At 34.5% G+C, this 288358-nt stretch overlaps 3 protein-coding genes across 3 annotated transcripts in view; 2 read left to right on the forward strand and 1 right to left on the reverse strand.

Moving 5' to 3' along the window:
- Positions 1-28004: 28004 nt before the first annotated feature.
- On the reverse strand, positions 28005-51097 carry TSPAN19 (tetraspanin 19). The gene is made up of 9 exons (XM_082636011.1): positions 51045-51097; positions 45320-45412; positions 45158-45230; positions 43345-43460; positions 39915-39989; positions 36394-36504; positions 34708-34851; positions 33709-33792; positions 28005-30409 (listed from the first exon to the last, which is right to left on the reverse strand). Exons 2-9 carry the CDS (start codon positions 45398-45400, stop codon positions 30335-30337), a joined length of 759 nt encoding a protein of 252 aa, XP_082492137.1. The 5' UTR covers positions 45401-45412; positions 51045-51097; the 3' UTR covers positions 28005-30334.
- On the forward strand, positions 51051-237668 carry LRRIQ1 (leucine rich repeats and IQ motif containing 1). The gene is made up of 27 exons (XM_082636012.1): positions 51051-51135; positions 54116-54334; positions 55116-55260; positions 56432-56543; positions 61004-61095; positions 62303-62420; positions 62969-63192; positions 66960-67034; positions 70798-72432; positions 78357-78509; positions 80821-80971; positions 100906-101099; positions 101608-101735; positions 106658-106731; positions 110272-110365; positions 137747-137923; positions 140006-140455; positions 143139-143349; positions 149478-149597; positions 169001-169090; positions 169741-169862; positions 170359-170454; positions 170715-170797; positions 178326-178427; positions 224560-224689; positions 227197-227257; positions 237501-237668. Exons 3-27 carry the CDS (start codon positions 55117-55119, stop codon positions 237651-237653), a joined length of 4989 nt encoding a protein of 1662 aa, XP_082492138.1. The 5' UTR covers positions 51051-51135; positions 54116-54334; position 55116; the 3' UTR covers positions 237654-237668.
- A 36512-nt stretch (positions 237669-274180) lies between these two features.
- ALX1 (ALX homeobox 1) overlaps positions 274181-288358 on the forward strand; it is a gene marked incomplete at its 5' end in the record, with an annotated part of 21151 nt that continues 6973 nt past the window's right edge. Inside the window, 3 exons of the mRNA XM_082634953.1 lie at positions 274181-274406; positions 277195-277499; positions 280493-280621. Of these exons, the coding sequence (XP_082491079.1) occupies positions 274181-274406; positions 277195-277499; positions 280493-280621 (660 nt within the window). The remainder of the gene's footprint in view (positions 274407-277194; positions 277500-280492; positions 280622-288358) is intronic.

A 288358-nucleotide genomic window follows, 5' to 3' on the forward strand; every position in this document is an offset into this window, starting at 1 on the left:
AAAAACAGGCACAGTAGTCTGTTCCTGCTTTTATATTGTAATGGAGGAAGAAAAGATATTTATTTTATAAGTTTTCTGCTAACAAATAATATATCACATTGGTAACAATAATTTTAAACAAAATAATTCTCCTTTAAAATTCCAAACACTGCTTGGATATTTTACTCTACTTTATTTGAAATATTTTCATTAAAGAATAATGAATTCCTGTGAAGACAAGTTCTAGAAATAGGTTTTATGGTGCTTCCCATATTGAACCAATAGTTAGTAAATTATCTCCAATTAATAGTCTTCACATCTTTAATGTAAAGTATAGTTATAAGATATTATGTTCTGAAATTAGTTCACCCAAAATAAAACCCAGTTGAACAAGTAATCATTAAGAAGCATAATTTGGGAAATTTTTTAAAAATCAAAAAAGAATTTTTTTTGAAACATGAGCCAACAGCATCACCAGATTTGTCCTTAATACCTACATAATGTAAATTATATCTGGCATGTCTCCTCACTAAAGCCACAATGCCCAGAAATAACTAAAGTAAATAGCTTTAAGCAATTTAATTTATAATCTCATCTAGTGAGTGTATATGCAGCTGTCAAAAAACATTAGCTTTCTAGTTACTGACTTTAAATACAAATCCTATTATCTCTGTTAATGAAAATGCTAAAAGCCAGTTTTGGACCAGTAGGAACTTAAGTTCAGTCCCCAGTCCTCTAGTCTTTCTCTCTATTCTTTTCTTCTGTGAATTTACCCACGTGACATTTTCCCTAAGCTCCAGTCTTATTCTCCTATAGAATACTGAATATTTTTTCTTTAAACATTTCCAAAACTGAACTTTTCATCTTCCTCCCCAAAGTCATGCAACTTCCTGCTTTAATCATAGCTGTACTATTTTCTCATCATCCAGATGCTAAATCTACTCCATTCTGCTCTTAATCTAGTTTAATAAGTCACTGGATTTTGTTGGTTTTTTCCTCAAAAATGTTCTCATCCTTCTTTTTTCTCTTTATTCTCATTGCAACTGGCCTAGTTCATTGATCTCATACTGAACTACTGCAATAACTTTTAAAAGTAGAATTTATTGTTGCTCCTTTTCCAATTGTTAAGAAATCAGAAAATAGAAAAATTTTAAACATTGAGAATGTAATGCATGTAATTTTGGTTCTGCTGTGAGCTAGTTAAAGCAGCTGTTCACATCTTATTGTAAATTCTTCTAATTGCTTCTCACTTTTCTTTGAACATGATTCATAATTGCATTATATTACTTTCTCACAAATACACCAAAATTTATGCATTTAATCCCCACATTTGAATATTTGTTTCATTATTAATTTCTCCTTATTATAGATAACACTGATATGGACATCTGCATATACACATGTTTATGTGAATCTCTGACTATTTCCTAAAGATAAATGCCAAGAGGTGGAAATAGTGAGTTAAATAGCATGAATTACCAAAACTTTAAAAATAATCTTGCCAAATATCCTTCCAAACCTACTTTCAGCAATGTACGTCTGTTTTGTCACCCTTCAAAAAAATTAGAATTATCATTAAAAAATTATCAATTTTATAGCATGAAATAGTATCTTGTTTTAATTCTCAGCCATTTGAATACTGATAATCTTTTTTTTTATGTTTACTGGCTGTTTATAATTCTCCTTGTGAATTACTAATTCATGTCTTTACTCCATTTTCTTTTTTTTTCTTTTTTTTAATTGAAGTATAGTTAATTTACAATAATATTTAGTCCATTTTCTTTTTAGAGGCTTTGTCTTTTGCCTACTCATTTCACAATAGTTTTACAATCAGTACATTTGTCTCCAGCATCTCAAAATTATAAATATCTTGTGCTTTAATTCAAAAGAAATATAGCTAGTACACCATTTGCTTATCCAAATGTTGAATGGCTCTGCATTCCCTACAGAATCAAGACTTTAATGTTCAAGAATTCTAATTTCTCTGTCTACCTAAGCCTATCGATAAGTATCACCAATGATGTGTCCAACTCCAATGTTCACTGTTACCAGGCGTGTACAGATACCCTTGCCTAATGGCCCGGCCCTCTCTTCTCCACCTAAACCCTAAGTATCCTTCTGAATCATATCCTGCGTAAACCTTAATCAGTTACTCCAGCTCACGTGAATGTTTCCTTTTCTAGTTTACTCTTCCATTATTCTACCTATGTGCTCCTGCCAGAAATCTGGGGCCCTTTGCTCATACTTTCCTCTCCTTCATCTCACATATTCAACCCATAGGGACTCTTAATTCTACTTAGTAAATGCAATTTAAATTCCCTTATTTATCTCTACTAACACTGTCACTATTCAGACCACATCTTCATTCTGTACTACATAGACTATGGATAGCCCCCTCCACTACCTAAAATTCATTCTCTCTTAGTAGTCATAATGACATTTTAAAAGGCAAATTTGATCACAGTACTTACTCCCCTGCTTAAAGCTCTGTCAATAGACTTTTACTGCACTTAGGCTAGAATCCAAAATCTTTTATGTGGCCGACAACATCCTGCGAAATCTGGCCACTCTTCATCATTATCTTTCACTCCTCCCCTCACCCTCGCCCCCATCCTTATTCTCCTCAAATGCCCTAAACTTCTTAGTCAGTACTTTCCCCTCTTCTTCTTCCTCTGATTTACTCTCTTCTCTGCACCCACAACTTACTCCTCCTGCAGTTGCCAACTTACATGTAACTTTCTCACGGTACACTTCTCAACTCTCCAGACTAGGCTTCTTTATTGCTGAGGCTCACAACATATGGCACTTATCATTGCCTAATTCTTGCACTTATTTGTTAAATATTTGTTCCCTTTCACAAGGGTAAGGACCATGTCTATATGTTCCAGCGTTGTATCCCAAGCGTCAAGCAGAATGCCTTGCAAAAAGAAGAGACTCACTACTGTTTTGTGTCCTGGAAAAAACATGAAAGCCTGCTTTATCCTATGCATAGAGTACTTACTTGTTGTTCTCCAAATTGTTCTCATGGTTAATTTTTTTCCCCTAAGCATATTTTATCTTTTTTCAAGTCAAAGACCATGCTCTATGCTTCTCTATAATATTCACATAGCAAAGAACAGTTCTGCAAAACAGCAGACATTAAATATACACCAGTTGAGATAAATGTGCAGCTGAATAGTTACAACTGACCTTTTGAAAAGAAATTGAGGAACAGATGGTCAAAACAAAATTTGGTATTGAGAGAAAACAGAAGAGGGGGATAAAACATCACTACTGAGGGTTGACTAATAATCAAATTATTAAATTGAGGATGTCTTTAGCTCTCCAGTTGTTCTATGCCTATTTTGCTCTTCACTGACACGAGGAAATCTGTTAATACAGAAAAATTAAATTTTCTTGAATGCAATTCAAATAAGAGGTTGAATTCATTTGAAAAATTGCCTTTTTCTTATACATAATAATAAGTATTAGAAGCTGTTTTTTAATTATCCCATCAACTGATCCTTTTAAGGATCAATTCAATCAAGTAAAGAGACATTAAGGAGAGGATGATAAGGTCAAAGAAATAATAACACAGTATTGTATGTTTGAAAGTTGTTAAGAGAGTAAATCTTGAAAGTTCTCTTGACAAAAAGAAATTGGCAACTCTGTGTGGTGATGGATGGTAACTAGACTTATTGTGGTGATCATTTCACAGTATATATGAATATTGAATCATTATGTTATATAACTAAACCAATATAATGCTATATGTCAATGATACCTCAATCAAAAAATCAAATTTGAAAACAAAAATATAGTTAAGTCTGAATTATTTAGTGGCAACTTAACCCAGTTAGGACACAGGGCACATCCAGTACCTTCTTATTGCCATGATTAAGCACAGGCAGCAACCAATGAATGTTGATGGACAACACTCCACAACCCAGACTGGAGAGTAAAATCTAGCTTTGAGATTCAAGTGGAGATGTGACTAAAGGAGACATCCCAAGATGAGGAGCCCAGAGCATAAGCTTCATCTAGAGCAGAAATGCCAGGGGCTAGCTTCCTCTCTTCAGATTCTGACTGGGGCCTACGTCAGCATCAGTTAACCACAGCCAAATTATTCAGTGTCTCTGAGGGTGTGCTTTTCCCAGGGTCTATTGTGTCTCAGATCGGAATTCATCCTTTCTTCTTTCCCTCCACATCCATGCATGAGCAAAATTTGTCTTTTTTTAAAAAAATATATGGATACAGTGCAAATTCTTCTTTTGAAACAGTGTAGTCATATGTAACCCTGGTCCTAGGTGCTGAGTTCCTTTGTGGGTTTCAAAATGCAAATTTGAGTTTAGGGCCAAGGGAACCAATTTGCTCTTCAGGATTGAAAAAGAATCACACATTCTAGGAGGGAACTTTAGGGATAAGAGATAAAGGCCAAGCTAGGACTCCGGAGGGAAGAGAGTGCAGCTACGGGGAGCGGCATGGAAAATTGCCACCTGTTTCAACAACGACTCCTTCTCCCAAATCTCCAGTTGAGTGCACTGAAGCCCATGAAATATGTAGTCCAAGTGGACTGTTTGTGCAAACTATTGAAGGGGCTAAGACTCATGTCTAAGTTAACCTGAGAAGGGAAGGCAAAAGAGACAGCGTCCCTGGTAGAAGCAAGACTCTCTAAAGAGTGATTCCCGAAGAATAGAGTGTTGTAAGATCTTTGAACTTCCACAGTCTACACTAAGCTTAGGTGGCTGCACAGGGACCATGTATCTAAAACTTACATCCCCAACTAAAATCTATGTTTCATCTCCTCTGAGAGAAAGCAAGAGCATTTCTTAAGGAAAATAGTGAAATTGTAGGTGAATTAGTTAAAATAACAAAGGGGCTATGTAAGATAGAATCATCTAAATTATTTTTAAGGGAAAATTTTCTATAAAGTAAGTCAGTGCTTCATTGAACAATTATGCAAATTACAGAAATATGAATTATAATCCTATTCCTTCAAAGTTGTTTCACAATCTTGTTCAATCTATCTTATTTATAAATGTGACTGATAATATTTGCAGCATGTGACAGGGCTGGATGATCTCCTAAGACCATTATATCTCTCAGAAATATGATTCTCTGAATAACTGAATTGAATATTTAAATATATATTTTGTTCCCATTATTTGCAATTCAATTAGCTAAAACAAGCACATACGGATTAGTAAAATGAATGTCACTAAATAGTTCAATTTTCCTAATTTTAGTTAAGGACTCATGGAAGATTATATATGGATAGGCAAGGTAAAATAAAAACATGGACTCTAAGAGAGTTCTAAACAATATTATTATTCCCCATAAATCAATAATTGAGAAAATTATTCTATATTTTACATGCCTTTATTTGTTACATTTTGAGATATATCCTTCAACTATATATAAAAACCAATATATGTGAACATTTATCTGTTAGATAATATTTCAAATTACGCTATTAGGCAATACTTTAATTTCAAAACTTAAATGATGTGTTAATTTGTGGCTTTTGTTTGTTTTTTAATTTTGATCTGATTCCCTTTTTTTCCCGAATGGATACTACCTCTGGTAAAGTCCTAAAACAATAAACCAGCACCTAACAACAACACATATGTATGTGAAAATGTATCATTTAAAAATATATTTACAAGTGAATGTTCCAAACCCCTGTGTTATTGTTTTTTGTTGTTTTACATATGAGGAAACTGAGACTCAGAGAGGTTAAACAAACTCCAACATCATATTAGACTCACAGTCAGTGGGAAAGGAGAAATTCGAATATGGATTTCTGATTTAAATCCATTTTTTTGACTTCACAAAAAAAAATGGAGAACACAGACATAATACAGAAAGAGATAAATGGTACCCTAAAGCCAAAATCATTTTTGTGTCCCCAAATATTTAGAGGTTTCAGATGATTCTGTTTTTTAGTAATATTATTAATTCATATCTGCAATAGTGATGTAAAAATTGGGTAATATCTCAGTGAGTTAGTTTAGGCGATGTGCTTCATTCTCTCTCTTTAATTAGCTGAATAATTGCTTCAGCTTTTCAATTCTCTTTGTCCATAGAGGCTTAACTTGAGACTCAACTTTGCATGAAAATCACATTCAAATTTTTCCAAGATAATCTGTTCAATTTTGTTCACCTAAATGATTGACAGCTGTTCCGAAAGAACAAAATCCAGACAAAGTCAAGCAAAAACTTTGATCCCTGAAAGAACAGTTTTTCACTCTGTCAAAAAAACCCCACAGATTTATAATTTAATAATACTTATATCATTTTATATATGTATGTATTTATATAATAAATGTCATCTACTTATGTATATTTATATTTTTGCATATATATTTCTGTCTCTCCAGTAGTAAGTATTTTTAAAAGAATGTGGGATCGCTAAGTCTGAAACATTTTATTCAAAGTAAAATCAGGAGAAAGACAGCATGCACAATACAATGGTCTATGCAGAGATATACAAATTAAACATTCAAATGTAGTATAAACTTGACCCTATCCTTTTTTACACATGATCTTGTATATTACATATTTTATGTTTCTTATTGTCTTTGAAATGAGGTTTAGCCTAGTCACAAAGGTAATTAATTGCTTTCATAATAACATAAAGTGGAAATCATTTTATTTAACTGGATTCAGCCTAGTATTTTAAAGGTCGTGTGATCACATGGCATTTAAAATCTTAACACTTAGAGGCAACTGCCCTTGAATGGTTTAAGCTGTTTCAAACCATCATGTGTTTGTGTGTGTGTAACATGTGACGTACAATAGCCAGTTTTTTCCATCTGTAGTGTTGCCCTTAGCAACAGAAGACATGTGACAGTGCTTATGTGACTCTGCTGGCCTGCAACAGTGTGTAGAAGGATTTAAGCAAAATGAAACAGACAGAAATATTGATCCAGGCAACTGGAGTTTTCAAGTTTATTGCAATGATTATACAGATTGTTAAGGGAAGAAAATAAAGATGCAAAGAAAAGCAGAGAAAACTGGAGTGAGAGGCTGTGGTAACACAAAGGGGTATGTTTTCCAGAGGTTGTTATGAAGTTGAATTTTAAAATATACATATATGATCATTCTATTCCTTTGTCTCTTTCATTTATGTTTATATTTAGTAAATAAGGTAAACCTTTTTCTGCTGTATGATATGAGAAAGGGTAATTCTATACTCACAAACACCTTCCTCTGTTACCATCACAATTAAGAATAAGAATGAGAATTTTTTTAATATCACCATGCTCATTTAAAGATAGCTTGTGAAATACATTTTCAGAGGAGATTCTTTTTCTGGAGTCCACAGGACAGTTTAAATTGAATAGAATTATAAGATCATGTATATGGAATAACATATATAATATGTTATATATAATATATGGAATAACATATATAATATAATATAACATACAGATATATATATATAGATAGATAGATAGATAGACAGTTATTATATATAACAGACAAGATATAATCATTTCTACTATAATCCATAAGATTTTTTTACACACAATCTTTTTATTTGAGTTTGGGAAGCTTAATAAAACTAGGAGAGTGAAGATCCTGTAGTACCCATTATAAAGTAACCCAATTTACTCACTCTATTAAGAACTCTGGCTATACATATATCTTCAATCAGAAAAAAAAAATGCAGATGTGACAGCATAAGGACCAGTGTTAGAAGTGTATCATGTAGACAAATATTCTTCTGGGTCATGTAATCCTTCCATGTAAATTGCAATGCATTTAATAGTCTATTGTGAAAAGTATGATATTGTGAAGAGAACTATGGCAAAGAGAACAAATCTCGAAAGGGAAAACATCTTCATTTTTACCATTTTATGTTTACTATAGTGAAGAAGAGAAGAAATACATGAATTTTACACTACCAAATAGTTCAATTGATTAGAGAATCAATGAATACTGAGTACTTATGATATTTAAGTTCCTTTATATGATTTAATTGCAAAAACAGTATAAAGTACATGGTGTTATACCCATTTTACAGATGAGAAGCTTGAAGCTTTAATAGCTTAAGGGAATCTCCCAAGGCTATTACTTAGGAATTAAGTGTATTTTTGCACCCAAGACTTATACCACACCCTTGCTTGCCACTAAGCCACTTAGAAGAAAGTCTGTGTGCATATACAATGCATATCATAAGTCTTGTACAATTGCAAAAAGTGAGCAATACCTTTTAACTCTGAACTTCTGAAAAGTCAAACCAATAAAATAAATACATGATCAGTTATAATTCTCTAATTTTTTTAATAGATAATTTTTCTGTACCTCCTCTGTGTCAGACACTGTACTAGGCAGTAGAAATACAATGGAGGGAAAACAGACATAGTTTTTGCCTTATATATTAGTTGGGGTTCTCCAGAGTAACAGAACCAATAGGAGAATATATATATATATATATATATATATATATATATATATATATATTCAAATGTTAATCTCTTTGTATACACATATGAATAAATGAGCTTTATCAAAACTGTAGGGGTTCAGAACAGACCTCCCTAAAATACGCTACTTTGGCACTTGGATTATTTTGAGCTAAAGGAAATGGAGACCCTATAGGGTCAAGAGAAATTACCGTCCTTCCCTAACTACTAGAGGAATTTAAACTGGGGCTTTTCCCCAGGAAAAGAGTTTTACCAGAGATAAATTTTATCTAAGTGGCCCCATCTATATGGCAGGGCAAACATCTAGTTACCAAATATATGCTCTTCTTCTTATTGTCCTGTGAATGACCCTCCTGTCTTTGGAACCCCCAGGCTTCTATCCCATTCCTTAGCTCAGGGTGACATATACAGTTCATTTTACCTTCTGCCTTTGAATCTCCTCATATTTGTTGTGTCTCTGATTCTCTCATGTATGTGGAGTTCTTGCACATATGAAGTAAAATTTGATTTTTTCTACTATTAATCTGTCTCATGTCAATTGAATTCTTAGACCAGCCAGAGGAACCTAGAAGGGTAAAGGAATATTTTCTTGTTCCTGACATAAGGAATTAGCTCATGTAATTATGGAAGCTAAAATGTCCCGTGATCTGCCATCTGCAAGCAGGAGACCCAGAAAGGCCAGTAGTATGGATGCCAGTTGTAATCTGAAAACCTGAGGACCAGGAGCATTGAGGGCAGAAGACTTATGTCTCAGACAGAGCACATATACCCTTCCTCTGCCTTTTTGTTCTATTGGAGGATGCTCCCCTACACTGGGGGTGAAGGGTGGGAATTTACTTTGTTCACTTCACCAATTCAAATGCTAATCTCTTCCAGAAACCCTCTCACAGACACACCCAGAAATAATGTTTAACCAGATATCTGTAACCAGTGGCCCAATAAAGCTGATGAATTAAATTAACCATCACACCTTATGTGTTCTTGCCTTGCCTCTGTAATCATGACTTCATAGAATTACAATGCCCTGCTTTCTTAGTCCTCATTGAAATGGCAAAATAAAACATTAATCAAGTGTCACGTTTATTTTCTGCATCCCCAATAAGAGTACCACCGCTATAATTTATACCCTAGAACAGTGACCTACTTCACAATTATGTTTCAATTAATGATTAAAGTCATCACCCCTAAATATATTATTTATTTATTTAATCTACTTGCGGTGCATGGGCTCTCTTGTTGTGGCACGTGGCCTCTAGAGACCAGGCTCAGTAGTTGTGGCACACGGCTTAGTTGCCCCGTGGCATGTGGGATCTTAGTTCCCCAACTAGGGATTGAACCCGCATCCCCTGCATTGGAAGGCGGATTCTTAACCACTGGACCACCAGGGAAGTCCCTATAATTTATGTATTTATAATCTATATAAACTATGGAAGGAGGTATTTGGTTTTATAAAGTAGGAGGGAAAGGTAGATCATCAGATAGCCTTAGGAATGAGAGAGACTGGAAATAGCACTTGAGAAAGTTTGGCTACAAATGGGAAGAACGGTGAGGTAAGACAGTAGCTAGAAGATAAAGTAGAAAAAAGGTAAAAGTTTTAATATTTTTAACTTTTGTCGAGGAGGAAGAAATTTTCCTCTACCCTTCTAAGTTCTCTGGCTGGTCTAAGAATTAGATTGACATGAGACAGATTGACAGGAAAAAAAAAAAAAATCACACAAAAGTGAAACGGAGTTCCAAGCATGACCCTGGGAACCTTCCCGGGTACAAAAGACCCTTCGTGTTCCCTGTTTCTTGTTTGTAGGAAAAAGACTTTAGTTTCCTAGACCTTCCCCAAGTTCCAAAGAGCAGCACAAGCAATTACTAATTAGGGAAGTGAGGGAATGCAGAAACAAAGGAAAAGCAGTAAAGCAAGAAAAGCAATGGCAATAGATCCTCCTCAAAGGATATACATAACAATCTGACACGTAGCTTTGAGTGGTTCTGCAGGAACTAAGACCCCTCACCCAGGTGGAGGATGGTTGGAACCAGAAGGCTGATGATTAAGATTCCCAAAACATCACGCTGTTACCTCACCACCAACCAATCAGAAGAAAGTCATGCACCCTGCAGCCCTCACTCCAAATGTTGCCTTTAAAAACCCTGAAAGCCATCAGAAAGTTCAGATCTTTTGAGCATGAGCTATCTGTTTTCCTTTCTTGGTGCCTGCAATAAATACTGTACTTTCCTTTACACCAACCCAGTGTCAGTAAATTGGCTTTGCTGCACAGTAAGTGAATGGACTCAAGTTCCCTTTGGTAACAAAAATTTAATTACATGGATATACATGGGAGAGACCCAGGACAACTGAGCAGCTCACCAAAGTAGCAGAAATCCTCACTTTAAATACCATCTTCAGCTAGAGAAAAAAGGCGATTTGGAGGGTAGTGGTTAGGGACTTCAAAGGGGAGGAAAGCAATTCACATGAAAATGGAAAAACACTTGTATGATAAACAAGTGTTTGCTGAGCCACACAGAAACAATGGGACATAGAAAGAAATTTTAACAAGCAGATATTGCTAGGTTCCTCTCTGCCCATTTAGTTCATACTATAGTTATCTTTGGTGATAGTCTACTTTCTCGAATAGGTCCTCTATTTACAATCTTCTAGGCAGTTAGGAGGAAGATTAAAGTCTCTTCCTGACTCTTTTGGGCCTTGATTGCTTTTAGCTCGAAATAATCTGCATGCCAGATACATTTTGGAGTGACAAATTTTGTTCCCCTACACTTTGCTTTGTTTTGTTTTTTTAAGATAGAAGAAACTTGAATAAACCTAGGTGTTGGTGAGAAGTGTGGCAGACTGCTAATTGGCCCCAAAAGTTTCTTCTCTTTTCCCACAGCAATAGAGTTTTAGCTGAGCACATAGCCACTCAGTTGGAGACTACATTTCTCAACTTCCCTTGTAGCTAAGGGAAGTTAGACTGACTATGACTGACTAAGCTGTAACCAGTGGTATGTGAATGGAAGTGATCTTTGCAACTTCTGTAAGCCTCAAAGTGAAATTTTGTACCCTCTTCTTCCAAAAGGCTGGAATATGGAAGTTTTGGTGACTTAATTCAACCTCATGGAAGAGCAACAAGATCAAGGGAAATTGGTTCTGTGAAGGAATTAGAAACATCTGCAGCTCGTCTCCAGACAAAATAGGTAAGAGAGAAATAGCATTTATCTCATTATGCCTTTTTATTTTGAAGTCTCTTTTTCCTAATGGCTTACCCTATACTTAACTAATATAGGGAGGATCCAGTGAGAGGGAGAAGTTAGAAGTACCATGGTAAAATGAAATAGGTAAGATTCATTAGAAGCTGTAAGACTTTAGAATTAAGAATGACACTGTATATTACATATGAGTATGAGTACACATGTGAGTATATAATATATAAAATCAACCAAAAAAATAATAATTCAGGAGGCTGCAAGGGTAAAGATCTTTAAGAGTAAAGATCTTTTAAGTATATATTGTGGATCTGGCACAGTATGAGGTGCTTTTGAATCTGCACCTCTGATGGGACTTGAGCCCACAATCTTCCAACTGAAACTGCACAACTTGTCTCAGAATTTAATAAAGCTCAGGTTCTTTATGTCTCCTCGCAGAAGGAATTCAGCAAGAGGCAAAATGATAAGTAAGAAGTAGATTTATTAGTATAGGACATTAGTGAAGGATACAGGCTGGCAGGCAAGAGGGCTCTGCCCTGAGAACTAAGTGGGCTACATTTTTTATAATCAAAGGAAAAGTGGGGAGGGAGAGAAGACCACCTTCTTCCTCATCTTCGAGTAGACGTCAGGCTTACATCATTAGCTCCTCCTTCACGTTGGATGGGAAAGTTTTTGACCCTATACGTTCAAACCAGGACTGTTATTCAAATCAGCAGAAGGGTGGTAACATTTACTAAAATATGTTAAATCATCTCAGGTTTCATTATAATGAGTGTCTTCTACTTTGGAATGTCGCCTTTCCCTTATATTCCTGTCCTTGGTATGTGTAGAGGTGCATGTCCTAAGGATCATTATCTTGCTGACCTCCACCAGCAGGATGCAAGCCTCATTTTTTCACTTAATGGCCTGGGGCACATCTCGTCTTTTATTTATGGCTTTATTATTAGGCAAGCCTGCGGCATTTCCTAACTTTCTGATAGCTTTCCTGAGTGATCATTAACTTACAGTGGTCTCCCAAAGTTCCCTAAAGTTCCCTCTCTATCTTTAATCCCCTAGTGGGATTTCTAAAACTACCTGTGTAACTATCCCACTCTATTCTTATCATTTTTACATAATGTTATCTCATTTAATATTGATAAGGACCCTAAGAGTAGGTATTATTAAATTAGGTTTTTAGAAGCAGAGAGACAAAAAGGCCTTTTTTTGTCCATGTCTCACAACTATTAAGTGGCTTATTTGGGGTCCAAAGATAAAGTGTCTAATTCCTAATTCCTTGCACATTTTATTATAATTGAATTCTTATTTGAATACTAATTCAAATATCTATCTACTTAAATATCTATCCAACTCAAATGTCTAATATACTACCAAGAAGTAGTTTAAAGGAATATATTAATGGAATACTAGCATATAAAGGATTACTTGTGCTATTTCATGCTTGTGATTAAGAGGAATTCTAATTAAATATGATTCTGCCTCAAGTCCAAGTCCTAAGTCTAATTGCCTTTGTTTGCTTGACAGGTTGTTCTAGCCAATCAGCCTCTACTTTGCTTTTTAAAAAAAGTCATAATCAGAGGCTCCTCCTTTTACAAACTTCTCCAACTTGCAAACTTTCATAGATTTGAACATACTTTTCAGAACAAAAGTATTTTCACCTCTGCCTGTCCCCAATAAATGGCACTAACATTTACTAGTACAGTATTGCTATGGCATTATAAGCATATAAAACTTAGATATATATTTATATACAAGCATATAAAATTTAGATGTAGCCTTTCATAATTTACCCTGTTCATAAGAAGAGCTTTTGTACACTTTATAGTTTGTTCCGGTGTTTCTCAAATCTTACTCGACAAAAAAGTCCCATGACCAAAGGCTGGTTGGATGCAACCCTCAGAGTGTAGAAGAAGCAGAGCTTACTCTGTAGCCAGATTGCTTGTTTAAATCCCAGATCTTTTTATTTCCTAAATTCAGGTCATTTTGCAAGTTACTTCGTGGCTCTCTGTGTCAGTTTTCTCATCTGTGGTTAGGGTACCCACTAGATAAGTTTGTTGTGAAGGTTAAAGGAGATAATTTATGTAATTATAGTTGAAGAATATTCAAGATATAGATTGGTAAAAATATCCTAAACTTTTTGAAACTCTTTCACACAAAGTCATTATTCAATCTAGACGTTTGTTTTTTCCTTAAGAACAAGTATTAACTCACGTTACACAGTTATTAACAAAATTTTCAAATTAGGAAGCACTGTTAAAAACACCTTTGTAAATATGAAATACACTCCTAAAATCATAGGAACAGATTTTAAAATTTGTAGAAAGTTGAAAGCTCACATATAAAGTGATATTTCTATACTAAACTTTAGCACTATAGTTATCTTTGTCATAGCTTAAACTTTTAAAATAATAATTCTAAAAACTGTAAATATACATACTCATATGCTCATAAACACATACACACAGAGTGTGTGTGAAACTGGAATTTTAGTTCTGTTCTCATTTATGTCCATTGATATTACTCATTGCTGTTGTAGGTTGAAACGGACAGTGCTTACACATGCAACTTCATCATTTCAATGCCTCCCAACAAACCTTAACACACCAAATTTGGGGATTAGTTGTGGCTGATGGTTAGAATAAAGACTGAACTCTGTAATAAGAGACTAGAAACCGGAGTATCTTTAAAAGGTTTTTTATTTCTCTTTTAATTGGTAGTCTGTGTCTCTGTTCTGTGGCTGGTATGCCATCTCTACTGTGTTAGAGATGAAGGTACTTTCTATCTGTTGCTCTTCCACTCCAAAAAGATTGCAGAAGCAGAAGGTAGTTCACCCTTTCATCCACATTTCATTCCTGGGAAGGGGAAATGAGAGAGAGGGAGGGCATGAACTTTTCAGTTTTATGGGCATTGCGTGATTGTTGGAAACATCACTTCCGTTCATCTTCATCGACCAGAAACTAGTTACATCACCACCTTAGCGGCAAGAGACGCGAGGAAATTTAATCTTAGCTAGGTGGACGTGAGTCCAGCTAAGACTTATATACTAGAAGTGGAGAGAAGGAATTGGAGGAACCAACGTTGGTCTCTACAACAGTTTGCCAAAGCCCAATCCATGTGAATCCAAAGGTTCTAAATTCACTGACCATCTGTTTGCCAGCTTCTTTACTTCTTCTGAAAACTGTGGGTTCACACACAGAATGATGAATTATGACTCTGAGGAAAAAATATTTGGAGTTTATTCTTTCACACAGCTTTTAATACCATATACTGCCTTTTCATTATAAAGGGAAAATAAAGCATAAATAAAGCTCAGTTTGGGGGTTCAGTGTGGGAAGTTCCCTGGGTAGGGACAGCAAGATGTTACTGTGGCTTAAGGAAGAGGAAGTAAGAAATAATTCTCAATATCTTTTCAGTATTGATAACAATCCACAAAGGATGTGTTGTGTATGACATCTTGCTCTCTTTCCTCTACTGAGAGCAACATCAAGTGAGACAAAGAAAAAAAATAAAATAGATAATAAGTTGTAAAAAATATGGACAGATAAAAGTATAGTAGATAACTTGTGATTTTTTTTTTTTTCTGTTGAGGAGAATGCAAGCCATTTTTATTTTCTGTTAAAAAAAAGACTGTGGTGCTTTTGAAAAGCATGTGACTTTTGAGCTTTTGCACAGCAAAGGAAACTATAAACAAAACAAAAAGACAACCCTCTGAATGGGAGAAAATATTTGCAAATGAATTAACGGACAAAGGATTAACCTCCAAAATATACAAGCAGCTCATGCAGCTCAATATTAAAAAAAAAAAAAAATGAAAAAATGGGCAGAAGACCTAAATAGACATCTCTCCAAAGAAGACATACAGATGGCCAAGAAGCAGATGAAAAGCTGCTCAACATCAATAATTATTAGAGAAATGTAAATCAAAACTACAATGAGGTATCACCTCACACTAGTTAGAATGGGCATCATCAGAAAATCTACAAACAACAAATGCTGGAGAGCGTGTGGAGAAAAGGGAACCTCTTACACTGTTGGTGGGAATGTAAATGATACAGCCACTATGGAGAACAGTATGGAAGTTTCTTAAAAAACTAAAAATAGAATTACCATATGACCCAGCAGTCTCACTACTGGGCATATACGCAGAGAAACCCATAATTCAAAAAGACACATGCACCCCAATGTTCCTTGCAGCACTATTTACAATAGCCAGGTCATGGAAGCAGCCTAAATGCCATTGACAAATGAATGGGTAAAGAAGATGTGGTACACATATACAATGGAATATTACTCAGCCATAAAAAGGAATGAAATTGGGTCATTTGTAGAGAAGTGAATGGACCTAGAGACTGTCATACAGAGTGAAGTAAGTCAGAAAGAGAAAAACAAATATTGTATATTAACGCATATATGTGGAATCTAGAAAAATGGTACAGATGAAACGGTTTGCAAGGCAGAAATAGAGACACAGATGTAGAGAAAAAATGCATGGACACCAAGGGGGGAAAGTGGTGGGGGTGTGGTGGGATGAACTGGGAGACTGGGATTGACATATATATACTAATATGTATAAAATAGATAACTAATAAGAACCTGCTATATAAAAATAAATAAAATAAATTTTAAAAAATGAAAAGCATGTGACTTTTGATTAATAGAATTTATGACATCAATCCAGACCCTGAAGCCCTAATATTTGATAGAATAAAACAAAATAAGGTTAATCTTTTTAACGTTTAGTACCTTTTTTTGAAAAAGGTGTCATGTTTGTCTAGGATTTAGATGTTACAAATAATTGTATAGTGGATTTTAACTTTAATATCTTTTTTTTAAATTTTAGTTTCTTAATAAAACTTTGATCAAAAAACATTTAGTGCCTGACAGCCTCTGCAGTCAGTCTAAGCTCTGGCTGCACTATCTAAAGAATAAGCACCTGTGTGGCTGCTCCAAAATGCACCTTTCTCCTGGGTTGTGAAGAAGTAATAGTGCATGCTGTGGAAGTAATGGGCTTCCTCCTCCATGTAAAACATGTAGGTACAGGGAAGAGCAGAACTAGTAGGCAAAATAAAAAACACAATCTGTGAGAAAAATAAGAGATTAGATACAGCTCAAGAAGGAATTAGTGAGTTGGAATGTCAGATAGAAGAATTATTTCAGAAGGCATCAAGAAATAATAATCTAATAGTTTGAAAAATAATTTAAAAAAACTAAAAGACATATAGGATAGAAATAGAAGTGCTTGGGGTTTAGTATGGATAAATTATTTAACTCATAAGCAGATAAACCAACCACATCTAAACGTATCTCAGAGTACACTTTAACTTGTGTGAAATTATAAAGCTGCATTTCCTTATGGAAAAAAAAAGAACAGGAAAAGAAGACAATTTCTAAGGTTAGTGATAAACATAAAGTAAAAAGCACAAGATCAAAGAAACTGATGCGTTTTTAGCCAGAAAATATGTTTAAAGAATGGCATATCAAATGTCACTTCATTTGGACAAGATTCATGACACTGTTTCAGAGAGGGTTTCTTTTCTGGCAAAAGATAGTCATCACAGAAGAGATAGAACTTTAGTGAAATTTAAAATGTGGTTAACTTTCCACATGAGGCTATGATTAAATTTAAAAGAAATTCAAGAATTTCTACAAATAATTTCATGAGGCAATAGGATGCTGAAGTCACTTGTACTGCCACTGAAATTCACTGTAAGTTGGTTTGGAAATTATATTTACTTCTGAATAGACAATTGAAGCCATGAAGAGGTGGCCACAGCTGATGTGTTGCCATGGTAGCATTTCCTCCCCAGCTGAGGAAGCTATACAGAAGAAAGGATATAGGTCAGAAAGTGTTTACACTAACAAAACAACTGCATATTAAAATCAAATGCTTTTGTAAACATCATATGCCAAAAGAGAATTGTGAATCCTAGTTTCAGGCTATTAAAAACAGACTGATTCATCTTTGGGATGATGTAGTAAGCTGCAAGCACAGTGAGACGAGGGACATTCAAGGTCAAGAATACTCTCTTCCCTGCATATTGGCAATTGAATTTTAAAAAATGGGGTCATGATAAAACTTTTTCCTATGGGTTTCTTTTGAGTTCCTTGAAATAGAGGTATATTCAACTGAAGAATTCTCCCAGAAGGCAATTCATCTCACAATGAATTACCCCAGGGTAAGAAGGATAAACTCTATACTCAATAAATATCTGTGGGTTATTAATTCTGTACCCTTATTAATGACCAAAATTTCTGAAATGTAATTGAAGTCAGATATAATTAAAGAGAAGGAGAAAATAGGGTGAGAAATGAAGAAAGAGATTGAGTAAAATTAGTCAATAGCCCAGAAGTAGAAAGAGTGAAAGAAAGAAATAACAAAAGTAGAAAAGAAGAAAAGATGGAAGGAAAAAAGAAAAAGGAAGGAAGAAGGGAAGAGAGGAAAGACCTCAGGGAGTATCATAGTCTCCCTGAAGAATGATGAAGGTGGCATTTGCAAGGCAGTGGCTGAAATGAAAATTTGTAGTTTGCCTTCACCGCATCCATCAGTCCCCAAGCCATCAGACAACCCTAACTTTTCTCATCTGGGGAATTCACATTGTGCATTTTTATTAACTTTGGTTTGGATGGGGTTAACTGGATGCCCAGTTCTAAGGGTAGTATATGATAGGCTTAAGGTAATAGTATATCTCATTATTCACTGAACAAAGTGATTAATTCAGATAGGCAGATGATCCAATCTGAGTCAGTACTTACATGTTTTTTGGAGTTTCTAAGAAAGAAAAACTCTTTCAATCTGCTGGAGTGGCAGTATGAAGATTTGAGGTCTCTCTGCAGCCATCTTGGGATCACTAGGAAAAAGCTTGAAGCTAGTAGAATCCATCAGTTGAAGCTGGGGATAGAGATAGCACAGGGAAAGGTGAACCAAGGCATGGATTGAGTGACATTTCAGGCTTGAAGCAAACTGTACTGGAAGGCAGAGCTGCTTGTTTAGGCATGGACTGTTGTTTAGTTGCAGGGACAATTACATTCTTGATTTTGCCTAAACCAGTTTGAGTTGGGTTTTCCATTTCTTGATATGAGAAAGAATTCTGATAAAATTCCCCTTACTTCCTAAATCCTCCCCCTCTTTTGAGCCAAAGGAAGATAACTGAAGTAACTGAGCACAAAATAATAGTTGTATCCTTGGGTTCATAATCCATGAAAATCCCTGGAACATCCATTTGTGACTCCCTATGTGTAAGGCACTAGAAAGGATATGAATATAACAAGACAAAGTCTGTGACATGCACAGAAATGAGCAGAAGACTAGAATAGGAAACAAATACTTAGCAATGAGGTAGATATTTTATTTTCAACATTTACAAATGAGAAAACTGAGGTACTGAATCTAAGAAACTGCCTCAAGAGGTGACAGAAGTGATGTAGGATGGAGCTGTGAAATAAGGCACTTTGATTTACATGAACTATGGGCCAAAATAATAGTAGCAAATATTATATGCTGTCTGTATTAAATTCATATACAATATATACCATCTGTTTATTGTTATATCTATTAGTAATAAAAACTGTGTAACTGTTGTTACCATTAAGAATTTGATTAGCTTTTGTCTTTGTTTCCTAAGAGGGAAATTAAACCCCTTGGGTTTCCTTAGTGATAGAAGCTTTTTGTTACTTATAGTGGGCCCTGATAGTTTATACTACTAAGGTGACTCATGGTGGGCCCCTAGTGATCTTACACTAAAAGATAATTTAGGATGATGTAGGCCACTGCAGAAAGATAAATTGTGTGATTAAAGGGTTGGAGCTTTGAGCCACAAGATACCAGCCAAAGTTCTGACCTCCAGGGAGGGGAGGGAGTTTAGAGATTGAGTTCAATCATATGGTCAATGATTTAATCAGTTTTGCCTATGTAATGAAATTGCAGTGAAAATTCTGGGCATGGAAAATCAGTGAAGCTTCTTGGTTGGTGGCCACATCACTGATGTGATGGGAGGGTGAGGTGGCCCCCATTCCACAGGGAAAGGACGTAGAGGCTCGCTGTTCCTTCCCAGACATGAATTCCCTTCTGCACCTCATTTTGTAATAGGGACAGAATGCTTTCAAGATATTTTGCTGGCTGTCAAAATCAGCTGAGGTAAGTTGGTGGGAAGGAGCTGCTGAGGCTCAAGTGATTATGTGACTCCAGAGTCTATACGAAGTGGATTCAGAGTTCAACTTCAGGTTATTTAATTCTTAACTCTGTTTTTTCTGTCATAACATACTGGTCTAAGGATTAACGTGAGCTTTTGCTAAATCCATAAACAAGGAACACGTATTTGCATATTCATTATTTATTATCATTTTTATGGTTCCTAAAAGAGTACTTCCTCACTTCTCCATAATACTCTGCAAACAATCTTATTTCCCATGAGAAAGGGAACTTAGAAGAAAACCACTAGCATTGCCAGGAAGTACAGAGTGCTGATTTAATGTCACTGATCATGATTTTATAGTGTTCTGCACAGGAGTAATATTCAGTATTTTCTCCAGCAAACTTAAGCTACACCAGAGCCAGCATAGAGTTGGCTGCTAAGATTAAGGGAGAGATAAGGGTGGTTGTAAAGAAGTTACTTATGAATCATGAATCTAATTAAGTAAAAAGAGAGGGGAAGACAGGTGGAAGGTGTGAATAATGAGGCTGTGGAGTTTGTCAATAGACAAAAGTACTACAAAGGTAAAAGAACTGTTTTCATGGGGCACTTATGAGCGCAGAGTGTCAGGAACTGAAGTCAGAGGCCAAGATATTTTTCTGGTTTCATTTTAAGTCTTCAGAGTCCAGAAGGCCAAGAAGGTCAACCACCGTAGTTGGTTGGACTTAGAAGACAAGATTTGTAGCTCAAACAAGGGTAGACTCAGAGGTAAACACTAAAACTCAGTATATTTTCAAATCCTAGAGATTGAAACACAAACTTTCTACTTCTGTGACTGTTCTGTTCACAATTTATTTTGAAGTTATTGGTAGTGTTAGAAAATTATCATGTGAAAGGCCAGTGGAGTCATATGGCACACACCTGATCCATCAGAAGTTCAGTGACCGTGAGATTGATTCAAGATGGCAGAATAGAACGATGTGCTCTCCTTCTTGCAAGAACACTGGAATCACAACTAACTGCTGAACAGTCATCGATAGGAAGACAATGGAGCTCACCAAAAAAAGATACACCACACCCAAAGACAAAGGAAAAGCCACAGTGAGATGGTAGAGGGGTGCAATCATAATAAAATCAAATCCCATAACTGCTGGGTGGGTGACTCACAAACTGGAGAACACATACCACAGAAGTCCACCCAATAGAGTGAAGGTTCTAAGCCTCACGTCAGGCTTCCCAACCTGGGGGTCTGGCAACGGGAGGAGGAATTCCTAGAGAATCAGACTTTGAAGGCTAGCGGGATTTGATTGCAGGACTTTGACAGGACTGGGGAAAACAGAGACTCCACTCTTGGAGGGCACACACAACGTAGTGTGTGCACTGGGACCCAGGAGAAGGAGCAGTGACCCCATAGGAGACTGAACCAGACCTATCTGCTAGTGTTGGAGGGTCTCCTGCAGAGGCAGGGGGTGGCTGTGCTCACTATGAGGACAAGGACACTGGCAGCAGAAGTTCTGAGAAGTACTCTTTGGCGTGAGCCCTCCCAGAGTCCACCATTAGCCCCACCAAAGAGCGCAGCTAGACTCCAGTGTTGGGTCACCTCAGGCCAAACAACCAACAGGGAGGGAACCCAGCCCCAACCATCAACAGTCAAGCAGATTAAATTTTTACTGAGCTCTGCCCACCAGAGCAACAACCAGCTCTACCCACCACCAGTCCCTCCCATCAGGAAACTTGCACAAGCCTCTTAGATAGTCTCAGCCACCAGAGGGCAGACAGCAGAAGCAAGAAGAACTCCAATCTGGCAACCTGTGGAACAAAAACCACATTCACAGAAATATAGACACATGAAAAGGCAGAGGGCTATGTACTAGATGAAGGAACAAGATAAAACTCCAGAAAAACAGCTAAATGAAGTGGAGATAGGCAACCTTCCAGAAAAAGAATTCAGAATAATGATAGTGAAGATGATCCAGGACCTCGGAAAAAGAATGGAGGCAAAGATTGAGAAGATGCAAGAAATGTTTAAGAAAGACCTAGAAGAATTAAAGAACAAACAAAGAGATGAACAACACAATAACTGAAATGAAAACTACACTAGAAGGAATCAATAGCAGAATAACTGAAGCAGAAGAACGGATAAGTGACCTGGAAGACAGAATGGTAGAATTCACTGCTGCAGAACAGAATAAAGAAAAAAGCATGAAAAGAAATGAAGATAGCCTAAGAGACCTCTGGGACAACATTAAATGCAACAACATTCGCATTATAGGGGTCCCAAAAGGAGAAGAGAGAGAGAAAGGACCCGAGAAAATACTTGAAGAGATTACAGTCAAAAAATTCCCTAACATGGGAAAGGAAATAGCCACCCAAGTTCAGGAACTGCAGCAAGTCCCATACAGGATAAACCCAAGGAAAAACATGCCGAGACACATAGTAATCAAATTGGCAAAAATTAAAGACAATGAAAAATTATTGAAAGCAGCAAGGGAAAAATGACAAATAGCATACAAGGGAACTCCCATAACGTTAAAAGCTGATTTCTCAGCAGAAACTCTACAAGCCAGAAAGGAGTGGCATGATGTACTTAAAGTGATGAAAAGGAAGAACCTACAACCAAGATTACTCTACCCTGAAGGATCTCATTCAGATTTGTTGGAGAAATCAAAACCTTTAAAGACAAACAAAAGATAAGAGAATTCAGCACCACCTAACCAGCTCTACAACAAATGCTAAAGGAACTTCTCTAAGTGGGAAACACAAGAGAAGAAAAGGACCTACAAAAACGAACCCAAAACAATTAAGAAAATGGTCATAGGAACATACATATTGATAGTTACCTTAACGTGAATGGATTAAATGCTCCAACCAAAAGACACAGGCTCGCTGAATGGATACAAAAACAAGACCCATATATATGCTTTCTACAAGAGACCCACTTCAGACCTAGGGACACATACAGACTGAAAGTGAGGGGATGGAAAAAGATATTCCATGCGAATGGAAATCAAAAGAAAGCTGGGGTAACAATACTCATATCAGATAAAATAGACTTTAAAATAAAGAGTGTTCCAAGAGACAATGAAGGACACTACATAATGATCAAGGGATCAATCCAAGAAGCTATAACAATTATAAATATATATGCATCCAACATAGGAGCACCTCAATACATAAGGCAACTGTTAACAGCTATAAAAGAGGAAATCAACAGTAACACAATGATAGTGGGGGACTTTAATACCTCACTTACACCAATGGGCAGATCATTCAGACAGAAAATTAATAAGGAAACAAAACCTTTAAATGACACAATAGACCAGATAGGTTTAATTGATATTTATAGGACATTCCATCCAAAAACAGCACATTACACTTTCTTCTCAAGTGCCCACAGAACATTCTCCAGGATAGACCACATCTTGGCTCACAAATCAAGCCTCAGTAAATTTAAGAAAATTGAAATCATATCAAGCATCTTTTCTGACCACAATGCTATGAGATTAGAAATGAATTACAGGGAAAAATGTACAAAACACAAACATATGGAGGCCAAACAATACGTTATTAAATAACCAAGAGATCACTGAGGAAATCAAAGAGGAAATCAGAAAATACCTAGAGACAAATGACAATGAAAAGTCGATGATCCAAAACCTATGGGATGCAGCAAAAGCAGTTTTAAGAGGGAAGTTTATAACTATAAAAGCCTACCTCAAGAAACAAGAAAAATCTCAAATAAACAATCTAACCTTACACCTAAAGGAACTAGAGAAAAGAGAACAAAACCCAAAGTTAGCAGAAGGAAAGAAATCATAAAGATCAGAGCAGAACTAAATGAAATAGAAACAAAGAAAACAATAGCAAATCTCAATAAAACTGAAAACTGGTTCTTTGAGAAGATAAACAAAATTGGTAAACCATTAGCCAGACTCATCAAGAAAAAGAGGGAGAGGACTGAAATCAATAAAATTAGAAATGAAAAAGGAAAAGTTACGACACTGCAGAAATACAAAGCATCCTAAGAGACTACTACAAGCAACTCTATGCCATTAAAATGGACAACCTGGAAGAAATGGACAAATTCTTAGAAAGGTATAACCTTCCAAGACTGAACCAGGAAGAAATAGAAAATCTGAACAGACCAATCAAAAGTAATGAAATTGGGGCCTCCCTGGTGGCGCAGTGGTTGAGAGTCCGCCTGCCAATGCAGGGGATACGGGTTCGTGCCCCGGTCTGGGAGGATCCCATGTGCCGCGGAGCGGCTGGGCCCGTGAGCCATGGCCGCTGAGCCTGTGCGTCCGGAGCCTGTGCTCCGCAACGGGAGAGGCCACAACAGTGAGAGGCCCGCGTACAGAAAAAAAAAAAAAAAAAAAAAAAAAAAAAAAAAAAGTAATGAAATTGAACTGTGATTAAAAATCTTCCAACAAACAAAAGTCCAGGACAACATGGCTTCACAGGTGAATTCTATCGAACATTTAGAGAAGAGCTAACACCCATCCTTCTCAAACTCTTCCAAAAAAATGTAAAGGAGGACTTTCCTAGTGGCGCAGTGGTTGAGAGTCCGCCTGCTGATGCAGGGGACATGGGTTCGTGCCCCAGTCTGGGAAGATCCCACATGCCATGGAGTGGCTGGGCCTGTGAGCCATGGCCACTGAGCTTGCGTGTCCGGAGCCTGTGCTCCACAACGGGAAGGCCACAACAGTGAGAGGCCCGTGTACTGCAAAAAAAAAAAAAAACTTCAGAGGAGGGAACACTCTCAACCTCATTCAATGAGGCCACCATCACCCTGATACCAAAACCAGACAAAGATACTATAAAAATAGAAAAGCACAGACCAATATCACTGATGAATATAGATGCAAAAATCCTCAACAAAATACTAGAAAACAGAATCCAACAACACATTAAAAGGATCATAAACCATGATCAAGTGGGATTTATCCCAGGGATGCAAGGATTCTTCAATATATGCAAATCAATCAATGTGATACACCATATTAACAAATTGAAGAAGCAAAACCACATGATCATCTCAATAGATGCAGCGAAAACTTTTGGCAAACTTCAACACCCATTTATGATAAAAGCTCTCCAGAAAGTGGGCATAGAGGGAACCTACCTCAACATAATAAAGGCCATATATGACAAACCAACAGCAAACATCATTCTCAACGGTGAAAAACTGAAAGCAGTTCCTTTAAGGTCAGGAACAAGACAAGGATGTCCACTCTCACCACTATTATTCATCATAGTTTTGGAAGTCCTAGCCATGGCAATCAGAGAAGAAAAAGAAATAAAAGGAATACAAACTGGCAAAGAAGAAGTAAAACTGTCACTGTTTGCAGATGACATGATACTATACATAGAGAATCCTAAAGATCCCACTAGAAAACTAATTAGAGAGCTAAGCAATGAATTTGGTAATGTTGCAGGATACAAAATTAATGCACAGAAATCTCTTGCATTCCTATACACTAATGATGAAAAATCTGAAAGAGGAATTAAGGAAACACTCCCATTTACCATTGCAACAAAAAGAATAAAATACCTAGGAATAAACCTTCTTAGGGAGACAAAAGACCTGCATGCAGAAAACTATAAGACACTGATGTAAGAAATCAAAGATGATACAAATAGATGGAGAGATATACCATGTTCTTGGATTGGAAGAAGCAATATTTTGAAAATGACTCTACTACCCAAAGCAATCTACAGATTCAATGCAATCCCTATCAAACTACCACTGGCATTTTTCACAGAACTAGAGTAAAAAATCTTAAAATTTGTATGGAAACACAAAAGACCCTGAAAAGTCAAAGCAGTCTTGAGGTAAAAAAGCAGAGCTGGAGGAATCAGACTCCCTGACTTCAGACTATACTACAAAGCTACAGTAATCAAGACAGCATGATACTGGCACAAAAACAGAAATATAGATAAATGGAACAAGATAGAAAGCCCAGAGATAGACCCACGCACATATGGTCAACTAATCTATGACAAAGGAGTTAAGGATATACAGTGGAGAAAAGCCAGTCTCTTCAATAAGTGGTGCTGGGAAAACTGGACAGCTACATGGAAAAGAATGAAATTAGAACACTCCCTAACACCATACACAAGAATAAACTCAAAATGGATTAGAGACCTAAATGTAAGACCAGACACTATAAAACTCTTAGAGGAAAACTTAGGAAGAACACTCTTTGACATAAATCACAGCAAGATCTTTTTTGACCCACCTCCTAGAGAAATGGAAATAAAACCAAAAATAAACAAATGGGACCTAATGAAACTTCAAAGCTTTTGCACAGCAAAGGAAACCATAAACAAGACAAAAAGACAACCCTCAGAATGGGAGAAAATATTTGCAAATGAATCAACGGACAAAGGATTAATCTCCTATATATAAAAACAGCTCATGCAGCTCCATATTAAAAAAACAAACAACCCAATCCAAAAATGGGCAGAAGACCTAAATAAACACTTCTCCAAAGAAGACATATAGATGGCCAAGAAGTACATGGAAAGCTGCTCAACATCACTAATTATTAGAGAAATGTAAATCAAAACTACAATGAGGTATCACCTCACACCAGTTAGAATGGGCATCCTCAGAAAATCTACAAACAACAAATGCTGGAGAGGGTGTGGAGAAAAGGGAACCCTCTTGCACTGTTGGTGGAAATGTGAATTGGTACAGCCACTATGGAGAACAGTAGGGAGGTTCCTTAAAAAACTTAAAATAGAATTACCATATGACCCAGCACTCCCACTACTGGGTATATACCCAGAGAAAACTGTAATTCAAAAAGAAACATGCACCCTTATGTTCACTGCAACACTATTTACAATAGCCAGGTCATGGAAGCAACCTAAATGCCCATTGGCAGATGAATGGGTAAAGAAGATGTGGTACATATATACAATGGAATAGTACTCAGCCATAAAATGGAACGAAGTTGGGTCATTTGTAGAGACGTGGGTGGACCTAGAGACTGTCATACAGAGTGAATTAAATCAGAAAGAGAGAAACAAATATTGTATATTAACGCATATATGTGGAACCTAGAAAAATGGTACAGATGAACTAGTTTGCAGGGCAGAAATTGAGACACAGATGTAGAGAACAAACGTATGGACACCAAGGGGGGAAAGCGGTGGGTGGTGGGGTTGGTGGTGTGATGAATTGGGAGATTGGGATTGACATGTATAGGTACAATGAGTCACTCTTGTCATTTAAGGAAGTTTCCCATCAGTGGGGAACTGTTTATCAGCCAAGTTCCCAGGTGTAAGCTAAGAGGCCACCTTACATGCAGGATTTTCTAAGACTAGACAGTCTCAGGCCTACTACACTAACTCTTTCCTGCACAGAAGGTCTTCAGAGACTTTATGAGGTAAAGGATACTGCCTTTTATTCCGAGTATGAGATCACAAATGAAAGATGCATCCATGTTTTTGTTAATAAATTAATTTATTTGATGTATACTTGTGATATGATGGGGACACTAAATCACAGTACTCAAAGCTTACCTATATGTGGACTGTGGTTGAAGCCTCAGGCTGAGAACAAATAGCTTGAAAACATCCTCATGTTCAAAAGTATAATGCAAGACATTCTTGCACGTCTTGCAAAGAGGGTGGACCAACTGAATTGGGCAGACCTTAACCTATACCCTATGGTAAGAGTTTACGGAGTGGTGGTGGTAGAGGGCTTAAAGAAACCCATATGCTCAGAAAATGAGAGGACTCTTGTTTTCATCCTCTTGGTAACACATGAATCTCCCTAAAGAAGCTTAGGGAACGAGAAGGTCCACCCAGCTATGGTTGTAATATTGGAGCGTATAGATTTTAATTTAGGGAAAATAAAGATAGGTAATGTTTCTGAAAAAAGCTGAATTTTCTGATGAAAAATCCACTTCTGGTACAGTGTCTATAGATTGAACAGAGACATCAGAAATATAGAAAAAAGTTTGGTTGGCTTTGAAATAGACCAAAAGTGAAAGATGGGATAACAGTGTTGGCAATATTTTTAATAATATGGATGAATATATGACATGATAAACTTCATATAATAATATGTGTAATAAATTGGTATGATGGGATGCAAGGTTACCTGTTTCTTGTGTTTAGTAAGAATTACTAATTAAAAACACCGTTTCATATATCCAATAATAGTGCAGGCATGTTTGAGTTGAAAGAAAATGACTATACCTGAAAGTCAAACATCAATAAACACAAAAGTATACACTAAAACTCAGTATCTTTATATCATAAGAGTCTTGAAAAATAACCCTCTCAATGTTGTGACTATTTTGTTTTTAATTCATTTTGAGGTCGTTGGTAATGTTTACCAAATTTTCTTGTAGAAGTATTTCAGACCTTTCAAAACGTGTTGTATTTTTTAACACAGAAGAAATTCTTATAATCTCAATTGATTTAAATTTGTTTCCCCGTGACATGCTGGCCATTTTTCATTCAGTGGTATTTAGACACACTAGATAGTGATATACTTAATACAACAGGAAAATTGCTGATTTTGTTGTTAAATCTGATCTTGTTGCTTAACTCTTTTCCAATACTTTCTGTTTTCTGGAGTTTCAATAGTAATAAAATACATTTAAAAAAGAAAAAAATTAGCATTTCCTCCCAAGTGAAATAAAATCAAATAAATGAATAAATAGTAAACAACTTACGCTGAAATATCAGTTATAAAATCTGATTTACTCATATTATAATGTGTTTATACCCTAGAAAATTATAATGAAATGACTGAATTTTTTCATATAATATCTTCTAACTGCACTACATATAATAATTTAAATGCTATTTATACACATACATTTACACACATATTAAACGAATTTTCTGATTTAAAAAACTGTAGAGATTCTTACAAACATATTCTGTGGTCCAGTATCTTTTATACTTTTTCCCTGAAATAAAATGTGCAACTGGGATGAACTATTAATTAAAGAAATGAGCAGTTCTGCATGTTTTTCATTCCATAAATCTTTTCAGACATTCAGGAGAATGTCTACTATACTTGAATACAATTAATAATAAGCTTTAATAATTTTCAACAATGATTACACACTTTGTTTTCACATTACAAATGCTCTTGTAAAAAAAGTTTCCTTTTACTTTGTTTCAAATATTCAGAATATTAGCAAAGGCTAATCTTAAAATAATTTGATTTGTCAAGAAATAGCTTCTGCTTTCCCTGGTCTTATCATTTATATAGTGTTAAAACCCATTATCATTCAACAAATATTTATAAATTTACTGGAAATGTGCCATTATCCTCTTTCATTTAATGGGTGACTTCAAAAGAAAAAGGAATAGAGAAGAAAAATAAAGAGGTTAAATAATGAAACATAACAGGTAGTGTAAAAAATAAAAAGTTTTTTTTTTCTTTTGTAGCCTTATATCATGGCAATAAATGCATTAGATTTTTGTGTTTTCTGTTTGGCAGGGGCTCTTATGTCCCTGAAGAATTATTCCCCTAAGATCAGAAAGAGAAAATAAAGGCATACACATATTTTTAAAATGTCACAAACATTAAACAAACAGGACTAACAGTATTTCTACTGTATTTTGTTTCATTGTTTCATTGAAATCCTTTTAAAGAAGTTTTTTGGGGTTTTTGTTCGTTCAGGGTTTTTTTTGTTGTTGTCTTTTTTTTTTTTTTTTTGCCACACCTTGCAGCTTGCGGGATCTTAGTTCCCTGACCAGGGACCAAACCCGTGCCCCCTGCAGTGGAAGCGCGGAGTCCTAACCACTGGACCGCCAAGGAATTCCCGGCAATAGGGTTTTATAACTCATGGCATCCTGAGTAATCTGACCCATTAAAGATCATTAACATTTATTGGCCACCTACACTGTGAAGTACTGAGCAAGGCTTTAGAGGTCACTTTTGTCTCAGACCCTTTCTTCCTTCCTACTTGCTGTTTCCTCTTGATTGAAGTGCTCTTTCCCCTTATCCTCTCATTTCCTTTGGTTCTTCATTCAAAAGTCATTTTCTCCATGAGGCCATCTTTGTACAGCCTGTTTCAAACTGCGATCTTCATAATTCCCCAACACTCCTTATTCTACTTCCTGACTTATTTTTTCTCTATAGCACTTCCCACCATCTGACATAATAATTTTCTTTATATGTTGTTGTTTGGCTCTGCTGACTTGGATGTAACCTTCATGATATTTTGTTTGTTTTGTTTTATCCACTACTCTTTCTCTAGCACTTAGAACAGTGCCCAAGAAGTAGCAGTTGCTCAATAAGTAACTGTTGAATGAGTGACTCTCCTTTTTGATGTGCTCTCTGATTTCCTAAAGCAAACTTAGGCATTTTCCTTCTGGGTGTCCATAAAAATTATAACATGCACACAATTTATTTGTTCACATGTCAGGATGTGTGACTGACTCTGAGTTTAACTACAGGGACAGGGCTGGTTACCTAATTTAGAGAGCCCAGTGCAAAATGTGAATGTGAGGTCCCTTGTTCAAAAGTTAAGAATTTCAAGATGGCAACTGCCAAGTATTAAGCCAAGTGTGGAGCTCTTCTAAAGACAGGTTGTATGCTCCTGAAGCTAGCCCTGAAGAGGAACTATACATGTATCTATTCATCTTCATATCTCATAAGTGAGTATTGTCCCTGGCACATAGTAGGCTCTTCATAAATGCTTGTTGACTGAATGCATGCATCTTTATCTGGAAGAAGAAAAGAAGATAAAAGGAATTTTTAAGTAGTTCACTTATATAGTACCATCACAAAACAGTCCTGATTTTTGGAAACATAATTAAAATGGGGAGCCTGAAGTAAGCTAAATGTGTTTTGCAAGTGATATAACAACTTGCAGGGGAAGTCAGGATTATGTGTTGCCCTTAATTTTAATTCACTGTTTCACTTCTGATCCAGATTGATTTTCTACATTTTCTATTTCAGAAATGAAAAACAAATATTGAGAGAGATATGATCCTGATCTACTCTGTCTTACCAAGTAAGTCTTTATTTTATTCAAGGTGTAAAACAACATCTTTTAAGACAATGTTTCCTAAAATCATAAAGGTGATAGATTTGATCAGTATTTTGTGATTTAACTGTAGTAACTGAAAATAGGCAATCTAGTATCTGGAGACCTTTTTTGTTTCCTTGATACAAAAAACAAATATATCAGACTATATCTAAAATATTTATTTGATTACAAAGAAGTTGGTTCTCAACTCCCAAGTAGGAGAGAGATTTTTGCTATCAGTGTGTTCCTGTGGCATATTTTAGAGAAAACAGGAATTTGAAAATGAGCTTTAAATCCCAAGAGAATTTCCCTTAAATTTAGAAGGCATGTCTATTTACAGGTCACTTCATAAAAAAATGGTTATTCTACTTTCTTTTGTGCTGACTAAAAAAAAAAAAAAAAGTCCATAGGTCTCTGTAATCTGCAGTGTACTGAATAGACAGAGGAAAAGAGATATGATTGAATTAGTAAATGAGAGTGAGCCTTCTATAGGAGCAGATCCTTCTATGCAGGATCTTCAGTTAATCTATTCTTTCTTCATTTCCTCAAGGTCAAGGCAGCCTTTTACTATAAAGGACAGCAATGATATGATAATACCTCATATCTGTATAGCAGCTTTTATTTTTTCAAAGGACTTTTTTTCTGTTCTCACAGTATCATTGTTAGGAAAATAGAACAGGTAGGTTATTTTTATATCCTTCAGAGAATTGTGCATACATGCACAGAACAAAACATAAAAAAAGGGAAAAAATGAGGAGAAAGTAATGAGTATGAGAATTCAGCGATATTTAGAATAGATTATTTTTGCTATAGTTAAAAATTCATTGTTATTTTAATATTTTATTATTGCCACTAAAGTATATCCAAATCTGTAAAATTTTAAATTTATTTTTCACTTGCAAGCACTATAAGAAGAGAGAAATAAATTATTAATTCAATGTGGAGGTAGTGTCATGAAGATTTTTCAACCTTTCTTTTAAATCTCCTATAAATCAGTATTGTTTCCTTAAATTTGCAAATGTAAAGTACATGTTATAATTGCTTACTTAGTGTTTTCTGAACATCATATAGGTATTTTTTCTACATAAGAAACTCAAAATATATGTGATGATTTACCATATTTTGAAATTAGTATATATGATGATATTCTCTGAATTCATAAAATAAGTCAAGGTAAAGTCCTGAGCTATGGAATTTTATGTTTTTTTACAGTAATTTTCATTGGAGTATAGTTGCTTTACAATGTTGTGTTAATTTCTACTGTACAGCAAAGTGAATCAGCTATATGTATACATATATCCCCTCTTTTTTGGATTTCCTTCCCATTTAAGTCACCACTTGAGTAGAGTTCCTTGTGCTATACAGTAGGTTCTCATTAGTTATGTATTTTACACATAGTATCAATATTGTATATATGTCAATTCCAATCTCTCCAGAATTTGATATTTTGAAAAACCAAATTAATAAAAATTTCATGGACTGATTTATTAAAATATCCAATAATTCTGTGTTACATATAATCAATGACTTGAATAAATCTTAAACTTAATGAATATAATTCAAATCTTTTTAATTTTTTGGACTAGAAGAATACAACGTGATGATTTTGAGAATTAACTGGTTTCTTCTGGACAAATTAAAATCTAAAGATCACTTTTCTGCATATATTCTATTCTTGATGTGTCTGATATAGGAAACGGTTAATGAGAATTGCAAAACCTGGAAAAAAAGGAAACAATAAGAGATCAAAATGTAATCAATAAGAATAATTTGTAAAGCTAATACTATATAATCACCAAAATGTATTCTGTAAATGGAAAAGGGATCAAGGAGAATAAGAAAATTTCAGAGTAATGTACATATGGTTGTGAATAAGAAGTCTGCAGAATGAGTCTTGTAGGGTAACCCAGCTGTCACCAAGTTCATTTATAGAGGGGGCTAAAGAATAGACTGCTCAGTTTTAATTACATGGGCTATCATTGGGCTAGACGCCTTGATGAACTGCTGATGTTTTGTGTTCATCATATTTCTAACTTTGTCAGCACTCCTACAAAACTCCCTCTTTTTGTTACAGGATCATGAAAGGTGGTTTGCAAAGGGTAGATGATAAAATGGAGTACAGATAATATCCTCCATTCAGTCTTGCCTTAAATACCTCAGCATGAATAGAGAATAAACATTTAAAAAGAATGATATCAGTGCTTATAAAAATGTCTTGTTTACCACTATCCTGAGACTAACACTGTTACCAGCTGAAAAGAATTTATGGAACTTTAGGTCAGTACCTTTGTGGATCAACATAAAATTAAATTTGGTATCCTATTTTGGCCAAACCATGCATTACATATTTATTCCAACATTTTAGTCTACACAGTAATAATCTATCCACTCTCACAGTTTCTTTGAATCCATAGCCTTCACTAGCTTTCATCAGTCTTCACTGAAACTGGAGAATGAAATGCTATTTCTGAACCTTGATTCTGCAGTTGGCACCCTGGAGGTCAAGGAATATGTAGATTTTGCTTCCCATTGTATCTCTAACATCTAGTACAGTACCTGACACACAGTAGATGTTCTCCCCCCCTCCAAATTTATTGAATGAATGAATGAGGCAATGAACAAATGAGTATTTGAATGAATAGATTTACTAATGTCAAACATCAGCCTAGATTTAAGAAATTTTCCAGCTTGCAGACTGCCAAACATGGTCCTCTCACTGCCGAGATATGAAGTATTGATATTTCTAAAAAAATCACAAAGCAATGAAATCACCACCTCCCAGGATGATAACTTATTAACAAGCTCCACCCAGGCTGACTTAGGGATATCACCTCCAGTTGGGACCTATTCCTCTCCTGGGTGTGAACAGTCTCAGTGTCCTGGCTCCTATTGGATTAATTTGTCTGATTAGGTCTCCATCTGGTTGTTCTACAGTTTATCCTATATAGTTTATACTTAAACTTTTTATCTTTAAACACATAAACAAAAGCTTACCTCTGAAGCCAAAAGTCCAAAGTTAATTCCAATTAATGTTAAAGCATTAGTATGATACCATGTGTTGATTTTATTTTCACAACCCTAAGGAAAAGAACTTACTTAGGCTGACTGGGAGATGGAAATGTTTTTATACATAATTCCATTACAAAGAAGAAGAGACATAGAGATTAGTAATTTACCAAAGTCTAAAAAGCAAGTCAATGTCTAATTGGAGACTGGATTTACTAGCCCAGAAATCTTCATATAATTGCAGGACACCTCGGTTGCTACTTATAAAGTTGCTAAGATGTTGTCATGTAGTTGAAATCAGAAATTTAGTTTTGAGAGGGATTTGATTTTCTACACGCTACTGTAATTCAGCATACTACTGCCTAAAGTGATACTTCCCAAATAGGAGAATCTTTTAAGAAACATAATGCTCCATTTATCTATGAATGAATTATGTTATTGAAAGATACATCTTAAAGATAGAATAACATCAGTATATAAACTACAAAAGTTTAAGAAGTTCTTGGGATGGAAATCCCTAGTTTATCAATATTCTGTATCTGTAAATAGCAGTTGCTACAGATGAACCTCTACTCTTGCTTCTGCCGCCTTTACCTAAACACCATTTTTATCACTGCTGGGGTTTTCTCCCTCAGTTTTTGCCAAACCTCATGCCTCTTTACTTCTGCTATTGCAGCTCCTTTACCAATCTTACACAACAGAGATTTATCAAAAGTGCCTCTTTCATCAAAGCATGGTTGAGGAGAAAGTTGATGGTATCCCAAGTTCTTGGAGAACTTATATCACATACTCCAGCAAGTTTAATTAATTTGTTATATAACAAATAATACAATTCACCTCGCTGTGGTTTCATTTTAGTTAAGTTGCTTAAGAACCTAATAACCATAAATGATGTTGTTTTTAATATAAAAAATTGCTCAGAATTCTAAAATGACTTGCAAAAAAAAGGTACCGTAAACACTTGGAGAAGCCTTAACTTACATTTACCTCTAGGTAAGTTGCATTCAGAGGCTCATCACAAAACCACTTTCTTAATGTAGAATTTGTGCAGGAACATGGCACCTGTTCTGAATTTTCTTTATTCTTATTCTTCATCCAATCTGTGTAATTTTTTTGGCCACAACACTGTAACTAGAAAAAAGATTCTATAAATTTTACTATAAAATATTGAAAATGCAGTTAATTATATGACTCCTATGCATATTAAAGTAGTTTTGTGATAAATTTATTAATTTATTCTCCATTCAAATGTAGTGAATTAAAACAATAAGTATATTTTTGTTTGTTTAATCCATTACCTTGTTGCTGCTATGGTTGATGTTAACCAGAGCTAAAGATCTCTACTCATATAAGTGGGCTATGTATGAATGAAATTGTTATATCTGAATTTACCTTATAGAAGCTCAGGATGAAAGATATACTTGATTTACTAAACCATGTTTAGATCCAGAACAGAAGAGAGAATCACCTTAGCCACACCTTCTCTTCACTGTAACAGTTTTCTTTATAGTTTATCCAACATGTGCTGCCATATGTGTTTAACATACATAAAGACTCAAGGTTATTACTACTTTCTTAGGGTATCAAACTTTCCTAAGGTTTGATACCCTGCTATCAGTCATAATGCAATCTGAAAATGCAATACATGTTCAGATCACATACATCAGTGAAAAAAATAAGATGAATAAAATCATTTATAATACACTTAAATTCTCCTAAAAAGCATTTCTGTTATTAAATATACTAAAAATAATAACTATGCTTCTGTGAGGCTCTGGTGTAGTAGCTGAGTACAAAATCTAGTGGTAGATTGTCTGGGATTGCCACTTATTAGCCAAGTGACACTGGCTAAGTTACTGAATTTCTCTGACCTTCATCTATAAAACGAAGATAACAGTTCTTAACTCATTGGGTTGGGAGGACTAAATGAGTTAATATATGAAAAGCACCTGTAAAAGGGCCTGGTGCTATTAAATGTTTGCTTTTTTTTTTGGTATAAAGCACTTACTATGTCCCCATGCTGATCTACTCTTGTAAACAATTTGCAATTTGGCTGACTACACACACTCCCTTACCTTGCTGAGAAAAATCTGAACTGTGAAAATAATAATGCTAACAACATTAGCTAACAAGTATTAGTTTCTTACTATGTCCCAGATCCAAGCCTGTCTCTATATTCCCTACATTAATTCCTTTATTCTTAACAACCAGACGTAGGGGTCATTCTGCCTATCTATTTTGTTAATATGGTATGTGAAGTTAAGGCTTCTTATCCAGTATCACAAAGTTACTGCCTGGCAAACCTGATGTTCAGGCTCAAATGGTAACCACCAGGACACTATGCTGCCAGCAGGGGCTGTGTTTAGACCCTATCTCCCCACGGGGGCGATAGGGTAGATTATTCCACCTGGCAGTAGACTCCCAACACTTTTACACGTGAATTCAGGTTAAAATGCACGTCAATTAACCCAGAAAAGGAGATACACATTACGAAAGAAAGATAAAACTCAAGATCTGTAAGTTGTGACAATCCTATCCCACCCTGTTGGTTTAGATGAAATACAAGAGCCTCTAATTCCTGTGCCCCATCCCCTGTCCTTCCTTCTCTCCCCATTTCTCAGCAGCGGTCACCTTTGGCGTCTAATTTTTAGTTTTACGCTAATTTCGTCTTACTGTTTTCTGCAAGGCATTTAGAATTGTCCACTTGGGTATGTCTTCAGGCAAGTCCTTAGATCCATACTCAGAAATGACTGAATCAATTTTATCATGCCATATTTGGTGAACCTGTTGAAAATTTTATTAAAAGTGAAAATTTGATAGAAACTTTCCTTATGGTTCCTCATAAAAAGTATTCAAAGTCAGCTTGTTGTTTTCTAATTATTTCTAGGTGTTTTTTTCTTCCTTATAACTATTTTTAGCAATCAGTGAGTATGGAGGCCTTTGGCCTTTCACACTGTGATCTATAGGAAGACTACATTAGACTTATTTTCTGATTAGGGAGAAAGTTATGTGCTGTTCTCCTGAATGTCAAAGGATTCTACATTTCTTTTTACACCCTCAGGAAAAATTGTGAAAGGCTTTTAAATGGGCCAAAAAAAATGACTGAGGATCTTTTCAATGAAAACTAGGCTTTCTCTAGTATACCTTCAGGGTCCTCTGATTCTACGAGTCTGTACGTTTCCTAGTTTTTAATTTATCTTACAACTTTGTAAGTTGTAGAAAACTGTAGTTAGGCGAATGATTCTTTGTCAGAGAAATGCAGATGAATTTTTCCTGGTGGGGATGGAATTGATCTGTCCCCTTTCCAAGCCTGTTTTGTTTCGGTTTTGTAGTGTCTTCTCTTTGGACTCTCCTTTGAATTGGTTTTTATATCTTAACTGGTTCCTGCATTAAACAAGATGTTAAATAAAATTATTGACCTGTGTCTATTGTATATTTTTACAAGAATTATGATTTTTATTAAAAAAATTATCTTTTCACAATGCTAAAACCAAAACAATCATGTGAAAGTTTGGGGGAAAACTGCTATTTTGAAATCTAGATTTTGCAGAGGTAGTTTTTAGTAGGAACTTTCTTAAACATTTAGAAGTTTATATGACTTTAATAACTAATTCCTAACTTGGTCCTGTAAAATAGCAAAAGGTAGAAAGGCCAGGGACTTCCCTGGAGGTCTAGTGGTTAGGACTCTGCACTTCCACTGCAGGGGCAAGGGTTTGATCCCTGGTCAGGGAACTAGGATCCCGCATGCTGCATGGTGCGGCCCCCCCCAAAAATCGTAGAAAGGCCAGATATTTTTTGTATCTTATGAACAAGGATATAGATACTCAGAGAATATGATTATTTGCTTTGTTTACATGAATAAAGAAGAGGAGCTGAGACTTCTAAATATAATTCATTTGGATTCTAGTCTAATAATTTCTCATTGTAATATGCTGTTCTTTAATAATGAAAACTAAATAACTGGTGGGAATACTACAATATTTAAGACATCTGTACAAGTTAAACTTTTACCCACTTACATATCTATGCTTTAATACATTTAAGAAGATTGGAATAAAATAACATGTTATTTAGATCTATAAGTGATCAATTTAACATGTTCCCTAGGTTAATTTTTATTTAGATTAGAAAATGATGTTTTTCCATTTTATATTGTTGTGGAGAGGGAGCAGACTTATGTCCTTACTTACCTTCTAAAGCATTACTTGGGAGATTCAGAGTGCATATGAATCACACCTTAGTACATAAGAGTAAAAATGATTTTCATTTATAATCTAGGTGACTACTATATAAATAAAATTCCCTCACACATATTCAATTTGACAAACAACCCATGAAGACCTAGTGCATCTCCAACACTGAGTTAGGCACTGTAAATGACATAAACTATTTAGAGGCTCATGAGAGCTCAGTCCAGTTTGAATGTAGAAAGCAAGTGATGTAAACAAAGCTGTCATTTCTGGGATCAGTTAATAAGTGTTAGAGTGCAGACTCCTTCATTTGGCTATGATATATTTTAGCATGTATTTTCTCCTTTCAAAGCCTCAGTTTCCTGTCCTAGAAAGAAGGATTTACAATGCATCTCTAGGAGTTGTTGTGAGGATCAATAATATAGTGCTAATAAAGTGCTTATCACAGTCTCTGGCACATGGTAGTTATTATTAAATGATAGTTCTTATTATTCTTAAAATACATAGAGAGGAGTATGTGAATAATAAATAAATATGGGTGACACTGATTAACTATATTCATGTGTTAAGGGTCCTTAAGTGTGATATTCAGATTCCATCACCAGGTCCAAAAGTTAGAGGCTGATGGGTTGGGATCTGGTGCTTTACCATCAAAACCGCTTTATAGGGCTCACTTGAGTGTGTGCATACACACACACACACACACACACACACATTTTGGATATGGAAAGAAGAAATTTTAGCTCCAAATGCCAAACCATTAACAACAGGCCCTAGATAATTAGATGTCCAGGATAGATGCCAAGCACAAGAGAGCAAATGAAGTTGGAGGGCAACGGTGCTGTATAGGAAAGATTTTGTCGAGGTTTGGCTATTAATTAGGAGTTGATATATAGAAAGAATCTGAAGGCTAGGAAGCCTAGAAATTAATCAGGTTCTCCTTCAAAATCAATTAAGGGAAGGCAGAGAGCTCTCAAATAGCTACTCTATAACAGGAACTTTATAATTTTCAGTTTATGATAACTCTATAAGGTAGGTAGATGAAGACATAGGTTCAGGGATGTTAAATGGCTTGCTGTTATCTAGTCACGTGCCGATCTGTATGACTTCAAGTCCATGCTCTTATTGCTACAGGAGAGTCTCCCATGAGACAAAGTCAGACCTTGACTGCACTGAAACACTGAAATTTCTTAAAGAATTGAAAGTCTGTAGGCTGTAATAGGTAAGTTTTGCTACCAAAAAGTTTTTTCAGGTAATTTATTATGTGCTTTTTTGAACTTGACTTGAAAAATATAAATCTTGTTCTGGTTAACTTAATTGTATCACTCATGACCATACCTGTACAAAATATATGAATTATTCAATAATCTTATTTAAATGAAATTGCTAAATTTGAAATTAGTACAAATCTAAAGGTATTTCTTTACAAAAATAGAATATAGTACAGTGATGGAGTCAGTAGTGGCAGCCAGGGTTGGCTGGGGGGCCAATTTTGGATACCCCACAATAAGCATCATCTCCTCTTCCCCTACATTCTTTGTTATTTACAACATTCTCAATCTTCTGCAGACAGAGTTAAAGACAAATTCTCCTAGCCCAACATTCCAATCTGACCCCTGTCCCTTTCCTATATGGAATTCTAGTACTTCCATTGAATCCTTTTTTTTCCCCCAAAGACATTTACCTTTAGCTTTTTTTTTTTTTTTTTTTTTTTTTTTTTTGCGGTATGCGGGCCTCTCACTGTTGTGGCCTCCCCCGTTGCGGAGCACAGGCTCCGGATGCGCAGGCCCAGCGGCCATGGCTCACGGGCCCAGCCGCTCCGCGGCATATGGGATCCTCCCAGACCGGGGCACGAACCCGTATCCCCTGCATCGGCAGGCGGACTCTCAACCACTGCGCCACCAGGGAGGCCCTACCTTTAGCTTTTAATATAGGTTTAGGTCTCAATAATCTAAAGTATCTACTTTTCTTTATTTTTCAAATAAAAGGATGATGTTTCCATACCTCCTCTTTCTTTGTGAAGATGAGTGCTGAAAGTACAACTTGAACACCAAAGACCCACATTAACAGTGCTGCATACTAAAACAAAAGAAACATAGAAATGAGAACTATGCTCCTAATATATTTTTAGATGCTACAAGGATGGGAAAATGCACATCACATGAAATGTACAGTCTTAAAATACATAGGTATTGCTGAAGTTTCCTGTTCTCATACACGAGTGAAATTATTGAAACAAAAGGCAAAGAAAAAAAATCAGTGAACATTTGTATAAGAGTAAGATAGAAAGAAGTGATAGTGCTTCATGAGAACCCTAACAGACTACTTGGTCTAATGGAGTTGATGATGATACCTTCTTCATTCAGATCTAAAACTGTCATAGAGGGGAACTTAAATATCTAGACCTCCACTTACACCATTCTGCTACCAGTGGAGAACTCACTAAATTGTGACCTACCATGTAAACTATTCCATCATGCACAAAGTAACAACAGCAACAACAATGAAAATAATGAGAAAGTAACAAAAGCAACAGCAATAGTAAAGTTAACCTGTATGCACATTTGGACTATTTCTTTGAAAACTGAAAATATTTCTATCCAAAGCCAAACAAAATGATTTTCACATTATTTGACTATTTTCTTTTTTTTAAACTTATGGCCACTGCAATCTTCTTCATCATAGCAATGAATAGTGATACATATTATCTAGAATTCAAAATAATTTTAAAAGTTAGCAGTCTGAATATTTTACTAACTAAAATATCAATATAAGTAAGGATGATTTACTGTTAGTATTCTTAGTTTCACCCATTTTAAACATTTAATACTTTAAAATAGTCCATTAAAATTACTTACTTGACAAATATATTTCTTATTTTCAGAGACAAAAATATGGTCTTTAGATCCCTTTAGAAATTTAGATTTTTAATACTTCTACACACAACACCTTACTTAATCTTCATTGACAATGGATAGTAGTGAAGACAGGTAGAGAAAGGGAAAACTGCGCAAAACAATTGTTTTAAAAAGTCACTGGGTTTCTTTTCAGTGGCACGCTGGTTATTGTCTGTGGACCTTCCCAGGTTTCTGATTCAATGGGAGTATGAAATATTACCTTTGACTAAACTATTATTCAACTCCGTAAAGAGTTAACTTATACAACTCTGATAGTAATACAAAAGTTTCCATAGCAATGCAAATGATTACTATTCATGAAAATGCAAATTAATAGTCTATAGAGAATATAAATCTCCACAAGCTTAATTCTTATTTAGACTGGTTGTTACTTCTTACTGGTTCCTCTATTAACTAATTATATAAATAAAGTCTCTGATACATGCTCATTTTCATATAGGTGATTCATGATTTTACCTTTGAAAATTACTTTTTAACAGCAGTTAGATATCTACAGAAGAAATATTCAGTGTATTTGTATGTTATTAGCACTTAGAGAGCACAGTGAGAGACTGCTGGAGAACTTTTAACAGGAAAGTGAAATTGTCCCAAGGAGTTAAAATGCAAAAGTAATATCTATTTGATTAGAGTAGGAGCATGCAAAATCACCTTTAAGCCAGAGAATAGTGTTTAGGCCTATATAAGATTTGCCCATAGCTTGACTATGTGAATTAACATGGTTAAAGAAAAAGTGTGTCCATCAAAAAAGTATTGCTAAATTCAGAGGAGAATAGCAAAAGTGTCGTGATTACAAAAGGTTGCAATACTCTTCCATGGACCGTCCGGAAGAGAGAATGGTATCTTGGCTTCAGGATCTAAGCTATCAGGTCCTGGTAGCATGTATATTCCTTATGATGGGGTCTGTCAGGCTTTCTTAGTCACAGTCCATTAATACTTGAATTACATGAGGCAGAAACTTATAAGATGTTTGCGTTTTTCTCCCTCTAGTTGCCCTCTTCCTTTCCCATCCTCAAACCACAACATTATATTAATAGCAGGCTCTCTGTCTCCTTTATCTAAATGGGAATTTGTGGCAAGGAGAAAATTAAAATTTTCCTGCAAATCATTTCTGTCCTGGTTTCCATATCCAAAATCAGAAGCCCCCATGAGAAAATTATGTTATAGGCCCTGGGAGAAGAGAAAGATAAAATTTGAGAATAGAGGGTGTGCCTTTGAGGAGAGTAAGAAGAGAGAGTGAGGTCTTTTTTAGACTAAAAAGATTGTGAGACTGATCCTAGAGTCTGCAGATTCTCAAAGCAATGGGGGCTAGCACTTGGCTTCCTGGAATTGCCGTGGTAAGGAGGCAAGACCCAGAGGGAAATGAAGGTGTGGTTTCCAGTGTTGCCTAAAATGCCTCTACCATGGGTAATATTCAGATAATAATAGGCAGCAATTATTAACAATAGGCAGTAACTAATTCCTCTGTCAGGCATGACTCCTTTAATTGTTGTGTCCTTGGCAGGGTTGAATGTCTCAGGTCTCAGGGAAGGGGAACTGCAGGAAAGGAACCGAGGTAATGGTTACATACCAATCCTTCACAAAAGAATTTCACCGATATGCCTGTACTGGTATATACTGGATGAAGAACAGCGCTGCCTTTGCTGTCTTAGGCCGTTCAAACAGCAGAATATGTAGTCCTGAAGGGACCACATCAGCTGGGAAAGTGAGTTCTTTCATGGTAACTGGTGTAGACTGATAAACGGAATCCAAAGTGACCACCCAGACTTTCAGCACTACATAAAACCTAAGTATGTCTGCATTCTTCCTGACAAGAGGGGCACAGTTGGATACATTTGAATTTCCTATCTGCTTCACAGGAAAGTGCCTGTGAATTAAAACTCATCTGAGTTAAAGAAAAGGTTAAAAGCTATATTTTACCTGAATCCACTGATTGTGATCCATACCTATTCCACGTATGGTAAATGGCTCATGTTCATTATAATTTACCTTTTCATGTTATATGCCTGCGGAGAGATAGTGTGCTAGCCAGATGCCAGAGTCTGGCCCTCTCAGCAGTTGTATTTCTTTTTGTTAAATTATAAATTGTGATCTCAGTTACAAGTTAGCTTCCCACATGGCACACCCACAGGGAGAAAATGTGCCGACTACAGGCCATGTTTCCTTTTCCCTGCTGAACTTCATTGTTCGTTGCCTTTAACATACTGTATTCTGATTTTAGGCTTCAGATTTAAGTTTGGTTAATTGTAGTTCAGCCTAGGAGATGGATTCCTATTGACTCTGTGTTCAAAATTAATATCTAAGTGTGTAAGTGTTGAGGTCCAGATTTAGTCCATGGGAAACGCACGAAGAAAATTCTACCTAGAAAAGATTCTTGGGAAGGGGCACTTCATGGCCTTACTCCCAAGAGCACATTGTACTGCAGTGTTACAGTGACGTAAATCATTCTTGCTCACGTGTGTGACTCAAACACTGAAAATCAGAGATACAGATTCAGGCTATTGAAATGAAATACGTACCAGAATTAGAAGCCACCTGACTTCATTGTGAATTCCCAAATAACCGAAGAGACCAAGAAGAACAGTAGCAGAGCCAGTTCCAATCAAAATATATACTATCAAGTGATTATTTTCATCTGTGGAATCCACAAAACAGCTATTATTAAGTGATATTTGTTTTCTATTTAATAATAAATGCAGCAACCCAAGGTTTCCTAGGCAGCTGTTAACAAACCACTAGGAGTCTCCTTCTCTCTTTTTTAACCTCATTCTAGCACCTCTTACTTGCTCTTAACTTTTCTTCCTTTAATGACATGATAGAGAATTTCTTCAATCTCAGAAGATCCCTTTAACTTTACCTTATCTTTATTGTCTTCTATGAAAGAATATGACTTTTTCTAGGGTGAATTCTTCTATGTCTAATGTACCTGTAAACATTTTTATATTCATTCATTCATTCATCAAAAATATTCTGAGTACTTAACACATGTGGGTTAAGTTTCCCATGTATGAAACCCTGAGTTTATTGCTAATTGGGCCCCCTTAAAACTGTATTTTATTCTCTCCCCATCTAGACTGAGCTGTCTGTGCTAGAGACTATATATATTTATATAGTCAACAGGCTAACTGTTAAATGCTTAGTGCTATGGCACAGATGTAGTGCTTAACAATTTGTTTTTAAAGGGAGATAAATAAATTAAATATGCCCTAGGTTTTATGGGAGAAGAGTAGTGGCAATGGGCAGTGGTGTGCTGGAACCAGATTGTCCTGGCATATAAAAGCCAACTGTTAAATATTCACAAAATCTGTAAACCAACTCAGTCCACACTGGCACCTTGAAATTGGCCATCAAGGGATTATTTAAACCACAGAAATCAGCAAATACCATAAACTGAGACTCCATCCCAGGACATTTACCAGCACACCACTGGGTATAAGAACATCTAATCTAGTAGGGGGAGAAGGTGAAGATATGCAAGATTACTGGAGAAGGTAACACCTGGGTTTAGGCTTTAAATTATAATTGGAAGTCTCTAGGTTGGAATGGTGGAAGCATTCTAAGACACAGAATGGTGCAGTGTGTGTAGGAAACTCAGCCTTGCTGGCATTTACAGTTTCAGGCAGGTGAGACTGGGAAGGTTTGCAGGGGTCAAATTATGAACATTCTATGTGCTGTTTTCTAGTCTCCCTCACTGGAATTACGCTCCATGAGGACAGGCCCTTTATCTTTCTTGTACACTTCTGTATCCTCAGCTCATGGGATAGTGCCTAACGATATGATATCTATATATAGATAGATATATTTATATGTCTATATCTATATCTATATCTATCTATCTATCTATCTATCTATCTATCTATCTATAATCTCTTTATCCATTCATCCACTGATGTACATTTTAGTTGTTTCCATAGGGAATATTTTATTTTATTTCTAAGCATGTGATGGTGACAGGATATGATGACTGAGTTTTAAAAGAGATAATTTAACTTGGGCAGTGAAGCTATTTTGATCTCCATTATCCTTTCAAGTCTATAGATCTGTAAAAGCCCAGAGTCAGAAGAATAACCACAATCTTCCACTTCTCTCATCTCTCTTGCCCAAAGTTCCTAGATCTCTCTCTCAAAATTCCCTCTCCTTTATGGTCTTGGATTTAAGTCTTATTATTTAATAAGGTGCTTTTAGAACAATTGGCAAAGACTTCCTGAGGAAAAATTGGACAGTACTTAATGAATTTTAGAGAAATACTGCCACCTGCTGAATAAATCATGTATGAAATTGTTTAACACTGAACTCTTTGTTTGATTTAGAAAAAGGAAAATAGATACATACCCAAAGCTGTGAAAAAATTATTTCTATCTAATAAAAGCCATGCACCAAATCCCATGAGTAAAAGTCCAAGAGCCTACAAAAAAGATAGCCAATACTTATTTTTGAACTAATTGCCAATATAAATGCACATTTTCTTTACTAAATAATTATGAAGATACTTACCAAGAAAGCTCCATTAATGAGGTTAAGAAAGTATTTAAAAATTAATGTTTTGTTTTTCCTTAACATTCTTTTTCTCCCCATATACTGATGATTCTGAAAAGATAAACACAACTTTTACAATAAACACTCACCACAGTAATAACTTTAAATAATTCTGCCTACTTACCTCCTTTATTTGCATATTTTTGTTCTCATACCAGCGGTCAGTATAACATTCCTCTTTGCTCTCCTGAATATAAGGAAATATTGAAGATGTCTTGAAACAGTACCTGTCTTTCTTTATCTGCATTTTTTGGCCAGGCAGTCGAGACCAAGAGGGCATTTGTAGAACATGTCAATAGCTGCCTTACTGAACTCCTTGCAGTTTTCAGAAAATGAAATATTTTGTTTCCAGTCATAACACACCTTGTTCTCCTTGCTAGAAACCTTTCCTTTACATCTGACTGTCCTCCTCTTTCCCAGAACAATGTTAACTCTTCACTGAGGTCTAGCCTTGGAAGGCTTTCCCTAATCTCTATTTGTTGCCTATTTTCATCTTTACTTGTCTTCCTTCCCATGTAGACTCTGAGGTCTTTAAGTGGAGAGAGTAGATCTTGTATACCATTACAACCCCGAGTCTAGCACATGGTGGGTACAATAGCAATAGATATTTATTGAATGAATGAATCAATGAATAGGTGAATTAAATTATTCAATGAGCTTACAATTTACTTTGGTATACAGTGTAAGGAAGGGAACTAATTTAAGGTGGTTTTAAATAAAAATTATTTTCCAGATAGCCAATTTTCCTAAAACATTTATGTAAAAATCAATACTTATCGGTTTTGGTGCTTGGTCTATTAGATATGGAGGTTTTACATTTTCTTGGGTATGTGTCTGGGTTTTCTTTTTTCCTTGGTTGTTTCAATTCTAACTGGCTCAGTATTTTTAAAAGTATCGTAGTTTACAATGTTTCAATACATGCAGTACATAATTGACCTGGTGAAAGTGAAACAGTATACAAGCCCCGATGTCCCTCTCCTTTGAAGTAAAAGGCTTTTGCTTTAGCCTCCCAGGCCTCCCTTGAGTCTCAAAAGGCTGACTCAAGAGTTAGTGATTGGGAAATGTGAAGATGTAGAAACAAAGAAGAGCTGTTGGGCTGGGGAACTGGTAACAATTTAGACTATAAATCTGCTACACAGCAGAATCACCCAACTCCCAGTTCCCTGAAAGACACTGATAAAGGCCTGACACACATTCATAAGTTGTTCTTATAGGAAGCAGACCCCCACCAGATGAAAACTGCTGACATAAGAACATAGACCCTAGACTGGTTGAAACCAGAAGGTTGATGATGCTTGAAACTTCACCTTGATGCCAACCGAGCAGAGAACTGTGCACGAGCTGATTACGCACCCTGCAACCGTCTCCCTCATACTGCCTTTAAAATCCCTTCCCTGAAAGCCATGGGGGACTTTGGGTCTTTTGAGCAGGAGCTGCCTGTCCTCCTTGCTTGGCACCTTGCAATAAATGCCCTACTTTCCTTCAGCACAACCTGGTGTCAGTAGATTGGCTTTACTGCGTGTGGGCGAGCAGACCCAAGTTTGGTTCAGTAACAAAAGCAGAGTTAGTAAGACTAACTTGAAGCTGTTTGCCCCTAGTTAGGAAGAAACCAATCCATTTGTTGAACTGAAAGATGACTTAGAAAGTGGATAAGTAAGAGATGTCTAGGTTAGCATCCATGCACTTCCCTCCCTACTTCAATCCAAGGCCATATTCCTCCTAAAAATTTCCAAGGTACTTCTTCCCAGCTTCAGGAGTCTCTCCAGGCTTTATCTTCCACCCTCTGCCTCAGACTCTCCCGCTATCATTTGGTTTCTTCAGTTTCTGTCCTCTAGTCTTATTCCTGGATTCCTCCAGTTCCTGGATTATTTGGATGGGACACTCAGTTGGAAAGACTGCTTGATTTTTATTTCAGTTTCTTTCCAAGATGTTGTAGATCTACATTTTGGCTTCAATTCTATTTACTGCAGCATATGAGAAAGCTGTGATCCTCTCCTACAGTCTGAATGAGAAGTTAAACCCAAAGACCTAGCCTCTGTTTCTCTATAAATGAGAAAGAGAAAGAAGACTAATGAATGAGATTTCTGCAGTGATTCTGGTGTGAAATGTTGAAGGCAGAGGCTTGACTGTTGATTTGATAACAATTAGCAGGGTTGAGTCAAGGCTAAAATGTTTTATCAAAGGACCCAAATACGAAACTAAACTGAAGTTTATTCTCTCTCAGTCCAAGATGGGTAATGGGTTCTCTACTGGGAAATCATCTTAGGAACATGGGACTTGCTCCAGCCTGTTCAATATATGTCTCCCAAATTTGCTTAAGGTGTAATCCTTTACAGTCAGCAGAAAGGAAGAGGATGAGTAAACTCAGGTGAGCATCTTTTAAGCAAGTGAGGTGGAAGTTGCATACTTCTCTTCTGCTCATATTCCATTGGCACATAGCGATTAATCACATGGCAATTCTCAGTTGGAGGCAGAGGTAACTATGTGCCCAAGATGAAGGAAAGAAATGATTTAGGGTGGGAAAAGCCAGACAAAATGACCGATAGATAGGAAAGGGCAGTAAAAAGATAATTAGAGGGAGAAAAAGAGGGTTTTGATACATTTCAATATGCTTTACTACAAGCAAGAAAGAATCAAAGATGATCAGAAAGATTTTTTATGATGGGAAAATAAAAGAATAATGAGAATCACTAGAATTGTTTGAAAAAATTTCATAAATTCCATAAATTTAATATTTAATAATTAGGTTTGAATTGGTAAAAGATACCCTTGTGGTTAAGCACTGGAAATGGATTTCAGGTAAGTGGAGAGCATAAGCTATGCAGAACTGGGAGTCATCCATAGAGAGCTGATATCTTGGGAATAAATGAAAGAGATGAGGGATTAACTATAGATAAAAATGAGCAGAGGTTTGATTGTAGAGAATGATATAATTAGGAATTTGGATTTTTTTAAAAGCAGACTTTAAGAAACGAGAAAATAAGCAAAGTATGATCTCACGGAAACCAATCGAGGAAGAAATTTCTAAAATAATGTTACATGAGAAAGATGTCAAAAAGGGAGAGAATTCTGTACTCTCAAAGTCAGCTGACTTGGTTAAGGAGGATGTTCATGGTAACTTCAGAACAGTAGGGTTTTAGTCCATTTGAGCTGCTATAACAAAATACCACAGATTAGGTAGTCTATAAACAACATAAATTTATTTCTCACAGTTCTGGAAGCTGGAAGTTTGAGATAAAGATGCAAAGTTTCAGACTTCTTTTATCCTCACATGGCAAAAGGGAGCTCTGTGGGATCTCTTCCTAAGAGCACTAATCCCATTCATGAGGGATACACCCTCATAGACTAATCACCTCTTTTTAAAGGTACCATCTTCTAACACCATCATATTGGGTGTAAGGACTTCAAAATGTGAATTTTGAGGGGATACAAACATTCAGACCATAGCAAGCAGTTCAAGTTAAAGAGTTAGAACACAACAAACAAGGTGTCTTAGCAACTAGCCAAGGAAGCCCAGAGCCACGTTTGCATAGAATGGTGAGAGATGATCACGTGTGATCTTTTCAGCCACAAGCCCCACATACTAAAAACAACATCGATGAAAATGAAGATTTGCTTACACAAAGATATGCAAGTTCGTGCAGTTCCTAAGTAAATATTTGTGGTGTGGTAGACTTGTATTTTATTTTGCTATAGACAAAGAATTTTTTTAACTAACTCAAATAAGGTCCTGGTATGGTATTTTTTTGGTTCATTTCCTGATTAGTTAATAAATGGTCCAACAGCAGAGATATTTTTAATAGTATAAACGCTATAGGGAAGGACAATTTACAATAATTCACCTATTAATAGGTGTCATTTTTCACTAGTTAAATAATACTCTAATTACTGTTCTTAAGTTCCTTCTCAGTGCCAGGAGATGGGAACAGAAAAAAATGAATAAATAAGACAAAATATTAGGGAATCAAGTATTAAAGCCTGTGGCCAACTCTGAACTGTGTTGGGCCTGTAGGGACTGGGAATAACGGAGCTGGGAAGTTTCAGAAAGGCAATGAATTTGAGATAATCCTTGAAGGATGATTAAGAGGGTCCCAGTCAGGCAAACACAGGATAGAGGCAGGAATTTTCAAGGCAGATGGAACACTGTGTTCACAGGCTTTAGAGTGAAGTGCACAAGGGCGTGGGTAGAGTGGCAGGAGATGAAAGATAAGGCTGGAGAAGTAGACTCAGTAAAGATTGTGAGGGATCATGTGTGCTTTGCCAAGAATTTGCAAATAGTCATAGATTGTAAATCAGGTCAACTTGAAACTATTGTTTAACTAGGCAGCGTTTAGCAAAAATCTCTTTAATTGCACTCCTCATAGAAATTATAGCCGAAAGTGGATTATGTTACTTTGTCCATAATCCTTTAACCTGAGTAGGTTTTTTTTCTTTTTAATAAGTAACTTGAAAGTATGAGTTGTAGAGACATGCACCATGGATTAATTTATCTTCAGAAGAACTTCCAATGTTTTTCTTTTTTGCTATCAATTTGTTTGACAAAGGTAAGCATTAAGAAGGAAAGCAATTCAGACAATATCTTCAAATTAGTTGTTTAAAATTAGTTTTAGAAATTAATTTATTACAAATGGACTTGATATTCTTTGGGAAAAGTATGAATAATTTCATAATTACAAACAAAATTTTAAGATTTTTTTAATGTGAATTTCAACATAATGTTAGTCTGAGCATTTTAAATGAAGAGTTTGGTAGTTTATAAATCAGCAACAAAACTAAACTAAAAAAAGAAAAAATGTTACTTGAGCATGGACTTTAATAATGAAAATACCCAAAATTTAATTCTGAAACCAGAAGTAGTTTATTTTTGAAAATCATTATCTTTCTTGAACGAGGAACTAATGTGTTTTTTTAATATCAAAAGTCTACTGGTTTCTCACTCTATATTATTAATTCTTAAGTTGACACAATACATTTTATTATTCAGTTGTTACCAGGGAAATATAGTCTATTTTCTTTCAAAGGCTCAATGAAATTGTTTGCTTTTACCTTATTGTATATCAGATATCTTTTACAATTATGCTTAACTACTTCCCCTTGGAATTTAATGCTTCATTTGCAAACTTCAAAAGAATTAAAATCAGGGATATCTGTTATTAATTAAAATGAAATTTTACATTTTGTACACTATACACCAAGAAAAGAAACTTTGATGAATTTTTAAGTTAACATTAAATATTATGATATATACTTAAACGTCAAGTTTTATATTAAAACAGTGTGTGTCACCGTCAATATTTTACAGTAAAACATATTACAGAAAATAATTTTTCAAATTTCTCACCCCACACATCCATTCACTTAGAAGTTTTTCATAACTGATTTTGATAATTGCGTGATAATTGATTGATTTTTTTCTTTTTTAAAAGAAACTGTTGTCACGGAAGGCAAACAATTTATTGACATTTTTTTCATACTTCCAGTCCCCACAAATCACTATTCAGGGTTAAGGTTTTGTGGAATGTACAGTTTACACATGGGCAACTCAACCTTTACTAGATGCACATAATAAATATAGATAGGTCAGAAACAATTTAAAGGTCAGGCTACCTCTACTTGGGTAATTGTAACAAAGTGTCCTTTTTTACTAAATACTTTCCAAAATTATTTAAATATTAAAACGTACCTGAAAGAAATTTTGAATTCCTTATCCAGCTCCTGAGATAAAGCGTTCGTTCTGGTTTCGAGTAGAGATAGTTTGTCCTACTGGGGCACCGGTAAGGTCCATCTTCCTTGGGATTGGCAGTTGCCGTGGTTACTCTTTGTTTGGAGGCTCCGGGCGCTGTTTTCCAACAAAGCCGAAGGTTTAGCTGCGGCTGGGTGAGCCGAGACCCCTCTAGGCCGGGGTTGGTGTAGCGGGAAGCGAGGCAGAGAGGTGCGGGAGCGCAGGCGGAGCCGGGCTCCTCTCCGCGGCGGCCAGGCTTTAGGGCGAAGGGGGGACCGCGCGCCCAGGGGGTGGATGAGCGAGTTTGTGGAGCGAGAGGCTCCTTTCAGTTTTGAAGATTTTTGGTAGTTCATTCAGAACTTGAAGAACTACAGTTGAAGGGTGGAGTTCCTTAAAATTTCCCATTTTTGGCAGCTTTAGCCAGCTCCAAGTGATGTATCGCCAACTTGAAGTAGTTTACTGTAGCCTGTTTGCAATGGGATCCATCTCGGGCTGCCCTGTCCTATCCTGTAACCACCGGCTACAGGTGGCTATTGAGGGCTTAAATGCAGCGAGTGCGAAATGAAATGTGCTGTAGGTGTAAAATACACATCGGATTTTGAAGAATTATTTTACAAAACAAAAGTGTAAACTTTGTAATTACATTGGCCTTATAATTAATAATTTTCTATTGATTATATGTTGAAATAATATTTTGGATATATTGGATTGAATTAAATATATTATTAAAATTTCACCTGTTTCTCTTTACATTTTAAAAATTTGCTACTACAAAATTTAAAATCAAATATGTTGCTCAAATATGTAATTGGGCAGGGCTGATCTAAAGAGCCAGTAGATGAGCAGAGAGGGACATATAATGAAAATGTCTCTTTCCTTTACCCTATTCTCCTGCCTTTCTTTCTATAGAAAGTTTTGTGAACCTGTACATTCTGCTTTATAGCCATGTTTTTAAAAAAATCTAATTTTCCACCTAGCAAAGCTTTTGAATCGCATTTTAATTGTTTGATTACGGGTAGCATTTTGCACTGGTTCTGGTTTTGTTTTGTTTTCTTTTGGAAGAGGGAGGTTATGAGTAAAATTGAATATCTTAAAATTAGTTTTTAAAGTTATAAAAGTAATACATATTCATGATAAAAAGAAATCACTCAACATAAAGGTATGAAATGAAAATTAAAAGTTCCCCAATTTCTTCCAGAAAGTTTCTGTCTAAAAAAAAGTGTGTGTACGTGCATGTAGTTATGCAAAAGAGATGTTATTCTCTGTAGTTTTCAGCCACTTACCTTTGTTCAATTATTTCTTCTTGGCTACCTTTCCACAGGAGTACAGTAAATGTACCCATTTTTTAAAGGACTTGTATAGTATTCCATTCTATGGATTTATCATAATTTATTTAACTGTCCTCTTAGTACTTAGGATATTTTAAAATAAATTTTTATTGAGGTAATTATAGATTCACATCCAGCTTAAAGAAACAATGCAGAAATACCTCTTATACACTCTGTCCAGTGTCCCCCTATGGTAATATTTTGTTAACTCTATTATAATTTCACGACCAGGATATTGATATTGGTATGATCCGCTAATCTTATTTGGATTGCCTCAATTTTATTTGTATTCATTTGTGTGTGTGTTATGTAATACACTATTTATCATCTGAATATGCTCACTAATTAACCACAGTCAAGATACTGAACAGTTCCAACACTACAAGGATCTCTCATGTTGCCCTTTTATCACCATAACCACCTTCCTCCAATCCCATCCACTCCATTAGTGGCAATCACTAATATGTCCTCATTTTTATAAAATTTTAGTATTTCAGAAGTGTTATGTAAATGGAATCATATAGTCTATTACCTTTTGCTGTGGGCTTTGTACTAAGCATAGTTCCCTGGAGATTCATGGAGATTCATTAGTATTGTGGCATATATCAATGGTTCGTGCCTCTTATTGCTGATGGTATGGAGGTACTAGAGTCCGTTTAACTATCCACCTATTGAGGGACATTTTCGTTGTTTCCAGTTTGGGACTATTATGAATAAAACCGTTGTGAACATTTGTTTTGGTGTGAGCATAAATTTTCATTTATTAATGAAATTTTCATAAATTTTCATTTCTCTGGGATAAATGCCTAAGAGTGTATGCAATACATGGAGATCAGTCAAGTTAAATCATTTACGCGTGAAAGAAAGATATGTGATATCTATAGCTAGAGGAAGGACAGGCACAGGTATTGTGTCGGTTTTTTTTTTTTTTTGATAGGAATGAACTAATTTTGTTTATGGAGGGGGTGGCAGTGGAACACAAATGTATGGCAAAGTAGTAAACAGAAGGAATAGTGGATGGAGCAGACAGTTCAGTAGGTGAGAAGTTGTCAGATTCAGGGCATAAGTACAGGATTACACTTTATTAGGAAGAGGGTCTCCTAATAAGATTAGAGTAAGAAGAGACTTCAGGAAAAGAAATAGGAGAATGAGGATGTTTCATTTTCTCTGTTAACTAGACTGTAAACTCTATGAAAACAGGTTACTTATTTAATCAGTGTATTTGTAGCACCTAGCACTGTTGTGGATGCATCTTGTAGGCTCCCAAAAAGTTGATTTTGAGATGAATGAGCAAAAGATGGAAAATAAAGAGGAAGGGAGTGGAAGGAGGGATGGAAGAACAGAGAGCATGGACGAGGGAAGGAAGGAGGAAGGAAGGAAAGAAAAGAAGGAAGGGTCGGGAAGAAGACAGCAGTGGAAAGGCCAGGGACTGGAGGAAAGAATGAAAGTTTGGAATAGTCTGGAAAATAAAATAAAAGCTGACTAGTACAGTGTTTTTCAACCTTTTTTTATACCAAGACCCACAGTAAAATAAACAAACAAAAATTTTCATTGCAGATCATGCACACATGCATACATATACATGTACTTATAATTGAAACAAGTTTTTTAAAACAACTTTTACCTGTAGTATATGTAATGCACTTACAGTTTCTTTTTTGACCTATCCTAACTTTTCCTATCCTATCCTATCATTTAAACTAGATGATCAAGAGCTACTAAATTAATTTATTGATCCACGAATGGGTTACCATCTGCAGTTTGAAGACTATTGGACTAGAAGTTGTTCAAGGGATTGATGGGCAGATAATGAGCTTGACTGAGTTTGGATACCATTTGATAGTGGGAAAAGCACTGGCTTTGGATTCAGGCTCTCTGAGTTAGGATCCTGCTTCCATTACTTACTAGCATCATACTATGGCAGTTAAGTAACCTCTTCCAACCTTGGTTTTCTCATCTATACAATGACTATAATGACCTTTAACCCATTAAGTTATCAATCACTCAAGTGTCTTCTAGTGCCTGGTTTGTCACAGCTACTTAATACATGGAAGCTAATGATGGTAGTTAACGATGATGATGTGAAGACCTACTACAATGTACTGCTTGACCCATATCCATTACAAGCATTGGAGATCTAAATGAAATAAATATTGAACTTATAAGCCATGTATTAGCCATTATTGCAACATGTTATTGTTGGTAAAAACATGTAGCTATCTGGTGGAATTAACAACTCTGATTTAATGAGTAGAAACTAACCACATGTTTCCCCATATATAGACATAGGTTGTTCTCTTATAAGTATTTTAACCTCTGAATACTCAATCTGTTCAGAGGTATTTTGCCATTAATTATTACCACGAAAATGAATTTTAGTATGAAGTTTCTTGGTTCAGAAAGGTAAGCCAGTTCATTCCATGTAACTTTTCCTTTAGAGAATTTAAAGAGTACTATTAGAGTTGATCATTTTGTAGTCAAAACATTAAAGAAATAATGAATGAATATAGGGAGAAAACATTTTCTTTAATATATAGTACAGCCATGATAAGGTGTGACAAAAGTTTGTTAAACTAAAACTATGTTAAACTAACTTTTTACCTACAGCATGTTGGATTGGTATGGCACATTAAAGAACCTATAATTTTTACAGGCATTTAGGCTCTTCAATTTTCTTTAAATGGTTTCATGTTTTATTATGAAGGATGATGGAAGACAATGATGATGATGATATAAAGCTCAAAGAAGAAATAGAAGCTGAATTGGATAAAATCAGCATTTCTTCCTTGGAAAAAGATGATTTTGATAGTGATTCAAAATCAGAAACCCAGAGTGATAATAGTGATACAGTAAGTGTTATGTTGTATTTTTGAGCCTTTTAACTGGATAAGCCTTTTAGGAGAAATATTATTTTTCTCAGTGTGTTTTGTATACTTATCTCCTTTTTTCCTTAGGGTCACCTTTAAGCAATTTATATTAATAGATATTTAAATATAAAAGGTATATTGAAGGTAGAAATTACCTATAATTTCACATGTATATGTGTGCATTTTTCACAAAATTGGGATTGTACTGTATGTATAATTATGTGTATGTACATATACATGTATATACACATACATATATATTTGTATCCTGCTTTTTTTACTTAATCATGAGCATTCTAATGTGATTAGATATGCATAAAAAGCAAAATGTATGTGAAATCTTTAGACCAAAGAATAGTTACTTTTTTGGAAATCAAACATTTATTTTCTTTTCATTTGTTTATTTTCTCCAATGTTTATATGCCTAGAAAAGTTACTCATGGATTCATTCTTTTATATAAAAATCCTTAATCCAATGGAAACTTATTTTCAGCTATGTTATAAAAAAGTAGATCTAATTAAAAATTTCCTGCATATATTTAACAAATATTCCCAGGGTCACTTATGGAATAATCCACCTCTTCTCAATTGATTTGTCATATCTGTTGTATATATTTAGTTGTTATACATATGATCTATCCAAGGCTATTTATTCTTTTCCATTACTGTGTTAATTTTTGCCCTATAGTGGTTTTATACTTTTAAATATAAAATGGGTCAAATTCCTTTAGTAGTTTTGCTATTTCAAAATCTTTTCAACTAAGCTTTTTCCAAAAAACTCACTTGTCAAGTTTCAAAAAATAATTACACTTTGATTTTTAATTAGGATTGCAATAACCTATATAATACTTTTGGAGAAAATAATATTTTTATATTATTGTATCTTTTTATTCACAGCTAATTTAAGTGTGACAAAATTTCTGAAATTATTCATTTGAATATGAGATCCAACAGAATCATGGATGCAATTTATAACCACCTGAAAATTAAAAGCAAATTTTAACCAAATATATTTGTTTGGATTATGCTCTTTATATGGAGCCCTTTTACCTCATTTATACATTTTACTCAAATTTTTGACATATCAAAACAGATTTTGATACATAGTTTTAGTAAAGAATTTTACAGTCTCTTTCATTATTTACATTTTTAGGATTTAGATGAATTACCTGACTCAGTTCTTCACTGTATTAACATCATAAAGAATAAGAGTAAAACTGTTGAAGAGCTCATTCTTCAAGACGTGGAAGATACTGATGTTTTAAGTAAGTACAGTTTTCATCTGCTTGGCAGATAAGTTTTCTGTAAGTATGAATAATGAATAATTTATAATTTAGAAAATTAAACTGCTTGAAGTTCTTGTCTCTTGTCATATACAGGTATGTGCATTTATCTCTAATAAAATATCCGTAGTATATTGGTCTGTTCAATTTACTTCATTCATTTGTTTTACTTACTACCTTCCTTACGTCTCCAGTAAGTACTAGCCACTAACAATTTGTTTTACCAGTCCTAATTAAAACCAGACATTCTATTAATTTATGTTAAAGAAAAGAAAACTAATTGTGGGACTATTTTAAAAGTATCAGTTCATACATATTTTTGGAGAAAAATATAATTTATATCAAAGCCTCACAATCTTTATTTGCTTCAACTGAGCAAATTTACTTCTTGCAAATTTATTCTAAGAATAATAGAATGAACAAAGATTTAACTAGAATTAATCCTGGCTTAGTTTATAATGAAAAATGGCAACAACCTCTTCAACAGGACATTGGTGTGTCTAACAATACACTCATTAAAAAAATACGGCTTAGACAATATTTAATAACATAAAGAGTTTCATGATATACTATTAAAATTATTATGAAATTTAATGTCATTTATAAAAATATTAGTATAAACTATAATATGGATATTCATAGATATTTGTACCAAAAATATTACTGTGTGAAAGGATATGTTCTAGCCACTGAGAATGCAGCAGGGAACAAGATAGGCAAAAGTCCTCTCTTATTCTAATGTTCTGGTGTGGGGAGACAGACAATAAACAAATAAGTACATATGTAATATTTCAATAATGATAACTTCCATGAAGGAAGGATTTTAAGATAAGGGGATAGGGACTTCACTGCTGGCGCAGTGGTTAAGACTCTGTGCTCCCAATGCAGAGGGCCTGTGCTCGATCACCGGTCAGGGAACTAGATCCCACATGCATGCCATAACTAAGAGTTCACATGCTGCAACTAAGGAGCCCGCCTGCCGCAACTAAGACACAGTACAACCAAAAAAAAAAAAAAAAAAGAGAAAAAAGAAGGGGATAGAGAAGGAAGATTGCTATTTTAGATAGGGTAAGTCAAGGAAGGCCTCTCTGAGGAGGTGATATTTAAGTAGTGACTGAAATGAGACAGTAAGCCACATGGGATATCTCAATGAAGAAGTGAGTCACGTGGATATCTAGAGGGCTGGTGTTCCAGAAAGAGGGAATCATAAAGGCCAAGGCACACTGAGTGGGCATAATATGTTCAAAGAATAGTAAGCCTTTGTGGTTATATCCAAGAAAATAAGGGGTCAGATCATACAGGGCTCTTATCAAGTCAAGGTGTGGACTTTGGATTCTGTTCTGAGTATATGAAGGTTTTTGAGTAAGGAGTGACAGAATCTGACATATTTTGAGACAATCATTCTGGAGACTCTGTAGAGAAGATGCCTTGAGTTAGCAAGAGTCCACTACAAGACTGTCACAGTAGTGTGGTTAGAGATGAGAGTGATTTGAGTAGAAATGATGAAAAACAGTCACATTCTAGAAAACATTCTTAAGGTAGAAAGAAACAAAAGTATTTATTGATGGATTTGTATGAAAGGAAAAGAGGAAATTTGGCTCCAAGGTTTTTGTTCTGAGTACCTGTGTGAAAGGATATATAAAGACTTATGTAGACCCTTCAGGTTTTAGCAGTGCTTATCTATAGTCGAGTTATGGGGGATTTTAATGGTTTTCTTATTTATATTTACTAAGGTTTATACAATGAAAATGTATTTTACATATATTGGCAAGTATAGAGCCTAATTATGAAAAAAAGCAAAGGAAATATAATTATAAAAAATTAGTTACATGAAAGATTATATAACTACAATTATAACAGTGGTTTAGAAAATTATAAGATCCCATGTATATAGGTCTAATCAAATAAGTTTGATAGTCTCAATGAATAGAATAATTTTCTAAGAAAATTCAAATGATCAAAATTGCTTGATAAAGGAGAAAACATGATTAAATCAATAATTTGGCTGAAGGTGGAAAGAGATTTCTTCTCAAATGTCGTTAGGAACTAAGGATAATTTCACAATTGAATTATTCCAATCCATCAAGGAGCAAAAGAATCTGCAGATTATATAATATTTCATTTATAAAAAACTGCACATTTTATTTTTTTATTTTAATTTTAATTTTTTTTTGCGGTACGCTATGTGGGCCTCTCACTGTTGTGGCCTCTCCCACTGCGGAGCACAGGCTCTGGACGCTCAGGCTCAGCGGCCATGGCTCACGGCCCCAGCTGCTCCACGGCATGTGGGATCCTCCCGGACCGGGGCATGAACCCATGTCCCCTGCATCGGCAGGCGACTCTCAACCACTGTGCCACCAGGGAAGCCCAAAACTGCACATTTTAAATACAAAACTGTGCAAGCCTCACATACACATACATAAGAGAAACTGAGGCTAATTTTATTTATGAATATGGATGTACTGATTAGGGCTCTCATTTGTAGACAAAAGCTGTTTTAGCTACTTTAAGCAGTAAGGTTTTGGGGAGTATTTGTGTAAAACAAACTTAGTGGCTTAAAATAACAGTATGTTATTATCTTTTATATAGTTCTGTGGGTTGACTGGGCTTAGCTAGGCAGTTCTTGCTTGCATTTCTTACGCATTTACAGTCAGATGTTGATTAGGGCCACAGTCATCTGAAGTCTTTACTGGACTGGAATTCTAAGATGGCTCACTCAAATGATTGGCAGTTGATGTTAATTGTTGGCTGGGAGTTCAGTTGGAGCTGTCAGCTGGAGGCACCTATGTGGTCTCTCCCTATGGCTTGCATGGCACCTGGATTCTGAGAAAGAGCATCCTGTGAACAAAATATCAAGATACTAAGATGGAACCCTGTAAAGATTCATATGACTTATTCTCAGAAGTCATGCAACATCATTTCTACTACATTCTGATGGTTACATAGGGTCAGCACAGACTCTGTGTGGGAGGGGAATACACAGGGTATCATACCAGGAAGTGTGGGAGTCACATCTTTGGAGACTAGCTATTACAATAAACAACAGAATTGTTAATAGAACTGAAGAACAGATTCTAAGCTGAGCATCCAAAGTGTAGAAAATATACATGCAAGTACATTGTAGAACTGGGCTGCAGCAATATGATAAAGAGCTGTTGATATAATAAAGAAATTCAGAGACATTAATCCTCTACTGTACCCTGCTATCTCCAACCCAAAGCACCCTCTATCATAGTCTGAGCCAGAAAAATGAAAATCTCTCTCTCTGCCTTTCTACACACAAAATATTTTTATGAAAATAAAGACTGGGCTTCCCTGGTGGCGCAGTGGTTAAGAATCTGCCTGCCAATGCAGGGGACACGGGTTCGAGCCCTGGTCCAGGAAGATCCCACATGCCATGGAGCAACTAAGCCCGTGCGCCACAACTACTGAGCCTGCGCTCTAGAGCCCGCAAGCCACAACTACTGAGCCCGCGAGCCACAACTACTGAAGCCTGTGCACCTAGAGCCCGTGCTCTGCAGCAAGAGAAGCCACTGCAGTGAGAAGCCTGCACACCTCAATGAAGAGTAGCCCCCGCTTGCCGCAACTAGAGAAAGCCCGCGCATAGCAACGAAGACCCAATGCAGCCAAAGATAAATAAATTAATTTATTTATTTAAAAAAAAAAGAAAAGAAAGACACAAATGTATCAATTGGCAGAACCTAAATCACCCTCAGAAACCTAGCTTCAAAGGCATCTGGAGAATGTTATTTTTGCTTTTCAGCTCTCACATAAGAAAACATGTCAGAGAGGTTGTGAATTGGTGTTGAAAAAGAAAATCTATAATAATAGACAAAATAGGCGTGAATAGTCAGTTAATTAGCAGAATGGTCATCTGTAAAAAATAGTTTACTACTAGGGAACATTACCATGATAAAACATGTTAATTGAATAAAAGAAACATAACTGCATCTGCACAGATGATAAAAACACAATAAAATTCAACAAAAACTCAAAAAATTGGGAATGAAAGTTTACTTCATTCACATGTTAATAATTGTAATCTCTTAAATTAAGACTTTTATTAAAGCATTTTCAGTATCTTGTGCTGCAAGATTATACTGCTAGTTTGTGGCAGGTAGAATTGAACTTTTGTTGGTTTCTAATCAATATGTCATTGTGATATTAAACACAGCATTATTCTGTGTACATGGAAAATGATCTTCAGTCTAGAATATGAAAGGTGATAAAGAGCTCTAAAAATCTGTTATTTTTATTTTTGAATAAAGATTACAGATTTCCTATGTTCTTTGTTCTTCAGTATTTTCCTATTGTTTTGAGTTGCTGATAAAGAATATGCTGTGGTTGAATTTGAGATTAAAGGATGATGAAATAGTTTGGGATTTTAACATGTTGTGTCCTGCTGTAATATTTAAAGTTATAATATTTCTTTCTCTTTATAGGCTATGATTATGGAGCAGTTTCTAATAATCATATGCATTTAAGGATAGAATTACGAACTGAATGTAAAGAAAATCCAGAACAATTAATGAAGGTATATGTTGTTTGACTGAAAGTACTCAATATTACAGTTAGAAATTTACCTTTACCTCTCACATAGCATTTAAAGTTCACTGGCTTAAAAATTAAATTATTTTAAGCTAATAAGTTTTGGATTTATTTCCTCCTCTGGTGTATAATATAAAATAATACAAATTTCAATCTTTATAAATGTTAGAAATAGTGATTTGAACCATCAATACTTGGGAATTTAATGTAGATAAGAGAGCAGAACTATATTGAATAGTATTTTTCCCCTAAAAACTCCAAGGAAAACAATGAAATATACTCTAATATTATTACTTTGCTTAGGAATGTACTGTGATCCAGTGGAGACTTTAAATACCCTGTGGAAACTTTAAACGTAGAATATCTTATGTTAGTTTTGGGTTTTTTTAATGGTAAAACAGAAACATCCATAAAAACGTAAGAGTAAAGGAGAGCCTAGCATTTTGGGGTGAAACTCCCGGAAATGTATTTAAGAGAAAACTTCTTCCACAAGTTCAGCATCTTGAAATCATTTTTACTTCTCATTTTACCCAACTCTAATTTTACCTTACTCTATTCTTGCTCTCTGTGTATTTAGCATAATGTGAAAATTACTTGTATGTATTTTTCTTACTCTCTTTTTTGGTAACCCTCAAACCTGAAACATATTAATTTTGAACTATCATATTGCTACTTCAGTGGAATAGATATCCTGTATCTTTCAAGCTAGAATATATAGAAGTATAATTATGGAAAAGTATTAATCAAAATTATAACTTTGTGTAAGTCAGGGCAAATTAGAGAATAGTTCTATTTTTAAAACATACTGAATATATTAGCAATTTGTATATGTGAGCTACTGCTGCAGATAAGAAATATAGAAAGGTATTAGGAGGAAAACACATATTAGTAGAAACATTTTGATATGATTATTAAGCAGTTTAATTGAATATTGTGAGTAAATATTAGAAACTAATTAGAATTCTGAAGAAACATTAGGAGGGTAAAACACAGTGTGCTTGCATGGAAAAAACATTTTTCTTCACCATAAAGAGAATAATTATCAATATGCTATATAGAACTGTATTTGAGAGTGATTTGAAGTAAATAAAGTTCTAGATATGTATATGTAAATACTTAATACATTATTAAAATAATAGCTTTACTCTCTATTTTGTTTTTCTTTAATCACTGGTACTTTTTTAACCCCTTAGATGTTATCTGAAATAGAAAAAGAAGAATTTCTGAGAAGGAAAACTCATTGTGGCAGTCCTGATTCTGTTCCAGAGCCTGATCCTTGTGATTTGCCTGTGGACGAACATGTTTTGCCAGGTGGACTAAATTGCTTGGTGATATTTATGATAATTTTTATGTCATTGACCTTAATTATCTGAAAAAAATGTAGACAGTTTTCTTTTGACATTTAGAAGAATATAGTCACAATATTTGAAAAAATTGTATTCTTGCTATGCTTATTTAATTACATGTTCTCATAGTTTTTTTTATGACTCCTAATTTAACTTCATGTAAGTAGAGTTAAAAATTTTCCACATATATACCTGACTGCAATAGATATACCCAGACCTGAATTTTTTAAGTGTCTCTTAACTGTGTTCCTTATGTACCCCTTAACTACACACATGCACACACACACACACACACACACACATTATGTTTTTATAGAAGTCTTATGGAATAGTTTAAGGCAAGTTATGTGACTTCTTTATTGATGCAATGGAATTTACATGTATTTTGCATACTATTACTTTTACTTTGGTAATATATTGACATTATTTATTTATTTTGAAATTACTTTTAAACATTGCACTGGATCAGTTTTGACTGTTTTGATTTAAAAATTTTTCTCCTCATGAATACAGATGATGCTGATATAAATTTCGGATACTGTGAAGTGGAAGAAAGATGTAGGCAGTCCTTTGAGGCTTGGCAAGACAAACAGAAAGAACTAGAAGACCAAAAGAAACAAACTCTCAAAGCTCAGAGGGATAGAGAAGAAAAGCAGTTTCAAGAAGAAGAAGAAAAAAGACATTACTGGATGAAACAGTTTGAAGTTGAAAAGAAGAAATTGGAGAATATTCAGAAGGTAAGGTTTTTTAATTTTAATTTTTGTTTTTCATACATTTTTAAAAATCAGTATCTACTTCTGAACAGTATTGATGTTTTGGTTTATGGTGCGGACTGAGCTCCATTCTATGGGTTTTAATTAGTCCTAATAATCAAAGCAGTTGACTGTGGATTAACAGTATTAATATGGACTCCTTGCCTAGTTTTCATGAAATTCATTAGAATTTCAGGTACTGCTTTGAAACTTCATAGTTTCAAAGATTGTCCTAAAAAAGCTGATATTTACTACATAAGTTGTTATTCTTTTACACCCTTCTAATCAGAAAAAGGCAATAGAATTTTCTCAATCATGTAATGTCCTTGCTATGTGGTCTGATATCTAGCAATTATGTAAAACATATTTGGTTGAGTGGTTTAGCCATGTAGGTGATGGTATGTGCCTCATTCCCATAATTGAGCTAATTCCTGGGACTAGAACTTTTTTGGTGTGAAGGAGTTTTGTGTTTTCATTTCTGTTTCCTCCCAGCTGCACCTCAGGTGGTCCTCATCCTCAGGTCATGGTAGTGGCGTATTGAGAAACTGGTGGATTTCTAGGACCTACCTGTGGGCCATTAGGCCGCTTAGAATGTATGGATAACAGACAGGACTTACATCTCTTGTTTTACATTACTAAAGTTGCCTTATATATTACAACTTACTAGTTTGAGTGTTCCATATAGAGAACCTAAGCATGTAGTCACATAGGCAGTTCAGGGTATTCAAGTCTCCAATGTTGAGTACATTGCATTTCCTGATTATATAGAAAATAAATAAATTAAAAAGTGATAATATTGTCGAACCAGCTTGGCCATGGCTTTTTCTAATAGCAAGCTATGAATGTTTAGCTTTCTTTTAGTTATATTTTCCTTTCCACAGACCAGATTAGTCATTTCCAAAAGTCAGAAGTTTTATTTGTTTGTTTTGTTTTTTTCAATTCCGGAGTAGGAGTGAATATAATGTAGATTCTTAGAGAAGTGTTTGCTGACCTGTGGTAAAACGTATTATTGCTATTGGTTGTTAGTGATATTTTCAAATATTTTCTAAAAAACATCTTATTTTTAAATTCTGTTCAGCTAAGTTGCCATTTTTATTTGTTTTGTAACAAAACTTTACTGACTACTTTAAGGGCAAAGCTTTCAGCTATGTGCTTACATGATAGAAAAGAGATTTAACACCAGGGCCCTACCATTGAAGAATTGTAACTTGTTTTTTGAAAGTAATTTGTGCTTTATCATAAAATTATGATTTAAAAAATATATATGACATTAGTAGGTTTAATGAGTTTCTAAATGTGTGCTTTGTTTTACCCTGGGGCTTAAAATTTTTCCAGTGGGACCATTCCATAATTTTATAATGATGGATTCTAAATAATTTACTTATTTAATAATTCTATTGTGTCCTTTGTTAACTTCCTCTACCATTTTCCAAAACAGCTATCGTAAATCTCTTTCCTTAAGAGTTCTACCCAACTCCTCCCTCCTCGTTATTAGCAAATTATCACATAAGATTTTTGCATCGATTACGAACTTCTTTTTCTTTCTCATCCTGCATCTAGTTACCATCAATCTCTGTGGTCGCCTTTTTGCCTTTTTTTTTTTTTTTTTGCCTTTGCTCTTATCTCAGTAAGAGAGGTTTCTTCTACCAAAGGCTAGCTTTTCCTCCTTTGCTCTATATTCTATCATTTTCTAGTTTACCCCAGTTTTCTTTATGTTGAAACACCCCTACAGCTTCCTCCTTTCCTATTGCTTATAGGCATGTTCAATTTTCTCCTGTCCTAGAAACAAAACAAAAGAAAAATCATGAGATCATTTTCCTTTATATGTCTCACATCAGCTGCTCTTTAGCTCTACTTATCATAGGCAGGCTTCTTAAGGAGGAGTTATTTGTGCTCAATCCATTTCCTCATCTCTCATTCAATCCTAAATCTGCTGGGGATCTTCCACCACTGCCCCAGTGAATGAAACTGCTTTTGACCAAAATAATCAGTCTTCTAAATTGGATTGGACAAAAATAACCAATGGCTTCTAGAACCATACTCACAGGTTCTATTTCAGTATTTATTTTTGCCTCTTTAGCATTTCATTCCAATAAAAATATGATTGCTGACCATTTCTTTTTCTCTTGACTTCTGTGGGACCATACTGCCTTGACTGTCTTCTTACATGTTTGGCCGTTCTTCCTTGATATCTATTTTAGGCTTCTTTTTCTCTTTCTCCTTGAATATGGTCCTAGCAAGGATTCCACCCTTTGTTCTTTCTTTTCTTACTCCATGTATTTTCTCTCTTGATAATCTCAAACACAGTTATGGCTGTTCAGAAGCAAATCTATAGTTATAACAAAAAAAGGCAAACTACATAACTCTCCTACACTCAGAACTTAATGTATCTAAAATTGAATGCACTGTCTTTCTTTCTGAATCGTGCTCCTCCTCTGGTGTTCATTATTTTGATGAGTTACACTATCATCATAGTCGAAGCTAGAAAGATATGGACCATTTTTAACTCTTCTCTCTCTTTTATTATCCTCTTCCTTCTAATAGTTATATTATTCATTGTCTCATCCATATGTCTACTGCTAGCCTATAGTTCAGGATGTCCTAATGTCTAGCTTGGAATATTTACTATACTCTCTAATTGATCTCCCTACTTTTGGTCTTGTATTCTGTAAACTCATGCACCATAGTGCAGTTTGTAGGATAATTATTTTCTAAAAAATGTTATGCCCCTGCTTAAATGCCATCAAAAGTTCCCACAATTCTTATAAGATAATGTCCAAAGAACTTTTCCCGCTTCCTTTTATCCAGTCAGTTGGCAGTTTATGACCATTTCATATTTACATTGTGTTTCTGTCTCTTCTGATCCTCCCACCCGATCTGCAGAAGGCCCTCATTGGTTCTCACATGGACTTCTCTAATACCTACTTCACTGATCTCCTTAGTGTCTCCTTGACTTACTTTCTCTAATTCTATCAAATGTAACCTTATAATTTTTCTAAAACAGAGCTGTAATCATTTTCCTAGCTCAAAAACATTTAATAAATGCCTAAAATGTTTATTCAATCTCTTAAAAGACTAGTCATTTCAAAAACAATCTTCTGTATGAAACCTTTCATGATCCTCTAATTATAGCACCTATTCCTACCATAATCCTTATAGTTCTTATTTTGTGATAAACTTATTTTGCTAAATTTGGGGCAACTTGTGAACGTATGATTGCATTCCTATATTATTAAAGGTAAAGTTTTTGAGGGAGGGGATTATATTTTACTGATTTTTTTTTATTCTGCAGAGCCTTAACAAAATAGACACTAATAAAGAGTTAATGAAAGAAAACAATTACCCTCTGAGCTGATTTATTATGTGAATTAAATGAAATGGTGTGGAGAGAAAAAAATTGTAATGCAAAACCCATCTTAACACACATTATCATCTGTAAATTTTGCATTGTCCAGGAGTATTTCTAGCCAAAACATTTTATTATATGAATAAACATATAAATAAACTCAAATAAATAAAACGACTTACCCAGATTTTAAATATCTTTATATGCTAATGGGAACCCTAGGTATCATTTTATTATATTTCAGGTTGAGATTAAAGTTGTTATCCCAGTACTAATAACTGAGGACCATTGGGTGAGTTGTTATCTTTAACCATTTTATACAAATATATGTCATAAGAATCATACATAATAAACATAATATTGTTTGATAGTTGAATATAATATTTCAATATTATCATATGTTCAGCAAGAACAGGACAAGATGAATGACGAACTTCATAAAGAGGAGAAAATATGGAAGGAGAAATTTAAACAACATGAGGTATGTGTTTGTTGTTTTTAAGCAGCACAATAATAATTCTCCATTTGAAATAAATTACTATGCTTGGAATGGGTATTTTAAAATAATATTGCCTAGTTGGTATAGGATTTAATTTACTAAAGTTTTAAAATACCTTAGTTATAGAAACTCTCCTTGAAATAGAATGTCTTGAAAAGGAAAATAAACTGGTTCAATGAGTGAACATGTCTATATAAACTTGTAATTGTAAAATTTCTTTTAAGTTTTGAGAAAACATACTATTATGAATATTTCATTATGATTGAGGATTGTTATAAAAGGTTACTGCATTTCTTTAACACAACTAATTGAATGTGTTAAATAACCCCTTTAAATTTAAGATGATCCTGATGACATGTCTATTGTTTTTAATTTACTCCACAGTTTTTATATAAAATTATTTTAAATTTAAAAGTAGATAAAATTTCCCATAATCCTGTAATGTAGCTAAAAATATTAACTATCATTGTATGTTTTCCAGGTCTTTTTAAAATTTATACAAACACATTCCTGAAAAAGTATGTTTATATTGTCCATCTCTAAATTAAAAAAAGTTGGTTAGGCATGTGAAGACACATGGTTCATTATGAATGACAAGAAAAAAAAAAAGACAGTAGTGTCTCACTTTCAGGTAATATAAATGTTGGAGTTAGGAGAGCCATTAAAATACCTCTTGCACTGTTGGTGGGAATGTAATTTGATACAGCCACTATGGAGAACAGTATGGAGGTTCCTTAAAAAACTAAAAATAGAACTACCGTACGACCCAGCAATCCCACTAATGGGCATATACCCTGAGAAAACCATAATTCAAAAATAGTCATGTACCACAATGTTCACTGCAGCTCTATTTACAATAGGCAGGACATGGAAGCAACCTAAGTGTCCATCAACAGATGAATGGATAAAGAAGATGTGGCACATATATACAATGGAATATTACTCAGCCATAAAAACAAACGAAATTGAGTTATTTGTAGTGAGGCGGATGGACCTAGAGTCTGTCACAGAGTGAAGTAAGTCAGAAAGAGAAAAACAAATACTGTACGCTAACATATATATATGGAATCTAAAAAAAAAAAAAAAAAAGTCATGAAGAACCTAAGGGCAAGACGGGAATAAAGACGCAGACCTACTAGAGAATGGACTTGAGGACACGGGGAGGGGGAAGGGTAAGCTGGGACAAAGTGAGAGAGTGGCATGGACATATATATATATATATATATATATATATATATATATATATATACACTACCAAATGTAAAACTGATAGCTAGTGGGAAGCAGCCGCATAGCACAGGGAGTTCAGCTCGGTGCTTTGTGACCACCTAGAGGGTGGGATAGGGAGGGTGGGAGAGAGGGAGATGCAAGAGGGAAGAGATATGGGGATATATGTATATGTATAATTGATTCACTTTGTTATAAAGTAGAAACTAACACACCATTGTAAAGCAATTATACTCCAATAAAGATGTTAAAAAAAACCCTATAACTATCATGCAGTAGCAAAATAATTAAACAGGTGATATGGAAAGAAAATTAGAATCTTTAATGAAATACCAAGTATATATTCTAGAGTTGAATAGTTCAGTGTATAAAAATAAAATTTCAATGGATAAGTTTGACAGTAGATTTGACACGGCAGGCGAGAACATTAATGAAGCTGAAGGGAAGTCAATAGAAAATACCCAAATTTAAGCACAGAGACGGCAAAAAAAGAATGGGAAAAGCAGAAAAGTACACAAGAAATATGTGATACATAATGAAAATATAAAAAATATGTATAATAGTAATCTTGGAAGGAGTGGAGAGAATGGGGCAGAACCTATGTGTAAAGAGATAATAGTTGGAATGGTTTCAAATTGTTTTAGAAAAATCAGTCTGAACATTTGAAGATGATTAAAGATCTCCAAGTAGAATCAATACAAAGAAAATCACACCTGGGAATTTAATAGTATTGAAATTCAAGACTAGAGGGAAAAATCTTAAAAGCAGCCAGAAAAAAAGACACATTGCCTAAAAAGGAGCAGCAGTAAGCTGACAGCTGACTCCTTAAGTGAAATGATGGAAAGAAGAAGGCAGAATAAAAAATTTAAGTGCTAAGTGTTAAGGGTTTCTTTGATCATTAGTGTTCTTTGAATCCAGTCTTCCTCTGCTTTCTGGACTCAGTTTTCCCTTCCTGGAGTATATAGCTAAATACTTGTCAAAAATATACTTTTGGACAGCAAATTTTCTCAATCTTTGCACAATTGAAAATGCTTTTATTTTGCTTTTAAAACTGAATGATTAGTTTTCTTGGACACAGAATGCAGGTTTATTACCACTTAATTTTAACAACTTAAAGATATAACTCTATTGCATATTTATTTATTTTTTCACATGCCATCTATGATTGCAAATTTGATACTCATTCATTACATTCTTTTGAAGCTTTGGAATTTTTCACTTTTTACATTCATCCACACATATTTGCTGGTTTTCTACTGTGTCCAGGCATTTCTGTAAGTACTCAACATACAGCGGTGAATAAAACAGAAAATAATCCTTGCCTTCATGGAGCTTATATTCCTTAGTGTTCTGAAATATTGCTAGTATCTAGTATATGAGTGTATCATTGTGTGTGTGTGTGTGTGTGTGTGTGTGTATGTGTGCATGAAGTTAACTCTGTATCTTAACAGCCTTTTTTTTTTCTTTTTTTGGTTTAGAAAACATATTTTTCTATGATTCTCTTCCCTTTGGTTTTTCTCAGTTCTTCATTTTGGAACTCCTATTTGTCATACGTTGAGGTTTCTGTGTTGATTATCTTTACACCTGAACATCTCTGACATATATTTCATAACTTTGTGTTTTATATGTTGTTTTGGGAAACACCTAATTTTGAAGTTTTTGTTTAGGCAATCAGCTGTTCAGCAATTTTATATTGATTTTTTTATTTGAGTGAGTCATATATTTTTATTTCAGGACTTGCATTTCATTTTTATATGAGGTTATTCTTGTTTACACATTTTTTTCTTAAAAATATCTTTATTTTAATTTTTACTTAAATAGCTCTTTTCTCAGAAATTGGTTCTTCCATCTTCTTATTGAAGCATTTTTATTGCCTCATATCTTTTGTGTTAGTTTTTCTCAAATATTTGCCAAATTTTGTTGATCTGTTTCCTTTTGTTTTAGAACATTAGTGACAATGCTATTTTCTCACCTACCTCCAGATTATCTCACTTAATGCAAAATGTGTTTATCAACGTTCTTAATAGTTGAGAAAGGATAAGATGTGTAACTAGGCTTATTTGTATGTACTACCTCACCTTCCTGGTATCATAAGTCACAAAATAATTCCCCACTTCTTCAGTCCCTGTGCTAGTTCCTTTATCAGAACTCCCATCTCAGAAAGTCTGAAGTCCTTTTCTCCTACACAGATTTTAGCTTGAGGCTTTTCTTTCTTTTTCTCTGTGTCATTCTGATTTCATAAACTTTCTATCTTCAAGGAATTCCTCAATCTATGTCTGGGTGGCTTAGTATAGCCATAATATTACAGGATCAACTTACTAACTTGATAGAAGCTCCTAAATATTTAAAAAATTAATATACCCTTTAAAATAAATTACTTTAGTTCCTCTAAGTAAATTTTATATTGACTTTACTATGATTTCAGTTTTAGTATTTGTTCTCAATCTATATTTTGGATGATACTTTAGTAATATCTCACATTTAATTTATGCTGACTATTTATCTTACTTTATTTTAGGAATTTATTAGAAACTTGCATTTACAAATGGCAGAAGAAAGAACAAAATTTAAAGACCTACAGGAAAAAGAAAAAATGCGTTTGTTAAAACTGCAGCATAATGCAGCTGTAAAAATTCAAGCTAAATATAAAGCATTTGTGGCCTACCAAAAATATGGCCCAATCATAAAGGAACAAATAGAAAGTAAGAAAAGGAAAGCTCAAGAGTGGAAGGAAAAGGAGGCAAAAATACAACAAATGGAAGAAGAAAAACGAAAAAGATTAGAGGAGGAACAAAGAATAGAAGAAGAGATAAAAAAGCAGAAGCAAGAGGGGAGGAAAAGGAGAGAAAAAGAATATGAAGAAAAAAAGAACATCCTGAGACAAGAAAGAGAGCAACTACTAAAGAAGGAAAAATTGAGATTAAGAGAGGCTGCAAGAAAACAGCTAATAATAAGTAGAGCATTAAAAAACGGAGATTATAATGCCAAATATTTAACTGTCGAAGATAGATCAAAGAATAAGGATGATGTAGCCGGAAGACTAGGGGATGAAAAGTCAAAGAAGTGGAAAGGTGCTCCCCCTTTGCCAGTTGAAGAATCGAATAAGAGAGAAAATGTAGATAGACAGCTTGTATTGAAAGAATCAATGCAAGTGCAATTAAAAGAATCTATATCAAGCCAAGCAATTTTGCCAGTATTTAAAATAGAAGAAAAGAATGAAAACCTAGCAAAACAATGTTCAGAAGAATCGGTCAAAAAAGCAAGGAATTATGAAAACATAGACCAAAAAACTCAATTGGAACACATAGATCTAAAAGAAAATGTGAAAGAACAGTTTCAGCTGCAAGAATTAAACTCTCAAATACAAAAAGAAGTCATGAAACCTTCCATAAATGAGATTATGAGACAAGAAACCCAAATAAAAATATTAGGACATAATCAAGAAATTAATGAGGTAAACAATGAAGCACAGAAAATAATCGATAATCAACAGAATAAGATACAACAAGTAGAAAAAGAAGAGATATCAGAACAAAATGGAACATTATATGAAGACAATAATATGAAGAAAATTTCAGTGATTTCAATAAAACAAAAACCACTACAACTAAAATTAGAAAATCCTGCAGATATAGGGGAAAATATAACACTACAAGAAAAAGAAATTGATTTAAAATCTAAAGAAACTGAGGAGAACCCAAAAGGCAGTGCTCTGAATAGTGACTTGGTTTTTAACACCAATGATGCTATGATAAATGTAGAAGGCAAAATAAACAAGCAAAATTATATTTTAGGCAGAGATGCTCCTTGTGAAGATTTGGGTGGCAACACTGCAAAAATCTCTTTGGTTTTTAAAGAAGTAAACTCTCTGAAGTCTCAGATTAAAGAAATTCCAGAAGAATGTCATGAAACTAGAACTGAATGTGAAAATATAGTGACCTGCTCTGTACCAGAGCCAACACTTATATTTTCTATTGAAGAAAAGAGGCTTGCTTGGATAAAATCGTTTAAACCCTGGTTTGAAATTTTCAAGCAAAATCAACAGAAGAAGATTGTTAGGAGAAAGAGACTTGTAAAATTCCCAGTCAACATGATGCCCCCTTTGAATACACTAGAAATTCTTCAGTGTGGCCCTTGGAATACTTTACAGCAGGTATTTTATAATACTTTTTTCATATTGAATTGTGATTGGTTCACTAAAATGTAACTTTAAAAATCTTAATAGAAGGTATATTTTATTTATTCATTTATTTAATTGAAGCACAGTTGATGTACAATATATAGGTTACAGGTGTACAATATAGTGATTCATAATTTTTAAAGGTTATACCCCATTTATAGTTATTATAAAATATTGGTTATATTCCCTGTGTTGTACAGCATATCCTTGTAGCTTACTTTATACATAATAGTTTGTACCTCTTAATCCCCTACCCCTATATTTCTTCTCCCCCCTTCCCTCTCCCCACTGGTTACCACTAGTTTGTTCTCTATTTCTTGGAGTCTGCTTTTTTTTGTATCCAAGAATTCTGTCTCTTAATCAGTGAAGTTGCTAATGAAATATTTCTCCTATTTGAGAGAGGTTGCACTTAAAAGATCTCCTCAATTAAAAGTATTCAGGTCATCTTCTCCTTCAGTGAAGCACTATGAAGGGCTTTGATTTGTCTTGAAACCTGTGTTCAAGGGCCCTATAGCCATTACTAGGCTTCCAAGAATGGAGGCATCTGGGAATGTAGAGCTGAATTAGAATAGGAAACTCCTAGCTTGATACTCAGGAGTTAGTTTGCTTTAGTCCTGGGCCACAACACCACCTAGTGGCTCCTTTCGGAAGGAAGTGGATTTCCTTGAAGTGGATTTCACAAGTGCTGTGAAAGAAGGGCTTACAACAATGGAAGACCCTAGAATTTCTATATAGAAACAGAGTTATTTAGTCACTTGCTATATAAAGATGATACATCTATGCCTGAAATTTAAAGTCGTTGTCACCAAATGCTACTAATTTTCTATGTTTATGGAAACAGTTTCAATCAAAAATAAGACAGAAACTAAAAAATGTGTAGAAAAACAGAAGAGAATATTTCAAATAGTGAAGTTCTAGAAAGGATTTAAGATTAAAATACATATGTTTATCTGGGGCCTGAAACTCAAATGTATTTATAAAATTTATTTAGTTTCTTGATATAGGTAGATGCCTAGAAAAGGAAACATTCTTATTAATACATATGCATTATTTGATTCATTCACTCAGCAAATATTCATCTGTCTAATATGATCAATCCATATTTATTGTTAGATTAAAGGGACAGAAACAAACCCCAGTCTTTGCCCTTATGGATCTGACTATGGTAGACAAAAAGGCATTAAACAAATAAATACACATAAATACATTACTGCAGATTTTGATATCTGCTATAAGATTTCAGGGTATTCTGTGAGAGAATAACAAGATAGTAGGATTTAAAGAGATCTCTGGGATGTGAAAGAGCAGTATAAAGAACAAGAACTACTTTGAAGTGTATTTTTTTCCCCTAGGCAATGTATTTTTCATATCTATCAGACCTATAGAGTTACATACAAAATCTCTCAATAGCTCTTCTACTACATTTTTTTTCTTTGGCCACATTACCTCTGGAATCATTCTTTTCCTACTTTACCTAAGATGTTGATGCAGGCTTTCTGATTGGGTGACATTAGATACTAACTCTTTTATTTTATTTAAAATAATTTTCTTCCTGAATATCTCTTTGGGCTAGGCATGAGTCACAGCTTCTTACCTACAGTATTTGTTTCAATAGTTAGAAAAACCAGTAGTTCTCTTCTCTTTCGTTGTGGTTCTCTGTTTTGTCCAGTGAGAGAAGAACTGAGAAAGTTAAGACATATGAACCTCTTTCTCCTTGGTGTTTCTTGTTTTGCCCACTCTGTTCCTTCTATGGAACTCTTGTCAGTTTACAGAAAGTGAGGATTAACCTTTTCTTATACTTGTCAGAGCAAGACCTTGCAAACTGTAATGTGTATACAGATCACCTGGGGATTTGTTAAAATGTTGATTCTGATTATTTAGGTCTGGAGATCAACTGCAGCATACTGCATTTTTACAGTGCCCCCGGGTGATGTCGTTGGTGCTGGTTCATGGACTAATTTGAGCAGCAGTGTTCTAAAGGACCCTGTAATCCTTTGACTACTATTCAAACAACTATTTCAAACATTTAATTTTTCTTTGAAGCATCAAATATACAGTATAAACATGAAAATATAAGTGAATGTGCCATGTAAGGGCTGAAGTGTTATAAAAACCATCTCGTAATGACTGTTTGCAAGGTGGTTTATTGTGGTATCTTCATTCACCACTGCTACTGACTCATGAACTCACTTTCTCACTTTGATTTTCTAATCTCTTAGCTTCACGTCTTTGTCATTATCTGCCACCTTTGTAAAGTCCTTCTGGAGTACACCTTTAGAAGAGAAAAATTTATTCTTCTGGAATTTCACCCAGTAATCAATTCATTTTGCTTATGTTACTCTCTCACTTTGAGCCTTCAGGACATGATTCAGGTCTGCCTCTTGTCCATGCTTCTTTATTTATTGCCAGACAAACAGTGGTTTTCATTACTTGACTCTGAGATGGATGAGTGGGAGGATGGATAAAGGGATGGAAAAAGAAGTCCAACGGAATGTTAATCTTATCTCCATATTATTATCAGCTTCACAATTAGCTAGGTTGTATTGATTAAAAATGAAATTAATATAAAAATCACGAGTGTAATTTAATAAAGTACTAACAATCCCTGTACCAAATAAGATCAGGGTTCTAATTTTATTTCTGCCATTTACTGGCTGTGTCACCTTGTACAAGGTGCTTGACCTTTCCCTTTCTGAGCCTCAGTTTTGTCTTCTATAAACTGGGAAGAGCAATACCTACTTTATAGGACTGTTGACTTTTTAAATACCGTATGTGAAGAATCTAGTCTTATGCTCCTAACATATATGATAGTCACTGTCAAATGTGGATCTCAAACATCTGGAGAGAAAGGCAGATGGATTTTTGAGGGCTGCTTAATAGCCTCTTTCATCAAATACGTTTTAACATTGAAAATGCTGGATCATCTACTATATGGAATAATATCCCAAAAGGATATGACTGAAAGGAAGTGATTATTGACAACTAACATAGTTTTCTTTTTCCTAGTTGAATGCTTTAACTAATTCATTTTTCTTTTATTTTGGGCATTTTGCTACTAATTGTAACTTGCCTTAAATAGAAACCACAAAAAAAGGGTACTAGCTTAAGGATTTTTTGCTATGGCTTTATAACATGCCATGGATGATAACATTTTAGGGGCTGAATGTCTCACTTCATTCAAGGCAAATTGTAATTAACTGGTGTTGTGATGGCACATGATTTACTTGAAGTTATATTCTCATTCATTTAAGCCACTAATCATACCTCAGATTCAGTCTCTTTGCCGCTGATTTTTTGAACAATATTATTTCTCCAGGTTGAATAAATTTGAGATTGTGGCACTGAACATAAAGCAAAACAGTCATTGCTTTCGTTACTTTTGTAATTACAGTTTACCATAGATGACTGACACTGCTTCAGTTGGACTCAAGAGTAACTGAAAGTGAACTCTATAAAAAATCTGTAGCTATTTTAGGTCATTTTATTTACCAAAACTGTCAAGGATTTGGGGGAATATAGACGATTAAGTGGAAAACTGATTTGTGATCTTTTATCAAAATATAATGAATGAGTCATAGGTTTTCTATAGATGGAGTAGTTCATTTTCAAGTCATGAGAGACCAAAAATATTAATCTTCCAAATATTTTTATATTATCCTTTGTAAGGGAATGAAACTATGAATGCTATAAATATTTTAGTTTTGCCATAGGGCTAAGACAGTTTATTCGTTTAGTTATTTAAGAAGAATTTAGCGACCATCCACTATGCCCCAGTTGCTGTTTTATCAGGCTGACCATGCAGTAATGAGCACCTGTGAGTACTAATTCTATTTGACCTTAATTTTTAGAGCATAAGGAGGTTCTATTTATGTAATTATTGTCATGAATGTATGAAAATGATGAATGTAGAAGTTTATTTGATCTCATATGTTTGGAAAAAACTAGAGTGCAGTAGAGAATAAATTGCTATATCATAAGGAAAAAATTTTAATGTTTAATAAAAGGGAGGAGGAAGTACCATTAAATACCTCATATTCACAAGTAGACACCATCAACAAGGATACTGGAACAGCTGTCACTCCTGTACTGTAATTAAATTAGAGAGGTTGCCACATCATAACTAGAACTTGATTGTGCTTATGTAGTTGATTGTAAGTAGCATATTATTAAATCAGGCAGGATAATATAAATTATAAGGTAGAGCAGCATTTGTTACTATAAAGCTGCAGCTATAGGGTTTTCAGTTTTTAAGTGCTCAGTTCTAAATAGTGTGTTCACTTTTTTAGTATAGAGCCAGTTTTCCAGTTACAGAATTTATAGTATCTCTTTGTGGACAAATTAGGTGGGCATTACACAGCAGTTATCCTGACACAAGTAGATTAATATTTTTCTTTCTGAAAAACTATAAAAAAGAAATTTGTTTCAAAAGTTGTTTTACATTATGAGTAATTGAGAAATGCCTAGAATCATTATGAAACTAGAAACTTTTATTCACCCAAAGTTTTAAAAATAATCAGTTATTGCTTTTGCTACTTAAAGCAAGGAGCAGACTAATCCCTTCTATCTCCATGAACATATGGTCTTCCCATTTACTTACATAAATACGTAAATGTAAAACTTTAATGCACAGGAAATATTTCACATGAAGAGGAGTTATTGCACTTAAGAATTTTATACTTTTTCCAGGTTTTTTGAAGTAATAATGCTTTCAATTTCAATAAAACATTTAAAAAATTTCTTTTGAGTAAGATATACGCTAGTATGATATATACTATAAAGCTAATCATTTTAGAATTGTTATTCAGTACACGGGAAACCTGGCCTTAGGACTTGTGATGTGGCAGTATGAAAGTATTTTTACTATAAAGCAATTTAGCTTATGTAATTATTTCAGTGCACGGACTCAATTATGGTGAAGAACCAACATATTATTACATTATTACTGTGCCAATTTTACTTAGGTGAGAGCTCTTGAGTTTAATAAGTGGAGTGCTTTTCAGTAATCTCAAAATATTTCTATCTGACATATTCTTGTAGAACTCTAAGTGTAGTCCTTAATATGCATACCATAAAGTTGAATACATTCTTTGATATTGAATTTTCTTTAGTTGGAAAGACTTAAAAAGAGAAAAGTGCCTTAGGAAAAAAGGAAGTATTGAGTCAACAGTAATATCTCAATAATAAGAAATGTTGTAAGTGTATGTTAAGAACTATTCATGATTTTTTATACCGCAGATTCTATATGTGCTGGGTATATTACATTATTCAGTAGTATGGAATGATTCATACCTTTATAATACAGAAGACATAATAGAATATTGTTTTTATTGCATGGTTCAATTATTATTGCATGCTTCTACTTATTACAGGTTCTATAATATCTCTTCTCAGTTAAACTTGCTTCTTTTTTGGAAGATAGCTAAGGTATTCTAGTTGAAGCATGGCAGGTTGGATATAAAATCTATCCCCTGACCTGTTGTGGCTTCTGGTACTATCCAGGTATCCCTAAGATACTGTCAAACACAGATCTTAAACATTTATATAGTGCAATCCTGAAAATAATGCCAAGGGACATGAAAAACAAGGAAAATGAATTTGGTGAAAAATCAGGGAGTGAACTAATAAATGATTACATTATTATTGCTTCTATGCATATTAGTATTGAACTTGAATTGGTCATGAATGACTGCATTATTTTGTCTTTCTATGAGGGGAACAAAATTGGCAAAAAGGCCAGATAGCTTAAATGAAATTGAGTTGTTAATAAGTGTAGGTTTCAATATATAGCATTACTTTTTTTTAGATGAAGTTTTTAAAACAATTTTGCAAGGCTAGTATACTTTATGTTCATTATAGTTAGATAATGTTTTGTGTTCCAATTTTCTTGAATTCTCTAGGTTACAACAGTAACGTTTCAAGATTTGCCAGGTTGTAGTCTCTCCACACTGGCAGAGTGTACAAATCTTCAGTTTCTGTCTCTTCGGTGCTGTGGATTAAGCTCTTTGCACAGCCTGAGTAACTGCAAAAAGTTAAAATACATTGATGCACAGGTATGTCCTATGTTCTCAATATTTATTTTATAATAAAATATAAAGTGGAGTAAGGTGTAATTCAGGTGTACATTTTAAGAAATGAGAATTTTGAAGAAGCATTTACTAAAGTAACCTATAACTCAGGGTCTAAAAGATATCAAGGGCCAAAATTTGTGAGAACCATACAGGGAAGATGATTAGATGGTATGACCTTGAAATTATCTCTATTTGCAGATGATATAGTTATTGTTTTGTTACTTTTTGCTGCATAACAAATGACCACATTATTTAGTTAATTAAAAACAGCAACCACTTTATTTGCTCACAGTTCTGTGGGCTGTGAATTGAGTCCAGACTTATCTTGTCATTTCATCTGCTTCATACCGTGTTGCCTGGGTCTCTTATGTAATTTGCAGCTGGGGCTGGAATGTCCAAAATGCCTTCTTTTACATGTCTGGTGCCTTGGGAGTTTGGAATTTCTCTCTCTCTCTCTCTGTGCTTTCTTGGGAATCTTAAAAGGGTGAGCTTTCCAAAAAGACAAGCTTCAATATGAAGTGCTTATCAAGCATCTGCTGGCATCATGCTAGCTTGTGTTCTATTGGCTGAGCTTTCAGTTCATGTGGGAGGGGACTATGTGGATGTGTGAATATTGGGTTGTGAGGCTGATTGGAATTGCTTACAAAGTAACAATCTCCTACAGTCTGGCCCCTGGCTCCTAATGAGTCACATCCTTCCCGCATGCAAAAGGACTCATGTCCCAAAGACCCCAAAGTCTCATTAACTCATGGCATCAGACTCAAACTTGAGCACAGAATCTTCTCATCTAAATCAGATCCAAGTGGAGATGATCTGCTCAGAGAAAGTTCTTTCAACTCAGAGATCTATGAAGTTAAAGGAAAAGTTGTCTTCCCTCCCTCCCCCACACCCACATACAGTGGTGAGACAGGACTTGATTAATTGCAAGAGTTGTTACCATTCAATATGGGAGAAAACAAGAAGCTCATGGCAGTCCCTGGTCCATAGCTAAGAAACTACCATCAGTTATTAATAAGGACTTGGTTCTGCTCCATGGGAATGGGTCTCTGTGACTTTGGGTTCTGCCCACTCGGCTTTTAACTCCATTCTCAAGACATACTTTCTTTTTTTTTTCCCATTTATTTACTTTTTTATTTATTTTTGGCTGTGTTGGTTCTTCGTTGCTGCGTGTGGGCTTTCTTTAGTTGTGGTGAGCAGGGGCTACTCTTCATTGTGGTGCATGGGCTTCTCATTGCAGTGGCTTCTCATTGTGGTGGAGCATGGACTCTAGGTGCGTGGGCTTCAGTAGTTGCAACATACAGGCTCAGTAGTTGTGGCTCGCGGGCTCTAGAGCACAGGTTCAGTACTTGTGGTGCACGGGCTTAGTTGCTCTGTGGCATGTGGGATCTTCCCAGACCAGGGCTCAAACCCATGTCCCCTGCATTGGCAGGTGGATTCTTAACCACTGCACCACCAGGGAATCCCCAAAGGCATACTTTCTTTTCCATAAGAAGTGCCCTGTTTTGCAGCTGAGAATTTTTCTCAGTGTTTCTTTCTCGTAGAAGTTTGGGGGGGTGGTGTGCTAGAGTTTTATTTTTATTTTAGATTATATTATTTTCAATTCAAACTGACTGTGCTTCTACCAATATGATTTTCTTTTCAAACTTTGTTTTTCCTATGCTTCTTATTAAGTTTACTCCATTAGACAAAGGCTATATTCATATTTTTGAGAAGGATGTTATAGGACTACACCATTAAGATTCTTAGAAGCCCATTTAGCTTTCTGAAATCTTAAGAGAATTGCTGTTGCATCCATGACATATGATCTTGACATTGAGACCAATATTATATATTGCAGAGATGTGTATGTTTAATAAAAGTATAAATCTATACATGAGATATATACCTAATTCATGGTATTGGTATTCTTTGGCGGGAAAGATAGCAAAAGGGACTGAAGAAGGGAAATGGGGAGATTTCAAATTTTTCCATGTTTGGTTTCTTTAAAATAAGTTTTTTAACAGCTATGACCAAATGTTCACTCTTGCTCATTTAGATAGTTTGAAATATTTTGTTATATGATCCTCTGTGTTTTCTGTATTTTAAAAGATTATTAATAAATACAAAATCATTTATTTGGTTACTTAGTATTTTCATCTAGATAGTATAACACTCTACATAGTTATCTTAAAAGATAGGGATTCAGATATTCATTTAAAGATCATATATCTCATCTTCCCTCTTTTTGCAAGCTTTAAATGTTTCATTAATAAGCCATTGAAATAAAACTAATTACATTTGTTCTTTGTTTTAGGAAAACAATATTGAGTCTATCAACTGTGAAAATTTAGAAAATCTCTGTGTTGTTCTTCTTAATAAAAATCAACTGACTTCTTTTCATGGTTTGGATGGCTGCACTAATATCCAAAATCTTGAACTTTCACATAATAAAATCACTCGAATTGGTGAGAACAATGGAATTTATATATATTGACATTTATTTCTCATTATTATATTTTGTTTCATTTATTCTTTTTTGAGAATAGGCCACCATCACTAATTTGCTTATTTTTATCCAAGCCATACTTAGTTAATCTTTTATCCAGATTTATGAAGGAAACAAAATTAGTTTTAATACATATAAAAGGAATATGCTCCCACCACTGGCAAATGGGTGGTTGTTAGTAGCTCCTTAAATTAGTATATTCACCTCCCTGTTCCTTTTCTTATAACCAACAGTGATCTGAACTCTACTGAAGAATATAATACCCTAGTTTGTTGCCATCATATTTTTATGGACCCTATGCTTTCTATACTTCTCAGCAACTGTCATAACTGTTTCCTGGTATGACACTACTCTCCTTACCTACATACATCACTTGTACTAACCTTTCCTTCTTTAGGTAAGGCTACCACATAAAAGAAAGAGTTTATCAGTTTGAATCTCCCTAATCATCTTTGTCCCTCCATCTGTCTGTCTGTATACCTATATATCAATAGCGTTTCCATCCTTATTCTTTGTAATCCATAAAATTCAGTGATGAAAATGTCTTTTCTTATTTAAGACCAGCCCTTCTGTTTTACGTAAATATACCTGTCATTCTCCTCTGGTACCTTCCTCCATCATTTATCACCTTTCTCATGTCAGATTCTTCCTATTGCCGTCCATTGCCTCATCTCTCTTCCTCTTGTTGTCAAATCTTGTGAAAGAGTGTTCTGTTCTTGCTCTCACTTCTTACTACCCAACTTCCCTCTTCTGCCCACTGAAATTCAGCTTCAACTCACTTCTATACATTTCCAGTGTGGTAAGTCCAAAATAAAAATCTCATGTTTTTTAATACCTGGCTTAAAATTCTGTTTGTTTGGTTTTTGTAAATTTAACTGTGAGATTCTCAAGGGACTTGATAAGGGCTTAAATGATGGTTAATCAATAATCAAGGACTGGCAGAAAATAATGAACTAGATAAAAACATTACTCTGGTATACTACTAATGGCTTAAATTATTGGACCGCCAGAATGTACATTCTTTCCACCTTCTCCATCCTATGGTGGTTAGGAAATGTGATCTGGACTGAAATATCACGAAATGGGATGGGAGCAGGTGGAGGAGTAGAAGTAAGCCTGCTTTCTGTGTTTAGGCCTGGTTCTACCTAGGCCTTCTGGATATTAATTTAATTTGTTTGCCTATATAATATTTTGTTTTTTCTTTCATTTTTTTATTGTTGAACATTTCAAACATTTACAAAATGAATACATGGAGATTCCATATACTATAGTCAACATTTGGTCCATCATTACTGTTTTGTTTTTTATTGTATTTTTTCTTTTTTAAAACGAATCCCCAAATCATAAAGTTTCATCCTTTCATACCTCAGGAGATGGTTTTTAATAATATGGTCCTTTCTTACTTAACTACAATGCATTGTGTTGCCTAATAAAATTAAGACTGATTCCTTCTATCAACTGATAATCTATAATCCAAATTTCCTTATTTTCTTAAAACTATCAGGGTTTGTTTGAATCATAACACAAACAATGACCACATATTACATTTACACAGGTGTCTGAAGTCCTATCTAATCTGTAGTAGTCCTTCCACTTTTTTCCTCCATGCCATTGATTTGTTGCAAAACCTATGTTAATTGTCCTATACAGTGTCCCACATTTTGGGTTTGTCCATTTACTTCCTTTTAGTATATTAAAATTGTTTCACTCTGCCTATAAATATTTCATGTCCTGTAAATGAAAGCTAGTGCAACAGGCTTGAGTTAATTAAAATTTAGTCTTTTTTGGCAGGAATTTTTCAGAGGGGTTGCTCTGTGCTTCGTATTGCCTTACGTCAGGAGTCATACAGTGATTATTTGCTTTTAATGATGCTACGGTTGCATGTTAGGTATGTGAGTGATAGCCTAAACGTTCCATTGTAAAGTTTCCCACGAACCTTTTATCTAATGCTTTCATCCATTGATTAATGTGGCCTGAATCAATTAATGCAGTGGGGGATACAAAAAATGAGTTTTCTAATTTGAACATTCCTTCCACATTTTAAAAACTGGAATCATTTATTTAATAACTATTTGGTTACCTTGGAATCATTCGTAGAGGAAAGACAGGAATAAATGCCTACCTTTATATTGATAGACTTTTACAGTAAGGTCATTTCTTTCAGTGGTGTCAAATGAATTTTCTTTGTTTCATTTATTTTGTTTTGCTTTTGCACTTTTCTCTCTCTCCCTGCTATTCTCTCTTTCTTAGTGGTCTTATGAACTCATAGAATTTTATAATATAGAATATTTCAGTCTCTTTTCTTATTATACTGCTTGATACTCAAATTGTCCAGTCCTGTGAATTTGATTGAAGATATCAAATATTGATATCTCCAAATTTACTTTCTGAACTTTATAGTTGTGTTACTTTCTCTTCCACTGTAGTCCTTGGTTGATACCAACACTAACATAACTATTTTCTATGGATTATAATAGCCATAAAATAGTTTCAAAACAACAATGCCAGTATTGGAAGCATTTTATAAGTATTTAGAAGAAAACTTCTAAATTAATTTTGAGATTTTTTTTTTGCATTTCTTTTGGCCCTTACACTTTGTCCCCCAAAGTGATGTGCTCACTTGAAGTATTTTATCTTTGTGATTATGTTATGAATTTGAAATATAATTAGTTCACTTTTCCCTTTGATTCAATTTTATTTTTGAGATGTAAGACAGATATATGTTTCTACAGACTACATTTAAGAAGACTCAAAGAGATTGTGCTTTCATCCTTTTTCATTTCATTGTTATCTGATCTACTTTTATATACAGATATTTATTTATATATGTGTATAATAATACATGTGTATCACATATGTGATATATGTGTGTTTGTAAATATATATACATATACATATATCTAAGAAATATATGTATATATGCTAATTCTTTCACAAAATATAGAATATTTTAAGTACTGTTCTTTATCTTGCTCTTTTTCATTTTACAACCTATATGGAGTTCATAGCATTCTTTTTCTATGGCTTGATAGTATTCAGTTGTGTGTATGCACTAGAGTTTATTCCACTGGTCCCTGGTTGATGGACAACGGATGGTTTACAATCTTCCACACTGCCATCATGACTAACCCGATACCTATGTCATTTCATACTTCATCAGATATATCTTTAGTTTAGTTTCCATATATATATATATATATATATATATATATATATATATATATATATATTAGGGGGGGCAAAGGACATCTTTAATCTAGGAAGATAGTGCCCGACACACTTTATATGGGTTATACCACTTTGCACTCCTACCATTAATACATGTTAATGGCAGAGTTTTTTGTTTTTTTCTTTTTTTGCGTTTCTTCTGTTTATTATGTTGTTCTTTTCTATTTTTAAGTTAAAATTTTAATTTAATTATTTATCATTTTTCACTCTTGTTGACATAAGTACTTGTCTATAAATTTTACTCCGAGCACTGCTTATTCTGTAACTTCTGAATAAGGTATAGGTATTTTTGTCTGTTCTACAATTATATGATGTATTTTATCTTTTACCTAAAATTTTAAATTTGCATATGGAAAGGCCATTTTTGTTGCTATTTTTTCTAGTTTTATTGCATTATAGTCAGAGAATTATTTTTGTGCCATATCTGCTTTTTGAAACTTGTAGTTTTCTAATACATTGTTAATTTTCAGGAATGTTTCATGTGCACTTGAAAAAAGGTTGTTGTTTTCTGTTAGAATATAAAGTATATATTTTCATCTTTAAGATCTACATTAGTGATCTTTTATTTTAGGTCTTAAATGTGTACTTGATTTACCTTGGACTGAAGGAGTTGAGCTAGATTGAATGTATCTGTTCTTTTTTTTTTTAACATCTTTATTGGAGTATAATTGCTTTACAATGGTGTGTTAGTTTCTGCTTTATAACAAAGTGAATCAGTTATACATATACATATGTTCCCATATCTCTTCCCTTTTTGTGTCTCCCTCCCTCCCACCCTCCCTATCCCACCCCTCTAGGTTGTCACAAAGCACCGAGCTGTGTATCTGTTCTTAATCAGCTGATTTCTTTGTGTACATCCTTTTGTTTCTGCGTTATGAATGTTGCTCCATGCTGTTATACAGATATTCTTAACTGTGTTATCTTTATTGTGAATTTTAGCCTTGAAAATTTTAAGTTCCATTCTTTGTCTCTTTAATGCTTTTGTGACTGAATTCTACCTTGTCTTACATGGTTTCATTTTGTTTGTATTTGCCTAATCTAAAAAATCTTTTTAACATTTCGGAATCACTTTGTTTTAGGTATGTACTTGTATACAGCATGGATTTGGGTTTTATTTTTTGATCCAAGCTTAAATGTTTTTCTCTCATATAGACCATGGCCATTTGCATTTGTTAATTTAATTCATATACTTGGTCTCAGTACTATCATCCCACTCAGGATGATGCTCTCTTTTTCTGGAGGGAGGCCTTGTTGGTAATAAATGGGTTCTTCCACCCCTGGGGCACCTCCAGTTTTTACTTATCCATTCAATATCCATAGGATTTCCTCTGTACGAGTGTCGATTCAGCCTGGATTGTGTTGATCCTGGATACTTAATACCCCACTTAGAAAGAAATTTAGCTTGTGATTTCTTTATCTCCCATTTGCAATGGAAGGATAGGTTATGGGTATTTTGATTTCTTTGTTACACTTTATGAATTTTTGGAGGAGGTTTGGGGAGAATTGGATCTAATCAGTCACCATCAACTCCCTTTTTTAAAAATATAAATTATTTATTTATGGCTGTGTTGGGTCTTCGTTGCTGTGCGCGGGCTTTCTCTAGTTGCGGTGAGTGGGGGCTACTCTTTGTTGCAGGTGCACGGGTTTCTCTTTCTGGTGGCTTCTCTTGTTGTGGAGCATGGGCTCTAGGCACGCGGGCTTCAGTAACTGTGGCACGCGGGCTCAGTAGTTGTGTCTTGCAGGCTCTAGAGCACAGGCTCAGTAGTTGTGGTGCACAGGCTTAGTTGCTCTGCGGCATGTGGGATCTTCCTGGACCAGTACTCGAACCCGTGTCCCCTGCACTGGCAGGTGGATTCTTAACCACTGCACCACCAGGGAAGTCCCCATTTTTTGTTTTTTAATTTGGGGAAAATATCGTGGTTTTCACAAAGCAAGCTTTTGTTTTGCAAACATTTCAAGGCATAATTTCTAAAATGTAATGTATAATGTTCTTTAATATGTTTATTTGTCTATGTGTCTCTGCTGCTTTGGGACCACTCATGACTTCTCCCATATGGAAATACTGATACTTTTGAAACAAATTATTGATTGTAAAATTTTAATTTAAAATACATACAGAAATAATTTTGTTGTTGTTGGAATAAAGGCAAGTGCACTGATAATGTATGTTACTTTATTGGTACTCACTGAAACAAGCTTGAAAAAAAAAGAAAAAGGCTGTTTGTAAGAAGAAATGCTTGAACTGCCATTCACTTCATTTTCATTGCCAACAGTGCTGTATGGGATTTTTTGTAGTCAGTGGATTTCCTGGGATAGGATATCTGCAAGACTTATGTGAAAACTGCCATGTTATTAATTGATGTACCTGAGGTATCTCTATGTAGTACACTTTCAGCAAACAAGGTAAAAGACATCTTTGCTGTCTGTTGGGTACAATGAAAACACTGTATTTATTGAGTGTGAGAAGAGTATACATGGGAAAGTAGATTTTTTGAAGACCAGTTGGAGTCTGTTTTTCATCTTCAAGAACGGCTTACAGAGATTTTGGTTGAGTTAAGTGAAAAGCATAGATTTTGTCTTTCAATGATATATTGATGCTAAGAACTCTTATGAAGGGGCACAAAGATAGATTTGTGTTTATAAGTTAATAAGTCACTATTCCATGCTATAATAATTCTTAAGGAGGTGAAATAAAATTGGAAGCAATACCAAATATTCTACATTTGTAGTTTCGAGTTTAATTTGTTCCTAATTCTAACTAAGCTATATTATTGCAGTAGTTAATTCGCAATGTTAACTCTAATTACTCTTTTTATTAGAAAACATTAGTGTACATTTTTTACTTTCTTTGCATTTAGTGACTGAAAATAGCAACTCTATCACTCTCTTTAAGGCACTTTATTTGAAATAATTTATGCTGAATGTTTTCCATTCTAATTAAACTGGTTAATTGTAGAAATAGAAACACAATGTGAAATATACTCTTTTAAAGTAATAGTTTAAAATTTAGTTCTTTAAATTGAAAGTTACAAAGTTAGTTCTTTAATGTTTAAACATATTGTGTGCTGTGACTATAGAAAGAAATGGTCTTAATTATTATTATTAATCATAACTGAAATATTAATTTAAAATATAATTAAAAATGATATCCTTAAGATGTATTACATATTGAGGTACAGATTATTTTCTGGTCAAATGTAGCAAAAAATAAACTATTATGTTTTGCATATATGGTCATATAAATTTTGTAGTCATATAAAGAATACTTTGTACGTTTTTATATTATTTTCTATAATTGGTTCTATTTTGGCAGCAAGTTTTTGACTATAGAGTATTTTTACTTGACCTGGCATGTTCTTGCATGTTTTGAACACACAAGATAATTACTTTAAGCTCTTTAAATTCACTTCAGGTTGATGATTTTAAAGATGGATTTATTTTAATTGGAAAAGAGATTTTATTATAATTTTTAATTTTAAATTTTTAATGTTTTTTTCCCTGAAGTTACACAAATCTTTATCTTTTATAACTCACTTTAATTTGGGTGGATTTCAGTTTAAATTTTAGGGTTTGTTATCTTCATTATATTTCTTGCTTTCTTTTGCCTGAAATTTCCCATGAGTAAATTTCAGGCAAAATTGGTAAGACATTTTTTTCTTATAAGTAATGTGGAGAAAACTTTTCTTAAATGAATGTTGCCACAGTGCTCATTAAAATTTATAAACTTTGTCTATGAGGAATATTTCATATTTTGAGTTAGTATTTTTGATTTAGTTTTTTAATGAATAGTCAAAGCAAATGAAAAATAGGTGATTCATAAGATATAATCTAGTTTTCTTTTTTCCTCCCCAAATATGTTGAATTTTATTGACTTTTTAGCAGAAACATTTTAAAACTAAACTAAATTTTAAAATCCATGCTGCATGACCAAAGTGTTTCTAGAAAAAATACAACTTAAGTATAATAAATATAGTAATAGATAACTTTTTTTTTACCACCAGGCATTTCATGTGCTTTATACATATTAACTCATTTGATTTTCACATAAGTGTTTTTAATCTTTTTTTTTTCCAGATAAGAAAGCTGAAACATAGAAAGTTTAAGTAAGTTGTCTAAAATCACACCGTTAGTTAATGATAGAGCCAGTATTTGAAACTCAGCAGTCTGTCCTGGTACCAAATTTTTTAATCGATTCATTCTATTGCCTCTCTCATAAATACGTATTTAATATTTAAGATTATTACTGTTTTGTTACACCATATTACAAAGTCTTTATGCTGAAAAATATATAATGATTTTAAGGTTTATTCATTAATAAATTTATTAATGAAACAACTTATTGAGCATCTACTATGTGGAAGCACTTTTCCAGGCACTAGAACACAGCACTGGAATATTGCTGAGGATGCAGCAATAAACAAAATAAACGACTATCCTGACTTTCACTGAGATTATCCTACTGATAGTTGTAGAGAGAAAGAGGAAAAGAGTAAATTGCCATGTTTCCTTTATTGACTATTGGGTAAAAATGAAAATAAGTATGATGTTAATGTCTTTAATGCCAGCAATTTATAAATCATTAATTTATAAATTTCAGGTAATACAGCCCTAGAAAATATTATTGTAAATAGTTAGAGATACTAGGAGATTTTTTTTCTACTGCTTTATTTTCAGATAATACTGCTTTGTGGAAAAGTGAAACTAGTATTCTAAGTAAGAAAGATATTGAATAATTCAACATTTTCACATAGGCTTGATTACTATGTCATGGCTCATAGGGGAAATGTGCCTGGATTAATTCTTGCTGCCAAATGTTGTCATTGGAACATTAGAAAAAATAATGAAGTAAAATAAGATAAAGCTGTAGATATTTTGCTTGTAGAAATGTTTTTCATTATATACTTAGTGAATTCTTTGGATTCCACTAGATGGTGCTAGCTTACTCTTTAGTTTTGAAATGCAACACAATGCCTAGAACAAAGCTGAAAGGGATTTTGCAGATCTGCTAGTCTAGGCTTCTTAGTTTACAGATGGAAATACAGACCCACATAGTTTTCGTCTAACTACTGGCAGAGGTGGGGCTAGAATCCACATTTCCTGATTCCTGTTTCAGTATTCTTTTTTCCGTACAACCTGTATGATCCTGAAGGACTTTTGCATTGAAATTGAAAATCTCAAGTGTAACTCAGCATATTTGTACGTAACTGTCGAACATAGCAATCATTGAGCAGCTAAAGGAGGTAGACCTTTACCAAACACTTTTTTAGTGAAAACCTCCAGCCTAATTCAACATCTTTAGTATTGCTGTTCCTTACAGGAGAGTTTTTTCCCCCTTTGGCAGGAATGTTTTATTAGACCATTGGCTCATTTCTGTGGGAAGAATTCTTTGAAATAGATATTTGTAGCAAGTATAGCCAAATGCTAATTTTGCCATGGGCAATGGCCTTTTGAGGGATAAACATAGTTGGCTTCAATTTTATTTTGTGGGACCTAGGAAACTTTTAAAGGGCTAATAAAGAATATATTGAAGCAGTAAACTCAAGAATATTTAAGTAATCCTTTATATTTATTATATTTAAGCCCTTTGAAAGAGACTCTTGAATATTTTTGTGGTTATTATTTGTTTTGTTTTAGATGGGTAGTAGAAGAAATAACAACTTTTACAGGGAGAGAATTATTTTCTTAGAGATGTTGAGGAAGTAATGATGTTCTAACGTAAGTCTTGCTGTAAGTCTGTTTTGCTCAGTTTTCATCCCGTATTTGACAGCGAAGAATTTCTAAGATTAAAAGAAGAAGGGGGGGAATTTATTCTAACTTCCTTCCCACCTAGATTCCTCCTTTTGATCCAGTGCACTGACTGGATCAAATTACTGTTTAATCAGTTGTGTATAGACTTTTCTGAGTATGTATTAATATCCTATTCCTTCTTCAAGGTTTAGCTCAAACATATCTCTTTGAAGCCTTATTTGGTCACCACAGTTACATTTTTTTGTTTGTTTGTTTGTTTTCAGTTACAGTTTTTTAACTCCTTGTTTTTATTGAGGATAATTGTTAGGAAACAATAACTATCATTTTTAGTACCCAACACGTGAAAATGTTGTAAATGCTACTTTAAAATATTATTTTTAATCCTCCCAATAATGTGAAATCACCCCCACTCCACAAAAAAGGAACAAAGGATCAGCGTAGTTAAGTAACTTGCTTATAGTCATATAGCTAGTTTTCGAATAGGCATGTGTTACTGAAATTCAGGACTGCCTGCCTCAGAGCCTATTCATTATTGATTATTCAATACTGCCTGTTGATTAAGTGGAGTACTTGTCATGTTAGCAGAGTCCTGGAGAAAAAGTTATATACATGACACCCATGGTGTTTGTAGATTGTAGATCTTCATTCTCATAGCTTTTTTAAATTTATTTTTTTGATTTAAATATTTTTGAGGCCATGATATTTGGTGCACACAAATTTATAACTGTTATATGTTTCTGTTAAATTGACCAATTTTATCATTTTTAAATGTCCCTTTTCAACTGTATTAAAAGTTTTCTGCCTTAGTCTTCTGTGTCTGACATAATCAAACCAGCTTTTTTTTGGACTCAGGGTCTTTCTAACACTCTTAAAAGTTATTGCGGACCTCCTTCAGACAGCTTTCATTTATGTGGGTAATATCTATCAATATTTACTGCATTAGGAAAAAACAAAATTTTTCTATTAATTCAAAGTTTAAGACAATAAAGCCTTTGCATTCCTAACAGTTTTAGAATAATAAGTGTATTTTTTAAACAAAAAGGTACAGTGAGAAAAGGGTCATTGTTACACATATTTGCAAATCTCTTTAATGTCTAGCTTAACACAAGACAGCTGGATTTCCGTATTTCCTTCTGCGTTCAATTTACTACAGTATCACACCTCATGTAGTTCTCTGGATAACTCCACCCTACACTCTTGAGCAAATGGGAGTGGAAAAGGCAAATAACCTCTTAGAATTATTATGAAAGTAGTTTTGACTCCATGGAACCTTTAAAGGTATCTCAGGATGGGGACACTGGCCCACACTTTGAGAATTACTGTTTTAATATTTACATAACACATCTTTTTCTGTCCTTTTACTTACAATATTTCTACAAGTTCTATTTTTGGAATTTTTGTAATGTAACATAAAAATTTGTTGTTTTTGTTCTTGTTTTATCTAGGCTGCCTGACAAATTCAAGCTTTGATTTGTAACCTTTAGTCCCTAATAATTAAGTGTAATCAATAAAGTTCAATTATTGATATATTTGAGTTTAAAATTACTCTCTTACTATCTGATTCTATTTGTTCTTGTTCTTTATTTTTTTTTTATCTTGCCTTCTTTTGGTTGAGATTTTAAATTATTCCATTTTTCTTTTCTATCATATTACCATTTTTATATTATTTTACTATCCTTTTTGTTTACTATAGATATTACATCATGCCTTCTTTATTTACCAAATCTAAGTTTATTTAGCACTTTCCTCTCTTTTTTCTTTTTTTTTAAACATCTTTATTGGAGTATAATTGTTTTGCATTGTTGTGTTAGTTTCTGCTGCACAACAACGTGAATCAGCTATATGTATATATATATCCCTATATCCCCTCCCACTTGTGTCTCCCTCCCACCCCTCTAGGTGGTCACAAAGCACCGAGCTGATCTCCCTGTGCTATGCAGCTGCTTCCCACTAGCTAGCTATTTTACATTTGGTAATGTATATATGTCCATGCCACTCTCTCACTTCATCCCAGCTTACACTTCCCCCTCCCCGTGTCCTCAAGTCCATTCTCTACTCCTGCGTCTTTATTCCCGTCCTGCCCCTACGTTTATCAGAACCATTTTTTTTAGATTCCATGCATATGTGTTAGCATATGGTATTTGTTTTTCTCTTTCTGACTGACGTCACTCTGTATGACAGACTCTAGGTCCATCCACCTCACTACAAACAACTCAATTTCATTTCTTTTTATGGCTGAGTAATATTCCATTGTATACATGTGCCACATCTTCTTTATCCATTCATCTGTCGATGGACACTTAGGTTGCTTCCATGTCTGGCTATTGTAAATAGTGCTGCAATGAACATTGTGGTACATGACTCTTTTTGAATTATGGTTTTCTCAGGGTATATGCCCAGTAGTGGGATTACTGGGTCATATGGTAGTTCTATTTTTAGTTTTTTAAGGAACCTCCATACTGTTCCCCATAGTGGCTGTATCAATTTACATTCCCACCAACAGTAGCACTTTCTCCTCTTTTCCAAGGCAATTCTAGGGTCTTAGAAAGCTTAAACTTTATTTACTCCCTTCCAACTTAATGTGCTATTGTTGTTGAGTATTGTAACTCTGCATGTGTATATATGTACCTATATGTGTGTTTCAAATGCCTTAAGACATTATTATTTTATAAAGACAATATCATTTGGATTGATCCATTTTTTAAACCTTTCCATTGATCTTTATTCTACGTTTCATCTGTGATATTCCTTTCACCTGAAGAATATGCATACACACACACACATATCTCTGTTTATGTATTTTGAGATATATACTTACCATTTGGCATGCATTTTCTGCATTGTGAATGGATTTTATTTTATTATAGCTTTCCTTGCCTAGGGTGATGTGCAACAACCTAATGGTTGATCCTTAGAAGAAAATTTATTTTTCCCCTTCTAAGATACATATTTTTTTGGCCATTGTTTTCATCAGTTTACTCTGATGTTTCTACTGTGGTTACCTTAGTATTCACCCTGCTTGAATTCATTTTGCCTCTTAAATCAGTGGCTTGGCATCTTTATTCAGTGTTGAAAAATTCTGAGCTACCTACTTACCTATAGATCTAGATCCAGATATATATTCCCACTATATTCTATAATCCCCTTATGCTTTTATAATTCTCTTACATTTCTTTTGCATCTCTATGCATCATTTTGGATGTTTTCTTGTGACTCAAATTATGGTTCACTAATTCTCCTTTCAGCTGTGTCTAATATAATGTCCAATCCATTCATGAAAGTCTTGTTTGTAGTTGTAGATTTTCAAGTTTAGAACTTTTATTTGCTTCTTTTATTTAGTGTTCAATTCACATTTTTATAGTATCTAATATGTAAGTTTCCAATTTTAATATGTTCAACAAAGTTTTGTTAATTTCTGTGTCTGGTAACTTCATTATCTGGATACCCTATGGATAGTTTCTATTATCTGTTCTCTTGATTTTTGTTCACATGATGTTATTTCCTTGCTTAGTTTTTTGTCACTTTACAGTCAGAAAATACTAAGAAAAACAAAACTATAGAATCAGTTTGAGGCTATGATGTTATTATTTTCCTTCAGAGGTCTTTATTGTTTAAAACTGCAAGCATTAGTGATCTATGTGCAGCTAAATCCATGTTTTGCTATTGATATTATTTAAAGCTTGGCTTCAGTACCTTGGGAGCTATTCCATATTTGGATTAATGTGTAGCACATAGAGGTCCAACCAAAAGTAAGGTAGGGATTTGTTAGGCCTCTTTTGCTGAGAGCTCTGGAGCCCAAATTTTGACACCCTGATGCCGCAAGCTTTCCTTTCTCAGAATTAATAGATATCCTGAATAATGTGTTCACCTCATTTCTTCTAGAACTTAATCCTCTTATTCTATAATACCATTTTAGTTCTTAAATGCCTTCAGCAGCTATGTTTATATTTGTTTTCTCATTACCTAGTCCGTCTTTACTGTAAACAGAAAGCCTTTGCTACATTTTCTATTTTCCCCTTCTCTTGTCTTCTTTTGACTTATTTGGTATTTCCCCCCTCATTTTCTCTTTTGTCTCAATCTTTTGATAGTTATATACTTTATTTAGTGGTCACCGTAGAAATTATAAAATATACTCAATTTATCTCAAGTTAATTGGTGTCTTTACCTCAAATTTCCTGACTTATATGTGTTTGTTTTTCAGGATTTAAAAAATGTATATTATTATTATTATTTATTTTTTTTATTTTTTTGGTACGCAGGCCTCTCACTGTTGTGGCCTCTCCCGTTGCGGAGCACAGGCTCCGGATGCGCAGGTTCAGCAGCCATGGCTCACGGGCCTAGCCACTCCATGGCATGTGGGATCTTCCCGGACCGGGACACGAACCCATGTCCCCTGCATCGGCAGGCGGACTCTCAACAACTGCGCCACCAGGGAAGCCCTTAAATGTATTTTTATTTAACTCTTCAAGCTATACATTATGGTTATTTTATACAGTCAAAGTTTGATCATATTTGCCCATATTTATTGCTTTTATGCCTGTTAGCCTTTTCATTTAAGATCTTGGATCTCTTTTCTTCTTCCTGATATAGATCCTTTAAAATTTCCTCTAGTAAAAGAACTAGTTTATGGAAGATAATTTTTCTGTAAATGTGCTTACTTAACATTCATTGTTAAATCATAATTTAACTGGGTGTATTTTTATAAATTGAAGTTTATTTTCTTTCAGTAATTCGTAAATATCATTCCGTTACTTTTTTACTTTCACTGTTGCTTTAAGAAGTCAGCTGTGTTAAATTTTGGAAACTTTGAAGGTATTTTCTATGTCTTTTCAAGTATTTTTTTTCTTGTTATTCCTGTTATGAATTTTTATTCTGATGTGTCTAAGCATGGATTTCTTTTTAATTCATCCTCTTAGGGTCTGATGCAATTATTGAATATGTGATTTTCACTTTAAAATTTTATCTGTTAGCCATTATCTCTTCAAAAAGCTTTTTTCTTCCTCATTTTGTTGAAACGCTACACATATATTAGATTTTCTGACTCTTGCCTCCATATTTCCTATATTCTATCTTTCTGTCTTTTTTTGCTGCCTCTAGTTACTTTCTGTATACCTATATTCCAGTGAAAAATTCTGACTTTCTGTTAATCCTGGTCATTGAGTTTTTAATTTGAATTAATTCTGATTTTCACATGGGTCTGGTTTTGCTGGGATTTGTTATTTCTGCTAACTCTTACTTACGGCATCTTATTTCTTTGTGTTTTTCATGTGATTTTTTTTTTGTCACCTGTTTATTTCCCTTGGAATTTAAGCTTTCTGATTATTCCTAGTTATGAGATTAAATTTTGTTCTTTAGAGATTTTTCAGATGCAGAAGGACACAAACAATCTAGAATGATTTGTGCTACATTATTGGTGGAAGTTTTCTGATTACCATGAAAATGAATTTGAGCCATAAACCTATGGGAGAGTCAGCTTGTATTTATTATTTTAAAGGAGGATTTTTTTCCCCTCTTACTGAGATTGAGATAGGTAGTTTAATTTCCTGTCTTCAGTTGGGTGTAGCTGATTGGGGTCCAGGTTTACTTGGAATTGTCTGTCATACTTGCCTCCTATTGGTGAATTTTAAGTTTTGTTTCCTCAAACTGTGAGGGTATAGAAATTGATCTTCATATTCACCAGATTTAACAAGTTTTCTTGCACTGAAAACTGGCTTTACTGTTCTGCTTGCTTCTCTTTGCCTACCATATGTATTTAGATTTTGGACTAAGAATTCTTTGGTTTCTTAACAGCTCATTTGAAAACATTTAAAAAATGTAATTACTGTTTTTAGTTATTTTCAGGGGTGAAGACCACAGTATCTGAGCAGAAATTTCTGAAAATGGAATTTTGTATTTTTTCTAAGTAACTTTTAATCTAATCTACACAACTAATATATGCTTATTGTCTCTAAATTATGATGTGAAATGACAAGATAATAAGCCATATTCCCACCATCCAGATATAGCCAGTATTGGTGAGCTTTCCAGATTGTTTTCTATCCATTTTAAAAATCACTACTATAATATTTTTTGTAATTAACTTTATTCACTTAATAAATCATGAATAATTGTACATGTCATAATTTAAAAAAATATTCTAGTTGAATTTATCAAGTAAATGATACTTGAGCAGAGATTCTGTCTATATCCTTTTTCTATTTCTATGAGGACACAACACAGTCTTAGGACTTGTAGAATGAGTTATGAGTTTTATATTACAAGTAAAGCTATTTTTGCAAAATACAGATTTTCATATTTCTTGTAGAAGTGTGGAAACTGTAAATGCTTTACATATGTTAACAGAAAAGATACTTCATGCCTATTATTTCAGGAAATTAGAAAAAAATGTCACATATAACTATTAAGAAAATAAAACTCTAATAAGCATAGCTAACACCTGAATAGAAATTCAAAACTCTTTGAGGAATAACAAATATAAAATGGTAAAAAAAAAAAAGTCCTCCTTTATGAAGGAGGCATATTTATGAAAAAAATGTGATCAAAATAAGAAATCACTTGAATGAACATGATCTATAACAATTCAGGCAATGATGCCAACTTTTTCTATATAAATAAATGTACTTAGGGTACAGTTTAGTTAAAGAAGGTTTAGGTAATTAAGTAAAGTTTAATTAAACATGAGACAAAGCTTAATAATACCTGTGATTATTAGGGTATATATAAAGAGATGGGCTCTAGGCATATATTTTATATTCTAATAGTAAAGTAACAGTTAACTTTTTAGTACTTCTTTTGAGATGATGCAGTCAAAACTTTATCACTACTGACATAGAATTTCAACTTGAATTTTTTAAAAGTACAGTGATTTATAAAGTAATCAATTGTTGAAATATATTAAGGTATCATAGAATAATCTTTCGATGATCAAAAATCATACACACGTGAATTACTGGTTGGAAACATTCATTTTCAGCAAATTTTCCTGCAGTTTGCTAAGATGGGACATATTTAAAAGCTCATGAAAACATTGCTAAGCAATAGAGCAGGAAATTATATGAAAATGTTTTGATTTCAAAATTTTAGACTGTTAGCTTCCTCATACTACAAATGATAAAATTATCTCATTTACAATTCCATCCCCCCCTAATAATTTTTTCAATTATAATATTTTTGTTGTTCAGTGATTTATAAAAAGATGTGCTTTGATTAATCTATTTTAGGCAATACTAACTCCTCTATAAGAAAATAGAATAAATAAGGATATTTACACTTTTTCCAATCTTCTTTTCCCTTCACAATTTTTGTTTTTCACATCAGGATTTATGACATCAAATCAGGATTTATGACTCTATCTTATCTCCTCTGGCAGCATTAGATCTGTATGAAAATGGGTCAATACCGGTCTTTTTTTTTTTTTTTTTTTTTTTGTGGAACGCAGGCCTCCCACTGCTGTGGCCACCCCTGGTCGCGGAGCACAGGCCCCGGACTGCAGGCCCAGTGGCCGTGGCTCACGGGCCCAGCCGCTCCGCGGCATGTGGGATCCTCCCGGACCGGGGCACGAACCCATGTCCCCTGCATTGGCAGGCGGACCCTCAACCACTGCGCCACCAGGGAAGCCCAATACCAGTCTTTTTTTAAATGACAAACTGCTTCTTTCATCTCCTGCTTGTCTGGATTACATAGTTCATTAACTCTTTTTACATCTTATTTTTCAAAGAAGGACTAGTGGATGCTATATTCCCTGAATTCTTTCACATTGAAGAGTATCTGTCAGTTGCCTTCATACTTGAATGAAAATATAGCTGTTCATTCTATTTTTGGGTCACATTTTCACTTGATATTTCATGGACATTGCTTCGTTGCATTTTGATATTGTGTGTTGCTGTGGTTAAACTAGAGGCTAACTTGATTTTACTCCCCCAAAACTGGTTTCTGCCCAGATACCTGAATAGTATTTTCTTTGTCCTTGATTAATAAATTTAGCAAGACGTCTTATTGTCAATAAACCCACATAAGTTTTTTTGTGGAATATAATGTCCTTTTCAAACTATAGATTGTTATTTCTTCATTTCTGAAAATTTTTGTTTTCTATATATTCGAACACTTTTTTGGTTTGGTTCTATTTTTCAATCATGGATGATCCATATTTTGATTGACTTTATCTGTTATGTCTATTTTTATTTAATTACCGTAATCTTGCTGCTTTATCTTCTGTTTCTTCACATTTTGTTCTCAGTGTGATTATCTCTTCTTGTGAGCAACTCAATCTTTAGCTATCTGTCCTGTACAACATTTTTTCTAAATTATTTTTTAGTTCTGTCATGGTGTTATTTTGGTCCATTTGTTTACCTACATCTGTTATTTTAGTATCTTTGAATTCTTGTTACATTAAATTTCTGTAAATGTTTTTCCCTAGCCCAAAACATTTTCAAACATATTTTCTTCTTTCTCATGTTTTCTTCCGAATAGGATCCTTACTATATTAGTTATATACTTTGGTGAAGCAGAGTACCCCCAAATTTAGCAATTTAAAACCAAAGACATTTATTACCTCCTATTTTCTGTGGATCAGGTATCTGGAATTGCCTTAGTTGGTGGTTCTGGCTCAGGGTCTCTCTTGAGGTTGCAATGAAGCCATCAAACAGGACTGCCATCATATCAAGGTTCAGTGAGGCTGAAAGATCTACTTTCCATCTCACTTTTCCCTTTAAACCTTTGATCTTAAAATCTAAGAGGTATGCCCCCCTGTCTATGTACAGTGTTCCCACACTTTGGTTATCTAACAAACCCTTCTGATGGATGACAGCATCAGGTTTTCTCATTTTTCTTCAGTTCAATAACCATTTGGTGATGGTGGTGGTCAGGAATAAATACAGCATAACAGTTCTATTCAGTACTTGCTCTGATTTTTTTCAAATATATTGTTTTAAAAATATTATACAAGAAGTGCATTCTCATTTAAAAATTTTAAAAATAGAGAAGTATACAATGTAAGCAGTGAAACTTTCTCTCTCTGCTTACCCCGTTCTCTTTCTTACTTTGCAGTAGTAACCACTGTTCACAGTTGCTTACAAATCAATCCAGACCTTGTTCTATGCAATACAATTAATAGATGTGTAGATTGAAAGTCAGGTATATTCAATAGCTAAAAGCCTATGTATGCAACTTAGGTTTTACATACAGTAGTACATCATGCACATACTTCTATGTCAGACTACTTCATGTTGAAGATTATACATATTCATTTGATAGATACTCCATAATTTATTTAACTATTCACTACTGATAGACATTTAACTTTTCTCCATTTCTTTGTTTAAATAATATGGCAAGGAATTTATCTATATATTACTTCATAGTTGTGTGTATGTGTGTGTGTTAGTATATAATGGATTCCTAGAAGTAGAACTGCTCAGTCAAAGATTCCTTAGTATCTGAGGCTTGAAATCATGATAATTTCACTAGATTGGAATCTCTGATGGGTTGTTGAATAGATAAGTGTAACTTCTCTGTATATCGATTGATAATCATGGTGTCTTAATACCTGAAGTTAGCTGATAAACTTTATTTAATTCCTCCTAGCCTAACATGTCACACACCGATGGTTGTTTCTTACATATGTAGGCAGCCCTAAGGTGGAAACATGTGTGACATGTTCGAGGGAACAGCCAGGAGGTCAGCATGTTAGAATGAACCAAGAGAAGGGGACAGTAGCAGAGGATGAGTTCAGAGATAGGGTTTCCATTTTAAGGACTTTGGAGGATCTTCTCTCCATTGTCAAATATCTAAAAAGTAGTCTACACTCACTGTCTTCACTTCCACTGCACTGTGGCTTTCATCCTGCTTACTCCGTGGATGCCTCTAGCAAAAGTCTTTGGCTGATTCACTACTTGTCAAGCAGTGGCCTCTTCATACTCCTTTTCCCACTCTGACTCACACTGTTGACCATATATAATTTAGTGTAAATAAAAAAGCCTTTGATAATTGTAAAATGTACCTTTACTAATCACTCCCACCATCACAGAATCTCATCTGCCTTTTCCTCTCCCAATTGTTCTGCTTTATGTGCTATTTCCTTTAATTTTTAGCTTTTGTACCAAATCCTTTACCTTTCTTCAGTGTGTAACCTAATATTACACAGGGTAGTAACTACAGAGAACATATGTAGTCCAATATTCAATCTAATAAAATTTTCTAGATTTTTAATATCTTCCATGAAATTTTTACAGACTTCCTCAGCATCTCTTTCCAGTGCTAACTATGATGACTTATTTAAACAACCTCCTCAGTTGTTTTTTTTTTATGGCCACTGAGCTATAGTCTAAGGCTCCTCTGATAGTTTTTAGATTGGAATCATATTGATTTTAAGTTTATCTGGGTAAAAAAGGAGGCCACTTGTGACAATCTTATAATACCAGAAGAATATACTAATATTTTATTGGTTTTAATACAGTTGCACCTACTTCATTTGTGAATCTAAGGTAGATATTTCAATGGTAGAAAAATTGTATTCTGCAATTACATTCTGTAATTACATTCTGCAACAATCTTAACCAAGCATTGAAAATTCAAAGACCCTGGAATTGAATTGAAAACTGTTATTTTTTCAATGACTCCTCCCTCTCCCTTGTTCCATTGTCAACTGAAAATAAAACATTCAGCGCCCAATGTATGACTTCTAGTATTTTGTTCAATTTTGAAGTGATATATAATTAAGTCATTCAAAAATACGTCTCTTAGGCACAAGTTTAAATAATAATACATTTTACACTTACACATTTTTCACCAGGAAATTGGGCTAAGTCTTGTCATTAGGAATATTAGAAATAAAAAGATGTAGTTATTTAGAAAAAAATTGAAAGTCTAGAGTCTGGATGAATGTATGATAAAGTGATCATGGAAATTTTTTTCTTGCAGGTGGCTTAGAATCGTTGAAAAATCTTCAGCAACTAATTGTGGACCATAATCAGTTAATTAGTACAAAAGGTCTTTGTGATACACCTACCATTATATACCTGGATTGCTCACATAATCATCTTACTGAAGTTGAGGGCATTGAAAACTGTGGATTGCTCCAAATACTGAAGTTACAGGGAAATTATCTAAGTGAGGTAATTCCTTTGAATTAATTGATTTCTGTGATTAACACAGCATTTTTCTTTTGCTAGAAATATCAATCATACATTTTAAATGCATTTTTAACTTTTATTCTTTTTACTTATCAGCTGTATTTGATTTCCAGCTTAAACTATTATATACTTTTCACTATTTAAAACATGTTCAACATAATTACAATATTTTATAAGAAATCTAATTTAACATTACTTTTTTATATATAATCATAACTTTTCAGTTATGATTCAGTGTGTAAGTGGGACCAAATTTATCTGAAATTCTAATTAAAATTTGTCACAAAGTATTAAAAAAATGCTAACTATGAAAATCATTATTGGAAATTTTATTCATACTAAAATTCTCATAATATTATACTTTGATTTATGATATGCTGTTTACCAGAATATGTCTGTTGTTAGTTTTGGTAGGTTTATTGTTTTAAATTTGGCTAAATGACAAAAATATTTTGCTTAATATAAGCTAATAACCCAAATTTAAATATAGCTTCCATCCTTGGAGAATCATGTTCTTCTAAGAGAATTGCACTTGGATGATAACAACATTTCAAGTGTGGAAACATTTTCTTCATATTGGCTGCCTTTACTACAAATCCTGAGTATCTCTCAAAACAGGTAAAAATATAATTTGCTTAATTAAGCTTAAATGCAGTGAATGATTAACAAAATGTGTGATCTTCATAATAAGTAGAAAAGCTGTTAGGTGTTTCCAGTAATTCAAGGAATGTACATTACAATAAATTGGACATAAATTATAAATATAACTTCATAGAATTAAAAAAATTAAAGTGTATTGACATATCCTCAAATTTTAGTAGAATTTTAATTGTCACTTATTTACTCATTTTGTTTCTTCTCAAAAATGTACTTATGGAAATCTCTCAGGGCAGGTTTGTTTATATTTGTAAAGATATAGTTCTTGGAAAATACAGGAGGTAGTTAATTTAATTCAGAAGGATGTCTCATTCTCTCAAATGGTACTTATTAAGTCCTGGAAGAAAGATTTTTAATCTGCTCTCAACTTGCATGTCTTTTTGTAACTGTTAAGATTGATTTAAATTTGATTTCCCTAAGGATATAACGTAACACTTAAAAAAAAATACCTTAACATTAAGTTGATATGGGTACCTGCCACAGAAGATCCATTTAAAACCACCAAACATCTGGATCTTTGCAGAGAATAAATGTCTAAAACCAAAACAGGAGCACAATATGTGTATGTCTCCCTCTGTTTAATATTTCATTGAGACCTATTCACCCTAATATGATTAATTTGTTCATCAAAGGCACAAGGAGTAGGGGAAAGGAGCTATCTTTAACAAGAAGTTGCTTCTGTGAGTTATACAATTCTTGCAAAACAAGTGAACAAGACAACTCAGTGTTAATATATATGTACCTGTCCCCTCCCAAACGTAGTTTTCTCTCAATTTCTGTCACAATAGTGCTCATCCTTTGAGCATATATGTCCTAAATGATTTAACTTACACCTATTAAATAATTCTACTATTTGACAGATCAAAAACTGAATCTGTATTTTTAAATTCCCTCAAATTATTTTAATCACATCTAAAATATGAAAGTTGATTTGTCTTTAAAAGGATATTTACCCCGAACAGCGCTGTCAGATAATACTAAAGTAATTTGGGCCATCACAAACTTATTGGATCTTTTCACAATATTTTTCAGGTAAGAAATACAACTTCAATAGAAATACTCAGGTATGCTTTGGACATATGAAGTAAATCACTCAGTAATTAACATATCTAGTATATTTTATAGAACTAGATCTCAAGCCACATTGATAAGCATAATAATTTTTAAAGAATTTAGAAAATATTTAAATCAAGAACATCTTTTGAGAAATAATGCCTTTATTTCTTTGGACAATTTATGCCATCAAAGAAATATTCTGCTTTTAAAAATTAAAATTAACACTAGCTGATAGACTTTTGCCCTATCAATATGATGTGCCTTGTTTCTCATATCAATCTGATATGACCAGGAATTTTATAATATTATAATAAACTGGACTATTAAAAAGTTTTTAGAGTTGATAACAATAACTGGGATACTTAAACCAAATAATCCATATTTATAATTTTGTTTGTTTAGCTTTATAACATTTGGATATTGAGGTGGTGTTTGCCATTTTAGGGGATACAAAACTGAGTACCATATGTCCTGACCCTCAAAAAAACTCTTAGATGTAAAATAACAATTTGTTGAACCTAGCTATATAAAAAAGTGGTGAAATTATTATATAATATATGCTATTTTGAATTTTTAATAATATTGTCATTTATATTTGAAGATATTTTTAATGGGTCTCTCAAAGCTCTTTGCACAAGTAACCTCCTACCATTTCCAGTAGGATGAAAGAATAAGTCCTGAGGACACCAGGGAAATGTGATTGATAGAAATGAACGTATAGAGTAGTGAAATTATTTCCTAAAATTGTAGTGAAAAATTATCTTCAAACTTGGGCTTTTTCACCATAAGCTAATATCATTAACTGTAGAAATTACCCATTTTATGTTAAGCTTTTACATGTGCATTGACTTTTTAAGAACTATTTTAGGTTTGATAAAGCTCAGGGTCAACAGATCTGGGTTTGAATTCTGAATCTACAACTTATCTGTCAGTTGACACTGATTAACTCTTTTCTCACTACCTGATCCTCAGTTTTTTCACTTGTAAAAGGGGTGGTAACACCTACCTTACCTATTTTATAGGATTTTAATGATTACCCAAAAGGAAAATGTATGTCAATACATTGTGAAAACCTGAGAAGAATTTTATAAATGTGATATTTGGATTTGTGTGTGGTATGTCTTTTAAATTGTATGTGTTTTTCTTTTAATTTTTAATAAATACTTTCATCACGAGGAAGAAATTATGTGCCCATATGCTTTTTTCCAACAAATGAAATACATATAAAGAATGATACTTAGTACATATTGTTTGAAATACGTGTTTCATCCTGACTTCTGTTTTAAATTTTCATTAGGACATGTGACTGTTTTAAGTTTTTCTCAGCGGAGTTCTAACTGGAAGACTTTCCAGCTTCATAAGCCTTTCTACTTCCAGTGAGACTCTAAGTAGGAGCAGAAAGTGGAAACTATTACCCATTGGCTGCTCATTGTACAAATCTTTTGCTTTTTGTCGTCTTTGAAATTTATATCTTTTTTATGCCCAGGGCTAATGTGACAAGGTCAAATGGTATTAGGTTTTCACTAATGTCCTTTGTCTTTCTGGTTTGAATTTTCTTAGAAAAAATATACACAGAATGTCAGTAAAAGGAAAAGTTCTAGAGGTTAAAATAAAAACGATTCTACTATTAGGTTTCTACCATCCTAATGGTGAATAAATAGCCAGTTTTCTTGATTAAAATTTCCAAAAAGGAACATGATTCTAAAAGCATGGTTATCTGAAAAGACAAAATTTCGATATTATGAAAAATATGTGGTCAAACCAAATATTTCTTCACCTGATGAAATACTTTATTTTTGCAAAGGGAATTTTTATTTTTAATTCTAACACTTTATTGGTTATTTTTAGTTAATGTCTTCATATAACCTATATGTTACCAAATATTGCCATATAACCTATTGGTTAAAAACATGAGATATTCTGAAAAAAGAAAACTCATTATCTATTAATCTTTCAAAATCCATTTAGTAGGAGGGTAAAGATTTAGCATTAGAAATATACTAATGGTAAAAAAGAAATAATTTTCTTTTAATAAATACATTTATTATCATTATATTTTCACTTAAATAACTTAAATTTCTTACTTGTAGTAATGATCTAGAATGCCTGAATAGGAAATGTCACAAAACTAGGACTTGAATGCACTAATTACGTATTGACAAAGTTTTAAGTTTCTTTTTCAGTGTACATGTGACATTTCAGTAAATTTTTTCTTAAAGAGTGTGTGTACAAATAATGAACTGTATATGCAAATGTAACGTCCAATATTTGATCACTTTTTCTTTTATTACCTTGGATTTTTCCCCTGGAAATTGTTTTTAAGAAGCAGTGTTATATAGGTAGTGTAAATAGTAATATTGTACTTAGGATAGGCTACAATCAGAGAGGTCTTCCAGACTCCTTATTTAGTCTATTTTATCATCAGTAGCATCTTCTGTCTCTCTTCTAATGCAGAACAGGATAATACCGGAGAGGAGTTAATGTCAGTACAAGGGTTGGCTTTGTGCCATGAGGCTTCCAGTCACAGTATTATCCTGTTAGCTTCTGATCTTAGAATAATAGTACTTTTTTTTTCCTACCGTGACAGGGTGTTGGTAGAAATAAAGATGTAAATATCTCTGCCAGGCAAACTGGAGGGACAATATAAAAAAACCAAGAAAGTAGAAGTGGAAACTAATGCATACTTTTTTTGTACCAGAAATACTCATTTAGTGGAAGTATATTTTTAACATATATGTATCTTCAACATTTATAGAGGGGATTAGTTCAGATTAGTTTTGCATTTGTGATGAGAATATATTTTATACAAAGTAAATTTTATCTTGTTTAAAGATTTAGATGAACTAGCTTAATTTTTATTGCCAAATAGCTAGGGTAATATGATATTATGTAACAAAGTAAGTGTAAATTTGTCTTAGTTGGAAATGTAAATCAAACTAAAATTAATTTTCCCTTCATAGCTTTTGTTACCAATACAGTGAATATTTTCAGTATCACTTATGTTCCTTGTTTGGATATGGGGTCTTAATGACAATTGTATCTTAGGAAATGATAGAAACTTTTAAAAGTAGTAGAAAAGTTTATTATTATTAGAATTTGAACATGCTTGTTTTAATAACGAGTATTAATTTTAAAAATTAGTATATTTCTGCCAAATTTAAGTTTATTCTATCAATAGAAAACAGTTTCTATTATGTGTTCCTTAAATGCATATTTCCAATTTAAAAATAACCCCAGTGTAACCTTGTGCACTTACAGAACTTAAAATACTTTTAATCTAGTAAGCGAAACCTTTTTTAAATTAGAAACAAAACTAGTGACTCTAATTAAAGTTATATTGCTAAAAAGTAAAAATACATATTTTTTATGTTTTTACCTCTTAATGGTTTGTTAAATGTTTGAGCCAGAAAAAAAATACATAGAAAATATGAATTCTGTGTAAATTTGGCCATATGCAAAGATAAAACAAAACAATAACAACAAAAAACCCATTTATTTTTATTTAAATACCAAGTACACATTAAGCTTCATGATAATTATGATTGATACTAGCAATTCCATGATAACATCTCTTTAGAAATAAATATAAATCTTTCATTATAGAATAAATACTTAAAATCTTATAATTACTGCATTTTTAATAAGTACTGAGTAAAGATTATATTATTGTATTCTATTGTGAAAATGCAATTGTATATAGTTATACATTTCTGCCAAATTTATAACTTATAACATTATATAATTGTGTTATATAAATATATAATTACATCAATAATATTAAGAACATTCCAATTTAAAATTTTTATAAATTCCATTTTGGTTTTCAGCTTGACAAAAATCATACCACTTTTTCATTTTGTTTCTTTGGAAAAACTAGATGTCAGCAACAATTGTCTTTCTGGTAAGTTTATAGTAATATATAATTGTTTTTTAAATAATAGGCTTTTGAGTTTCTGTTCCAAGTATGGTAAGGCGTTGTTTTGGGTAGATTAGTTAATGGCATTTACAAATAACATATCTATACAAAATGGTGTAGAGGAGGAAAAATTTCCTCTACCTTCTCAGGCTAAGCCTGAGAATTAAACTGATGTAAGTCAGATAAACAGAAAAAGAGAATACAAGTTTTAATTGTTTTTTTTTTAACATGTACATGGGAGTTCTCACAAGAAAATAAAGACCCCAAGAAGCAATTAGAGTTGAACTTACATAGTGAGCTGGACAAAGAGTAGTAAATTGTGAAAATGTGATGAGGCAGAGGGGCTTGGGCTAAGGTAGTTAATTGGATGGAAAAGTGACTAGGAAACAAAGGCTAGTTTAACAGGTTTGTTTGTATACATATCTCTTGGCCTGGACTTCCTGTCCTTGTGATAAGAATGTCCCTTTGCTTCTGGTATAGGTCGAATATCATTCACATAGGAATTTAATCTCCTGCTTTGAAGAAAAAGAAGGAAGGTCAGAGGGCCCTTGCATCTGCTCTTTTTTAAGTGCCTTTAACTCAAAATAGTCAAAATGCCAGAATGGCGTACTGAGGTGCGGTGTATTCTAAACTCCTTCAAATGTGTGGCGAAATAATTTAATTCAAAATTTCTCTCCACTTTTAAAATCATATTACTTCCATATCTTTCTGGTAAACCTGGGAAAATGTCAGAATTATATTCTTATTTAAAATTCATATATTTTTTACCTATGAAATGAATAGGCTAATGAAGATAAGTAAACAAACTTGTGTTAAGTTGTTGACTCCTAACCAGACATCCATTAAAAGTTTATTAAATTAAAGAATGATGAATTGATTTGGTTAAACAGTCCCTCCCCCCAAATTTCCCCATCCCCATTTTCAGCCAGTCCCCTCATAGAGACAATCACAGTTCTAAATTTGTCACCATAGGTTAAATTTGACTGTTGTAAATCTTTGTATTAATGAGATCAAATAGTATTTGCTTGGCATTCATGTGACATTCCACCACATCAGTTGTTCAGTTGTTTGTATAGGTAGTCTTTTTTTTTCTGAAGTATAGTCCTTTGTATAAATATATTACACTTTGTCCATTATCCTGTTTATTGATATTTTAACTGTTTGCTGTTTGAGGCTACTATGATTACAAAGTTCCTATGGAAATTCTTGTACAAATATTTTTGTAAACATATGTTTTCAGTTCCCTTGGGTAAATGTTTAGAGTGTAATTACTGGATAATAGAGTAGGTGCATGTTTAGCTTTATAAGAAACTGTTAAAACTGTTTTCCAAAATAGTTGTAACATTTTATTTCCCCGCTAGTGATGTGTAAGAGTTCCAGTCGCTCCATTCTTACAGGGTTTTTAGTATTTCATTGTGTTATTTCATTATGGTTTTAGTTTGCATTTCCCTGATGGATAATGATATTGAACCTCTTTGCATGTATTTATTGATGATTTCTGTATATTCTTTTGTGTCTATTCATGTGTCTTACCATTTTAAAAATTTGGTTATTTGCCTTTTATTGATTTGAATAAATTCTTTATATATTCTGGATGAAATTCTTTGTCAGACATGTTTTGTGGATGTTTCTCCCAGTCCCTCTTTTACCTATTAATTTTGTTAATGATATCTTTAGAGGAGCAGAAGTTTTCAATTTTGGTGAAACTTTATTATTTTTAATAGTTTTTGCTCTCTGTATCCTTTGTAATAATTTTCTACCTCCAGATTGAGATGATTTTCTATGCTTTCTTACTTTCTTGTAAGAAAGTAAGAAGTCTTGTACTTTAAGTTTTTACTTTTAGGTCTGTGATCCACCTCAAAGTAATTTTTATGAGAGGTTTGAAGTAGAGGATGAGTTCAGTTTTTAATATGGATATTTAGTTAACTGTTCCAGCAACATTTGTTGAACGAACTATTTTCACCATTGAATGACTTTGATGTCTTTGTCAAAAAATTGATTTACATTTTGCCTATGTTGGGATGTGTCCCTATTAACTGATTTTCTCTTAATGATAAGTCATATTTTCCTATTTTTTTTTATGTCCAATAATTTTTAACTGTATGTTGAACATTGTTCGTAGTACAGTTTGCTGAGTCTGGCTGTTGTTGTCTTCCTTTTAAAGGATATTAAGTGTAATTTTGGCGGCAGTTAAAGTAGTGGTGGATAATTTTGTTGCTGTCAGCCTTAATTTCACTCCCTCCTAGGACAAGTCATTTTAGTTTTCAACTCTCAGTGCATGCCCCTACCCCAGGGCATTGTCTTCACTCCTAATGCATGGTCTTTCTGGATTTTAGCTGCATCTCTTAGCTATTCAGTTGAGTCTCATCTGACGGGGCTGAAATTCCAATGTCTTTCACTGCTGCATGAACTATAATGTCATCATTCGGCTTTTAGCCTGATAGCAGGTTATCTCTGCTAGGTTTTTCAGAGTGTTGCCCTGCCTGTAACTCCTAGCACTCCAAGGACCTGTGGCAAATCCTCACATAGACTTCTTCCCCCAATTTCCTCCCCCCAACATATGCACACACAGTTTCTTCTCAGAACTTTTCACCATAAATTCCAGCTTCACATCTAAACTGTGCCTCCTCACTCAGCAAAACAGCCTCTTTGCTTGGTTTCCACTTTCTTGCTCTAAGGTAAAATGCATTTAGGCAGAAAACCATTGTGATTGTCAGCTCACCACTTGTGTTTCCCTTTTCTCTGAGTGAGGCTTAAGAACAGGTGCTTCATGTTTATTGCTCAGTTTTATGATTGTTTTCTGTGGGAGAGTAATTCTGGTATAAATTACTCTTAATGTATCCTAGATTGACCTACTATTTTTACTTTTGAAAGTATAAATATAATTCTGTTTAGGCATACGTTCAATTTTACCACTATCTTATTACTTTTTATTTTACTTTTTTAGATTTTGTATTTGCAATCTGGGACAAACTGCTCTAAGCCCTTTACATACATTGTCTCATTTAATCCTCATCCTATGAGATAGAGATGAACCTGAATCATCAAGCAGTTGTATGATTTGCATAAATTCACACAGTGGCTAAATGGTAGAAATATGTATTTTGACAGCAGAGTCTATGTTCTTAATATGGGCTCCTTTTATTTATTTTTTTTTTTTATTTTTTTTATTTTTTGCTGTACGCGGGCCTCTCACTGTTGTGGCCTCTCCCGTTGCGGAGCACAGGCTCCGGACGCACAGGCTCAGCGGCCATGGCTCACGGGCCCAGCCGCTCCGCGGCATATGGGATCCTCCCAGACCGGGGCACGAACCCGTATCCCCTGCATCGGCAGGCGGACTCTCAACCACTGCGCCACCAGGGAGGCCCTGGGCTCCTTTTAAAAGCATATCATATTCTGCAAAATAAATATTTTTGTTGCCTTTCTTTAATAGCTAACCCATAAATAAAATGGTCATTGATTTATGATTATTTTTCGTTATCTGTGATAACTTTCATAATAATTTTTATTGTTTATTTTCTATAGATCTTACAAGTGCCCTAAGGTGGTTTGATGCATGCTTTTCTCTCCATGAATTGTCTCTCACTGGAAACCCACTTCTTCAAGAAATAAACTGGAGGTAAAGAAACAATGTTGCACCCTATATACATACTTTATTATAGTTGCAGAGAACACAGTTCGATGAAAATTGTTCTGTATATACTAATTACTTGGGAAAAGTTAATAAAAAATAATTTAAAAGTTATTCAAAACAAAGCAGTTTTGTAAAAATAGTTTAAAAAATATCTTCTACCTAAAATAATTTTTGTACATGTATGAACTAATGCAAATTTGAAATGATAATTTTGATCCATACCATGGATTATGTGACACTTTTAGTATGATGTCAACTTAGGTTTTGTGTTTATAGAAAAGACATTTCCTGGGAATTACTTTTTTTTTTTTTTGCGGTACGCGGGCCTCTCACTCTTGTGGCCTCTCCCGTTGCGGAGCACAGGCTCGGGACGCGCAGGCTCAGCGGCCATGGCTCACGGGCCTAGCCGCTCCGCGGCATGTGGGATCTTCCCAGACCGGGGCATGAACCCGTGTCCCCTGCAACGGCAGGTGGTCTCTCAACCACTGCGCCACCAGGGAAGCCCAGGGAATTACTTTTTGAGTCATCTAAATCCCATAGCTTGCTATTTAAAATTATTTCCTTTCTGCCAGTAATTTGATTTTGTTTTATTTTCTTAAAAGAGAAAGTTGGTGTCTGTTAAAGTATGTATTATAAGTATATGTGAATTCATGCCTCTATTTGGAATATTGCAGTACCTAGATGTAAATGAAAAAAATTTTTGTGATTTTTTTTTAAACTTTTTTAAAAATTTTTTAATTTTTTAAAATTTTTGGCTGCATTGGGTCTTTATTGCTGCCCGTGGGCTTTCTCTAGTTGCGGCAAGCGGGGACTACTCTTTGTTGCAGTGCACGGGCTTCTCCTTGCAGTGGCTTCTCTTGTTGCAGACCATGGGCTCTAGGTGTGCGGGATTCAGTAGTTGTGATGCATGGGCTCAGTAGTTGTGGCACATGGGCTTAGTTGCTCCATGGCATGTGGGATCTTCCCGGACCAAGGATTGAACCCGTGTCCCTTGCATTAACAGGTGGATTCTTATCCACTGAGCCACCAGGGAAGTCCCGTGATGTTTTGTTTTTTTTTTAATTTAATTTAATTTATTTTTTTCTACGCAGGTTCTTATTAGTCATCAATTTTATACACATCAGTGTATACATGTCAATCCCAATCTCCCAATTCATCCCACCACCACCCCCGCCCCCCGCCACTTCCCCCCCTTTGTGTCCATACGTTTGTTCTCTGCATCTTTGTCTCCATTTCTGCCCTGCAAACTGGTTCATCTGTACCATTTTCCTAGGTTCCACATACATGCGTTAATATACGATACTTGTTTTTCTCTTTAGACTTATTTCACTCTGTATGACAGTCTCTAGATCCATCCACGTCTCTACAAATGACTCAATTTCATTCCATTTTATGGCTAATACCCCATCGTATATATGTACCACATCTTCTTTATCGATTCATCTGTCGATGGGCATTTAGGTTGTTTCCATGTCCTGGCTATTGTAAATAGTGCTGCAATGAACATAGGAGTGCATGTGTCTTTTTGAATTATGGTTTTCTCTGGCTATATGCCCAGTAGTGGGATTGTTGGGTCATATGGTAATTCTATTTTTAGTTTTTTAAGGAACCTCCATACTGTTCTCCATAGTGGCTGTATCAATTTACATTCCCACCAACAGTGCAAGAGGGTTCCCTTTTCTTCACACGCTTTCCAACATTTGTTGTTTGTAGATTTTCTGATGATCCCCATTCGAACTGGTGTGAGGTGATTCCTCATTGCAGTTTTGATTTGCAGTTCTCTAATAATTAGTGATGTTGAGCAGCTTTTCATGTGCTTCTTGGCCATCTGTATGTCTTTTTTGGAGAAATGTCTATTTAGGTCTTCTGCCCATTTTTGAATTGGGTTGTTTGTTTTTTTAGTATCAAGCTGCCTGAGCTGTTTATATATTTTGGAGATTAATCCTTTGCCGTTGATTCATTTGCAAATATTTTCTCCCATTCTGAGGGTTGTCTTTTCATCTAGTTTATGGTTTCCTTTGCTGTGCAAAAACTTTTAAGTTTCATTAGGTCCTATTTGTTTATTTTTGTTTTTATTTCCATTAATCTAGGAGGTGGATCAAAAAAGATCTTGCTGTGATTTATGTCAAAGAGTGTTCTTCCTATGTTTTCCTCTAAGAGTTTAATAGTGTCCGGTCTTACATTTAGGTCTCTAATCCATTTTGAGTTTATTTTTGTGTATGGTGTTAGGGAGCTTTCTAATTCCATTCTTTTCCATGTAGCTGTCCATTTTTCCCAGCACCACTTATTGAAGGGACTGTCTTTTCTCCATTGTATTTCCTTGCCTCCTTTGTCATAGATAAGTTGACCGTAGGTGCATGGGTTTATATCTGGGCTTTCTATGCTATTCCATTGATCTATATTTCTGTTTTTGTGCCAGTACCATATTGTCTCGATTACTGTAGCTTTGTAGTATAGTCTGAAGTCAGGTAGTCTGATTCCTCCAGCTCCGTTTTTTTTTCCCCTCAAGACCGCTTTGGCTATTCGGGGTCTTTTGTGTCTCCATACAAATTTTAAGATTTTTTGTTCTAATTCTGTAAAAAATGCCATTAGTAATTTGGTAGGGATTGCATTGAATCTGTAGGTTGCTTTGGGTAGTATAGTCATTTTCACAATATTGATTCTTCCAATCCAAGAACATGGTATATGTCTCCATCTGTTTTTATCATCTTTAATTTCATTCATCAGTGTCATATAGTTTTCTGCATACAGGTCTTTTGTCTCCCTAAGTAGGTTTATTCCTAGGTATTTTATTCTTTTTGTTGCAATGGTAAATGGGACTGTTTCCTTAATTTCTCTTTAAGATTTTTCATCATTAGGGTATAGGAATGCAAGAGATTTCTGTGCATTAATTTTGTATCCAGCTACTTTACCAAATTCATTGATTAGCTCTAGTAGTTTTCTGGTGGCATCGTTAGGATTCTCTCTATATAGTATCATGTCATCTGCAAGCAGTGACAGTTTTACTTCTTCTTTTCCAGTTTATATTCCTTTTATTTCATTTTCTTCTTTATTGCCATGGCTAGGATTTCCAAAACTATGTTGAATAATAGTGGTGAGAGTGGACAATCTTGTCTTGTTCCTGATCTTGGAGGAAATGCTTTCAGTTTTTCACCCTTGAAATGATGTTTGCTGTGGGTTTGTTGTAAATAGCCTTTATTATGTTGAGGTAGGTTCCCTCTATGCCCACTTTCTGGAGAGTTTTTATCATAAATGGGTGTTGAATTTTGTCAAAAGCTTTTCCTGCATCTATTGAGATGATCATATAGTTTTTATTCTTCAATTTGTTAATATGGTGTATCACATTGATTGATTTGTGTATACTGAAGAATCCTTGCATCCCTGAGATAAATCCTACTTGATCATGGTGTATGGTCCTTCTAATATGTTGTTGGATTCTGTTTTTTGTTTGTTTGTTTGTTTGTTTTTTACATTTTTATATGTATATTAATCAGTGATATTGGTCTGTAATTTTCTTTTTTTGTAGTATCTTTGTCTGGTTTTGGTATGAGGGTGATGGTGTCCTCATAGAATGAGTTTGGGAGTGTTCCTTCCTCTGCAGTTTTTTGGAAGAGTTTGAGAAGGATGGGTGTTAGCTCTTCTCTAAATGTTTCATAGAATTCACCTGTGAAGCCATGTGGTCCTGGACTTTTGTTTCTTGGAAGATTTTAAATCACAGTTTCAATTTCATTACTTGTGATTAGTCTGTTGATATTTTCTATTTCTTCCTGGTTCAGTCTGGGAAGGTTATACCTTTCTACGAATTTGTCCATTTCTTCCAGGTTTCCATTTTATTGGTATAGAGTAACTTGTAGTAGTCTCTTAGGATGCTTTGTATTTCTGCAGTATCTGTTGCAACTTCTCCTTTTTCATTTCTAATTTTATGATTTGAGTCCTCTCCCTCTTTTTCTTGATGAATCTGGCTAATGATTTATCAATTTTGTTTATCTTCTCAAAGAACCAGCATTTAGTTTTATTGATTTTTGCTATTGTCTTCTTTGTTTCTATTTCATTTATTTCTGCTCTGATCTTTATGATTTCTTTCCTTTTACTAACTTTTCATTTTGTTTGTTCTTCTTTCTCTAGTTCCTTTAAGTGTAAGGTTAGTTTGTTTATTTGAGATATTTGTTGTTTCTTGAGGTAGGGTTGCATTGCCAAAAACTTCCCTCTTAGAACTGCTTTTGACTCATCCCATAGGTTTCGGATCATCATGTGTTCATTGTAATTTGTCTCTAGGTATTTTTAAATTTCTGCTTTGATTTCTTCGGTGATCTCTTGGTTATTTAGTAATGTATTATTTAGCCTCCATGTGTTTGTGTTTTTTACTTTTTTTCCCCTGCAATTGATTTCTAATCTCATAGCGTTGTGGTCAGAAAAGATAATTGATATGATTTCAGTTTTCTTAAATGTACTGAGGCTTGATTTGTGACCCAAGATGTGTTCTATCCTGGAGAATGTTCCATGCACACTTGAGAAGAAAGTGTAATCTGTTGTTTTTGGATGGAATGTCCTATAAATATCAATTAAATCTATCTTATCTATTATATCATTTAAAGCTTTTGTTTCCTTATTAATTTTCTGTTTGGATGATCTCCCCATTGGTGTAATTGAGGTGTTAAAGCCCCACTATTATTGTGTTACTGTTGATTTCCTCTTTTATAGCTGTTAGCAGTTTCCTTAAGTATTGAGGTGCTCCTATGTTGGGTGCATATATATTTATAATTGTTATAACTTCTTCTTGGATTCATCTCTTGATCATTATGCAGTTTCCTTCCTTGTCTCTTGTAACATTCTTTATTTTAACATCTATTTTATCTGACATGAGTATTGCTACTCCAGCTTTCTTTTTTTTTTTTTTTTTTTTTTTCTTTTTGCGGTATGCGGGCCTCTCACCGCTGTGGCCTCCCCCGTTGCGGAGCACAGGCTCCGGATGCGCAGGCCCAGCGGCCATGGCCCACGGGCCCAGCCGCTCCGCGGCACATGGGATCCTCCCAGACCGGGGCACGAACCCGTATCCCCTGCATCGGCAGGCGGACTCTCAACCACTGCGCCACCAGGGAGGCCCTCCAGCTTTCTTTTGATTTCCATTTGCATGGAATATCTTTTTCCATCCCCTCACTTTCATTCTGTATGTGTCCCTAGGTCTAAAGTGGGTCTCTTGTCGACAGCATATATATGGGTCTTGTTTTTGTATCCATTTTGCGAACCTGTGTCTTTTGGTTGGAGCATTTAATCCATTCCCGTTTAAGGTAATTACTGATATGTATGTTCCTATGACCATTTTCTTAATTGTTTTGGGTTTGTTTCTGTAGGTCCTTTTCTTCTCTTGTGTTTCCCACTTAGAGGAATTCCTTTAGCATTTGCTGTAGAGCTGGTTTGGTGGTGCTGAATTCTCTTAGCTTTTGCTTGTCTGTAAAGCTTTTGATTTCTCTATCGTATCTGAATGAGATCCTTGCCTGGTAGAGTAATCTTGGTGGTAGGTTCTTCCCTTTCATCACTTTAGATATATCATGCCACTCCCTTCTGGTTTGTAGAGTTTCTGCTGAGGAATCAGCTGTTAACCTTATGGGAGTTCCCTTGTATGTTATTTGTTGTTTTTCCCTTGCTGCGTTAAATAATTTTTCTTTGTCTTTAATTTTTGCCAATTTGATTACTATGTGTCTTGGAGTGTTTCTCCATGGGTTTATCCTGTATGGGAATCTCTGCACTTCCTTGACTGGGTGGCTATTTCCTTTCCTATGTTAGGGAAGATTTCGACTATAATCTCTTCTAGTATTTTCTCTGGTCCTTTCTCTCCCTCTTCTCCTTCTGGGACCCCTATAATGTGAATGTTGTTGTGTTTAATGTTGTCCCAGAGGTCTCTTAGGCTGTCTTCATTTCTTTTCATTCTTTTTTCTTTGTTCTGTCCCACAGCAGTGAATTCCACCATTCTGTCTTCCAGGTCACTTATCCATTCTTCTGCCTCAGTTATTCTGCTATTGATTCCTTGTGGTGTAATTTTCATTTCAGTTATTGTATTTTTCATCTCTGTTTGTTTTTTCTTTAATTCTTCTAGGTCTTTGTTAAACATTTCTTGCGTCCTCTCAATTTTTGCCTCCATTCTTTTTCTGAGGTCTTGGATCATCTTCACTCTCATTTTTCTGAATTCTTTTTCTGGAAGGTTGCCTATCTTCACTTCATTTAGTTGTTTATCTGGGGTTTTATATTGTTCCTTCATCTGGTATATAGCCCTCTGCCTTTTCATCTTGTCTGTCTTTCTGTGAATCTGGTTTTTGTTCCACAGGCTGCAGGATTGTAATTCTTCTTGCTTCTGCTCTGTGATTTTTTTTTAATGTATTTTGTTTTTTAAAAAATTCTCTAATCTGAAACTCTGAAATTATGCTAACACCATTTCTCCCAAGTTAAGCTTCATCTTTTTTATAATCACATTTTTGAAATAATTTACATATAATAAAATTTATCAATTTTGAGTATCAGTTTATGAGTATGAATATTGTGTAAAAACCACTACAATCTAGTTATTGAACATTTTTATCACCTTGAAAAATTACCTTATGCCCCTGGGTAGTCAGTCCCCTCTTCCAATTGTTTAAAAATGTCTCTCCACTGTCTTATAACTTTCACTGTTTCTGATGAGAAGTCTATGAACATTCATGTCTTCATTCCTCTGTCTCTGAGTACTTTTAAGGTTTTCTCTTCATCAGTGGTCTTCAGCAATTTGATTATAATGTGCTTTGGTTGCTTTTATATAGATTTACTCTGCTTAGGATTTTTTAGTTTTTATTGGCTTAAGTTTTTTAAAATTAATGTATAGTTAATTTACCATTTTGTGTTAGTTGCAGGTGTACAGCAAAGTGATTCAGTTATGTGTGAGTGTGTGTATTCTTTTCAGAGTTTTTTCTATTATGCGTTATTACAAGTTATTGAATATAGTTCCCTTTCTTATACAGTAAGTCCTTAATGTTTATCTACTTTATACATAGTAATGTGTACCTATTAATCCCAAACTCCTAATTTATACCTCCCCCTTGTCTTTCTTCTTTGGGAACCATAAGTTTGTCTTCTAGGTCTGTGAATCTATTTCTGTGTTGTAAATAAGTTCATTTGTATCATTTTCTTATTCCACATATAAGTGATATCATATGATATTTGTCTTTCTTTGTCTGACTTACTTCACTTAATATTATAATCTCTAGGTCGACCCATGTTTAGGATTTACTGAACCTCTCAGATACAGTGGATTTATAGTTTCTATAAAATTTTGAAAATTGTTGGCTAGGAATTTTCAAATATTTTGTTCTATCTTATCCTACTAGGACTCTAACTTCATCAGTATTAGACCACTTGATATATCCCAGAAGTTGCTATTGCTCTGTTCTTATATTTATTATACTTTTATTCTGCCTGTATTTCAGTCTTACTAGTTATTGCTATGTCTTCAAATTCTCTGATATTTTCCTCCTGTATAGCTACTCTGCTGTTAATCCCATCTAGACTGTTTTTCAGTTCAGATCAGATATTATGATATTCATTTTGAGACGTTTCCTTTATTTTTTAACATTTACAGTTTCTCTCCTAATCATGGTCATATTTCCTGAATCACCTTGAACATATGGATAATATTTATAATAGCTGTTTTTACATCCTTGTCTGTTAATTTCATCATCTCTATCATTTTGAGGTCTAATATTATTGATTTTTTAAATGATTCTTGGTCATATTTTCCTACTTCTTGCATGCCCAGTCAATTTTGGTTGTAGTCTGGACATTTAAAATTTTATACTTGTTGATTTCTTAATTTTTTTTTCCTTTAAATAACATATATTTTGCTTCTCACATGCAATAGCTACATTACTTGGAATTAGTGAGATACTTTCAAAACTTCCTTTTAAGTTCTGTTAGGGAAGTCTCAAAGAAATCTTCAGACTAGTGCTAATTTAGCCCCACTACTATGGCACCAACTTTCTGAGCATTCTGCCCAATGTCTCTTATATGTATCCTTTCAACTTTGGCTGATGAGAATTATTCCCATGCTCATGTGAGTTCTTGTAATTTTTCTGCCTTTTGCTTCACACTTGTTCTTTCCCTTGGCTTTAAGTGTTTTTTTAATTTTATTTATTTATTTATTTATTTATATTTTTTATTTTTTGCTGTACGCGGGCCTCTCACTGTTGTGGCCTCTCCTGTTGCGGAGCACAGGCTCCGGACGCGCAGGCTCAGCGGCCATGGCTCACGGGCCCAGCCACTCCACGGCATGTGGGATCCTCCCGGACCAGGGCACGAACCCGTGTCCCCTGCATCGGCAGGCGGACTCTCAACCACTGCGCCACCAGGGAAGCCCTTTAAGTGGTTTTTCTCTCACACATCCTCAGACTCATTTACCAGGTCTAGGTGAATTAAATCCCAGTATACTGAAAAACTTTGTATATATCCACTTTGGAATTTTCTAGTACTGGTGATGTTTATGGCCTGAAGTCTTATCTCTTTTTATGTCCAGCAGCATGCATTTGTTAGATGGTTTAATATGATTTATTGTACATTTGACATTTGTATCATATCAGGTCATAGATACATCAAGACAGAGCAAGCCAAAATGGACAGGGCTTGTAGCCTAATTTAGCAAGGTGTGTTTGGCAACATGCTAAGTGTAGGGAAAGGCAACCATTTACTAAAATTCATGTAGGAAAATCTATTTCAGGATCTTAAGTTTGGATCAAGTCAGCAAGTCTTATCAATTTGACCAGGTAGTTAAAATAAGTTATGAGTAAAATATAGACAGGGAGAAATGAATAACTGAAAAAAAGGTTGTTGTGACATCCAGTCCTAGGGGCAGAAGCAGTTGACTCTTCCCCCTGATTTGGTTTCCCTGTGATGTGTGGCCATAGCCAGGAAGATCCTTGTTTTTCTGAGTACTTCAGAGGAATATAAGATATCTTACAGAAGAACCAATGATCTGATTTGATTGTTTAAAATTCCTTTATCTGACTTAATCCACCTGTAGAAAAAGATAAGAGAGTCTAGGGAGTAGTCGCTGTTCCCTCCCTTGTCTAAGGTCACTGCAAACCTGTGACATTCTCTTTCTAGATGTATTGGTTTCTTGAATTTGTTAATTGACATTTAGTTAAGAAAACAGCAGCATTTTTACACCAAGTCAAACACCTGTGTGATTTGCTACTCATTGATGAGTATCACCGAAGGGTTATCTTTTTGCCAGAAAATCTAGATTTCTTTCTTTTTTCTTTAAAGCTCAGTTTCCACATAAATTTCTAATGTTACGGTGTTTTTTAGGGAAACCTGGTATGTTTCCACATGTTTTAGAACAGAACCTGTCAACTTCTAGTTTAGAAACATCTGTTTCTAAGTTCAATTTAAGCTGTATAGCATGGAGGAAAGAGTATAACCCAGTGCAGTGGCTCTTAAAGGTGTATCCCCCAGACCAGCAGCTTCATCATCACTTGGAAACCTGTTAGAAATGCAGAATCTTGGACCCTGTCCAGATCCACTGAATCAGAAGCTAGCAGGTGATTCCCAGTAATCTGTGTTTTATCAAGCCCTTTGTGTGATTCAGTGTGCACTAACGTTTGGAAATCATTGTGTTTTTAAACAAGGACATCTTCCTCCTGCCCCGTGTTTTGTGATCCTGGGCAAGTAACTTAACTTTTCTATGTCTTTGAATCTTCATTAGTAAAATGAGGATAAAAATGGTACCTATCTTATGGTATAGCCATTAGATTTGAATGGAATAATACACATATCTTGTTGATAACAATTCCTAGAACACGGTAAGCACACAAAAATCTATTATTTTCTATTACTAGGCCTACCAGACTATATATGGGTTCTTATTCAGTCACCAAGTATTTAGTGTATGCCTGCTATATGCAACAAGTGTCCTAACATGTTAGATATTATAAGAGAAATTCAATGTAACCCATGATTTCAAGTCATTTTTATAATCTTGTTAGGGATAGAAAATTATGCAAAAATGATAACCATGAAAACTAATGGTAACAAACACTGAAATAGCATTGACTTTGTGCCCAACACCATTCACATCATTCTTATTTAATCCTCACAATATACCTGATGAAATAGCAACCTAGTGTCCCCATTTTATACTTAAGAAAACTGAGTTCCTAAAAGGCTAAGTAGCCTGCCCAGTTTCATACAGCTAGCAAGTCAAAGACCAAGGATTCAAATCCATGCAGTCGAGCTCCAGAATATGTGCTCCTAACTCTTAGATTTTAGTACCTAATAAAATATGTGTCAGATGATTATTGTAGGCAAGAGATATGCTTTTGAAATTTGGAAATATTATCTTAATTTAGTGTGACCAGGGAAAACTGCCTGCGCTGAAGAGGCAAACTTTGAGTTAAACATCAAAAGTTTGGTAAGACTGAAAATCAGGGACTTCCCTGGTGGTCCAGTGGTTAAGACTCTGCTCTCTCAATGCAGGGGGCACGGGTTCAATCCCTTGTCGGGAAACTAAATCCTACATGCTGCACGACGTGGCCAAAAACTAAATAAATAAAATAAAATTTTTAAAAAAGGAAAACCAAATTAAAAGAAAAGAAAGCACTTCTGATGGAGGAAATATCCAAAAAAGGAGGGAATGTGAAAGGTGAAGTTAGGCTCTGTTAGAAGACCAGTCTATTCAGGTAAAGTGGGTATAGTGGGAATACCATTGTAAAGAAGTAAGAAATCAAGTACTTATGCTTACAGTGTGTCAGAGAGTGGGCTAAGTACCTATATATATTCCTTCATTTCACAGCAGCTGAGTTAGGTTCTGTAATTATCATTCTCATTTTACAGAGTATTTACTGAAGCTTAGATACCCTGTGACTTACCCAGTTATGAAGTAAGTGTCCGGAGTGGAATTTGAGTTCTGAAGCCTAGAAGTTAAACATTGTACTTTGCGGTTTCATATGTTGTATTACTGCCAGATTGTAAAGGGTTTCATATGCGAGGATAAAAAGTCTCCTTTATCCTGTGGTCATGGAAAGGGACTGTAGCATAGTGAATATATACATGGGCCTTGTGAGTAAACTGCTCAGGTGCATATCTAGTTCCACCACTTACTGGTTGTTTGCCTTGCTCAAGTTATTTAATCTTGCTACGTCTCTTCCTTCATCTGTAAAATGGGTATAATAATAGTACCTTTCTCATAGGATCTATTCATTAGGGTAGTATAGGTTATACCACACAGCAACAAACTCAGAAATCTGTGCGGTTTAATACATTAGAAGGTTTTTGTTTGTTTGTTTACATTATGTCTGATGTGAGTTTGGCCTGTCTAATCTAAGCAGACTCAGAAACTCAGGCTGCTTTCATTTCGTGACTTTGTGTCACATAACTTCAACATAACCTCACATTTTTAGGAAGTAGATTGTGGTGGGGAAAATGACCACCAGGAAAACAATTGACATTTAACCACTCTGCCCTCAAAAGTGGCAGTGATCACTTCTCTCATACTATATTAACTGTAACTAGTCACATGGCCAAATTAACTGCAAAAAAACCCTGGGAAAAATAGAGAAGAACACGAGTATCAGAGCATACCAAGAGTCTCTATGAGGAATAAATATGTTACCACATGACAGCACTTTATAGTAGTGCCTGTCAGAAAGCATACTTGATAATGCTAGCCATTATTTTTAAGGAGCTATAGAGAAAATTTGAATAGTTGTACGAAAATGAAAATAGTATTTGGGGAAACTTGTTTTTAGTAGAAAAGTGACAAGAAATTAGGGGAAAGTAGCCAAATTAAATGAAAATCCAAGCATTAAAAAATGGCTAAAATCGGGCTTCCCTGGTGGGTTGAGAGTCCGCCTGCCGATGCAGGGGACACGGGTTCGTGCCCCAGTCCGGGAAGATCACACATGCCGTGGAACGGCTGGGCCCGTGAGCCATGGCCGCTGAGCCTGCGCGTCCGGAGCCTGTGCTCTGCAACGGGAGAGGCCAAAACAGTGAGAGGCCCGTGTACCGCAAAAAAAAAAAAAAAAAAGGCTAAAATTATGTAGTAGAAGTGACCCCAGATTATTGTACAGATCCTTATAGTTTAGAGTCCTTGTATGCCTTGTATTTAGTAGACACCCAAAATTATTTATTGGAGGAATACACTACTGAATTTAATTACATTATAATGTGTAAAAGCTTGAAAAAAATGTATGTTTCAGCCCTTCTAATTTTTCTATTGAATTTATTCAATTTTATTTTAGTGATTGAAAATGTTATTTTCTATAAATTGAAAATTTATGTTATTGTTGATTTGCAGTAATTATCAATATCTGGAATTCTAAAATTGGAGTCCTCAGACTCCTAGGGAACCATAGTATTTATCATATTCTCCAAGTTTCCTGAGAAGCTGATCTTAGGACAAGTTATTATAGGAAATATCAACTATTAGTTAATGTCAAATCATAAGGTGATCAGAAATTAAAACTATTTGAAGATTTTTTGTGCATATGTGAAAAGGCCACCTAGATATGTTTCTAGACTTCTTACCAGCTTGGTGAAGGACTCCCTCTTCTGGAATAGAAGCAGTCAAGGTCCCCATCTAGATGCACTAGCTCATATTCTAGGGCTGTGCTTCTCTTACATTGAGATATAAAGCACTAATCCCCAAGTTTTGGGTCCTCATTTCTAGGAACCAGATCTTAGAGTGAAATTTCCCATACAAAAAGAAGAGTGTAACGTCTGAAAGACTACTTAGCAGGTGATATTATTTATAATGAAAATGTCTGATGGGTTGTTTCTAGAGAGATATTTTCCCAAGTAATTCTATAGAACAAATTATATAGTTGGCATACAGTGACAAACAAAAATAGCAGCTGTGCCCATTATTCAGAGCAAGTTCTTTGGGGGGCAATGGTTTTTCTGTTAGGTGTTGGGCAAATAGGACATGAATTCTCTTGCTGATCTGGTATCACTTACTATCTGAACAGCTGCCATGTTGCAAGTTGCAACAACTAGAAACAAACCTATGTCCTGAGTAACCTTTTAATTTATTTATTTTTCATTATTTTGTTTGTAGAAAGCATAAGCACTATTTTATTGAATAAAATGTGCTTCTTGTAAAATCTTTTGATATAACACTGTAATACATATATAAAGATAAACATTCACATTTTATTACACTTACTAAGTATATATACTTTATAGTTTTAAAGAAAATATTTAATTAGAAATAATCAATACTGAAAGAGAATAGGTAGTATTTATATATACAATTATTTAGCTATTACAATTTCTATGTTTAATTTAACTTTTATGGACTGGACTAATAGCAACTTGAAAATTTTACCTATCAAATTTCACTTAGATCAGTTGCTCTAATACAGCTTTCATAATTTTAAGAAGAAATTCACTTATCTAAAGAGGTTAAAATCTAGTAATCTATAAAATATGGATTTGTTAATGAAAGGATCAACTCAGACTTTAACCAGTATGTTCCAATGAACTTTACATAACCCCTTGATACCAACGAAGGTATTAGTTATAGATTTTCCCAATTGGCTTCTTACTTTCATGTCTAGCCAGTGATAACACGAACAAAACTGATGTACTAAAAGAAATCTCTTTTTAAAACTTAATCCACAGACTCAGTTTGGAATTTCCTTTGGGAATGTGTTTCATTCATTAATGATTAATAGAGTTTCTTAAGTGACAGAATATTCACCAGGAAGTTTTCACTAAATGAAATATTGATTCAGCCCTTGACTAGGAGGAGCCCAGCTGGAAAAACTAAGGCTGAGATCTCACAGTGTCCTTATACTTCATTCTGAACATGAATCAACTTGTTACAGTGCTTTCTAATATATTTATCATAGGCTCTTTATAAGGCTGCATTTGAATTTAAGGCCAATTCATGCACTGCTAACTTATACAAATCTGACTATTGTTCCTTAAAAAAAAGACTTAAGAAAAAAATGTTTAAATGAAACACCAACTTCAATCTGAATATTTATTATGTGATTCACAAATTTGAAGATACTGTTGTATTGAAGATCCAAGCAAACTAAATTTTTACATCCAAAGAAGTTTAAAATATTGTGACTAAAATAAACTGGGAACTTTTAATGTAAAGGTGATGAGTGTAATATCAAAATATTCCAAATGTAAAATTCAAACACTGTTGACCCAGATTCTCTAGAATTATTGTGTGTAGCTAAAATATTATACTTGATGATATCTATATCAATAACCATGTCCAAAATATAGCATTTGATGATAAAACTATCATTTTGCTGATCCGTGTCAATTAACATCTCAACAGCTTCCACATGATGCCACTTGCAACATCTAGAAAGAATTCTAATGTCCTGTATTACCTTTGAAATTATTTTTCATTACTTTTGTTGTCTGGAGCATAAGACTTTTTTTATTAGGTAAAATGTTTGTGGTAAAACATTGATCTGTTCCTTAATCTGATAAAGCAAATTCTTATATTTTTGCCTCTTGGATTATATTAGATTATTTGGTTAAAATGGCTCTTTATTCCAACCATCAATTATTTCTGAGTAGAAAGCTGATTTCTTTATTTATTTGGTATGTACTCTCTAATTTTAGAGTTACAGGAATAGTTTACTTTAAAAAGTTCACAACATTTATATAAAGCCAATGGCAATGTTAATCAGTGACATATCATTGGAATGTAACTGCCCAGGACCACAGTATCCCTTATTTTAGCAAATTCTTCTGATATCATTGATATATAGACTATGGTATAAGTTTCCATGCAAGCCTTTTTTTAAAATTTAGGACAATTTGCAAGTGATTTGAATTTCAGAGTTTCTTTAAGAGTTTTTTTTTTGTTCCTTTTTTTTTTTACTTTAAACCCGATCATGTCTGATTTTAGCATAACGTGCTGAGGTCTATTTTCTTCCCAATGTAGTGGTTTTACACTTTAAGGTGCACAAGAAAGACTATGTTTTAAAAATACAGACTTCCCTGAACCTGCCAGTAGAGGTCTATGTGTAGCTGAAGACTCTGCATTTTAAAAAGCACCCCAAGTACCACTGATACAGTAGTTCAAGGAAAATCTTTTCAGAAACACTACCCTTCAGGGCTGGAGGCACACATAGGGATCTAGCTTGAATTCTCATCTCAATGAATTTTTTTTTTTTTTTTCGGTATGCGGGCCTCTCACTGTTGTGGCCTCTCCCGTTGCGGAGCACAGGCTCCGGACGCGCAGGCTCAGCGGCCATGGCTCACGGGCCCAGCCGCTCCGCGGCATGTGGGATCCTCCCGGCCCGGGGCACGAACCCGTGTCCCCTGCATCGGCAGGTGGACTCCCAACCACTGCACCACCAGGGAAGCCCTCATCTCAGTGAATTTTGAGAGTGACTAACACAAAGTATAGATGTGTTGGACCCTGAGGTTCTCATGTTAGCAACATGAGCATTGCCTTCCTTTTGCTGACACCTCCTCAATTTAGCCAAACTGAGACCTGAAAGATGACCACTCAAGAGTGTCTCATAGGTGTTACTGCATCTGCACTACCACTGTGGGTCCACCATCCTGGTAAAAAGTTTTGTACACACAAAAGCTTACTGAAATGGTTATACACTAGAAGAAAAGAAAATCAGTTTTACCTAACTGCTAAGAAATCCAACTTATAATAAGGTAATATGCTTTATTAATTTTCCTTATAGGACATACCTTTTTCAAACGTTAGAGCCTGTCACTGGCGCACGTCATTCCTTCTGCTAGTCAGGTCCACTCTGGAGACCAAGGTACCGGGTAGAAATTTGCTTGGTACCCAAAGAATTAGAACTGTTGGCTATTCTCAAGAACTATTTCCATCAAGTTATTAAAGTTTTTATTTGATCTTCTACAATGTAGGAAATTTACTTTGAAGAAACAGGACCAGTAATAGAATTAGAGCATCTTTTTTAAGCTGGATGAACACCAATGCAGTCTTCACTTTCAATACCCTTTATTATCGCATCTCAAAAATCATTATTTCATACGTGGCATTTTATAATTATAACTAAATAAGTTATTTTGACATTACAGTCATGTCTTAAAGAAACCTTGACACTGGGTATTTTGATAAAGATTTAGAATACAGTGTAGCTTCCTTAGTACTGTAATAAATTATTTGGTAGGGTGGAATATTTCCTTGCTTTGATGAGAGCCTCAGTTAAAGATTTCATGTTATATTTAATATTGTACCTCTGGGCTGAACACCTCTGATTACCTCATCACCTGTGATTAATAGATATTATCTTTTTTTTTTTGTCTTTTATTTTTTTATTTTTATTTTTTTTGCTTTATAACAAATTTAATCAGTTATACATATACATATGTTCCCATATCCCCTCCCTTTTGCGTCTCCCTCCCACCCTCCCTATCCCACCCCTCCAGGCGGTCACAAAGCACCGAGCTGATCTCCCTGTGCTATGCGGCTGCTTCCCACTAACTATCTACCTTACGTTTGGTAGTGTATATATGTCCATGCCGCTCTTTCACCTTGTCACAGCTTACCCTTCCCCCTCCCCATATCCTTAAGTCCATTCTCTAGTAGGTCTGTGTCTTTATTCATGTCTTACCCCAATGTTCTTCGTGACTTTTTTTTTTCTTAAATTCCATATATATGTGTCAGCATACAGTATTTGTCTTTCTCTTTCTGACTTACTTCACTCTGTATGACAGACTCTAGGTCCATCCACCTCATTACAAATAGCTCAATTTCGTTTCTTTTTATGGCTGAGTAATATTCCATTGTATATATGTGCCACATCTTCTTTACCCATTCATCCGATGATGGACACTTAGGTTGTTTCCATCTCCGGGCTATTGTAAATAGGGCTGCTATGAACATTTTGGTACATGTCTCTTTTTGAATTATGGTTTTCTCAGGGTATATGCCCAGTAGTGGGATTGCTGGGTCATATGGTAGTTCTATTTGTAGTTTTTCTTTTGTTTGTTTTGTTTTGTTTTGTTTTGTTTTTGCGGTATGCGGGCCTCTCACTGTTGTGGCCTCCCCCGTTGCGGAGCACAGGCTCCGGATGCGCAGGCCCAGCGGCCATGGCTCATGGGCCCAGCCGCTCCGCGGCATATGGGATCCTCCCAGACCGGGGCACGAACCCGTATCCCCTGCATCGGCAGGCGGACTCTCAACCACTGCGCCACCAGGGAGGCCCTATTTGTAGTTTTTTAAGGAACCTCCATACTGTTCTCCATAGTGGCTGTACCAATTCACATTCCCACCAGCAGTGCAAGAGGGCTCCCTTTTCTCCACACCCTCTCCAGCATTTCTTGTTTCTAGATTTTTTGATGATGACCATTCTGACTGGTGTGAGATGATATCTCATTGTAGTTTTGATTTGCATTTCTCTAATGAGTAAAGATGTTGAGCATCCTTTCATGTGTTTGTTGGCAGTCTGTATATCTTCTGTGGAGAAATGTCTATTTAGGTCTTCTGCCCATTTTTGGATTGGGTTGTTTGTTTTTTTGTTATTGAGCTGCATGAGCTGCTTATAAATTTTGGACATTAATCCTTTGTCAGTTGCTTCATTGGCAAATATTTTCTCCCATTTTGAGGGTTGTCTTTTGGTCTTGTTTATGGTTTCCTTTGTTGTGCAAAAGCTTTTAAGTTTCATTAGGTCCCATGTGTTTATTTTTGTCTTTATTTCCATTTCTCTAGGAGGTGGGTCAAAAAGGATCTTGCTGTGATTTATGTCATAGAGTGTTCTGCCTATGTTTTCCTCTAAGAGTTTGATAGTGTCTAGCCTTACATTTAGGTCTTTAATCCATTTTGAGCTTATTTTTGTGTATGGTGTTAGGGAGTGATCTAATCTCATACTTTTACATGTCCCTGTCCAGTTTTCCCAGCACCACTTATTGAAGAGACTGTCCTTTCTCCACTGTACATTCCTGCCTCCTTTATCAAAGATAAGGTGACCATATGTCCGTGGGTTTATCTCTGGGCTTTCTATCCTGTTCCATTGATCTATCTTTCTGTTTTTGTGCCAGTACCATACTGTCTTGATTACTGTAGCTTTGTAGTATAGTCTGAAGTCAGGGAGCCTGATTCCTCCAGCTCCATTTTTCGTTCTCAAGATTGCTTTGGCTATTCGGGGTCTTTTGTGTTTCCATACAAATTGTGAAATTTTTTGTTCTAGTTCTGTGAAAAATGCCAGTGGTGGTTTGATAGGGATTGCATTGAATCTGTAGAATAGATATTATCTTAATGTAACATCCTGCTTTCAAACCATATCTTAAAATGAATCTAAGCAGAAACACAATATATGCCATTTATTTAACCCTTTGTGGTAAACATGGTAGGTAGTTTTTGATTTGGCAAGCATTTCTAGCTTCAAGCCTCCTAAAAAGTTCAAAATATATGGGCTCAAATTTTCTTAATAACTTTAACTCTTTATTAGCAAACCATTAAGCTTTTGTCTGCTTCTTAACATTGTAAAACATCTGATAATTACCCTGAAGAACCAAATCTAATCCTTTCTCTCTTTCCTTATTAAATATCTGTAAGAAAAAAAAAAGCATCATTTCTGAAGTGGTGGAAGGGTGTAGAGAGCTAGTCAACTGTGTCCTCAGTAACTGAAAAACTGTGGTACTCCTCTATTTTGTTTCACCAAAACATATTTGTATTTGTACCTCTCTGATGATTATTTTATTTAATACCAAGGCTACCAAGATCATAACTCTACACAGGGATGCATTATGATCTTGGTTGGCCCTATGCATTTTTGCCTTAATGGACCACTTCCTCCATTAAAAAATAATTAAAATTATATTTTACAACTGTATTGGCATAAATAGATATACCAATCCTGACTATACAGTCTAGGTAAAAGGAATAACTGTTGTTAGGGCTTTGTCTTCTTAACTCTTAGTATTTTAGGAATCTTACCCTCCCATCCTTCATTTAGTTTTTAGGAACTGTTTGTTTTTTAATTAATAAATTTTATTTCTTAGAGCAATTTTAGGTTAACAGCAAAATTGAGCAGAAAGTACAGAGAATTCCCACATACCCCCGGTCCCCACACATGTACAGCCCCCCTCCCTGTAAATACCCACACTAAAGCAGTACACTTTTTTTTTTTTTTTTTTTTGTGGTATGCGGGCCTCTCACTGTTGTGGCCTCTCCTGCTGTGGAGCACAGGCTCCAGATGTGCAGGCTCAGCGTCCATGGCTCACGGGCCCAGCCACTCCACGGCATGTGGGATCCTCCTGGGTCGGGGCATGAACCCGTGTCCCCTGCATTGGCAGGCGGACTCTCAACCACTGTGCCACCAGGGAAACGCCAAAGCAGTACACTTTTAACAATCAGTGAACCTACATTGACACATCATTATCACCCAAATTCCATAGTTTTATATAGGAGTTCACTCTTGGTGTTCTACATTCTATGGGTTTTGAGAAATGTGCAATGGCATGCATCCACCGTGTGGTATTATATGGAATTGTTTTACTGCCCGAAAAATCCTCTATGCTTTGCCTTTTTATCCTTCCCTCTACTTTAACCCCTAGCAACCATTAATCTTTTTGTCTCCATAGTTTTGCTTTTTTTCCAGAATGTAACACAGTTGGAATCATACAACATACAGCCTTTTCAGATTGGCTTTTTCCAATTAGTAATATGCATTTAAGTTTCCTCTATTTTTGTTCATGGCTGGATAGCTCATTTCTTTTTAATGCTAAATAATATTGCATTGTATGGATGTATCACAGTTTATTTATCAGTTACCTACTGAAGGACTTCTTGGTTGCTTTCAAGTTCTGGCTGATACAAATAAAACGGCTATAAACGTGTGGGTAGGTTTTTGTGTGGACATACATTCTCAGTTCATTTGGGTAAATACCAAGGAACCTGATTGCTAGATCAAATGATAAAAATATGTTTAGTTTTGTAAGAAACCACCAAACTATCTTCCACAGTGTCTCTACCATTTTTCATTACCACCAACACTTAAGGAGTATTCCTATTTCTCCACATCATTATCAGTGTTTTGGATTGTGGACATTTTAATAGGTAGGTAGTAGTATCTCATTGTTGTTATAATTTGCAATTCATTAATTAATGCTTATTTGTCATATTTATATCTCTTTTGGTGAGATGTCTTTTAAGGAGTTTGGCTCATTTTTTAACCAAGACATTCATTTTCTTATCATTGAGCTTTAAGCGTTCTTTGCATACTTTGGATGACAGTCATTTATCAGATATGTCTTTTGCAAACACTTTCTCCCAGTGTATGACTTATCATCTCATTTACTTGACAATGTCCCTAGGAGCAGGAATTTTTAATTTTAATGAAATTCAGCTCATTAATAATTTAGATGTGTATTTTGTATTGTATATAAAAAGTCATCACCATACCCAAGGTCATCTAGATTTTCTTCTATTTTTACTTCTAGGAGTTTTAGGGTTTCGCAGTTTGCTTTTAGGTCTGTGATCCTTTCTGAGTTAATTTTTGTGAAATGTGAGAGGTCTGTGTCTGTATGTCTAGATTCCTTTTTTTTTTTTTTTAACACAGCGATGTTCAGTTGTTCTAGCACCAGTAGTTGAAAAGACTTATCTTGTCTCAGTTGTATTACTTTTTCTCATTTGTCAAAGATCAGTTTACTATATTATGTGGGGCTATTTCTGGGTTCTGTCTTCTGTTCCATTGATCTATTTGACTATTCTTTTGCCATTACCACATTATCCTGATTACTGTAGCTTCATAGATAATCTTGAAGTCAACTAGTGTCATTCTTCCAACTTTTTCCTTCTCTTTCAAAATTAAGTTGGCTATATGCTTGTTTTGCCTCTTCATATAAACTTTAGAATCAATTTCTTGATATCCACAAAATATCTTGCTGGTATTTTAGTTGGAATTGTGTTCTATCTATAGATCAAGTGGGGAAAAACTGACTTCTTGACAGTATTGAATCTTCTTATCCACAAAGATTTTTTTTCATGTGACATCTTTCCATTTACTTAGTCTTTGGTATCTTTGTCACTGATTTGTAGTTTTCCTCATAGGAATTGTTAGTTTTTTAGTAAGAAGTTTTACTCATTCAAGAAGTTTATTTTGCCCCTGTGATCATCAATAGCCTTGTGAAAAGAAGCCCACACACTCTTCTTGTGAAAGGCTTGGGAAGTACTTCAAGGTGGCTGGGCTTGGTGGACCACTCTTGCTTTCTGATCTGTTTTTTCATAGCATTGGCCTTTTAAATTGATAAAGACTTTTGCCCATATCTAGGAGATTCTTATTATAATCCTTACTAAGATTCAAGGAGAAATATAATAAATTTAGGTTTTCCAGATCATGTAATATGGGGTAATCACCACTCCTTCTGTTTTGGTTTAACCCTCAACTCACTGTATTTCACTGAGAAACAATCAGAATTCACACCTATTTCTGAAATAAACAGGAACTTTTGGTAAAATCATTTTAATTATCTTATTTTTTTTTTTTTCTTTTTGCTGTATGCGGGCCTCTCACTGTTGTGGCCTCTCCCGTTGCGGAGCACAGGCTCCGGATGCGCAGGCCCAGCGGCCATGGCTCACGGGCCCAGCCGCTCCGCGGCATATGGGATCCTCCCAGACCGGGGCACGAACCCGTATCCCCTGCATCGGCAGGCGGACTCTCAACCACTGCGCCACCAGGGAGGCCCCAATTATCTTATTTTTAAAAGAGTTTGTCTGGGCTTCCCTGGTGGTGCAGTGGTTAAGAATCTACCTGCCAATGCAGGGGACACAGCTGCAAGCCCTGGTCTGGGAAGATCCCACATGCTGTGGAGCAACTAAGCCCATGAGCCACAACTATTGAGTCTGTGCGCTAGAGCCCATGAGCCGCAACTACTGAGCTTGTGTGCCACAACTACTGAAGCCCACACACCTAGACCCCGTGCTTCACAACAGGAGAAGCCATCGCAATGAGAAGCCCACACAGCACAATAAAGAGTAGCCACTGCTCGCCACAACTAGAGAAAGCCCACGTGCAGCAAAAAAGACCCAACTCAGTCAAAAACTTAAAAAAAGTAAAATAAAAGAGTGTGTCTGATACTATTCTTCTCATAATGCAGTCTTTAATTTATTCCCAGCCCAAGTTTCCAACTGCTTGAATTTACCATTTGTGTTTTACAAGAAAATGGTTAGGAAAAACCACAGAAGATAGACAACACAACAAATTCACAGAAGATAGACAACATGAAAAGGCAGAGAGCTATGTACCAGATGAAGGTACAAGATAAAACCCCAGAAAAACAACTAAATGAAGTGGAGATGGGCAACCTTCCAGAAGAAGAATTCAGAATAATGAGAGTGAAGATGATCCAGGACCTCGGAAAAACAATGGAGGCAAAGACCGAGAAGATGGAAGAAATGTTTAACAGAGACCTAGAAAAATTAAAGAACAAACAAACAGAGATGAACAATACAATAAGTGAAATGAAAGCTACACTAGAAGGAAGCAACAGCAGAATAACTGAGGCAGAAGAACGGATAAGTGACCTGGAAGACAGAATGGTAGAATTCACTGCTGTGGAACAGAACAAAGGAAAAGAATGAAAAGAAATGAAAACAGCCTAAGAGACCTCTGGGACAACAATAAACGCAACAACATTCGCATTATAGGGGTCCCAGAAGGAGAAGAGAGAGAGAAAGGACCAGAGAAAATATTTGAAGAGATTATAGTTGAAAACTTCCCTAACACGGGAAAGGAAAGAGCCACCCAAGTCCAGGAAGCACAGCGAGTCCCAGGCAGGATAAACCCAAGGAGAAACATGCTGAGACACATAGTAATCAAACTGACAAAAATTAAAGCCAAAGAAAAATTATTGAAAGCAGCAAAGGAAAAATGACAAATAACATACAAGGGAACTCCCATAACGTTAACAGCTGATTTCTCAGCAGAAACTCTACAAGCCAGAAGTGAGTGGCATGACATATTTAAAGTGGTGAAAGGGAAGAACCTACAACCAAGATTACTCTACCCAGCAATGATCTCATTCAGATTCAGTGGAGAAATCAAAAGCTTTACAGACAAGAAAAAGCTAAGAGAATTCAGCACCACCAAACCTGGTCTACAACAAATGCTAAAGGAACTCCTCTAAGTGGGAAACACAAGAGAAGAAAAGGACCTACAGAAACAAACCCAAAACAATTAAGAAAATGGTCATAGGAACATACATATCGATAATTACCTTAATTGGGAATGGATTAAATGCTCCAACCAAAAGACACAGGCTCACTGAATGAATACAAAAACAAGACCCATATATATGCTGTCTACAAGAGACCCACTTCAGACTTAGGGACACATACAGAATGAAAGTGAGGGTATGGAAAAAGATATTCCATGCAAATGGAAATCAAAAGAAAGCTGGAGTAGCAATACTCATGTCAGATAAAATAGATGTCAAAATAAAGAATGTTCCAAGAGACAAGGAAGGACACTACATAATGATCAAAGGATCAATCCAAGATGAAGCTATAAAAATTATAAATATATATGCACAAAACATAGGAGCACCTCAATACTTAAGGAAACTGCTAACAGCTATAAAAGAGAAAATCAACAGTAACACAATAACAGTGGGGGATTTTAACACCTCACACATCCAAACAGAAAATAAATAAGGAAACACAAGCTTTAAATGGCAAAATAGACCAGATAGATTTAATTGATATTTATAGGACATTCCATCCAAAATCAGCAAATTACACTTTCTTCTCAAGTGTGCATGGAACATTCTCCAGGATTGATCACATCTTGGGTCACAAATCAAGCCTCAGTAAATTTAAGAAAATCGAAATCATATCAAGCATCATTTCTGACCACGACGCTACGAGATTATAAATCAATTATGGGAAAAAATGTAAAAAACACAAACACATGGAGGCTAAACAAATACGTTACTAAATAACCAAGAGATCACTGAAGAAATCAAATCGGAAATCAAAAAATACCTAGAAAAAATGACAATGAAAACACGACGATCCAAAAGCTATGGGATGCAGCAAAAGCAGTTCTAAGAGGGAAGTTTATAGCAATACAATCCTACCTCAAGGAACAACAAACATCTCAAATAAACAATCTAAGCTTACACCTAAAAGAACAAACAAAACCCAAAGTTAGTAGAGGGAAAGAAATTGTAAAGATCAGAGGAGAAATAAATGAAATAGAAACAGAAAATAATAGCAAAGATCAGTGAAACTAAAAGCTGGTTCTTCGAGAATATAAAGAAAATTGATAAAACATTAGCCAGACTCATCAAGAAAAAGCGGGAGAGGACTCAAATCATTAGAATTAGAAATGAAAAAGGAGAAGTTACAACAGACACCACAGAAATACAACGCATCCTAAGAGGCTACTACTAGCAACTCTATGCCAATAATATGGACAACCTGGAAGAAATGGACAAATTCTTAGAAAGGTATAACTTTCCAAGACTGCAGGAGGAAGATATAGAAAATACGAACAGACCAATCACAAGTAATGAAATTGAAACTGTGATGGAAAGTCTTCCCACAAAAGTCCAGGACCAGATGGCTTCACAGGTGATTTCTATCAAACATTTAGAGAAGAGCTAACACCCATCCTTCTCAAACTCTTCCAAAAAACTGCAGAGGAAGGAACACTCCCAAACTCATTCTATGAGGCCACCATCACCCTGATACCAAAACCAGACAAAGATATTACAAGAAAAGAAAATTACAGACCAATATCACTGATTAATATACATGCAAAAATCCTCAACAAAATATTAGCAGAGAATCCAACAACACAATAAAAGGATCATACACCATGATCAAGTAGGATTTATCCTAGGGATGCAAGGATTCTTCAGTATACGCAACCCAATCAATGTGATACACCATATTAACAACTTGAAGAAAAAAACCATATGATCATCTCAATAGCTGAAGAAAAAGCTTTTGACAAAATTCAACACCCATTTATGATAAAAACTCTCCAGAAAGTGGGCATAGAGGGAACCTACCTCAACATAATAAAGGCCATTTATGACAAACCCACAGCAAACATCATTCTCAATGGTGAAAAACTGAAAGCATTTCCTCTAAGATTGGGAATAGGACAAGGATGTCCACTCTCACCACTATTATTCAACATAGTTTTGGAAGTCCTAGCCATGGCAATCAAAGAAGAAAAAGAAATAAAAGGAATACAAATTGGAAAAGAAGAAGTAAAACTGTCACTGTTTGCAGATGACATGATACTATATGTAGAGAATCCTAACGATGCCACCAGAAAACTACTAGAGCTAATCAATGAATTTGGTAAAGTAGCTGGATACAAAATTAATGCACAGAAATCTCTTGCATTCCTATACCCTAATGATGAAAAATCTTAAAGAGAAATTAAGGAAACAGTCCCATTTACCATTGCAACAAAAAGAATAAAATACCTAGGAATAAACCTACCTAGGGAGACAAAAGACCTGTATGCAGAAAACTATATGACACTGATGAATGAAATTAAAGATGATAAAAACAGATGGAGACATATACCATGTTCTTGGATTGGAAGAATCATTATTGTGAAAATGACTATACTACCCAAGCAATCTATACATTCAATGCAATCTCTATCAAATTATCAATGGCATTTTTTACAGAACTAAAACAAAAATCTTAAAATTTGTATAGGGACACAAAAGACACCGAATAGCCAAAGTGGTCTTGATGGAAAAAACAGAGCTGGAGGGATCAGGCTCTGTGACTTCAGACTATACTACAAAGCTACAGTAAGCAAGACAATATGGTACTGACACAAAAACAGAAATATAGATCAATGGAACAAGATAGAAAGCCCAGAGATAAACCCATGCATGTATGGCCAACTAATCTGTGACAAAGGAGGCAAAGGTATACAATGGAGAAACGACAGTCTGTTCAATAACTGGTGCTGGGAGAACTGGACAGCTACATGTAAAAGAATGGAATTAGAACACTCCCTAACACCATACACAAAAATAAACTCAAATTGATTAGAGACCTAAATATAAGTCCAGACACTATAAAATTCTTAGAGGAAAGCTTAGGAAGAACACTCTTTGACATAAATCACAGCAAGATCTTTTTTGATCCACCTCCTAGATTAATGGAAATAAAACCAAAAATAAACAAATAGGACCTAATGAAACTTAACAGTTTCTGCACAGCAAAGGAAACTGTAAACAAGACAAAAAGACAGCCCTCAGAATGGGAGAAAATATTTGCAAATGAACCAATGGACAAAGGATGAATCTCCAAAATATATAAACAGGTCATGCAGCTCAATATTGAAAAACCAAACAACCCAATCCAAAAATGGGCAGAAGACTTAAGTAGACATTTCTCCAAGGAAGACATACAGATGGCCAAGAAGCACATGAAAATCTTCTCAACATCACTAATTATTAGAGAAATGCAAATCAGAACTACAATGAGGAATCACCTCACACCAGTTCGAATGGGGATCATCGGAAAATCTACAATCAACAAATGCTGGAGAGGGTGTGGAGAAAAGGGAGCCCTCTTGCACTGTTGGTGGGAATGTAAATTGATACAGCCACTATGGAGAACAGTATGGAGGTTCCTTAAAAAACTTAAAATAGAATTACCATATGACCCAGGAATCCCATTACTGGGCATATACCCAGAGAAAACCATAATTCAAAAAGACACATGCACCCCTATGTTCATTTCAGCACTATTTACAATAGCCAGGACATGGAAGCAACCTAAATGCCCATCAACTGATGAATGGATAAAGAAGAAGTGGTACATATATACAATGGAATATTACTCAGCCATAAAAAGGAACGAAATTGATTCATTTGTAGAGACGTGGATGGATCTAAAGACTGTCATACAGAGTGATGTAAGGCAGAAAGAGAAAAACAAATATCGTATATTAACGCATATATGTGGAACCTAGAAAAATGGTACAGATGAACCGGTTTGCAGGGCAGAAATTGAGACAAAGATGCAGAGAACAAACGTGTGGACACCAAGGGGGGAAAGTGGTGAGGGTGGTGGTGGTGGTGTGATGAATTGGGAGACTGGGATTGACATATATACACTCATATGTATAAAATGGTTAACTAATAACCTGCTGTATAAAAAAAATAAAATAAAATTCAAAAGAAAAAAGAGAAGAAAATGGTTAAATATGTGTCAAGATCTCTAAAACTTTGTACATGATATGATACAATAATTTTTTAAAAAAATTAACAGTATAATTTTCTCTACAAAATCAATGTTTCATAGATATACTCTGTATTTATATTATTTAAGTAATAGGCATATAGTTATTTTAGATATAAACTTGCCTTTTCAAAATTATTTTTTTTTCCTGTTTTCAATAGGGATTCTCTACTTAAAATATTACCTGCTGTAAAAATCCTCAATGGTGAAATGCTAACCTCTTATTCAGAAAGTCACACTGAAGAGCACTATGAACTAGAATTCGAGCGTTTCCTGGTACTTTGTCAGTCCCAGATTAGAGAATTTAACTTACTAACCGAAAAATATACTGGAGAAAGGTAAGAGTGATATCTCCCCTTGTCATAATTAAAAGGTATAATGCAATTTACACATGTGATTAAAAATTATTCTGATCAATACAATGCTACTCTTTTGGACTAGTACAGCGTGTTTTAGGGATATTGTCTCTTTAGAAAAGGACTTCTGGGCATCACTTTTTATTATTTGAGATGTATTAATATGTATTTTGAACATAATTTAGAATATAATTTAAAAGCTAAAATCAGATGAAAATAAATGAAAGCATGAGGATAGCTTCAAGAAAAGATGAAAACATTCATTCATCTGTTCATTCAATTAATCAGTCATACATACATTTTTTCAACAATTATTGATGGGCAAGACATATAATAAGCTAAATATTACACTTTACCCTCAAAGAATTCACGATTACATTAAAAGAAAATTAGCTAAATAAATAGTTACAATGGAGCAAGGCAAGTTTTATAAAACAAATGATATTTATTATGTATATTTATTATATAAGGAATCATATTACACATATATTTGTGTACTAAGGTATTATGGGAGCATAGTGGAGAAAAGCAGTCAACATGTGCACACATTCAGAGGACAGAGGCTGAGAACAGAGTCCTAAAAATATATCAAAGAAAGAGAACTTCCCATTCCCCACCCTGAATTCTGAATGCATTACTATGAATTAACTACAATTGATCTTTTTAAAACTGTATTTCCTAATTTATACTGCTCCAAAAAGACACAAATGAGAAAGGAAAATTATTTTATATTTTACTTATGATAATTCTGCATTATAAGTGGAACAGTTATGTGCTTCCAAATGTCTAAATTTAATTACTACATTACATATTAAATTTTTGCTATTTGTACTTTCGTACATGCTCATACTACGTAAGAGTTGGTTTTTCTATTTAAATGTTTTTAAATATAGCCTATTCATTTTTTTCTTTTTTTATTAGTTTCTGCTTTATAACAAAGTGAATCAGTCATACATATACATCTGTTCCCACATCCCTTCCCTCTTGCGTCTCCCTCCCTCCCACCCTCCCTATCCCAACTAGCCTATTCATATTATAAGTAAATCTCACAGTTTTAAAAATAATTCCAATTCTTATAGATAATGTTGACTTTTAGCAAAAACTAAGGTTATTTACATTTATCTTTTTAAAATCTAAACTGATATCTCCTTGTGTATGTATAGTAATCTACAATTTTTATGTAAAGGTGACTCTTGACACCCCTTACGTTGAAATTTAGATTTACAATTCTTTGGGAGAATTTATTGTTATTACAATGAAAGTTTTACTTAAGAATTTAAAATAGACTGTATTTTTTATGTTTGATCATAAATGGTGGTGAATTCAACACTTAAGCATAAACAGTTGACATCCAATATTGAACTGAACCTTTTCTTCATTATTCACCAATAAAATGAATGAAATACAAAATATTAAAATATATTGGAAGAACCTAGGCTAATGTATACATTTGTAAACATATGAGGTGACTACCTCTATATTTTAGGAAATAATTATAACTTTCATTTTGTTTGGTATAGCTAAATCCAACAACAGTTCAGGAGAATCACAAGCATTTACGTCTTAAAGTATTTGAATTCTCTTTGCAATGGATTTTTTTCCAGAGAAAAATGGGATTAAAAACTTTCCCATGATATAACTTATTTGTTTAAAAGTCCAATACAAATATTTTACATGGCAAAAGTCAATGTACAAAGTACTTTTAAGTTGTTTCATAAATAACTTCTCCAAATTTAGGCAGCCATCATTTCTCATGCTTATGGCAGTAAAAGCATGGATTTTTCTCATTCATTTGTACCAAAGGTACCTAGGATAAAAATGATTCTAAAACTTCCAGACGTTTTGTCTGGATTAATGGATTGAAATTAAGTAAACAAATATTTTCACATTTTGTGAGAAATAAGATAAATTTTTATATAAACAATCAGAAATAAGTTTTTAATGAATTTTGTAGTAAAATTTAATATGTCAGGCCACACAGGGATATTTTCAAAACCTGTATAAGTGTTAATATTTGCTGATATACTTCTTCTTATTAAACATCCTCATTATTTATTTGCTCAGAAATATTTTCACGTTGGATGCTGCAGAAAATCTCTGCCATTATTTCAAGAAATTGATGACACTTAGTAATGATTGTCGATATGCACATGAACATGGTGATGTAAGTATCAGCAAGAGAGAGGAATCAGAAGCTCAGAAAAATCATTTGCCTTCTACAAACAGTGACAGCATACTGCAAAGTAGAGTCCTTTACTCTTATGCAAATGAACACAAACTGGACTCACCAGGTATTTCTGAGAAATGGATGGACTCTGGCTCTAGTCATTCCTCACTAACCAACCCCTCCTTATGTGAAGATACTAAAGGAAGAAATCAGGAAAAAGTAGTTGGCCAGAAAAGAGAAGACAGCAAGGCAAGCACTTTCCCCACCAAAAGAATACCATTCATGGAAACAGTAATGACAAGGTCTCTATTGAAGAACTGCCAGAATACTGAACATCATGAAAAAATGTAAGATTTATAGATCACTTTTCTTTTACAGTTGTATTTTATTACTTTTTATGGATAATCTTAGTCATTGTTACCAAATAATAATTTGGTAAAGGATTTCAATCACTATTATATTTCATGTTAATTCCCTTATGTTTTTATGATATGCACAAATTATTAATTACAGTGCAGATCAATTTGGTTGAAATTTGGCAGGTTCTGATTTAATTAACTAGTATTATTTAATTTAAAATGAGTAACTGTGAAATTATTTTTTCTGCCTTCTAATCTCTAAATAATTAAAATGAATTTTTAAGAAGAAATAAAATAATCCCATTATTCTTAAAATACTATAAAGACCTCTCACACGAGGGTCTTGTGACATGCTTCCAGGGAAAGTCAGAAAATCCTTCCTGCACATGCCTCTTCTCAAATTCCTTGAGCTTAAAATATTCAGCATGCCAGGGTACATTGGTATATTTTGGGATAGTATTAGCTGGGGTACCCTAGACATTGCCTATTTGAATCCCGTTAGCTCTAAATACTCCAGACATTTCCTACTGAAATTCCAGATAAACAACATTTAGAACTTTTTAATTCGTGATAAATAAAATAGCCAAATGATAATAATAAGGAAGGATGAGGAACTGAAAATATAGACAAACCAAAGACCTAAAGAATAAAAGGAAAAGAAAATGTATACCCACTTGCTGAACCTTGCCATTCAGTGTTTCAGGAAGATTCACTGTCAGTTGTGTAGGCGTTTCCTAAGCATAATTTACATGTGTTCCTATGCTAAGGGCATTTTTATCATCATTATTTTTACTAGATAAAAGATGAAGATAATGATAGTAGTAATACGAGCTGTTTTTCCCAATATGGAGAGCACCTTATATTTAGGAAGCCCTAAAGTCAGCTTCTTTACCTGCTCTCATGGCTTTCTTCATGGTGCAAAGCATCCTGTTGTTAGTGTCACTGAGGAAAATATCCCTCATCTACCTTTTTACTTTCTTCCTTGGGAAATTTTGCTGTTAGTGAGCTGAGGAATTCAAGCACTAAATGACTGGTCAGCTTTACAAGAAATTCACAGTTACAGTCAGTGAAACTTGTATGTATCTGTAGAGAAATATAAGATGCTGTCTCAGGTTAAATGTGTTTTCTTACAGACCTTTCATTCTTTACCAGTTATGCATTGCAAATATGTTTTCAGATCTTTTTCTTTATCACCCAAATACATATTATAGTGTCTTAAATTCCTTAACTCTTTTTTTATTAAATTTTTTTTTATTTTATATTGGAGCATAGTTGATTTAAAATGTTGTGTTAGTTTCAGGTGTACAGCAAAGTGATTCAGTTATACATATATCTATTCTTTTTCAAATTCTTTAACTCATTTTTGTTCAAAAGATGAAGGAATGAATTAATGGTTGAATGACCAAATGTGAATTAATTCCATAGCAAAATTTATTAAGTTCTATTTACCCTAGGAGGAGGAAATGATTTGTTGAAACATGATTTTTTTTCCTATAAGGAGTGCAAGTAGATTATCTTAAGCCAGAAAAAAAATTTTATCCACTAATTTCAATTCATATCAAAATAGATTGAAGCCTTCCACAAGCTTTAGGTAAAATGGTGATGATGATGACAATATTAATAACAATAGAAAATGGTTACATTATTCCATTCTAATTTCCCACAAATATATTTCTATGAGAAAAAAAAATAAGGTGATATCTGGCAGTTTATCACTTAATTCCATTTTGCCTTAAACTCACAAGTATGAGGAATGAAAAAATTTCTTTGGGCTTGGCAATTATAAAATTATTGAAAACTTTTTCAAGGGAGCCTGGAAAAGGTGAATATACATGAATCACTTCTCCTTCATATGCCTTTTAAAACTAAACCCAAAGATTTGAAGAACAATTAAGCCAGTAGTTAGCACTTTGACTCTACCTTGTACCTTGATAATATTTCTGCAATAATCTATGTGGGAAAGGAAAAAATATCCAATGATGAAGAATTAAATGATTAAGCAAGCTGAGAACCCACTTACAATCAATGTACATTATTATTCAAATTTTGGTAATGTTGCTGGGCAGCTTATGGGGATGTGGGAAAAACACAGTGTTGATTGATTCAGTGCCAGAAATTGGTAAATAGTTGTAGGCTGGAAAAAATGTTAAAATTTACTACTGGGCTTATAAGAGAATGATTTAAGTATTTGTCCATGGGCAGATAGGCAAGTGAAGCTAGAAGACCTGATGGGTCCTTTCTCTTAGAGAGAAGGGGGGCCCTTCCTCCTCTCAAAACTTAGTCTCTCTGCTCTGAACAGTATCCCACCCTCTCTTGCCAACTGACTCCTATATTTTTCCCCTTTTTGCATCATCATTTTTCCCCCCTTTCTAGTGGTTCAGCATCGTCGCTATCATACAAAATCTCGGTAATATCTTCCTCCTTAAAAGAAACAAAAATCCCTAGTACTCATATCCCTCTCTAAGTTACTGGCCCATTTCTCTCCTTCAGATTTTAAGGTTTCCGTATTATTTTTACTTCTATGACTATAGTTAAATAAAAGAACGGGTCTTATTTTTAAATAATACTTTATATGGTCTATGTTTACAAATAAATATAGCTTATGAGGACCTCTTAACTACAACTGTATATTTTTGGGTACTAAAAATATTTTTTTTTCTCCTCTTAACAGTATGGCAGCTATGGTAATTCAGGCATGCTGGCGTGGTTACACTGTGCGCAGACAGATTCATTTCTCTATAAAGCTACATCCTGCTGCAATAGGACCCCTGACATCCCAGTCAAATTCCTGCATTGAAAACCAAATTATTTTAAAGAAAGAAGAAATAAAAAATACTGTGAACATCCAAGAACAGAGGGAGAAGGCTGCTATTCTTATTCAGGTTACTTTTAATCTTTGGGTGAAATAATTAATCATGAGAAATGTATTAGTTATCTTTCACTGGGTTATTCTGTATAACAGGCAATCCCTGCATCTTAGCCATTTACAAATACGCGGATTTATTTCTTATTCACATGACATGTAGGCTGCCGGTTAGCCGCAGGTTGGCTTTGCTTCTGCTGAGTATCTAGGCTTAAGGAGTAGTCTATAATTTGTAAATACTGTTCTTATGAACTGAGGGTCAAGCTGAACCACACAATCATATTAAAACTTCTGCTCAGATGTGGCATTTGCCACATATGTTAACATTTGATTAGTCAAAGCAGGTCTCTCTTGGCCTAATCTATAGCTATTTCTAGAAGCATGTTTAAAAATCTACTAAAATAATTGTTAAAGTCCTTCAAATATCCATTTAACATAAAAATTCAGAACCTCACCAAGATCAGATTTCAAAATGAAGTTCAATCTGATCACATTTATCCTTTTATTTATTCACTCATCAAATAATTTTTGGAACGTACTGTTTGTCAAGCACTATTTCAGGTTCAGGAAATTTAACTAGGAACAAACCATGCAAGACCTCTTCCCTCATGGAGTTTATGCCCTGGTGGGATAAATAAATGCATAAAATAAAGTCTGGAAATTCATGGTACTACACCTGAATTGAATGACAGTAACTAAAAAAAAAAAATGTAGTGTTTCCCTTTATTCATTCATTTAGTAACTATTACTTGGCACAAAATTTTACTAGCTTACATTCTGTTGGGATGTGCAGATAAATAAGGTAAGTATGTTGGATTGTGGTAAGTACTAAGGGGAAAAATAAATCAGGAAAAGCGGGATAGGAGTATCTAAGGAAAATTAATCATTTTAGACAGGATGGATGTGGAAGACCAGGAAAGGTGACATTGCATCAGGAGATAAGCCATTGGGTATCTTGGGGAAGAATATTCCAGGCAGAGGAATATCAGATTCAAAGGCACTGATTTAGGAGCATACCCACAGTGTTTATAGAGCAGTAAGAAACAGTGTGACTGAAGAGGGGTGAAGGGGGGAAGAGTAGGACTTATAAATCCTAAATCATTGTAAAAACTTTGGCTTTTACTCTGAATCACATGAGAAGATATTACAGGAATCTGAGCAAAGGACTCACATGACCAAGTTTCCTTTATGTTGTGATTATACTATAGGAAGGCAATAGTAGAAGCAGCAAAATTGGGACACTATTGCAGTAATCCAAAGTGTAATTATGGTAGTATGGACCAGAGTATTGCAGAAGAAGTGGTAAGAAAATCACATTCCTGAATATATGTTGATTTATCTTGAGGGTATACGTATATACTTTGAAGGTAGATCTGATGATATTAGTACATGGAGATGTGGTCTTTGAAAGACAGAGAGGAGTCAGGGATGCCTATAAAGTATTGGCATAAGCAACTGGAAAAATAGCCTTAAAATTAAGTTTATGGGTTTTGTTATTAAAGCCATAGTTTTTCAAGAGAATTATCTTTGCTATGGTTCTAATGAATATATTTAGTATTTCAGTTGACTTAATTTTTCTGGACTGTATTCCTAAGGGCAATGCATAGACAAAGCTGTTACTGATGCCTGAATGGGTTGGGAGTGGAGGGAGGACAATGGATTCAAGGAAACTCTGAGGAAAAGAAAGGAACCTCAGTTACTGTCTCAAAATACTGTTCTGCTGCATGAGGAATGAAAATGTCATGCAGTCCAAACTTCCTCCTGTCATGAGTGGATGAGCAATACAGTTTTCAACATTGATGGTAAACAGATATTAAACTTTTGCTTCATTCTATTCAATAAAGAGAAGTTCATTACTTTATGAAATAGTCTAGTTCAGTGACATATATCTTTTGAATGTCCTTTTGTTAAGTTTGTCTCTGTAACAAATGTAAGCATAATTCAGCCTTTCTTTGCAACATAGAACAAGTCTCTTCTGAGGTATGTCATGATATTATACTTAGAATCATTGAAGTCAACTCAACTTCATTTTCTCTTCTCCTGAGTACAATCTAGTTTCTTAAACTATTCATCTTAGAAATATGACTTCTAGACTGTCTAACCATCCTGGAGAGCAGAGCATGATATGGTAGAAAGAGCCCAGGCTTTAGAAGGAGCAAAATGAAGATTTCATGAAGGATGTGGTAGAGACTGCTCTCTGCTCACCAAAACCCACATTCTCCTCTTCTTCCTAGCATACTGCCAGCCTAGATATTCCAGCTTTCCTTGCACTTTTTAGTATGGCCCTTTTTTCTGAGTAAATGAAAAATATGTGCACCACTTCATGTCTGGCCCATAAAACCTCCCACAAACATTCTTTCATATTCTTTTCCCTTTCTGGTTGGCTGAAGTGAAGACAGCCTTTAGGGCATACTTGGATGCTGTCTCTTGGGATTGCAGAGTTGCAAATCCTGGATATCTGAATCACTTTATGTTAAACTGCCATCAGTTGTCTTGTTTTCACTCTCAGTGCTTGTTATGTGATCATGAAATAAATTAGTTTTGAATTATTGTACATTTCTGGATATTTTTATAGCGCTTAGCTTACCCTAACTAATATAAAGGATATAAGATATAGCTTGAGAAATAGATAGGGCTCAATGTAAATATGTAAGAGAATGGAATCCCAGGTAAAAAAGATAGTAGGAGTAAAAGAACATAGGATTTCATATTACTGGAATAATAAGTTATATTGCAGCTAGACTACTATAAGGACTAGAATATTAAGAGAATATAGGAGAAACATGGGCAGAGATGTGTGAACAATTTTAGCAAGAAACAAGTGTATGGTATGGGTATGTTCTGGGATTGGGAGTTGAGGGTAGTTAGAGAAGAAAAGATGTCGGGTATGTCTAATATAGATAGACTCTGACCAGGGAATTGATTTGAATGTGTGAGAAAGAGGAATTAATCATATATGGATGGCTGGGAGAAAAATTGAAACCTTGACATGAATAAATAACTTAGAAGAAGAATCTGAACATTACTTATTACACATTTATATTAACTTCATTTCTGATAAACTGAACAGAGGTGGCTGGGACTTTAATTCCTGATCCTACACAGATTCATGAGGGAGGTATCTATACATGTCACACCAGAAAAATATACACTGTGTATTACAGTTTAGAGCTTTGCAGAAATCGTATCTCTGACAAGGTAGGCTGGATCCATTGTGAGCCATGATGAGTCAGTCCTTTTGCTCTTGTTGTTGAAGGTCTGTATTAAAGAGTTCCCTTTATACTCTCTTTTCCCTAGGTCTGCGCCTAATTTTGATATCTTATAATTACACTGGTGTAAAAAAAAGGGGGGTGGTGGAGGAGGGATAACTGAGGAAGAGATGACCTAACAAAAAAAGAATCAAGGGAAGGAAAGCATGTTTCCCTAATGCTTAGAACCTTGTTAGGACAGGGTTGGGGAAGAAAGGATATGAAGGGTACCTCCCTAACAGGAATAAGCCACAGGCCCATTTGTCATGTTAGAGAGAAAGGATTTTGAAAGGTAGCAAGGAACAAAGGGAGCATAAATACTGGATAAAGGAATAAAAAAAGAGGAGTTAAGAAAAAATTCCAAAATGAAGGGTGCTATTGACTGAATGTTTACATTCTCCACAACATTCATATGTTGAAACTTAATCCCCAATGTGATGATATTTGGAGGCAGGGCCTTTTGGAGGTGAATATATCATGATGGTGGAGCCCCCATGAATGGGATTAGTGCCCTTATGGAAGAGAACCCTGAGAGCTCTCTAGTTCCTTCTACCATGTGAGTACACAGTGAGAAGACAGCCATCTATGAACCAGGAACCTTGCTCTCGCCAGACAATAAATCTGTCAATGACTTGGTCTTAGACTCCTTAGCCTCCTCCAGAACTGGGAGAAATAAACGTTTGTTGTTTAAGCCACCAAGTCTATGGTATTTTTGTTAGTGCAGCCCAAACAAACTAAGACAAAATGGGGAAAAGAAAAATAGTTTGTTTTCCTCTGAGATAGCTAGCTTGCATATGCCACTCACCCACAGTACATGACACACCCAGGTCTATAATAACAACCCAGCTACATGAGACTAATAAAGCGGCAAGAGCTTTATTATGGTACTCTTTGATGGTACTCTCCATAATGGGTAAGTTAAAAAGAGGAAGGCCACTTTCTCAGACAATACTTTTAATCATGTTCCTCATCACCAAAGATGTCCTCTCTTCTGTTTCTACCATTTAATACAGTTCAAGTTCTTGATTCATATTGACATCCTTTCTCCTCAGAAAGAGTTTTGAACTCTCTTGAGAAGTTATTTATTCATAGCAAGTTACAAAATAATGGTATACTATTTCTATACTGAAATTCATTTTTAGAGACAAAAATGGTTAAAATTTAGTTATAGTTTTTGAACTTTATGTGATGTTTAATATCACACTATTTTCTTATTTGATAAAGTAAGAAGTAAATAGAATTGTCAAAAACAAAGGGACAAGGAAATTGGGAAAATAATATTTAATGTATGCCTAGTATGTGACAATCATGTGTTCATCACTGTATATAAGTGTATATACATTTATCCTACTTCCTTCTCTGCCTTTGAGTCTATGCCAAAGGCAAGGGATGGTGGCTGACTCCCTTGCTATAGTCTGTTTTTCCTCATTTGTGCAGCCCTTGATTGTTTCCACTATGTATGTGCATGTGTGCACACACACACGTACACAAACACACACACACATGCCCAATTAGAAGTGGGGCATCTTATGTGATTGGTTTGGGAAGCATATTTGCCTATCTCTGGTTGGTCCAATTGGTCCTGAGTTAGAAGAAGTAAGGACAAAAAATAGAGAAGCTAGCAGTCATTGACCAAGTCTTAACCATTCTTGGCTAATTGTTGCAGAGGTTGTGGTTTGGCTTCCTAGGCTGATTGACAGATTGCGTGTGACTTCTATTGTCATATATGTTCTGACCATTATATGTTTGTATATTTCTCTTCTCAATATATATATTTTTCAGAATAACAATACCAGTATTATTGCTTGCAGTATGGTTACTAAAACATATTTAAGGTAACTTTTGTAGTTAAATTTATCTTTTGATTGTACTTCACTAGGAATATAGTCAAATAAATCTATTTTAAAGTCACTTTAAATACCTTCTGTGTGGCTATGCCCGTAGCACAAAATATGTTTTTACATTTTGGGGGGCGTTTCTTTTACTTCATATTTATTTGTTTTACAATTTTATTAAACATGTGCACAGTTCCAAAATCAAATCTAAGCAAGTTATATATTCAGAGGCATCTGGCTTCTACTGTTTTCTATCTCTATAGGTAATAATTTTTAAAATTAATTTTATGCTTTATGCTTTCACTTCATAAATATTAGCAACCACATAGATTTAAATATATAAGTTATATAATGTATATTGTTTATTATATATTTTATATGGATTTTCATAGATAAATGGAGGCATGCAATACACATTTCTACCTGTGTTTTACACTTACTATATATCCTGGAGCTTACTCCCTAGCAGTGTATACAGATACTAATTTTTTTAAAACTCCAGTGTTCTTGGAGTTATAGTTAGGAAAGCTCCAAGATTCCTCCAAGATTATTGAGGAATCTGAATGTTTTTAATTCTATTATTATGTTCTTGGTTTATTTAAAGATGAAATTAGTTAATTGTTATGGACCAGGATACTAAGTCTCTAATATGGCCATTTATATATGTTGAAGTTTTCCTAAATGAGTGTTAGTTTATTTTATACATAATCATTTGAAAATTAGCAAAATTGGTTTTCCTCTGTATCTCTTTCTACTTAATTTAGAATGGGTCCCAGAGGAATTGTCAGATAATTGATTGGTTGACCTACATGTGCAGTTGAGGGAGTTTTAAAGATTCTTTTCTGCTTACCACAAGGAAAATCTCCTGAGATTCAGAGCTTTAGACACAAGCAGTCATTTAATTTATCTTCCAGTTTTAAATGTCACATAAAGTTCAAAAAACAGATTATTGAGCCATTAAACTAAGGTCTAAGATGTTTTATCTTCCTAATGGGATAACACAGAGAATCTGGTTTGGAGTTTGATCTATAACCTTGTATAACATGCTTTAAATTTTTGTTTAGGCAGTTTGGAAGGGCTTTCTTTTGCGAAAGAAACTGACAACAGCTCTAGAGGCTATTAAGAATGAAGAATCTGAAGAAGAATATGAAGAAATAGATTTAGAAGATTTTACATTTGATGAAGTAAGTGCCAACTACAACATATAGATATTGGTCTTAAAATACTTTAGTATACTATTTTGGAGCTAAACCTTTTTCTAAGGTTTTCATCCTTTTAGCACTGTGTTATAGATTTTTTTCAAGTTGCATTTGAAAAAGTATGCTTCTAATTTTTTAACATCTTCATTTATGATACAGGCTTGTACAGTGTGTAAATGTGGTCATGGAATATTTACAAGAATTCGTGTGTATTCTTCAACCAGATTTACACAATGTTTTATCAATTATTCTTCATTAAATATAACTGAGCTTATTTATGTCCTGTTCAACAAGATTTAGTATCTCATTGTTGACTAGCAAAATGAGGACAGCCTCCTTAAATTGTTATTCAAGTATTCAGCAATAAGACAGCAAACTCTACAGACATATTTACCACTTCCCACCTGTGGCGTCCACATGCTCTAACCACATTGAGCACCTTCTTACTGTACCTTTTACGTCCTTAGTCTTGCTTATTCTGTTTCCTCTTCTCTAGACAGTTAAACCCACATAACTACCACTCAGATTAAGGTAGGGGACATATGACTATCCCCAGAAGACTTCTCGTGCCTTCATAGTATTCATACCTCCATCATCATAGATTAGTTTTGCCTATTTCTGAACTTCCAAATAAGTGAAATCATCCAATATGTACTCTTTTTTCACATAATATTATGTCTGTGAGATATACCTATGTGGTTGACTGTAGCTGTATATATACCATTCTTTTGGTGGATTATTTGTTACTGAGTTATTTCTAGTGTTGCCTATTATGACTAAAGATGCTATGAACATTCTTTTTTAAAAAAATAAATTTATGTATCTATTTTTGGCTGTGTTGGGTCTTCGTTGCTGTGCGCGGGTTTTCTCTGGTTGCGTCAAGTGGGGGCTACTCTTTGCTGTGGTGCGTGGGCTTCTCACTGCGGTGGCTTCTCATCGCAGAGCACGGGCTCTAGGTGTGCGGGCTTCAGTAGTTGCAACACGCAGGCTCAAGTAGTTGTGCCTCATGGGCTCTAGAGCACAGGCTCAGTCATTGTGGTGCAAGGGCTTAGTTGCTCTGAGGCATGTGGGATTTTCCCAGACCAGGGCTTGAACCCGTGTCCCCTGCATTGGCAGGCGGATTCTTAACCACTGCGCCACCAGGGAAGGCCAGCTATGAACATTCTTGTACATGCTTTTTTGATGTGTATGTTCACATTTCTTTTGGGAACTGAATTTCGGAGTCATAACATTTACCTATATTTAGTAGCTAGTGCCTAAGAGTATTCCAAAGCGATTGTATCAATTTACAGTCCTATCATCAGAATATTAGAGTTTCAGAGGAGATTTATCCTCACCAACACTTTGTATTTTCATGTCTTTTTTTCCCTCAATCCAGTAGGTTTGTAGTGGTATCTAGTTGTTTTAATTTCCATTTCTCTCATAACTAATAATGTCAAATACGTTTTCATATGCTTACTGGCCATTTGGATATCTACTTTTATGACATGATCAAGTGTTTGTGCTTCCTTTTAAAATTTAATTTTATTTATTTTTTTAAACAGCAGGTTCTTATTAGTCCTCAATTTTATACACATCAGTGTATACATGTCAATCCCAACCGCCCAATTCATCACACCACAATGCCCGCCGCCCCCCCCCCCACGCCACTTTCCCCCCTTGGTGTCCATACGTTTGTTCTCTGAATCTGTGTCTCAAATTCTGCCCTGCAAACTGGTTCATCTGTACCATTTTTCTAGGTTCCACATATATGCGTTAATATACGATACTTGTTTTTCTCTTTAGACTTATTTCACTCTGTATGACAGTCTCTAGATCCATCCACGTCTCTACAAATGACTCAATTTCATTCCTTTTAATGGCTGAGTAACACTCCATCATATATATGTACCACATCTTCTTTATCCACTCATCTGTCGATAGGCATTTAGGTTGTTTCAATGTCCTGGCTATTGTAAATAGTGCTGCAATGAACATAGGGGTGCATGTGTCTTTTTGAATTACGGTTTTCTCTGGGTATATGCCAAGTAGTGGGATTGTTGGGTCATATGGTAATTCTATTTTTAGCTTTTTAAGGAACCTCCATACTGTTCTCCATAGTGGCTGTATCAGTTTACATTCCCACCAACAGTGCAAGAGGGCTCCCTTTTCTTCACACACTTTCCAGCATTTGTTGTTTGTAGATTTTCTGATGATCCCCATTCGAACTGGTGTGAGGTGATTCCTTATAGTAGTTTTGATTTGCATTTCTCTAATAATTAGTGATGTTGAGCTGCTTTTCATGTGCTTCTTGGCCATCTGTATGTCTTCTTTGGAGAAATGTCTACTTAGGTCTTCTGCCCATTTTTGGATTGGGTTGTTTGTTTCTTTAATATTGAGCTGCATGAGCTGCTTATACATTTTGGAGATTAATCTTTGTCCATTGATTCATTTGCAAATATTTTCTCCCATTCTGAGAGTTGTCTTTTGGTCTTCTTTATGGTTTACTTTGCTGTGCAAAAGCTTTTAAGTTTCATTAGGTCCCATTTGTTTATTTTTATTTTTATTTCCATTAATCTAGGATGTAGATCAAAAAAGATCTTGCTGTGATTTATGTAAGAGTGTTCTTCCTAAATTTTCCTCTAAGAATTTTATAGTGTCCGGTCTTACATTTAAGTCTCTAATCAATGTTGAGTTTATTTTTGTGTATGGTATTAGGGAGTGTTCTAATTTCATTCTTTTACATGTAGCTGTCCAGTCTCCCAGCATCACTAATTGAAGTGACTGTCTTTTCTCCATTGTATATCCTTGTCTCCTTTGTCATAGATTAGTTGACCATAGGTGCATGGGTTTATCTCTGGGCTTTCTATCTTGTTCCAATGATCTATGTTTCTGTTTTTGTGCCAGTACCATATTGTCTCGATTACTGTAGCTTTGTAGTATAGTCTGAAGTCAGGGAGTCTGATTCCTCCTGCTCCATTTTTTTTTTTTCCCTCAAGACTGCTTTGGCTATTCAGGGTCTTTTGTGTCTCCAAACCAATTTAAGATTTTTTGTTCTACTTCCGTAAAAAATGCCATTGGTAATTTGATAGGGATTGCATTGAATCTTTAGATTGCTTTGGGTAGTATTCATTTTCACAACATTGATTCTTCCAATCCAAGAACATTGTATATCTCTCCATCTGTTGGTATCATCTTTAATTTCTTTCATCAGTGCTTTATAGTTTTCTACATACAGGTCTTTTGTCTCCCTAGGTAGGTTTATTCCTAGGTATTTTATTCTTTTTGTTGCAATGGTAAATGGGAGTGTTTCCTTAATTTCTCTTTAAGATTTTTCATCATTAGTGTGTAGGAATGCAAGAGATTTCTATGCATTAATTTTGTATCCTGCTACTTTACCAAATTCATTGTTAAGCTCTGGTGGCATCTTTAGGATTCTCTATGTATAGTATCATGTCATCTGCAAACAGTGACAGTTTTACTTCTTCTTTTCCAGTTTGTATTCCTTTTATTTCTTTTTCTTCTCTGATTGCCGTGGCTAGGACTTCCAAAACTATGTTGAATAATAGTGGTGAGAGTGGACATCCTTGTCTTGTTCCTGATCTTAGAGGAAATGCTTTCAGTTTTTCCACCCTTGAGAATGATGTTTGCTGTGGGTTTGTCATATATGGCCTTTATTATGTTGAGGTAGGTTCCCTCTATGCCCACTTTCTGGAGAGCTTTTATCATAAATGGGTGTTGAATTTTGTCAAAAGCTTTTTCTGCATCTATTGAGATGATCATATGGTTTTTATTCTTCAATTTGTTAATATGGTGTATCACGTTGATTGATTTGTATATATTGAAGAATCCTTGCATCCCTGGGATAAATCCCACTTGATCATGGTGTATGATCCTTTTAATGTGTTGTTGGATTCTGTTTGCTAGTATTTTGTTGAGGATTTTTTCATCTATATTCATCAGTGATATTGGTATGTAATTTTCTTTTTTGTAGTATCTTTGTCTGGTGTTGGTATCATGGTGATGGTGGCCTCATAGAGTGAATTTGGGAGTGTTCCTTCCTCTGCAATTTTTTGGAAGAGTTTGAGAATAATGGGTGTTAGCTCTTCTCTAAATGTTTGATAGAATTCACCTGTGAAGCCATCTGGTCCTGGACTTTTGTTTGTTGGAAGATTTTAAATCACAGTTTCCATTTCATTACTTGTGATTGGTCTGTTCGTATTTTCTATATCTTCCTCTTGCAGTCTTGGAAGGTTATACCTTTCTAAGAATTTGTCCATTTCTTCCAGGTTGTCCATTTTATTGGCATAGAGTTGCTTGTAGTAGTCTCATAGGATGCTTTGTATTTCTGTGGTGTCTGTTGTAACTTCTCCTTTTTCATTTCTAATTTTGATTTGAGTCCTTTCCCTCTTTTTCTTGATGAGTCTGGCTAATGGTTTATCAATTTTATTTATCTTCTCAAGGAACCAGCTTTTAGTTTTATTGATCTTTGCTCTTGTTTTCTTTGTTTCTATTTCATTTATTTCTGCTCTGATCTTTATGATTTCTTTCCTTCTGCTAACTTTGGGTTTTGTTTTTTCTTCTTTCACTAGTTCCTTTAGGTGTAAGGTTAAATTGTTTCGAGATTTTTCTTGTTTCTTGAGGTAGGCTTGTATAGCTATAAACTTCCCTCTTAGGACTGCTTTCTCTGCATCCCATAGGTTTTGGATCATCGTGTTTTCATTTTCATTTGTCTCTAGGTATGTTTTGATTTCCTCTTTTATTTCTTCAGTGATCTCTTGGTTATTGAGTAACGTATTGTTTAGCCTCCTTGTGTTTCTGTTTTTTATGTTTTTTTCCCTGTAATTGATTTCTAATCTCATAGCGTTGTGGTCAGAATAGATGCTTGATATGATTTCAATTTTCTTAAATTTACTGAAGTTTGATATGTGACCGAAGATGTGATCTATCCTGGAGAATGTTCCATGTGCACTTGAGAAGAAAGTGTAATCTGCTGTTTTTGGATGGAATGTTCTATAAATATCAATTAAATCTATCTGGTCTATTGTGTCATTTAAAGCTTCTGTTTGCTTATTTATTTTCACTTAGGATGATCCGTACATTGGTGTAAGTGAGGTGTTAAAGTCCCCCACTATTATTGTGTTACTGTTGATTTCCTCTTTTAGCAGTTGCCTTATGTTTTGAGGTGCTCCTATGTTGGGTGCATATATATTTAGAATTGTTATATCTTCATCTTGGATTGATCCTTTGATCATTATGTAGTGTCCTTCCTTGTCTCTTGTAACATTCTTTATTTTAACATCTATTTTATCTGATATTAGTATTGCTACTCCAGCTTTCTTTTGATTTCCATATGCATGCAATATCTTTTTTCATCCCCTCACTTTCAGTCTGTATGTGTCCCTAGGTCTGAAGTGGGTCTCTTGTAGACAGCATATATATGGGTCTTATTTTTGTATCCATTCAGCAAGTGTTTGTCTTTTGGTTGGAGTATTTAATCCACTCACATTTAAGGTAATTATCAATATGTATGTTCCTATGACCATTGTCTTAATTGTTATGGGGTTTTTTTTTGTAGGTCCTTTTCTTCTCCTGTTTTTCCCACTTAGAGAAATTCCTTTAACATTTATTGTAGAGCTGGTTTGGTGGTGCTGAATTCTCTTAGCTTTTGCTTGTCTGTAAAGCTCTTAATTTCTCCATCTAATCTGAATGAGATCCTTGCTGGGTAGAGTAATCTTGGTTGTAGTTTCCTCCCTTTCATCACTTTAAGTATATCATGCCACTCCCTTCTGGCTTGTAGAGTTTCTGCTGAGAAATCAGCTGTTAACCTTATGGGAGTTCCCTTGTATGTTATTTGTCATTTTTCCTTTGATGCTTTCAATAATTTTTCTTTGGCTTTAATTTTTCCAATTTGATTACTGTGTGTCTTGGCGTGTTTCTCCTTGGGTTTATCCTGTATGGGACTCGCTGTTTTTCCTGAACTTGGGTGGCTCTTTCCTTTCCCATGTTAGGGAAGTTTTAGACTATAATCTCTTCAAATATTTTCTCTGGTCCTTTCTCTCTCTCTTCTCCTTCTGGGACCCCTATAATGCAAATGTTGTTGCATTTAATGTTGTCCTAGAGGTCTCTTAGGCTGTCTTCATTTCTTTTCATTCTTTTTTCTTTATTCTGTTCCACAGCAGTGAATTCCACCATTCTGTCTTCCAGGTCACTTATCCGTTCTTCTGCTTCAGTTATTCTGCTGTTGATTTCTTCTAGTGTAGTTTTCGTTTCAGTCATTGTATTGTTCATCTCTGTTTGTTTGTTCTTTAATTCTTCTAGGTCTTTGTTAAACATTTCTTGCATCTTCTTGGCCTTTGCCTCCATTCTTTTTCCAAGGTTCTGGATCATCTTCACTATCATTATTCTGAATTACTTTTTGGAAGGTTGCCTGTCTCCACTTCATTTAGTTGTTTTTCTGGGATTTTATCTTGTTCCTTCATCTGGTACACAGCCCTCTGCCTTTTCATCTTGTCTATATTTCTGTGAATGTGTCTTTTTTCCACAGGTTGCAGGATTGTAGTTATTCTTGCTTATGCTGTCTGCCCTCTGGTGGATGAGGCTATCTAAGAGGCTTGTGTAAGTTTCCTGATGGGAGGGACTGGTCGTTTGTGCATTTTTATGTTGTGTTGAACATCTCTTTTCTTATTGGCTTGTAGGAGTGCTCTATATAATCTAAATACCTGTCTGTTTTCCCATGCAAATACATTCCCTAAATTCTGGGATTTCCCTTTTTTTCTCTCTTTATGGTTTAGTTTGATGAACAGAATGTTTCTGTTTTAAATTAAAAACAAAAGTTTTTAGTTGTGACATATAAGATATCTTTGCTTACTCAGGTCATTAACATATTCTAGAAACTTTATTATCTTAACTTTCAGCGTTTAAGTCTGTGGTGCATCTGGAATTAAATTTTCCCTGCAGTGTGATTAAGGGGTCAATTTCTCCTCCAAACATGCACATTTGGTTATTTTGTTGACCCACAACCATTTGTTGTTTAGACCATACTTTTCACAATGGATTACAGTGGAGGCTTTTATTTAAATTCAGGAAACTCTGTGCATGGGTTCTCTTAATTTTTCTCATCATTCTGTTGTTTATTCTTATATCACTACTTCAATTTCTGTATAATTTATAAAAAATTTTGTTATCTAGTCTAATAAGAGCTCCAACTTTGTTCTTCTTCAAGAAATAACTGCTATTGCTACTGTTGATCCATTTCATTAATGTACAAATTTTAGAACCATCCTGTCAATTTGCACAACAAATGTTAGTATTTTCTCTAAGATTGTAAGAAATCTGTAAATCAGTTTGGGAGAACTGATATTTTTAGAATATTACATTTTTAAATTCATGAACATAGAATATCTCATCATTTATTTAAGCCACTTAAAATCTCTGCCCATAAGAGCAGAGATTTTTTTTTCTTGTGCCTCTTATTTATTTTTCTTGCTTTATTGTCCTGACTACTACCTTCAGTAAAATGTTAAATAATGGTGATTTTAGCAGGCATCTTTTGCTAGCTCCTGGTCTCAGGGTGAAAGCTTTCCATCCTGAAGTCAGATGTTTAATACATGTTTCTTGTAGAAACTCTATATTTGATTGAGTTACCTTCCTTAGTATCTTCTTACCTTTCCAAAAGTTTAATATGATGATGATGTTGATGATTCTATATATGATTTGGATTTTATCAGATACTTTTTATACCTATAACATTGATTTTTAAAAATTAAACCTTGTATTCCTAGAATAAACCAACTTAGCTATAATACATTATCTTTTTATATATCTCTGAATTTGATCTACTATTTCGTTTAGGATTTTTGCATTTATATTCTAGAAGAAGCTGTGCCCATAAATTTTCTTTCTTTTAAAACTCTTCAGATTTTGTTTGTATAAGGTTGTGTTGACCTTATATTTGATTAGGAAGTGTTTCCTAGGTTTCTATTTTCTGGAAGAGTTTGATGTAAGATTGATGTTATTTGTTTCTTAAAAATTTGTCTTAGCACATAGTCTATTTGGGATAATATTCCATGTGCACTTGAAAGGAATGTGCATTTTTCAGGTGTTATGGTTACTAAAATCTCAGTTACTTCAAGCTTGTTAATTGTGTTTAAAAGAATCCTTATTTTTAGTGATTTGGGGAGGTTTCTATCAGTTATTGACAGAGAATGCTAAAATCTCTTCTTAAGATTGTGGGTTTCTCTAAATCAGTTTTTAGTTCTGTCAAATTTGGCCTCATACTTTGAGGATATGTTATTAGGGTACACATGTTTAGAATAGTTAAGTCATTGTATTATTGACCCTTTTACAATGATAAAATTTCACTCTTTAACTCTAATTTCCCTCTTTAACTAATTGCCTTATTGGCCATTCCCTCTGATATCTTCATATTTACAGCAACTTTCTTTTGACTGGTAATTTTATAATACATGTTTTCCTAACCATTCCCATTAAACATCTCTGTTGCTTTTATATTGAAACTGTGACTCTTATAAGGGTATACAGTTGGATTTTGCTTATTTTTATATTCCATTTTGATTTTTTATTAATGTATTCAGACTTTAAATTTATTTCAATTGAGAGTATAATTAGGTTTATGTATATCATCTTTCTGTTTGTGTTCCATTTGTCCTGTTAGTTCTGTGTTCCTTTTTGCTTCTTTTTACCTTTTTTTCCCTTTAATCAGGTATTTTTGTTTTTCCTTTATTTCTCACATTAGCTTGTTAATTTATGGTTACCTCTTTCTATGCACTTCATTCCTTCCTGCATTATTTTGCTTCCATCATTTTCTTTTACCTTAAAGACTTTCTTTCATATTTATTTGAGTTCAGGTCAGTTTTTGATTGCTTGAAAATTTCTTTTACTTAAAACTTTGAAGGATATCTTCTTTAGATATAGAATTCCAGGTAGGCTTTTGGTGTTTGAAGATGCCATATTTATTATCTTCTGGCTCTCATAGATTCTATTGAAAAGTCAGTAATAAGTCTTATTTTTTCTTCTTTGAAGATACTTCTTTCCAACTCTTACTCTCCAGAATACTTTTAAGGTTTATGCCCTGTATTTGTTTTTCAGCATGGGTGTGGTTTTCTTTGTATGTACTCTGCTTGGAGTGGGGGAGGTTATGTGCCTTCTTAAATCTGTGGTTGATGTCTTTCATCAGTTTTGGACATTGCTAGGCCAGAGGTATTTCAAATATTTAATCTTTTTCATTATCTCTCTTCTCTGAGGTAAAGTAGCTCCAAAAACACATATGTTAGAATCCCTTACCATTTCTCATGTGTCTCTTAGACTCTTTTCTGAATTGTTTTCTTTTTTTACTTCTGTGTTTTAATTTGCATGTTTCCTACTGACCCATCTTGTAGTTCACTAATCATCTCTCTTAAGTTATCTAATCATTTTTAGCCTATCTATTAAATTCCTAATTTCAGTTATTCTGTTTTTTAGTTCTGGAATTTCTACTTGATTATTTGTTGTAAATTCAAGTTATATATTGAAGTTTTCTATCATTTCCTATATTTTCTTGAACATACTGAGTATGGTATATTCAAAGTTTTCTCAGTTAATTGCAACATCTGGATCACTTGTAAGTTTATTTCTATTAACAATTTATATCTTGTATTGGGTTGACCAAAAAGTTCCTTCGGTTTTTAAGTAAAAATAAAGGACACATTTTTCATTTTCACTGAGAACTTTATTGAACAACGTATTCACCCTTTTTTTCTACTACCTTCTACCATTTTTCAGGCAACTTCATAATTCCATCTACCCAAAACTTTTTATCTTTTTGAGCAAAGAACTGTTTCAGGTGCCTTTTACAGTCTTCCAGGGAATTAAAAATTTTTCCATTAAGAGAAGTTTGTAAAGACTGAAATAAATGGAACTGCAAAGGTGCAATGTCTGGTGAATATGGCAGATGAATCAGAACTTCCCAGCCAAGCTGTAACAGTTTTTGCCTGGTCATCAAAGAAATATGTGGTCTCACATTATCCTGATGGAAGATTATGCATTTTCTTTTGACTAGTTCTGGAGGCTTTTTGTCGAGTGCTGCTTCCAGTTGGTCTAATTGGGAGTAGTACTTGTTGGAATTAATCGTCTGGTTTTTTTGAAATGAGCTCATAATAGAAGACTCCCTTCCAATCCCATCATATACATAACGTCACCTTCTTTGGATGAAGACCCGCCTTTGGTGTGGTTGGTGGTAGTTCATTTCGCATGCCCCACAATCTCTTCCCTTCCACATCATTATACAGTATCCACTTTTCATCACCTGACACAATTTGTTTTAAAAATGGACCAGTTTAAGTAGAGAATCACATGTGGAAAAATGGTCAAGAAGGTTTTTTTTCACTTAACTTACGTGGAACCCAAACATCAATGCTATTAACATAACCAAGCTGGTGCAATTGATTTTAAACACTTGATTTGGATATTTTGAGTTTGTTGGCCATCTCTCACATGGTATAACATTGATTGTTCTCAGTTAATGTCTCGATTTGATTGCTATCAACTTAACTGGTCTATCCATCATCCAGGGAGAGATCTCCAGCACGAAACTTCACAAACCACTTTTGACACATTCGATCAGTCACAGCACCTTCTCCATACACTACACAAATCTTTTTTTTGCATTTCAGTTGTGCTTTTACCTTTCTTTAAATAATAAAGCATAATATGCCAAAAATGTTGCTTTTTTTTTCCATCTTCAATATTAAATGGCTACACAAATATTCACCAATTTTGATTTTTTTTAATGCACGCTGATATGACATCTGTCACAATACAATCTAAAAAAAATTGTTTCAAATGAAGTTAAGACAACTAAGCACTACTAGAGCCATCTTATGGAAGAAAATGAACAAACCTTTTGGCCAACCCAATATTTTGAGTCAGCCAATTCTCTTTATTAGCATTTAGTCATTGATTAAGTATCAGACATATATGTAAAAAGTATAAAGACACTGAAAGATGTTTTATTTCTCTAAAGAGGATTTAATTTTGTTCTGACAGGCAGATATTGTATAGACAGAGAACCTTTTGAGGCTTATTTTTAAGCTTTGTTAGGGCTGCTCTATTTCTGGTTTCTCTTAGGGTTGAGCCAATATAATGTCTAAACTGAGAATGGAATATTTACCAGGTTACCTTCACCTTGTTTTTTCCTGAATTCTAATCCCTTTCTCCATAGCATCAAATGACTAAAGAAATTTCTTCTTAGCTTTTTAGCATGCCAGCTATTGCTATTGCACTTTGAGTCTAGGTATCTCTCCAACACACATACTACTTGGAATTTGCAAACATATGAAGGGTTTATTTTATACTTGACTTTGAGCTCACATTTCAGTGGTTCTCTCCTCTCAGGGATCTTGGTCCTTCAGTCCTAACTGCCTTGGCATCCCTACACTTTAACCTCTATCCCTTCATTCCAGTGAAACTGCTACAAGTAGGCCTTAGATTTCTGCTTGGCTTCTCTTTCCTGTTAATAAAATTGGGGCTTTCCCTGAGGGAAAATGTGGCAGGAAATACAGGGTTCATATCCGCATGAGACTCTATTCTCTGGGATCTTAGCTTTTTAAGTCTTGACTGCTTCAATTGTTCTTGAGTACCTTCAGCTCCTTTTTTAATCCAATATTTATAGTTGTTCTCAGACGAATCTTAATTCTAATTAAAGCTATACCAGAATAAAATGTCCAAAATGAAGTGTTTATAAATATTTCAAGTCAGTGATGATTTTAAGTGTTTCAGACATTGTTCTCACCACAGTGAACAAAAGAGATAAAATCCCTGACCTCAGTGACCTTACATTCACTTAAGGTGACAGACAGTGAATAAATATATAAATATACAGAATACTATAAGATATTGAAAATTACTATAAAAATTTTTATAAGGAAAGTTAAGAGATAGAGCATAGAATCTGATTGGACAATCATGGGAGGCCTACATGAGGTGAAATATTTTTATAGAGATGTGAAAATAATGTGAAGGGATAGCCATTGGGTAATGTGGTGCTGGGCTAAGTGGAGGGCAAGTATGGAAGCCTTGAAACAGGAACTTTTTTAGTATACTAAAGAAACAGAAAATTCACAGTAAGTAGAACTGATTAGCTGTGGAGAATAACCAGAGATAGGGAAGAAACAGAAAAATGGTCAGGGGACGGTTCACATAAAGCCTATGATATGAAGTCAAGAACTTTGAATTTTGTTTCAAATGTGATAGAACATTATTATTGGGTTTTGAGCAAGGGAGTTAAATGTATTATTTGTTTTAAATGGATGAATTTGTTTGTAATACAGAGATTATAGTTTAGGGGAGCTAAGAATTAAAGCTAAATACCAATTAAGAAGGTATTATTACCTTGCCTTCCTTTGACATTTTTTTTTACTCCCTTTTTTATGGCCATCACTTCATTTTAAAATCATCTTACAACTTCAGATGACATAATCAGATTACAAAAGTGTCCCTATATTTTTTGTTCTTTCTTTCTCTTACTTTCCTCTATACAACTGTAAGACATATCTAACCAGGACTTCCCTTTTATCACTTATTTAGGTCATAACAATAGTTGCCTTTGGTATAGTCTATACTTTTCTTTAAGATTTATCACAAGAGAGTTGTAGTGATATACATGTATTCAAACTTATATTTTCCTTCCCAGCCAACAAATACTGAATGTTTACAGTATGGTAGATACTGTGCTTGGTGCTAGGGTAAGTACATAGACAGATATAACATGGCCCCAAGTTTAGGAGATGTCAGAAATATATTTGAATATTTTCAGCTATAAAAGAAGTAAATATAAAATTGTCTTAATAAATTAGCCTCAAACAAAAAGCCTGGATCAATCTGCCATGAAGTCTTTATATTCGTTTGTTGCCTCTCTGAAATGTGTTTTCATTTTACAAATGGTTAACCAAGGGGACACTGATAACGAAGATCAATTTGTTTTAGTTTTTATTAAGCAGAGTTAACCTTAATTTTTTAAGTTCCAAGAAATCTGAGGGATCTGAGATTGTATCCTGCATGCAGTCTAACAAGTTAGGCTGCCACACTTTCATGGATGCTGGCAGAAGAAATGAGACGTTTATTACTTGTCACATCAGGCAGCAGAAGCGTCATGTTTTTATCTATTCTCTTTGCCCCAGGTTCCATAGGCAGGAATTCCCCCTTAGGAATCCAGAAGCTTAGGAAACCCTATATTTTATAAAAGGCTGCTAACAAACCTGTTCATCCTATGCTCCAGAGGAAATAGTTATTTTCTTATACCAGACAGCAAACAAATTTTTCCTTCTGCTCCAGAAGGAATCACTCAAATACTGTATCTTCCAAGTCTGTTAGCTATATTAACATCCTTAGAAAGATAGTCCAGAACAAAAAATGTCATAAGTCATGAAGAAATGTTAGAGACCTATGGAGAATTATCTCCCAACAATATGTACCCTTCATGTGTACATGGCAAATTTTCCCACAAGTACCCACTCCAGTGGCTACTCTGAATAATCTGACAGGGGCTAGGACAAAATCCATTAGGTTATCCTCATGATACATTTAATGAAGGATACTAGCAATACCCCAGGCGTTTCCTCTTTAAGTTTCTGTATTGACCTTCCCACTAGACTTGAGGCTTTAATCCAGGTACAGCTGGAAGTATTAGCTATTACAGACTCTTTTTGGGCCCGCAAGGAGGAAGTTGAAGGCAGTTCTGCCATCTAAAACAACCCTGGCCAGTGAATTGAAGCTGACTTGAATGCTTTCCAGGACCATAATGGTGTTTCCTTAAATGTCTGAAGGTGATCTATGACCAGAACACCTTCCAGGTGGCATTTGTCCGCCCCATAGGATGACTGAGAATGGGAGTGGGGAAAACATCCAGGCTGCACCCAGAGGATGTGTCAATCATGCTGGCCTGAGACATCCTATTAGGGAAAGGAAATATGTTTCATGCCCAGGAATGATCAGGAGAGAATCCAGAGTTGTCAAAATAGGACTGTATTATCCTCCATGTATTTTTTCATAATCATTACCTAGGAAGTAGCTGCAAGGGTATGATCCCTTTCTGGGGACAGCCATATTAACTGATCATATTGCCTTATTTAGGTATGTGGACAGAAGGAAGTGAGAGTGGTGAAGTCAGACTATCAGCTCATTGTTGAGTACCTTTTGTGATAAAAGGCACATGACTGTCAGGCTCCAATGGTTCAGAAAACTGAAAAATTATACAGACGAATTTCAAGGGCCACAGTTATATGGCCAAACTTAGCTGATAGATAACCTGAAGATGTATCAAAAGTTGAGAATGGAGGAGAGGGTTTAGAAAGTGAGATTTGAGATTCATAATGGGCCAAATTTCCAAACTGTAAGGATTCTGAGGTGCTACAAAAGTTATCAAGAAATGTTAGAAAGAATTCTTTTGAAAATGGCATGAGGCAACTTGGATAGAAGAGGAGGAAAGTATTGGGACTCAGAGTTGGGGATGGTGAAGAATAAAAACGAGACCAAGACATGGCTTTTAGAATTTCTAGGACCTGTTCAACTCTAACTAACTTGTGGCTTACAGCAAATCTGGTTCTAGTTTCATATGTCAAATGAAAGGATTATATTAGTTGGTATGAAAAATTTTGTACATACATATGCAAATAAACATGAATGTTATTCCCGGCTCTTCTGATAACCTTATTTCCTAGTCTCTCAAAGTTGGATTATAGGATAATAATTTCTTCTCTGATAAAAAGTCAAATGTATGTTTATCTGTTCAAATGTTCAATTGTGAGTACAAAGTTACAAATTTATCTAAGTTCAAGTTTATTTTTAATGTGTAAGTAGATTTGATAATAGTCTTCTAATAAACAGAAAGCTTTCCAAATTCTCAGTTGTAAGTTAACAGAAGGTTTTCTTAAGCAATACTTGAAATTTGTATAAATGTCCAGTAGTAAGCATGATATATTAATATACATTTTTTTAAACAGTAGTATATTTATAATCTTGGCCAATTCCTCCTGACATTTTGAGATTTTTTTCCTCAACATACTAGGTACTGCCAAATATAGTTGATATTAATAAGCTTGAACTCATATAAATCAATAGTCTTGGTAATATTTTTGGTTGAGATTATGTAATTACTGAAAGTATCTTTAGCATTTTATATTAAACCTTCTATTTATGTCTCTAGAAATTTCCAAGAGACAGTGGTTCTGGAATCAACTAACGCAACATTGTAAAGCAACTATACCCCAAAAAAAATTAATTAAAAAAAAAAGAATTGTTCTGGAATCTAACAAAAGTTTGTGACCTTATATTAAAAACCAAGAAAAAGTATTTTCAAGCTTTTCTGCACTTTTAGATATCAATTTAAAGAACTAATTTTTTTCCTCAAACTTCATGTAGCCTTTCCAAGGAAGAAACCTCCATCATCATCTATATGATACAGCAAAGAAATCACTGTGCTTTGTGGGACCTTGTCCTGCTGCAGAAAGAAAACCGCTGGAGTCCCAGAGAGTATAAAAAGAGGTGGTTTGGCAGGTGTTTAAGAAAAAAAAAGTTGTTTGTTTATATAAAAACTAGTGCATAAGTCAGGCTCCTTGCCTGGCATTATTAGTCCCTTTCCACAGTCACTCCTCAGATAGCATATTACTTTTAAAATTTCTCTTCCAATTTTTTCATTGTGGGAAAATACACATAACATAAAATTTACCATCTTAACCATTTCTAAGTGTGCATTCAGTGGTATTAAGTATATTCATAAAGTTGTGCTACCGTCACCACCATGCATATCCAGAACTCTTATCTTACAAAACTGAAACTATATACCTGTTAAACAATAACTCTTCATTCTCCCTTAATATTCTAATGTTATAAACACCTTAATTTGCATTTACACCAGCTTAACTTCAGTAGCATCCATGAATTATTCTCCTTTATAGCTACATCTCCACCCCTTTCAGTTGTTGATGTCACAAAATTGCATCTTTATACATTGTGTGCTCCAAACACAGACTAATAATTTCTCTAAATAGACTAGTATTTTAAATCACGTGGAAAAGAAAATGTGGAGTTACAAACCAAACTTTCAATAATACTAGCTTTTAAACTAAGAATTGTTTGTTTTTAAATGTATTAGTATCTTAAAAAGTGGAGAGAACAAACTGTTGATACAATAATATTAGCTTTTATAATTTTCCATGTAGTTACTGAGATCTTTATTTCTTCATATGCCTTTTAACTGCTTCCCAGTATCCTGCCACTTCAACCTGCAGAACTCTCTTTAGCATTATTTTCATTCCAGATCTAATGGTAATGAATTCTCTCAGTTTTTGTTTATCTGGGAGTGTCTTCATTTCTTCCTCAAATCAAAGGACAGTTTTGCCAGATATAGGACTCTTGATTGGCAGTTTTTTTTTCTTTCAGCACTTTTAATTTATCAGCCCACTGCCTTCTGGATGTCAAGGACGCTGATGAGAAATCTGCTGATAATCTTGAGGATTCCTTGTACATGACAAGTTGCTTCTTACTTGGTCATTTCAAGATTCTCTCTTTGTCTTTGTCTTTTGAAAGTTTGACTATAATGTGTCTTGGTGTGGGGCTCTTTGAGTTCATCTTACTTCAAGATCATTGAGCTTCTTGGATGTTTATATTCAGGTCTGTTATTGAATTGGGGAAACTTTTAGTCATTATTTCTTCAAATATTCTCTCTGCCCGTTTTTTTCTTTCTTCTCCTCTGACTCCCATGATGCATATGTTGGTCCATTTGATGGTGTCTCACAGGACTTTTAGGTTCTGTTCATTTTTATTCAATCTTTTTTCTTTCTGTTCTTTAGATTTGATAATTCCATTGCTGTATCTTCAAGTTCACTCATTCCTTTATCTGCCTACTCATAGGCAGATCCCTCTAGTGAATCCTACCAGTGAATTTTTCTTTTCAGTTATTGTACTTTTCAGCTTCAAAATTTCTTCTTGGTTTCTTTTCAAGTTTTCTGTCTCTTTATTGATATTTCCACTTTGTTCATAGATCATTTTCTCCCTTCTTTTAGTTCTTTGAACATATTTAAGACAGTTATTTTAAAGTCTTTGTCTAGTAAATCTGCCATGAGGTCTTTTTTAGGCATAGTTTTGGTTGATTTTTTTCCTTTGAATGGGCTGTAAATTTTCCTGCTTCTTTGTATGCCTTGTGATTTTTATTTAAAGTTAGACATTGAATCTAATAATGTGGTAACTGTGGAAATAAGATTCTCTCTCTTCCCCAGTGTTTGCCAGGTTTTTTGCTTTTGTTTTTATTGTTTTTGTTTTTGTTTTGATTGTTTTAGTCTGTGTCTGTGCCAAGGATCAGACTGAGTTGTAAACTCAAGGTCTTCTCATTTCTTTTCTAAGCCTGTGCCTTCCCCTGGGCATGTATGCTGACTTTCCCCCATATATGCAGATGCTTTTGAATATCCTAGTCTTTTTTAAAATGAATATTCTAGTCCTTAGTGTTTGTTTCCCAAAAAAGAAAAAGGAGAAAAATGAAGAGGGGAAGAGTTGGGGGAAGAACACCTGCCCTTTAAATCCTCTGGAAATCACTTAGTAGGTGGGGTACAACAATAGGGGAGGTGCCACTCACCTCTTTGTACCTCTGAGATCAGAAGCAACACTCAACGGTCAGAGTACAGATCTCCAATCTTTGGAAGACAGTGTCCTCATTGTCCACCCTGGCTCCTGCAAACTGTGTGCAAGGTACTTCTAAGACACATGAATAGCTGCCTGCCTTGGGGCTGGAGAATGGAGGATAGATAGCTGCAACTGTGCTAAAGGCTGACATTTACCAAAATTAACCACAATTTACCATCCAAGTCTTCCCCAGGACATCACAAGCCTTCAATAGACTCTAGAGTTCCAAAATGGTTACACTACACAGATTCTGCCAGTTTAGCTGTTTTCTAGGTTGGGAGACAGGTTCCTCATGCTCCCTACCCCACCATCTTCCCAGAATCCTCTGGCACATTGCCTTTCGTAATATTGTCTCCACATCTTCTCTTCATTTTAGCAATTTTACAGAGTAAGAATACTAATTTAATGATAGCTGATATGCCTTGGGCCTTGATCTTTCCTGGCATAAATATGAATTTTCCTTTATTTGTCATACAAAAGAAAGAATTTAGAAATCTGAGCCCTCCATACTGTTTGCAATTTTGCATTAAATAGCTCTTCTTAAACCAGTTATATATTCTTAAACCACATATAACTGGTATATAACTGTGATATATATGTTAATGATCTCTGCCTAGAAGGAACTGGACAATGTACTGGTGCACAACTGTATCCTTTTTACATAGATATTCAAATAACATGAATCTGATTAGGTTTCCTAAGACTAAATGCTGTAAGTAATGGTCTGTCATTGCGCTGCTGGCCTGTAGTCAAGACGTCTTAGGCTTGCCTTTCCAATGGTTTTTCAAGAGACAGTCAAGAAGCACTGAAGCTGTATAAATGGAAAATTGCATTTAGGTCTTCTCAGATTATAGTCGTTCTAGTTTTTTAAACATAAATATGTTTGATCATTTTAGAAACTTTAAAAAAACAAGTTCACTGGTATTATGATCATCATTTTCTCTTAAAGATTCAAAAACAATTATAGAACCACAGAATATTATTTAAACCATATTAGATAATCCAAGTGAATAAAATTTAGATAATTATACAACACAAGCATAACTAATATATTTCCATTGTAGAATGATAAATTTGGAAATTACATAAATGGAATAAAGATGTTGTAAGATGAAGAGTGAAGTGACTTAAGATCATTCCAAAATTTAAAGTTATATTTTTATCTTTCAAACTCTTGAACTAGAGAATATAATATCAGGAACCATGTTCTGTATATTGCTACAAAAGTCTCTTTTCCATCTATTCAGAAAATTCGTGAAATGTTGAACTAAAGTTAAGTAAAAGCTATCTTACAGATGGTATTTACAGAAAATTGATACTAATATGTTAAAATACTATAAATTTTTAATGGTGAGGTTTGATGGAAAATATTATATTTTGCATAATAAAGAGCTAAAGGATTATTTCCCTCAGTTACATCTAGAGTTGGCTCAGAGTCATAGTTCTCAAACAGTTAAATACACTGAACAATCTGCACATCTCATTTTTTAGAGCATGTGAGTACTCAAGGCTTTACTTTTTTCCACTTGGGGATGAAAAATCTTATCCCATTTTTTAGAATGTTTGCATTAAACAGATACATAACATCTCACAAGAGTGAGCAAGTAGCAGATTTTCCTCTAAATAAAAATGCTGAAATACTTTCTTAACATGTGTAGTATATAAGACAATTTAAAAGAATCTTTGTAAAAGTTATGCAAACTAAATTATGTACATTAATGTTATTATTTGTGCAGGCTGCCTTAGAGAAGGAATGGCTTGCTTTAGATTCCACCCGCTTCCCTTCACAAACACTGCTTCTTCCAAACCAGCTGCACTGGCCAAAGGTAACATGTCATGGAAACCTCTTAGTGCTCGATCTTTGCTCATTTCTTAAGGTTATGCTCTGCTGCAGTGATTAATAATACAATTTATTGACTTGAAAAACACAATTACTTTTAGAAGCCTCTGACTTCCTCCTCATCCCCAGATGTAATTTTTCATGTAGCTTTTCTTTCATTTGCTCCTGATTTTTTTCTTTATTTTGGACTTCTTTCAACACTTTATTTCACAGTAGCAAAAAAAAAAAAAAAAAAAAGATATGCTTCAGCTGCATAAAATCACTAGTTGACAGCACTTTAAAAATACAAAAATATGCATTAAAAGGGCAACAGCTGAAGATTCTCAGTCAGAGGTCAATGGACTGCAATATCTGTTATTTATTTGATAATCTTTGAAGTTTTTGTTTTCTGAATTTTTTCATGATCTTTGCAATTAATCATTCTGTATATGCAAACTATACCAAAAGCATATCTCTCATGACTACAACAAAGGACATTTGTATGTATATTCCATAAATTTCATTTGATTATAATTTTTAATTTTATGTGAGTTTTCCTTAGGCTACTCAGTAATATACATGTAAAGTAATACAATATACATGCTAGATTTTTTTTCAATTTATTTTATACTTATGTACATTTTTTTTTCTGATAAGTTCTCTGGAACCTTAAAATCTGATGATACTTCACTTAATTTACCAAGTCATCCAGCTCAAGCATGGCTGTGTAATGAGAAAGAAAATTTGTTTTCATCGGAACACGTGCAGTTTAATAGCAGGTAAGCTAAATTGCTCTTTTAGTGGATCAACCTCTAATGAATGACAAGAATATTATACTCTTTACAAAAGTAGTAAGATGATGAAAAGAGGTATGAATTTGTTAAAAATGTAACGATTTTATGGAGTTATCAGTGTAAGTAAAATGTGTGATGTAAGTTTATTAAAGCAAATACAAACTTAAGTGTCAGTGAAATAATGTTAACTGTTGTAAACAAGTGAACTTTTAAATACTGCTATATAGGTAGAGATGAGGGTTAGAATAAAAATTCCAATGCTGTGTTTCTTTCAATGAAAGGATTGAAATATGCTTCAAGTAATTGAAATGTAAACATTTTAAATTAATGGCAGACTTTTATTACTTTTCAAGATAAAGTTTTTCTGTAAATTAAATGTATTTTATTTCTGAGTTTGAGACAACATAAACAGCTTGTAGTTTTAAAAAGTGCTGATATACTTGTGTTGATTCAGTTAAGTGTGGTTTTTTCCTATTGCTAGTTCAGAAAATAGAACTTTATCCAGGACACCTGAATCAAAGACCAGCAGAAAGAGTTTGCTAAAATCTGAAAAAGAAGAAAAAATTTCAGAAGAATGGTATGTGGTCGGCCTGTTTTACACTAAACTATTAAGAAATTGAGAAATTTTTAAATATCCAAAGCAGATATTTTTCAAGATTTCAAGAATACCTTTATTAGTTTTTAAGAAACCATACCTCTGTTAAATTACAGATTCTTAAATGGGAATTCAAATTTGTTTGGGTATGATATAATTCAGATATGTGTGTTTATATGTATTCGCATATATAAATATAGTCTGGGGATTTTTTGCCTTTATTAAATTTAATCTTTTAATAGGGGCTTTAAGGATATTTCTACTGCTCAGCAAATGCTGAAGAGAGCACAGAAAATGAAATCAAAGAAATTAAGGAAAAAATTAGGTGGGTAATCAATGATCTTTGCATAACTATGTATCTGACATTAAAGATAAAATCTCTTAAACTATTTTTTAGCAAATTGTATTTAATGAGAATAGAAATGAAATGCACAGATACGAGAATGTCCAAGGCAATAATCCATAAAAAAAGAACAAGAAAACTTAGAGAAAATTATGATATTATGTTTAATGATTTATTATACTCTTAAATGCTATTTTCACTTTTCTCCTGTTTCTTAGCTACTTGCCTATTGATTATTCTATCTATTGTGCACGGAGAATTATGCTGTAATTCGTTTTGAAGCTGGTTCATCTCAGCAAATGTTGATTCTAAAGAGCGTCTGCTTCGTGTGATTATTCCTTTGTGTGTTTTTAAATTGCTTGATTATTCAGTAAATTATTTCTATAAATTCATCAGTTCCATGAATATCAGCTATGAAGACTTCACAACTTGACACTTTGGAAGAGGAGCACAGTGTATATCTTTTGTGATTATGCTGAACTTGTGAAATGTTCAAAGGCATCTTTTCTTCTATTCCATTTGCCAGACTATTCAAATCAGTTGTGTTTCTTTGGACACCTCTAATCATTTTATTAAAATTACTTAATATGTGGAGTAATTTATAGATGTCAGAGCAAGAAATTGGTTGTTATGAATTTATAACCATAATTAAAACAATTTAAAATTATTTGTATATTTCATATAACTGCATTTACTTAAAACTTTATATTTACTCATGGACTCATAGGCTCAATATAAGTAACATGACTTTTTGTTTTATCTGTTTTGAGTTTCTCTCACTCATCAGTTTCTTTTATAAAGATCTTAATGTCAGTGAAATGTTTCCATAAAAGTAACATTACTCCTGAGAAGAGCAAGGAATCTATATTTATCCTATAGTTCTAGCTTATATCAGCATACAAAGAAGCACTCAGATTAATTTTTATCTTTATTAATTTTTCTATTATTTTAATCAGTTCAATTATAGAATTCTAAGAAATATGTATATTTAATTTTTAAAAACAGAACTAAAAATAACCAAGATACTGTTGGTTTCTAAGTGATAACTGTTATTTGTTGGCACAGCACTTACTAGCCATTGATAAATTACTGATGACTCAGTTTTTTATATTCCTAAATTTTCAACTTTCCTTTTTTGGCATTATATTAGTGATATCTTAATTTTCCCTTTTATCTTTTTGAGATAACTATAATGTTTTTTGTTGTGTACTAAACGTTTGTCAACTTTAAAATATTGAAATTTTAAGCATTTTTAGAGAAAATGTAAATATGTGCTCTGTTTGTCAATTTGCTTTATGCCTCCTGTACGCTTGTAAACTCCTACTAAGTTCATCAGGGCTCTGTGGTGGTTTCCCAGGGAAATACAACCCCAAACCCTTAATGATGATGAGACTCTCAGTTCCAGGGAAGTGGAATTCAGTAAATCGGGGTAGTTTGATAATGTTATATTGCTTTGATATATATTTCTACTCATTTTCAACGGTATCAAAAACAATGTTTAAAGCAAAGTTTTGAGAAAAATAAAAGTTACTGAAACTCCTGGGGCAAGTTCAAATACCAGAAGTGGCTTAAGAACCGATTCAGTCAACGTTCAACAAATAATTATTATTTATTTATGTTCAAGATCTAATTTCTTAGATATTTACAGTGTTTGCAATGTCTGTGATAGTGAAAGTAAGGAAAATTTTATCTTGTTGGAATCTGTCTCTGGAAATATATAGGTGTTTCTTGCTAATTCTTGTAACTGAGGTTTTTTTTTTAGGTTGAGTACATTTTTAATTGATCAGCATAGTAAATAATATTTTTTAGAAAAAATTTAATAAGGAATATATGCTCATACATAAAAATCATTGCTTTAATGGCCAAAAATTAGACGTAATTATTATGAAGCAAAAATTAAACCTCTTTTTATCTGTCACAAGGGGGCATGGTAGGGTAACAAATGAAAAAGGACATCCAAGTTAACAACTACATCTTAAATTTAACATTTTGACAGTGGTCATTAAGCATGACCTGTTATCTCTTCCCTCTTGTGTCTCCCTCCCTCCCAAGAAGGAAGAGATATGGGAACATATGTATATGTATAACTGATTCACTTTGTTATAAAGCAGAAGCTAACACACCATTGAAAAGCAATTATACTCCAATAAAGATGTTTAAAAAAAAAAAGCATGACCTGTTAGGTAAAAGTCCAAAATGGCAACTGTATAATTTTTATGGGGTTATTTACTCTAATTACATGATTGTAAACCAAATTGCATTCTTATTCCTGTGTGTGGTTTTGTGTCTTTACATTAAGCTTTTGTTTTGCTTTGGTTTTATCAAAATAGTATTAGATTGATGAAATAAAAACAATTTTTTTTAATTTGAATTCTGAAGTGTAAAACTTAATGATGACCTTTAAATCCTCCTCACTCTTTTTCTCTGCTCCCCCTTCACAACATATACACAGAATAGAAATAGTCAAGATTAAAGATGAAAAAGAAAATCAGTGGGATCCTCTACAATTATGATACTTTAATCTTTAGTAGGTTGATGATGTAGAATTTATGTCATTTTGTATATGTGAGCAAATCATTTAAGACTCGGTAACTCCATCTTTCTTCTTACAGAATAAAGAATTTTCTAGTATTAATGCAATCAATTTGTGCTATGCTGTTAACTTATTTGAATCTGCCTAAAATAATGGCCATAATTTTAAACTTTTATTACTCACTAATAAATTTAAATGATTTTTAGATACTTAAATTCTGTTAAATACTTTAAAAATTTACAAGTAATTTTCAAATATACATATATATGTATATATCTTACATGCACAACTTGCCAAGTTGAAAATTTCAAGCCACCAGAGGGCAACATTTTTCGTAAAACTGCTGGAGACTAACCAGCTCTGTGTGGGTAGGGAGGGTGTCAAGTGGGGCAGTCAGAGAATAGAAAATTAAATGGAGTCCCTAAAACCTAACAAAGCACTAATCCTCGTGGAGGTGAGGCATAAATGCACGAAGTGTGGAAGCTTTAATTCAACTTTCATGCCATGAAAAACCTTAGAGCAACTTGCTCAGTAGCGAACTCTTAATAATATTTCCTGTTTCTGTCTTGTACATATAGTTATTTAGCCAAGGGATATGAGTCAACAATATCTGATTTAAGATGAGAGTGAAAATAGGGCAGAAGGTAGGGGGTTAGTTCTTTGAAGAAAGTTGCAGATAGAGGAAGAATACCGCTGAGGTTGCTGATTAATGAAGAAGCAAGGGGCTGAGAAAGCAAGCAGTTTGGGCAGCCATCAGGGGACACTCAGTATTGATGACTTCCATTAGGATAAATGAGGTCATCTGCTTTAAACAGAAGAGAGAGGAGGGGGAGAAGGAGGGGGAGGAGGAATTAATTAGAAGCCACAGGATGGAATCTAAAATTGTGAGGAGTTACCATGATTTACTTAGTTTGGTTTTGGCTTCTAATTGTTGTTATTCCTAGTAAGTCATTGCTACTTTCCTCATGATGGACATAAGTGTGGGCCAGTAATGACTGGCCTTGTGTTTGTGGGGTTTTGTTTGTCTTTTTGTTTTTACTGTTGCATCATGCACAGAAGTAATTTCAGAATCTGGTGTTCTGGGTTGGAATTTAGCAGGGAAGTTTAGAGTTTAGTACTGCAGTGAAGAACATCATGTGTAAGGTGAGAGTTGCTGGGTTGTTGAAAACCCGAGGGTCAATATCCTAAAGATAGCATAATTGGTAGCAAGACTGAGATGAGCCAGATGGAGAAAGAGAGTGAGTGAGTGGTTTTGATGTGGAGCACTCCTGAGAGAGGACAGGTTTTGAGTATAGGGATTTTGGTGGAGAGCAGATGGTAAAAAGTTTAAGGGTTAAGAATATAAGGATGAAGGCATAACGTGGCTTTCCAACATTTATAATATTTATGCATGTCAAATTTCATAGTTAGAAGAAAGAAAGATCAGGATGAAGCAGACAAGGTTAATTTTGTTATAAATGTACAGCCACCACTAGGGATTAGAATCATCTTGCAGCTGTTAGTAACACCTAGCACAGTTTCAAGTACATGTTAAGCATTCAGTAAATATTTGCTGATTTTATTTCAGTGAAGAAAAAAGCTTGAGACTGTGTTAGCAACATTTAGTTATAGCCAAGAATTAAGCCAGGTAGAAAATAATTAAAGCTAACTTCTTAATGTGAATTAAACAGTTCATGGGCTATATAGCAAAGAGATCAGGTTGAAAAATGATAAGGTAATTAAGAAATGTTACGGAAGGATCAAAAGGGAACAGCTTAGACAAAACTGTGACAAAATGAAGTTTATTGCTGATTTATTTTGTTTACCTTAGTGATTCCCAAAAGGAACTTAAAATAATTTTGATCAAATGTTACTTTGTTGTGCTCTGAACAAAACAATAGTAAAACTTATTTGAATACTAAGATCCTGGAGGACCCAGTCTCCGCTTGTTCCCCACCAAATTCCCTGAACCTAATACCATGGTAGATGTTCAATAAATAACTGTTAACCAAATCAGCAGTAGGTTAGCTAAAAGTCACTAAAGACATTTGACTCTGTGTATGACTGTGTGTATTTTATAGTCATTTAAATATATGTTTATATTTGACAAGGCAAATTTAAATTAGTAAATAATACTCCTTATAAAAATGAACTATAGCTAGTCATTCAATCTTAGCATAAAACTTATTTTACAGCACTGCTCTACATGGCACATACAGAAAATGGATAATAACCAGATTTTCAAGTATGTCATTACTGAGAATAAGATAAACCAGTGAGCTAAGATTAGGTTTGTAGAAACTGTAAAGAGATTGCACAGGGGATGGAATAATTTTAAGGATATTATAATGTCTAAATAAAATTATTACTTAAATGAGGTAATGGATAGAAAGTGTTGAGTACAGAGCCACATACGTAATGGAAAGTCAGCTTACTTATGGATTTCTTTAACTATACGATAAAGATGTATTTAAAACCTATTTTCCAGATACTGAGCAAGTCATATTGGGAGATTAAAAATTTTAAAAACAACAACATTGACCTGCCATTGATGATTGCTGAGGAGTAGATTTAAATGACTTTGTAATGCTCTTTACAATATCCTTATATCCTGGCTTTCTTACTTGATTGTGTATTTTTTGAGGGTAACAGTAGTATCATTCATGGTGGTCTTTTTGGGTACTATCAGAATCAAGTGATTTTTTTCCCATCTAGAATTACTATATTTTTTGCTTCTTATCATTATTCCTTATTATTATTCCTTAGCAATTTGAATTAATTTGTGTTTAATCAGTTTAAGGTGATTCAATCAGAATGTTCTGAAATGCAAAGATTGAAAATGTAGCACTCTTTATGTGCTCTTGATGAATAAAATGATTTTATTGAGTAAATTGAGCTAGACAACTCTTCTAAATATTTTATATGTGTTAAATTATTTAATCATGATAATAGTGTGAGGAAATGCTGTCATTATCCATGTTTTACATATTAAGAAATCAAGTCATAGAGAGATTATTTGCCCAAAAGAGTGCCAAAGAACTTATAAAAAAGATCCATTGCTTTTATTTCATGTGCTATACTGAATAAAATGAAGTCAGTTATGGATCCATCTATCTATTTCCTATATGTCCCACCTTATTCAAATAGCAATGATTTAAGATCTTTTCCAAGAATATACTAAGTTGGAAATATTATTGTTGTTTATGTTTTAATTATATGCTTACTAGCTGCCCTTTATTGAGCACCTACACTTATGTCTTGCTGCTTTACACACATTATCTCATTAATTCTCACAGTAATATTTCAAAGTCAGGATTATTGGACAAAAACAGAGGCAGAGGGTGAGACCAATTTGTCCAGAATCATACAACTAGTAAAAGTTGGAGTTTGGATCTAACCCAGGTCTGTTGAATTGTAATATTTTTGCTCAGGAAATACATAGCTCAAATAAAAAGGCAAGAAAGTCAGGAAAATGTGTAGAAAGATCAGCAGGTTATAATAAGATATCATAGAGTATGTAAACCCATGATAATCTGCCTTCCCTGACTGACTAATGTTCTTTTTAACATGTCGTTTATTTTTTTTTGTAAATGACTTAAGTGATATATAATACTTATTAAATTAAATATATAGACAGAGTTTTTTTTATTATTATTATTGATAATTCATATTGAATTCATATAGAAGCACCCAACTCATAATACCTTAGGTCACTTATAATTATGAGATGTATCCAAATATTGACCAATATCTTTCCTAATCTGAAATATATAATCTCTCTGAAACATGTAAATCATGCTTAGCAAGGGTAAATTATTACTGGAAGACTAATGGAAATCTTCAGTGTGCTCATGCTTGAGAAATAACTCTGCAGATACTCTTCTGCAATTCACGTTCTAAAAAACGTGCTAGTTTAGCCTTTAATTAAAATATGTAATTTGGGTTTTATGATATTTTAAATCTTATTTTTTCATTTAGCATATTCACTTCTATTGCACTAGATAGTAATCGAAGATTCTTAAAGTCTCTTTTTGCAAAATGATGTAAGATATTAATAAAATATATACTGCCCTGAATTGTGGTTTTATGTTAACCTACTTCATTTATTTTTTTATTGAGGTATCATTGACATACAATGTCGTACAATGTCAGTAGATATATTACCTACTTTAAATGCAGAACTTCCCGCTCCTTATTCTACTCCCTGTTACTTTTTTCACTATTTTCTTTTCTTACAGTTCTTCAACAAGCAAAAAGCTTTTGTCTTAATTCAACCACACTAACTCCCTAATTTCATATTCCATAGAACCATTTATTACCAAAAAATAATTATAGGCCCCTACGTTTACAATTATTCTATTTATTTTGTAAAATTAATAAATTCAGAATTCTCTTGGCTATAAAATTACTTAGAATTTATACATCTTCATTATGTAAAATATCATACATCAAGGCAAACAAAAAATCATTCATTTATCTATAAAACTATTGAAAATTATATTTTATCTGTTTCTTATATCATTACTTGTCTTCCATCTCCTATATCTTAGCTCCTTAGAGTTTAGAGAATTAAAAATGTAGGGTATATGGTTTTTCCTGTAACAATAGATTTTATCTACATGTATTTATGAAAATTTACCTTATTCCAGCAGAAATGTCAGGAATTTAACAAAGGAGCTAAAATAATAAAGAGTAAAACAACTCTGTAAGTAAAAAGATGATGCCATAACTGGAAAATTTTAATATAAATTTTTTCTAATTATTAGTATTTCTGCCCTGTATATAAAGTATTGGCTATATGCTTAATCAGATAACCAAGAATATATAACTGTTGGTTACTTTTTCATATTATAAAGCTTTTTAAGATAACATCATAATCAATTTCACAGAATTTTATAGAATGGCTATTACTTTTAATATTATTATAAAAAATGTATAACGATTTCAGAGAAGGAAGAAACCAGAGCTGAGCTTTTGTCTTATTTTTATTTTGTCTAGATCCCACTGTGCGCCTAGCATTATTCAAAAACAATGAAAATAAAGTATCTGATGCAAAACCACCAAAGAAAGCACAGCCACAAAGAGATGGCTACTTTGAAGGTATGATTTAATCACAGATATATAGAAAAGTAAAAAAGATGGAAAATTGTATTTAAAGCAAATTTTAAAATTCCTCATTAGCCCTAAAGTACATATATTAAAAATTATGTATAAAATATAATTAAGTAAAAGTCAAAATATGGCTCTTGGAGCTAAAATACTAATTTGGTGTCTTGATTCATTAGCATAGTAGTTTAGTATTTCTATAAATGCTTATATAAATTTAAATTCTTTGTATTTTTATGTGAAAAGTCTTATAATGCTGTATCATCAGTGTTGCTAATTATATTTAAATTTTACACTGACAGATAATGTCACCCTATATCAATGGAAGTGAGTACATGTTGAAATGACATTCTAATATATTTACTGCCAATATATACAAATTGCATTAAACATTATGAATTAAACTCTGGAATTTTAAATATTTTACTATATTTGAAGCTTGTCCAACTCACTTCTTGGGTAAAGGATCTGCATATCTAAGTGGCAGATTGTATTCCTTATTTCAGTATTCAGAACAATTATGGACTTATATTAGTAATCAGGAATATTTAAATGTAATAGAGCAGCAAATATGACTTAAAACAAGTTTGCTATTGCTTTATCTTTAATATTAAAATGGTCATAATTTTGCCTATAGTTTTGGATTGTAATTTCTAATAGGAGAAAATAGAGTCAAATATTTTGAATGGAAGTGAACTATTCAGAAATTTTAATACTTTGTCTTCTGTACATTTTAAATAAATCTTAAAAGTTATGCATCATTATAGCATGACTGAAATCGATACATTTTAATTTAAATTTCTATTCAGTAAGGTCTCAATTAAGGAAAAATTTGATAGCTACTAATTTTATATTTATTCAGAGATACCTACTAAGTATGTAGGGGTGGAAGACGTTGGGTCTAGAATTTTCTTTAAGTATATAGTAATAAAAATATGCATAGAAAGGTAAGTAAATCAAGTCTGGCAAATTATTGAAATTGTTAGATCAGTAGATGATGGTATAAGGAGGTTTGTTTTACCATCCAATTTTTTTTAATATTTAAAATTCTCCATAGTAAAACATTAAAAATGTGATGACCAGTGAAGGTGTAAAAAATCAAAAATAATGCAAAAAATGTTTATGGATTAGTATTTTAATATAATTAAAAAATATTTTCAGTGTAAAATAAGGCTTCAGTTTTAATCAGGGCTCATTTCTTTGTAACAGTCTTAACTTCACCATTTCACTGTTTTTGAAAGGAAGAGTAGAAATTCTGCTAAAATCAATAACAACTCCACAGATATTACCTCTTAAGTAGTATAGCACTGTTATTTTAGAAGGGATATGCCTAGGAAGAAAGATAATTGGGGCATTTTTGCCCTTTAAATTAGCATGTACTTTAGAATCAGGAAGAAGAAATCTATCCCAACCTGTTCTGTTACATTTTCTCTTATCCTATGAAAGGTAAAGATATGTTACCATCAAGAATAGTATATATGTATACAGTATATCTATTGATTTGTATACTAAAATAAAATATGCCAGGAGAAGTTCAAATAGTGATAGAAATAAAGTGAAACATTTCTGTATACACTTTATATTACAATGTGCATTTTTGTTTTCTTTCCTCCATATGAAATGTGTTTAGTTTACTTTTTATTTTTAAACCTCAAGTACATTTGGCATGTCATTAATTTCACTGAATGGTCTTTATGTATGTACCATATATTCTAGTGACTAATAGTTATTTTAAGGCTTTTTTTTTTTTGAAAGAATAAGCTTGGCAAAAATGATTGTTTGTAGAATAACATTATTTTCCCTAATATGTTTATTTCTGTCCCCTTTTTTAAGGGGAAAAGAGTAAGTCAAAGATTATTTGATTATTGCTGGCCACGTTGAACCCCATGTTATATTTAACTGCTGCTCTGGCCTCATCCACCTCCTAGACTCATACTCTTTATTTTCTGATTGGCCACAAAGGACAGGCAGCTTCCAAGTTAGCAACCTGACTAACCACAGCTTCCCAGTGGAGGGCGCATTTTTAAACCAGGTGTTTTGAGATACAATTTATATAGTATAAAATGCACCTGTTCTGAGTATGATTTGATACATTTTAATATATTTACAGTTATACAACCTAAATCTAATATAATTTTAATCTAATTAAAATCACCACAATCTAATTTTAAAACATTGGAAAAACTTTGCTTTCCCTTAAAAAATTCAAATAAAATTAATAATTGGGTATCTTAGCCCCAAAAGTGAAGGAGATCAGAATTAAATTTTACTGTAGGTTTAGATTGAATGACTCTATGTGGAACAGTATCTCAACATATTTGTATGCCGGCTTTGTAATAATTTTCTTGGTTTTGTTGGAATTAGATGATAGTATTATTTGAATATTTTTTCTATACTGCACATATATTTTATAATAACTTTGATTAAAAAAACCTAAATTTAAAAATACTTCACATTGCAATGTTGCCTATGTGGGATTTTCATGATTCCTCTTATAAATTGTACTAAAATTCTTTGGGTTTTTTTTTCGGTTTTTTTTTTTTTTTGTCTTTATCTGGATATCACTAGCAGGACAGAGAGGATGGTAGATATACTCTATTGGTCTGGGATTTAAAATATGCTTAAATATGGGGAATATTTAATATGAAATTTCAAAATATGCTTACATATGGGGAATATTTAATATGAAATGTCAAATTATATTAAATGATATAAGGTAAGTTATATCCTTTTAACAGACCATGTTTTACAAAATATCTTTATATTTTGCTATATTCATGACTTGCTGGCAATTTTTGTCTAGCTGCCCTTAACCCTTAAGACCCATTAGACCCTTAACTCAGACCTAAGGCTGAAGAATCTTCGACCACACCTGTTCTCAGGGTAACCTCATACATGTGCCATGTGTCAGATGTCAGTTAGTTTTTCCTATGATATGCAATTTAAGAGTCTGAGCACTTTACAGATTCAACACTGGTTTACTTGATTTATTTGCTTATTTATTTATATTTATTTAACGTCCAGTACGTGTCTTGGTTTAATCTGTATCACCAATGATTTCTACTTAAGTTTCAATATCTGATCTTGCCTTAGAATGTAAAACATTTTTAAATTATTACCTTAAATATTTTCCACCAAGTCTCCTTTTTTTGTTTCAAATGTTCAATTTGGAGCCCTTACGTCACTCTTCTATGGCTATCACTGATATAAGAAGAAGCATAGCTTAATGGATGTTAAGTGTAGATTCTAGAGTTAGTCAAACACAGTTTGAATCTTGATTCTACCTTTTATTGGCTCTGTGACCTTGGGGACATTATTTAACTTCCCTGTTTAGCATTATTTTTTCACCTGTACAATTGGATATTAATAGTACCTACTTGTTGGGGATTACATGAGATCCTACTTGTGAAATGCTTGAAGCACACAGTATAAATACATAGTAAGTGCTCAAAAGTTGTAATCTTTGGCAACAGTCATTTTTAAAGTATAGGTGTGGTGTTTTGTTGTTGTTGTTTGTCTTGTTTGCAATTGGTAGTATTTATTGTATTTCTTGCTAGGTACTGTGCTAAGAGTTTTATTTAAATTCTCTGGTTCAGTCTTCTCAGAAACTCTTAAGAATGTATTATAACTGTCAATATTTTACAGAGAAAACTGGTTTTGAGAGTTTGATAAGTGACTTGCCCAAGGTCATACAGAGAGTAAGTGGCTGAAGGGAAATGGGGATAATTTCTTTATCAAAACAAAGCTAACAAAAATATAACAAAATATAGACATTGAAGAGCAAAGGTTCTTGGGTAACCCTGAAAGGTATACAAACTTATAATCAAAATATTTAAGAAGGGCTTCCCTGGTGGCGCAGTGGTTGAGAGTCTGCCTGCCGATTCAGGGGACACGGGTTCGTGCCCCGGTCCGGGAAGATCCCACATGCCGCGGAGCAGCTGGGCCCGTGAGCCATAGCCACTGAGCCTGTGCGTCCGGAGCCTGTGCTCTGCAACAGGAGAGGCCACAACAGTGAGAGGCCCGCGTACCGCAAAAAAAAAAAAAAAAAAAAAAAAAAAATTTAAGAAAAAATAAAAAGACTATTATATTAGGCAAACCTCTGGGAAACTAATATTTTTGTTTTTTATTCCTTTCTTATAGCTTGCATTAATATAAATTAAGAAACAGTTCAGTGCCAACATGGTGATAAATATCTGTTTTGTGACCTATATTTAGATGTTATCTATTCTAATTTTATTATGATCACCTAACATTATTAAGTACCAAATCTTTTAAACTCTAGGAGTTACCATATTTTCAATCAACTGTTTTAATTTTCAGATAGATGAGAACCTCTCCACCCAGCCCAAAAGTAAACACTATATTTTTGTTTTATTTATTCCTCTTTTTATTTATACATAAATTAAATAACTTCCCTGCCCTAATCTGCTGAAACTTAAATTTCCTACTACTAAAGCCCAATGCCAAATTTGGACTTCTGGTTTTGGCCAAGGAAGGAAGCTAGACAAGCCAAGAAAATAATTGGATCTGGCCCATCAACCTTCACAGAGAGGTAGGTTCAGTCTTAGCTCCTCTAATCCCTGGGACAATTTTACTTCACTTTAAAGTCAGATTTTCATAATTCCCAGTTTGGTGCTGTCATCACTAATATGTTTCTATTTCTCTTCTTATAAAACTGAAGATTCACACATACCATATGTTTTTATATATCATAGATGTTCAAATATTTTTGTATTAAATTTTTGAGTATTGAAGTCATTAAAAGACTTCAATTTCTTGGCTTCACTGGTGGCGCAGTGGTTGAGAGTCTGCCTGCCAACGTATGGGACACGGGTTCGTGCCCCGGTCTGGGAAGATCCCACATGCCACAGAGCGGCTGGGCCGTGAGCCATGGCCGTTGAGCTTGCGCGTCCGGAGCCTGTGCTCCACAACGGGAGAGGCCACAACACTGAGAGGCCCGCATACCGCAAAAAAAAAAAAAAAAAAAAGACTTCAATTTCTATAATTTTTACTTCAGAGCATTTCTAATCAAATCATATTCTTTTGTGGTAATTTTTACTGTATGATTACAAGCATGTTCTTCTCACACTTTCTTTTAATGTCAGCTTAGAGCACAGAGTCACATTCTGTATGTGGTTTTATAGTAGGTCTTGTATTTCCATAGCTATATAGAGTACTTGCTAATAGTGCCAACACAATTAGGTATTAAGAGCTGGTAAAATAAATGCCACAGGTTAATGCAGGTAACCAAAGACTACCTGAAGGTATTCTTTTAAGAAGAGACATGCTTATAATCAAAACTCCCTAAATACATTTTAGGCACTATCATACCATTTAGTAGTATAAAAGTTTGGAATCATTTCAACTTTCTACAGAAAAACAACCAAAAAGATCTGATTAGGGAATTCAGTCTAGTGAAGCATAAAACAAACTGCAGTTTTTAAAAAAGTATTTGTCTATGGATAAGTGAGATTTGGGGAATGGCAATCCAGGTCCAGAGAGAAGCTGATTAAACTCTTCCTTATCTACATCAGTAGTAAATAGTTTGTATTTTCTAATTTCCACCCAAATTCAGTCATAATAATATGTATATATTCTATTCCAAAGTATATATTTGTATTTACATATATGTCTTGTGTATATATTATTTACATATATCATATACAAATATATAATATATATAATTGACATATAGACTGTATATGTTTCATATATATATGATGTGTATATGGACAAAAATGAAAAGGGATTTCAGAACTTTTAGAGTTCTTTGAAATAACCATGATATGTAGGCTGTGAGGTATTATTAGTTTATTTTTTATTAAAAATAAAAGAGGGTTTCCACGTGTGGAAATAGAGGACTGTTTAATTAAAACCAACTTTCTTTCCGAGAACAACTTTAAAAGCTGGAAAATGTAGTTTTAAAAAAGCTAATTGACGTCACTGGAGAACTAACAAGTAAGTAAAGAATTATAAACCAAGAAGGACATCCCAAGAGCTGAGAAGCTGAGCAAAGCTTTTGATAATGTCACCAGTCTACGTGAACTGGAAATAGACTTTCTACTAACCTCTTGCCAGAAACAAACATAAACTATGTCCCAAAATAGATAACATCGTCTCAAGCTTCAAATTATCTCTACATTTTTTCCTATATAATTTTTGGCACACAATAGAAAAAAAAGGCATAGAAGGAGATGAGACATCACTGAACACCATGAGAAACAATAGACAACAGAAATTGAGCCAAGAAGATTTCAGATAATAAAGACTTTAAACATACATAATAACTTTAGCGATATAGAAGAAGAGATTGAGAATTTCAGTATACATATTAAACCTATAAAAATATCTGACTGGAAAGTCTATAAATTAAAAGCACAACAACTGAAATAAAGAACTCACTGTATGGGTTTAACCACAGATTAATCAAAACTGAAGAGAGAATTACTGGACAGGACAATAGCTATGAAAGAAATATTCAAATTGAAGCATGAAACGAAAGAGAATGAAAAATACAGAAAAGAGAAGACGTGAGATACAGAAGAAATGTCTAACACACGTGTAATTTCAGTTCAAGAAGGAAAGGTAAGAGAGAATGGTGTAGAAATAATGTCTGCAGAGTTAATAGTTGAGAATTTACTAAGGTGAGGTAAAACCTCAAATTATGGATTCAAGAAATTCCATGAACTACAAAGGAAATATACACAAGGAAAACCACAATGTAGCACATCATAGTAAAAGCACTAAGAAACCAAAGACAAAGAGAAAAATTATTTAAAGAGCCAGAGAAAAAAGTTTATTATCTTCAAAGGAGCAATAATAATGAAGCTGGCTTCTTAATAGAAATTATGAAAGTCAGAAGACAATTGTTATATATCATGCTGCTCCCCAAAGTCATAGGTTGAAGCCCTAAACTTTAATATGACTATTTTGGAGATAGGACTTTTAAGGAGTTAATTAAGTTTAAATGAGGTCAGATTAGTGGGGCCCTAATCCAGTAGAACTGATATTTTTATTAGAAGAGGAAAAGACACATACATATTCACAGAGGAAAGGTCATGTAAGGACACAGTAAGAAGGTGGCCATCTGCAAGCCAAGGAGAGAGGCCTCTGAAAAACTAAACTTGCCAGCGCCTTCATCTCGGACTTCCAAACTCCAGAACTGTGAGAAAATATATTTCTGTTGTTTAAGCACTCAGTCCTTGGTATCTTGTTATGGCAACTCAAGCTGACTATTACACAATGTAATGATATCTTCAAAGTGCTAAAAGAAAATAAGTTCCACCATGGAAGTCTATACCCAACAAAACTTTCTCTTCAGAAATGAAAGGAAGACACTCATGCCACCCAGCTCTCTACCTGCTGCTTCTCTGTACAGCCACAAGGAAGAAGGAAGATGACATCTGGATTCCCAAGCCAAAGCTTCACAGAGAAAATGGGGAAAGAGATTGGCTCTGGGAGAAGCCTATGGCACCCTTTATTTAACTGTGTTGTCCCTTGCTCCCTGAAAATAACCTTTCTGTCCACATTTCAGCTGCCTATTCACTTGCTACCTAGGACACTTCCTATATTTGTGGGATGGCTGATAATCCTATCAGGGTGTTGGAGAATTATTACAATATCTTAGAAAGTTCATCATCAAGGACATTAGTTTTCTATCTAAAGAAGGCTACATGAGGTAATGAAGTAACAATGGATTTGGACTGAGAAGACTTCAGCTTGAATCTTGCATAAATACTCATTAGTAGTATGCTCCTTGTGTTTGTTTTTCTCATCTGTAATTGGGAACACAAATCTTTACTTCTCGTGATGTTTTGAAAATTAAGTGATAATCTAAGGTCTTCCAGGTAAAGATGATGGATCTGAAAACCCTCACTAAAACTTCAGGGGAGATATTTTAAAGACACATACTAACAAACATGAGAATATAAGGAAGGGGCAACGGCATTATAGTTATAGTTTTTTTAGACTAGAAAATATATGAGTAAATAGAAAACAAAAGCTTAAACTAGCAATGAAATATGAGAACTATCTCAAACCAAAAGTTTCAGGAATTGATGATATTAGGGCTTCTGGAAGTGGGGTGAAAAGGGTAATAAAATAAATAGGTCTAGGATACTCTTGAAAAATTCTTGAACTTAATTCTTTATATAGGATAAAACAGAGTCTCTGGATTCAGGAAAAACCTTGGCACCTTGCTAAAACTAAGAAGAGTAAGTGTAGGTATTCATGTTAAATGCCAAGGCCACAAGCCCTTCCCCTGCTTAGCTACCAGAAGGCTGATAATCACGTTTTTTAGCCTGCTCGAGTGACCATAACAAAATACCATAGACTGGGTGGCTTAAAAAACAGAAGTTTATATCTTACAGTTCTGGAGTCTGGGAAGTTTAAGATCAAGATGTCAACTGATTCAGTTCCTGGGGTGAGCTTTCTTTCTGGCTTATTTCTTGTTATGTACATGTGTGACCTTTCCTTAGCACACGTGGAGAGAGAGATCTCTCTTCTTCATCTTACAGAGCCACTAATTCCATCATTAGGTCCCCACTCTCATGACCTAATTAACCCTGATTACCTCCCAAAGACCCCCTCTTCAAACACCATCACAATGGGAGTTAAGATTTCAATATGGGGATTTTAGGGAAACACAGACATTTACTCCATAGCACCATGCCTTTGACTTTAAGGAAAGACATTATAGGAGTCTTTCTGGAGATTCTTAACTGTCCAAGAGGAAACATCTAAATATTGACATCAAGTGTTTCCAATATAGGACTCAGGTAGGTCACCCTAAGATGATAGGCATCACTCACTCTTATCAATTTTATAGACTCCCTCTCTAAATATAAGCACACAAATGATGATTCTTAAACATCTGAAAGAAACTTTTAAGAAACATAGAGAAAAAGTAACAAACATAGATAGTCAACTTCAGGCGAAAAAAATCTTCAAAAATACCATGAATATTTTCATAGACATAAGAAAAAATTGCATCCATGAAATAAGAATAAGATGCTATAATAAGAAAGAAAGAGCTCAGAGAACTAAAAATATCTCATTGTAAATAAAAAAATGATATCAGAAATGAAAAATTGGCAGAAGATAAAGTTAGAAGATAGTGTTAAAGAAATTTCCCAGAAACTGGAGCAAAATACAAAGTGATAAGAAACATGAGAGAGAACATAAAGAAAAGAGGCTCAGTCCAGGAGGTCCAACCTTGATAACTAATAGAAGTTCCAGAAAGAGAGAACACAACAACAAATATATTGAAGGAAATTGTCAGAGAAATCATTCCAAAAAATTCCCAAAACTAAGGGAATTTCCAGTTTCCAGATCAAAAGGGCCCATGTTAGGAAAATGAATGAATATAAAGCCTTTGTAGCACATCTTAGAAAATGTCATAAAACCAGGGACAAAGGAAAGAGGTTAGAAGTCCTCCAGAAAGACAAACAAATCACATGTAATGAATCAGTTATCTAAAAGGCACTGGACTTCCTAACATTAATCTTAGAACCTAGAAGATGATGGAAGAGTATATTCGACATTCTTAGGAAATGTTATTTTCAACCTAGACTTCTATAAACAGGCAAACTATTAATAAAATTTAAAAATATAAAAACATATCATCTTAATTTATCTCCCTTGCAACCTTGCTCAGGAAGCTACTGGAGGAACCACTCCACAAAAATGAAGAGTTAAACCATGAAAAAGAATATATGAGATCTAGCAAAAGAAACAGACAAAGGAATCTTTACAATGATGGTGAAGAGAGATCCCAGGATGACAGCTCACACAGGTTTTGAGAATAAATACTCCACGGTGACTGAAAACATCATGAGCAATCTCTCTGAGGGAAAAAAATATTGTTTTTATTGTCTGATGTGCTCAAACATATTTGATAGGAGATATACTCCTTAGGAAGAGAGTGTTGGGGTGACCTATTGATATGTGTGTACAAGGCTAATTCATGAATATATAGTAGACATATCCTTCTAACAAAGAATTTGGACACTAATGATAGTACATAGAAAACTAAATTTAAAAAATTAAATAACTAAATGTTAGGAACAAGTTATACAAGAAAGGAAATGTAATCTGTAACTGCTTTGCTTTTTTTTTTTCTGTTAGAAGCTGTGTGTTTTGAATTCAAATCAACACTTAAATTCATGAAACATGGTAGGCTTCACACAACACTAAATTTACTTAGCTTTAAGGAAGGACAAAGGAGAGGAGACTACAAAGCATGCTTAGTATAGTGAGGACATTGTGACACCTAGGCATAGGACCTGGTGCCCTAGTCATTCTGCACTTAGGAAATGTGTGGGCATCAGAGTCAAGTCGAGGCTATGAGTGTGTAGATAATCTCAGTTAAAGGAAGCCATCAGCTCTGGTGATCCCAGCAGCTTTTATAATTAATTAGTCATGTAGTCGTCTCCGGTATATGACCAGCTAGTAACTGAGTCCACTTGGGGATATATAACTAGCTTTCATTCTCTGGTTCAGTTGCATTTTATCCATATTGGTTACTTGTAGCTCAATAAACAATCTCAACAATGATGTAAAAGGGCTTGATCTGGTACAGCTGAATTCTCACTGATCTTGAATTCAGTAGAGATTAAATTCTAACAGTTTCTTGACCTGAGGATTAAATCCTCACACCTCCCTGCAACTAGAGGAAAACCATAGAACAAGCTAATAACCCTTCCCTTATGGCTCATATAGGGTATTTACAGTACCCTATGTGGCTCAGCTATAAATGATATTTACATTGTCATAAATAGGTAAACACTAAGTGGTGATCTAACCAAAAATTATGATTTGTCTAAGAAGTGGGAAGATGAGGTATATGTGTTTATGGTAGAGGTGTTGTAAAAGGGCTAAATCTTTATCTTTTATTTTGTGAGGTCAATAAGTAATATAAAATATTTTCAAAAATGAAAACATCAAGATATACACAGGCTAGCAGTGGAAGAAAAGACTAATATGGCTGAATGTAGTTGCCTTTAGAGTATAAATTGAGAATGGAAAGGGGTAGATCTGGGGATTATTATTTTCCATTTTTAAAGCCATGCACATATATAACATTGATGAAATTTAATTTTTTAAAATGACTAAATTAAGTGTTTTTGAAATCACCCATTGAAGGTCCTGTTTTTTTAATAAAAGTTAATAAATGAAAACATATTAAGGTAAGACAGTGACATTTTTAAACAAGCAAAGCAGAATTTTTCACCAATAGACCAAGTCTAAAATAAATACTAAAGGGTATTATTCCTCAGGTAAAAGGAAAAGGATTTCAGATGAACTCTTAGAGACATAGAAAGTAATGAAGATCATTTTTACCCTTTTTTAAAAATTTACAAAACAGCGGTAGTTTGTAAATTAAACTCTGTTTAATTTACAAAACAGAGTAACGGCTATGGTTACCAGGGGATAAGGTGGGGGAAGGATATGTTGGGAGTTTGGGATTGACATATACACACTACTATATATAAAATAGATAACTAATAAGAACCTGCTGTATAACACAGGGAACTCTATTCAATACTCTGTAATGGCCCATAAGGGAAAAGAATCTAAAAAAGAGTGGATATATGTATATGTATAATGGATTCACTTTGCTGTACACCTGAAACTAACACAACATTGTAAATCAACTATATTCCAATAAAAATTTTTTTAAAAATTGAAAATGTCCCACCTATAATAGGGAAATAAATCTTGGAAATTGGGATATCAGAGATGTTTCTAAAAGCATTTAATAATAAATTCACAAATTTAAAAAAAAGTAATGAAGAGCAAAGAAGGACGAGTATGTGGGTAAATCTAAATAAACATTGACTTAGTCCAGGAGATCTAACAATGATTTTAAATTCTGGTGAGTTTATTATGTTTATAGACATGGTATCAATAACATTTATACATTTTTTTTTAAGCTGTGCATCAAATCACTTACCTAGGAATTTCTTTCTTTTTTTATTTTGTTGAGTCTTACATTCCCCTGTTCCTTCTATTTTTGCTATCTCCACCCCAGCAGAAAGACAAAACTAGCTTGGAATTAGGACTGAGTTTGGATCCCAGCCCAAACCTATGTAATTTTGGTGAAAGTATTTAACCTTTCTATACTTAATTTTCTCATTAATTAATTGGAGCAAATAATACATACCACATAAAATCACTGGATAAATTAAATAAAAATGTTAGGAAGATACTAGAATGGGCTAGCCTTTAGAACATGGAAATTCAGACATAATTCCTTGACTTTCCTGTTTAATCTATTGACACATCTTTATTGAATATCCACCATGAGCTTGGCATTATACAAGAAGATGAGGATTCAGTGGTGAATGAAATAAACACAGACCATGAGTAATGGGGTTCACTATCTGACAGGAGCAGGGAAGAGGGTGACTGACATTTATTAATACTCATATAAGTGCATAATGATACAAATGAGTAAAGTTCTATTGAGGAAAAGTAAGGGCAACTTATTATGAACTTAAGCCAGAGGGATGAGGGAAGAAGTGACACTTGGGATGAATTTGAAGATTGGGTAGGAGTAACTAGACAAAGGGAGAAGTTGTGGATAAAGAGTGTTCCAGGCCAAAGTGTGGGCCTAATGAAAGACTTTGAAGACAGGGGTAGACTGGGCCATTAAAGGGACTGAAAGAAGGCTGGTTTGGCCAGAGGTCAAGGAATGAGGTGAAGCTGGAGAAGTTGGCAGGGAACAGAGAAATTTTAGTTTGTCCATGTTAGTCCATATTGAGGATTTGGCTTTCTGTATTCCAAGAACAATGGTCCTTGTAAGCAAAAGATGAAATGGTCAGATGTGTTCTTCGTGTAATGATTATGGAACATGTGATGTGGAGAGAAGATAGAAAAGAAACAAGAGTGAACATGATAGGACCAGTTAGAAGGTCATTGCAGTAGGCCAGCATAGAGATGGTAGCTTGGACCAGGGTGAACACAGTAGACATGGAGATGTAAGGGGAAAAGCAGAGAAATAGCAATCACAAGGTATGAATGTATTTAAGTTGCTTCTCACCTATTGAATAATAAGAATAATACTATCCCATAGAGTAGTTGTGAGTAGCCAAACCATTGCTTAGCCCAATGTTCAACATGTAGCAGCAATCATTATTTTTATTCCCATTAATATTCCAAATTTTACTTTCTCTCTTTAAATCCAAGGCTAAACTTTTCATCCTTGCTATGGATGTTATTCTGCCTGATCTGGTGATGTTCTCATGTTTAGTTAGCTCCTATCTCGTTTCTTAAATTTCTGCCTCTATTATATCCATTTCTTAAAATCAACATATGAATAAGCTGCATCTTTACCATTGAAAATGTGTTGCTACCTCCTTTTCGACTGCCCCATCCATCTCTCTCTCTTCCTTATCAGCCTTCTTAGGCAGTCTAATCAGTATCTTTATTTCTCATCTTCTGTTCATTCCACATTTTTTTTTTTTTTTTTTTTTTTTGCGGTACACGGGCCTCTCACTGTTGTGGCCTCTCCCGTTGCGGAGCACAGGCTCTGGACCGCAGGCTCAGCGGCCATGGCTCACAGGCCCAGCCGCTCTGCGGCATGTGGGATCTTCCCGGACCGAGGCACGAACCCGTGTCCCCTGCATCGGCAGGCGGACTCTCAACCACTGCGCCACCAAGGAAGCCCCCATTCCACATTTTTTATGCTTTCAAAAAAACATTTTTAAGCTTCTGCTTTCTTTTATTGTACTTGAGACTGGAAGCACGAGTAAAAATCCGTTCCGTCTTTAGAAGCTCAGCCTAGTGGGAGACAAACTAATAAACTGAAATTTACAATCTCATGTACAGTCCTTTCATAAAGTTATGCAGAGTGTACATTCTAGTCACATTCTCATCATTCTACTCAAACTGCATTCATTACAGTAATCCGTGTTAACCTCTTAATTGCTAAACTCGGGAACCTCTTTTCTGCCCTCCTTCTACTTGCCATTTCTTCAGGAATTTCTCTCCCTAGAATTTTTCTCCCTTTACATCCTCATTCCCACTCTCTCCTGGTTCTCCTAGTTATCTGACCACTCCTTTTTAGCTGTCTTCTCTGCTTATTCCTGTTCCTAAAAGAGCAATATCCTTTAGAATTTTGTCTCTGACCTTATTCTATATTCAATCCACATATTTATTTACTAATACAGCAGATGTTCACTTTGCCAAACATTATACTAGGTCAAGGGATACAAAGATGAGTAAGACAGTCTCTGTCTTTAAAAAACTACCCTTGAGTCCAGTTGAGGAGACACATAAATAAGCAAAAGAAAACATCATGGAAGTACAAATCAGACCTATTCCCAGGGTGTGATGAAAAGATCAAGATATAACACCTAATTCTCTCATATAACTTATGTTTACAGGAAGTGACAACTAAATATCCATCTCCATCTTTCCCCCTTTGATTTTTTCTAGACACTTAAATTTAACCCAGTGTGTTTAATATGAGGTGTATTATATACATTCCACTCCACCCACCTGTTTGATTCTTTTCGCTGTCTCTGTTAATAGCATCGGTAGCCATTCACTCACTTAACCGAGAAAAATCAGAATCATTCTTAATTCTGTTCTCTTTTTTCATTTGCTGAATGTAAGCACTACCCCCACATCAGCTATTGCCTGCAATGTCTCTTGCCCTTAAATGTTGTCATGGTCTCCTTTCTAATATTCACACATCTCTTAATCTTATAAATTGTATCCTCTATACTTGTATAGCAATGACTTTCTAAACTGTAATTCTGCATACAACACACCCCTGTTTAAAATCTTGTAATGTCCTTCTGTTTCGTCTAGTATACATTCCAAAGGCTTAAGCATACAATGCCCTTTACATACTGTTCCCAGCTTACCTTTCCAGTACCACCTTATATCATTTCTCCCCGCTAACCCCCAGATATTCTCTAACCATATTGAACTACTTAATTATATCCCCAACTATAATGGAGTGCTTGTTCTTTCCAAAAACTGTCCTGCTCTTCCTATTTTCACGCCATTTTCTTTATCTTTATTGCTTTTCCTCACCTTTCTAGTTTCAGACTTTTACTTATCTTTCATGACTCAGATAAATGTCATTTCATTTGTAAGTCATTCCGAATAACACCAAGCTTCCCATAGGCCTTTGTCATATCTCCTTAATACTGTCCTATCTATTTCCTCCCCTGACTGTAAACCTTTTTAAAGTCAGGGATCGATTTTTAGTCATATTTCTGTTTCCTCCCATCTTCAGGACCTAGCAACAGTATTAGATTCATCTATACTAGGCATTCAATAAGTATTTGTTGAACTAATAAACAGTTCTGACTCTAAAAAAAAAAATATCTTTGGAGTCTCAGAAACACTCTTCCTGCCAATTGCTTTGACTCAAAGTCAGATTATTGGCCTATGCCCAACTTAAACTTACAACTCATTTAGTGTTCACATCCGAGCTTTAGGTCCCACTGCCTCAGCCACCCCTTAGATCTACTAAGCACACTTTGGAATTCATTTAATCATTTCCTACTTAAGCTCCACCAGCTGTGGGGTTTTGGATCTTGGAAAACCTCATCATTATAAACAGTATCCTTTCATTTTAAGGTTTCATAGTTTTTGAAACATTTTCTAGAAGAGTAGAGATCGATAATATATTAAAGTCACTATATGTTTTCGTGTTCCCAGAAAACTAAGTGATTTCTAGTTTCCGTTTATATTTTAGAGTAGCTTAATAGAACTGTGACATCCCACATATTTTCCCCACAGCTTCATTAACTTCTGTAGGATTTTTAATCATTATTTTAATGAAAAAACAATACTCAACCTAATGCTTAGGAGAGTTAGCTATGGAGCCAGACTATCTAGGTTTAAATTCCAGCTCTGTCCCTTGCTACAGGTATGACTGTATCATACACTTAATCTTTCTATGTCTGTTTCCTCATTTATGAAATTAGTATAATGAGGTACAATAATGCAGAGTTTACAGAGTTGAGTAAATAAATCAGTACCTGTAAAATGCTGGGAATAATACCTAATGTATAGTAAGCTCCATACACTTTAGCTATTGCTATTATCAGGAACAGTAGCCATTTACAATGAAATCTATACAAGTTAGAATTTGATTATAGTAACTCCATATACTTTGAAACGTTATATTTTAAAGTATGGTGTATGTGTGTTTATGTGTGGGGAAATTTATTATTCTTGCTTAGCTGATCATTTTTCCATAGAAAGGGATTTTCTAGGTGACAGTAAATGCATGTACCTGAATAGACAAGATACAGATTCTGATCAAGGATCCATTCAACTCAAAATTTTAGCTGGACAGATTTGATAGGAAGCTTTATTCCAGACTTTTTAAAGTGATGTCAGTCAATCAGTCACACTTCTGGCATTAACCTACCACCCCCAATGTATATGCTATCTCTTGTCATTTTCTTTCTTCACTCTGTGGAAGGTCTTGAACTTAGGTAGCCCATTGAAGCCTGAATTAAAGAAGAAACTGATATCTTTAAACATTCCAGTAATAAATCTAATTATAAAAATTAACTTAGTTTTTATCCTCCACTTAGAGATAAAATATTTTGATTCAGATATTGATATATGTGTTGTAAAGATAAAATTTATTTTGCAATTTTATTCAAGAAGAATAAAAAAAACTAATATGGAGCAATGAATTGATTTTCTATAAGTCTTGTGAATCTAAGATTTATAATTTTTAACAATTTTTCAATGTTTATCAATATTAGACGGAAGTAAAATTATCCCTTGAAGTTTTCTAAAATATGTCCTATGATATTTTGCACCAGTGACCATAAATTGTATAAGAGATTTTTTTCCTATTTAAAGAGAAAAGATTATATCAAGTACTATTTGTAAATTAATTTACTGTATTACCATCAGAAGTAATATTTAGACTTAATCTTAAGAAATTAAAACTTATTTACCATAGAGTCAACATTCTGTCATCACCGAAATGCTAAACTCAAAGTTTATATAAAGCTCAAAGTTGTTAGCTCTCAGAATTGCCACTTAGGAATGACACGCTTATGTTCAAACGGAATTACTTGTGTTTGTGGTGGTGTAATACCTTGAAGCTGCTTTCCAGTTTCACGCTGTGCTTGTTTCCATTCTCATGTATTTGCACATGTACCTATATACAAATTTTCATCTCATGAAATGAGTTCTTATTCTTGGCATGCAATGTTAAATTGGAATTTATACATTTTTTTCTTAAACTGCTTGTCTTATCAGTATCTATATTTAAACCAAGGCTTTACATTTTAAATGGCCCTTAAGTTTAATTTTATGTCTTTTTCCTTTGATATATTTCTATTAATTTTAGAAGAGTAAAATGTTCAAATACATTCTTTAGTAAGCTTTTCTATTTCTATGCATAATTTATATTTGAGTGTTTTAATATTTAAAATATTTTTAAAGCAACTTGAATGTTCATAATAAAAATGCTATTTCATTTGGAACCTTACGTTATCCTAAGAGAAAAAACATCTATTTAAAAACTATGAAAATTTTACCCTTTTGCATGGTTTCTTCAAAGAAGAAAAAATTGTCCTTTAAAAAAAATGTATTAATAGTCATCTCCAAAGAAGTCATCCAATCACCTCTAAGTTTAAAATATTTTACTTTGAGAAGTATGTAAAAACACCTGAATTATTTTCCTACAACTCATCTCACCCATGATAAGAAGAAAATGTTGCAGAAATAGAAACAATGACAGGGGTTGGCATATGAGAAAGAGAATGGACCCTTCCATATATTTTTATTTGACTATTAACTAAAATTGTGTGTGCCAAGACTTAGGTTAGTTGAAACCCCCTACAAACTGGGCTTATGGAAACAGTAACTGATCCTTCTAACATTGTGTTTTTTAATACACCACAAGAATGCATTTCCCAAAAAGTAGAAGATCCCTATCTTGAGATGTGATGAAATGCTTTAAAAAATTCTATATTAGAAGACAGACATCTTTCTTAAAATTTTGAATCATGTAGTTAATTTGAGCTCACACAATAGAGCCCGGCACATTGAAATATTTTCTCATTTTTTAAGGGAATTAATGGCTCTCCACCAGCCCTTTAACATGTAAAATGAGTAAGTTACTTGTGTCCAGTACATCCAAAAAAGAGCCAGGATAAAATAAACATAAGGGGTTGGATATCTTGGAAAAAATCTGTCATGGGTTTGGGTTAATCATCTCCAGAAGAAATTCAACTTGATGCCTGAAATGTAAGACTTCTTGGAGAAAGCAGAAAGGCCCGAGGCAGTGTTGATCTGAAGGAGTGCTCTCCATGGGTCAGAGCTGCTCTGCTGGCAGAGTGCAAACCCAGTTCACAACCGAGGCCGCTGAAAAGTTGTAAAAGACTGCAGGGGCCTTCCCGTGCACGCACTCCAGCTTTGGTTACATAGTTTTAATGGCCCAGTTTCTTATTATAAAATAAAACTTAAAAATAAAATCTGTGCCCAGTTTTCCAACTTTCTGTCTATCAATGATAGGATTGCTTCCTTTAACATTTGTGGAATAAAACATCTATTTCTTAAAGTTTTAGTGACCATATAGAAAAGTTACGTAAATATGGAATACCTTTATCTGATGCAGTTTTCTAATGCTCTATCCTTAGGCTTTCAAACATTAGAAAATGAGTTATTCAGGCAATACTTTGGCTTAATTCTCTTCTATCACTTTTCATACATTAAAAAATATTTTTTTTTCCAGGCACAAGCTTCTCTTTGCATAAAATCCCTGACACTGCATGCCTTGGAAACTGTGCAAAATATAATTTTGATTTCTAATAATGAACTTGAATTCTAGGGAAACTGATCTAGTGCTAAATGACAAATCAAATATATACTCATTTTGCCCCAACTTCCCCCTATTTTGCCTATTTCCATCATCAGAGATAGATTGTACTCGCTGGAAGTAGCATCAGGTGAATATAAAAACAGGCTTGGGTTAATCATTATCATACAAGAATATCCTATATGATGGTAAAGTGTGCTGTTAAATAGTACAACAGGTTATTAGTCTACTCTGGAGGAAAAACAGTGTAGAGAAATAACTTTTGAGTTCCCTTTGCTTTTACCCCTAGTTTTATTGCACTCAAATGCCAAGGAACTTATATTAGCCTTGGACTCAGATAAGTTGTTAATTAAAATATCTGTGCATATTCTACAGACTGTTCCTTTTTGTAAATGTATAAGGCTGTTCAATGGTACTCTTATAATATGTCTCTTTATACCCTGTAGATTTTTCTTAAAATTGCTGTATTCATATAGGCATAATCTGACTAGTTCCACTAAAGAAACTTCAACCTTTTAAACAACATAGAAGTCAATCATTTCAATGAGCGGAGTCCTAAGTGCTGAAGCATTTCAAATCCTTTTTCATTTGACCACTCAGTGACCTGATAACTATTTCCTGTCCCTAAATAAGGTTGTGACCCAGGTCTTAGAGTGCGAAACTCAGATAATTTTAGAAACACGTCAAATGCCATAGGATTAAAAAAGTAGAAGACAGTTTAACCAAAGTCTTTCCTTTTAAAGTGGAATTGTGTATCTTAAATACAAAAGAATCAAAATGAAATGTATTAACTTGTTTGTTCATTGTGTTTAAAATGATCAAAATTATTGATTTTATTGCCCATTAGGATGGAAATTCCCCAGGTGTCTCTAAAAGATTTAACTTGTAGTACAATTCTTCATTTCTAGTCTTTTAAGGAATTCAGATTCTAAAATAAATAAGTAAAGAAATCACAACTAATAATGTTTCAGTAGTTTGAGAATAGTGATGTTAAAATTAACTCCAATTACATATGTACCTGTATGTGTGAATATGTGTGTGTGTATGTGTGAGTGTAATCTTCTGTCTTTATTAGTATTTATAGCTATAGAAAGAGGGAAATCATAAAAGGATAACAACAACAACAAAAAACCCTGTATATTTCAGAAAGTATGGCAGGAATGTTTCTAACCACCTATTTGAGCTGCTAAAATGCCTTTGGCAATTGGATTAGGGGAAGGAAGACTCTTACAAGTGCATTTTACTGATCTGAAAATGTAATTGACTGTAGTTTGTTTTGATAATTTTTTTGCTTTTTCATAACTTGGATGTGAAATATAATGTGAAACGTTAATTATTTTAATGAGGTCAAGAAGTGTTTCCCTAAAATAACAGTTTTAACGTTTAACATACGTTTGATACTTTTTCCTCTTGTACAGTTAATAAACTTATGTATTAAAGATATATTAGAACTAAACTTAAAAATATATTTTTAAAAGAGTAAATATAGAAAGAAATCTCTGAAATTGACACTTAGTCTGAGCTGTTTAAACTAAGCTGATATTTACACTTCTCACAGGGATCATACAATTTTTTAAACTATAAATTCTCAGTTTTGATTTTACACATTCTAAAGAATCATAAAATAAATAGCTAAACGCTATACAGTTGATTAAACAGTAAGAATAGTATTATCTTAGATACTGTTTTAGAGTGTGATGTGTCATATTACTCATAGGACCACAGTTTTCTATTGCTAGTATACTAATTATTCAGCCATGAAAAAATAGACTTTCAGTCTTATTCAGTTGAATGTTGACCTATTGCCAATTTTAGTCTACAGTCTTATAATTTAGTTTATTGAGTATTTCACTTGGAACTATGTTGTGTGGTTGTGTGGTGTGTTTGTGTGTATGTGTGTATAATTTAAATATTAAATATAAGAATTTTCAAAGAGAAATATAAAATAAAACCAAGAATCAAACTCTTGATTTTCTTACTTCTTGGAATTTATATGAACAAAAGAGAGCCCTAGAATGTACAGTTATCCAAGTATGATTTGTTAAAAAAATATGCAAAGTAGTAAAATTTATAGTAAAAATAAAAAATTCTCAAGGATTTTTATTTAAACAATAACTAAAAGAGTAGCATAATTAAAGATGTTTTAAACATTTATCATTAAATTGAAAACATGGACTAAAATTAAATTTTCAGGTGTGATCTGAGTTTTTTTTAAACAAGGTGGTAATAATTCATAAATTCCAAATTGCTGTGAGGAAAATGTGAACTAATATTGTACATCATGTATCTCATATAAACCTAAATAAAACTCTATTCATATATATTTTATTTTCTCTATTTGATTTAAGTTCATGTTTCAGCTACTTATTTATAAATACACCTTTTGTTATATGTTAATTACTATTTGTAAATTTTGTATCTTTTTTATTTAAAATGACTATTCTGAATTTAGTTGCTTTTATATAAATGATACATGCAATGATATATAAATGATATTAAAATTGGAGATTCTGTCATTTGAATATGACTATTCTCCTTGTTATTTTATATATAATGCACTTTATACGCTAAAATATGAAGTTTAAATTGTGATCGTTATCATATAGTCAGAATTTTAAAATTGCGTAGGGCAGCCAATAGTAAAATGGAATTAAATGACAAATGCATGCATTTAAATGAAGGTTTGCTGTTGTTAAGATCAGAAAACAAACAAAAAAATTATTAAGCATTTCCTTGATCAAAAGAAAATTACAGTTGTAAGTTTAAAAACTGTAAAGGATTAAGACTAGCACGTAAGTTCTAAGTACCAGGGAAAAGAACTGAGATTTAACCTACAGATGACCTGGACTTGTTTGTTCAGATGACAGTTCTAAAAGTGTGCAGGGAATATTCCTGTTTAATACAATTATTTGCCTCAAGCCTTGACCTCAGTGACTGTCAGGGACCAGATCTGAATTGGCCCATTCTCTGATATGGTGACATTGCTTTTGTTACCTCGATTGTGACCTCTGATTGCATTGTACCCTTGAGAGTTCTATGTAACAAGCGTAACTCCTGGTTCTTAGCCAGGAAGGTTAGTCTGCCTACATACATTTGTCAGCCCCCTTAGTCTGAGTGACATATGCCATCTATCCTGCCATGGTATAAAACTATGTTATTTTGTGTATATACAGCTCTCTGAGTACTTTAATAGTAGCATTTCACAACTAGTGAAATATGCAAATATTTTTCAAGTAAGGAGACGTTTGTGTAATCTATTAATTTCTCGAACAAATGTTCATTTATTTTCAAGCAGACTTATTGTTTTAGTGCATTTTTGAAGTTATATATGTAAGAACTTCTTACGTACATCTCTTTGGGTACCTCAGAGACGTACACACTGCTTCCCATCCCCCATCTTTCTAATCTAACCAAATCTAGGTTATAGAAAATTGATGTAGAGAGGTAGCAAGGCTAAAGATAAGGTCTAGAGAAGACAGACTACTGGCTTCAAATCATAGCTTCACCATTGTCACCATGAACAAACGACTTAGTTCTTTGAACCTCCTCACTTTAAAGATAGGGAGGATCACTCGGAGTTTTTATAAGAATTAAATAAAAATTAATGTAATGTGAAGGACATGTCACAACTTCCAGCACATATTGTCGTCTTTATTATTATGATGATATTCTTTTTTTTATATGCCTTTTAAAGGAGGGAAAACCATGAATGTTCTGACACATAATGGATACAGGATAGTTCTAGAATTCTTGTAATCACAGCATGAAATGAAGGCTGTTCCATGCACAGCAGCCCAAATAGAATAATTTGCATATCTTTCTTCACAGTTTAACTGAAAGCTAGGATCAGAATCACTTGAAATCATTTGTTTGTCAGTCATGTGTTTAGACGTGGTTTGGTTATTTGAAGTCAAATTATAAATAGGCAGTAGAGTTGGAAATTTAATTTAAACATTTTCATGCTGAGATTACTGCTCTGTCCACCATATCAGTGGTTTTCAAACTTTATATTTTAGCAGAAAACCTCTCTCTTCAAATGAAATATTACCCCAAATTCAATATAGTGTGTAAAATAGCTAAGAGTACATCTGCTCTGGTTTAGGAAGTGGGTCTGATCTCTTGGCTACTTCCCATAGCAGCCACTAAGACACATTTGCTTCACAAAGCACAATATAAAAATAGTGTACCTGATTAGTCTTTACCAAAGAATAATTCCCCTCTTATATACTCCTATTGAACCTAGAACAGACTTACTTGTGTCCTTAGTACTTACCACATGCAGAAGTATATGTTGAATAGCACTAACTAAAATGTCTTTATTCTGTATGCTGCTGAAGTTCAGGACTCTGTTGGTTCACTGCTAGATCCTCACCAATTAGCATAATGCCTGGCAATATTAGGCACTCAATAAAAAAAATAAAGCAATTCATGCAAAATGTATCGAATTTATATTAGAGTAACAATCAAAAATCAGGTAGCATAATTCTTGTTCTGGGTAAGCTAATTTAATGATTCAAGATTGACTGTTAGGGATAATTACATTTCATATTATAGAACACAGTGTGCTAATAAAAATATTAATAATTTATTCATATTTCATTGATGCCAAGATATGCATTTTTTTCACATTTTATCCTCTCTGAACTCAGAATGCATCTCATAATAGATAGAAGCTTAGAAGTTGCTGTCAGCCAGGTGGTAGATGACACATTATGTGAAAACCTTCAGTTGTCATTTTCAGCAAGGTCAAGATCAAAGCATCATAGACACTATGAAATAATATAGTGCTCTAAACTTTGGAGAGCATTTAAATAGAGCTAATATAAGACTGGCATATTCAAGTATGACTGGAACAGTTATCTGTTAAAATACTGAAATACGTTTTTATCTTAAATAGCTACTTCCTTGAGTCCCTCCCCACTGCTGCCATGCCAGGCACTATGGCTGCTTTAGCTACTCCCCTGTCAATGATATTCAGTAACTAGAGGGCCCCTGAACAGTAGGGTAGGGGCCCTTCAGAACTCTGTTCCAGTTCAGAGCCAGTGTCCTTTCTGATTGATAAGTGCCCCTGTCATAAAGCTTAAAAAGTTTTTACTATTACCGCTATTACACATCAATTTTTAAAATATGATTCAACTCTGAGAGTAAGGCAAATGAAACTGTTGTGATCCCTTAATTTTATAGATTAAGAAATAATGCTCAGCAAGGCAACATTACCTCTCCATTTCTGCAAACCTCCCATTCTGAACTGATGCCTTAAGTAATAGAGACAGAACAAGGTGGAGAATTTCAAATCCAAGCAAGTACAGGCACACAATTTGTCAGTTTGAAAGATCAAGTTAAGATTAGTGAAATCCCAGTAAAATATAAACAGACAACTCATTCAAAGACATTCCTTCAACCAGGGGAAGCCAGGGTATTCTTCCTGTTAGTGAAGTAACTCATGTCCAAAATGCCTAGCTTGGAGCCTACGGATGAAGCTAAGGAAAAGCAAATGGCTAAATTCAATAGTGAGGAGACACACTGAATATCAGCACTCTCCCGCCAGCCCTGATGTTACGCCCTGATGTTACTCTATGAATGGAATGACCCCTACAAGAGGTGCCTTTATAGACTGTTCCTCAACTTCTTTCACTATTGTCAGAAGTATCTGTATTCATGCCATAATATGAACACTGAGAAAAGCATAGAAGGGAAAAGAGTAATTGAAGTAAAGGTAGGGAAAAATAGAAGATGAGTGAAGACAAAGGAGGAAATAATTGAAGAATTAAGAGAAATATTAAAAAACAAAATGACAAAATTATATGGGTTATGATATCAAATTAAGAAACATAAAAGTATTCCTCCCAATACTATCCAGCCTCAGAAAGACACCATGAATTGTAGGAAAAAAAATATGAATATAGTGACTATATCAAAAATTGTTTTTTGATAGAAATTTGAAAGTAACTCCTGACTCCCAAATCCTACATATGAAGGTAGATAAAATTGAGACCTGAACCTTCCTTCCCTGGTGGGAATGTAAAAAATTATGATTATATTAGTTAAGAAATGTTCTGGTAGGAGCTCCAGACTGATTTTAATTTCTCAGCTCTACCACTTACTGTGTGTTTTTATATGTAACCTCTCTGGGCTGAAGCATTCTTGTCTTTAAAATGACAATAATACTGTAGACTTCTCAGAGTCCTTGTGAGATAACGTATTGGAAGTGTGTGGACCTCTGCTGGGCATGTAAGTCCTCGGTAGAAAACTGTAACTGTTACTGCTGCTAGAATCTTATCTCTACCTCCAAATATCCCCTCCAGCCATATCAGAAATGTACTCTGTCACTACAGTTTAACACCTATTGGCCTTGGGCTGTTGAGCTTCTGCTTCCACAATAATTGTTAGAGATATCTGTTTCAGGCAATGTGGTGAACGAAACCTTTATATACAGCTCACCTAAGATACCAAATTAAAAAAAAATATTTTAAATACTTTAAATATTTTAAAATATTTTTTAAGTAGGTTAGGATCATGGCAAAATTGAGCAGAACGTACAGAGAATTCTCATATACCTCACACATGCGCAGCTTCCCTCACTATAACCATCCTTCACCAGAGTGGTACGTTTGTAACAGTCAGTGACCTACACTGACACTTCATCACCCAAAAGCCATAGTTTGTATTAAGGTTCACTCTTGGTGCTGTACATTATATAGGTTTGGGAAAATGTATAATGGCCTGCATGCATCATTATGATATTATACAGAATAATTTCACCGCTCTAAAAATCCTCTATTCTCCACCTCTTCATCCCTCCCACTGCCTTAAGCCCTGGAAACCACTGATCTTTTTACTGTCTCAATAGTTTTGCCTTTTCCAGAAGGTCACATAGTTGGAATCATGTAGTATGTAGCCTTTTCAGATTGGCTGTTTTCACTTAGTAATATGCATTTAAAGTTCATATCTTTTCATGTCTTGACAGCTGATCTTTTTTTGTCATTTGTTTGTTTTCACTGAATAATATTCTGTTGCCTGGATGTGCCACAGTTTATCCATTCACCTACCGAAAAATATCTTGGTTGCTCCCAAATTTTGGCATTTATGAGTAATGCTGCTATAAACCTCTGTGTACAGGTTTTTGGGTGGGTATAAATTTGCAACTCATTTGCGTAAATACCAAAGCATATGATTGCTGGATTATTTGGTAAGAGTATGTTTAGTTTTGTAAGAAACTGCCAAACTGTCTTCCAGAGTGGCTGTACCATTTTGCGTTCCCATAAGCAATGAATGAGGGTTTTGTTGCTCTGCATCCTCATCAGCATTTGTTGTCAGTGTTCTGGATCTTGGCCATTCCCATAGGTGTGTAGTGGTACCTCACTGTTGTTATAATTTGCATTTCCTTAATGACATAGGATGTGAAGCATCTTTTGATATGCTTATTTGCCATCTGTATATCTTCTTTGGTGAAGTATGTGTTAATGTCTTTGGCTCATTTTTTTTTTTTTTTTTTTTTGCGGTACGCGGGCCTCTCACTGTTTTGACCTCTACCGTTGCGGAGCACAGGCTCCGGACGCGCAGGCTCAGCGGCCATGGCTCATGGGCCCAGCCGCTCCGCGGCATGTGTGATCTTCCCGGACTGGGGCACGAACCCGTGTCCCCTGCATTGGCAGGCGGACTCTCAACCACTGCGCCACCAGGGAAGCCCTTTGACTCATTTTTTAATCAGGTTGTTTGTTTTCCTTCTGTTGAGATTTAAGAGTCCTCTGTATATTTTGGATAGCAGTCCTTTATCAGATAAGTATTTTGCAAATATTTTCTCCCAGTCTATTTCTTGTCTTCTCATTCTGTTGACATTATCTTTAGCAGAACAGAAACTTTTAATTTTATTGAATTCCAACTTATCAATTATTTCTTTCATACATCATGCCTTTGGTGTTTTATCTAAAAAGTCTTAGCCATATCCTAGGTCATATAGGTTTTCTTCTGTTTTATCTCTAGGAGTTTTAGAGCTTTGCATTCTACATTTAGGTTTGTAATCCATTTTGAGTTAATGTTTGTGAATGGTGTAAGATCTGTGTCTAGATTTATTTTTTTGTATGTGGATGTCCACTTGTCCTATCACCATTTGTTGAAAAAACTATCTGTGTTCCATTTGCTCCTTTGTCAAAGAGCAGTTGACCATATTTTTGTGGGTCTATTTCTGGGCTGTTTGCTCTGTTTCACTCTTCTATTTGTCTATTCTTTTGCCAATACCACACTGCCTTTTTTGCTATAGATTTATAGCAAGTCTTGAAGTAGTGTAGTGTCAGTCTTTCAGCTTTGTTCTTCTCCTTCAATATTTTGTTGGCTAGTCTACATCTTTTGCCTCTCCATATAAACTTTAGAGTCAGTTTGTCAATATCCACAAAATGTTTTGCTGGGATTTTGTTGAATCTATAGGTTAAGTTAGGAAAAATGGAACTCTTGCTGATGTTGAATCTTCCAATCCATGAATATGGAATATTTATCCATTTGTTTAATTCTTCTTTATTTCATGAGAGTTTTGCAGTTTTCCTCATATAGATCTTGTACGTATTTTGTTAGATTTATCCCTAAGGCCTTTTATTTGGGGGATGCCAATGTAAATGGTATTGTTTTTTAACTTCAAATTCCACTTGTTCATTGCTGGTATATAGGAAAGTGATTGACTTCGGTATATTACCTTAGATCCTGCAACTTTGCTATAATCACTTTAATTTCAGAAGTTTCTTTGTTGGTTATTTTAGATTTTTTATATAGATGATCATGATTCAATTTTTATTGATTCAATTTAAAAAATAGATATAGGCCTATTCAGACCATCTATTTATGCTTATGTGAGCTTTGGAAATTTGTGTCTTTCAAAGAATGGGTCCATTTCATACAGGTTATCAAATTTGTGGGAATAGAGTTATTCATAGCATATCTTTATTATTCTTTTAATGTCCATGGGATTTGTAGTGATGTCCCCTCTTTCGTTTCTGATATTGGTAATTTGTGTTCTTTGTCTTTTTTTTTCCGTAGTTTTCCCGGCTAGAGGTTTATTGATTTCATTGACTTTTTCAAAGGACTAGCTTTTTGGTTTCAGTGATACTCTCTATTGATTTCCTATTTTCAACTTCATTGATTTCTTCTCTAATTCTTATTATTTTTCTTCTGTTTACTTTGAATTTAATTTGTTCTCTTTTTTCTCATTTCCTAAGGTAGAAACTTAGATTATTGTTTTAGATCTTTCTTCTTTTCTAATATATGCATTCAATGCTATAAATTTCCCTGTAGCACTGCTTTTTCTGCATTTCACAAATTTAATAGGTTGTGTTTTCATTTCATTTTCATTTAGTTCAAAGTTTCATTTAGTTCAAAATATTTTTGAACTTCTCTTGAGATTACTTCTTTGACCTATGTATGATTTAGAAGTGTTGCTTAATCTCCCTGTACTTTGGGATTTTCCAGTTATCTTTCCAGTATTGATTTCTAATTTAATGCCATTGTGGTCTTAGAGCAGACACCTTATATTACTTTTGAGGCTATATTATACTCTTAAAATTAAAAGTATTATATCTTCCTGGTTAAATGAACTTTTTTTTTTTTTTTTTTCCGGTACGCGGGACTCTCACTGTTGTGGCCTCTCCCGTTGCAGAGCACAGGCTCTGGACGCGCAGGCTCAGCGGCCATGGCTCACAGGCCCAGCCGCTCCACGGCATGTGGGATCCTCCCGGACAGGGGCACAAACCTGTGTCCCCTGCATCGGCAGGTGGACTCTCAACCACTGCGTCACCAGGAAAGCCCTTAAATGAACTTTTTATCATTTTGAAACAACACTAATGTTTAGAAATGTTTAGTAAATATTTAGTAACTTTAGGGGTTTTTTGTTTGTTTTTGCCCTAAAGTCTATTTTGTTTTATGTTAACATGACAACACCAGCTTTCTTTTGGTTAATGTGTTTGTGGTATATTTTTTCTATCCTTTTATTTTCACACTTATTGTACCTTCATAATTTAAGTTTGGCTCTTGGATTTTTTTGTTTTAATCTAGAAAAAATTGTTATATGCTAACTGGGTTATTTAACCATTTATACATAATGTAACAACTGACATATTTGAATGAATATCTTATCTTATGCTTTCTATTAGCCTGGATACACTGTGTTCTTTTTCTTTACTTTCTTTCCTTCACTTTGGATTGAGTACTTCTTTTCTTTCTATTGTTTTCTTTTTACTAATGTGGAAATAATATTATCTGTATATATTCATTTTAGTTTTTACTCTGGAAATCATAACATATGTAGTTAACATAATCTAGAATTAACCAATCTTTTTCTCTTCCTAGGGAGTATAGGAATCTTAGAACATTTTAACTCAATTCAGCTCAATTCTGAATTATATAGTAATATTTGTCTGTATTTTACTTGTGACATATTTAATTTCACAAGATATTATTGCTACTTATACTGTCAATTTATATTGATTTTACCAACATATTTCATATTTATGAATTTTTTCTGTCTTCTTGCAACATGGATCTTTCATCTGGAATTTTCTTGTGAAAAAGACTGTCCATTTAAATAAATTTCTTTAATAAGAGTTTGCTAGTAGCAAACTCAGTTTTTGTTAATATGAAAATGTCTGTGTTTTGTCCTTATTCTGGTGAATTCCAGTTTGGCATAAATTTCTTTCATTCATACAAATTTCAGATCATTGAAGATATTTTACTGTCTTCTGCCTTCTCATGTTGCTCTTAAGACATTAGCTGTCAGTTTAACTGCAACTTTGTTGGAGATAACCTGGCTGCTTTTTTTCTCATTACTTTAAGATTTTCTTTTTTCTGCTGTAAATAATTTTATTCTTATGGGTCTAGCTGTGGATTTCTTTTAAAATTTATCCTGTTTATGATTTACTCACCTTCTTGAATCTATGGCTTGATGTCTTTTATCCAGTTCAAGAAATATTTCAGTCATTATCTTGGATATTGCCATTACCTCATGCTATCTTGACAATCCTCCTACAACTCCAATTAAACATAACTTAAATTTTCTCTAGCTTTCTCTATATATTTTTATTTTTTAAATTTTTCATCTCTTTGCTCCTCTGCACTAGATTCTAGATAATGCCTTCTCACATATTTCCAAGTTCATTATTTCTTCAGCTTTGTCTGATCTGCAAGTAAACACTCATTATAGATTTTAATTTTGATTATTTTGTTTTTCATATCTAAAATTTATATTTGCTTTTCTCAAATCTGCCTCCCCTGCATTTTTCCAGAGATGATGTTTTCAGTTCTGCCAAGTATATAGAGGTGCTATCAGGTTGGGATCATGTTACAATAAATTCACATCTTAAGATAACTTTTTAAATTATATTCTGAATTTATGGTTTATCTTAGCAGAAGAACTGATTTATCCCTCTTTATTTCCCCAAATGGAAGTTCTGTATCATTTTTACCCCTTCAACTCTTTCATTATTTCTGTCCAAATTTACTTCTGTATTCCAATATCATAAAACTCATATAGCCCTTTTCTGCCCAGAAGTATTTCTGTACTTTGTTTCATCAATTTTACCTTTCATTTCCCTTCTATGTACTTACTATAAGCATCTTTCCTAAAACCAAGGGAAAAATTTTCAATATATGGAAAAGAAATAGTAACCAGAGTTGTCTTTCAATTTATTTTACTATGTTGGAATATTTGTTATGAAAACATTGCCTATCATTTTTGAATGACACAAATTTAATATAACTTGGTGTGGTGGAGAGAGAATTGAATTAAGAAGCAGAAAATTTGGTCATTACCACTTTAAATCTCAGTTTTATCAGTTGTAAAATGGGAATGATACATGTCTTGCCAATCTGTGAAGCAAAATTATGAAATCAGGGACTTCCCTGGTGATCTAGTGGTTAAGACTTTGCCTTCCAGTGCAGGGGGCACGGGTTGCTCCCTGGTCAGGGAGTTAAGATCCCACATGCCTTGTGGCCAAAAAACAGAAACAATATTGTAACAAATTCAATAAAGACTTTAAAAAATTATACACATCTGGGACTTCCCTGGTGGCACAGTGGTTAAGAATCCGCCTGCCAATGCAGGGGACATGGGTTCGAGCCCTGGTCCAGGAAGATCCCACATGCCACAGAGCAACTAAGCCTGTGTGCCACAACTACTGAGCCTGTGTGCCACAACTACTGAAGCCCGTGTGCCTAGAGCCTGTGCTCCACAGCAAGAGAAGCCACTGCAATGAGAAGCCCACGCACTGCAGTGAAGAGTAGCCCCCATTCACCACAACTAGAGAAAGCCTGTGCACAGCAACAAAGACCCAATGCAGCCATAAATAAATAGATAAATTTATTAAAGAAAAAAATGATCCACATCAAAAATAAATCTTAAAAAAAATTATGAAATCATTTGAGTACTGTAAATAAAAAGACTATTACAATTTTCTTGTTTCTGGTGGACACAAACCTTTGAAATGGCAGTTTTGATATTTGAGCCAAGGTCTGCATGATTTCAAGACCTTTTTTCTCTCTGCTTTAGAAAATGACATGTTTCTTGGCATAAGGTTTATTTGTGCTTATTCACGTAACACTTGTCCTAAAATCGTAGCCACTACCAGACAAATTTGACACATTTTTAGTCCTAGAATATTGTAAGTTAGTATTCCTTAAAACTACTATATAGCTAATAAACAATAATTACACACCTGTGGTTACTAACAGCATTCCCACAAAATGAGTCAATCAAAAAGATGGGATAAAGTACACACACTCTTAAACAACAGTTCATAAAGCAAGAATGATTCATTATATAGTTATATTTGCCCATTATTGGTAATTCATTTTTTTTAGGTTGCAAAATTAAAGTTTTTCTATGTCAAGAACTCCGAGAGCTTGAGATTTGATCCTACTTTCAGGTAGAAAAGTAGCCTGACATTATTTTATGAATGCTGGCAGAAGATACAAGACTCCTAGGTCAGGGACAAAGGGCTTTATTATTTACAGCATAGCAAGCAGCCTGAGCACTAGAATATTTGTGTTGGTTCCCTTAGCCCCTCAATTTCCACGGGACTAACATGTAGGAGTCCAGGTGGATACTGAGCTCAAGGTAGGTTTGTGTCTCAGTTGAGAAACCCCAAGCTTAGGAAGCTCAAATACTTTATAACGGGTTGTAAATTAACTTGCATTTTGTACTGATGTTAAAACATCTTTTACTGGACAGCCAACAAATCTGACCTTGCTTCAAAGGATACACTATCTCATCTTATAAGGCTGTTTGATATACAAATGGTTTTGAAAAAATAGTCTGGAACAAAAGGCTAGTTAGTGCCACACTTCCTGGATGTTCAGAAATGGAGAACTGTGTCACAACACTACCACCTGGTCAGTTTTGAATGTGAAACCAATGACTTACTTCTCCTTTCCTTCTATTAGAATTCAGACTAAAGAAACCATATAGTAATGGTTAATCTAACTAACTATTATGTCCTACTTACTGTCTATGATTTTGAGTGTTCAACTTGTAAAAATTTTCTCTCTATAAAATTGTTTTCTTAATTTGAAAAGTAAGTTCAAAAGCTAAGCCAAATCATTTACATTTAAGTTTACAAGGAGAAGACAAAAAAGGGGGGAAAAAATTAAAGTTCTACTATCTTTAGGTCAAAATATGCTGTTTTATAATTCTTTTGTAGCACAGAAGCACATGTAGCTAAAAATTAGTTTTTCAGAGAGCACAGACAAAAAATATGCTTTAAATAGTCATAAATTTATTTATTCTTCAAATGTGTGAAAAAGCTACTCTTCATAAAGCATTTACTATAGAAAGAGTACAGCATTATAGAACACTGTTTTTTGACCAATTCATACATAATTTCCTATGGCTAGAAGGTCTATTGTTCTTTTTTATTCCCATAATTTAACATCTGAATAGGTTTAGTAGAAATTTACAAATTCCTCTGAGACCAAATATGGAAAATTTTATCTCAAAATTATTCCTTATTTTCCAAAAGTTATCCACAAGAGAAAAAGAAATTCTGTGTTATTTATTACAGCTGGTATATTAAGAACATTTTAAATGTCATTTATTTCCATATTCAGAATCTGACATTAAGGGGAATTTCATGGGAAAATACGGCTTCTTGATGAAATGGAAACACTGTGGGCTTTGGACTCAGCCAAACGAAGGTTCAAATTCACACTACTCTTACATAAACTCAAAACTTTCATTTCATTCTCCAGAAAAATGGGGATAATTATTGTTTTCTTCCAAGGATATCGTAAAGACACAATGAGATATATAAGGTCTCTCGATAGTATTCTGGTTGCTCAACAAATCTCATTCTATCCTCTTTTCTCCTGAGGCAGCCACCTCAAAATATTAAGAATATATCTTAGACATCAATTTCTTAGGTATAGATATTTACTAGAACTGTTTATCATATTGTTTTTTTTTACTAGCCTAAGGATAGGCTTATTAATCTTTATGTATTTACTATAGCTACACTCAGAGATAAACTCACAAATGAAAATGCATTTATTTCATAATAAAAACACACAATCTTTTTTTAAGTGAGAAAACTGAAATTCAGAAAAGTTAAGTGATTTACCAAGGATGCAACAGCTAGTTAGCGACAAATCAAGAACCTTCTGCTAAGTCTTATTCTTGTGCCCAATTCACTATATTGCTAATACTAAGCAACCAGTGAACTCAGAGTTGTTTGAGACCACAGCTGAGTGCTTTCCATGTTCATAGGAGTTAAGAATGCCCACTAACATGTTCTTTTGAGTTATAGAGCCAGAAGACAGAAAGAATTTCTTAAGTCTCTACAGAAAAATGCCAGTACTTTTGGTCATGTGAATCCTGAGTAAATCTCAGGTTTATAACATTAGGTAACAATCTAAAATAGTGTGTGTTGTTTTTTGGGAAATTAATAGCTAATTTCATAAATAATGCATAATAACAGCAAACCAGGTTCACTAATTGTTTTCTTCAATCAAATTTTATGTTTACTACATCTATTGAGTTAGTAATATCAGTTATAGTTCAGTTTTATGATTTTATCAATCGTATTTCTTTTTTTAAATAAATGTATCTATTTATTTATTTATTGGCTGCGTTGGGTCTTCATTGCTGCACGTGGACTTTCTCTAGTTGCAGTGAGCAGGGACTACTCTTCTTTGCGGTGTGTGGCTTCTCATTGCGGTGGCTTCTCTTGTTGTGGAGCATGGGCTGTAGGCACGTGGGCTTCAGTAGTTGTGACACATGGGCTCAGTAGTTGTGGCTCTTGGGCTCTAGAGTGCACGCTCAGTAGTTGTGGCATATGGGCTTAGTTGCGCAGCATGTGGGATCTTCCCGGACCAGGGCTCGAACCCGTGTCCCCTAAATTGGCAGGCAGATTCTTAACCACCAGGGAAGCCCTATCAATTATATTTCATTTCTAGAATTGCTACCCATGTTTTTCAAAACTTCATGATTTTACTAGTCTCTTATTGCTTTAATACCTTTTAAGATCTATTTTTAGGTATGCAGATACATAATATTTTGTGTATTTTCTCAAGTTAAAGATGCTTATTTTTTATTCTATATCTGATAAATCCACTACCTTCATGATTCAGTGGACCGATTTTATAGTTTGTTTTTTCTGTTGATTCTCACTCTAATGGCATATTTCCCAATGTGTTTAGTGACTTTTGCTATTGTTTTAATTAGTTTGTGTTCTTTAGATCTGTATTAATGGGAATTTTTAGAGGTGTGAGTTTAACCTATCCAACTCTGAAAGATTTTTGACTACTTCAGCCAGTTACTAGAGGGCACATTCCCCCTTACCCTGGAGAGATAACTCGTAAGCAATCACTGCTACACCTATATATTTTCTTTTTGTAATTTTTCAGCAATATTTTTAATTTTATTTTTAACAAAAAGTATATATATTTAAAGTGTACAGCCTGATGACTTGGCGTACATATGTAGAGAAAAATGATTACAAAGCCAAGCTAACTAAAGTATCATATCCTCACATAGTTATCATTTTGTGTGTGTGTGATGAGAGCACATGAGAAATTTCCTCTTTTAGCAAGTTTTCAGTATTCAATGCAATATTTTTAACTATAGTTATCATGCTGTACAATAGCTCTCTAGACTCATTCATCCTTATATTTGTGTTTTCTTGTCATTTCTGACTTCTGAGGACTTCTCTACCTTTTTTACGAGCTCAAACTTTCATTTTAAAATACGTTCTGGAGCATTGATGTTACCTAACTTCAAGACTTACTATAAGCCACGTTAACCAAAACAGTGTGGTACTGGCAAAAGAATATACAAATAAATCAATGAAACAGAATAGACATGTGAGAAATAGACCCACACAAATATAGTGAACTGATCTTTGATTAAAAAAACAAAGGCAATACAACGGAGAAAAGATAGGTCCGTTTCAACTCTTGGTGCTAGAACAACTGGACTTCCACATGCAAAAATTAAAAGAAAAAAAAAAGAGTAAGAATCTAAACACAGACCTTATACTTTCACAAAAATTAACTCAAAATGGATCATAGAGCTAAATGCAATCACTCAAAACTAAAAACTCCTAGGAGATACGTATTAGAAAATCTAGGTGACCTTGGATTTGGTGATGAACATTTAGATATAATATCAAAAGCATGATGCAGGAAATAAATAATTAAAACCTTCTGCTCTGTGAAAGACACGATCAAAAGCATGAGAGGGCAAGCCATAGACTGGGAGAAAGTATCTGCAAAAGATACCTGATAAAGGAGAGTTATCCAAAATATAGCAAAAACTCTTAAAACTCAACAATAAGAAAACAACCAACCTAGTTTTAAAAATGGATTTAAAAAATTAAAACAACACTGAGATAGCACTACACACCTATTAGAATGGCCTAGGTCCAGAGCACTGACAACACCAAGGAAGATACACAAATTCATGAAGCATTCCATATTTTGCTTTTCTTTCTAGTGTTCATGAATGACAAAACTAAGGCTCTGATAAGGGAGGTGACTCACCCAGTTGAGGACCCTTCCCACTTTAAACCCCACCCACAATTCCTCTTCTACAAAAAATAAAAGAGCTCTGCAAATCAATACTTATCTAAATAAAGTTAAAAGTTAATTTTGTAGGAAAGTCCTATAATTACTACCTTGACTTCTTTTTCCACTAGACTGTGAGTAGAGCAGTAATGCTTTTCATGAATGGAGGCCCTGATTCATTTACAAATGCAGTTCTGCTACATAAAGTTCTATCTTTCGTGGGTAGTATAATAAAAGATAAAAATGTTTCACTAGTGAGTATCCACTTAGAAAACTCTTAAGTCTTCAGCAGGCTATGGGATACTTGCTTAAATTATTACCAATGAAAAACAATAAGTCTGGGGCCAGGTTTATTAGTCTCTGATATGTTGTTACTCAAATTGTGAAAGAAAATTATTTTTACTTACATTTACTTATTTTTTAATAATCAAGCAATACTTTAATTATTCAGTGTTTCATATGATGTTATCTCTACCTGTAACAGAAGTGTATCTGTATTCTTAAGTTTGGTAAATACAGAAATCATCAGATGCAGAAAATTAATAAGTAATCAATGAGAAATATATAGGAATGTATAGACATATACATTATGAGCATTTCTGTTTTATAGCTATTCAAAAACAATGATTACAATGATAAAAGTGTCTAATTTGGTTCATCAAGCCTCTATCATTAATGTACTAATGTAATATCACTTGTTGGCTTCTTTTGAAATAAAACTAGTAAATAAAATTAATCACCTACTTGGCCTCAATTAATAAATATACATGAATTAGAGATGTCTTTTTACCAAAGAGTAGAAACTTTTAGATACAACAGGGAGCTGAAGTCTAAACTGTACCAAAAAAACAAACAAACAAAAAACCAAAACACAGGTGGCAGTAATATTTATGCGGCCATTATAACCATGTTATTTTGAAAGTCAACCTACTTACATCATCAGTTTCTCCATTATTCTATTGAGTGGGCCCTAGTTTGGATGACCTACTACATTAACACTCCCTGAGGGAGTCTAGGTTGGATAGAGGAATATTCTCCAAGGATAATTAAGTTGAGAGAGTGAAACAGAAGAGAATCATGTCAATGGAGCCTCCTTCATGGTTATTACTGAGCAACTGCTAAAAATTATTTGAGATAAGTTCAAATCAATTAGAACTTTGTACCCTTCTTATCTTTTGGAAATTAATTCTTCTGTATTAAAAACACACTAAAATCCTCATATATTATGAAATAAATACATTTTAAAAAATACCTGAAGCAGATTTAGAATTCTGTGAAGGAGGACTTCCTGGACTTGCCCAGAAAATTTTTCTGTCTAATTTTGTGGTTAATACTGGAATCTTCCCCTCCTGACAGTGACCCCCTGAAACCTTGATTTTAGCCTAGATTTAGAAACTTCTACAGATAGTCCCACCTCCAGGGTAGGTAAGTCTTAACCTGTGATAACTGAGATAGCATTAAAGCTATGCATAAAGGAGCTCATTTCACTTAAAAAAAAAAGAAAAGAAAAATGGCTATATTTATTAAATCCATACTAAATGTGCAGCATTATATGTGTTCTATTATTTTATATTCTTAATATATCCATTTTAAGAGGAGAAAACTGAGGCAGAGAGGGGGTAATTTGCCCAACATGACACAGTAAGTGAAAAGTCAACTTACTATGTGCTAATTAATTGCTAGACAGATAGAAAGAGGAATAATGTATAGCTTTGCTTTATAGACTGAATTAATTTATTCTATAATTATTTTCTTATATGTCACAAATCAAGGGCCTCATCTACTGGAAAGCTTAGTGATGTGCCTGATTCATGAGAAACAGTGGAAAGCAATCTTAGACAGTGGCTATCTGGTAGTTCTTAAAACAGTGTCCTGTTGATACTTTTATTCGTATTACTTAGAAATGGGTAATTCTGCCAATACCATGGTAGAGAAGGATCAGTATTACCAACTTTCCCTTTTACCTCAGGCTCCAATAGCGCTTAGCACCACCCTGTTACAGATTCTGTCATTTAAAACTTTGATATTTTGTTCATCATGGATTTTTGCATTAATTTTGCTTTTAAAATATTACATTAAAATATTATTTATCTCGATTACTGATTTTTTTTTGGCATTCCCTTAAATTTTGTGCTAAGGCAAGTACCTCATTTGCCCCACTTGCCTTATCCTAGTCTCAGCCCTGGTTAACAGCAAACATGGACACACCATACATGAACAAACCTGCTATTTTCTTGAGTTACGTGGCTGTCACAGGAGAAACCAAAGAATCACTCTTTATATAGTAGTTGGTACTCCTCTATAAAGACATTAATGAGGAGATACAGCTCAACTGAACAATACAATTGGGAAAGCATATCCTTTCAGGTAGAATTATACATAAATACAGAAGGCTTGTAACTGTTTAATAAGCACAACTATACCCACTTTGTAAAAGAATGATTCTGTTATTCCAGAGGGATTTTCTTAAAGCTAGCAATTCCATAGTATTGAAAGTTATGTCTTACAAAATCCATGTATTTTAAAATGTATAATTTAGTAACTCACTTTTATTTTTCTTTGCTTTCATAAGGGTCATTCATACACTTTATGTATTACCCAACACCCCCCAAACAGATGAATTTTGAAAATTCAAATGTCAGAAACTAGCAAGTATTTTTTATTCTAGTACTTTTTTTTTAGCCCTCTTTGCCATAAAATTTAGTGAAATATGTAAAGGAGTGATTAGATCTGCAGTTAGCCTTTGACCCTTACATATAGTTTGGCTCTGTTCCCCAAATTTCTGTTTTTAAACTCTTGTATCAACAGTCCTCTTCTTTATTCATACAGTAATCTTTCTTTAGTGATCAATTACATACATATTTAAGTATATTTTAAAAGAATTGAAATGTTGCTCGTCATACACAAATGGCTCTTAGAGAGTTATTGGTTTCATGCCAGTGCTGTCAACTTTCCAACAACAGATTGGATTGGTTAAGAAATAAGCCATAAACAACCTATCAACAAGTATTTATGCAGATGTTAATGAATTTAAAATTCTGTTAGTATAACATTTATGCCAAAATCCAATTTTATTTGTCCTATATTGTGAGGTATGATGCAATAATTTCTTTTAATAAACACATGCAGACCACTTACACTTTATAATGTAAATCACATTTTTACTATACCCAGTATAAGATACATAGAATCAGCCATTTATCAAAGTTACCAAAAATATTTCCATCACATGAAGCATTTTGCTCAGTATGCAACCACGTCCTTCAAAAGCTTTGAGTAAAGAAATGAACTCATCTCCATCCATGAAACCAAGAGTATTTTGTTATTATATTACTGAGAAAGGCCATAAAGAGAAAAGAAAATAGTCATGGGAAAGTCAGCATATGTATTAAAAATATAAATAATTAGCTTCTTTTTGTGTGCCCCAAATGATAATTGAATCCTAACCTCCCTCTAAATTTAGAAAACTGATTAATTTGAGGCATATGAGTTTAATGAACACTTATTTTGCTTTTCATGAAGAAAAAATATTTCCATTAATTTAAAAAAGACTTCATTTCTTTTTTAAATTTATTTATTTATTTATTTATTTATTTATTTATTTATTTATTTATGGCTGTGTTGGGTCTTCATTGCTGCATGCGGGCTTTCTCTAGTTGTGGCAAGTGGGGGCTACTCTTTTTTTTTCTTTTTCTTTTTTTTTGAATTTTATTTTATTTATTTTTTTATACAGCAGGTTCTTATTAGTTATCCATTTTATACATATTAGTGTATAAATGTCAGTCCCAATCTCCCAATTCATCCCACCACCACCACCACCACCCCACCACGGGGGCTACTCTTCATTGCAGTACTCAGGCTTCTCATTGTGGTGGCTTCTCTTGTTGCGGAGCGTGGACTCTAGGAGCGTGGGATTCAGTAGTTGGCTCATGGGCTCTAGAGTGCAGGCTCAGTAGTTGTGGCACACGGGCTTAGTTGCTCCGCGGCATGTGGGATCTTCCTGGATCAGGGCTCGAACCTGTGTCCCCTGTCTTGGCAGGCGGATTCTTAACCACTCTGCCACCAGGGAAGCCGCCAAGACTTCATTTCTTTTGGAGAACTTCTTAAAGCTGAACTGCTTTCTTCTAGGATTGTGTACATTGTCATCGTTTTATTTATAAAATAGCTATACACACACACACACACACACACACATATTGTTTTAAATTTACTACCCTTGGTTGTCAACTTTTATCCCAATCTAATTCTGACTTTCAGAGCTGAAGTTTCTATTATAATAATTAAGTTAATCACATTTAGACATGTGTTATTCTCCACAATGCACAGGTTCATCTACGTGCTAAAAATCTAAATTCCAACTCTAAATTTCTCAGAGAACATTAATCAACTATGATAATCACTCTGTAATTTTACCAATATTTGTTGAGCACCATCCTACTATGTATCACTTAAAAAGTGTATATTCTAGTAGGCAAAACAGACACATGAATAGGTAAGTAAAGCATAATGTAATAAATGCTATCATGGGGTCTCTATATTATCCTTTGGAGGGCATCTCTAACCTAATTTGAATAAGGAATGGAAGTGTTCAAAGATCAGGAGCTTACCCCAAAGAATGTAATTTCTAAACTAAGACCTGAAGACCTGAAGTAAGAGCACCATTGGTAAAGTGGATAATCCCAAACACAATGTCTATAGGCAAAAAAGATCATTTTGAGTAATTATAATACATCTGGGTGATTGAGGCAGGAACTTAATAGATGTGTCTGAAGGTATAAGGAAGGCCTGTATACTATGCAAAATGTTTTGAACATTATCCAAAGATAGTAGAGAACCAAGAGTTCAACCTCTGAAAGAGCAACCTAGACGTGTACTTTAGCAAGACCATTTGCAGTATGGAGATATCTAAGTGGGAACAAGGCCAAAAGGAAAAAGACCAGTGAGAAGGCTGTTACAGTAACTAAGAAGAGATGATAGTAGGCTGAATTTAAATAGTCACAATGCAAATACCAGAAATTTGACAGAATGAAAAGAATTTAGAAGGTAAAATCTGCAGCTGAAGGGTGAGGAAGAATGCTGGTTCGGTACAACACTCTGGTTTCTGAATTTTACATTGACGATGATGGTAGAATTATAGGAACTTAGAAAAGGTGGGATAATACATGAGTTCAGCTTTTTACATATTCTGTTTAAATTATCTGTAGGATACCACAGTGGAGAGATTTTGGATGGATACATTTCAGAAGGAGATGAGGAAAGCGATTGAAGAACTTGAATGAATATCCTCTTACAGGAAGATTATAACCAAGGAATAAGATAGGGCCAGGATAGTACCCCAGAGAAAAATCCTGAGAGTGGAAGAGATAGCAAAGGAAGATGAGCCCTTGAAGGAAACTGGGGTTTAGACAAAAGGGCAGAGAAAAACCAGATAAGTGGAATTAAACAAGACTCAAAGGAAATAATCCTTTTAAGAAGGAAGACGTGAACAATGTATAATATTATAGAGGAGTCAGTAAGAATTTCAAAAAGTCCCAAAGATTTAGCAGTACTAATGATCTTGGTGTGAATGGTTCCAGTGAAATGGTGTGGGGAGGAAGCCATATTGCAGTGGGCTGAAGCACGAATGTTAGTAAGTCAACAGAGACTCTCACTCACTCCTGTTCAAAATGAGGGCAGTGGGGATGAAAGGAGGAGCCAGGTATTACTGAGATACCCAGCAGGGAGACTAGACCCAGTTTCTGGATTAGATGTCATTACATAAGGAATGAGCAGCCAAGGTTTACTCCAGAATATCTGGTCTGAATGACTTGGGAATTCAGGAGAAAAACCAGACTTAGTAGGATGATAATGATAAAAACAAGTTGTGATTCTGAAGTTCAACTGGATCTGAGAACAGGAATAAGATAGAGTTTGGTGATGTCTAGTTCTCTAAGCTGCCAGTCTCATGAGGCAATAAACAATGCATATCTAATTGACTGGCATCAAAAGCCAGCACAGGACTTCCCTGGTGGCGCAGTGGTTCAGAGTTCGCCTGCCGATGCAGGATACAAGGGTTCGTGCCCCGGTCCGGGAAGATCCCACATACCGCGGAGCGGCTGGGCCCGTGAGCCATGGCTGCTGAGCCTGCGCGTCTGGAGCCTGTGCTCCGCAATGGGAGAGGCCACAACAGTGAGAGGCCCGCGTACCGCAAAAGAACAAAAAAAAAACAAACAAAAAAAGCCAGCACAATACCAAGCATGGGGTGTGGTGGTGGACAGCAGGGGTGCGGGTGCTCCTAGATACTTGCAGAATGACAAGCATCAACATCTGAAGGAACACAAATATAAAGGAGACTGAAAGGAAACACTCAAAGTCTGATGCTCCAAAGTCCTGTAGAGAAGAGAGTTTTAAGACAAAGAAAATGTTCTGTGTAGTTGATTTCAGCAGAGAGGCCAATGAAGATAAGGAATAAATGTGTTTGGTAGATAAGATGGTTTAAGGCCCTCACAGTAAGGACAATTTCAATTTGGCAAAATCAGATTGCAATAAATTAAGGAGGAAATGGAGAGGAAAGACCGAGAGAGTAGACTCCTCTTAAAAGAATTTTGTTAACAACTGGTATCTTTTAGTGTGAAAGACAAAATATTAGAAGAGTATAGAATTTGTCCCTGAAATCTTATGTGTCATTTTATATAAGTTTATCTAATTGGGAGATACAAATCTATAAATTATGAGAGGAAACTTGTTTATAGTTTAGAAAATATTTAGCAAGTAGATAAATTTGGATACCTAGAGAAGAAAATATTTGCACCAGTGATAACAGATAAAGGATTATGAATGTCAGTTGAAAACAAAAATGGAAGTACTAGAACCCAGCAGATAATTGGGGAGAACAAGAAAGATATTTTACACTTTATGACCTATAATTGGTAAATAATCATATGGAATCACTTTCAATCTCACTAGCAGTAGAGACATATAAATTAAAATCATATTAGACAATATTTTTCTCAAATTATCAACAGCTTTAAAATATTTAATATCCCAATGTTGACTAGGGGCTTAGTGAAGTGAATAACCTCATATAGCATGTGGTAAATTGGTGAAACTTTTAAAAACTATTTGACAATATAGATTATATTGTGTTCCTCAAAATATTTATAACTTTAGACATGTTATCTTTAATTCCACCTGAAAAAATGGATTAATTAAATAGAATACTTAAAAACCTTCATGTAACAAGTTAGTACCTCACAGTGTATAACCTCTAAAAGTATTTTCAGGATGAGCTTTCCATTACATAGAATGCATTTGTTATAGTACTAACTGAAAACTAGAATGTATAGGATACATATAATTGTATGTAAACAAAAAACAAATCTATGAACAAAAGAACTAAAAGAAAATGCCTGAAAAGTGTTATCCAGTTGTTGTCTTTGAATAGTGGGGCTTTCTGTGGATTTTATTTTCTTTGACTTTTTAGTTTTTAGTATTTTTAAAATCATCTATTATGAAAATATTATTTTTATAATAAAAGTTTAACAATTTGTTTAAATAAAATTATTAAAATGTGTGTTTTGAAGTAAAGCAGCATATATAGACTAGTAACTAGGGGAGAGCAGGAATCAAAAGGAGACCTTTTTTCTTAGGTTGATGGTACGAGAAATTTATGAAGACCCAGAGAAGCAGGAAAGGGCAGTAGATAGGCAGTAGGTTCGAGTTTTGCAGACCAAATGATGCTTCTTCTAAAACCAAGAGGATTTATTGGGGAGCCTGAGTAGAAGGTGATAAGCATCTGTTAAGTAATCCGGGTCACCATAATTCTTCCTACACAAGATGCTAAAAGCAAGCTTCAAGAAGTAAATACTACTTTCTCCTCAGTGACAGGGGTAATCCTAAAATGGTTTAGCGAAAATCATTTGCCAGAATCATTTCCTCCAGCATTTGAATGGCAGTATTTTTGAATACATCCAACCAATATCACCACTATGCTAGTTCTCTTTCTTACACTGAACTCATGCCAATCTACCAATCTATGCCTTCAGGTTAAAAGGGTTAATATGAATTGGATCCTTACAGTGAAATCTCTCATCTTTACCCAGGGATTGTTGTTTAGAACATTGGCTGAGTTCTGATGTAAAACCACTTAGGGTTTATGGAGTGTTATCGTACAGTTGAGGAAAATTTTTTAAATGAACACTTTAAAAAGGGCCTATTGCAAGTATATGTCACTATTTTTAAAAACAGAAAGATGTAGAGATAATTTTTATTTTCAGCTAAAAGTACACTTGCTACAAAACGATTCTCTACATATCAAGAGTAGGTAAGTTTCCAGTCATGGGTTCAGTTGATTATCAGGGTCGCTGATTCCTCACTACTATCTGTCATTGTACTCATGAGTTCACCATTTGGTCTAGTCAACCAAGAAAGGCAGATAAAAGGCTGGGACTCTGCTGGCGAAGAGACTTAATGCTTAATGCAGTATGGGTGTAGCAACCCCAAATCTTCCCTTTGTTTGAGTCTCTTTTATAGTTTCTTTATAAGGAAGGCCATTTATCAAAGTGGTGTCTGCTCATGGATTCAGTGGTCAGCCCTTGAAAGTGAAGTAATTGTTCCTTCAACACAGCAACTATGGAGGGATTGGCTTAAACTCAGGAAGAAGGGGTATGACCATTTTAGAAACATAAGGTGGCACAAGAAGTTAACAGGAAGTTAACTTTACTAAGTAACATAATTTAGAGAAAAAAAATCTTGATTTGTAGCTTTCCTGAGAACTGGCTCCAGTATCTCTTTGGACTGAAACTAGAGTCATTTCACTAATACAACAGTAACTTTTAAGGAATAAAAAGACATGATGAATGTACCATCCTCAACATATTCAGAAAGCCAGATGCTAAATGTGTGTATACATGTGTGATGTATACATGTGTATACATGTATATGTGTATACATGTATGTGTATATATGTATACATATATGTGTATACATGTATGTGTCTCTGTACAGCACCAAGAATTCAAAATAGGCTTTGCACCATGCTCCATTTGTTTTCCAAACAACTTGCAAATATAAAATGACTTTCTATGTACTATCTATAGTGAAAGAATAATTCCAGTTAATAAATGGACATTTTAAACATCAGGTTTTAAATTATAGAATTCTTGTGAGTTTGATTACCATGAGTTAGTTTCAAGAGGTACCTTCTCTGGTGTACTGTCAGTCAAGCCTACAATGCTAACAAGTCCCTAAGCATGGTGATGGCACCAAAAAAATAAGCAGTCTAACAACTCAAGAGAAGTGCTCTAAAACCACAGGTCTTCACTGTAACTCAGATGCATTGTAACTCAAATGCATGACATTGATGTAGCAGCAATGTCTGCAGGGTTTTTTTTTTTTTTGAAAACTACAAACATATATATAGTAAATTTAAATGTGAATATAATGGTCGGATTTTTCTTTTATTTCCTTACTATTTTATTTTTCTTTATATTTGTTATCTTGTGTTCTTACCTGGTATAATTTCTCCTCTTGCATATTCTCCATACCCATCTTCATTGTTATGCTTTCCCCCCTCCATCTTTGAAATCACTACTATGGCATTAGCACAGGTTTCCTAAACCTAATATAAATGATATCCTAACTTAAGTATTGTACTAGCTTACATGAACCAAGCTTAGTTTTACATAGAATTAAAATTCTGTTTTGGGGCTTCCCTGGTGGCGCAGTGGTTGAGAGTCCGCCTGCCGATGCAGGGGACACGGGTTCGTGCCCCGGTCCGGGAGGATCCCATATGCCGCGGAGCGGCTGGGCCCGTGAGCCATGGCCGCTGAGCCTGCGCATCCGGAGGCTGTGCTCCGCAACGGGAGAGGCCACAGCAGTGAGAGGCCCGCGTACCGCAAAAAAAAGGAAAAAAAAAAATTCTGTTTTGAAAATCCTCAATATAATTGATAAATTCTACATATGGATAAGATAGCATGAGGACAATTAGACTTTAAATTCTGTCTACCAAAAATAATTATTTGAATTTTCTAAAGCACTAAAAAACAAGCCCTATAAAATGTAGGTTGCACTAAAACAACTCCTTTATTTTTCAAAATAGGTGGGTTTGAAACTCAAGCTGGAAAAGCACTTAATCTATACGTGACTGACATTATTTCTCTTACAGATGATTTAGCTCCTATGAATTAAATTGTCTTGTTTTTCTTTTTTTTCTTGTGATAAAACTGTTAGCCTAGACTGAACTGCTTGGCCAAAATTTGATCTCTTTAAATAACAAATAAAATTTCGATACTTTTTCCCTAGGTAAGGAAGAAGAATTTATGTGTAAGGATACCACTGCAAATGAAAAATTAGAAAGGAATAAAGAATATACATACCAATGGCTTCATACACAGGTTGGGGTTCATGAAACTGGTTCCAGAAACATGAAATGGTGAGGTCATTTCCTTTAAATTAGATTTTTGTATTGCAAATACATCTTGAAAACTGAAACCTAGGTTAACTGTGCTAAAACAAACATGACTTTATATAGCCAAAGGCCAATACTCTACATTGCCAGGTTATAAATGGCCTCTTATGTAGAATAGATTTGATCACTCTTTATATTTTTCACCATAAAATATTCAAGAACTTAGTTCCTTTATTGCTTAAAACCAACACAAATGATTGATGGTGATGATGAACCACACAAAGGATTCTACTTTATAAAGTAAAATGCATGGTATTGATTAACTGTTTATAAATATCATATGTATTGGAGGTTATAGTATTTTATTTTATGTTATTTTTGTTATCATTTATGATTGGCAGTTAAAATTATAATTCAATCCTGATGCCACTTTACCAGTCATGTAACTGATTTTCAATGATGTCTCAATGCTTTAGTTTCCTCTTCTTTATAGTGAGATGATAATATCTTATCTCTCTATTTCACAATAGAAGTGAGCTCTCAAGGTTGAGGGTATCAAATGTTGATGTCCCTTAGCAGCAAACAAGGTGCCTTGAGCTTAATAGGTAATCAACAAATCTTTATTACATTAATGTATGTATTAGTTTTCTAGGGCTGCCATAACAAAATACCACAGATTGTGTGGCTTTAAGAGCAGAGATGTATTGATATATTCTCACAGTTCTGGAGGTTATAAGTCCAAGATCAAGGAGTCAGCAAGTTTGGTTTCTTTAGAGGTCCGTCTCCTTGGCTTGCAGATGGCTACCTTCTCACTGTGTCCTCACATGACCATCCCTCCACCTGTGTTATCTGTGTTTTAACCTCTTCTTACAAGGACACCAGTTATATTGGATTAGGGCCCACCCCTATGACCTCTTTTTACCTTAAGTACCTTTTAAATGCCCTATCTTCACATAGTCATATTCTGAGGTATTGAAGATTAAGATCTGAACATATAAACTTTGAAGGAACAAAATTCAGCCCAAAAGATGTAACATAAAGCACTTATGTGCATAACCACTAAACCAAATTTTTAAGGAAAAAGAAGTCTGGATATAATATTTTGACATAAAATTTTTAAATTGAAGTATGATTTACAATGTTGTGTTAGTTTCAGGTGTACAGCACATACATATTCTTTTTCATGTTCTTTTCTCTTATAGGTTATTACAAAATATTGAGTATAGTTCCCTGTGCTATACAGCTGACATAAATTTTTAAGACTTTCATTTTAGCTACATATATCCACAAAACAGTAAAAAAAAAAAGCGCTATTATAAGCATTTATTAAATATGTAAACAAGTATTGAATCTAAATGTAGATGACACTTTGGAAATGTTTCCAGGGATTGTGGGTGATAACTATTTTAATGAGAAACAAACAAATAAATCTACAATTATGAGGGCTAAAACTTAATTTAGCAGAAAATTATAATGTGCAAAAATGAAACCTTTTTTTATAATATATACGAATGGAAACCTTTGTATGTAGTCAATTCTATCCATATAATTTCTTTAAAAACATGGAAAAGAAAGTGAAGAATGAAAGTGAAATTAAAACATTTCAAAATCTGGATTGTTATATCCTATTTCATTGTGAGCAAAGAAAGTAGGAATAAAGCAATCAACATTTGAGAATTTTTTATTTTGCTAAGTATTCTAATTAATGCAAGCACAATTTATTTTATGCTGGTATTAATCAATTTAGCATAATTCATAACATGACATTCTTAGGACTGTAAACAAATATAGTATAACCCATACCTTACCATCTGTATTAACCAGGTATAAAAGGTCTGGTTTAGAAATATAAAAGCATCTGTATAGATAATGTGAAAAATACAAGCAAAATGTTTCAGGATGTATTTTAGATATGCTTAAACATTTCACAACATCCCTTACTCCTAAATAAGTTAAGTTTAACCATATAATGCAACAGGCAATTGTTGATGGATTTTCTGTTTTGAAAATATAATATAATATATAAAAGAATATATAGGTAGTAATATTTTAAGAAAAACTGTTTTCAAAAACAGAAGTTCTTGAAAAGCCAAATATCAACAGAAGTTCATTGTGAGCATTAATATAATGCCTTAAATACACCAGAGCTATTTTAAAAATAGGAAGTTTTGCCTTTCTTATAAGTAAGATATATAAGTACATGTAGTAAAATATTTATATTTTTCTATAATTTATTAGCTATGGTTATTGGTACTTTCAGATTTTTGATCTGTGTATGTGCTTATGTTCGGCAAAGAAGGGTGGCATTAAAGTGTTGTTTAGAAATTTAAATTTCATGTCAAATTGAATTTTAAAATGACTATGAAAAGATGTAAATTTGTATGTATTTTTGCATGTCACCTAATTTAAGAAAACTATTATTTCCATTTTGTAAATTATTTATTTCTCCCAAAATTTTCACTGGGCATGTCTTTCATAGTCTTCCTCTACATTTATATAATGATATGATTTCTGTTTTTGTCACTATGCAGCAATCACTTCTTGCCTGAGTTAGATCCAGATGTACTTAATGGTGGAAGAGTTCAGCTTGTGGTAAGAAATGTGTTTAAAGTTCAGAAAAAATGTTGTGCACACCAGTACTCAATAAATGGCACTTTAAGATATGTCCATAAGTAGTGTAAATTATGAAAATACCACAACTGTATCTTTTTTGGGATAATGTCAAAATGCTATGTATTAAAATAGTACCATGGGGCTTCCCTGGTGGCGCAGTGGTTGAGAGTCTGCCTGCCGGTGCAGGGGACATGGGTTCGTGCCCCGGTCTGGGAGGATCCCACACGCCGCGGAGCAGCTGGGCCCGTGGGCCATGGCCGCTGAGCCTGCGCGTCTGGAGCCTGTGCTCCGCAACGGGAGAGACCGCAACAGTGAGAGGCCCGCTTACCTAAAAAAATAAAAAAATAAAAAAAAATAATAATAATAATAATAATACCATGTTTTCTTGGCTTGTAATATAACTTTAAAATATGATATTACTTTAAAATATTAATTCTATATGGTAGATTTAAAAATATTAGCATGCTGGGCTTCCCTGGTGGCACAGTGGTTGAGAGCCCGCCTGCCGATGCAGGGGACATGGGTTCGTGCCCCGGTCCGGGAAGATCCCACATGCCGCGGAGTGGCTGGGCCCATGAGCCATGGCCACTGAGCCTGAGCGTCCGGAGCCTGTGCTCCGCAACGGGAGAGGCCACAACAGTGAGAGGCCTGCGTACCGCAAAAAAAAAAAAAAAAAAATATTAGCATGCTACCATATTTTTAAAAATACTCTGGACAAGAAGTTGTATAATAACATTATTTTCTAGAATATTTTAAGAGTAGGATATTTGAGGGAAACAGCAAATTACCCTCACAACTCAGGAAATCAAACCAGATAAAAATTAGAAAGTAATTATGAACTCCACCATTCTAAGTAATAAAGTGTAAATTATTGGAGCTCAGGACTTCCCTGGTGGTGCAGTAGTTAAGACTTCATCTTCCAATCCAGAGGTGCAGGTTTCGATCCCTGGTGGGGGAACTAAGAGCCCACATGCCTTGCGGCCAAAAAACCAAAACATAAAACAGAAGTAATATTGTAACACATTCAATAAAGACTTTTTAAAAATGGGCCACATCAAAGAAAATTATTTTTTAATTGTTGGAGCTTTAGGAACAACCAAGTTCTAACTTGGTCACCAGAGTGTAGGCTCTAGACAGTATAACTAATGGGCATTGCAAAAGTCAGTTGAACTATGTATATGCTATTAGAAGGAAGACTATATTAGCAGAAGGAGAATGGCCAATATGGAGTCTAGAGAAAGACTCCCCAAGCAAGAAATTTTAAATGTGTTTCCAGAAATTTCCAGAGAAGAGGTTACCCTAACCAATGATTGAAGTGTGTGGCCTCCTTGGCAGATGAAAATGGATGCATCAAGTGACCCTAACTTTATGACACCTTCCATTTATGTCAACTAGTAAATACTCCTTGCTCAGATTCTACATTCACCAAGAAAACTGATTATAATTTAACTTACCACGTAGAATTTAGTATAAAAAATAATGTATTCCCTAAGGGGAACTAGTATTATCGTATCCAGAGCAGTTATTCATCATTCTCATGAATAACTCATTCAAGGAGTTTTCCTGAAAGTGGAGAAAAATTAGGACAATAGCTAAAATTAGTGTGTTTATGAAAATATATAGAATCTATGTACATATTTGAAATAATCACTCAGCAAGTATTTTCTTGCATTTTAATAGAGATCCCTGTGGCAGAGTGACATGTAGATTACCCTAGGAAAATTGGTACTTCAGGCTATTAACACCCTACATGTTATTGACTAGCACTTTTGCACAGATTTTTGTGTGGCCACTCTGGAGCAAGAATGGGGAATATAAAAGTGCCAAGGAATGCCAGGATAAAGGAAGGGATATTACATTTCATTATTATACCTCTAAAATGAATGAAAACAGATTGGGTAGATTAGTAATCAAAATGTTTCTATGAGATTAATGCTCTGACATTAATCTCCTTCCTCCCTATCCCACTATATTATACTACCTACAAACGTATGGCAAATACATAGCAATGATAAATGATTTTTTTAATATGTTGAAGAGGTACAGCTGAACACAAAACAAGGTAAGTATTAATAGTAGTAGAACAGACTTTTTTTTTTTTTTTGAGTCAAGACAGGGGAATGGATCAAGGATTTATGCTAAAAGGATACTGGGGTAATTGAAGGCCAAGAGTGGAAATCATGCAGGGTGTTGGAGAATAAAAACACCCTACTAGTGGGGGAACTTGTACAGATAATTGCACAACTGGGACCAGGCCATAACTAAGAGGAAAATCTTAAAATTTTAAAAAGCTGCAACTGCTGCTACTATAAGATCCTCAAAGACATAAGAATAACACCCATAATAAAAGGACAGAAAATTATGGAACAAAAATGATCAAATTTTAATTAAAGGAGAGATGGATATGCAAATAAGCCTATTATAAATTCTGGAAATAAAAAATATCATTGAACTGAACCCTCAACTAGACATCATAGAATAGAGAATTAGTGAATTGAAAGTTTATTTACAAAGGAACAATAGATTGACAGCTAACATCATATCAGAACAAGGCATACCAAAAGACAATGGAGTTATTTCTTAATAATGGGATGCATATAAATATCATCTAGAATATTCATCATTAACCTTCAAAAGTGAGGACAGTTAGACATAATCAAACATTCAAGTGCTGGGTTTTGAGGAAGCTAATAAATAACCTCTCTGTTTTTCAAATGGGATTAAAGCATATTGTATGACAGAGAGGAATGAGAAAAATGGAAACAATATATTATTTTACTTACTTCCAAATATATACTTCAGAAGGCATGTCATAGAGCTAGACAATTATATTGTTTATTAAATTTATCCCCCCAAAACGCTAGCATTTTCCTGCAGAAGACAGTCATAGTTCAGATTCTCCAGAAAACATACTCTGAGATTCTGATATTTGAAAGCAGGATGTTAATTGGGGAAGGCTTTCAGGAACAACTCCTTTGAGGGATGAAAAACGCAGGATTGAGCAGGAGAAGGTGAATATCAATAGAGTTAAATGATAAATCTTAATATTAATATATGCAAGCCCCCTACAATGATAACTATCAAACATTGCTTATAGAAAAATCAAAGAGATATACCACATGCATTAATAGGAAGACTCAAATTGTAAGATGTTAGTTCTATCCAAATGATCTATAAATTCAATAAACTTTAGAAAGCTTTTTAGTAGAAATGAACAGATTTTTAAAATGGAATTTTAAATATGAAAATGCATAAGACCTAGAATAGTCAATGCACTCTTGAAAAGGAATAGTAAGGAGAGTCACACTATTTGATTTCAAGACTTGCTATAAAACCCCAGTAATCAAGACTGTATGTTATGTTCATAAAGAAAAAAAATCAATCAATGGAAAAGAATAGAGAGTGCAGACGAATACCATACTTATAAAGTTAATTGATTTCCTTAAAGATACTAAGGCAATTAAAAAGAGGGAAAGAATAATTTTTTCAACAAATAGTGCCGGGCAACTGGACATCTACATGGAAAAAATAAATGAATCTCAACTCCTACTTCACATCTTACTTAAAAATAAATTTGAGATGAATCATGGGCCTAAATGTAGAAGGTAAAATTATAAAAATTCTCAAAGAAAACATAGTATGGTATTTTCAAAAACCTGAAGTAGGCAAAGATTTCTCAGATAAAACAAAAAAAGCATAATCAAAAAAAGAAAAAGGTAAATTGTACTTCATCAAATTTAAAATCATTTGTACTTAGAAACAACATTCATAAAATGAAAGGAAATGATAAGTCAAACCACATCCTAGGAGAAAAATTCATTCTCCCTCTCCCTCCCTCCCTCCCTCCCTCCCTCCCTCCCTCCCTCCCTCCTTCCCCCCTTCCCCCCTTCCCCCTTCCCTCCCTCCCCCCTTCCTGTTTGTCTTTTTTTTTTTTTTTTTTTTTTTTTTTGCGGTACGCGGGCCTCTCACTGTTGTGTCCTCTCCCGCTGCGGAGCACAGGCTCCAGACGCGCAGGCTCAGCGGCCATGGCTCACGGGCCCAGCCGCTCCGCGGCATGTGGGATCTTCCCGGACCGGGGCACGAACCCGTATCCCCTGCATCGGCAGGCAGACTCTCAACCACTGCGCCACCAGGGAAGGGAAGCCCCCTGTTTGTCTTTTCACAGCCTTCTTACAATCAATAATATAAAGACAGACACCCCAAGTTATTAAAAAAGTGGCAAAAGGTTTGAGAGACTTCACAAATGAAGATATTTGAATGGTTAATAAACACTTTAAGTTAAAAGAGCAATGAGGTACTACTACATAGGACTAGAATGGTTAATATTTAAAAGGCAAATGTGGGTAAATATATGGAACAACTAGGACACTCACACATTGATGTATAGTGAAAAGTGATAAAACCATTGGGGAAAATAGGCAGTTTCTCATAAATTTATACATACTCCTACCCTATGACCCATTAATTCTACTCCGAGTTGTTTACCCAGAGGAAATGAAAACAAATGTCCACATAAAGACCTCTATGAAAATTATATAGCAGCCCTATTGATAAAAGATAAAACATGCAAACAGCCTAAATGTTTATCGAGAGAATAGATAAACTGTGGTATATTCTTGCAATGGCATACTTCCTCAAAAATGAAAAGAAATATATATATATATATATATCCTATATCCTAACTCTCTAAGTAGATATATAGATAGATAGATAGATGATAAATAGATAGACCAGAGGGCTGATGGTATAAGTTACAGTTCTGGTCCAAAAGTCTTGAAATCAGGTAGTATGAGTCTTCTTACTGTTCTTTTTCAAGATTGCATTGGCTATTCTAGGTCCTGTATACAAAGGTGGAGTTTTTTTGTTGTTGTTTTTTTTTTTTTTTTTTTTTTTTTGGTACGCGGGCCTCTCACTGTTGTGGCCTCTCCCGTTGCGGAGCACAGGCTCCGGACGCGCAGGCTCAGCGGCCATGGCTCACGGGCCCAGCTGCTCCGCGGCGTGTGGGATCCTCCCAGACCGGGGCACGAACCCATGTCCCCTGCATCGGCAGGCGGACTCTCAACCACTGCGCCACCAGGGAAGCCCTATACAAAGGTTTTTTATATATGTGTGTGTGTGTGTATGTGTATGTGTGTGTGTGTGTGTGTATGTATATATATATATATATATATATATATATATATATATATATATATATGGAGAGAGAGAGAGAGAGAGAGAGAGAAATTTATTAGCAAGCTAGTCAACTAGAGATTTTATAAATATATTTATCTATTTAGTATAAAGAACTATATACTATTTATTATAAGGAATTGGTTCATTTGATTATGGAGGCTGAGAAATCCCATGATCTGCTGCCTGTGAGATAGAGACCCAGGAGAGCCTGGTGGTGTAGTTCCAGTCTGATCTGAAGACCTGAGAACCAGAACCAATGGTATTAAGTTCTAGTCCAAGTCTGAAGGCCTGAGAGCCAGGAGTGCTCTCCTGGCTCTTATTGTATAAGTTTCAGTCTTAAGACAGGAGAAGATCTATATCTCAGCTTCATCAGTCAAGCAGAGAGAATGACTTCTCCCTTCCTCCACCTTTTTGTTCTATTCAGACCCTCAAGGATTAGATGATGGCCAGCCACATTTCTGGAGAGCATTCTGGTATACTTAGTCTGCTGATTTACATATAAATATCATCCAGAAACATGCTCACAGACACACCCAGAAATAATATTTAACCAAATATTAAATATTTGGTTATTTAATATTTAATAATTGAACTGAGCAATATAATTAGAAAATGAGCAAAGGGCTTGAATAGTTACTTCACCAAAGAGAATATTCAGATAGAAATAAGCACACGAAACAATTTTAAAAATCATTAATCACTAAGGAAATTGTTAAAGCCACTATATGACACCACTCATAACCTATTAGAGTGGTTAAAATAAAATGCTGACAATACCAGGTGCTGACGAATATGTGGAGCAACTGGATCATTCATGCACTGCTACTGAGGAAAAAATAATATTCATACATTGCCACTGGAAAAAAATGTGTCAATTTCTTATAACGTTAAATATATACTTACTTGACTCAGTAGTTTTGCTCCTGAGCATTTTTCCTAGAGAAATGAACTTATGTTCAATCAAAAACCTATATATAAATGTTCATAGCAGTTTTATTTGTGAGAGCCAAAATTGGAAATGGCTCAAATCTCATTCAGTGAGTGAAAGGATAAACAAATGGTGGTACATACATACAATGGATACAAAAAAAAAGGAATAAAAAGCAACAAACAAGAACAAACTCATGTTACACACAAAGACTCTGATGGATCTCAAGAGCATTTTGCTGAGTGAAAGACAATTTCAAAAAGTTACATACTGGGACTTCCCTGGTGGTGCAGTGGTTAAGACTCTTCTCTCCCAATGCAGGGGCCCATGTTCGATCCCTGGCTAGGGAACTAGATCTCACATACATGCCACAGCTAAGGAGCCGGGGAGCCACAACTAAGGAGCCCATCTGCCTCAACTAAGACCCAGCACAACCAAATAAATAAATAAATATTTTTTTCTAAAAAGTTACCTACTGTATGATTTCATTTACATAACATTCTCAAAATTATATAATTATGGTGATGGGATGTATATTAGTGGTTGCCAGTGATTAGACTGGGGGGAGGGTATGACTCTAAAGGGAAAGCAGAGGAGTTTCTTTGGGAAGATGGAATAATTGTCTATTCTGATTGTGGCGTTAGTTACATGAATTTATACATGTGATAAAATGTCATAGAAGCATACACAAACCAAACAAACCCCCACAATACTGCATGTGAAAACTGGCGAATGAGGTCTGTGGTTTAGTAATGGTATTGCACCAATGTCAATTTCCTGGTTTTTTTAATCAAACTTTGATTATATAAGGTATCATTTGGACAAGTTGTGTGGAGGGTATACAGGGAACTCTTAGTACCAATTCTGCAGCTTCTATGAGAGTTTTAAATTCAAAATGAAAATTTTGAAAGTGACTGAACTTCATGTTTAAGTTCTGTGCGTTTCATTACATGTATATTATAGCCCTGTAAAATATTTGAAGTGCCTTCCATGCCCACATATGTTATATAACAAGGTCTCTGCCTTATTATATAAGAAAAGGGGCTTGTGCAATGATGACAATGTATTATGAATGGAGGGGTATGCATACCTCAGCTTTCTGCAACCGAAGATAAAAATATTTTTAGGGCTTCCCTGGTGGCACAGTGGTTGAGAGTCCACCTGCCGATGCAGGGGACACGGATTCATGCCCCGGTCCGGGAGGATCCCACATGCCGCGGAGTGGCTGGGCCCGTGAGCCATGGCCACTGAGCCTGAGCGTCTGGAGCCTGTGCTCTGCAACGTGAGAGGCCACAACAGTGAGAAGCCCGCTTACCGCAAAAAAAAAAAAAAAAAAAAAAAATTAAAATCACTCATATGTCTAGAAATAATACAAATAATTATGTGGTATGTTCATAGCATATACAATAATTTGCATATTATTCAAACAGTTGAATGAACTAAATCTAATTACTATTACATCTGTAACTAATTATTACAGATGTAATAATGTACAGTGAAAAAAGCAAGTTGCAGAAAAAAGATACCACTTAGGTTAATTTTGAAAATAATACTCTAAAAATTTTTGAATACCTATATGTAGAAAAACTAAAAGGTAGCTTATAAGTGAACTTCACTTTATAACCTTTTATTTCTCTTTTTAAAAAATATCTGGATAATAAGTAAATAGGTATTTATTTTTATCTGTACTGTTTATGTCTTGACTTCTAAAAATAAAAACTTTTAAAATAAATATTTAATAAAATCTTATTTATGAAAAAAGCAGAAGAAAAAGGAACTCACTGTTCTTTATTAAATGAGAGACATTCTCTATTTTAAAATTAAGTTACTTGGTTTGGAGGTGAACCAGGATCCACTTGCTTAGAGAAGTCATGTTCCAAAATTCATACCCCTCATTTCATTGTGAAAATATGAGAAAAAATATTACGAACTTTGTAGATGGGGCTGCAAATGTGACCTGATCAGAAAACAAAGACCAACGAGAATTTTGCAAAATCACTATTTAAATATTTGCTATTGAGTTGCATATAAGAAATGTCCTATCTGACATTAACTCAGAACTGTTTATTGTGTTATAACCATACAGAATGTTTAATATTACAGTGTTTTGGAATTAAACATACATTTTTGTAGAACAAGTATTAAAAGCATGGTCGATTATATTCCATTTTTAAGTATATCCATTTTGCATGACATAGAAGAACATATATATTTTCTTTATGATCTCTCTACTCGTTAACAGTAAGAGGAAGAATGGTGTTCAATTTGAAAGCCAGTGTTTTCAGAAATAGAATTTGAATATAAATACATATGCACTACTGGATCTGTAGCTAGCCTCTTTTATGAAATTTCTAGGTTTGCATTTAAGCTGCTAGGTGGCACCATTGTGAAATTGTGTGTTATTGTTAAATTTCGCTTCTAACTTTGATTCCCTGGTATAATCTGGCTTAATTAGTAACTAACATTGTTTTCTATTTTGGAAGAAACAATCTTTTGGATATTAATGGTTTAGATGATAAGGTTTTTGGAAGGCATGTGTTCAGAAATATTTTCTTGACATGTAGGTATCGTCTTGTTTGGAGGAGGGTGGGATTTCTGCATTTTAAATAAGTGTAGTGAAATTATGTCATTAAATTGAAGCAAATAAAACCTGATTTTAAAATCCTGAGGCTTACAGATAAAGCCTCTTTAGCCAGCAGGAGAGTCCCCTATGTGGTTAACATGTTATTCCTTGTTTTGTAACTGGTCTCACCAAAATTGTGGTATTTCTTTGGTAGTTCCCCCTTATTCCTGACTGGTTCTTTTGATGTCTTAGCATTGATGGAGCTATTCTAATGGGAACATTAAATACATACTCTTGTGCACTAATTGAAATAAAATCCAGAAAGAATGTGTTACATTTTGTAGACTAAAATCACAAGTGTAAATTGGAAGCCAATTGTTATTTATTTCATTTTCAACAGCTTTCTACTGAGGTTTTTTAACAAAACAATTGTATCACTTAGCCAGATACATTTTAAAAAGTGACTGATGCTATAGAATGGTTTCTATTCTGAGTTCACTAATAGCAAACTTGCTCACTTAACAATGAGAAGGTCGTGCATATGGCTGGGAAGGTGGGAAGGGGATGTAAATGAGAAGAGCAAAGATCTGAATCTGAAAGAAGATGATCTTTAGATTCTGGTTTCATGAGTTTTTGTAGCTCATCATATGGGGATAGCTTTTTAACCACAGCGATGGTTTTATGGCTTTATTTCACTCTATTTAAATTTTTCTCACATCAAACATTAAGGACAATGCTTTTTCACAGGACTTCAAGCATTCTGTGGTTTGGGTGAAATCCCAGCTACTTTGAGGCTGCCTTGCTTCCATCATGGCGTTTTCTCCCACTTCAGGGCTGAATCCTGATAAATCCTTACTTAATGATATTAGACATTATGTAAAAGCAATATTTTATGGGCAAGAAATGACTCTTTCAACTCTTAAGTTCAGCCCAAGATAGTAATAAAAGTTCTGAGAGTAATTTTGGTTGAAATAAATTACCTAACACATGTGTCCTTAAAATAAAATATCTTGAAATTTCTATCTATCCTTACTCCCAAATTAGACTTAATGTATAGTATTTTTATATTAATAATGACTATAATGAGAAGGTAGAGATCTTTTGTGACTTTGTAGTATACAAATATGTGACAAAAGGCATTTCAGGGAATTTTATAAGTAGTAAGACATAAATATTGCAGAAAATAATCCGATGTGACAATTCTAACATTCAATTAAGAATTAAATAACATCCTTGGTAAATAAGTGATGTTAAGTTATTTAAATTTCATCAGTTGCCCTTAAGATTGATTTTCATCAAAATTACTGTACTAAAGTATTTTCTTTTGTTGTACAGACTCAAATAGCAAACCTCAATTTTAAAATTGGCTCTTATTTACAAAAAATGCTTTGACATAGTGCATTTGTTCTGCCTGGGCAGCAATAAAGGATTGTGGTATCATTTTGAAGAAGATTGTTTGACAGAGCCTGTTTGTTTATTTGGGGTAATGTGAGCTGCATTCAGAAAATGCCATATTTTGTTTCATGATTGTATACATTCTCTCCCACTGCTCCCAGGCAAGGCTTGTAAGCAGAGAAGACACGGATTTAGACCTTTTTTCCATGACCAGTGGAAGTGCTTTGTCTGTGAAGAGAGAAAAAAAAAATCAGGCCCACAGACACTCAGCAGGATCTTCAAGTAAGTTGTGGTTTCCTTCAGAATTAATTTAGAAATCACAAATGAATTGATGGAAACTAATGCCAGCAAGCATTCTTTAACAGATAAGGGGTAGGATGCCAGCAACCAGAACTGCCCAAAACTATGCATTTGAATTTTTTCCTTCTTTAAATGTCTTCTTTTGATATAAACAGAATTAAATTATTTCAAAATTAATAGCATCAGTTTTTATTTTAATTGTATTCTGTGACTCAGTGGTCTACCCCCCCCACCCCCCAACCCCCATGGATTGTATTGAATTCTTTGATCATTTAGTTCTAAAAGAATTTGTTTAGGCTAATTGTAAAAAGTTGGATTTATATATCAAAGTAGTGTGTTTTGGTCTTTTGTCATTAATTTAATATATATTGTAAGTAAAGTTTGTTTTTGAAGGAAAATTTTTTTTAAATAACAGATTTTAGATAATAATATTATACTGTCAAAACCATGCTCTTAAAAACTATTTCCATTGAAAAGATGACAGTTTATATTTCTTAATGATGACTTTTTCCAATTGTAAACTTGTCACACACATCTGTTACCTTTAATTTGGTAATATAACTATAAAAATATATATATATATATATATATATATATATATATATATATATATCATGGTTTCAACAAGAATTGCATAGCAGTTCTTAACTCTGAAAAAATTGTAAACATTAAAAAAATATCTGTATCTTAGGATATTTGGGGGTAATAAAGCCTAATTTTTTCAAACTCTTCAACTAACTTACACTGTAGAGATTTTGAAATATCTTCTACAGTGTTATGGTATATGAGTATAAAAGATGTTTCATTTAATACCGTATTTTGTTAATTTTCCCAAAGTATAGTGAACCTCAAAAGTCCACACATTAACTTACACTTCATTTTAAGGAATAATTATTCTATAAAAAGATTTATTATTCATTGATGGTGTGGTTATATACACACAAAGTCAATATTTGATTGAATATGAACAATTCAACAGTCCAGATGGTGCTCTTCAGATAAATGAAAACTTCAAAATGATTCTCTGACTTTTCATCCAGATGCTTGGTATTATTAGATTACAGTCATTTAAATCCATTAATACATGCAAGTTCATTTTGATAAATTTTAATTTTGTTTTAAAATTATTCTTTTAATATGTCTAACTTAAAAATATTTCCCTGCCTTCAAAGTTCTTAGAGTGTTTGAATTTCCTTACTTAATTATAGAATCTGGTCATGAAAGGTTATTCTAGTCAATATGGTTAAGAAATATTTTAGGTTCATTCACCTAAGTAAAATTATTCATTTAATATAAATTTTCTACAGCAACATAATGTGTTAATTACATCAATTATATATATATATATATATATATATACACATATACATATACATTTCAGAAGGAAATGTGCCACACATATTAATGAATATTGCCATATCCATGTTAAGCATTGCCTATTACAAACTCATATCACTTCGAAGCAGTGTAGGTAAAAAGAAACAAACCAAATAAAATTTTAACAAAAATTGCCTTGTCCCTGTACAGAATAACAAAGCTTCTGTTCATAATGTACCATCTGAATGTTAAAACATAAATAACTCAATGTCAGCAACTATCCTGAAATGCACAAGCTTCATCTTTCACTTACATAGACACTGAATCATAGATTTTAGAGTATACAAGATCATTATAGAGAGTTCATTTCTTAACACTTTCTCTAAGAAACTGTAGTAAGGCAATTCTCACTGTAATTTCAATTAGTTTGTCAATAAGTGACATTTTTGAAAACACTACTAATCACTAAATCTGTTCACTTAGTGACAATTTAAGACAAGACAGTTTAGAAAAATAGAGTTTTTATTAAATAACAGAATGAATATGAATAAATACTACTTGCTGAATTATTGTCATTACTAGTTTACTATAATCGTCATGTAATATAATGGTAAAGGATGTGAGTGAGCTCAGACACCAGTTTGCCTAGATCTGTATAATGACTTAATTTCCTCATCCTTAAAATGGGAATGATACCTACCTGTAGAGTTGTTTTAGGATCAAATGTAGCACATTTAGAATAGAATCTGGCTCAGAATAAGTGCTTAGTAAATGTTCTTAGTAATTGCTACCCACACATAGCTGTAAAATAAAAAAAAAATCAATTGAAGTAAGATATTGAAGTCTTTAGTGTCGAGTCACACGGGCTAACGAGCTCAGCTTAAAAGAAATGTACTCTTAATAGTTACTTGACTGAAAACCTTGGCATAGCTTATTACCCATAGAAACCTTTTAACTCTCAAAGTCTTTGGGTCCTAGGCCCCCATGGTCCTGGGCCAACCACTTACAGTTTGGGTATTTTGAAAGCTCTTTTTCCAACAGCTGTCTCTCTCTCAAAATCTTGTCGCCTTATAAAAGCTAAAATATTTCTTTTAGCTTTGCAAGCCAAATCTAGAGAGTAGTTTATGGGCTGCAGCTCTAAAATTCTTTCAGCCTTTGAGCTCTTTCAATGTTGCTATAATATTTGTAACATGTATTCTTTACAGTTAGATACATTCAGGTTTAAAAACCCCATTCCACCATCACATATAAGTTGTGTGACCTTGGATAAATTATTTAACATCTGAGAATGAGTTTATTATTTAACCTCTGAGAATGAGTTTATGTTCTATAAAATGGAAGTATAATGTCTATCTCATAGAGTTGTAGTGAGGAATAAATAAGTAAAAATATATGTAAAGTATGTGATATATTGCCTAATAATAAGTAAGGGCTTAAAGTATAGTCCTTGTTGTTTGTATTGTTTATTATTGTTGTATGTTTTATGTTACTGCTGAATTACTTTAAATAACTTCAAAGTAGAGTTGTCTTCCTTTTCTGTGTGTCAAATAATTCCAGAACCACTGTACTTTCAGCATGTTATCCATCTCAAGCAATACTGTCTTTTCTTAGAGAATTTCCTGGTTTTTTGTCCTTTTCCTTTTAGGTCTTATTGCTCTCTTACAAGAGGCCAAGGGGATCTTCTGCTACCTATCTTTATAATCTATCTAATGACTTGAAAAGAGATGAAAGAGGTCACATTCTTATTTAAAAATGTGCCATTTATAAAATGACTATGCCAAGAAATTTCCTCATTTAGACAATATTTAGATAAAAAATATTTGACTTCCTTAAATAGTTTTGGTTTTGGTTTTCTCGATTAATGTTCCCATTTAATACTTAAAATAAAGGATGCATTACAATAATAATAACTTTATTGCTCTAGCAATTTATAGCTTAACCAATTTCTTTTAATTATCTTTTCTTATTTATAATGATTATTTTTCTTTGAGAGCTAATATAAATGAGACTTAGAGAGTTTATTTAATTTGACTTTGGCACAAAAAAAACTTAGCAAGGGAAAGCAGCAACTTGAACCCATCTTTTCTTATTCCAAACTCAGTGCTATATTGTCTTCTATTCTTCCTTGGGCCAAAATATATAGCTTAGTTAGTAAGAATAGAACATAATTAATGTAGTTCCTCTTATTCATTCATTCATTCAAGAGCCATTTATTGATTGATCATTACTCACTATATACCTAGTTTAGGTTTCCAGTTGCCTTCTTCTCATCATCTCTGCACTTTCCAGGACATACTCCATTTTCAAAGTTAGCCAGGGACTGAGAATCCACAATACCTCTGTAAGAGTGCATACTCAGCCCCAAATCAGCTTCTTCTTTGAGCATGTCTAAATTCTCATGAAATGTAAGCCCTTTTAATATGGTACTGAATTTTCTGAATATGGAAAAAAATATTTTTCAGAAGTAAAACAGCTATTGTTGTTGGAGTGAAGAAGGCTTCTTGGAGGCAATTGATCTGTACCTAGAATGACATTTGTGATTTAAGTAAGGAAAAAAGTGGAAATAAATCCACTAAACAAAGGCAAAGGGTGAAATATATTTGTTAAAATTTGAGGAGTCTGTCTGGACCAGAGGTTCCACATACTGAAGTAATGTAAAATAAGGTTGAATTAAAAATGAAGCCTAGTTTCAGGTAAGTTTGAAAGTAAAGTGGAGGAAGTGGACTTTCCTACTGATAATGAGTAACAAAGATTTCTGAAAATACCTTAGTGTTTCAGAAAGCCTAAGATCAGTTGAAGAAAGGCATTCTGAGTCAATCCTAACATTATACAATGACTCCAATATATTGACAAAGTAATTTTACAGCTCTTATCAAAAAAGGTTAATTTGATTATCAAAAGTACAAAGTGAAATATATAGTTTACTAGATGTCAGTGCTCTGTAGTATGTGGAGATTGAGAGACTAAGGTGGTAGCTAAAGCAAAAGTAGATTTCAAGGATGACCATTAAAGTTTACTCCAAATTTACTAAGTACATTCATTAACATAACTTAAAATTTGCAAGTCAAGAATTATTAGCATGTTATATATTTATGTATGTCTGTATGTATATATGTACATATATATGGTATCTAATTTGTACATAGCTGCAGTATACATACATAATATGCATTTATAATCCCTCACTGAGTAAACTTAAGACTTAAATAGTGTTGCATATATCTGTGGGTCATTATATAAACCACATCATGGGTACGTAGTGGGTGCAAGCAATTGCATGCCTACAGTAAGCAAAGCACTGTACAGATCATTAAGCAAGTATGAAGATGGAGAGGTACAAGACTTAGAACAGCCAACACAGTGTTGAAGGAGAAGAACAAAGTTGGAAGGCCAACACATCCACTTCAATACTTACAATAAAGAAAAAAACAAATTTAAATGAGATACCACTATACACCTATTAAAGTGGCCAAAATCTAGAACACTGACAAAACCAGATACTGGCAAAGATGTGGAGCAGCAGGGTCTCTCATTCATTGCTAGTGGGAATGCAAAATGGTATAGCCACTTTGGAAGACAGTTTGGCACTCTCTTACAAAACTAAACATACTCTTACCACAAGATCCAGCAGTTTTGCTCCTTGGTATTTACCCAAAGGAGTTGAAAGCTTATGTCTGTAGAACAACCTGCACATGGATGTTTATAGCAGCATTATTCATAATTGCCAAAATTTGGAAGCAACCAAGGTGTCATTTAGTGGGTGAATGGCTAAATAATCTGTAGTACATCAGATAATGGAATATTGCTCAAGGCTAAAAAGGAATGAGCTACCAAGCCATGAAAAGACATGGAGGAAACTTAATTGCATTTTAATAAGTGAAAAAAGTCAATTTGAAAAGGCTACATACTGTATGATTCCAACTATGTGACATTCTTGAAAAGGTAAAATTATGGAAACAGTAAAAATGTCAAGGGTTGTATGGGGTTGGGTGGAAGAAGAATAGGTTGAGCATAAAGGATTTTTAGGGCAGTGAAAATAATCTGTAGCATACCATAATGATGAATACATGCCATTCATTATACATTTTTCCTGACCCATAGAATGTACAAAACCAAAATCCAAGAGTGAACTGTAATGTAAACTGTGGACTTTGGGTGGTTATATTTTGTCAATTTAATTTCATCATTTGTAGCAAAGGTACCTCTCTGGTGGGGATGTTGATAATGAAGGAGGCTATGCATGAGTGGGGGCAGGAGGTATATGGGAAATCTCTGTACCTTCCTCTCAATTTTTCTGTGAACCTGAAACTGCTCTAAAAAAATAATCTTAATAACAGTGAGGAGGGGAAAAAAGAAAAAAAGTGAAAAGAAAAGCTCAGAAAGGTGTTCCTTACCAGCTATTGCCTGAGATTTACTTTGGAATAGGTGAGATTTAGCTTTTAATTTTATAAATAAATTGTCCAGAGCTAAGGATGCAGAAAGTTGTAGAGCTGAGGCTCAAATCTGAGTCTCGTGATTCCTAGTGTAAAGATGTCAATTGCTTCCCATCCAACTTGTCTGCATCATGAATGCTTTGCTTCTATCTATCTCAATGTAAAGATGGGACAAAAAGACAATATTGTAAATTATGATTTCTTTTTTAAAAAAAGTACAAAGAGGAATTGTATATGCTTAGCACATAGAAAGCACTTAAGAGAATAAATGAATTTATCAGCCATTGTTGCTTTTCTCCTATATCATATATTCATATCACCTTATTTTTCAATGGATATTATCTTCTCCAGAACAAGGGAAAACATTTCCATTAACATTTTATGTCCTTCTCTCTAAACTATTTGTATGAGATTTATACTAGTAAATGGTTACAGATTTTAAAGAAAGGTTGTAATATGTTATAAATAGCACTCTATTATGGAATTCAGTCAACATGAAGACGGAATTTTGAAGGACTTAGCCTCTATCAGGGAGGAAAATCTAAACACTTTATTTCAGATTCCATTGGCCACAACAGTGTGGTACTAATTTTCCATGTTTCTTGTTTATTCTCCTTCTCCCCTGCTAGTGTGTATGTTCCAGGGGGGCAGGGAATTTAATGGAGTATCCTTGGTGCCTAGGCTAACTCTGGCACATGGTAGGGCCTTTGATGTATATTTGATGAATGAATTAATGTATGAATGAATGAACATGGCCATCCTTTAGCTGCGTTAGATCCAGAAAAGAGAATATCTGACATGTTTTTCGAGTTCCGTAGCGGGAGGCAGGCTGTACTGACAAAGAAGGTGGGTAGAAGGTTTACTGTTTGGTAGACATTCAAGTATCTGCCAAGGCTTCTAAAAGCACCTGGCCTGTTCAAACTCCTGGTACTGTTATCATTAAAGAGGACAATCTACCTAAATGGCAAGGATTTCCTTCTGGGTGAGTCTTTCAAACAGCCCAGATCATGAGCTGCAAGTTCCTATAGATCTAGCCTACATGGAGCCAATCCTGTCATTTGTTCATTCAAAAATATGTATGGAGGCCATCGCCTCATACAGGGGAAAGAGTGCTGAGCGTAATTCTGGACTTCATGGAGTTATAGTCTATATAAACATCCACTGTAACAGTCTGAGTCCAATCAGGAGATAGTTATTGTAAAGTAGGTTAAACAGGGAAAGCTTAAGTGTTATTTATGCTAAAGGAACAAGTATAAAATGTAAGGAATGGTATATCCTAGGGCTGAGGAAGAGCACCCAAGGAAGATAAACTTGGAAGTTCGGACTTCATTGGAGAAGGTGTGGTTTGGCCACTGAATAGCAGAGAAGTTCTTGGTTTAGCCAGACCAAGGCTGCTCTGGGGTTACAGGGCAACTCTCTGGAGTAAAGGAGGGGGACAGGTGATGAGCAGTGGGTAGCGTAGGCAGTGAGTGGACTTGATAAGGGCAGAAGGTGTGCAGGCTTTGATTTCCCTGTGGAGAGGACAGCACACAGGTTTTGGTTAGGTCGAAGCTGCAAGGTTGCAGAGGGATCATGTTCTGGGCCTGTGGCTCAGGCAGCCTGTATCAGAGGGCCTCAAACCCACAAGGCCAACCCCACCACCTCCATCTATGCCAGAAATTGCAAAGCCTCTTCGTCTGGCAGTACCCTTCAGTACCCTCTACTGAGAAGGCTTCACGTTTTTCTCACTTTAAAGGAGAAATGCTTAAAGGAATTCTTTTATCACAAAACATGTAATGAAGGGTGTATTCATTGCTAAGAGGCAATAAATTGATAGGTGACACATATGCATGTACTAAATTACTAGTCTCTGAATACAGTCATTTATATATATATATATATGTGTATATGAATTATCAGTATATGTATGAAAAATATCCTTATAAAAATAAATTGGACTCACTGTTCTCCCAAAGAGATTCACAACTTGGACCAAATTAAGGCCTAGTATTATTTTACTCAGGGTGTCTTAGGCTAAAAATCATGTTTAATTGAGAAAAATTGCAAAAAAAATTTCGCAATTGAGAAAAACTGAGGAGAAGTATGAGAAGACCTCAAATTGTTAAGATAATGTTGTCCTATCATTCTCTTTCTTCTAAGTTTTAGAAACTATTGAAACTTACAGCCTATAAAGCCATGTCATTAACTAGGGAAAACAATTAACTAGAGAATGACTTTAATAAAGTATAGCATAGCTCTTACTAAACTGGAATTATGAAGCACAGAGGTGAGAGATGATTGATATGTCAATTGCATTTTTAAACACACTGAGAGACAGTGTGGTATTGTTAAGAGTATGTGTTAAGAGATTGAGAAGTCAATTTCTAGTCCTGCCTTGGCTCTTCACCAGCTTGTTTGTGACCTTAGGTTTGGTAGGAAAAGGTACCCAGGAATAGTGGAAAGAAATTTGGAGAAGGACAGATTGAATTTGAATCCCATTTCTCACACATATGTTTTTGTGAGCTTAGATGAGATACTTCATGTTTGGTTTGTTCATTTAGAAAATATCCTGGGACTTCCCTGGTAGTCCAGTGTTTACGACTCCACACTCCCAATGCAGGGGGTCCGGGTTCAATCCCTGGTCAGGGAAATAAATCCTACATCCCGCAACTAAGACCAGGCACAGCCAAATAAATAAATAAATATTTAAAAATATATATATCCTGCTGAAAATTAGATGAGTATATAAGTATATATTTTGTGCTCATGTGGGAAGGGGGGGAGAAAAACAAACACAAATGAGATCCAAGAATTCTTATAGCTTTAAAATTCCATAATCTGCAACTAAAACAATAAAACTTTATATATGACAATTTTCCAATTAGAAGGCAACAGAAGCTATTATTTCTGATGTTTTATTGTATTAAAATCATGTTTGTAACTGAAAATTTTCTCCATGCCAGAATACTTTTAAATGACCCTGATTTCAATCATTGCTTAAATTATCTCTGATTACTTGAGCTAAACACAGTCAACTGAGATGGGGAATAAATAAATCTTTCTTTTAAATGTTTTCTAAATAAAGATCAGAAAATTCCATCATCTATGAGAAATGATGGCTATTTCATAAAATCAAGTTGAATTTTAAAAATCTAGGAGTGATTATAAAACTCAACATGCTTACTAAAATAATTTGGCTTAAGAATATTCTACAGTAAATGCTTACTTAGTAGTTGATATCTTAATGTCCCAATACATTTTTTTTAAAAGACAAAAAATTTTCATATTGAGAACCCAGTCAACATTTCATAGGGTGGTATTTGGAAATTATCTTTAGCTTAAGCTTTAGCTAGATAGTTACTTTTTAGAAAGAAGTTGCTTGTAAATTTTAAATTAAGTAGGGAACCAGCTATAGGCCTACAGGTAGGAGGTAATTTAATAAATAGGTTATCCTGAAAGTAATTAGTAAAGGCTATAAAATTTTGTACAAATATATATTGTTATTACAGGAAAAACAAAGGAATTACATGTTAGGCAGCTATCCTCATTAAAAGAAATTTCAGTTTTTCAACTGAGAGGACTGTGTGAAAGGTGGCCTTGGTTGGAAGATTGAGATTGGCGTATATACACTAACATGTATAAAATGGATAACTAATAAGAACCTGCTGTATAAAAAAGTAAATACAATTTTTAAAAATGAAAAAAAAAGAGGTGGCCTTTGTTTTAAATCTGATTATTCTCATGCAGAATATTAATTAGAGAACCAGGCCTGCAGTCTCTCCTGAAGGAAGCAGTGTTATGTTTTGAAAATTCTAGTATATTTATGGGCAAAAACCAGAAGGAGAGAGAGGATTTCTCTCTTTTTTTAGGGGATCTCTTTTGAAAACAAGGCTAATAACATTAGTAATACTTTAAATCCACCCTGAATGAATTGTACCTCTGAAGTTATTTGTGGCTGTTTTAATCAATGAACATTTAATGAACACATTATATATTATATATTTTATATATTAGGCATGATTCTATCTCTAATAGAGATGATTTCAAATTCAATTAAATATCAAAATTCTAAATTTTTAAAATATACAAGCCAGCTTGTGTACCTTATACTTAATATAGCAAATATTACAAATTTGTAAAAAAGTAATGCTTAAATTTATTTTCAAAAATTGTCTTATTATTTTGGTATTTCAAAAACATGAACAATATATCTTATGTGAAATAGCTTCTCTCTGAAAGTATTAATAACAAGTTTCATCCAAAGCAAAGATGTGTTAATGAATGGCAATGTTAATTTTTAATGTGGGAGGACCCACATCTCTGGTCAAGAGCCGTCTCTCTCCACTCCTACAGTAAGAAAACTTGATTGGGTGAATACAGTTGTAAATATAGTTATAAATGACTTTAATTTATGAATACTAGTCACTGATGCTTCACTGGTGAATTTACCTCCCCATTTTGTCATCTTGCTGCTCTCCAAGCCTTCTGCCACCCTACTCCTAACCTGCATCTCCTTTGAAATTTCCCTTTTTCAAGGCTCCAAGATCCCTAACTAGCATTTTGACCATTTTGGCAGCTCTGCTACTTCCAACTGATTCCCTACATTCCATAACTTAAATTTACAAATCAATTATTTCCTCACTGGATGTTTAGAAACGTTTTACATTTAACTTAATTTTCTGTCACATGGAGTGATCAAAAGGTGAGTGAAAGTTATGTTTAATTATGTCCTTACCTGCATATTTTTTAGTATAGACTGAAACTATATATTAAAAAAAATTGAGTTTTGGTTCAGTTGTCCACTAATTAACTAACATATTGATTTTACTTGTACATGGCCTTTAGAAACTCTAGGTAGCTATGTAATTCTGATACATTGTCCTCATATACTTTCTTAAAGAAAAAAACGTGTAGTTTCTAATATTCCATGTCTATTTTTGCAAAGTTCAAAGGAGACACTCATTAATGTTATTTTATTAAAGTACATGTTTATGTAATTCAGCCAAAATCATTCAAATATGGGAGTATTCTTTTTTTTTTTTTTTTTTTTTTTTGCGGTATGCGGGCCTCTCACTGTTGTGGCCTCTCCCGTTGCGGAGCACAGGCTCCGGATGCGCAGGCCCAGCGGCCATGGCTCACGGGCCCAGCCGCTCCGCGGCATATGGGATCCTCCCAGACCGGGGCACGAACCCGTATCCCCTGCATCGGCAGGCGGACTCTCAACCACTGCGCCACCAGGGAGGCCCATGGGAGTATTCTTTGAAGGACTTCAGAAGTTCTGGTAACACCTACTTTACAAAGACCTTGACAGGTAAACAGAAGGACAGTGACATAAGTGAAGGGTAAGAAAGTCTGAAAAAAATCTTTCGATAAAGTAATTCTTAAATTAAAAAATCATGTTGGAAGGGGAGGGATCAACAGGTGAAGCACAGAGAACTTCTAGGGCAGTGAAAATACTCTCTATGATACCATAATGATGAATAAATGTCATTATATGTTTGTCCAACCCACAGAATTTCAATACCAAGAGCGAGCCATAATGTAAGCTCTGAACTTCGGGTGATTATGATATAGTTTAATCAACGTAACAAATGTACCTCTCTGGGGAATGTCAATAATGGGGAAGGCTGTGCATATATGCGGGCCAAGTGTACATGGGAAATCTCTGCACCTTTACCTCAATTTTGCTGTGAACCTTAAACTGCTCTTTTTAAAAAAATAAAAGCTTAATAATAAAGAAAAAATCATGTTAAGGGTTATGATATAACACATAGATACAGGTAAGATATAGATATAGATACAGATAAAGAAATATCTTTCTCTTGTTTTCCCTCAGCTTACAGAAATTAAGGATAGTATTGTTTTTCATTTATACATTTTATTCATTTTTAGTTTCATAGGCCTATTTCCCATAATGGACAGTTCTTTCATTACAAGACATGCAAAAACAGATACACATCTCACATTTGCTGCCTAATGATTTTCTTTATGGTACTTTTAAATTAGAAGCATACTTTATTTCTTAAATTAAAAAAAGATATTGTCTTCTTTTTAATGAAACTTAGTCAGGTAAAGCCAAGTTTCACTTGTGTTACTGTCACTTACTTTTGGGCAAATACTTTAACTGCATTGCCTCAGTTTCCCCATTTTTAAAATGAGGGTGATATGTATCGTGCACAGTTGTATTGAGGATTAAATGAGATGGTGAATAAAAAATGCCAAGCCAGGGCCTGGAACATAATGGATTCCTAAATCCCTGCTACTCCTTCAGTATTTTCAGGAAGGTTATGAGTAAAAGGTCATTGGCAGAATTGAAGACAAATGCATGATGAGAAAATGTGGACGATAGCACATAATAGTCTTTTAATAGACTTGATAGTAAAAAGTAATATAATTGTGTACAAGCAAAAATATTGTTGATGCTAAATGCACAATAAAGAGGCTGTTAAAAAGCACACTGTAGTAATACTTTTAATTAACTGGCATACTTATAAATGAAGGCGTTCTGCCCACAAAGTCTTCTAATAAAACAATTCCACTATCTATGTCAATTGTTGCAAAATTTCACTGTAGGCGTAAAAATTGACTTATCAGATTTCCTATTTAAAATATTCAAACTTTAATCCTGCTCTAGATGTTATTTTTTCCCCAGATAAAAATACGGTAAAAATAAGATTTTTATAAACAACTGTGGCCAAGTTAAACTTTTTTGTTCTGTGTATAATAAAATCTGTCTTTGTTTATCCTCTTGTTTCTTAGCTGAAGAGTTTAATTTTAAAGTAACACATCAGTAAAGAATCTTAGAGCTAACTTGTAGAATTACTATTTTTAAAAAATTTTGTTCAACAAGAGCTGGTCTCTAACAATGTAAAAGTTTAAAGGCTTTTATTTTATTATTGCTTAAACCATTAACTCTGATTTTTCTTGGTCTCAATTTTTTTGGCAGGAACTTTAATACAGATTTGTTAGGTCTTAATATTTTGTCCCTGAATAGACAAACACATTAACATTAACACCTCAACCCTTCAAATATTCCTGTAATCAGAACTGGATAGTCAAAATTAATTACTATTATACCAAGAGCATGTTTACGTGGTTGCCGGAAACATCCAACAGACATATATTAAAATTCTAGCACAGAGTAAGGCACATAATAAATAGCTGTTGATTTAATGTCCTTTAACAACTCAATACAGCCTGTTTCCAGGATCCGAGACAGTTTAATGCAACAGTCAACAATGATTCCAGACAGTTAAATATAACAGTTATTAGTAACCACAGAATAATGTTTACAGATCTAAAACAGTAGTTAGTTTCACCAGCAGTTGACATTATCCAGAGAAAGACAGATCTCAACTGTACTTGTGTGAGAGAACTAGTTGTACATATGTCAACTACATTTATTCTTTGTAAAAAAAACAAAAGAAAAACCCAACTTACACACATTTTAACAGTTTTGAGGACAGGATCCATGTATGCTCTATTGATAATAGATTAAAGCATCATGTTTCTAACTGTAATATTTTAGTTCTTACCCCTTTCCTTCATAAATAAATAGCTTGACTTTGACTTTTCTTTTTTTTTTTTTTTTTGGTTGTCGCTTTCCAACCGATTTCTTACACTAGCTAATGTGGTGCAAAAATAAATGGTTATGGTCAAATGTGAAATGCATTTGTCAAATGAATGAAACTGAAGTGCAATAATATAATAAATCCTCAGGCGAGCCATGTTTATTGTTGCCAAATGTCTCCCTGCTAAGAACTAATATGCATGAAAAGGGATAATGAAAGTTTCCATGAAAAGTTTTTGGGAAACCTATCCACAAGTCTTCACTATCTGGGAATGTGGAAATAAGTATTTGTTTTATACAAGTTCCATATGAGGATTGTAAGGATGGAATTATGAGAATAGAGTGAAATAGAAAGCAACTGTAGTATGATGGTTACTAATATTACTTGGCACATGGAGGAACATTGACAGGGAAGCTTCATTGAAAGGCAGAATAGAACAGTGCCTGCTACGTAATGGGCACTAAGTAAATACATATTGAATGAATGTGTAAATAAAAGGAAGAGTAAATTCAAGCTTTCAAAGACTCCAAGTGATCTTGAAAATCTAATTTAGGTTTTAAATAGTTAAATTCCAAAGGATAACTGCACAGTGATAAACATTTGAGAATTTACTTAAAATGCATGTTTTTACTATATGTTTACTTTTGGCAAAATTAATTAACATGGGAAAATGAGGGGTAAGACAAGATTATTAGAAATTAGAGTGTTATATAAAAACTGGGCTGTTTCAAAGGAATATGCATATCAATTAAGGGTAAAAAATGCTCTCAATTATTAGCATAATTCATGCCATTACTCCTTAATTACAAATGCTTATGGACACTTAGTTGTAAGTATAATAAAACTGAATAGAGTCGTGAAGAGAATAATTTTAGAATGACTGGAGAATTTGGGAACAGACCTTTTCTGAATTGACAAGAATAACGGGACATATGACCTGATTTTTTAGAACCAACTGTGTACAGAAGAAAATAGATGCCTAGATAACTTATAGATTTGTTAAATTTCATTCTTAATTCCTTACTGAGTTACACTTTTTATTACCTAGTCAATTTAGGAGGTTAAATACGCAAGTATCTACTAGTTTGGTGGGAAGCCAGAAAAGCCAGGACAGAAGGGTCACGTGACAGAAGGCAAATCTAATTCTGAAAAACATCACAAAACCAATTTAGATTTTATAACCAAAAAAATAAATCACTCAAAAAAATTTCCTCCAGAAAAAAAATTAAAACAATCTTGAACAATATTAGTATAAGAACCACAGGATATAAAGAAACAAAATAGTATTTTTAGCACCACATTCTAGCCATCCTTGTCTGTGCAAACACACCTCTAAGAAGAAATCTACACAATAGTATGTTAAAAATAATAAAACCTGGGGTAACACTGTATACTATAGGGAGGGCTCAAAGATTCTAGATCAAATATGAATGGTAGCTATTATAAAAGATGAAGAAATGGGCAAAATACAAAAGTAAAAATCTACATTGTATAACAAAATAAGATACCCTACCCTATATGATATGTATCAGATTTTATGCTCATTAGGAATTGTTTTTTCAAAATAAATGTACATAGACAAAGCAAATTATATATGTCACGTTGATTTAAAAAGAAACATCAGGCATCATGATTTTTAGCAACAATAACAAATACTGTGGATATTTTTGTGACTATCAAATGTACCAAACCTAACTGGTTTTCTTTTTTATATGTCTCTTAAATATTGGGTAAGAAGGATAACTGTAAATGTCATTGTCCAATTGGGATTTCAAGAAGCAGGGAAATTTTATTAGTATTTTTATAAGTTATAGAGAAAATTTCTATTCACTGAAAAAGCTTGAAAACAATTTCAAAAACAAGCAAAATCACCATGTTACATTGAGGCAATCTGAATATGATATAAACAACCTGTTTATTTGTTTTATTTTCATTCTTAGTGTTAGACTTTATCTATCTATAAATACTCATTATAATTCAAGGCTGGATATAGCAATAGCCTTAAAAAGCAACTGTTATTTGAACACTGTAATATCTACCTCAACCTCAAACTTGCCCAGTGTAACTCACTCACAGCACTTAAATTGATGTAAACGCTTTGCTGCTAAAAATTTGTTCTGGTCACTTTCATTAAAATGTTGAATTTTTTTCCTTCATGCTTTACTTCTGCTGTATCTGCTGTTAAGCAGTACAATATGGGAAGGACTTTGAAATGATTTCTATATCCAGACACATAGTGTATCGACAAAAATCCGATGACGTATTACTATGCATCATGAAATTTCTATTTTAACCTGTTTAAGGAAGTTTTTCTTATTCATACCAGGAGAGTCATTCAAAGCATCTTACATATTAAATTACTTATCAAAACACAGCATATATAGACCTTGACATTTGTTAAAGAACCAAGGATTTAACTTCCCCAAAATTTTAAAGGACCAGAACAAATCTTTAGCAGAACACAGATTATGTGGCAAGCGGTGAGTTACTGGAAGATAGAGCGTACTTATCAACACATACTTTCAGCATATATGTAAGAGACTGATTGGTTGATTTGTATGGTCACCTGAAAATATGCAGTCTACTGTTGTTTAAAAAAACGTAAAATCTGTAACAATAATGTTGCAGGAAAGAGAAAAAACTGGCAAAGATCCTTTAGTTATAATTTTTTTATTCCAGGAACCCATCAGTAGGTCTAGCTCTAATATCCATTTTTTGAGGCAAGATTCTCTCACTATTGTATTTTCATGTGGGTAAGTAATTTCAGAATGATTATACATTGACTATATTAAATTGCTTCTTTATTTTCTTTTTTCATTTCTAGAGTAATCATAGGACAAAGTAACAGCTTTGCAATGAATGCCAATACGTGGTTCCTTCGTAGATCTGTTGCTTTACTCCTCAATTTGTTTCTGTATATCTGGTGGTTCAATAATTTATATGATAACAAAGAATCTCACTATATGCAATGAGAGAATAAGCTATATTGATTACTGCTCAAATTGTTTATTTACATGTAGCAAAACAATAAAATGCAAGCTTATTTAATGACATCTAAAATATTGTTTTTTAAAAAGCTATATATTCACATAAGTATTTATGTAATTTTAAAGACTAATTTCCTCCAGCGTTTTCATTCCACAGAAAATGTACTTCAAAATTGTTATAAAGCTGTCTTGTAATATCACACAATATGTTTTTTAAATTATAATTATTTGCTGAAGGAATTACACTAAACAATGAAAAATATACAAGCTGCCTTTTAAATATAGGGTTACACTGTGGATGAGTACAAAAAGACTCGAAGATTCATCAGCAGCTTCAAAATAACAAAGACAACAGAACAGTATTAGGGAAAAATATGTGCCATATGGTAAATTTGTAGTCAATAGAAAAATTCTTTAGAATGCAGAAACACTGTTAAGAATAAGGATTTGATCTACAGAAAAGTTATGTTGTAATGCAATTCACTTTAATTTTGAAATTATTTTAGGAGTATATGAAATTATCTTTAAATATTTCAATGCTTGTACAGAAAGTGCCACCTTTCTTACATATTATTTGCCATCTTTGATAAAAAGTTTATATTAAGAATAAGGGCATTAAATAATACATCTATCTACTATTAAGATACTTCCATCAAAAATATTAACCAATAATGGAGCTACGTTACTGAATTATATTTTAAAATATATAGCTATTTCTACTTATTACCTTGAATAATGTTTGCAAGGAACTTGATTTAGCTTTCACTATTGGAACAAAACATTTGTGTTAGCCATTTGTGGAAATTCGCTTACTCTTTTATTAATCTCTAGTTTTTTATCTCCAATAAATATACCTGAATTTTAAATATGTCCCAGTAGCTCTTCATTTCTCAATCCTCTCTGCCGCCCCACCCATCAAGCCCCAGCATTCTCCCTTGATAATGTGCTCTCATGAATAGGTACTTGTTATCCAGGAAATAGTTTATTCATCAAAGAATTTTTACCAGCTAGGGCAAGGTGAGGGTTTGCTGTTACTGTTGTTTTTTTTAAATAGACCCAAGTAGACATTCCATTCTGTTATTTGGTTTAAAACATGTACATATATTTCCAATATGGAGCTAGCAAATAGAGGACAAGCCTTGAGGATGCTTTCTTAGCTTTTTAGGCCACTATTTTATCATTAGGAAATTCTTGCTTTTATGTAGCAGTAGCATTCCTGTTGCTTGAAAGAATTCTTGCAGTTTCAAAGAGGATACTGACTGACTTACTGGGGGTAGTTTAACACAGGCTAAATCTGGCTGGCACATAGAAGCCAACTTCACATGGTATCTCTCTTGTTTGTCTCTCTGCTGAGATTGTCTTCATGAGGGCCAGCTGTGAAGGTCTCTAAACTGCACTGTCTTCTATCTCTTAATTCCATCACAGACTTCTGCCTATAGTCATAGGCATCAACCCTTCTGTGCCTAGATTACCATTTCCTAAAACAATAGCTTTTAATTTTTTTTCCTGCCTTTTAGTAACATTTTCTGTATGGACTAAAAGTAAAATATGCTCCCTTTATAGAGGCTCATTAACTCCTTTGAATTTGTTTTCCTAATCATAGTTTTAAGATTAAAAATCAAAAAGCAATATTCTGTTTTGAAGAAGCTTTTAAATATAAGATGGACTTTTACAATCAATTTTCACCATCATGTTGCATCAAATTTGAAATTACAGACCAATTTCCACAAACGGTCTAATGTTTTCAAACCTTTCTATTTGGACATATATTTTTAAAATATTTTAAAATTTAGTTGGAGAAGTATTATCCAGAAAAACATTTTTTGATATATTTCCCTCTAACCTTATTTAAAGCACAAAAGCATCACAATGAAGAAGAGTCACGTGGTTTGAACCTTTGCCTTGAACCAGGACTGAGGGAGCTCTGGAATGCCTCATTTTGCTGCTTCTCAAATCGTTTCCCCACTGATACAACCCTGTGCACTTGCTTAATCCTCAGGAGATTTGAAGCAGATATTCATAATTCTTTAATAGTATTCTTGGTACGGCATCTTGGGGTCTTGCCGAGTAAAACATTCCTAACCTGCTATCCCATTCTTGCGACTACTATGTGCTCTTAACCCTCTAACAATTTTTGTTACTTTTTTCTGGATAAATTCTAACTTGTTTAATGTAAATAATTATTTCTTCCATCTTATAGCACCTGCTTACAAAGCATTCTCCCAGGTCTAACCACCATTGCAATATAATCAGAAAGTTAATCTTCACAACAACCCTGTAATGCACGATCATCTCCCTCATTTATAAAACTAAGGCTCAGAAAGGCTGTGACCTGTCCAGTCACAAAGCTGTGTTTAATGCAGCCAGACTAGAAACCATGAATATCTTTAGATTCTGCATCTAATATTCTTTCCATTTTGCCAAGGTTTATTTTTCTGAAAAAGTTCTTAATTCAATAAGACTATTTCTAAAACTAATTTTAACATATTCATTGTTTATGAAATATAAGCAATTATAAAAATTTAAACTATGAAAACATAAATATAAATATCTAGACACTAAGACATATCATTTCATAGTCTTGAAATACCAGGGGCATTTGGATTGTAGATAGAAGGAAATTGTTATATCTGTTTAATTTTTTAAGTCAGTTTCTTTCATTTAACCTAAATACAATTTATACTAAACTTTGATTATATTATTTTGCAAACAAAAAGGAAACTCAATATACTTTTTTTAAACTGAAAGATCATACAGTTCTAAAACGCATGTGATTGACAAATATATTTCTTTTAAATATAATTTTACTTGAATCAAGTTAAGTGAAAGTGAACATTTAATGTCACTGTCTAGGTTGTTCAATTAAAGGAATACTTACATCAATGATAACAGATACAAGACCTTCTAAGAAAGAACGTATATCATTCCGTGACAATCCTATACAACTCAGTGGTGGATGGGGAAGTGGCAAAAAGAAGGTGAAAACTTCAGACTAATCCTTCAAGCTTCAGCATTCAAAGCATATGGCACACGGTTTCTTTTCAAGAGATCTGTGGATAACTGGTCATATTACCAATCGGATACAAGGTTTTAAGTGTATTTAATTTGTATTATTATACATATTTCACGATTCTGTTTTCTGATAGATTTCTCTTATTTTCCATCTGTAAAATACGGTTTTGCTGTTGTTCCTGTGTTCATATGGAATGGCTTCCAGAAATTAATTCTTGAAATATTGTAATGGAATTTGCATATCCAATTTCTTTTTTTATTTAAAATGTTTATTACACATGTACTAGAGATGGTTTTTGTAACAGTAATAAATTGTAAAACCATAAATATTATCAGAAGAGAATATAACTCTATTTTATTGGACCATTTATAGTACTAATGGATCAATATATTAATAAATTTTATTTGACTATATTATTATAATTGGATATTTCAAAGATAAATTGACATGTAAATTAATTCAGAATAGAAAATGAAAATAGTCTTTTTCTTTTACTTTGTCATCTTAAATAGATTAGAGTTATGTTAAGAAAATATACATCCCATTTAACTTTCAATGACATAAATTTAAATATTTATCAATTTAATGATTGGATATTTTATTTGTAATGTTTCATTCTTATCATTTATAAAGGGTAGATGCTCATTCTGGTTCATTAATATTATTCTTCTGACTCAGAAAACACTCTATAATTTTAATTTTTAATGTGCCTTAAATAATCATTAAAAAATCTTTTCAACTTTTCAAACCCCAGTCTTATAATTTTGTAATGTTAATATATTTTCTAAAATTACAGATGAGTTTTATTAAACTCTTACTATTGTGTAGTCGGTATTCTGTTATAGCTTAGTAAATCTAATGTGCAAAATGCTGCATTTACCTTTCATGCTCCTTAGCATCTCTAACTCTCCTGAGTCTGGGGCTTTTTTCACAAAGCTAAGTTCTCCAGTGACTTTCCAGTTTGTTGCTGTGTAATAGAATCCAGTGAACTTTAATTTTGTTTTGTTTTGCTTTTCCTACTCTTTATTGAAATATTTCATTTTAAAATGATTAGCAGATTTAGAGATGCATTTATTTAGTTTGCGTCCCCCATCTACTTTTGGAGCTCTGTAGCATCTCAAACCTGTAAATCTCTTTTAACTTGATTGAGATGGAAATGTTAATGAGCCTTGAGCTGTCAATCAATAAAGAAAACACGGATTCATATGTTGTGGCCTAGAAATTGAGGCTTTGGAAAGTAAGCTCCATGTGTAGTTGCTTTATGAACATGCTGTTATGTCATCTTTTTACTAATGGCATCCACAAACCAGCATAATGTAATGAGGGAAAATATTTTATCTCAGCTTATTGTGAACCCTGCAAGAGAAAACCACATTAAAGCTGATATTGATGGGGTTTTATGGTTCATATGTGCAAATCAATGAAGTGGAAAGGCTGGTATGAGAAGTGAGATGCTTATGATTAAGCTGTTTTAGAGCCTAAAATAATTTAATCTCTAGTCTCCTTATTCTGTGATCTGTGTAATTGTTTCATAATATTAATTTTGAGGAAGATGATGGGTGTTGATGCTTCTTAAATTTGTAGGTTATGATTGATTTATATGTCAATAAAATAGTTTCCTAATTATGGAGTTATATTGGAAGTTCTTTGTAGTGTTGTTTATTGTGTCCAGCCCTAAAATGGTCATTTGAAAAATCTTTCAAAGTTCAAACTTATCATTTTTGATGCTAGTTCATTTATGTTTATGAAAATAGAAAAGGGAAATTTTAAAATTGAATAAATTTTAAATTTAAAAATTTTTTTAATTTTAAAAATTGAATAAAACCTGAAAAGAAATCAAACAAGAGATACTCTTTCTCCTGTTTCCTTGATGAGACATTAAGGCAAATATTTGTCTTTAAGATTTGTGAAGGTAGAAATATGAGCTTACATTGTCACTTAGTTGACTGAATTTTGGATTGGCAGTGATGGACCTAGGCAATGCTACTATTCAAATGCACATCTCAACACGGCATTTTGCTCTTTCCTACACCCTATGTTCTATGACCAGACCCTTCCCAACTCAATTCTCACCTTTCTACCTGGCAACCTCCCCCAGTGCTATCACAATCATCACAATCACTTCTTATAAGAATGGCAGAGTGAATCACTGGTCACAAAAAGGCTGATAGGTTGTTTGGTGATTCCAGAATGTCTTGATAGGAGAGTTAACTATATTGGTTTATGGAGCTATCACCCTCCCAAGGTCCTGTCTGCCCAACATCTTTGTGCACATAGTGCATTATAGGAGATCTTACTAGGTGCTGTGGGAAGCATTCCAAATCCTAATTTCTTATTGTGCTCATACAATAGTTAGTGCCACAGCCCTCACATATTTCCTACCAAATGTAGTTTCCATCAACTTTAGAGGCCAGAAAATTATTCACCATCAGGATTTATGATTTTCGTGACTGTACTGGGGTCAAGTGAATTATCTACTGAATATGTTTTAATTTAGGGGAAGAAAACCCCTAACCTTTCTATAGCATATTGGTTGTCAGAGCTAATTTCTAACTAATCTCTAATAGGAGATGTAATTTTACTGGCTATTTCAGTGTAGAATGCAATCCATTATCTACCATGATATTTTTACCTACCTAGGTAGAGCTGTTTTTTTGTCATTAATGTTTGTGACATTCAGAGAAAGCCTCTTTCCAGCACATAAAGAACTATAATCCAGATATGTGCTGTCCAAAATATTAGCCATTAAGCCACACGTAGCTACAGAGTACTTATGGTTAGTCTGAATTGAGACCTAAGTATAAAATGCACAGCAGATTTCAGACATTTAGTATGAAAAAAGAATGCACAGTTGCCCAATAATTTTGTATTGACTATGTTTAAACAATAGTATTCTGGCTTAAATAAAGTAATATCATCTGGTTTAAAAAATGTTTTAATATGAGTACTAGAAAATGTTAAGTTACATATATATCTAACACTGTATTTCTATTAGGTAGCGCTGACCTGGAGGCTATTCTGTGATATAACTTAAGTAGGGTGTATTGATGCAGAAAATAATTGATAAAATAATAGATAAAAGATAGTGCCTACAAAACAGGCACAAGAAAATCCTAGTTTATAAGAAAAATAACTTTGATTCTGCTAAACATAGTGAATATTATTAAATAAAAGGAAAAATAACCCTCCACTCTGGTTCCAGACTTTAAGATGGCATAAGTGCATTTAACTCTGCATAAATTTAACTCTCATATAGTGTGTGTGTGTATGTGTGTGTGTCTATTTTTATTTGATTTTAATAAGAGAGCATCTTATAAAGTCAGGTTGAAATCTTTTATGTAACTGGTGATAAGAAATAGCATTCACACCCACCTTGTAGTCTATGTTATATCAGACTTTACACATATATAGCTGTTAATTTTTCAAATGGCGGAATTTGAACTGTGACATAGATTGGATCTCTTAATGGGAACCATATTATATTTGTCATTCTATTGTATAATAAATCCAGTTTTAATCCAAGATCTAAAACATAAAGGCCAATAACAGTTGTATAAATGAATATAATGCATTTGAAAGTAACAAATGTAGTGTGTTTATAACATATGCTTTATTTAATACAGCCTGACCACCAATCTTCCTTACCTCCAAATACCGTGCAGTTGATGTACTCTTCCTAGTATCCGGAATTTTACCTAAGTCAAAAATTGTAGTGAAAGGTTTCATGTGACTTTTCATTTATAACTTATCTCCCTGCCAGCACTGAAGGGCAAGAGCCCTCTGTAGTAGATCTGGAATGGCCACCAGTAGGAAGGACTGGTGAGGACTCTAAAGGACTCTTTAAAGCTCAGTGAGGAAGGATGCAGGAAGGAGTGCCACAGTTGGCAATGCCTGCTTTAGCACTGGGAGGTTAGAGTGAGGGCTTCTCTGGTGTTACTTTTGGATAATAACTAACCAAGGTGCTACAGAAAGATAAATCCTTTCCATGAAGCTTTAGAGAAAAGTGAACCAACTGAATTAACATTACAAAGGTTTGTCTTTACTATGAGTGTAACCTTCATAGCATCCCTACATTTTAGGAGGTCTTGTTATAACCACTTGTACATCACAAGAGCAAAGGTGAGAAACCACTGCAAGTCCATGCTTTGCATATAAAGGCCTGACTGCATCTACCAGTGGTTGCTAGGTGAGTAAACGTAAAACTTTTTTTTAAAATAAATGTATCATTGGAATTTCTAAAAAGTTATTTTCTCCTGAAAAAGCTATAAGAGAAACTTTCAAACTTGTTTTATAAATTTCATAGAATTGGTCTAGATCAGCACTGTACATTACAAATATAATGTGAGCCACATATGTAATTTTAATGTTTCCAATGACCACATTACAAATGTAAAAAGAAATTGATAAAATTAATATATTTTATTTAATCCATATCCAATACCTTTTTTTAATCAAATGGAATTAGAAGAACATTGTTACAGGAGAAAACTTGAACTTTACCAGCCTCTAAAATTACCTCTCTTGGAGAAAAAATAAAAAGGTATAAAAATAAGATGATTTCTGATTAGATATCTATTAATGTATAACAATTTGTAATATTCAGCTATACACATTCCAAGTCAAATATATGCTAACTTTACTGTTTTGCTCTTTGATATGGATTTGAGGTTTCCTACCACAGTTATTCAAGATTTCTCTCTCAAAGTTCATGTAGCAACAGAAAATTACAAGAAGACACAGTAAGGGTGGGTCTGTTTTTCATCTCTCTCTGGATCATTCAGATTTGGTCTAACCATGGACTTTCTATTAACTTCAAAATGAAACCAATGCTTAGAATAACTCAATATAATACAAAGAGCAAAGTAGGAGATCAGCACATCAATTTTGTTCTGCTTAGCACATATTTTGATATGACGCATATGGAAGAAAGTGAAAAGAACATGATTTTTTTGTAATCTAACTGTCCTGTGTTCTAATCCTCTGATATGTTACCTTGGACAAGCAGCAAACTCTGAGTCTGTTTGTTTACCAGTAAATTAAAAATACAACTCATAGGGTGCAGTGAGATCAAGTGACAAAGTAGATGAGAAGCCCCTGGCTCAGTCCCTTGGGTATCATAAGCACTCAATAAATGGTGACTTGACACAGAAAATCTTTCCAGACCAATCTTCCAAAGTTGAACCAAAAATTGGATCAATTCTGCATACTTTATTTTAGGAAGTATTTCCATGAAGTGATGAAAAATTATTTTAAAAATATCTTGAAAACTGACTTCTCGAGATTTGCCTTGAAATGGAAGTAGAATTCAGTGCTTCAAATACATACATATTGAGCCTCCTCCATATGTATGTGTGCAGAATACTTTGGAAATGTAAAAGTCATACACTTCTAATAGCATGTTAACTTATTTTTTCACATGGACAAGTAAAAACATATATTTCTATAAAATGGGCTGAAATGTCAGCACCACAGCTCTGTAGGCAATGCTCTATACCCCAAAATAGACTCATAAAATGTTTCCACTACCAGGTCCCAAAGGGGATGCCAAGTAATTGGCTAGATTGCCTCAAGTTCTCCTCTCCTCCCGATTCTCCACTCCTCATGCCTTCTCTTCAAAGGAAAGACAAAGAAAAAAAGGGGATCCATCCCTTGATTTCTTTCTTAATCTTTATTCAATTTTAAAATTGAGAACAAAAACTTGCATATTTTATTATCTTCATAAATATAAACTGATTTTAAAAGATGAGTATACCAATAGACAGCTCTATAAGGAACCTTTATTTTAGTATCCTAAAGGGGATAAAAAATGTTTTGGGCATGGGAAGGTTAGCTTCAAAGGAGAATGAACAGGGAAAAGGTGTTTTCATATTCTGTTTATTTAACTGATCTTCAAGGATGAATGGATATTGAGGCAAGCAAGCATTTTAGGCAAAGGATACAGTCTGAATAAATACCTGGAGACAGATAGCAGCATGTCCAGGGAATGGAGAGTAGACAATCCAGGGACTGAATTACTGGACAGAACTGAGAGAGCCCGGTGAGAGAGACAGGGAATTAGTGGGAAATAGGATTGAAAAGTAGCATTGGATAAAGTACCTTGAGACCTGTCCAGCCTATAGATTTTAGGTTATGTATGTGGTCTCTACGTGGAAAACTGCTATGTGATGCTTTTCAAAAATATTAATGGGAAGATGTTAGCATTTTCAGATAATGTTATTACCAATAATTACTGGCTAATTTCAAAATAAAAATAGATATTATTAGGCAAAACATTAATTTGATTCAAATACAAAATAACAGTATAGTTGCCTATCCCAAAGTCCCTGATTAACGGGTACACTGAGTTTTTTTTATTCATGTTAAGTGGGAGAAAGCTGAATGACTTACAGAGGCATTGGCCTTTCAGTCTTTTGAGACTTGATTTCACATATGCTGATGCTTCTTAAATCTGAGTGAAGCTGCTTCCAGGTAGCTTCACTGGCAGAATTCTTTGTAAGTGCTTTCCTCACAAGGATATTGCTACAGACGGTGACATCTTGAACAAGCTGTTCTACCCCAGGGAATGAGCTCCATGAGGGCTTCAGGAGCACTATGCTGAGTCCTCTAAGTCCAGCAGTGGCTGGAAAAAGCTAGAATTTCTAATATTATTTACTTGGAGTATATTAGAATCAAAGAATTGGAAGACCTCTGTCCTAGTCTGCTTGGGCTGCTCTAACAGACTACCATAAACTGGGCAGCTTAAATAACAAATGTTTATTTCTCACGGCTCTGGAGACTTGAATTCTGAGATCAGGTTCTTGGTGAGGGCCTTCTTCCTGGTTTACAGATGTCCATTTTCTAGCTGTAACCTCACATGGCAAGGAGAGAGACCTCGTGTCTGTTCATCCCTTTCTAAGAGCATTAATCTCATCATGAGAGCTCCACTCTCATGACCAAATATAACCCTATTTATCCCCCAAAGGCCCCACCTCCAAATAGATCATATTGGGGATTAAGGTTTTGACATAATGAATTTGGGGAGGACACAACCGTTCAGTCCATAGCAGCTTCCTAGAGACCATATAGCTTAATCGATAAGAATTGTATTTCTAATAAGTAACTTCAATAGAGTCTTTTTTTCAATACATGGCTTACAGTGAGACTATTTTAACAAGGGGAACTGAGACCTTAACAGGTAACTCTATTTCTTTTAGATTATGCAAATTGATGGTTAATCACAGAGCTGGGAGTAGGACCCCAGTCTTCCGAGTCACAAAAAATCTTGGAAAATTTGTTAGAGGTAATGTCTGTGTCTACAGCCTAACTGAATAGTAGCTTTGGGCAAGCACACTTACCTTGCATTAGCACACACACCTCGGGACATAGCATCTTCATGGAGATTTGTTTCCCATATGTGATCCTTTCTCCGTCTCTAACTCTTAAGTAACCATAATTATATATTTCATTAAAAAAAATTAAATAGTTGAATTTTCTGTTTTTTAAAATCACTTTTCACTTCTTACCACCATTAATTTATTTTTACTACATCCATAATTTTTATTAAATGCTTCCCTATTCTGAATTTTAAAAATCATAATAATAGTAAACATTTAGTACCTATAGTATGGCCAGGCACTGTCCCTAAATACTTTAGATACATTAACTCCTTTTATATTTCCCCCTGTCCTTTGAGATAGATACTACTCCTAGCCCCATGCTACAGAAGATGATACTGAATCTTAGAATGGTTACATACCTTTCTCAGCATCACAAAGCCAGCAGGTTGTAGAGCTGGACCCAAATCCTGTGAATGTGAGTCTAGTTTGTACTTTTCAACATTTTTGGTGTTATAGATAAATAGATATGCCTACATATGCATTGTCCTAGAAGTTGTATGTAACCAGTTAACCAAATGCCATCAATAGGTAATCAAAACTATCACCTAGATAAGAAAAATATAGGCAGACCAGAATGATACCATGGTTATTTGGCAGAAAACACCTGCTTTCTAAGTGTAGTCCTTAATTTCAGCTCATAATTAAGGCAAAATATGCTACAAAGTTATTTTTTCCTTAGAGAAAATTAATCCTAATTTGGAAGTTAGTACAGTAATTTTTTTGTGAAGGAACTTCAGAGATGCAATGCTACTGTAAGCATTAAGAGCATCATTTGGAAGCTTTGGTTTAGAAGAGACTTAGACAAGACAGATTTCTCTAACATCTCTTGTCCAGCAGTGTGCAACTTTGACAATCAGCCCACTTCAGTCAGAGAGAACTGTCATTGTTTTAAAAAATAATTTGCTTTTTACATAAAAAGCTGTTTTCCAACCAAACGTGATCCACTTAGTTCCACACTGGGGCTAAACTGAAAAAAATTAATCACTCTTTTGTATGTCTTAGCTAAAAAAATCACTAATTCCTTTAGCCATCCTTTCCATGACATGGTTTCCAGATCCTCTTTGGCTCAACCCCCTGTACACTAGAAAAGCTCAAAATTGTTAATGTCTCTCAGTAAAAAGTTTCCAGAGCAATTCTCAGTTCTCTAGATTTCTGCATAATACAGTGTGTAATGAGGACCTGATCTTTCTTGATGTGTGACTGCTTCACTTTTGCTAATGCAATATAAGCTGTTTGTGGCAGCTACCTTAGCAACTAAGTCATGCTGTGGACTCAAAATATCTGCAGATCTTTATTCTATGGACTCTTATAATAAAGCTTTGTTTCACTTCTTCTATATTTCTTTTTTTAACCTTAATTTGCAGCTTTATGTTGGTCTTCACTGGTTTAATTCCATCATTCAGTCTACCTTCTCCAAAAATATTTGCCTCCCAATTTCTTGTACTCTAAGGCTTTAACTAGCCCTCCTAGGAATGCATACTTCATAAAATTTTGTAAGTGCAAACTATGTTTTCGTTTTTGGTGAAGATATTGAATCGAATTAAGGTCCACTTTGAATAGATAGGACTTGAAGGAATTTTTTAAATGACTTACAGGATTCCTCAGTGTTCACTTCTAGAGCCAAAAAGTTGCAAGAGATACTTTAGAGAAGCTCTTATATCCATCCTATACGGTTTGCCTCAACTGTGATCCAGCAGTTAAAGATGCCCAAAGAAGCTCATATAGTTCAAGTAAAACATTGCCCATAGATCTATTTTATTTCCTGAAAAATAAAAATTGCATTAATAAAGTCTCTTTATTTATTTTGCCAAGATTTATATTTCTTTTTAAACTCTAAGACAATATTCAAAGTTGTATTAACATTAAAAAGAATGCAAGATTAAAGAGCATTCTTACTAAAAACAGAAATCAGTTACTTAGATTTTGTTCAATTCAATTATTGAGCAATTCTTAATGCAGCAAAAGAATGACTGCAATTCCCTCTCTGCAAAAGTAGGACATGTGAATCAAATACAGGGTAAGAGAAATAATTTCATTAATGTTAATCAGAAATGAACTTTATTGGAAATATGTGGCTTCCCTATAAGTAACTGTATTAAAGAGATTTCCCCCAAACAAGTTCCTTTAAAATTAAAGTCCTCCTTAAGAACTGAGCTTAGCATATATATATATATATATATATATATATATATATATATATATATATGCATGCAACACATATATATGTATATGCATGCAACACATATATATGTATTGCACAAGTGGTTGAAATCTCACAAAGAATGAAATATAAATGAATTGTTTAAAGCCAACTTTTTTCTTTCTTTCTCTTGGGGAACTTGAGAAAATACTCGCTGAAGGATTTGGTAGAATGGCAGTAAATATTTTAACTGCTTGTTATATTTGAACTTTATTAATAAATTGTGTGTTCATGACATTTTGTTATCTCCGAGAGCAAACTGTGAACGTAGGAAAGTGTTTAACTGATCTGACTTTATAACAAAGGTCCATGGGGCATCTGCCTCTGGGAGCTGAGAAATGACGTAATCCGCTAAGGACCGGAGGATTCCTTTCTAGTGGACGACCTCCAATGCGTCGGGCGCCACCCTGCTAAAGGTAGTGCGTCAGTTTTGTTTAACAAAAAGGACATTTTAAAAAAATGCAGTAAAGGTTGAGAAATTTTTACTGCAAAACAAGATCTTAAGAAGAGACCGGATCATTGCCTTGCATTTACGTATGTATCCGCTAGGAACCTCTTGCAATCAGGGTGAAACCTGGCTCTCCCCAACGGGAGAGGCGCTCATTCCCGGTGGAAGGCAGGTACAAAGTGATGTGTGCGCTACTTCACACACTCACGCCCACACGTTACTGTTAAAGAGTCACACGTCTTCTGCTTTATCCCCTAAATCTGCAGCAATTTGTGATATGGAATAATTCTGGTTGCCAACTTGTGAAACAAAAAGCGCCCTGTCCTTACCAGGGGACTGTTGGATGATCTATTTGCCAATATCAATATTTGGATGGAAAGCTTAAAATATGTTGTTTTCCCAAGAGTTAGACATTAAAGGAGGGAGAGCACCACTGATGAAATATTAGCAGCAAATCGGTTAACCACTAACTTCTCCCTGTAGTCGTCGAGGCTCTTTTAAGTTTTCAGGAGAAAGGAAACTTCATTCTCTTTGCTCAGAACAGAGACTCCTCCACATCTGCTCTCTTAACCACAGCGTCGTCCCCGGCCGGTAGGTGACTTCGCCTACAGCCTTGAGGTCAAATCAGGCGGCGTCTGGAGACGCAGCCGTCAGCCCAGAGGCCCGCCAGGGCGGTCCCCTGCGGCTCCCCCGGGTCGGTAGCCGGGAGGGTGGTCCTACCCGAGAGGTGCGCGCCAGGTGGCGAACCACCGGAGCAAGGGGGCGCTCCGACCGGCCTCGGAAGTTCGCTCGGCTCGTAGCCTTTCTCAGGTTCCCGACTGCAGAGCGCCAGCGTGAGGTCGACCGCGGCCGCGGTGGGACACGCGCGCAGATCTGGAATGCGGGTTCGCGCGGCCGAGGCGCCGCTCGCAGCCTCGGTCCAGCCTGCGCCCCAACGAGGGGCATCCCAGGGGCTCGGCTCTTCTTCTGCGAGCCACAGAGACTTTTTTATTCCGCATCTCTACTTACGGCACTTTGCAGGTTAAAGTTTACTTTATCAAAATCCACAGCGGAAACCCATGTTGTTGGGGACAGGCAGGACAGGTTGGAAAGGAGAAGTTGAGTGAATATGAATCTCGACCTTTCTCTAAAGTTCTTTAATGATTTTTCGAACGAAGGAGTTGGCGCCCTCCCCATCCCCCCACCCCTCTCCCCTCCCCGACTAATCCTTGATGTAATGACCGTGTTTGTGTTTTTCTTTCTGTTGAATTCATAGAGCACCGCGACAAAGAGGTTAAACTAGATTACGAATGGTTTTCAGCTGCTTACGATGAGGTGCGTTCTAAGCGCACCTCCTCGGCACCCAAACCCTGTTTTCTTGTCCAGAGGTAAAGGGTATTCGTGGGCGAGGGAGGGGCACAGTAGGTGGGGGTCGAACGGGAGGAGAATCTGCTCCTCTCGGTTTGGATCTGCCTTGATTATGTCTATTGCCCCTACCCTGATCGGGTTTGTTTAATGACCATGGACTTTATACTTACATTGTATATAATTCCAGTCCAAAGGAGAAACATCCGTCCAGTCGTTTTTGCTTCCATCTGTATTGAGATGTTAAGTCTTTCCCTGAGACGCGAAACCTCAACTCGTAAAAGTGTTTGCACAGCATCTTTTTGAAAGTAAGTTCTGTCTTTAAGAGATAGCTAATAAATCAGCAGGAAAAATGTATCGAAAACATATTGGATAGAAGCTTAAACAATTCATATCTCAAATAAAATGGTGGAAGACATGTTATAGGTAAGCGATTAATAATTTGCTAGTGAAATCTGGGTTTATGAATTGAATACAGTTTAGCTTAATTATGCACTATACGAATGCATATGTGTCATAAAAGAGATCTAACTTTAACTGTCTTTTTATTTTATTATATCTAGAACTTCCTGGAGCAATGACGACAGCCATAAAGAGAAATAAAGGTAATTAGATTATTGCCGTTGAATTATGATTTTTTAATATTTGTAATAAAATACATTTCTCTACTAAATGTAAACAGTGGCATGTTAGATAAATCACAGTATTTGCAAGTGGGGAAAATAGTCATTTTAGACTTTCACATTTAAATTAGATCCTTTAGGAGAGCAGAAATTAAATCCATTTCTCTCTTTAAGAAAAGGGCAACTCTGTAAAAGACTATTACTGAAACAAGTTGAAATTCAAAAACAAGCGTAGGTCTTCGAAAAAGCATGTGAATTTCTAAAATACCAGAATACTTACTATGATTGAAATCACAGGTAAATTTAATCCATTATATTTGAGAGCTTTGTTAACAGCACACTTGAAAGACTGACGGGACTGATTAAAACTCAGGCCATTGTTTTTTAAATTAAAATACAGAAGCTTCAAAAATATGACAAAGTTATATGTTAGTCTATAGGTGTGTTTTCTGGAGTAGATGATGGAACAGATATTTTAAAGGAAAGCTTAAATGTTTCTTTGTGTTTGTGTATATATATGCATATATATATTTTTTATTTTGATGAAAACCCCTTGAGCTGCTTCGATGCAAACTATATTTCTGTATCTGTTATGTCTGTAGAGCTGTGGGAAGGGTGAAGATGAAGCCAGGGAAGAAAAGCAGCAGCGGAGCACACACAAAACATGAGGCCACCTGGCTTCTTGCCATCCTACATGACATTCAATTATTTTAGTACTTTTTCATGAGAGTTTTCTCTCCACCCAGCTTCCCCTCCCCTCTCCAGACTCCTGCTTTTCTACATTTGTCATAGTTCATCTAATTCAGCACGCATTTTTCCTAGCTTTACTTACTAGTATGCCTCAAACGCTTGCCAAAAAAAGAAAGGGCTAAGATGAAAATTCTTGCAGTCCTATCTTGACATTCCCACTATTACTATATAAGTGTGACATTTCTTTCAAGAAGTTGAGAAAGGAACCAGAGCGGTATACACATTGCTTCAACTGTTGCTTTGATGTATGTACTCAAAATATTTTTCATGTCCCAAAATATAGTCTCATGGGGGAGGGGGGCATCAAAAACAACTTTCAGACCATGAGAATTTTTTTAAAATGTAAAATAAGTCAAACTGACAGCCAATCCCTTATCTGAACTTGACTTACCTGAATTACCTTTGTATGTGTGTGTGTGTGGGGGGGGGGAGTCAGTCATTTCAGTAACCTTTTAAACTAGTTTTAATTTAATTACTTTAATTCTAGGCTCTAAAGGGAACTAAATAAAGAAAGCTTTAAACACATCCCAAATCACTGTGTTTGGGGAGCTGGCACCTAACAACAATAACAGGAACAACAACAAACTGGTTGCAGGAATGTTAAATGTAACTTCAAATCAGAACATCATCAGAGTCACTTCACAAAATAGCCTTCCCGCTGTGTTAGCATCCCTGGTGCCAGAGAAACGAGAAAACAGTGTTGCAAAGAGGCTGGGACTCGAACCTGCAATAGCTCCTGTTAACCCTCATCCTTTTGCTTCCTGGTCTCTGCACGTTCCTTCCTGACTCTGCATCAGTCCCATCAGGGAGATGTGAAGAAGCATCAGCAGCTGCACCCTGGGATCTGAAAGTGCCAGCATCCTAGAATGTCCTACATTTTGTTAGGATTTCAAAGAAATTGATGGCTCCCCATCTCTGTCCCTCTCCTCCCCCCACTCTCACCCCACTCCCACCACCTCCTGCAAGTGCTTTTTACCAGGTAGACTTCTTCACTAACATGAAAGTTGGGGAGCTGAATCCTGGATTTAGAACCCAGGTTCCAGGTATGGAAAGTGATGAACAATTCTCTCAAAGGAGAAATAGAAAGGTGGAGGAAAGAAGGGAATGGTAGCCTGGGGGTGATGGACTGAGCGTGCTGAGATAAAATGCCAATTAGAACTTGGTTTAATAAACTGGGTCTCTCTGGCCAGCCATGGTTCCTCGAGGCACTGGACCCTGGGGCCCTAGCCATGCTGACCCTTTGGAACTGGGGAAGCTGGGATGAGGAATGTGGATTAGATGCAGGTTTTTAAAGCCTGCTGAAGAGGAAAGAGCCATGTAGGCTCTGGATAGAGTAGCTGAAAGTATTTATCAAAGTGCTGTGGTCAATTTCCAAGAAGGTTATCCTCAAAGCACCAGGCAGAAAATGCCCAGGTAAATCTCAGAGAGGGCAAGACACCCTCCAATCCAATCAGCTTCCAGTTTCTTCTCCCTTCTTGTGCCTTCCAGAAATCATTTAATTATTGTTGTTTTAATTAGTATTATTTAAAATTTATTATTTAAGGCTCCAATGGTTAGAGCTGTGCCATTACCATAAACTCCATCTCAACCTCTCAGAATCCATTTAATGCAGCTCTTGGCAACCAGAGACCCAGCATCTTGCCAAAAACTGCAGATTAAGCATTCGTTATGGGAGTTTGCCATTAGCTGTTCCCTATGTTTTGGGCACATGTGGTTACATGTCCCCAAACATACAGGGCTCTGTGTAATAGATTTGCATTTCCAAGAGGCTCCAGGGATATTAAGTGGGGTTGGCGACACCTTGCACCCATCCCTCCAACCACTACCATCAAAAGTGGGGTTGAGGTGTGGGGTGGAAACGGGTTTACTAGGCAGCTGTGGACCCTGGCTCTTCTGTAGTTTCCTCTGCGAGCTGGACCTTTATTGGTTTACAAGTACTCTAGAGCTTGCATCATATGTCTTTCATTTAAGAGACACCGAATGTTTTTCAGGGAATTCGGAGCTCTTAAGACGCATATTTATAAACAAGCTGACAGAGCTCTACGAGGTAACTGAGTTCATAGCTAGGAGTTGTTTGTATATTTCCTCAAGTCAGCAAGGCGTTGTTCTAGCTGCTGTGAAGTTTTGAAGAACCTATTAAACGACCATTTCTCTTATCCTCCCCGTGTCTATTAGAGAAAGGCAGGCTGTCAGAACATCTGAAGGGAGGTACAGAAGGGGTTAGGAGAGAATCAAAAATTATCAACCCGGATAAGAGTGAGTGGATAACTCGACTTCCGACATTCCTGTAGGGACGGCCCAGGAACAGCTAGAAAGTGCTCAGGAAGCGCATAGCTTGCTCCTTCGCCTTAAGCATGGATAGGATGTACCAGGGCGACCTCTCGCCAGCTTTTCCTTGGCCTTCCTCCCGCGTAGCCGCCCCCCCCAGCACCCCACACACCCCATCCGAGGATGCCAGGCTTGGAGTTCGCGCGCCTTGGTGCAGTCTGGAATTCTCCCTGAGCCCAGTCCCTGAAAGCTTTTCTTTGCGCCCCTTTTGAGATTTAACAGTTAGTGTTTGGTGCCGGCTGCACGGCTCCGGAGATAGTGATAATACAGCTCAAGTTGTATCATTCAGGAATGGTGTCAACTCGCGAGAACCTGAGTGCGCACTCAAGGCCGTGCAGAGCGCGGCGCCACGTGAACCGAGCTTGTACCCCTGTTCGGGAGAAGCGTCCTGGGAGAACGGAGGCTGATGCTCCGGGGCGCCTGCTCGGGTCCCGCTCGGCCGGATCTGGGTTTAGGACCGGCCCCGCTTCTAGGGCAGTTCTGAAAGCGCCGCTCTGAGGTGCGCAGCGCTCCGTGATTCTTCCCCGGCTGCGGCCCATGCTGGCCTCGAAGAGGGTCTCCCAGTGAGTCCCAGGACAGCCGAGACCCCGAAGAAAGTGGAAATTCCCGAGCCCATCCGGAGGCTCGCCAGAATTGGGCTTGGCCTCGCCACCCCAGCGTTGGGGCTGCCCCGCGTGCCCAAGGCCGCGGGGTGACTGCCCGGCTGTCCTGGAGAGACGCGACGGGCGCTGCGAGGGCCTGTGCGAAAAAGGCCGTCGGGTAGAGGCCTCCCTTGGAGGGCGCAACCCTTAGTCCTCAACTTGTGGGAGTTTTCACCCAATTTGCCAATTTAAGAGGCCTGTTGCTAATGGCGGCCTTTCCTTGCCCAAGGCGCTGAACGCTTTTCCCTCCGACGCGGCGGGCTCCTCCGAAACCAAAGGCAGTCCCGAAGCCTCACAGAGGGGCTTTCAACTCCGCAGTGCTGCCTGCCCTCAGGGAGCGGCCAGCTCCCCAGCCTCCCGCCATCCCCTCGGGCTGGAACCGGGGTCCTGGCCCAGCTCCGCGCGCGCCCATCGCTCCCCGAACGCGCTTTTCAAACTCGACCGCGACCATTTAAGAGTAAAATAATTATCTTTTGAAAACCACCCTGAAGGCCTTCCTCGTTCCTAAACCCCTTTGTGTAACGAACCTCTCTCTGGCCTATACTAAGGGCCCTTAGGAGGGACTTTTCCTATCGGGGTTTCTTAAAATAATCTGGAGCTAATGATAAAATCGTGGACCAAGGGAGGGGTGGGGAAATCAGGTGGGTCTGGGTTTAATGTTTTCAGTGCCTCTTGCTCGGCTTTCCTCTCCCATTGCCACCACATCCACACGCCACCGCATTCCAGAAAGAAAGAAAAGGCCACGAGTTCGTGAGCGCCGAGAGCCCCCGGACGCCGAGCTCCTCGGGATTGGAAGGAGAAGCGGCCCCTCTACCACGGCCATCCCAGCTAATAGCTGCCCACGTACCCGGCTTCTTGGGCTTCGGATTAATGTGGAGCTTCCACGTAAACGACTTACGGATGAAGTAAAAGCCCTTTAGAGCAGTACTTCCTTTCAAGTTCGTAAGACGCCTCTAAATCTTTCTGGTAGTGAGTGGCCGGCGTGGGGGTGGGGTGGGGTGGGGTGGGGACCGGGTGCCGGGCGGGCGGCCCGGGAGGGCGCAGAGAGCGGGGAGTGGAGGGTTAACTGCTTTGCGATCTCACCGAGCTCTTCCGAAATGCCAGTCCACTGTTGCGGCGGCAATGTTTCTGGGTGTCGTGGCCTCATCCCTGCTGGCATTTGTCTGAAATGGAGCTGTCTGTCTAACCTAGGCCTGGACGCGCCCTTCCCGGGTAAGTGGGGGAAGATGGGGGTGGGGTGGGGGCGGAGGGGAGTCCGGGGTGGAGTTAGTCGCCTGCCTATTTTCATATTCATTAGAACTGGGAGGTTGCCCGAGGAGCCCAGCTGAGTTTCAAGATATAAAAGCAACTTCGGGTGCCCCCTTTCCAGCCGGGACGTCTTAAAGGGCTCGGAGCCGGGCAGCTCCCCGCGCCGCAGCGCCTGCTTCCCCTGCGCTCCTCTCTGGCCCTCCCTCCTCCCGCCCCCTCGCTCCCTCCCCCAGCGCGCTCCAGCCTCCGAGCTCCAGTAGCTCCGAGACAGCCTTCCAGGATTATGGAGTTTCTGAGCGAGAAGTTTGCCCTCAAGAGCCCACCGAGTAAAAACAGTAACTTTTACATGGGCGCAGGAGGCGCGTTGGAGCACGTTATGGAGACGCTGGACAATGAGTCCTTTTACAGCAAAGCGTCGGCGGGCAAATGCGTGCAGGCCTTCGGGCCCCTGCCCCGCGCCGAGCATCACGTGCGCCTGGAGAGGACCTCGCCCTGTCAGGACGGCAGCGGTGAGTCCACTGCTCCAGCCGGGGTCGCGGAAGCCCACCCGCAAATCCAGAGTGCGGGGAGTGGTCGGGACAGGGAGGGAGGGAGGGAAGAAGGAAGGAAAAAAGGAAGGAAGGAAAGGAGGGAGGGGAGCGAGAGAGCTGGAGGGCGGAGGAAGGCAGTGGAACGGTGCTTATTTTAGGAAGCGGAGTTTTGGCTGCTGCAGACTTTGGGGGGAGCCAAGGAAGGAACCCGCACCCGGTTGCCTCCGCGCGGTTCTCCTTTCGCTGTCCTCCACGGGTCCTGGAGTCCCTTATCCAGGACCCCGGCGTAAACTGATAGGGCGCTAAATAGAGAGTAATTGAGTCAAGACAGCGCGCTTCCTCTGCGAGCCCGCCGCGCTGCCCAGGCAGGAGGAGCTGAAATCCATCACAGCTCGTTAGAGGACGTCACTACCGTCACGAATAAGAAAACTGTTTTTTACTTTTCAAGACGCAACGATATTTTTCTTTGTGAAGGTAGAGGGTTACTAGGTTAGCTTGTGGGGGTCTGTGATTTCTACTTCTTTGGGTTTGCGATACAACAACATACATTTTTGTTAAACGCCAAATCACTTTAAATAGCTTCGGGCAAAGAATCTTCAATATAATCACTCACTCCCGAATTCTGCATTGTCTATTTTTCTGACTCCACGTAGAAGTCACCTAAGAAGACTTTCGGAATGCTTCTGGATGAAATCTTTAACTTTGGATGGCCAAGTATCTCAAAGTCAAAATGTTATCAAAACAAACCATCTATCTTTTCTATCTTGTAACCCAATACAAACCTATTTTTTTAGATCGCGACAGCTAAAAAGTTTACAATTCCAAGAGGACTTTCCCTTATCATTGTATATATTCCACAGTTAAGCTGTAAGGAGCGGGCTGTTTTAAAATAACAAACGAATTAAGTGTGAAATATTTACAGCAAGCCTGCCGCCCCCTATTCTAATGGTAGTTCAAAATCTGGCAAGGCACCGGCTCATAGAAGCTCCTTTTCTAAATACCTAGTACGCAGCAAGCTTAAAAAAATACGTCGTCGTATATTTTACTTATTTTGTTCAACGTTGCAAGTTACTTTTGACTTGCAAGGTTAAATAAAAAATAAAGGCGCAAACAATAGAGAAAATCAGTTAAATCTCAGTCATTTATTTAGGAAGACGCAAAGTTTTTTTATTTTAATACAGTGAAGTTTTGGCTTTCTGGCTGTATTTCACATTGCAATATTTTAATTTTGGAATTTATAGAGGTATACATAAAGTTATTTCTATGGACAGGATTTTTTTTTAAATGGTTCTGAAATGTCCTCTGTTGACAGCTGGATACGACTCAATCATAATTTTTATTTAAATTGTCGGGATTCCAAAAATAAGAGACATAGGTGATTTTTGAATGCTTTATCAAGTTTTTAAAGAACATAATACCATTAGGATGGATTTTAATAGGAAAGTATTTAAGTAAGATAAATGTAGGCAACAAGCAGTCCGCTAAAGTTAGGAAGGTTCCTGTCTTTCTCCTGAGATGCCCTTACCCTCACGCCTGCTTCCCCTCCCCCATCCCTAATTACCGCAGTTCCCCATTTAACTCTGCCCGCGGAGACAAAACCGTATTGTTTGTTAATGTCCAGGCTCTTCTTTCTGTTTAGTTTTACATCACATCTTTTTTTGCCTAAATACTCTTCCGTTTTTAAGTTAACTCGGTACTAGAGTTCAATGCATTTATATAATGATTAAAGCAGTTGTAAAAATACATCATGAGAGAATTTTAAAATAGACAAAAACGAAAAAAGTATAACAGTTCATTGGAAATCATTGTTGTGGCAGGGCTGACTTAAGAAAAATGCTTCCCGTTGCATTATGTGCCTCCATTACATTTGTGTGTGTGTGTGGCACCATATGATACATTTTCGTTTTATATCATACTGCCAAGCATGCACTCAAATCTGGAGGAAATCACTAAAATTAAAGCACCACTAAACAGAATGCCAGATGACATCCTTTGTAATCTTTTAATAGATGTTTTAATTTCTGTGCTTTACTAGAGGGAAGAGTAGAGCTTTCTGTCTTAAAACATGTTTCATGAGTTAAGCATAAATTTGACAAATTTAGAAAGAACTGCAAATGAGTTTTTAAGCTAAAGAAGTCTACCTAAATCTTATTATTTTCTGTAGGAAACATACACAGAAACTGATGGAAAATTCATTTTTAAACTTAGTAGGTCGCTTTTTGAAATAAAAATTTAAATGCAGACATGATATACAGTTGAAATATTGGAAATATAATAGGAAACAATACCATATCTTAAATCTATAGTTCATAGGTTTTGTGTGGAGGAGAAACATAACTTTTGAAAAGAGTTTGGATTTTGGTTTACAGATCGTATTTAAAATTGAAATATCCTTTTTGAGCCATGTTAGTAGCTTACTTTTGTCTGCTGTGAATAAATAAGACATATTAAATTTGACGCACCTAGATTTTTTTAAACTAGAGCGTCTTTTAATTTGACTAATTTGATTATAAATTATGTGCATAAACATTACATTAATCCTGGAAAATAGAACTGTGTGTTTTGACAAATTATATGAGTTCCATGTACACATTTTTAGATGATTCTAAACCTGCCCAAAGTGAATTAATAATGTGATGATCAAATTAATACTGGCGCAATAAATCATAATGGACCGCTTGCCTGATGCTCTAAATTACTTCAGCTTAAGTCCTTCATCCATATGTTTGCAATCCTGAGAACTGTTGTTTTCCCCCTTTGGGTACAGTGAACTATGGGATCACTAAAGTAGAAGGACAGCCTCTTCACACCGAACTAAATAGAGCTATGGACAACTGTAACAGTCTCCGGATGTCTCCCGTGAAAGGGATGCCAGAGAAGGGAGAACTGGATGAACTTGGGGATAAATGTGACAGCAATGTATCCAGCAGTAAGAAACGGAGACACCGAACCACCTTTACCAGCTTGCAGCTGGAGGAGCTGGAAAAGGTCTTTCAGAAAACCCATTACCCGGATGTATACGTCAGAGAACAGCTTGCTCTGAGGACTGAGCTGACTGAGGCCAGGGTCCAGGTAGGAGCCAGATGAAGGCTTGGGTGTATATGTGTTTGGAGGGCGGAGCTGGAGGGGGGATAGTGTTTGATCCATAGTTGTGTTTTACTACAAAGGAAGAAACTGATTCTCCTACTGAAGATATAGAACAGTGTAGTATGTAAGTGTAGCATGTAAGTCTACTAAAGTTACTTTTTACTTGCAAAGGATTTGACAGCTCAAACACAAGTATAAAAGAAAAGAACACTTGAATAATTACATAGGCATAAAAACTAATGATTATTTTAAAAGAACAGAAAATGAACAGATTTCTGATTTCAAAAAGTGATTTTTAAAGGACAAAAAAGTAGTCATAGCTATCCAATCTAGTAATCCATGTATTTTATTTTTCTATTTTATCAGCCGTTGAATTTCTTTTGGGGTTATATACCCTATATTGGTAACTTATTTGTATAGTGGTCCATAAGTCTATAATTTTACTGAGGTTGGGGTTATAATAAAACAAGGAAAAATGAAACAATCTCACAAACTCCCAGTTGTTATGTATACCATAAACTATTTTCACTATACATAATTAAAGAAAGATCATATAGCTCATCTACAATTTTCTAGCCCCAGGAATTGCCAGTACATGCCATTCCATTATAATTTTTAAAATCTAGATAACTTATATGATTTTTGCAGAGGCAATAGGAATAATAATCTTAAAGTAATTTTTAAATATATAAATTCAGTTAAATTATATCTATATGTTATATTCAAATGATCAAATTGGATGATTCAATATACTAAATTTCTTAATAATTTGAAAAAAAAATTTTAAATACTGGGTAAAATTCTACCTCCTAAGTGTATTTTATTTTTACTAGCCTTGATATTCTTAACTATATTTTATTAGTTCCTAAGTAACAATAATTCAGGAGAATAATCTTTTTCTTTGTGCGTGTTTTTACTACTCCAAATAAAATAATTTGAATTTTGCAATTCCCATAAACCACTAGAATAGAGAAATAAATAAAAAAATTTTTTCTGAGTGGAGTAATAGTATTCCTTCTGAAGATTGAGCCCTTGTAAGGCCCTTATACATCAGTAAAGACAACATCTGGTGGTGCAGGAATACCAAGCAGCAGATTTTTGCTTTAGTTTGTGGGGACAAATGGTTACTTTATCTTAGTTCAGGAAGTAAATGTATAGAAAGTCAACACTAAGGAAGAATTTTAGAACTGTCAAGTGTTAACACAAACCCCCCACATGTGTGTTTTTTGGTCTTGTGTTCATATATGTAAATTAGCTATACGTGTAACCATAGAAAAATGTGTTTACACACACACAGTGATCAGCTGTGCACAAAGCATGTTTTCCCCTTATCATTTCACCAAGTTCTGATTAATTTTTGCCTAAGAACATGCACAGAGAGCCAGCCTGAACCTAATTTACTCAGATGGTTCTCTTTTCTGCTTTTCACATCAGAGTGGTAATTGGCACCCATTTTAAGGAGATTGTCAAGGTCTTTTTCTCAGTAAAAAAGCCCTCATTACTAAATTCCCTCAATATGCTCCTGCTGTGGAGAGAGCAAGAAAGTGTGTTCTGTTTTGTTGTTGATGTTGTCTTAAGCCCTGAATATAGTGGATAATACACACTTCCCAGCAGTGTTCTAAGAAACCATCTGAACAGGTAGCTGTCCTTGCCTTCTTTTAATTGCTGAAAACTCTTCAAAGTGCCGTCTTAAATTTGCAATACATGCTCACGCACCAAACTGAGTATTAATATGTCTCCATAAGTGTGAAGGTAAAGATATATAAAATATTAGAATTGAATATGAAAAAGAGTAAAAATTTCAAATAAATTTTAATGAAAGGCTTTTTACAATTTGCATTTTTATACTGCATTTCCAGCTTCTTTCCTAAGTATTTTATATTCTGAATATAGTTCTGTAAAGACTAAAGAGCTTCCTGAAAGCTGCTTATGTAAATTATACATATTGAATATAATTTTCTGTATAGAGAGCTGTATTAAAGAGAGCTTTAATACCTTAAAATATTAAAATGATGATTCTGGAAAGCTACAAGTGTGAATTAGTTAATATTTAACCCTCTGAGGAAGATAGGTGTTATAATGGATATTTCATCTATGCAATTCATCAGAGAGATTTGGAAGGCAGTTTAGTGACCCTGTAGAGGCCGTACTGACTCACAGGCTTTCTTGACAGTTGATTATGTCTGCCCTGTTTCTTTTTTTAATTTATATTACCCATAAGTCTTTTAAATTAGATAAATGATTTTGAAGATTTTATGAGCATTTTCTATAAGAGAAAATAAGTAAGTGGTGTCATTTACATAATAAACAATTTGTATATTTTAAAACCATAGTTCAGCTTCAGACGATACCATTTTACCCGAAGTCTTTATCATAATCAATATAATATATAATCCTAATGGTTTTTATTTCTAAATAATCATGATATTTCTGCTGATGCCATATGTTTTAGATATAATCTTTATGTTTACATTTTTCTAAGTTTTTCTAAGTCTGGGTACAACCCAGAAGAGCCAATTGTTTTGACAGACCCAGATATTAATTTGGTTATAGATTGGCTGGGTTAATGTTATATACATAGCCCCAAACTAAAAAGTTATGAATGTCTTCCAGACTTGCAGCATTCTCTGAGAGAGGGATTATTATCTGTGATAATTTGAAAATATAAGGAATCTTCACGGTCATATAATCTAATTCTTTTTTTATTTTCTGTAAATGAAAAAAACAGAGGCTCAGACGTATTAAATAAATTTTTGAAAATGTCTTGTCTCTTTGTATTAAATTATATTGCCTCATGGACTTGGCACTTGTCAGGGTAAAATAGAAAGTAAAATTTGTGGATCCTTTTCTAATATAAAAAAATTCCCTTTTTAGTAATTATGTTGACCTGGTTTACCTCTCTAATTTGAAGTCTTTGAACATCATATTTGCATTGTCAACTATTCCTTGCCTAAAATTCTACTTTTTAAAAAAATTAGGTTTGGTTTCAAAATCGAAGGGCCAAGTGGAGAAAAAGAGAACGTTATGGCCAAATCCAGCAAGCTAAAAGCCATTTTGCTGCCACCTATGACATATCAGTTTTGCCAAGGACTGACAGCTATCCACAGGTATGGTAAACTGCACAGAACACTGAGAGGCATAGGTGTGGTTTGTATATGCTTAAAAGGGCTAGTATAAGCTTTATTATATCTAATAGCCAAGAATGAAAATTTTAATCTCCAAAAGAATTTTTCCATGTTTGTTAGATTTTTATTTTACTAAACTATTTATTTATTTATTGTAATTTATTTTTCTAGAGCCATTCATTTCAAACTGTTTCAGGGTCTCTTCTTTGGTATACATTGAAACAACTTAAGTAGCATCGTTCAGTAGTATGTCTTTTAATTACTCACTCCCTTTGTTAACTTTTCAAATGCATAACGCATTGCTTGGCATGCTATCTCTGCGGCTGTTGTTTTATGAACCATACCATAACCTGGTGTCACGTGTGGCCTGTGACACCTCCAGTTTCACTGAAAACCATCTTTTTTTCAGTTTTAAGTTCCACTTAAAACTATGTTGTCTTTTCAGCTTTGAATTTGCTCATTGTTTCAAGGAAACATTTGGCCCTTTGTGACATAAAACATATATAGAACTAGTACTGGACATAATTTTTTGAATGTATCATGTTAAGAAAGACTTCTTTTATAATGGGAGCTCTCATCTCATTTCAAAGAATATTTAGAAATTCTTTTTCCTCTAATTTTTCCTTTTAATTTAGAGAGGGTTTTTTTTCATACTTTGTAATTCACAGAAATAAATTTTGTCTTTCTAATGGGTATTACTTTTTCCTAATACTGAATTATAATATTCAAAATTGTATTTGATACATGATAAAGGACATGTGTATTATAAGGAACTTTTAAACCATCTGTTATTTCATTCCTGATTGTTTAATGATATGCATTATAAGAGACTACTTTGAAAACAAATATGTAACATATATGCTGGTAGAATACCTTGATAGTCCAGTAAACAAATCATCACAGCCCTGAACTTAAGGGTATTCGTTTTCTTTAACTGTATATTCATACCCTGTGAACATGAATTCAGTCCTTTAATTTCATGCTATCTTTGTGTTCTTGTGCCTTTCATGAGTTTTTAAAAACCTATTTTGAGAACTTCATTCCTCCAGATAAATCCACCAAATTTATTAATGTAATATTATATGCAAACAAGAGCCTTAGAGATCACCTAGTTCAATTCCTTCATTTTAGAAGTCAGGAAACCAGACCCAGATGAGGTAAAAAAAAAATTGGTCTGTGATCACACAAATGGTTCCTTACAGGGTAGTCTATAAAAGACTGTTACAGCTAAGCCTTGCCACTGCAGTTTGCCAGAAGACCAACATTATGGGTACCTTTTGAATACATGCCCATACCTACCTTAAGAAGAATTTTGTTTCTTTCACTTTAAAATTTTTATCTTAAAGTAGCTCCTTTATATTTTCTCCTATTTTAAAAGCATGTATATACTCCTGGTTATTTAACATCACAGGGCTAATGAAATTTTATTCACCAAATATTTTGAGTGTCCTAGTTGAGTTCTAAACAAAGTGCTGTGAGGATGTTTGTCCTCGAGGCTACAAGCGCCATGAGATCAGGCACTGCTATTTTCCTAGCTGTTAACACGACTGTAGCCCTTACTGTCAGGCACTGTTCTAACTAGGTTACGTATATTAACTCATTTAATCCTTACAACAACCTTATGCAGTAGGTGTTATTGATTATTCCCATTTTTCTTATGAGGAAACTGAGGCACAGAGAGGTGAGGTATTTACTCACTTTCATTAGTGGTAGTGAACCCATATTTGAGAGAGCCAATCTAGCTCTCAAGGGCAAGATCCTAACTCTCACAATAGACTGTCTCTCCCAGTGAATATGTTTGAATGATTGAATGATTAACTAATACCAAAGGAGCATAAGGCTTAAGTTGCATTATTCAAATTGCAGTTTAGTTCAGGGGAGCAGAGAATGTTCTCACAACCAGTGAAATAACAATTAAAAAAATAACGGAGATGGCATATGCTGCATATAATTTTGAACTACTTGACTGTTGGTGACTTTAGAAATAATAAAGTCACAAATTATGAACTCTTTTCAAATGGACTCTAAACAGTCTTACTGATATGTCCCACAACACTTGACTGTGATGTATCTTTTTTTCACCTTATTATTTCAATATTCATTCCTTTCCTTGTTACCATTTCTATTTGCCACTTTTCTGCTCCTTGCTTTTGGTTGCCTTATCTCTAACCCCCCCTTTCTTCTTTAGTATATCATAAAACGTGTAGAATAGTGCCTGGACCAATTAAGCTCTATACAAAAGCTTAATATAACAATATAACTAGTCACCCTTTTTTCCTAAAATTATCTTGCTTCTATGTTATTGTGCCTCATAGCTTGTGACATTAACGACCAGCAGAATGAGGTCACCTAGTAGCTCAGGCAGGAAAGGAAATGGTAAAATCAAACTATACATTTGATAGTCTTTTTCACGCCAACAAAGGATAAATTAAAAAAAAATTCCCCTCACAGATAACAGAATTTTGCACTAATTCTTCTTGTGGCTTCTCCATAACTTATATACGTTGGTTATACCACCTCATAATTTAAGTATGGGAATGCAGAGATCATATGTTGAAGTTATTTTGACAGTGCAATTCATTAACAATGATAAAAATCAATACTGATGAATCCACACTACTTTTCTGTATTGGTAAGTCGTTTAATGTTTGGTTACCAAAAATTCTGAAATCAAGCATCTCCCACTCCCCACTGTAGGTATTGGATAAAGTCAGGGGAAAATTCCATTTTAACTTAAAGATATATGGTTGACATTTTTTAGTTTGTTTGAAAAAAATAATTATGCAAAAATCATGTCTCCCAAGACTCAGCCTAAGGAAACTTTTTTTTTTTTATCATGTGGCTTAAAAATAGAAGTTTATAATGGGAAAAATAGGAACTGAAATAGAGCCTAACCAACTCAGTGCAGTAAGACACTGAACTTGGTTACTGTTACTAATTACAGAAAAAAAATTATTAATTACAAAATGTTGGAACTAGAAAATGTTGGCAGCAGGACAAAAATAAAGAATTAGAAATTTGGCAGGGAAACAAAAGCATACACAGAAATACATCAAAACCAGAAATGGTTTACAAAATGATCTCCTTAAGCCTGCTCATAATAATAAGCCTGTGAATCATAATCTTACCTAGCATAAAGGTATCTGTATATAACATATACTGTTTATTTGTGAATAGTAATTAATATTTTCTAAAATGTTCTAAATACTTTGTTTCCACCGGTCTTCATTACACTATAGTAACAACAGCTGTAACAATAAAAATAGTAACTACCAGTTGAGGCTTATTTTAAACCAGGCTTCCTTCTTATAGCCATTAACTCATTGAATTTGAGCCCAAGTTTCTTGAGTTCAGGAGTCCCAGGCTTTTTATGCAACATTACGTTGGATTCTCCCTAATCCAACACGAAGTGTTGAAATAGTTCAATTTTGACCCTAAAGCATTGCATTACTTTGGTGAGGAAAAATGCTTTCATTTTTTAAATTTGTAAAATAATAATGTAAAACATTTTAAAAATGTAGATACTTCTTAGACTGTTTCAGATATTCTTTTTCTTAAACTTACTCATATGTGATGGCAAGCAAACAAAGTGAGTGCTGTGATGTCAGTAGTAATATACTCTAAAGGTAGTGTATTTTGATGTAGTGAAAAGCTGTTATTTTTTAAAGCTCTATTCTGGGTCACAATATCAGTTGCCATTTGTCAACACTGTACAGCTAAATTAAATTACTTGATATTATCCAACACGTGGTATTTTAGAAAAGAGTCTCCTTGCTTGTGCTAAGTCTGTTTCCCTCTATCTTGAATTCCCTTCCCTTCACCTAAACCATATTTCTTCCATGAAGCCTCCTCTCAATTTTCCCTCAATCAACGCATCACTTTCTCATTGACATTGTGGTGGCTTGTGTAAAATGTCTCCCACACATTTAGGATGTAAAGTATTTAAAAGATGATTCAGTTCTTATTCACGTTTGTATCACCACAGTATTAAGCAAATTATGTATACACTGAATAGATGTGAAAAAAAAATACTGGTTCACTTCACTATTCAGGAGTACATTATAAAACAAAAACTAGTCTATTTTTAATAAAACAGATGGTTTCTGAATCTCTGATATTAACCAGCTCTGTGGTCTTAATCAATTAACTTTTCCTCTTTGAAAAGAATATACTAGAAAGATTTTGTAGACCCCTTTCAGCTTAATTTGTTTTTCTTGCGGAGTTATTTGCATTTTATCAAACAAATATATGCCAGGTATTGTTTTAGGCACAGAGGTTATACAAATGATCCAGACAAAATCTCCTGCTTTGTGGACAGATTACAAACTAGATATTACAAATTCTGCAAACACTTCTTGATGCAAACTAGACCCAGCAAACCAAACCAATTAGAGACCTACATAATTTTGTCCTTGAGTTTAAGAAGCAAGCACATACCTATCAACATTAGATTCTAACTTGTTTCTAATTTATCAAAACCAAAGGTTTTTTTTTTTTTTTTTTGCGGTACGCGGGCCTCTCACTGTTGTGGCCTCTCCCGTTGCGGAGCACAGGCTCCGGACGCGCAGGCTCAGCGGCCATGGCTCACGGGCCCAGCCGCTCCGCGGCACGTGGGATCTTCCCGGACCGGGGCACGAACCCGTGTCCCCTGCACCGGCAGGCGGACTCTCAACCACTGCGTCACCAGGGAAGCCCAAAACCGAAGCATTTTAAAAATAATTAATTTTAGTGAATAAAGTATTTTCTGTTAAGTTATACACATTTTCTAGGAGATTATAGCAGCCTTGAGTCTTAAAAGAAGAACTAATTTCATGCCATTAGGTTTAGTTTGGATTAAAAGTACACTAACTTTATCACTTACTAGCTGAGTAACTTTGGGTAAGTCTCCGGACTTCCTTGATCTTCAGAGTCTTTATTTGTAAGATTGAGGTATTGTTGGTGCTAGAGTCGGCGGTCTTAGTGGTGTAGATGATGATGATGATGATGGTGATGATGATGATACTTTTTCTGTTATGGAGAGGATTAAAGTGATTTCTAAACAGTCTTTGCAGCTAAATCTTGGGATTTGGGATGGGCCATGGATTAATGTATGACTGTGGGCTGCACAATTAGGGAGTTGTGGATTCAAATCCTGGCTCTGCCACTTAATAGATTTTTAGAACTTTGGCAAATAAATTAACCTCTAGGAACGTTTCTCTTCATTTATAAAATGGTGATACAAGTTCATATGTTATTCGTGAGGATTAAACAAAATAGTTTATGCAGAGTTCTTAGGATATTGCCTAGTACATAATGAGTGCTCAATAGTCATGGTTCTATGATAGCCATTAATCATTATTAAGTTTTTTCTGCAGTAGAGAGGTAGCTAAGTGGTTTGAATTTTCCCTTATGTTGTATCATTTAAGCTCATCCAATCTGTGAGTAAATTTACTATTTGGGAATCTAGAGAAAGATCAAATTCAGTTAAATACACTTTCTTCTTTAAATTAGGATGAACAAATATGGTAGCTTTAGGAAAATTTGAGTATATTCTTAATCCACCAAAATTATTTTATCATGAGGAAAATATTTTCATCAAAAATTTCGAAAAAAGGGTTGAAGGTTTTTCCCACCAAAATTTTCAATGAGGTTTTATTTAGTATATATTGAGAATCATAATTAAATCTATATATTCCAAATGCACTAAAGGACCCATGCAGTATTTTTGCTTTCTGTTGTTTAATTGATGACTTTATAAATATATGCCACTTGGAGTTTGAACATACCAAGAGTTGGATTCAAGTTATAGATAATTTGTAGTAACTGGAGTAATTTTAAAAAACAGATGAAAGCTGTATAATATTTCTAGTTTAACAATTCTATTTCAAACATTGTTATTATACAACTTTTAAAAGGAAATGTTAAAATTTCTGTAAAATAGTGATTTGAAGATATTGTTCACCCTACTTTCTTCTCTCACAAGTATCTGTCCTAATCTTAAAGTTTACCTTTGCTTAAGCTAAATAAGGAATATGAAACTTGTTTCCATTTACCACCATGGTTTAGTGATTTAAAGGTATCTGGAGCAGGTTTTGTTTTTTTGTTTTTGTTTTTTTTTCTGGAGCAGTTTTTACCTTTAGAAAAAGTATCACATTTTTATCAGTATTATTTCTATTTTTCCCAGATATCTGAAGTAAACAAAGATCCCAAGATCTTTAAAAAATGTTAATAATATAGCTATACTTGATGCATTGTGTAATGAACAGTCTCATAGCTGTCAAACAACAAATAAGATGGTCATATATATTGTGATACAATAAAACTTCCCTCATGATGTATGGAGGGACAAAAATGTTAACAGCACCAGGTCAGCAGGTCATAGTGATATTGTACAATTTCTCACTGATTATAAGCACAAATATTTAATATTATAGAAGGACATAATTTATTCAAATTAATATAATTTTTACAATGGATAAAGTTGCTAATTTAATTAAATATATGCATATATATTTTATATAAACACATATAAAGACTATTTCACATATATGTGTATGTTAAAACTAAGTTATGTATAGTAGGAGTTAGATTTTGTTAGTATCAGGTAAAGGTGCAGCTAGACACAGACAGTGAATAATTCTTTTATTTTGTTGAAAGTACAGGTTCTTTAAAGAGGTAAAGAATATCCTCCAAAAGAAGTAAAGTGCATTCATGTTGTTGACTATGAAAATAGATTTATTTTTTTAATGTAATATTCAAATTTAATGTGATTTAAAGACTTTACATAGTCGTAATAACTTAGCTTTTTTTTTTTTTTTTTTTGCTTTTAATAAGTGACCACTGTTAAAGCATTGTATTTAACTGAATTGGTCATACATATTTTATATTTTAAGACGAAAGAGTAAATCAATAAATTGAGTAGGTTACCAAAATAAGTAATAAATAAGAAAATAAATTATTGAGAAGTGCCAATGTTGCTCATACATATAAAAACTACCTTATGGGAGAATAGAGAAGAACCAGGGGGGAAATTAAGCATCAAAGTCTGAGAAGTCTGTGAGAACAGACTTGTGGATTAAAACCTACAGTTCAAACCATTATTGTTAGTGTGAACCTCAGGATATATTTTAATCCAGAATTTTATGTGTGCCATATTTATTAAGCCACATGTGTCTGTGGGTTTTCTTTTTTATTCTAAATTATGGAGCATTAAATAGAAAAAAATTTTTGTGCAAATGCACAGTTGAATTAAAAATCACAAAAATAAAATTCAAATTATAGTTAACCCAAATACAAGATGAATATAATTGATAACTTTACTCGGGATTTTAAGAATAAATTCAAATCTCGTACATGACACCATGTGTGACTCTCTGAGATTAAAAATATACTGTGTAATTACTTCAAGTGTTTGCATATTTGATTTACATTTTAAGTTAATAATTCACAAAGAAAACTTAATTTATATTATAATTTTTGTTTCTTATAATTGTAAAGTTTTTAATAGATGAATTGTCATTAAAAATGAATCAGCAATAGTTATCATGCATGTATTAAAATACATGAAAAATAAGGTGACAAATAATTGGAAAATACTTCATATGATAATTGTTGCTGGATAATTATTAAAAAAATAGCAAATCCTAGGTGCTATGATTTTATTCTCTCCTTAAGTGAGTTGATTTGAAAAGTTTCATTTTAAGGCATGTAGGGTGAGATTTCCTATGAATCTTTTTTAAA

The sequence above is a fragment of the Mesoplodon mirus genome (genome assembly GCF_964341445.2).
Source record: "Mesoplodon mirus genome assembly, chromosome: 11".
Classification (NCBI taxonomy): domain Eukaryota; kingdom Metazoa; phylum Chordata; class Mammalia; order Artiodactyla; family Ziphiidae; genus Mesoplodon; species Mesoplodon mirus.

Coding starts and splice junctions, on each gene's coding strand:
- TSPAN19 (XM_082636011.1), bottom strand. CDS start 45,400: ATGGGGAGAAAAAGAATGTTAAGGAAAAACAAAACATTAATTTTTAAA. Junction 39,990..43,344: donor TCAGGTGGCTTCTAATTCTG/GTACGTATTTCA, acceptor CTTTTGTTTTAG/TATGCAGCACTGTTAATGTG. Junction 36,505..39,914: donor TCTTCACAAAGAAAGAGGAG/GTATGGAAACAT, acceptor AATTTTCAACAG/GTTCACCAAATATGGCATGA.
- LRRIQ1 (XM_082636012.1), top strand. CDS start 55,117: ATGATGGAAGACAATGATGATGATGATATAAAGCTCAAAGAAGAAATA. Junction 67,035..70,797: donor AGAAATTTAAACAACATGAG/GTATGTGTTTGT, acceptor ACTTTATTTTAG/GAATTTATTAGAAACTTGCA. Junction 140,456..143,138: donor ACTGAACATCATGAAAAAAT/GTAAGATTTATA, acceptor TCCTCTTAACAG/TATGGCAGCTATGGTAATTC.